The 285,561-nt window shown below is 40.1% G+C and overlaps 1 protein-coding gene across 3 annotated transcripts; it reads right to left on the reverse strand.

Annotated features, from left to right (window-relative positions):
- Positions 1-13,959: 13,959 nt before the first annotated feature.
- On the reverse strand, positions 13,960-148,331 carry PCDH19 (protocadherin 19). 3 transcript variants are annotated; one of them, XM_061409143.1, is made up of 6 exons: positions 143,816-146,631; positions 140,892-141,032; positions 139,886-140,213; positions 85,985-86,043; positions 75,630-75,802; positions 13,960-19,783 (listed from the first exon to the last, which is right to left on the reverse strand). In XM_061409143.1, the coding sequence occupies exons 1-6, from the start codon at positions 145,960-145,962 to the stop codon at positions 19,194-19,196; spliced, it is 3,438 nt and encodes a 1,145-aa protein (XP_061265127.1). In that variant the 5' UTR covers positions 145,963-146,631; the 3' UTR covers positions 13,960-19,193. The 3 variants fall into 3 exon arrangements, with proteins under 3 accessions (XP_061265127.1, XP_061265126.1, XP_061265125.1); XM_061409142.1 differs by lacking the exon at positions 140,892-141,032 and having other exon boundaries at positions 143,816-148,331; XM_061409141.1 differs by lacking the exon at positions 140,892-141,032 and having other exon boundaries at positions 75,630-75,799.
- Between the last annotated feature and the right edge of the window lie 137,230 nt (positions 148,332-285,561).

The following is a 285,561-nucleotide window of genomic DNA, read 5'->3' on the forward strand; positions in this document are numbered from 1 at the left end:
AAAAAATAAATTAATTAAAATAAAAAAGAATGAACTCTTATTAGTAGGATAGGCATGAAATACAGTTTTACGGGTGATTCTATTATATAGCACTTTCTAAAGGGAAAATCATAAAGGATGACTAAATGAATGGCAGACATACTTTATTATATTGTAGTTAATTGGGATGGAGAAGTTGAGGTCAGGGAGACTGAGTCTATACTTTCACATTTACAGGCGCATACACACACAAGGCACTGAAAAAATAAGTATTTCTCATCCTTCGTCAAAGAGGCTTTTCCCTCCTCTTCAGGCTCTTGAAGAATTTGCTTTTAGTGCTAGGAAGCTAAAGTGAAAGTGAAAGTCGCTCAGTCGTGTCCAACTCTTTGTGACTCCATGGACTATACAGTCCATGGAATTCTCCAGGCCAGAATACTGGAGTGGATAGCCTTTCCCTTCTCCAGGGGATCTTCTTAACCCAGGGATTGAAGCCAGGTCTCCCATATTGCAGGCGGATTCTTTACCAGCTGAGCCACAAGGGAAGCCCACTAGGAAGCTATGGTACAGAAATATTAAGTAATTTGCCAAGTCTGAAAGAGGTAGTAGACTGGATTTGAACTCTAAGCTGAAAGAGTCTAAAGATAAGTTTAGCCATTATACCATCTGCTTCTTCCACCAGGACAAAGCACCAGTTTTGAAATGCCCTACAAAATGCTATTATGAAAGCAGCCTGCAGCACCAGCACAAACTTAGCAGACCTTCTAGAGACATTAGGCCAGCAATATCTAAGAAATTGAGCAGCTAACTTAAGTTGCCTTTCAGAGACCATCACAGAGAAGCACAGGGCCTGCAGTATAAACAAGCTACCAAAGATCAAAAAATAAGCAAAAACAAAGGCTGGGGGTGGAAGGGTTACAACTTTGTTATTCTGTAAGACAGACTGTTCGTGTACTGTGGTGCTATATCTTAAATACTTATTTGGAGAGCACTACATTACTTGTAGTTAAGGACATGGGATATAGAACCTGATGTTTCATCTGTAAAATGGGGTTCATAATATAATTCTTTAGGGCTGTTAGAAAGATGAAATGAAAGAAAATATGTCAAACTCTTACCACAAAAACTGGAACAAAGTAAGTACTCAGTAAGTGTCACGTCTTCCTGTTTTTGTTGTTTTATAGTTGATAATTTCCTTGCCTGTCTTCATAAATTGTCCATGAATCACTTGACAGCAAAGACTCTTATTTCTCTTTGAAAGACAATGAGGAACACATGTACACCCATGGCTGATTCATGTCAATGTATGGCAAAAACCACCACAATATTGTAAAGTAATTAGCCTCCAGCTAAAATAAATAACTTTTTTTTTTAAAAAAGAAGAAAAACAAACAGAAAAAAGAAAGACAATAGAATGCAATAGTTGAAAGCAGTCCTGGGAACCATACTACCTGGATATAATCCTGTCTCTGCCACTTCCTCCCAATGAGATCTTGAACAGGTTATTAATCACTCTACGTCTAGGCTTCTCTATCTATAAAATGAGCTTAAAGATAGGATTAACCTCCTAAATGTGTCAGAAGGATTAGAGCATAAGTTCCATGAGGACTTTAATTTTTGTTTGTTTTGTTCAATCATGTAACACCAGTGCCCAGAATGTAACTGGTATACAATAAGTGCTCCATACAAATATGCTAAAAAATTAGACAAAAATCACCTCGAACAGATCCTGTAAAGGTTAGCTCTTATTTACATCTCTACCATTGGAACTTAGTACAGTGCTCTGCACAGGTTAAGCCCTCAAGAAATATTAGTAGAGTAAATGAATGAATGTTGTCCCTCTAGTCAGGGCCAGCCCACATTCATGAGAAACTGTGAAGTTATTGAAGTTTCACCTTTCACACCATGGCCTCCATCACCTACATCACATATGTACATGTGTAACTAGCTTTAGTAGTTAAGAAAAATTTCTGAGGAACAAACGAAATAGAATGTCAGATATGTAAAAGTTTTCAGATCCATAGTTCAAACCTTCCATTTGCTGATTTATTCTGTAGTCAGTAAAAATTATTTTATTGAGCACCTACTACAGGCTTGATCCTGTGATTAGAAGCCGGGCCTACAATGGTAAGCAAAATATTTATGATCCCCACCCTCATAGAGTTATAGATCTTATAACCTCATCATTTTCCTCTTCTGTGGTTCATTTTCCTCTGAAAAAATAGGAAGTTGAATGATCATTAAGGTACTTTCAACTTGGAAATAAAATGTAACATGTTGGTTAAAATCCCAGGTTTTCAGATAAGGCTACTTGTATTTGAATCTCATTTCCAGTACTTGAATAGCTGTTTGAACGTGAATCAAGTAAAGGCTCTCTAAGCCTCAGTTTCCTCATCTGCAAAACAGGAATGATCTTGATAATAGGAACTATGTTGCTATGATGTTAGTTGGATTAAATGAGAATATATACATTTCATTTTGATGGTGCCTGACACATACTCAATACTCAACAAATGATGATGAATATTTTTCAACCTCTGCCAATCTATAGCATGCAATCCCTGAGGCCCCATGTAGGAAAATGTTCCCTATAAGGCCAGCTGTATTTACAGAGGTCAAATAGGGCCAATCTGCATCTCAGAACTATTTTTCTGATATGTCTTTGGATTTCACTTCCTTTTGATTGTCAGATAAAAAAGTGGAAGCTCTCAGCTCCTGAAATACTTGCTTACCTGTGCCATATTGCTAAGCAGCATCTAGATAGTGTCAAATTGTGATAAATCATAACAAAAATCAGGCAGGAAAAAATGGATAGTAAATGTCTAGGATGTTACTAAAACTTTAGTTAGGGCAGTCAGGAAAGGCCTCAATGAGAAGTGCCACCACCACTCAGAACCCCAATATGTGTGTTTACTCCCTTGAGGTTTCCCAATATGGGATTCTCTTTCTTAAGGTGTCCTGGGAATGAAGGTCCTCTTGTACTCACTGCTTTCTGACTGAGGCTGCTGTTCTAATCACAGTATTCTTTGGTTTATCACAGCCAGAGGCAACTTCCTGACAAACCTCTGGGAGGGATTTAAAACATCTTCAATTGCCTTTGGAGACCTCAGAAGGGATTTATCCAGGCTAAATATTTGACCTGTCATCTGAAAATAAGTAAGTGAAAAACTACCATATGCTTAACTCAAGCAACACACAGGTGCTGTTTCCGGAGCTCAGCCCAGTCCTCTGCACCATTCCCCAAGGCCCGGACTGTGACCAGTAAGCACAACCTTCTCTGATAGAAACTCACTAGTGAGTTCTTTGTGTCAAACTAGCTATTTTCTAAGCAAAATTATAACAGTAGATCCAACAATTATCAGTTGGCTCCCTTATTTGGCATAATTACTGATCAAAAGAATGTAAACATTTGTAGGCACTCTCCCTTCTCAGTTACCCCATCCCAGAACCTTCTAACCACCCTTCTCCATACACATACACACACAAATAGACATACCTACACCTTTTTGTCTCAGTACAATCAAATTTCAGGGATAAGAAAAGTGAAGATGGTGCAAAAAGTTAAGCTTGACATTCATTCTATGAGAAAACACTACAGTAAACTGTTAAGACTTCATATTTTTCAAGAAACAAAGAGCCTGAACTTTAAAAAGTCAATGTACTGTGAAAAGAAAAAACTGGTGAGTGAAAAATAACTATTGGCAAAGTAAATTACTTTTCCCATGGAGTTTTTATGCTGAAATATGACAGTGAGGTAATGTTTCATTGAAAGAAAAAGAGGAAACACCCTAAATATAATGAGTAAACTGAACTGCAAACTTTGAGGAGAAAAAAGTCAGTCATCAGATACCCACCTCATAACCTCTATACAGTTGCACTCCACCAGCAGCTCAGGGATTTCTACTTTTCCTTAGTAGATTTTTCTAAATTCTAGAAGTTAACATTTCCCTTCTCTCTACCTCTGGATGTTATTCAGTACACAAAACCAGAAGATGTCTCCTATTTCTGTACCAGACTATCCTTTGAGTCTTCTGACTGCAAGGGAATAGAATGTCACAATTCCAAAAGACAGGGTCTACCCACAGTTCCATTCCCCTTTATTCTCTAGGAAATATAAAGCCCAAGTGTATTAACAATTATTAAATTATTAAATACTATCCCCTCAACTACTATGTATTGATATATTGGAAATTTTTCATAATAAAATTCAAGGCCCCCAAAATTTCCAGGTACTTGTTACTCTGCTTCCAGCCTTCTACCAACAGGAAGGAATTCTAAGTTGTCTAGATGGTCCTGAACCTCAGGAGTGGCATCATACATTTGATGATTGTAGAGCAGACCAGAGGGGATTTTGCCTGTAGCCCATTCATACAGGGAATACTGCTCAAGTAAAAAAAGAAAAAAAGGATCGTGTTATTCTGATCCATTAATTACTTTTCCCAGGGCCTATTAGGGTTTCCTTTTACTCATAGGGCTTCCCTGGTGGCTCAGACGGTAAAGAACCTGCCTGCAATTTTGGAAACCTGGATTTGATCCCTGCGTTGGAAAGATCCTCTGGGGGAGGAAACGGCTACCCACTCCAGTATTCTGGCCTGAAGAATTCTATGGACAGAGGAGCCTGGCAGGGGGTCCATGGGGTCGCAAAGAGTTGGACACAACTGAGCAACTTTCACTTCACTTCACTTCACTTCACTTTACTTCACTTTTACTCATTTAACTTAGAGAAGAACAAGTATATATAAGAACTTGTATATATATATGCAGGATACTTGCATATATACATATATGTGTGTGTGTGTATATATATATATATATACATATATGTGTGTGTGTGTGTGTGTGTGTGTGTGTGCATGCATGGGTGTGTGCGTGTGCTTAGTTGCTCAGTCATGTCTGACTCTTTGCGACCCCATGGACTCCTCTGTCCATGGGATTCTCCAGGCCAGAATACTGGAGTGGGTTGCCATATCCTCCTCCAGGGGATATTCCCTACCCAGGGATGGAACTCAGGTGTCTGTCCCATGTTGCAGGTGGATTCCTTACCATCTGAGCCACTAGGGAAGCCTATATATATATATATATCTTTCAAAATGCTGCAAATCACACTTCTTTGCAAGGTGATAGACACTGCTAAAGGGATGGTTACTGTGCACTGTATATAATCAGAAACACCTGATATTGAAAAAATGATTTCAAACACATTCTAGTTGCCTGCTTTTTTTCTCCCACATGGCCCTTTTATTTCTCACAATTATTTCCTCCCCTCCCCATTACCTATTCTGTTGCACCTAACAGAACCTTATACCTCCCCAGCATTTTGCAATTATTCTTGCCTGTCTCCAGTCTTTATTATTTATTGATACTGATATCATAATTTTGGGCTACAAAGAGTCAATGGAGAATGTATCCAGATTGGATCACTTCTCACCTTCTCAATGGCCATCACCCTGATTCAGGCTACCATTTTCTCTGGCCTGAATTATTGTAATAGCCTTCTAATTGGTCCCTCTGCCTCTGCCTTTGACCCTCTGCAGGCCATCAGTCAGAGTGATACTATTAAATTCTGAGTCAGATTACCACTCTGCTCAAACCTGAAGATGTCTCATATCTCTGGACCAGATACAAATGTGGCTACTAATTCACTTTTCTTAGGTCTTTATTCAAAAATTACCTTCTCCGTGAGATCTTCTCTGGCTGTCCTAACAAAGTTTCAGAAACACCTAAGGCTATCTTATTTCCCTGAATGAGTATTTTCCTCTCCTTGGCATTTATCACAATCTGACATAACATACTGTACTATCTATCTTATTTATTGTCTGTATTTTTCACAGAATGTAAACTTCATGAGGGTACAGATTTTTGTGTATGTTGTTCATTAGTATATTTCTAGCACCTAACCAGGAGATGGTGAGGGACAGGGAAGCCTGGCATGCTGCAGTCCATGGGGTCACAAAGAGTCTGATATGACTGGGTGACTGAACAACAGCAACCAGCACCTAACAGACTACCTATCATGTAGTAAGTGCTCAATTAGTATTTGTTGGATAAACGAATGAATCAGAAACAACAATAGCTACATGTGTATGTCTTTGTGGGTGTGTGTTGGTGGTGGTAGAGCTGTTGGTTGAAGAATAAGGTAGGAAAGAGTATTATATGATCATATTCCCCTAATCAGACCATTATAAATTCTCCAATTTGCCAATTCTTTTTGCTCATTTTTGCCCTTTAACCCTCAATCAAATAATAAAATTTGTCAAGTTTTCTTTTTAGTATCACTGCCACTGTCCTAATTCAAGTCCTGAAACCTCATGCCTAAATTATAGCAAATCTTCCACTTATTTCCTCAATGTTCCTGGCACTGTCAAGCCATTCTTCAGAGGAATCTGGAACTCAGCAAGCACTCAGAAGTGATACTTTCTGAAACTGCTCAAAGCTTAGGCTATGTGCAATGGGCCAGGGTCATAAAGGTAGAAATATCGTATATGAGGCTCAGAAAGAAGGAGGGTAGACACAGCTAGATTTCATGTCATGTTCAGAGATGGGCTACTCCTTGAAGAAGGAAGAAAGACAGAAACAGGCTGAAGAGGAAAGTAACTAGCTCAATTTCTCAGACACAATAGTAAGCACAAAAATGAGAAGAATTGAGAAAAAGAAAGTAGAAAAAAAAAAAAAAAGAACTGTACAGCTAACTCTAAGATTTAAGCTTCAGCATTCTCCTCAAAATTTGCAAGGTGTATAGGTGACATCATCTAGCAATTCGAGCTAAAGTGCTATGAAACAAGGGTACCTCTTTCTTCCTCTGAGTTGTGTTCTTTGAAAAGATTCATTTTGTAAAGTTGGGTTGGAGATTGAATTTATGTAAAATTGTGCTTTACTTGTCACATACAGGTAAGTACTTATTTGTACACATACATGTGACATATACATTGATAAAGGAAAGAGAGAAAGAATTTGTTCTGTGACTTTTTTTCTCTCTCTGGTGATTGTGAAAAGTATTTTCTAGCTCATTGCATGCTAATCAAGGTTAGATAAATATTTCAGTTGTATTAATACTTCAAGGGGAAGAAATATAGAAAATAAGGAGTATGACATATAAAGGGGACACTGATGTGGAGCTTCTCAAGATCTGGGCCTATGAGTAAGACACTGTATGATGCTGAAATGTCTCTAGTTACAGTGCTTACTACTCAGGATTGGGGGTGAGTTGCTCTGCATGTGAAAACTGGGGGAGTCTTTGTGTGGGGAATGTACAGACTCCTGGGAATTGTAAACAAAAGTATCTGTATACACACTGCAACAGTACACTTAAGTAGTGGCAACAGAGATCATCCAGCCTATGCATGCATGCTGAGTCCACTTCAGTCATGCCCGACTCTGTGCAACCCCATGGACTGTAGCCCACCAGGTTCCTCTGTCCATGGGATTCTCTAGGCAAGAAGATGGGAGTGGGTTGCTATGCCCTTCTCCAGGTAATCTTCCTGAAACAGGGATCAAACCCACATCTCTTACATTTCCTACATTGGAAGGTGGGTTCTTTACCACTCATGCCACCTGGGAAGCCCATCATCCAACCTACAAAGCCTAAAATACATACTATGTGTTCCTATACAGAAAAAGTTTGCTGATCATTGGCACGCAGAGTTGAATGGAAAATCTCAGAGTACATTGCAGGTAACAAAGATTAAGTGTTTGTGAAATGTTTGTTTCAGTTATGTGTGTGTGTGTGTGTGTGTGATACTAAGTTATCATGCAAAATGCATTTCTTACTTTGGGGAGCAATCCCCCAAAATTGAAAAGTACTCTTGTAGTCCATGGTAAGGAGTTTGAACTTCACCTTAAGAGAAACCATTGAGAGATTTTAAGCAGAGTTGTGATTTAACCAGCATTGTGTTTTAACAAGATCTTTCTGGCTACAATGTGAAAAATGTTAAAAATAGAGGCAAGGTGGATGAGAGGAGGAAAATTAGGGGACTATTTCAGTCATACAAATGAAGGATGCTGTGGCCTGGATCACAGTGGTGGCAGAGTAAAGCTTATCAGATATTTGCGGGAAAGCCCTTCTCTATTAATTTGGGAATATAAAATGCCTCTGTCTTTGTCTATGACATGCCATATTTTTCTGCTAAAAGAAGAAAAAAAATGCTAGAATAGAGTTGGCAAAACACCTCAGTGCTTACTTAGCATTGCCTGTAACTCAATTCTGACATCCAAAACCCTAAAGAATTGTATCCCAGACTGAGAAAGTTCTGGACCACTGAGGCAAACTGGACAATATATTTTCAATAAAAGGAATTTTAAAATGGGTTGGTCTGTAAATTCTTTACCTCAAGGCTTCCTTTAGGGGAACCTGGTATATTTATCACCAAAAACTTCATGCGTGTAATTGGGAACATTCCTCTCCAACCTTACAATTCTTCTTTGAACACACTTCCTAGTTTAGCTCTGTGATAGGGCCTTTGCTGACTTTGAAGGGCCAGATAAAGGGCCTTTGAGGGCCTATCAACACCTCTTTGTGACCCCACTTGAACAATGAAGCAGGCATGGTAAGCAGTTCCTAGGCCTCTGGTGGCGAAGTCCTCACAACTGACTCAGCCACTTTTCTCAGCTAGTTTTTTTGACTCCTTGATATCTTTCCTTGCAATAGTCTAGGTTTCAATTTCTCTTTCACGTATGTCTCCCCTCCGCACCCCCACAACCACCCTGCTTTAGCCTTCAACCTCTCACCCTCAACCAACTTTTTGGATCTAAAAATCTCACCAAGGCCTGTTGTGGACATATTTTGGTATTAATTCCAGCTGTGCTGACCTGTAACACACATGAACACATCCTTGACAGATTGTTTGAAACCTAGAGGGACAGATGAATATAGGGTTCAGTTCAGTTCAGTTCAGTTCACTCGCTCAGTCGTGTCTGACTCTTTGAGACCCCATGAATCACAGCACGCCAGGCCTCCCTGTCCATCACCAACTCCCGGAGTTCACTCAAACTCATGTCCATCGAGTTGGTGATGCCATCCAGCCATCTCATCCTCTGTCGTCCCCTTCTCCTCCTGCCCCTAATCCCTCCCAGCATCAGGGTCTTTTCCAATGAGTCAACTCTTCGCATAAGGTGGCCAAAGTATTGGAGTTTCAGCTTCAGCATCAGTCCCTCCAATGAACACCCAGGACTGATCTCCTTTAGGATGGACTGGTTGGATTTCCTTGCAGTTCCACGGGACTCTCAAGAGTCCTCTCCAACACCACAGTTCAATTCTTCAGCGCTCAGCTTTCTTCACAGTCCAACTCTCACATCCATACATGACCAATGGAAAAACCATAGCCTTGACTAGACAGATCTTTGTTGGCAAAGTAATATCTCTGCTTTTCAATATACTGTCTAGGTTGATCATAACTTTCCTTCCAAGGAGTAAGCGTCTTTTAATTTCATGGCTGCACTCACCATCTGCAGTGATTTTGGAGCCCAAAAAAATAAAGTCTGACACTGTTTCCACTGTTTCCCCATATATTTCCCATGAAGTGATGGGACCAGATGCCATGATCTTAGTTTTCTGAATGTTGAGCTTTAAGCCAACTTTTTCACTCTCCTCTTTCACTTTCATCAAGAGGCTTTTTAGTTCCTCTTTACTTTCTGCCATAAGGCTGGTGTCATCTGCATATCTGAAGTTATTGATATTTCTCCTGGCAAACTTGATTCCAGCTTGTGCTTCTTCCAGCCCAGTGTTTCTCATGATATATTCTGCATATAAGTTAAATAAGTAGGGTGACAATATACAGCCTTGACGTATTCCTTTTCCTATTTGGAACCAGTCTGTTTTCCATTTACCAGACTTTTATTTCAAGGACTGTTGACTAGCTAGAGTGCACAGACTCTAAAAGGAGCCATAGTTCTGTTGTGTATGAGTGATGCAACTTGAAAGGCAGGCCCTGGGTATAGAAGGAGTAGGGGGTTGCCTGTGAGGCTAATCAAAAGCCCCCTGGCTTGAAAATCCCACTGCTGCTATCACTTCTTTGGACCATGACACTGAGCTCACAAAGACCTCAGTTTAAATGTATGTTTTTTAGATGGATAAATGCCTTAAGACATTAGCATCAATTGTTAATATTCTAGTAAGGAAGAACTTGCCAGGTTAATTTCATGTTCCTTAAGAGTAGTTGAGAAGAATAATAATGTCTAAGTAGATAGATGTGGTTTTGAATCGCAGCTCTGCTACTTAATAGGACCTGGGGCAAGTCTCCTAACCCTCTAAGCCTCAATTTACTTATGTATAAAATGGAGATAGCATCATCTACCACACAAAGCTAATGTGAGGATAAAATGAGGTAATGTTTTCAAAAATGCCTGGCACATGGTAGGTTTCAATAAAAGTGTGACTCCCTTAAACCCTAGCAGAGAAAAACCCTAGAAGAGATGAGATTCAGATAAGTTTTAGAGATAAAGTGGAATGGGAAGTAGGAAGGCCCTTACAAGAGAAAAAAGAGTTCTGGCTGGGAAGAGGGGACAACTGGAAAGCCCAGACAGCTAAAAGAAATTAAGGCTCTGGGCATCTGTGCAAAGTCAAGACACAAAATTACAAGGAAAAGGAGAGTAGAGAAGTGTTGGCATCCTACTAGCCAACAGCTTCCTTCCTAGCCCAGCTCCCTCCTCACTTCCAGGCAGAAACAGCAGGGTTTCCTAATAGGGCCCAGTAGACTTCCTGAAGTGCACTGATTCTTGAGAGTAGGGTGGGGTTACAGCCAGTGATCCAGGAATTGCATGTAATGGAGGGAACCTTGTGTCAAGTCCTGCCTATCCTCCTTCTCCACATAAAAAAGGTACATAGAGCAGTGTCAGACATGTGCAACTAGGTCATTTGTCAACATGAAGGAAGGTTAAGGACCGAAAACTCTAAGAGAACACCTCTCTGCTCCCATCCTGGAGAATTTTGTTTTGGGGGTTAAGGGTCCAATCCCTTTACAAGCATTGGCAATGTATCCAAGATGCTCCTCTCTCAGGCATATCTCTACCCCAAAACCAAAATAATCAAAATGGTTAGTCCTATATTTGTTCCTGGAGCAGCTGTCACCCTCTATCAGAAACTATCCTCTTAGGCATCAATTCCCAACATGGTTTCTTGACAGCCATACACAGCAAATCAGTGACATATTTGATGTAAGTCACGAGCACTTTGTTAACCAAAACGAAGGGGATTATTTTAATAATTTGTTTTGTTGTGTTGTATAAATTTCAATAGCCTTGAGGTTATGCCTCTAACTTGGTCACTCTCCAACATTAGGTAGTGATCCATGACTTTGGATATACGTATGTGGCATATGTGAATGCCCTTCATCACATGAGCATTTATTTTCTCTTGCTCACTCTTCTTTTATTTTTTTATTTTTTTTAATTTTATTTTATTTTTAAACTTTACATAATTGTATTAGTTTTGCCAAATATCAAAATGAATCCGCCACAGGTATACATGTGTTCCCCATCCTGAACCCTCCTCCCTCCTCCCTCCCCATACCATCCCTCTGGGTCGTCCCAGTGCACTAGCCCCAAGCATCCAGTATCGTGCATTGAACCTGGACTGGCATCTCGTTTCATACATGATATTTTTCATGTTTCAATGCCATTGTCCCAAATCTTCCCACCCTCTCCCTCTCCCATAGAGTCCATAAGACTGTTCTATACATCAGTGTCTCTTTTGCTGTCTCATACATAGGGTTATTGTTACCATCTTTCTAAATTCCATATATATGCATTATTATACTGTATTGGTGTTTTTCTTTCTGGCTTACTTCACTCTGTATAATAGGCTCCAGTTTCATCCACCTCATTAGAACTGATTCAAATGTTTTCTTTTTAATGGCTGAGTAATACTCCATTGTGTATATGTACCACAGCTTTCTTATCCATTCATCTGCTGATGGACATCTAGGTTGCTTCCATGTCCTGGCTATTATAAACCATGCTGTGATGAACATTGGGGTACACGTGTCTCTTTCCCTTCTGGTTTCCTCAGTGTGTATGCCCAGCAGTGGGATTGCTGGATCATAAGGCAGTTCTATTTCCAGTTTTTTAAGGAATCTCCACACTGTTCTCCATAGTGGCTGTACTAGTTTGCATTCCCACCAACAGTGTAAGAGGGTTCCCTTTTATCCACACCCTCTCCAGCATTTCTTCTTTTAAAGCAAGGAGCTTCCATTTCTTGTTCAGTGTTAGTCACTCAGTCATGGACTGGAGTAGATAGCCATTCCGTTTTGTTCTCCAGGGGATCTTCCTGACCCAGGGATTGAACCCTGGTCTTCTGCATTGTAGGTAGATTCTTTACCATCTGAGCCACCAGGGAAACCCCCCAAAACAAAAGGTAAGTGGAAGAGGTTTGAAAAACTTTTCTTTGCTCTCTTGCTATGGACCAACCCAGAAGCACTCACGCGTGCATACATCCCAAGCCATTTCACTCATAAATGACTCTTTGCATCCCCATGGACTGTAACCCACTAGGCTTCTCTGTCCATGGGGTTCTCCAAGCAAGAATACTGGAGTGGGTTGTCATGCCCTCCTCCAGGGGATCTTCCGGACCCAGGGATCAAGCTCACGTCTCTGGCATCTCCTGCATTTGCAGATGGGTTCTTTACCACTAGCACCACCTGGGAAACACTCATAATGGCCTGAAAGTGAAAGAAGGTGAAAGTGAAAGTCACTCAGTTGTGTCTGATTCTTTGCGACCCCAGGACTATACAGTCCATGGAATTCTCCAGGCCAGAATACTGGAGTGGGTAGCCTTTCCCATCTCTAGGGGATCTTCCCAACCCAGGGATCAAACCCAGGTCTCTCACATTACAGGCGGATTCTTTACCAGCTAAGCCACCAAGGAAGCCCAAGAATACTGGAGTGGGTAACCTATCCCTTCTCCAGTGGATCTTCCCGACCCAGGATTTGAACCAGGGTCTCCTGCATTGCAGGCGGATTCTTTACCAACTGAGCTACTAGGGAAGGCCTACTAAGACTTAATGGACTCCGAGCAAGTGACAATGCACTTTTGTGAGCATCTGTGAGTCTGTGTGAACGTCTGCACATTTATCAATCAATCCATGTGACTTGTGTGTCCCCGCACGTCCGTATTTGCATTCTGAGGTAACATCTGCTAAACTACAGCACCAAATATCTGGCTATTGCTGCAGCTTTAGGGCTAACGTGGTGGGGAATAAGATGCAATCTCCATTTAATACAGGTTAGTAGAGATAACAGGAAGATGGAGATCCAAGGAATCAGTGGATTTCCTGGAGGTCAATTTTTTTAATTGTCGAGATGGTAGGTCATGCTAAAGCAATTTAGCCTTTAACCACTAAAGGCACTACTTGGAAATTGGTCTGCCATGCTCCTTTTTTTCCCTCTTGCTCTTGATTTTTTTTTTTTCCTGCCAGTTGCAGCTAGAATGAATACTTACAGCCCAAGTGCTGATTCTCAGAGAATAATAGTTTGGATAAAGAAAGCTTGTTAGGGCTTTCACTGCAGCCTTGTTATGTGCAAAGTCAGAGTCTCTCCTGTTTCTTTGCTTTCAAACCTGAAGGCATCAAAGGGGCAGCTAGATCATCTTTGTTTTAAACTCTCTTTTCCCCTGCTGTCAGCCTCTACTATTTCTCACCTTTTTTTAAATTAATTCTTCAGAGAAGTCCCACTGTGAAGTTGGCCTGAAATGGTTTATTCTAAAGAATGGTTTTAGTGCTCTTGTATAAGGTACCACCCAGGAAAGTACCTCTCTGGATGTGAGTGGGTCTCCTTCCTCAGAAAAAGGTATTGACTAGGATGGGAAGGACAGGAGGTACTGAGGAAATGAGTGGAGCCTGACTGACGGAAGAATCCCCTCTTAGTTGGAGAGCTGGTGATTGTGTGGAATGAAAAAGGCAAGAGAAATCCTTTGGGTCCTCATGGACCCACAGTCACTCCCAACACCACCCCCACCCCCAGCCAACCAACACCCTCCAAGACACAATTCACCAATCATTTTTCCATAATAGCCTTTAATACTAAAATGCATTATATTTTTGAAGCAGAGAAAACACATTTAAGGGGAAAACAGAGAACCACCAGATAAAAGGAAACAATGTGGCAGATAACACCATTTAAAACATAACTGTAATAATTTAATAAAGCTGCTTTATCATCTTCATAAAATAGAGTGGTGATTCTTTTTTGTCTTTTTTCTTTTTACAATGATTCAATCACTGTGAAAATGTACATAACATACAGATCAGCATATACAACAATTTCACCTTCATATAGTCAGCAACAGAGACTGCTTAATGAGACATACTGTACTTGCATCCCTCTAAATTTCCACCCTGGTTTGACAGGTAAACAGTAATAGTGTCATCAGGCTCATTCCCCTCACTAGAGGAGCGAAGGCGTAAGCCTTTTGCAACTAATACCTTAGCATTCAAATAGCACAAGAAGGTATTTGTTGCTGAATTTCTAGCTCAAGCTAGTCTGGCTCTTGGTCATTAAAGTCTGCATTCTAGCCTTCCTCAGCTGAACGCCAGCCAGTGCCAGTAAAAATCTACTTAACCAGTGCTGTAATGGTGTTAGCTGGTTTGTTTGCTAAGGTTGACAGCAACTTTCAGTTAGTAACAAGGTCATTTTTAATTGCCAATATAGCTGGAGCAACAATCAGCATCATCAGTTTTCCCTAATGACCTACAATGCTTTCCAATCAAGATCAGGTTTTCGTGGGTTGTTCTTTACCAAGAGCACCTTACAATATATATTTCAGACAAGGTGGTTGATTTTCTTTGTTTTTACAAAAAGCAATATGAGTTCTATTGGAAATTAATTCACTTTTACACAACATGTGACCCACAGGCCAATTCCAGCTTCACAAGAAAATAAAGAGAGCTGCAACAACTTCATTAGGACAATGTGTTTTGCTCTGGAATATTTCATTATCAATATAAAGCCACCCAGTCCCAGCCCCACCCCCACACATACCCTTTGAATATTACTTTGTTACATACTTAAACTAAAGAACAACATCTCAATACACTTTAGTGTCAGCAGATACAATTTGACTCATGAAATGACATCCTTAAATGTAATTTTACTGAGAAGGCAAACACTAGGACTGTATACAATGGACTTCTTAAGCTCATTTATGCCAGTTTTTCAAAGTCAGTTAGGGTCTTATTACCCTGGATAAAGAGCCAAGTGGACCAGACTTGTCAGGATGCTCTGGGGACCATTCAACATCAAAATGATCCTCATAGAGTGAATTGGAATTCCAGCCAGAACTTCTATTATGTACAGTAATGATCCTTTTCCCACACTGGATGCCCAGTCAAGCTATTCTTACATACTTGTGTCTCCCAAAACTGCCCTTTGTCCTTGATGCTTCAAGTGGACCACTTTTGTTTTGCTTGTTAATATAATAGAGCAATATGAAAAGTTCAACTGAATTCCTTTCAATCCGGTGTATGTTGAAGTAACACTATTGGGATGACACTGGATGGCTCCAGTTTTCAGAGTTCTAAGTTGTATTCCTCTAATATTTTTGAGTAGTGATCAATGGGTCACCAACTTATCAGTCTAAATGGACACCTTAGGTGCAATTAGCTCTACTAGGCAAGTTTACACTGGAGCAGTGATACTCAAAATGTGATCCCTGGACCAGATGCATCAGCATCACTGGGGAATTTTTAAATCAGCAAAGACTCAGGCCTCACTCCAGACCTACTGAGCCAGAGACTCTAAGTGCAGGGCCCATCAACCTGTGCTTTACCAAGTCCTCAATCTTTAGTGGGCATTTGATCCATATAAATTGCTAGGTCTCACCCCCAGAGGTTCTGCTTCAGTTGGTCTTTGTGAGGACAGAGAATTACCATTCCTAACAAGTTCCCAAGTGATATTAGTACTGCTGGTCCAAGGACTACACCTTGAAACCACTGCCTTTCAGGAAGTGCAGGGTCCCTTGGCCCATTACCTATTTGGGCAATAAAGTGGGCCATAATTTACTCTACTGGCTTTAAGAGAATCCAAGGGATGGTAAGTTTCCTTCTGAACGGGTTCATAGATTAGTCAGTATAGAGAAAAGAAAAAAGAGACTCCACACAGCACGGCTCCCTTCTTCCTATTTCTTATATGTATATAGCATGTTCCCATATTTGGGGAGAAGCAATCAATCAATGCAAACTAACCTGTTTATACTGCATGAAACCATTCACATGCTCAGGGACATGCCCAAAGCAGTTAGTAGTAAAGCATGTCATACCTCAATATGCCACACCTAAACACACCTAAAACGTCAATTCCTCCCCAAAAGGGACATCAGAATAAGTGGAATAGAACTCCTTAAGATTTAGGAACTGAAATTGATCCCTCATATTTAAGTGTGTAACATATTTAGAGAGGAAAAAAAGGGAGAATGTTTGGCCCTCTGGCCTTTGTGGCTTTTCATCAGACATATTGGAAAGGAGAGAAAAACATGAACCAAAAGGGAAAGTTAGGATCCTTGCACAAAATTTCTTTTTGCAGGCACAGCCTGACTATAAAACCAGCATACAAAGCCCTCCTAGGATGCACTTGTGCTTCTGGGAGGATTTATACATCAGACAACTGTAGAGGGGGAAAAAAGACATTTTCTTAATGAGGGAAATTCTCTGAACATACTCAGTAAAGGATTTGGAAGCCAAAAAATATCTGACTGCCCATTGCGAACAAAGTATTTTAAGAAGGAAAAAGGATTGGTCTATTGCTTGAAACTGAATTCTGGAAAGAAAAAAAAAAAAAAACAGGGTGGAGGGCGGGGGTGAACACAAGAGAGAAGCAGAATCAATGTCACTTCTACATTAACCATTTTAAATTTGGCTGGTAAGAGACATGGCAGCCAGTGGCCACATAACATTGAATGCTCCCACTTGCCACAATCTTTTCAGCTCCCTCATCCCCACTGAGCACATAAGAAATACACCTGTACAAAAGCTGTCAAATCTGACTTGAAAGTGAGGTGGTAGCTAACAGTATAGCTAATATCTGGATGGATCAGCAGAGGAACAGTCTAAATTCTATGGGCAGCCATCATAAATTAAATGGAAAAAAAAGTTAATTTTAACATGCTAAATAAACTATTCACTTGCAAACAGAAATAAATACTTAATTCAAAATCTACTACTAAAATAAAATGAGTTAAAGGGGAAAAAGCGAGAGAATTAAATGAGCCAAAATGAAGATGCTATGATAATTGATTTCTAATTGTGTCAGTTTCAGGGGGAAATTTGCAGTCACACCAATATTCTGCATGAGGTAGTATTCAGCACTGAATAAGAAATAAGAATGAATTTGTAGCTTCATTTATAACTTCTTTTTCAGAAATATTCTCCCCTACTAACCCCATTCCCACTGCCTTACCCAGCCCCCTCCCTCAAACCCTCCTTCCCACAAAAGAAAATGTCCCCAGTTAATGTATAAAGCAGGAACTCAGGCAAAAATAACTAAAACATTTAAAAGAGTGGACTTATCTACCTAACTTAAGAAAATAAATCATCTTTTGCATTCTTAATGCTCTAAGCCTTTTTCTCTGCATATTCTTGAATTTCAAAAAATGAAACAAATGAGAACATAACCACAAAACTTGTTTCTCTAGAAACAACTCTTTTAAGACCAAGACAGAGCAAAGGTGACATATTTGTTTTCAAATTATGAACTCTTAGGCTGCAAGAATACTATGTTGGCTAGTGAATATTAATAGACAGTTAATAAACAGGGGAGTTTGAGGAATGTTAAACAAACAGAAAAAGAATGTGTGTAACAAACTTGTTAATAAAAATGGTGTATTCCTAGCCTATGGCAAAGAGTTGGCTAAATCTAAAGGATTTTTATTTTAATAGTTTCCTGTTCACATTTTTAATTTAAAAAATGTATCACTCATAAATACGAGTTCAAATGTCCAAGTGTCTCCATTCAGAAGGCACGATAATTGGATTAGGGATGCTGTTACCTGTTACCTGTCTTTTCCTAAACACACACTTTGTACTGCTTACTCTGTTCCTATTTATACTCCTATGATACAGAGCCACATGGAGTTCTCAATTCCAGTCCATGACGTGCTTTGCAGTCTAATTTCTAATCATGTTTGGGAAGCACTGAATCAGGAAGTATGTGTCTGAAAAAATGCTAATTTAAAATTCAAAATAGATTCAGTCTTTTGAGTTTTAGATGATTGGAGATAGGGAATTTCTAAGCCTGGAAACTGATAACTTCAGGAGCAACTTTCCTGTTCAGGGCCTGAAAGTCAGAAAAATTGATCTCATAAAATTTTCAGCACAATATTTCTGACAACTGCAAATTAGATAGCAGAATATCCAAAAATGACTTTCTGTAATGATCTATCATGGATCTAGGCAAAAGCCTGAAAGTCAGGAAAAATACTCTGCAACGTGGTGAGCAACCATTCTGTGGGTATCCTATGTGAATGAGTACCCTCCAAGTACTCAGCCTATACATATGGCATTACTCATTCACTTGCCATCTCAGTTGTTTGCACTTTGTTTTTGTCTGTAGTTTTTTGTTTTTTTTTTTTTTTAAGAAAAAAACACCAATTTCTATAAGCCTTTTGCCACCACCACACATGTAGCAATTTGCAATATCAAATACGACAATAGCACAGCTAGCAAAAGTGTTCTTTAAAGCAGGGGTGTCCACAGCAAAGTAGCGGCATTGGAAAGTACTCGAGCTTCAGAAACAACCATTTGGGGACTCAATTTCACATCACTGAATCAATGAATAGTACACAATAAATGACCGTTAACTTGTCTATACTACAAACAGTGGCAAACTTATTCAAGGTGTCCAGAGCCTTTTTTTTTTTTTTTTTTTTTTTTGCTTTTTTTAAGTGTAATCCTCCACAAACAATGGTAATTTTATTATAATTTTGACATAGAAAAATATATAAATTCAAACACTTAATACATAATACTTTTCACAACTGAATTTGTCTCTGTTTCCCCAACATCAAGGCCCCATGAACGACTCAAGCCAAAGCTAATTTGCTCCAATGGAACACCCCTGCTGCCTGTTGAAACGAGAGGGATTGTCACAGATTGATAGTCATTTATAAACAATACATTTAGGGAAAGCTCTGAAATACAGCCACTCAAGAACCAACCATTGGTGAACAATTAAATGATCAGCTACTGCTTCTTAGCTAGCCAGCATGGTTTCTCTCTTTCTTCTTCCCCAAGACTGATTTAGAGAATGATATCCTTCAGACGCTTCACGCCAGGAGACTCTTTGTCTCGACCTTCCTTCAGAATGGGGTTGACCTCATGCACGACTTTCTCACCATCAGCTCCACGGGGTTCAGCTTCAGAGGGACGAGAAGGACCATTGTTGACATACTGCTCCAGATCACGGGCAGGGGGTGCCAGGGCAACAGTGTAAGACACAGAAGGCTTGGTAGGCAGAGGGCTCTTGAGGTGCAGAGGGGAAGTGACAGGGCTAATAGCCTCACAGCCATTGCCCGCCTCCCGGATAGCGCTGTTGACCTTGGGGCTGCAAGTGGTCACATCAACAGTCCTTCTCCCTTTCAGGGTGGGCCTCTCCTCAGCTGGGTGGTCGCTGACATCCTTTCCAAAGGTTGCGAAAGTCCGCTTGGTGGGGCCGCAGTCATCATAAGCTTCAACATCAGCAGCAGTAGCTTCAATGGACAGTGTGATGATGTTCTTCACATGCTCAGGGGACTTGGAGCAGGTGGGCATGGGGTTCCGGGGCATCCAGCACCTGTCAGAGTGGCCAAGAATACGGCATTCTTCCCTGCAATGAAATCCTTCATTCTGATCTGTTTGGAGAAAATTAAAAATATCAGTTTCATCAGCTTTTCCCAGGAATCATCATTACTTCCCAGTGCTCAAGTTTCTTAGGTACCCAGAGGGGAAATGACACTTTTAGATAGTCTTTTATTGCCTTTTGGGACAAGTGTGAAGCTGATGGTAAAGGTGCTGAGACTCAGCATTTTATCAACAATTCCTGCTAAAAATCAACTGTGTTTGAAACAGGTTCTAGCAGATATACTGAGAAGTCTTAGCCATGTTTTTGAGTAATAGCACTGTCAACCATGTTTCTACCCTGCTGCTGCTGCTGCTAAGTCGCTTAAGTAGTGTCCAACTCTGTGCGACCCTATAGACGGCAGCCCACCAGGCTCCCCCGTCCCTGGGGTTCTCCAGGCAAGAACACTGGAGTGGGTTGCCATTTCCTTCTCCAGTGCATGAAAGTGAAAAGTGAAAGTGAAGTCACTCAATCGTGTCTGACTCTTCATGACCCCATGGACTGCAGCCCACCAGGCCTCTCCGTCCATGGGATTTTCCAGGCAAGAGTACTGGAGTGGGGTGCCATTGCCTTCTCTGGTTTCTACCCTAGTCAATGATATTCAACGCTTAATTTTAGATTAGTAACATACTCTTTGAAAACCCAATCACATCACTTCTTTTTGGCCACCAATCTCACCAGCCAATCTCCTTACTAAACCCTTTACATGACTTCTCATGATTTCCCATGAGAAGGAATATACTGAGATCTCTTCCTTCCATCTGATCCAGAAGCTATACCTGGCCTTGTGCACACATCCCTCATGGGTTGAACATCATTTAATTATACTCAGCTAGCCATTCCTTCTTATCTTTCTTATCTGCAATTTCATTTGAGTCATAGTTCTTAACATAATTTCTTCATGGATTACTTTAACCCTATCATAGATGATCTCAGCAGACAGCATTCATAATTATTGGCAAGACATGTTTTTCTCATTTTATCCCAGGTTCATTTGGAGTTAAGGTTTTAATTTGGCTCTCAGAAAAGCTTTCTATATGGGCTTCACTAAAGTATGGACTCAGGGTTAACTTCTACCTGTCCATTGGAAAACTGTTAATGTCTGGTTTAGACCTCTAGTTTTCCAGATCAATTTATATTTATGTTACATTCTTGCATGAGGATGACCTAGTGAAATTTTTCATATCACATTGCACAATGCATCAAAATATGAGCAGCTTAACATTTATAGATGTCCTTGGGGTAGGACTGGAGGAGGTAGGGAGACAAGAAGAGATTGCAAAGACAAAAAAAAAAGTTGGAAATATGTGCTATGAGTGCTTTTTTTGCAGGAAGAAGTCTGCAATTCAGGGACTTGCCTGATATTAGTCTACATATAACACACCTTCCTTATACAATTGTATTTCTATTTTTTAGTATTTTTCTTGAGTTTTTAGAGTAAATGATACAGCAAAGAGATAATTCTCTGCCTCATTTACCAAAAGTTATTTTGGTAAACGGGTACTTGGGAGGACGTTCAAGAAATAATGGTTGAAATGAGTGCATATTTCATCATTTGGAGAAAAAGTGTTAGAAGCAGCTAAATGTCAAGGCTTAATCCAGGCTGAGTTCACATTTCAACATGACTCTGGAAATGGCTTTTGACCTAAATTACAGAAAAAAACAGCCAAAGATAAGACTTCCTTCAATATACCTGGACACAATTTACTGACTTATCTTTAAGATGGCCAGTTTAAGCCCCCTTTCAATGATGGAGAATGAAACTCTCAGAATTTTGCAGAGTTGGAACCAAATAACAAATGAGCATCATCACCAAGAAGATAAGTGCCTTCTTCATACATAGGACAAAGCTCCCGCAAACTGCAGGACACTTCTACATCAGGAATGCCTGGCCACCTCTGAAAAACGAGGGTTTGTCAAAGCCTTTTCTCTGCCTCTTCCCTGTAAACTTTCATTGCTGCCACCTGATGACTTGTGCGCACCAGGACCCAGAGACCCCACAGAGACTGAGACAGAACTGTGTGTGAGTGTCTCCTGTGGAGGTATGGGTCAGCAGTGGACTCCTGCAGGGGCAGGGGGTCTGGGTGCAGCAGACCTGGGTATGGCATAAGCCCTCTTGGAGGACGTCACCATTAACCCCACCACCTAGCTACCAGAACTCTCCATCAGAGGGCAGACAGACTGAAAACAACAATCACAGAAAACTAACCAATCTGATCACACAGACCACAGCCATGTCTAACTCAATGAAACTATGAGCCATGCCGTGCAGGGCCACCCAAGATGGATGGGTCATAGAGGAGAGTTCTGACAAAACATGGTCCACTGGAGAAGGGAATGGCAAACCACTTCAGTATTCTTGCCTTGAGAACCCCATGAACAGTATGAAAAGGCAAAATGATAGGATACTGAAAGAGGAACTCCCCAGGTCAGTAGGTGCCCAATATGCTACTGGAGATCAGTGGAGAAATAACTCCAGAAAGAATGAAGAGACGGAGCCAAAGCAAAAACAACACAGAGTTGCGGATGTGACTGGCGATGGAAGTAAAGTCTGATGCTGTAAAGAGCAATACTGGATAGGAACCTGGAATGTTAGGTCCATGAATCAAGGCAAATTGGAGGTGTCAAACAGGAGATGGCAAGAGTGAACACTGACATTTTAGGAATCAGGAAACTGAAATGGACTGGAATGGGTGAATTTAACTCAGATGATGAATATGTCTACTACTGTGGGCAAGAAGCCCTTAGAAGAAATGGCGTAGCCATCATAGTCAACAAAAGTTGGAAATGTAGTACTTGGATACAATCTCAAAAGTGAAAGAATGAACTCTGTCAATTTCCAAGGCATACCATTCAATATCATGCTCATCGAAGTCTATGCCCCAACCAGTAATGCTGAAGAAGCTGAAATTGAACAGTTCTATGAAGACTTACAAGACCTTCTAGAACTAACACCCCAAAAGATGTCCTTTTCATTATAGGGGACTGGAATGCAAAAGTAGGAAGTTAAGAAATACCTGGAGTAACAGGCAAATTTGGCCTTGGAGTACAGAATGAAGCAGGGCAAAGGTTAACAGAGTTTTGCCAAGAGAATGCACTGATCATAGCAAATACCTTCTTCCAATAACACAAGAGAAGATTCTACACATGGACATCACCAGATGGTCAATACCAAAATCAGATTGATTATATTCTCTGCAGCCAAAGATGGAGAAATTCTATACAGTCAGCAAAAACAAGACCGGGAGCTGACTATGGCACAGACCATGAACTCCTTATTGCCAAATTCATACTTACATTGAAGAAAGTACGGAAACCCACTAGAACATTCAGGTATGCCCAAAATCAAATCCCTTACGATCACAGAGTGGAAGTGAGAAAGAGATTCAAGGGATTAGATCTTATAGACAGAGTGCCTGAAGAACTATGGATGGAGGTTCCTGACATTGTACAGGAGGCAAGGATCAAGATCATACCCAAGGAACAGAAATGCAAAAAGGCAAAATGGTTGTCTGATGAGGCCTTACAAATAGCTGTGAGTAGAAGAGAACTGAAAGGCAAAGGAAAAAAAGGAAAGATACATTCATTTGAATGCAGAGTTCCAAAGAATAGCAAGGAGAGATAAGAAAGCCTTCCTCAGTGATCAATGCAAAGAAATAGAGGAAAACAATAGAATGGGAAAGACTAGAGATCTCTTCAAGAGAATTAGAGATACCAAGGGAATATTTCATGCAAAGATTGGCACAATAAAGGACAGAAATGGTATGGACCTAAGAGAAGCAGAAGATATTAAGAGGTGGCAAGGATACACAGAAGAACTGTACAAAAAAGATCTTCACCCTCCAGATAATCACAATGGTGTGATCACTCACCTAGAGTCAGACATCCTGGAATGTGAAGTCAAGTGGGCCTTAGGAAGTATCACTATGAACAAAGCTAGTGGAGGTGATGGATTCCAGTTGAGCTATTTTGAATCCTAAAAGATGATGCTGTCAAAGTGCTGCACTCAATATGCCAGCAAATGTGGAAAACTCAGCAGTGGCCACTGGACTGGAAAAGGTCCGTTTTCATTCCAATCACAAAGATAGGCCATGCCAAAGAATGCTCAAACTACCACACAATTGGACTCATTCACACGCTAGTAAAGTAATGCTCAAAATTCTCCAAGCCAGACTTCAACAGTACATGAACCATGAACTCCCAGATGTTGAAGCTGGATTTAGAAAAGGCAGAGGAACCAGAGATCAAATTGCCAACATCTGTTGGATCACGGAAAAAGCAAGAGAGTTCTATTTCTGCTTTATTGACTATGCCAAAGCCTTTGACTATGTGGACCACAACAAACTCTGGAAAATTCTTAAATAGGTGGGAAAACCAGACCACCTGACCTGCCTCTTGAGAAATCTGTATGCAGGTCAGGAAGCAACAGTTAGAACTGGACATGGAACAACAGACTGGTTCCAAATAGGAAAAGGAGTACGTCAAGGATGTATACTGCCACCCTGCTTATTTAACTTATATGCAGAGTACACCATGAGAAACACTGGGCTGAATGAAGCACAACCTGGAAATACCAATTACCTCAGATACACATATGACACCACCCTTATGGCAGAAAGCAAAGAAGAACTAAAGAACCTCTTGAGGAAAGTGAAAGAGGAGAGTGAAAAAGTTGGCTTAAAGTTCAACATTCAGAAAACTAAGATCATGGCATCTGGTTCCATCACTTCATGGCAAATAGATGGAGAAACTGTAGAAACAGTGACAAACTTTATTTTGGGGGCTCCAAAATAACTGCAGATGGTGACTACAGCCATGAAATTAAAAGATGCTTACTCCTAGGAAGAAAAGTTATGATCAACCTAGACAGCATATTAAAAATCAGGGACATTACTTTGCCAACAAAGGTCCATATAGTCAAAACTATGGTTTTTCCAGTAGTCATGTATGGATGTAAGAGTTGGACCATGAAGAAAGCTGAGCACCAAAGAACTGATGCTTTTGACCTGTGGTGTTGGAGAAGACTCTTGAGAGTCCCTTGGACTGCAAGGAGATCCAACCAGTCAATCCTAAAGGAAATCAACCTGAATATTCATTGGAAGGACTGATGCTGAAGCTCATACTCCAGTACTTTGGCCACCTGATGAAAAGAACTGACTCATTGGAAAAGACCTTTATGCTTGGAAAGATTGAACGCAGGAGGAGAAGGGGACCACAGAGGACGGGATGGTTGGATGGCATCACTGACTCAAAGGACATGAGTTTGAGTAAACTCTGGGAGTTGGTGATGGACAGGGAGTCCTGGCATGCTTTATTCCAAGGGGCTGCAAAGAGTCAGACCCAACTGAGTGACTGAACTGAACTGAACTGAACTGATGACTTATCATCATTCAAAACACATATGTTCCTGGGAGGCTGAAAATATGGGAAACATGTTGGGATATACATGGGAAACACTTAGTGTAGACCCAAACATTATGAGTGAAAGAGTCTATAGCTGATCCACCCACATTTTTTCATTCAAATCTAGTGCTTTCTCCAGAAGACCCCAGGATCACTACAGTAGGACAGAATTCACACCTCAGAGTTTTCCCAAATATGTTTCTTCTTCAACATTTCCTCTGAGGCCTATTTTATAACTCTCCAAGTAATAGCTGTAAAGAATTAGTGTGACTATTTGTTTGGAGGTGGAGAATAAAGAGGTGCAACTGGGGGACCAGTCCAATAACTAACTTCCCCATCTACAAATCTGAGTAAGAGTTCCCTAGAAGTCTGGAGAGGCAGGTAGGAAGGAAGGGAGAGAGAGAGAAGAAGGAAGAAAAGAAAAAAAAAATGTTCAGAAGGTTATGGGATCCCTGGTCATTTTGTCCACAATTAAGGCAAGGAGGCATAGAGCTCTTAGCCTTTGAACCCTGAAACTGCAGCCATATGACCAGCTATGAAGAGGAAATCCCAGGTGAACTTCAGACTAATATTGCTCATACTCCCAGGGCAGAGCAGTGATGAACTACAATCTAGTAGAATATTCCTAATAGGTTCAAAATAAAGCTCTTTTAAGTCTCAAGTTTTGAGTTTCAAGTGGTTGTCTTAAAATGTGAAGATGCAGCTCTTTTTTCAACACAGTTCAGTAAGAGAACGCCATCCATGTGTCATCCCCAATCCATGTACAGTTCTCTTTCCCTATGCTGAGTGAGTGATAGTCGCTCAGTCATGTCCGACTCTTTGTGACCCCACAGACTGTAGCCTAACAGGCTCCTCTGTCCTGTCCTCTGGAATTTTTCAGACAAGAATCTTGGAATGGGTTGCCATTTCCTTCTCCATTCCCTATGGTAGGCTGCTTCAAATGAATGTGAGGAGAACTTGATCCCCAGCATACACAGAGGGCAAAGACTCCAGAGTCAGACACCTGTGAGATCTTATGAACTGAGGAAGACCAGAGCAGGGAACTTAGTCATGTCAGAAGTTTCTCTGCAAAGACAGTACTTGCTTTCAGCTGACCCACTGCCTAAGTGAATAGATCACTCTCAGGGAAGAGGAAAAGGTAAACTTACTCAGGGACCCCAGGAATGCAATTAGTTTAAGCCTACATACCAATTTCACTAAGCCCACTTCAGTCCTATAGAGTGAGAATAATATGCAATTTTCTTGGATTAATTACATGTACATATTAGGTATACTGCTCTTACCCCATGCAAGTGAAGACTTGAATCTAAAAGATTTATTTACTCACAGTGTCTCACTCTTGGCTTAGATCTAATCTCTTTATTTCCTTAAATCCTTACCAAGGGCAGAGACAAGACTTGCTATTTATCATTTTAGTATCAAACAACACTCAGTGACATTTGTGTCAATACTATTGAAACAAAATCTAACCTAGCTTTAGTGTTTATGGACATACGAAATATGAAAGAAAACATAGAGAATATAAGTGGACAGAAAGAAAGTGTCTTCCCAACCCAAAGCAACCTACATTCACAAATGTAATGTAGATGAATTGTTGTGTGTTTAGTTGCTGAGTCATGTCCGACTGATTTGTGACCCTATGGACTGTAGCCTCTGAGGCTCCTCTGTCCACGCAATTCTTGAGGTAAGAATGCTGGAGTGGGTTGCCATTTCCTTCTCCAGGGGATCCTCCCAACTCAGGGATTGAACCCAGATCTCCTGCATTGGCAGGTGGATTATTTACCACTGAGCCACCAAGGAAGCCCCTAATGCAGATGAATTACCTTTTGAAAATCAAAACTTCAGTTTAGTAAGGAAATTAAGTGTGTATTAAAAGTGAGAAAGTCATGGCACAAAGTCCCTTTAAGAATAGCAGTGATGACAAACCAGATGAAAAAGGCAAAGAGGCTACTTCTGGAATTGCCTAGGCCTGATACAGATCATATGCCTGCCATCATGTAACACTGTGGCTAGGGATGGAGCTATGAGACTAGAGAGAAACCATTTTCTATCACAAGTTAATTGTCAAGATGCTGGCTCCAGGTGAAATAGAGGTAAGCTAACAATTCACCAGTTCCTGGCTAAGATTTCTCAAATGAGACTATTTGTGACTCTATACCTTGTTATAGATTGCCGGGAGAAATATCAATAACCTCAGATATGCAGATGACACCACCCTTATGGCAGAAAGTGAAGAAGAACTAAAGAGCCTCTTGAGGAAAGTGAAAGGAGAGTGAAAAAGTTGGCTTAAAGCTCAACATTCAAAAAACAAAGATCATGGCATCCGGTCCCATCACTTCATGGCAAATAGATGGAGAGACAGTGGAAACAGTGAAAAACTTTATTTTGGGGGGCTCCAAAATCACTGCAGATGGTGACTGCAGCCATGAAATTAAAAGACGCTTACTCCTTGGAAGAAAAGTTATGACCAACCTAGACAGCATATTAAAAAGCAGAGACACTACTTTGCCAAGAAAGGTCCATCTACTCAAAGCTATGGTTTTTCCATTTGTCATGTATGGATGTGAGAGTTTGACTATAAAGAAAGCTGAGTCCCAAAGAATTGATGCTTTTGAACTGTGGTGTTGGAGAAGACTCTTGAGAGTCCCTTGGACTGCGAGGAGATCCAACCAGTCAATCCTAAAGGAAATCAACCCTGAATGTTCATTGGAAGGACTGATGTTGAAGCTGAAATTCCAACACTTTGGCCACCTGATGTGAAGAGCTGAGTCATTTGAAAAGACCCTGATGCTGCTGGGAAATATTGAAGGCAGGAGGAGAAAGGGATGACAGAGGATGAGATGGTTGGATGGCATCACCGACTCAGTGGGCATGAGTTTGAGTAAACTCCAGGAGTTGGTGATGGACAGGGAGGCCTAGAATGCTGCAGTCCGTGGGGTTGCAAAGAGGCGGACATGACTGAGTGACTGAACTTACTTACCTTGCTATATCTTTCTGTGAAAGTATTAACCTGTGTGCGTGCTAAGTCGCTTCAGTCATGTCCAACTCTTTGTGACACTATGGAATGTAGCTCACCAGGTTCCTCTGTTCTTAGAGTTCTCAAGGCAACGATATTGTAGTGGGTTTCCATTCCCTTCTCCATGGGATCTTCCCAGCCCAGGGATCAAGCCCACATCTCCTCCAGCTCCTGCATTGCTGGCGTATTCCTTACCACTGAGCTACCAGGGGAAGCCCAAAAGTATTAACCTAAGCCCAAAAGTATTAACCTAAGTTTTAACCTAAGCCTAGGCAAAGCAAAATATGACTCTAGAAACCATACATAGTTGTAGAAATTTAAACATATGAACATGTACAGATGAATGAAAGCAGCTGTCTTTATTTCAAATACAGACATGATTAGGGGTGAACCATGAATTTGCACATTGGTCTTCCCTGCTTCTGAATTTGTCCCTAGGATCTGCAAATAAATAAATGAAGAGAATGCATAAGTTTGGAAGAGAACACGAATCTTAAGGCCACAGAACTCCTTTCTAGACAATTTTTTTTTTAAATATAGAGAAAAGATAAAGCTTCTTCAATCTAGGTAGTAATAAATAAATTTTCGGTCACAACTTTTCATTAGGGAGTTTGGTGAGAGGCTCCCAAAACTTCTGGCCAAAAAAAAAAAAAAAAAATTTAAATCTTAAAACATGAGTCTTATGAGACACAGGAGGCCTAAGAGGCAGCAATGTCTAAGTCACAATGGATAAGGAAGTAATTCAAATAGAAAACGAATAGAATATGTTATTTTGTGTAGATAATAGCAAAACTTTTTGCAGCAATTACTCTCTTCCTCAGGACACGAAACTGCTGTCTCTTCAGATGTGGGCAAACAATATGCTTCCATGCTGTAGAAGGAGCCTACCAAAGGTCCCAACCAAAGTAAAAAAGAAAAAAAAAGAAAATGATGAAAACATCACCTCAGGCTTTGTTAAAACTTTCAAAGTCCTAGTGGAATAGAACAGCTGAGAGGCTCGGGTTTGTATAGATGTCCAGTTACAATGGATGTGTTCAATAATGCTGGCACTCTGTATTGTGATTCAGAGTTTGCTGTATTAATTCAAAGGTCCCGATGATCAGAGACAAAACTCCAGCACTAAAATAGCTAAAGGTAAGAGTTACAAGAGCAATGTGTTACCTCCTCAAAAGTGATCTGCAATCAGTGAGGCAGAAAGGGAAAGTTAAAGTGAGTTCCAGTTCCTGAGAGCTCAAGTAGTTAGCTATTTCTGCTGCTGCTAAGTTGCTTCAGTCGTGTCCGACTCTGTGCGACCCCATAGACGGCAGCCCACCAGGCTCCCCGTCCCTGAGATTCTCCAGGCAAGAACACTGGAGTGGGTTGCCATTTCCTTCTCCAATGCATGAAAGTGAAAAGTGAAAGTGAAGTCGCTCAGTCATGTCTGACTCTTAGCAACCCCATGGACTGCAGCCCACCAGGCTCCTCCGCCCATGGGATTTTCCAGGCAAGAGTACTGGAGTGGGTTGCAATTGGCTTCTCCATAGCTATTTCTAAGTAACAGCAATAACATAACCTTGAAACAGGTGATGTATAAATCAGAAAAGCTTCCTGCATTGTATTCATATATATTCACTTAGCTTACCTTTCATAACCCCATAAGCAAAATAATCTATGACCAAAGTGGGCCATTTTTGTGAAAAACAATGAAAGGGATTGTGGCAATGATTATGAAGTGGTTAAATGCTATTAAAATTGATCACATGAACCTAATCAAGAAAACATAGCTATTGAGAAGTGTCCCCTCTTGGCCTACCTAATTCCCATACATCTGAAGCAGACATAACAAACTGCCTACCAAACATTCATATCTATTTTTTATACTTAGAAATGGGGCTTCCCTCATAGCTCAGTCAGTAAAGAACCTGTCTGCAATGCAGGAGACCCTGGTTTGATTCCTGGGTTGGAAGATCCCTGGGAGAAGGGAATGGCAACCCACTCCAGTATTCTTGCCTGGAGAATCCCCTGGGCAGAGGAGCCTGGCAGGCTACAGTCCATGGGGTCACAGAGTCAGACACAACTTAGCAACTAAACCACCACCATACTTGGAAACAGAACCCCTCTCCTGTTAAGACTGGCAATGTGCCAGCTAAAAATCTACATTTTCCAGTATTCTTTGTAGATAGGGGTGGCCACGTAACTAAGAGTGAGTCAATGTTATGCAGGTAGGATATCAAAAAAACTCCTTAAAAGAGGGGAACTGACTTAGCTGGGGGACCTTTCTCCTTATTTCTCCCTGCTTTGTCCTCTCTGAAATGGAGACATAATAGGTAGAGCTATAGCATCCATCTTACTACCATGGGGCAACTCTGAGGATGGAAGTCACGTGCCTATGAATAGCAGAGTAAAAAGATATAAGGACTATGGGATATTGGAGATACTTTAGACCCACCTCACTAGACCAGAACTTCTTTTAAATAAGAGAAAAAGCCTCTCTCTTATTTAATTCAGGGTTTCCATGGTGATAAGGAATAGAGATAAGGAATCTGCCTACAGTGCAGGAGATCTGAGTTCAATCCCAGGGTTGAGAAGGTTCCCTGAATAAGGAAATGGCAACCCACTCCAGTTTTTTGCCTGGAGAATCTCCTGGACAGAGGAGCCTGGTGGGCTACAGTCCATGGGGTCACAAAAAAGTCAGACACAACTTAGCAATTGAGCACGCATGCTTATTTAATTCATAATTTATTTTCCTTAGTTGAGAAAAAAGGATCTTTATTACAAGCAATCAAACACTAGTCATATCTGATCCATTATCCCTAAAGTCTCAACTTGAATGTTACTTTCTCAGGGAATCTTTCGCGGATTCCTTAGATTAAGGTAGGCCCCATCAGTTGGGTTCAGTCGCTCAGTCATGTCTGATTCTTTGTGACCCCATGGACTGCAGCATGCCAGACTTCCCTGTCCATCACCAACTCCTGGAGCTTGCTCGAACTCATGTCCATTGAGTCGGTGATGCCATCCAACCATCTCATCCTCTGTCGTCCCCTTCTCCTCCTGCCTTCAATCTTTCCCAGCATTAGGGTCTTTTCCAATGAGTCATTTCTTCGCATCAGGTGGCCAAAATATTGGAGTTTCAGCTTCAACATCAATCCTTCCAATGAATATTCAGGACTGATATCTTTTAGGATTGACTGGTTGCATCTCCTTACAGTCCAAGGGACTCTCAAGAGTCTTCTCCAACATCACAGTTCAAAAGCATCAGTTCTTTGGCACTCAGCTTTCTTTATAGTCCAACTCTCACATCCATACATGACAAATGGAAAACCCATAGTTTTGACTAGATGGACCTTTGTTGGCAAAGTAATGTCTTGCTTTTTAATATGCTGTCTAGGTTGGTCATAGCTTTTCTTCCAAGGAACAAGCATCTTTTAATTTCATGGCTGTAGTCACCATCTGCAGTGATTTTAGAGCCCAAGAAAATAAAGTCTGTCACTGTTTACATTGTTGCACCATCTATTTGCCATGAAGTGATGGGACCAGATGCCATGATCTTAGTTTTCTGAATGTTAAGTTTTAAGCCAGCTTTTTCACTCCCCTCTTTCACTTTCATTTTGCTTTCTGCCATAAGGGTGGTGTCATTTGAATATGTGAGGTTACTGATATTTCTCCAAGCCGGGAGAAAGATAGGTCTCATACCATCTCCTTTTATAGAACTCATCATACTTGTAATTGCTTGTTTAATATATATATATATATACATATAATGCCAGCTTGTAAACTCTAAATGAGAAAAGATTATATATGTTTTGTTCCCTCTCAGGCCAACATAGCCTTCCAGTGGCACAGCACAAAACAGGTACTCACATAACACTTTAACTGAATGAAAAAAGTAATGAAAAAGTGATAGCAACAAAATGAGAATCTTGGTCAACACACCAGACACTGTACCACTAACACAATGCCTAAAAGTGGAAATAACTAGTATATTCTATCTAGTAGAAATGCTATGAAAACCTACAAAGAAAATTATGTAGCTTTGCTGAAGACTTTAAAGTAAATGAACACTTGAGAAACATAAAAGTCAAGTGTCATCTTGGCCTCTTAGTGGTTTCCTGCACACTACATACAGATCTTAAAGAGATCTGTTATGTTTTGATGTCCAGTTGAAAATAATATTTGTCATGTACCTTGGAGTTTTTAATTCTAACAATAGTTAATTGGGCCTGTACTCTGATAAGTTAACAACACAATAAGCAGAAACATCTATTATATGAAATTAATCTATTGTTCAAATACCCACCGCAGATGCTGGCTCCTCCTGGCAAAACTAATTTAGATACCCAATGAAGAATTAATGCTTAAGTCAAATATGCTTGGGAATTACCAAATGAAAGAATTATCCTGTAAATAAGTCTTAAAGTATTTTAAGGCCTGCAAAGAGTCAGGAGATAAACATCGATCCTTTATTTCTAACTTAACAAGGTGAACAGAGTAGCAAGGGGCTCAGTGGAAAAGGAAAGGAGGGAAGGGAGAGGGAAAGAAAAGAGAGCAGGAAACACTATCTAGGCTTCAGATATTGCATCTTAGTTTTATCTGACTGACATTTTAAGGACTGAGCTTCTTTGGGTTATTTAGATACCATTTGAGCATCTAGTGAAAATTCAATAAGGGCTTACTTTGAAAAATCACAACTTCCCCAAATCCTACCTTTCCCCAGCTGTAATTCTGGGAGTTTATACTCATTTTCTAATGGACTCAAAGTTTCTGCAAGAAAAGATGGGGCTCCATCTGTAAACTATTCAAGGCTACATCAGAGACTTTTCTAGAGACTCATGAACCAATGACACCAAGCTATCCTGCAGCCGTTCCTGTGTGACAAGAAGTAAATCACAGATTACATACACTACAAACAGCTCCTTGTCTCTTTCTCACTGTCCTCATCTCTTTCTCTCAGCATCTTCTACCATTCTGGTGCCTCTCTAATGCTTTCTCTCTGTTCTCCTGTTCCCTAGCCTCCTGCTAGTCAGCAGCCCTACCTACAGCACTATGGCCTCACAGACAACAGGCAGAAGGGGTAGGATGCCAGAACTGCGATTGGCATTCAAAACACCTGAGTGGTATTATTTGACAGATGCCAAAGAAGTATACAATAAAACAGCACTTAGACCATGAAGAGGGATTCCCACATTTTTTATTTACTACGTACAGGCATTAAAGGTCCTTGTTAAAATAAGAGGATTCACTATCAAATTGAGATCATCAGATTATCTTTGGTCATATAACAAAGCCTTGGGTAAATAGTACCAGGAAAGGAGAGTTTGATAGGGTAAACAGGACTAGAAATGTCTGGAGGCAGAGATACCTCAGGAAAGGCAAGGTGGGGATAGGGTGTGGAACTTTGTTCCAAAGTTCCTGAGACAGACAGGGAGAAAAGTCAGCCCTGATCAGCATAAGTTGGCATTTTCAGGATGGCTAACAAGTTAAACAGCAGGAATTCTGTGAACTTTAATTTTAGTTTACAATAAAGAGGATGCTTGAAAAGACTGATGAACTCCAACTTTGTCCTAGACCATTTGACAGATCAGCATCAGTTAGCAAGTGCCACCCAATATTTGGTCTCTGTGACACCAAATAGTATGTGGGCCTCTACTCTCATTCACAGTCTATGCACCTGTAATTCACTTACTGGTACAACATTAAAATAGATTAAAAAGATGCCCCTTCCAGAATGCAAAGCAATTGAATTATCTTCAATGAAGTATTCAGTGCTGAGCTGGTCAGAGAGACAAAGTGAAAACATATTGAAGTATAAGTGGTTGAGAATTTAATATTTATGATAGATGAGAGTGTGGCATATACAGTCATACAACCGAAGTTGCAATTTTGGCAATCACAATAGTTCCTGGAGTTTTCATTTTTGTACTGGGGCTCAATTCAATTCAATCCATAAAGAAGAGATTTCAAGATGTGTATAAGTATAAATCATTTGTGCTGATGCATGGGGAGCAAGGAAATGAAGCAGAAGGCTGCCTAGAAAATTGAGACAGAGAAATAAGAGGTGCTGACAGTGACTGAGATAAGCAGAGATTGACTAGACTGGAATGTTTGTATTTTGGTTTCTATGGTGGAGCAAATTATTTGACTAAGTGCTGGACTTCATCGAGGTGCTTAGCAACCATTTGAAAAAGCTATACAAGTAAAATACGAGGTGTCACAGAAGACCACTGAACTATTCCCCCAAAGTAGGAACACTGAGATACTGCAACTCTGAGCAAAGAGGGACCATTTTCGAGAGTTTCATTCTACCATATCCACAGAATTAAGTCTCTTAGCCTATATCCATGGGACAGCTATCACACCTCATCACTTCTGCAAGAGTTCAAACCAATTTTGACTTTGTGTAGATAAAAAACAGACCATTTCACACATTATACAGGTGGTTATGTCACTGTGAAGACAGAACTTTTAGATGATACTTAGTAGCCCTAAATCTAATATTATTGCCAACTTGGTTTCACTCTTTCATCCAAAATAAGGAAGTCACTGATACATCATTAGCATGAGAAAAAAGCCACTTTTATTCTGGTCTTAAGTTTCTAGGTATAGGTAACAATAGGTTGTGAAGATGGCAGAAATAAGGCTGGTACAGAAAGCAAGAGGGACAGGGCATGTTAGGTAAAAGAAAAATCTTCCCTTTTTGAGTGAAAATTTAATGTTGGTGGGAGAAAATGGAGCCAGCTGCTAGAGTTCTTAACAGGAACTGACACTTCTTTCAATCAAGTCCCAGGACATTTAGTTTTGTGGAACAGGCAATGCTATACATGAGTCAATGAAAAGTTTTGCAACTGTAACTTCTAAATTCTTTAAAGATTCTCAACTGCAAAAATGTCCCTGTTACTGGATGGAGAAGCTAAGAAACAACATAAGTAATTCTCCAATCACTTCCTTCCTGTTTGAAAAATAAAGTGCTCAATAAACCAATCACTGTTTCTTGCAATGATTCAAAAAGATAGTGTGTGTCATATCATCAGCTAGGTAAGAATCACTAGAAATAGCCACTGGAAGCAAATAAGAGTGTCAGAGGGATTAATATCTATGTATTAACTACCTAGGTTGGATTATTCATTACCAACAAAAGGAAAAGTCTATCATTATCTTGATATTTCAGCATAACTTCAGCAACCATCTGGAATATTGTAATTGCAATGACACTGCTTCTGGGTAGCAAACAGCACAATCATTAATAAAAAAAAAAAAAATCATTTCAAATATCTTCCTGGAAGCTAATAAATTTTACAGCAGTTTCAACCTTTCCTCATTGCAACAAAGAAAAGCTTCATTCCAGACAAATTAAAAGTAAATTGATTGCTTAGGGGAATCGATTCAAATATCACTTTTCCATGTTAGAAATCTCTTTTCTTAAAACATTAGAGAGAGAGAGAATGAATGAATCTTAGATGGGGGAGAGAGATGGATGATGGAGATAGTGAGTATGAAAGGGACAGAAGCCAGTATATGGGGGAAAAAAAAAATATATATATATATATATATATATAGCTGCAAGGGAGAGTGAGAGATAACCAAAACCATTAAATCCTTGTTTGCACAACCAGGTAGATGTCAACTTAAAATGAATGCAAATATGTCACTCACTGGGGTGCAGGCCTAACATTTGTGCTGGAATTTATTAATAATAACTATGAATAATGAATACCAGAATTGAAGGGATCAAATGCCATTTTCTGTGTTTACCCGTCATTATCCATCTTTCACAGACAATGCTCAATTTTATTCATTTGCTCTTTTCCTTAGAATTAGTTAGAATTATTCTTTTTCCAGTTGTCCACTTAATCATAAAGAAAGCTGAATGCCGAAGAATTGATGCTTTTGAAATGTGGTGTTGGAGAAGACTCTTGAGAGTCCCTTGGACTGCAAGGAGATCCAACCAGTCCATCCTAAAGGAGATCAGTCCTGGGTGTTCATTGGAAGGCCTGATGTTGAAGCTGAAACTCCAATACTTTGGCCACCTGATGCGAAGAGCTGACTCATTTGAAAAGACCCTGATGCTGGGAAAGATTGAGGGCAGGAGGAGAAGGGGATGACGGAGGATGAGATGGTTGGATGGCATCACCCATTCAATGGATATGAGTTTGGGTAAACTCCGGGGATTGGTGATGGACAGGGAGGCCTGGCGTGCTGTGGTTCATGGGGTCGCAAAGAGTCAGACATGACTGAGCAACTGAACTGAACTGAACCGAACTCAGTTATACTAGTAGGAGAAGCCAAGCTATATTTTTCAGGGTGTTGCCTCAAAAGCGATTAGACAAATTCAGAAGCAAGGCCAAGTAATAAAGTTTTTAAGGAAGCTTGATAATTTGAAGGCACCAGACACTAGTCTTGCTGCTCATTTTAGGAAGAAAAAACCCTTTACAATTTTAGCACATAGTGGTTCCAGTATAACCTCCTGACCTTCAACTTGTCCAACTGTACTTGGAAAGAAAGAATGGCTGGTCCATCTGAAGCATCAAGAAAGTCTTGGATTCTCTCTAGAGCACAGATGTGAGGGCTTTTTCTGAGTTGGTTTGAACTCTGAATACAGGAGTAGCAGAAGGTTTTTCAGTTGAGATAACCTGAGTTCAGACATTCTGACATGGCTCTAGAAAAAAATCTATGTAAGAGCTGATGCATAGTAATCCTGAATTATAGCCACAAAAATCTATCACAGATACACATGTGTGTACACACACATTCACCGGCACCACTATTAGTCCTCATCATCCTGAATACTCATCTCCATTCACAAGTTAAAATAATGGAGCATTACACATCAATCATATCTTAGTAAAGCTGGAAAAAAATTAAATAGAACAAATCAAAAGATTACTAAAAACCAGTCTGGTAAATTTAAATGCTCTGTCTATTTAGTACAGATCATGTATCTTTACACCCTTGGAATAATCTGTTTTTCTAAAACATTGCATCTTCTGAACTCCAGTTTTACTGCATTTGCCCCCTGTTGGTTAAAATGCCGATCTTTCATGACTGGATCTGTGAAACATGAGGCTAATGAAGGAATGCCATGCTCTGGCTAAAGAAGCCCTGAGGAGTCTAGTTCTAGTACAGAAAACAAGAGAGCACTGGGAGCAGAGAATTTGACGCTTCATTCAAACCTACATGATTTCTATCATCTGAGATGCCAATTTGGCAATTACAGAGAGGGAGGGGGCAGACTTGTTTAATATAAGGTGTTGGACTATAGCATAAAAATATTCTAAGAGTAAATGGAAATTATTAATTAAAGAAAAAAGCCTTCTTTGGCCCCAGAGCTTTCTTATCGCCTTAATTCCACTTTGCAATCTCTTTTCCTTTACTTCTATCAGTTAGTGAACAGCAAATAATCTATCTTTTTATTAAAACTTCAGATAAAATAGTCAGTTTTAGCAAAATGCAAATGGTGACTAGCTGAAGAGCTAAGGGTCATCATCTGCTCACATATTAAGACATGACACAACTCCTTTAACTATCCTAATGGTCCTGGATTGGGGACAGGGGGTAGAAAAGGGTTGGAAAGGAAAAAAGAATGGGGAAGATGCAAAATTATATTTTCAAACCTCCTGCTGGCATTCAACAAGCTCTTTGCTGTTCTTAATCACACACATATACACATGCAACACAGAACTGTAATGCTGACATAGCTTCCTGGATGAGATACTTATAGGACAGTAACAAACAAAGACATTGACCCATGGTTTTATTCTCCTGGGGAATCTCTGTGCCCCCACTTCTTCCAGAGTTTATGCAAACTGAAAAGTTTATACGTTTAACACCCTGTTATCCATTCCAATATGGGAGGTCAGCGGTATTTCAACAAAGAAACCACTCATGAGTAATGATTTCATGGAGACAAGAGTTTTTATGGAGACAAGAGTAGGAAAACAAACTGTTTGAAATGAGTTTAATTCCTTGTGTGACGGCTAATAAAAAGAAACATCCGAACACAATGCTTGAGAAGCATTTTTGTACTGTTCAACAGACTGAAAATAATAGCTTTTTTTCTGGTCTGCATTACCATTAATAACAGCCTTCCCTTCTGGTCATCTGTGTTTACAGAGGGAATAAAGATTCATACAAGAGCTTGCCTTTCTTCTGTACCACCCAACTAGACACAGACTGTCCAGATGAATTTTTTAAACACAAACCAAGTTCCATTTTCAAAAGTAAAACTAATTAGGGTACCTAAGTGTTTCAGAAATTATTTAGGAAGTGTGAGGAAGCAAGAGAATTGTCAAGATAGCTCTCAGAAAGGTTGTTTGTGGAGCGTACAAAAAAACGTTGACATCTCGCCTTTGTTTAAGAAAGTGCTTGAACGCTCCTGAGAGGAAATTTTTCATCTGTTCTATTTGCTTTCTTCTGACCACACCCCAAAAAATATCTAAGGCAGGGGAACAGTAGACTGATTATGTACCAGATAGAATATTCCACGAACTGCAGGTTTTCAGCTCCCCCAGTGTATTTAAGATGGAATTGTCTTCACAAAATTTCAACATATTCACAGGCATTGCATACCGGAAGGTTCCCCTGGAGTTCAATGGACCTTTTATTCACACCTGTAAATAATAAGTGCTCTCATGAATTAATTCTCATTTCTCTTTTCTCATCTCATTTCCCTTGTCTCCATTCCATAGTATTCAACTCATTTCTGCCCTGCCCAAAATATCCTCTTGTCTTACCATTCTGCTCAGACCTTGTTTCTCTTCATTTAGCTTTGTAGCCTTTCCTCATTGCATCAAATCTTTCTGCCTAGAAATTCACACCTCCAGGGAAGCTACAGGGAGGCAATCAAAAACAATAGCAATGGCCAAGTCTCTGACAGAAAATCCACCAATATGATAAAAGGCCTGTTCCCTTGGACATTTCTCACTTCCCACCAAGGAAACTTCAGAGTAAGCCTGATAGTTCTGTGGGAGCCCCTCTGAATATTAGAAACAGCTGTGTCTGGAATTTCCTTAGCCCAGTATGTCCACCAGCACCCCTTACAAGAAACACTTGAGGACAGGAATATTTGTACAACTACATAGTCTGCACACCGTATAATAGAGCCCACATTTTCCTATTAGGAGAGTTAATAGTTAACATTTATTATAAAATAAAATTTTAAGACTTATGATTTCCTCAAATTCTAAAAAAGTTGCCATGAATTTTATGTCTGCCAAAAAATATCAAAAGGGTATTCAGTAAAACACACAACTATTTGCTCACTGGAAACTCAGTCTAATTTAACACTGGCCCTCTCCTGTCCTTCATGTTAATATCACTGGGCCATCAGCCAAGGCCCAGAAAAGTAGTAAGCTTCATCTTGGTGAATTGGAATCTCTGTGTCAGATACAGTCAGCCTGACTAATGGGAACCACTGCTTGCCAAAATCTATAGCCTCACTGTTCCACCTATCAGATATGCTTAGAAGTCCCATGGCACAAGCCCAGCAGTCTACAGATCCCAATAAACTATCAATAGCTTAAGTGTAAGTGATTGTAGATGAAGTACAAGCCAAATGTGTTTCCTTTTTAGTTGCAGGAATTCCAGTGCTATTATGGCACCCATAATGCTCATACCTAATGATTCAGACAAGCATCCAGGAGCTAAGTGTTATGGGATGCTCTCCACATGCTACAATTACAGCATTCAGCATAGCACTAATAGGGATCCTAGGCTCGAGTTCCAAGGGCACCACACATGCACAGTATTGACAGGATTGCCCTCCCCCCCGGTTAAATATGATGGAAGATGTAAGGGTTCTCATATGCCCTGCTGCTAGTCTGGAGGCCTGTTTCTCCCTCTTCAGACTCCCACAGCTAGTGAACAAAGAAATGCATGTGTATACATTATAGGCTATAACTCTCCAGTGAGTCTAGGTTTCCTGACACCCCAATATTGCATCAAATGGTAATTTATTGAATTTTCCTCCCCTTTCTATTCTTGAACACTTCCCTTATGATTCAAACTCAGTGCTCTATTAAAATAGCTTTTCTTCTCAAACCAAAGGCTCCCATCCTACAAACAAATATTCTACCTCAGAAATATTATTTTGAAGTGAGCTGCTCAGGAAAATCATTTTTCAATAGCCAGTTGTGTCAGGAGTGAATCTGACTGAGTTATCTCTGAATGCAACAGCATCCCAGTGTGTTTCAAAGGTAGTACTTTATTTTCTTTCTTGATCAGGATCATATCCTGATATTCACATCCAGAGGAAAGCCAACTGCCATTGTGCTATCACTGGCCCTCCCCCAAGAATAATCAGGAGAATCCAAGGCATGGAAACCTGCTGTCTCTTCAGAAAGTCCATACATTGGGTTTCAGGAATATGCATGTCTGTGTGCCTCTTCAAAGGGACAGAATAATTACTAGATCCCAGACTCTACTGAACTGAACAGAGTCAACTTTGAACATAACTGTGGGTGGAGGGTGGAGATGGAAAAATTGGATAATCCATAATATTTGTATTTGTATCACTTCCCTTCACTGATCATATATTAAAAGCCTTTAGCATTATTGACCTAGCCATTATTTAAACAAATCTCAGCAATAAAGCAGTCCAGATATCACAACAAATCAGTCCCTTCCAAAGGCAATATTGCTCTGCTCTTGTTTCCAGTGAACATGGAGAGAATCAAACTGAATATAAATGTAGCTACAATTTCATCAGGCATTTTCTTTTCACTGTCATATTTAACCTTTCGGGGGTCCTTATTTTGTCCCCTGATTTCCATTCCTTTGTTTTCTAGCATCATAACTGGAGCATATTTGAGGATGTGGCTTTAGATTTTCCCAACTTTTGCCTAGTTTTCACCCCCTACTGATAAAAAGGTATGACAGTATAATTAACACCAGCTGTCCCATCTTCACTTCTGACTCTGCTGCTGCTGCTAAGTCGCTTCAGTTGTGTACGACTCTGTGCGACTCCAGAGACGGCAGCCCACCAGGCTCCACCGTCCCTGGGATTCTCCAGGCAAGAACACTGGAGTGGGTTGCCATTGTCTTCTCTGCTTCTGACTCTAGGAGTTAAGAAAGCCAATCTCATGGGGTGTGGACTAAAGTGGGTGGAAGAATGTCAGACTCCACCCCAGCCACAGTGGGCCTCTCCCAAATTGCAATCCTCCTCCATTAGACAATACCTAAGTTCTTCCATCATGTTTACACAGCTGGAACTGTGCAGACCCTGAAAATCATGCGAAGCACAGATCACTGAAGACTCTTCCTTGCTTCATTCTGGATTTAATCCTGTTTATCTAAGGAAGAATACATGAATGTATTAAATTCCTAGCACTGGGGTAAAGGCTACCAGGAAAGATAGCTCCCCTTTCCAGAAGCAGCCCACAGGTGTGAGGGTTTATGTCTGCTTGTAAGTAAGCAACAGCCAATACAAGTTTAGTCCAGAAGGAAAAGCAGTAATACAGGAAACACAACCATTAACGTCAGAAGATAATTTATTGTGTGACTGCTTTGAAAACTACCTCTAGTGAAGAGACTGGCACTGCCTTAGTGAGGCAGGGTTTCTAGCCATCAGCCCTTGAGCATATGGTTGAGCCTGCTCTCACCTTCACAGAGCCTCTGCCATGAGTTTGTCATGTTCCTGCTGGTCAACACCGAGGAAAACACTCCATACAGCTCCATCAGCTCCAAAAGTAGAGAACTGATAGAGTGTATGTTTGGTCCTAGGAACTTGACAGCCATTCCTCCTGAGGACCTAAAGCCATAGGGACTTGTGAAGAAAAATTTTAGCACAGCTAATTTTGGCGATGCAGAAAAGCAAAAGTATACTGTTCTGATGCAGCACTATGTCCAAAGGCAAGCTTCTCTCCAGACAGAATGAGGTGTATGTACACTGCTATATTTAACCAACAAGGATAACCAACAAGGACCTACTGTATAGCACATGGAACTCTGCTCAATGTTATATGCCAGCCTAGATGGGAGGGGGGTTTGGGGTAGAATTGATACATGCATATGTATGATGGAGTCCCTTTGCTGTTCATCCGAAACTATCACAACATTGTTAATTGGCTATACTCCAGTACAAAATAATAAGTTTTTTGTTTTTAAAAGAATAAGGTTTATGTAAATCAGACCTACTGGAGTAATCTGCAATCTGCTCCTTGCCAAAAGGAAGCTTACCACCCTGCAGTGCATCTGAAACCAGCTTCTCTCAGTGAACTGTGTGTTTGAAAAAGGTACCATCTCTCTCTCCCAGAGGCAGTGTAGTATAGAGTGTACACTGTAGGCTCTGGAACAAGACTGCCTGGTTCAAGTCTCAGCTCCACCACTTAATAGTCTTATTGGGAAATTACTTAAAATTATTCTCTGTGTCTTGGCTTTTTCCTTCGATCTATAAGATAGGAATAATACCACTGGCCTCCTGGGCTTGTTGGGCTAGTTAAAAGTATGTATGTGCATGCTAGGTCACTTCAGTCATGTCTGACTCTTTGCAACCTCATGGACTGTAGCCTGCCAGGCTCCTCTGTCCATGGGATTCTCCAGGCAAGAATACTAGAGTGGGTTGCCATGCCCTCCTCCAGGGAATCTTCCCAACCCGGGGGAACCCAAGTCTCTTAGATCTCCTGCATTGGCAGGTGGGTTCTTTACTAGGGCTACCTGGGAAGCCCCAGTTAATAGTATAAATGCACGTAAACCAAGCTAAAGAGTACCTGGGACAAAGGAAGAACTCAATACATATTTAGCTAAGGATGCTCTAACTCTTTTGGGATATAAAGGAAGAGATGCTGGGAAAGATCTCATGCTAAAGACTCATCAGGCTACCTGAGTGGCCCAAATGCCACCATTAATTATTCCCTTATATTATCATCCCATCAAGATATCAAGTGCTTGGAAAGAGAGATCAATGCGTTTAGCAGATATTTTTGAATAATTAGGACCTTGGGGAAATGGAACATGGAACAGATAAGTTTATATGTGAGAAGCAGGGAACAAAGAAAACCTGAGAATGCAGGACCCTGAGTAGTAGGCCTAACAGTGACAGAAATTAACAAAACCCAAGGGGAGTATTAGATGCCAGTGCTCCCAAATGGAGGGGAAGGGGCAGACAGATAGATATAGTCACAAAATAGACACAATTTTGCCAAAGGCTCACCCTTACACACTCCTTCTGAGAATGTGAGGAATGCTCTTTCCCTCTATGCTTTTTTTTCTTTCTTTATTTCTAGGCACAAACTAATTCTGACTCTCTGCTGCAGTAGATTTCATCACTTAAGTGAGGGGGCAGAGGACACATGCAGAATGCATTCAAATTAAAAAAAATAGATCTCAGAAAGGAAATATTGACAAGATGCTTAATATGCTAAGTCAATTCAGTTCAATTCAGTCACTCAGTGACCCAATGGACTGCAGCATGCCAGGCCTCCCTGTCCATCACCAATTCCTGGAGTTTACTCAAACTCATGCCCATTAAGTCAGTGATGCCATCCAACCATCTCATCCTCTGTCATCCCTTGCTCCTCCTGCCTTCAATCTTTCCCAGCATCAGGGTCTTTTCAAATGACTCAGCTCTTCACATCAGGTGGCCAAAGTATTGGAGTTTCAGCTTCAACATCAGTCATTTCAATGAATATTCAGGACTGATGTCTTTAGGACTGACTGGTTGGATCTCCTTGCAGTCCAAGGGACTCTCAAGAATCTTCTCCAACACCATAGCTCAAAAGCATCAATTCTTCGGCACTCAGCTTTCTTTATAGTCCAACTCTCACATCCATAAGTGACTACTGGAAAAACCATAGCCTTGACTAGATGGATCTTTGTTGACAAAGTAATGTCTCTGCTTTTTAATATGTTGTCTGGGTTGGTCATAACTTTTCTTCCCAGAAGTAAGCGTCTTTTAATTTCATGGCTGCAGGCACTATATGCAGTGATTTTGGATACCCCAAAAATAAAGTCTGTCACTGTTTCCACTGTTTCCCATTATTTGCTATGAAGTGATGGGACCAGATGCCATGATCTTTGTTTTCTGAATGTTGAGCTTTCAGCCAACTTTTTCACTCTCTTTCATTTTCATCAAGAGGCTCTTTAGTTCTTCTTCACTTGCTTCCATGAGGGTGGTGACATCTGCATATCTGAGGTTACTGATATTTCTCTCCACAATCTTGATTCCAGCTTGTGCTTCATCCAGCCCAGTGTTTCTCATGATGTACTCTGTATATAAGTTGAATAAGCACGGTAACAATATACAGCCTTGACATACTCTTTTCCTGATTTGGAACCAGTCTGTTGTTCCATGTCCAGTTCTAACTGTTGCTTCCTGACCTGCATACAGATTTCTCAGGAAGTAGGTCAGGTGGTCTGGTATTCTCATCTCTTAAAGAATTTTCCACAGTTTATTGTGATCCACACAGTCCAAGGCTTTGGCATAGTCAATAAAGCAAAAATAGATGTTTTTCTGGAATTCTCTTGCTTTTTTGATGATCCAGCGGATGTTGGCAATTTGATCTCTGGTTCCTCTGCCTTTTCAAAAACCATCTTGAACATCTGGAAGTTCACAGTTCATGTACTGTTGAAACCTGGCTTGGAGAATTTTGAGCATTACTTTACTAGCGTGTGAGATGAGTGCCTTTGTGTGGTAGTCTGAGCATTCTTTGGCATTGCCTTTCTTTGGGATTGGAATGAACACTGACCTTTTCCAGTCCTGTGGCCACTGCTGAGTTTTCCACATTTGTTAGCATATTGAGTGCAGCACTTTCATAGCATCATCTTTTAGGATTTGAAATAGCTCAATTGGAATTCTATCACCTCCACTAGCTTTGTTCATAGCGATGCTTCCTAAGGCCCACTTGATTTTGCATTCCAGGATGTCTGGCTCTAGGTGAGTGATCACACAATCGTGATTATCTGGGTCGTGAAGATCTTTTTTGTACATTTCTTCTATGTATTCTTGCTACCTCTTCTTAGTATCTTCTGCTTCTGTTAGATCCATACCATTTCTGTCATTTATTGAGCTAAGTATGAGGAGTTAAATTGAAAGAGGCACTTGGGGTAGGGAAGCAAAAACAGGTTGCAGCACACACATTTGGAATGACAGTAATAAACTGATAACACAAAATGCTTTTGGTTGCTTAACAGGGAGCATAATGTGAGAGGGAAGATGGAGTGGAGTGGAGAAGCTGACTTGATATCTTATATATAAGGGCAAACTATGATAAGCGCAAAGCCCACCAATTAACAATGGAAGTCAGTCATCTGTTATAAAATTAGAGGCCGGTGGGGGCGAGGGGGGGCAGATAACATCAAAGCACCCAAAGAAAAAACAGGAATTGCTTTCTAAAATACAGGTACACAAAAGTAAAACAAAAATATCATGGGCAAGAAGATTTCTTAGGAACTGAAGTGGAGAATCTGTGAAACAGACAAAGGAGAGCCACTTAATTCAGTGAAAGTGTAAGTGTTAATCGCTCAATCGTGTCCAACTCTTTGCAATCCCATGTGCTGCAGCTCACCAGGCTCCTATGTCCATGGACTTCTCCAAGCAAGAATACTGGAGTGGGTTGCTATTCCCTTCTCCACGGGATCTTCCCAACTCAAGGATTAAACCTGCATCTCCTTATTGCAGGCAGATTCTTTACCATCTGAGTGACCAGGTAATTCAGGGGCAAAGTATATTTAGGATCTTTCTTATCCTCTGTTTCTCCATCCAAACCACATCAGAGACATTGGCCTAGGTTCTTCTCACAGACTAATTAGCATCACAAAAGGCTGAATAACAGAATCACTGGAGAGTATTAAAAAATAATCTTAAAAATATTTTCCACATTGTTAAAAATGCCTCTCATAATGAGGCAAATGGAGCTTTGAAAGATTGATAAATCCTCCATTTTATGTGAATTAATTTCCCCCAAAGATTGAAAGGCACCAAAAGGAACAACTTTGGTCATCGGATTTGGGACTTGGATCACCAGGAGATGGGCTAGGAGTCCTGAACAAATGAATACCTAAGAAATTGAAAGAAAGAGCTAACCATTCCACTTGGGGAAAGGCAGAGGCAGCTGCTAAAGCAACAGAAAGGGAACATCTGTGTTCTTCACTTAGGGGAAAGACCTAATTAAGCTGAAAATTGCAAACTATTCAGAAATTGATGATTCGGTAAGGGAGAAGGAAGATGAGAACATGAATTGGTTGTAAAAGGAAAGGAGGACCATTTCCACAAAAATACACACACTTGAAAGCAGAGTTAAGCTAAACACATGTAAACAAAAGTCAAAGAGGAGGAAGAAACTCAGAATGTTTAATCCACGCTATCTTCACCAATGTTTCACCCTAATCTCATTTGCCACAACAGGAGGATTTTTACAACCCAAAGCCCCATGGATGAGTCACATTTCCTATCCTGTCTTGGTCTTTAGAAATACAAAGGACAATCTAACTAACATGCCTTCTACTTCCCCTTCTACATCTACTTCATACTTTCATACTAATGAAAATTGAACATTCATAAAGAATCAGTAATAATAAGTCCCTATAAATCATTCCAGTCTGAACTTTTCATCTACAGATGAGGAAACTGGGGCCCAATATGATAAGGAAGTAAGTCATTTAAGATCACAAATGAAGCCAGTTATGGATCCAGGACTTGAATCCAGATGCCTGAATCAGGGCTTTTCCCCTCAAAAAACAAAAATCCCAATAAAAAGAAAAAACAACAGGAAACATTCCAATAAATATTAGGAAGTGAAGAGTAACATAGGGTGTTTTAACCATGTGGAAAATATTTTTTTAGATCATCTTTGAGAAATGACTATCACCAAAATGCCCATACAGTACCACAAAGAACAAACCAATCTAGAATGACTGGGGCTCAGCAAACTTGCAGTCCCTTAAGTGAAAAAGAATGAGGCCATCTGATAAAACAAGACATTTATCTTAATGAAAACATTTGACCCCAAATAGTCCAGATCAGAGGAAATGATGAGGGGAACAGAAGCTAAAGATTTTAATTTCATCAGGCATTTTTGAAAGAAAAAGTTTTAAGCCCCAACATGGGCAAGAAATTATCAAGGTTAGAGGGAAGGAAACTTCAAGACTCAAGCTGTGATTCAGTTGAAGTGTTGTGGTCAATGGAATTGCCAGTGACACAGATTACACAGCAGGCCAACTCAAAAGTAAAATGTTAAGAAACAAAATAAAAAGTCAGTATCTATACAGATGCCAACACTGTAGACACACCCACGTACTATCAAACATGCCCCCTGGGCTAGTTAGGCATGCCATTTCTTTCCTTCCATCTTATAGTAATGCTTCTGCCTCCCTGATCTTTCTGGCTCCACTGTTATACTCAGCTGAAGTTTCCCTAAGCAACATGTCTTCTAAATTGGAGGATGTAGTCCTTTCGTAACAGGTATGAAAACTTCCTGCCAGTCCAGTAGCCTTTGAGATTTCAAATGGAAAAAGAACAATGCTCTGGAGTCACATAACAAATCCAGGAAATATAAACTGTCTTCTAATTCTCGCCCTGTCTTAATCATTTTACCTCCGGCATCTCTAGAATGGGGTGGATGAGAACTGTCCAGGAGATCAAACATTGGTGGCTGGCATCTGTTGTTTGGTAGTGTTTAAAGCAATAAACTGATCAACATTTGTCCACTAAGGGTCTTCTCTATTCATAGAAGTGTGTTATGAGCTGTGTGGAAGGAGCGGAAAAGTAATAAAGTCAGCTCTACCAAATGAAAAGAAGCCATAAAAATCTTCCATAAGGGAACACTGTAACCCAAGAAATTCTTATGTGATGTCATTAAAAATATCTCTATTTTTCATAAAAACATAATGATGATTGAGAAGTTACCCCTAGAAGAAAAGAGGACAGAATTAAGCTGAGCTTAAAAGAGGGAGATTTGGAGAAAGAACTAAAAAAACATCAAGGGGAAAAGTGGGGGAGGGGAGGGGGGGAGAGTCTATAGTAAAGTTAGCAGCTAACAACTGACCCTATAGAAGAAATGACAATAGATTTGGCTTAGTGTGTTAGATTTAAGAACAGGTTGACTGTGAGAGGTGTGACATGGTAGCCAAGGAGGACTCCTAAAGGATGTTTAAGGAAAATGGAGTCAGGTACCAACCAGGTATGGTCAACTTGCTTAGGGAAAGAAGAATGAACAGACAATCTAAATCCTCCGTGCCCTTGTTTGACCTCTAACACTAGGGTGAAAAGTCCCTTCTTGGTAGAACTTCACTGATCCTTAGTTTTTAACCATAATTTTTTTCTGAAATAGACAAGTGACCTGCTACTTCAGTTTAATTTTCACCCCATGCTTCATGACATTGCCATTGAGCAGTTTCCAAGAAAGGAACACCAAAGGGAGGACATTAAGATGAAAGAGCAATTAGCCCTCAAAGCAAACACACAATATCATCTGTAAACCTGAGCATGGCACTCATTACAGATCCATTGGCAAATGGCTGTGTGCTCTAAAAAGATTGTGCCCAGAACCCAAACTGTAGAATAAAAAGAGCTTGGAAGTTGAAAGGTCCTAATAATTATCAACCCCCTCATTTTACATTAAAAAAAGACAAAATGCAAATTACTTTGATATAAACTGTGTATATAGTTGTTGAAGAGGTGTCAAGTAAAGGAGATATCAGTCAAGCAAAGCTGTTTATAGTACTTAAACTTTCCCCAACTAAGAAAGAGATATAGATAATTGAAGAGGGAAAATAAGCCAACAAGGAGAATGACTTCATCAGCATCATCTTACCAGCATCATTCTTTGAATGTCTACTGTACAACAGGTTCTTTTCTAAGTGTTTTACATACATTATCTCATTTAATACTTACAATCACCTCATAAGGTAGGTACTACCAATAACCTCTGTTCTACAGATGAGAAACCCAAAGCCTGGACAGGACAAGTAACTTCCATACAGCTGCACAGCTATGAATTTGTGCAACATAATGAGAACCAAAAGCCCCTGACTCTCAGGTCAGTGATTATCTGCTAAACTAGATTGGGCTGAGAGTCAAGTGTTCAGGTCAAAAGGCAAGGAGAAGAATGGCAGAGAAAAAAATAGCTATCTGACTCACAATTATATTGTACCAAGAAAAGGTATTCTACACATATAAAAAACACTTTGGTTATTGATCCTAGCAACATTATTGCAATATTGCTCATCAGCCCCTCTATAAACATATGAATTAAAATTTTGAGAGGTTAGTGACTTATCCAGGGCTCTGTGATAAATAAATAACAGAGCAAAAACTACACTTCTCTTCACCCTGGGCAAAAAGGCATTAAATCATTTTAGGACTATAATGATCTTTTTAGCATTTTGCATATTGCCTGTGACACAGATTACTGGATTCTGTGTGGATTATGTGGATTGCAATTATTAGGAAGGCAAAAACTATGCCCTTCCATTTACATTGATCATCAGATTTTATGTTCAAGCTAAGAAAGTTTGTTTTTGATTTTCAGAATCTGCCTTAAAAAAAAAAAAAAACACTGTGTGTTCCTGTGTTATAAGTCCTTTTTGCATCTCCCTAATGCCACTCTGAGCTTCCCTGGTGGCTCAGTGGTAAAGAATCTGCCTGCCAATCCAGGAGACGTGAATTCCATCCCTGAGTTGGAAAGATCTCCTGGAGGAGGAAATGGCAATGAACTCCAGTATTCTTGCCTGGGAACCCCATGGACAGAGGAACTTGGTGGGCTACAGTCCATGGGTCACAAAGAGTAAGACATGACTTAGTGATTCAGTTCAGTTCAGTTGCTCAGTCATGTCAGACTCTTTGTAACCCTATGAATTGCAGTATGCCAGGCCTACCTGTCCATCACCAAATCCCAGAGTTCACCCAAACTCATGTCCATCGAGTTGGTGATGCCATCCAGCCATCTCATCCTCTGTCGTCCCCTTCTCCTCCTGCCCCCAATCCCTCCCAGCATCAGGGTCTTTTCCAATGAGTCAACTCTTCCCATGAGGTGGCCAAAGTATTGGAGTTTCAGCTTCAGCATCAGTCCTTCAAATGAACACCCAGGACTGATCTCCTTGAGGATGGACTGGATGGATCTCCTTGCAGTCCAAGGGACTCTCAAGAGTCTTCTCCAACACCACAATTCAAAAGCATCAATTCTTCAGCGCTCAGCTTTCTTCACAGTCCAACTCTCACATCCATACATGACCACTGGAAAAACCATAGCCTTGACTAGATGGACCTTTGTTGGCAAAGTAATATCTCTGCTTTTCAATATGCTATCTAGATTGGTCATAACTTTCCTTCCAAGGAGTAAGTGTCTTTTAATTTCATGGCTGTAGTCACCATCTGAAGTGATTTTAGAGCCCAGAAAAATAAAGTTTGATCCTGTTTCCACTGTTTCCCCATGTATTTCCCATGAAGTGACGGGACCAGATGCCATGATCTTTGTTTTCTGAATGTTGAGCTTTCAGCCAACTTTTTCACTCTCCTCTTTCACTTTCATCAAGAGGCTTTTTAGTTCCTCTTCACTTTCTGCCATAAGGGTGGTGTCATCTGCATATCTGAGGTTATCGATACTTCTCCCGGCAATCTTGATTTCACCTTGTGCTTCTTCCAGCCCAGCGTTTCTCATGATGTACTCTGCACATAAGTTAAATAAGCAGGGTGACAATATACAGCCTTGACGTACTCCTTTACCTATTTAGAACCAGTCCGTTGTTCCATGTCCAGTTCTAACTGTTGCTTCCTGACCTGCATATAGGTTTCTCAAGAGGCAGGTCAGGTGGTCTGGTATTCCCATCTCTTTCAGAATTTTCCACAGTTTATTGTGATCCACACAGTCAGAGGCTTTGGCATAGTCAATAAAGCAAAAATAGATGTTTTTCTGGAACTCTTTTTCTTTTTCGATGATCCAGCAGATGCTGGCAATTTGATCTCTGGTTCCTCTGCCTTTTCTAAATCCAGCTGGAAATCTGGAAGTTCACGGTTCATGTATTGCTGAAGCCTGGCTTGGAGAATTTTAAGCATTACTTTACTAGTGTGTGAGATGAGTGTAATTGTGTGGTAGTTTGAGCATTCTTTGGCATTGCCTTTCTTTGGGATTGGAATGAAAACTGACCTTTTCCAGTCCTATGGCCACTGCTGAGTTTTCCAAATTTGCTGGCATATTGAGTGCAGCACTTTCACAGCATCATCTTTCAGGATTTGAAATAGCTCAACTGGAATTCCATCACCTCCACTAGCTGTATTCATAGTGATGCTTCCTAAGGCCCACTTGATTTTTCATTCCAGGATGTCTGGCTCTAGGCCAGTGATCATACCATTGTGATTATCTTGGTCATGAAGATCTTTTTTGCACAGTTCTTCTGTGTATTCTTGCCATCTCTTCTTAATATCTTCTGCTTCTGTTATGTCCATACCATGTCTGTCCTTTATCGAGCCCATCTTTGCATGAAATATTCCCTTGGTATCTCTACTTTTCTTGAAGAGATCTCTAGTGTTTCCCATTCTGTTGTTTTCCTCTATTTCTTTGCATTGATCGCTAAGGAAGGCTCTCTTTTCTCTCCTTCCTATTCTTTGGAACTCTGCATTCAGATGCTTATATCTTTCCTTTTTTCCTTTGCTTTTCACTGCTCTTTTCACAGCTATTTGTAAGGCCTCCTTGGACAGCCATTTTGCTTTTTTGCATTTCTTTTCCATGGGGATGGTCTTGATCCCTGTCTCCTGTAAAATGTCACGAACCTCTGTCCATAGTTCATCAGGCACTCTGTCTATCAGATCTAGTCCCTTAAATCTATTTCTCACTTCCACTGTATAATCATAAGGGACTTGATTTAGGTCATACCTGAATTGTCTAGTGGTTTTCCCCACTTTCTTCAACAATTCCATGCTAGTCTTTATATGTGTCCTCAATCCCTCTCTCATTCTCTGTCCTTCTCTCTCGCCAACTCAATCTATTGGCAAACACAAACATGTCATAAGGTCCGTTATAAGCCAAAGCATTTTATGACACAAAACCACAGCCTGCCAACTAAATTCATTGCACTATAACCAGTGAAGATGAGTCACCTGACTTACATTAATAAATGACAAACAGCTCTAAACAAGGCAAGAGTAAAAAGAAAGAAAGGAAATTCATTTATCAACTGAGTACCTGAGTGGCTCTCTCTTGGCATTTATATAGAGAGAATTTTATTAAGGGGCTTTGGTTGAGTTTTTTTTTCTATCATTAACAAATTCATTTTTTCACTACAAAAGAGGCAGAAATCCAAAGACACATAAATTCCCATCATTGCTCAGATGACATTGTCCCCATGGACCTGCTGTGAGCTCATTCATATGACAAGGAGATATGACCTTTCAGGTACTAGCTGCATATTTTTCAATCCACTGGCAGAAAAAAAAGAATAGAAAGGGTTCTTTGCAGAGTCAGTTTTTTAGAGAAAAACTATAAATGAAAAATATATCTCCTCATTTATTTTTTAATGAAAATCTGGGCATGAGGTAGAAATAACAACAAAAAAAGGAATCAAAATGATGTCCCATTAGCCATTTAAGAGCAGTGAGGCACGAGGAGAGCAGGGAAGGATAGAACCCTTGGGAGTTGGGACATGCACATTTTTGCATAGGGAAAGCAAAGCAGAGTCAATGCCAACAGAAAAGAACTAGAACTTTGCTTGCCTTACCACAGGTGCTCAAGAATATGTGCATTTTGTACTGTAAATGAACATGGACCTCTCTTCCCAGTTCCACAGTGAAACCAAGGAGGATCCTGTGGGGCTCCTGGGCACAGAAGCCTTTCCATGGCTCCCATTTCTTGTTTGTAGGAAATAGACTCTAGCCTCTGTGACCTTCTCTGAGTTCCAAAGGGCAGATTTAAACAGTTGCTAATTAGGGAAGGGAGGGGAAGCAGAGACAGGTAAGGAGAGCAGTCAAGAAACAATAATGTAGCCTTGGGACAGGATCTTGATTTTGCTTAAGGGATACACATAAAAATATCTTTGAGCTCTTCTCCAGAACTAAGTTCAGTTCAGTTCAGTCCCTCAGTCTTGTTCCACTCTTTGCGACCCCATGAACCACAGCACACCAGGCCTCCCTGTCCATCACCAATTCCCAGAGTTTACCCAAATTCATGTCCATTGAATCAGTGATGCCATCCAATCATCTCATCCTCTATTGCCCCCTTCTCCTCCTGTCCTCAATCTTTCCCAGCATCAGGGTCTTTTCAAATGAGTCACCTCTTTGCATCAGGTGGCCAAAGTATTGGAGTTTCAGCTTCAACACCAGTCCTCCCAATGAACACCCAGGACTGATCTCCTTTAGCATGGACTGGTTGGATCTCCTCGCAGTCCAAGGCACTCTCAAAAGTCTTCTGCAACACCACAGTTCAAAAGCATCAATTCTTCTGCATTCAGCTTTCTTTATAGTCCAACTCTCACATCCATACATGACCACTGGAAAAACCATAGCCTTAACTAGACGGACCTTTGTTGGCAAAGTAATGTCTCTGCTTTTTAATATGCTATCCAGGTTGGTCAAAACTTTCCTTCCAAGGAGTAAGTGTATTTTAATTTCATGGCTGCAATCACCATCTGCAGTGATTTTGGAGCTCAGAAAAACAAAGTCAGCCACTGCTTCCATTGTTTCCCCATCTATTTGCCATGAAGTGATGGGACCAGTTGAAACGATCTTAGTTTTCTGAATGTTGAGCTTTCAGCCAACTTTTTCACTCTCCTCTTTCACTTTCATCAAGAGGCTCTTTAGTTCTTCTTCACTTTCTGCCATAAGGGTAGTGTCATCTGCATATCTGAAGTTATTAATATTTCTCCCAGCAATCTTGATTCCAGCTTGTGCTTCCTTCCATGTGCATTTCTCATGATATACTCTGCATATAAGTTAAATAAGCAGGGTGACAATATACAGCCTTGACGTACTCCTTTTCCTATTTGGAACCAGTCTGTTGTTCCATGTCCAGTTGTAACTGTTGCTTCCTGACCTGCATACAAATTTCTCAGAGGCAGGTCAGGTGGTCTGTTATTCTCATCTCTTGAAGAATTTTCACAGTTTATTGTGATCCACACAGTCAGAGGCTTTGGCATAGTCAATAAAGCAAAAATAGATGTTTTTCTGGAACTCTCTTGCTTTTTCAATGATCCAGCGGATTTTGGCAATTTGATCTGTGGTTCCTCTGCCTCTTCTAAAACCAGCTTGAACATCTGGAAGTTCACGGTTCACATATTGCTGAAGCCTGGCTTGGAGAATTTTAAGCATTACTTTACTAGTGTGTGAGATGAGTACATTTATGTGGTAGTTTGAGCATTCTTTGGCATTGCCTTTCTTTGGAATTGTAATGAAAATTGACCTTTTCCAGTCCTGTGGCCACTGCTGAGTTTTCCAAAGTTGCTGGCATATTGAGTGCAGCACTTTCTCAGCATCATCTTTCTGGATTTGAAATAGTTCAACTGGAATTCCATCACCTCCACTAGCTTCGTTCGTAGTGATGCTTCCTATGGCCCACTTGACTGGGCATTCCAGGATGTCTGGCTCTAGGTAAGTGATTGAACTATCGTGATTATCTGGGTCGTGAAGATCTTTTTTGTACAGTTCTGTGTATTCTTGCTACCTCTTCTTAATATCTTCTGCTTCTGTTAGGTCCCTACCATTTCTGTCCTTTACTGAGCCCATCTTTGCATGAAATGTTCCCTTGTTATCTCTAGTTTTCTTGAAGAGAACTCTAGTTTTTCCCATTCTATTGTTTTCCTCTATTTCTTTGCATTGATCACTGATGAAAGCTTTCTTCTTTTTCCATTTTATTGATTTATTCATTTATTTATTTTTATTTGACTTTTTTTTCCCAATTTTTAAGTTACTTTTTTTTTTTTTTTTACTTTACAATATTGTATTGGTTTTGCCATACATCAACATGAATCCACCATGGGTGTACACGTGTTCCCCATCCTGAACCCTCCTCCCTCCTCCCTCCCCGTACCATCCCTCTGGGTCATCCCAGTGCACCAGCCCCAAGCATCCTGTATCCTGCATCGAACCTGGACTGGCAATTTGTTTATTATATGATATTACACATGTTTCAATGCCATTCTCCCAAATCATCCCACCCTCTCCCTCTCCCACAGAGTCCAAAAGACTGTTCTATACATCTGTGTCTCTTTTGCTGTCTCCCATACAGGGTTATCATTACCAACTTTCTATATTCCATACATATGCATTAGTATACTGTATTGGTGTTTTTCTTTCTGGCTTACTTCACTCTGTATAATAGGCTCCAGTACTCTTGCCTGGAAAATCCCATGGATGGAGGAGCCTGGAAGGCTGCAGTCCATGGGGTCAAGAAGAGTTGGACACGACTGAGCAACTTCACTTTCACTTTTCACTTTCCTGCATTGGAGAAGGAAATGGCAACCCACTCCAGTGTTCTTGCCTGGAGAATCCCAGGGATGGGGGAGCCTGGTGGGTTGCCGTCTACGGGGTCGCACAGAGTCAGACATGACTGAAGTGACTTAGCAGCAGCAGCTTTTATAGGTTGAGGTATGTTCCTTCTATTCCTGCTATGTGGAGAGTTTTTATCATAAATGGATGTTGAATTTTGTCAAAGGCTTTCTCTGCATCTATTGAGATAATCATATGGCTTTTATTTTTCAGTTTGTTAATGTAGTGTATTACATTGATTGATTTGTGAATATTGAAGAATCGTTTCATCCCTGGGATAAAGCCCACTTGTTCATGATGTATGATCTTTTTAATGTGTTGTTGGATTCTGATTGTTAGAATTTTGTTAAGGATTTTTGCATCTATGTTCATCAGTGATATTGGCCTGTAGTTTTCTTTTTTTGTGGCATCTTTGTCAGGTTTTGGTATTAGGGTGATGGTGGCCTCATAGAATGAGGTTGGAAGTTTACCTTCCTCTGCAATTTTCTGGAAGAGTTTGAGTAGGATAGGTGTTCGTTCTTCCCTAAATTTTTGGTAGAATTCAGCTGTGAAGCCATCTGGTCCTGGGCTTTTGTTTGCTGGAAGATTTCTGATTACAGTTTCAATTTCTGTGCTTGCGATGGATCTTCTAAGGTTTCTATTTCTTCCTGGTTTAGTTTTGGAAAGTTGTACTTTTCTAAGAATTTGTCCATTTCTTCCACGTTGTCCATTTTATTGTCATATAATTGCTGATAGTAGTCTCTTATGATCCTTTGTATTTCTGTGTTGTCTGTTGTGATCTCTCCATTTTCATTTCTAATTTTATTGATTTGATTTTTCTCCCTTTGTTTCATGATGAGTCTGGCTAATGGTTTGTTGATTTTATTTATCGTTTCAAAGAACCAGCTTTTGGCTTTGTTGATTTTTGCTGTGGTCTCTTTTGTTTCTTTTGCATTTATTTCTGCTCTAATTTTTAAGATTTCTTTCCTTCTACTAACCCTGGGGTTCTTCATTTCTTCCTTTTCTAGTTGTTTTAGGTGTAGAGTTAGGTTATTTATTTGACTTTTTTCTTGTTTCTTGAGGTATGCCTATATTGTTATGAACTTTCCCCTTAGCACTGCTTTTACAGTGTCCCACAGATTTTGGGTTGTTGTGTTTTCATTTTCATTCGTTTCTATGCATATTTTGATTTCTTTTTTGATTTCTTCTGTGATTTGTTGGTTATTCAGCAGCATGTTGTTCAGCCTCCATATGTTGGAATTTTTAATAGTTTTTCTCCTGTAATTGAGATCTAATCTTACTGCATTGTGGTCAAAAAGATTATTAGAATGATTTCAATTTTTATCAATTTACCAAGGCTAGATTTATGGCCCAGGATGTGATCTATCCTGGAGAAGGTTCTGTGTGTGCTTGAGAAAAAGGTGAAATTCATTGTTTTGGGGGTGAAATGTCCTATAGATATCAATTAGGTCTAACTAGTCTATTGTATCACTTAAAGTTTGTGTTTCCTTGTTAATTTTCTGTTTAGTTGATCTATCCATAGGTGTGAGTGGGGTATTAAAGTCTCCCACTATTATTGTGTTATTGTTAATTTCCCCTTTCATACTTGTTAGCATTTGTCTTACATATTGTGGTGCTCCTATGTTGGGTGCATATATATTCATAATTGTTATATCTTCTTCTTGGATTGATCCTTTGATCATTATGTAGTGTCCTTCTTTGTCTCTTTTCACAGCCTTTGTTTTAAAGTCTATTTTATCTGATATGAATATTGCTACTCCTGCTTTCTTTTGGTCTCTATTTGCATGGAATAGCTTTTTCTAGCCCTTCACTTTCAGTCTGTATGTGTCCCCTGTTTTGAGGTGGGTCTCTTGTAGACAGCATATGTAGGGGTCTTGTTTTTGTATCCATTCAGCCAGTCTTTGTCTTTTGGTTGGGGCATTCAACCCATTTACGTTTAAGGTAATTATTGATAAGTATGATTACGTTGCCATTTACTTTATTGTTTCAGGTTCGAGTTTATACACCTTTTTTGTGTTTCCTGTCTAGAGAAGATCGTTCAGCATTTGTTGGAGAGCTGGTTTGGTGATGCTGAATTCTCTCAGCTTTTGCTTGTCTGTAAAGCTTTTCATTTCTCCTTCATATTTGAATGAGATCCTTGCTGGGTACAGTAATCTTGGTTGTAGGTTCTTTTCTTTCATCACTTTAAGTATGTCTTGCCATTCCCTCCTGGCCTGAAGAGTTTCTATTGAAAGGCCAGCTGTTATCCTTATGGGAATCCCCTTGTGTGTTATTTGTTGTTTTTCCCTTGCTGCTTTTAATATTTGTTCTTTGTGTTTGATCTTTGTTAATTTGATTAATATGTGTCTTGGGGTGTTTCGCCTTGGGTTTATCCTGTTTGGGACTCTCTGGGTTTCTTGGACTTGGGTAATTATTTCCTTCCCCATTTTAAGGAAGTTTTCAACTATTATCTCCTCAAGAATTTTCTCATGGCGTTTCTTTTTGTCTTATTCTTCTGGGACTCCTATGATTTGAATGCTGGGGCATTTAATATTGTCCTGGAGGTCTCTGAGATTGTTCTCATTTCTTTTAATTTGTTTTTCTTTTTTCCTCTCTAATTCATTTATTTCTACCATTCTACCTTCTACTTCACTAATGCTATCTTCTGTCTCCGTTATTCTACTATTTGTTGTCTCCAGATTGTTTTTGATCTCATTTTTTGCGTTATTCATTATATATTGACTCTTTTATTTCTCCTAGGTCCTTGTTAAACCTTTCTTGCATCTTCTCAATCCTTGTCTCCAGGCTATTTATCTGTGATTCCATTTTGATTTCAAGATTTTGGATCATTTTCACTATCATTATTCCAAATTCTTTATCAGGTAGATTCCTTATCTCTTCCTCTTTTGCTTGGTTTGGTGGGCATTTATCTTGTTCCTTTACCTGCTGGGTATTCCTCTGTCTTTTCATCTTGTTTATATTGCTGAGTTTGGGGTGTCCTTTCTGTATTCTGGCAGTTTGTGGAGTTCTCTTTATTGTGGAGTTTCCTCACTGTGGGTGGGGTTGTACAGGTGGCTTGTCAAGGTTTCTTTGTTAGGGAAGCTTGTATTGGTGTTCTGGTGGGTGGAGCTGGATTTCTTTTCTCTGGAGTGCAATGAAGTGTCCAGTAATGAGTTATGAGATGTCAGTGGGTTTGGAGTAACTTTGGGCAGCCTGTATATTGAAGCTCAGGGCTGTGTTCCTGTGTTGCTGGAGAATTTGTGTGGTATGTCTTGCTCTGGAACTTGTTGTCCCTTGGGTGGTGCTTGGTTTCAGTGTAAGTATGGAGGCATTTGATGAGCTCCTGTCGATTAATGTTCCCTAAGGTCAGGAGTTCTCTGGTGTTCTCAGAATTTGGACTTAAGCTTCCTGCTTCTGGTTTTCAGTCTTATTTTTACAGTAGTCTCAAGATTTCTCCTTCTCTGTGAACTGGTGCGAACCCACATGCCACTGGTTCAGGCCCTCAGCCCCCTGCTCCATTTGAACTTGGGATGGGTGGCACACTGACACTGCACTAGGGTCCACCCACACCCGAGCAGAGCTATGACTTGCAGCGTGTTGCAGGTCTGGTACTCTACCACAGCTTTCTTATCCATTCATCTGCTTATGGACATCTAGGTTGCTTCCACGTCCTGGCTATTATAAACAGTGCTCCAATGAATATTGGGGTACATGTGTCTCTTTCAATTCTGGTTTCCTCAGTGTGTATGCCCAGTAGTGGGATTGATGGATCATATGGCAGTTCTAGAAAGCCCAGTGATAAATCCAAGCACCTACTGATACCTTATCTTTGACAAAGGAGGCAAGAATATACAATGGAGAAAAGACAATCTCTTTAACAAATGGTGCTGGGAAAACTGGTCAATCACTTGTAAAAGAATGAAACTAGAACACTTGCTAACACCATACACTAAAATAAACTCAAAATGGATTAAAGATCTAAATGTAAGACTAGAAACTATTAAACTCCTAGAGGAAAACATAGGCAAAACACTCTCTGACATAAACCACAGCAGGATCCTCTATGACCCACCTCCTGGAATATTGGGAAAAAAGCAAAAATAAACAAATGGGACCTAATTAAAATTAAAAGCTTCTGCACAACAAAGTAAACTATAAGCAAGGTGAAAAGACAGCCTTCAGAATGGGAGAAAATAATAGCAAACGAAGCAACAAAGAATTAATCTCAAAAATATACAAGCAACACCTGCAGTTCAATTCCAGAAAAATAAAAGACCCAATCAAAAAGTGGGCCAAAGAACTAAGCAGACCTTTCTCCAAAGAAGACATACACATGGCTAACAAACACATGAAAAGATGCTCAACATCACTCATTATTAGAGAAATGCAAATCAAAACCACAATGAGGTACCATTTCACGCCAGTCAGAATGGCTGCTATCCAAAAGTCTACAAGCAATAAATGCTGGAGAGGGTGTGGAGAAAAGGGAACCCTCTTACACTATTGGTGGCAATGCAAACTAGTACAGCCACTATGGAGAACAATGTGGAGATTCCTTAAAAAACTGAAAATAGAACTGAGGAAGGCTTTCTTATCTCTCCTTGCTATTCTTTGGAACTTCCCCAACAAATGGAAGATGTTACCATCCTTCATTCCAGAGAAGATCACAGTTTGATAACATCAAGAGAGAAACTCATCAGGAGACTACCTGAGGCCAGTTTAAAGGAACCAGAGAAGTTCATCAGAAGACCATCTGAGGCCAGATTAAAGAAGTGAAGACCCTACACACACCCTGATCCTTAGTAACCCCACTGTTGAACCCTTGCTATAAAACTCACCAAATCCTCCTGAGTTGGGACAGATTTTGAGGCATTACCCTGCTGTATCCCCTTTGCCTGGCAAAGCAATAAAGCTCTTCTTTATACTTCAGCCAAAACTCTGTCTCCAAAATGCTATTGGTCACTGGTGCACAGAGGCCACATTTTCAGCATCAGTAAGAACCTTTAGCAGACACTCTTTAATATCTCAAATCAAAGACTGGGCTAATTCAGAAACATGATTTTATAGTGAAGGCAGCTTTTCAGCATTCAGATATTTCACAGTGAGTAATTCAAATAATTATTCAGCATTCATTTGGACATTGATTGCTCTGGTCAAACTCATGAGATTGTCATCTTTGACACCCCTTTTCAGTGCTTCTCCCCAACTGCTGAGACTCTTATAGTCTTCAATGTTCTAGAAACTATTCCTCCCCCCCACTCACCCCAAATCCCAAAGTTAGAAACAATCTAATAGCATTCATTTACAATTTAGTGTGAAACAGAATAAATGCATTCCCTCTTCCCAAAGGCTACTTGAAATTTGAACTATAATTATAAAATGAAATGCTTGACCCTCTGTTAAAGGTATTATAGACATCAGCAAGCAGATGAGAGGCTCTGAAATCATGCAAAGTAGATATTTTGAAAATTGAAATCTCCATAGTAATAATAGCATTTTCTATTTTTGAACACTCACTATGTGTCAGGAAGTAACACTAAGTGCTTTACCTAGATTATCTAACCACCCTGATAAGTAATTTCTGTGTTTACTCCTATTTTATAGATGATAATATTTAGGGCTCAAAAAATAAGTAATTTCAGTAAGGTTAATAGCTATTAAGAAGTAAAGATAAGCACGGCACTTTGTCTTATTCAAAAATCTGTATTCTTAGTCACTATGATGCTATGCTTGTCTTCAGATTTACAGGCACACTAGTGATATTGATCTTATAGAAAAGGAATAGGGTAGAAGCTGTTTTTCTGGCTCAATGGGACTTGCTGATATTAGTTGGAGCCTGAATTGATGGGACAGTGTCTAGAAGATTCTAATGACAATTAGAATTCTCGGGTTTACCTGTGAGGATTAGGTATGACACCAACCTTATGGCAGAAAGCAAAAAACTAAAGAGCCTCTTAATGAAAGTCAAAGAGGAGAGTTAAAAAGTTGCCTTAAAGCTCAACATTTAGAAAACAAAAATCATGGCATCCAGTCCCATCACTTCATGGCAAATAGATGGGGAAACAATGGAAACAGTGACAGACTTTATTTTTGGCGGGCTCCATAATCACTGCAGATGGTGACTTCAGCCATGAAATTAAAAGACGCTTGCTTCTTGGAAGAAAAACTATGACCAACCTAGACAGCATGATAAAAAGTAGAGACATTACTTTGCCAACAAAAGTCCGTCTAGTCAAAGCTATGGGTTTTCTAGTAGTCATGCATGGATGTGAGAGTTGGACTATAAAGAAAGCTGAGTGCCTAAGAATTGATATGTTCGAACTGTGGTATTGGAGAAGACTCTTGAGAGTCCCTTGGACTACAAAGAAACCAAGCCAGTCAATCCTAAAGGAAATCAGTCCTGAATATTCATTGGAAGGACTGATGCTGAAGCTGAAACTCCAATACTTTGGCCCCCTGATGCAAAGAACTAACTCATTGGAAAAGACCCTGATGCTGGGAAAGATTGAAGGTGGGAGGAGAAGGGGATGACAGAGGATGAGATGGTTGGATAGCATCACAGACTCGATGGACATGAGTTTGAGCAAGCTCCAGGAGTCGGTGATGGACAGGGAAGCCTAGCATGCTGCAGTCCATGGGGTCACAAAGAGTTCATGAGGGGAAACATCATACTTATGGAAGCCTTAAAGTAGACTGTGTTTCTTGGAAAACTGGATTTTAAACCAAAGATCCAAAGCAGATAGTTTTATGAGCCCCTAATTAGCATCACAAAGGAAATAACAAAAGGTTAATGAGAGATGGTTAGTTTGGAAAGGTGGTTTCCTGGTGCCAGCTCCAGCAGCTCAGTCTGTTTGCAGACTCATTAGATGCTTAGATTGATCATCAGCTGAATTCAGGAAGTGCTCACTTGCTGTGTTAGCAGAAGGCTAGTGTGATTCACGGAGAAGGCGATGGCACCCCACTCCAGTACTCTTGCCTGGAAAATCCCATGGATGGAGGAGCCTGGTGGGCTGCAGTCCATGGGGTCGCTAAGAGTCGGACACGACTCAGAGACTTCACTTTCACTTTTCACTTTCATGCATTGGAGAAGGAAATGGCAACCCACTCCAGTGTTCTTGCCTCGATAATCCCAGGGACAGGGGAGCCTGGTGGGCTGCCGTCTATGGGGTCGCACAGAGTCGGACATGACTGAAGTGACTTAGCGGCGGCAGTGTGATTCAAGACATCTACCCTATAGATAACTAACTAGGACCCAACAGTAAGGTAATGTTTTCTGCAGTCAAATAAGGCAGGTTTTCTTTGCCTTCAACTTCAGTTGACATCAATTATAAATCTGAAAGTGTTTGGTGAAACTCCGAGATAATGAAACTTTCTAAGTTGACAGTTGGTACAAACAAAGGTCTGGCTCCAGGTCCTTAAGATCCAATTTGTGCATTAAAACCATATTTCTGAATTCGCATTTTGCACTAAGCAGAATCATCCAGTGAAAGAAAATCCAAACTTAATAGGGTACTCACAGATAATCACTCAACTTCTAAAATGTACAGCTTGATGGACAGTGAGTCAACAAAAAGAATTTGCACTTTGGGCTTTACTCTGGACTTTGCCACTGATTTGTGTTCTGACATGAATAAAGTCTTCAAATTCTTAGTGTATCAGTTTTTCTTCCAGAAAAAAATATATGGAACAGATAATTATATGAAGCATATCTCTGAAATAAAATGGTTCCTTGAATTAAAAGAACTAAATTTTCTAGCTAGTGATAATAGTTCTCTAAATAATAGTTCCCTAAATTTAAATAATAATAATAAATAAGTATAGTTATCAAATAATAATAGTTATTATATTAAATAATAGTTCCCTAAATTTAATAGGATTCACATTTGCATATGAATGATGGTTCAGCTTCTGCATTGGACTTGCTTCAGTTTATCAACAGTTTACATGACTCTCACAAGCTGGAGGCATTTTTTTTCCCAATAAGCTGATTTTTAAATTAAATTAAAATCAAAACCATTCTTTTAGTTTACTTCCCATATTAAAACAACTGACAATCTCATTAGTGATTTAAAACAGCAGGTGGTGATGTCTTAGAACAGTCTGACCAGTCTATCTTGGAACCTATATCATTCCTCTTCCCCCTTTTTCCATGTATTAAAAAGGGAATATTCTATTGTTCACTCAGGTTGGAAACTCCATGGGATGAAAGAGGAGGGAAGAAAGCAAGTAATCAAATATCTATTATTATCCAAACTAAGAAGAGAAAAGAGAGACTATATGAGCTTACAAGTGGTGAAAGAAGCCATATATTGGAAAAAGTATTTCTGGATTTGAATTTACAAACTTATGGCTGGGAAGCTACCTTGCTGTAATCAACTAAAATTACCAAGTTTCTCCAGGTGATTACAGTAGTGTTTGTTTACAGATATCTATTAAAAGGGAAGCAAAATAATGAGTTGCACTTTTATTTTAAAGCAGATTACAGTTGCACTCCTGCATGATTTAGCATAGGTATTAAACCACAAATTAGAAAGAACTTAAGATCAAGATTTCCAGAAGAAATATCAATAACCTCAGATATGCAGATGATACAAGCCTTATGGCAAAAAGTGAAGAAGAACTAAAGAGCCTCTTGAGGAATGTGAAAGAGGAGAGTGAAAAAGTTGGCTTAAAGCTCAACATTCAGAAGACAAAGATTATGGCATCCAGTCCCATCACTTCACGGCAAATAGATGGGGAAACAGTGGAAACAGTGACAGATTTTTTTTTGGGGGGGGGGCTCCATAATCATTGCAGATGGTGACTGCAGCCATGAAATTAAAAGACACTTGCTCCTAGGAAGGAAAACTTTGACCAACCTAGACAGCATATTAAAAATCAGAGACATTACTTTGCCAACAAAGGTCCGTCTAGTCAAGGCTATAGTTTTTCCAGTAGTCATGTATGGATGTGAGAGTTGGACTATAAAGAAAGCTGAGTGCTGAAAAATTGATGCTTTTGAACTGTGGTGTTGGAGAAGACTTTTGAGAGTCCCTTGGACTGCAAGGAGATCCAACCAGTTCATCCTAAAGGAAATCAGTCCTGACTGTTCATTGGAAGGATGAATGCTGAAGCTGAAACTCCAATACTTTGGCCACCTGATGTGAAGAACTGATTCATTGGAAAAGACCCTGATGCTGGGAAAGGCTGAAGGCAGGAGGAGAAAGAGACAACAGAGGATGAGATGGTTGGATGGCATCACCGACTCAATGGACATGAGTTTGGGTAAACTCCAGAAGTTGGTGATGGACAGGGAGGCCTGGTCCATGCAGTCCATGGGGTCACAAAGAGTCGGACACAACTGAACAACTGAACTGAACTGAACTGAAGACTTAGCTAACTGGAGCAGGGGGAGATGAATGTGTTTTTAAGGTTTTAACTTCTGCCAAAAATCTTCCTGTTCAAATAAGACAGAAACCTAAAGAGTCTCATTTGCCATGAAAGTCAAAATTATTAAGATTTGAAAGAACTAAAGATATGATGTTGCCTATTGTTTCATATTTAATAGCTTACAAGTTTGTTGACTATGCTGTTGTGAAGAATAATGGAATAGAATGATTGTTTCTGATAGCCAGAAACCCTCAAAAGACAAAATGTCTCTCTCTCATGAGGCCACCTCAATGAAACAGAACTTTGAATGAATTCACCAAGAATTCATTTTCTGATAACCTCCTTTGGCCCCTTCTGAATTTAGTACCTTTCAAATCACCTCTGGTACCTATCTATCTCACCTATTCCTCCAACTACAACAGTAGATCTTTGGGGTGCACATTTTGGGGTGATAACCTGTATTTACCATATCCAGTATTTTACCATAATACCTAAAATGCCACAATATTTTTCTGACTTTTCACCTTCACACAAATGCTTAGTAGTGAAGGATTTGCTCTAAAATGACTCTAGATACTGATAGCCCACTGATAATCTCTTTAGGCCACCATGGATAACTGCCTTATAGTCTCTCTGCATGGCAAAATAACTGGTTTAAGGGCTCCATTCTTCCTAATTGCAAAAGCATCTGTTTTGTCTACCCACTTTAGGCTGTGCATAAGTTTCTAAAAAAACAACTCTTCTGATGGCTCTAAAGGTCAGTTCAAACCTTTTCTAATTTGGTCCTTGGTGATTTTTCCATGGCTAAAGTTTTATTGGGGGTAAGCCTTGTAGGAAGAGAAATTGAAAAGACTTCCTTGGCAAGCCACATTTCCAAAGTGATGTGTCAAATTAGCTTTCATTGGCCCAAAATAAACAGATAATGAGCCATCTGGTAAGGACAGAGATCAAATATACCTGGGGCAAAGACCTGATCCTGGATGATAAAAAAGCATCTACAGTAAGAGAAGAAAGCCATCTCACAGATATTTTGCCTATACAATAAGGAAGTAATACAGGATTTTGGTATTCTTGAAATTGCTTTTTAAATCAGGACCCAATTCTTCATATTTATTTCATAAGAAGAGGGTTAAAGGGAAGATGAACAGAAAAAAATATTTCATAAATATTTAAATGGAAAGTTCAGTTTGTTTTCCCATCCTGATGGAGTTTATTTATGGTGCTTAACCACCTTAATGATGGAACAGAAATGATGTTAAATAGATTGAAAAACCCAAAGAAGATAATGATCTTGATATTTCAATGGACTGTTTTAGTATGTGAATCAATCATATGATTTATCCCTATAAAACAATTTTATTTGCTTCTCATCTGTTGTCCTATTGCCAGCATCCCTACTTATCATGGCCTACAGAACTTGCTTTATCATGAAGCAATTGGAAAAACTTCACCTAGCAAATCACCCAAATAGAGCTTAATTTTATCTCACATGCTATCTCAGGGCGTGATCCACTTGGAACTTTTAGTTGTCTCAAAGTCATTGTCTATTTTAAGTTTTATTATTAATAATTACCTATAGTAAAGGATTCATTATTCATCAAGAGAATAAATACCAAGGTCTTTACTGACTGGTTGACACTGAGAATTTCTATATTTCTGAGCACTTGGAAAGAATTGGAGGATGGAGGCTATATAAAGGGAGCACACTGAACAGTTAAGAATTTCATTCTCTAGGAGTTTATGGCCAAATAGCACAAATGGTCCAGTATGGAATAGATTGCATCGGATCAGTGAAGAAATTAATTAAGACAACTTCAGCTGGAAAGCAAAATCCTTTTCAAAAGACACTTCTGTGTAATGGGATTCCTTTGGAGGAATACTGGAAACCACGCCCTGAGATAGCATGTGAGATAAAATTAAGCTCTATTTGGGTGATTTGCTAGGTGAAGTTTTTCCAATTGCTTCATGATAAAGCAAGTTCTGCAGGCCATGATAAGTAGGGATGCTGGCAATAGGACAACAGATGAGAAGCAAATAAAATTGTTTTATAGGGATAAATCATATGATTGATTCACATACTAAAACAGTCCATTGAAATATCAAGATCATTATCTTCTTTGGGTTTTTCAATCTATTTAACATCATTTCTGTTCCATTATTAAGGTGGCATTGAAACATGTAAAATATCATGTATGAAATGAGTTGCCAGTCCAGGTTCGATGCACGATACTGGATGCTTGGGGCTAGTGCACTGGGATGACCCAGAGGGATGGTATGGGGAGGGAGGAGGGAGGAGGGTTCAGGATGGGGAACACATGTATACCTGTGGCGGATTCATTTTGATATTTGGCAAAACTAATACAATTATGTAAAGTTTAAAAATAAAATAAAATTTTAAAAAAAGAAAACATTATTATATAAAAAAGAGGAAGAATGCTTTTATTTCAAAGTAGATAAACTTGAGCTGTCCTAAAAGAATTCTCTGACCAAAAAGCCCAAGCCAAAATAACGCTAGCAAACAACCACTAAGAGCATGGATGTTTCCATTAGTTCGGCTGTGCTGTGCTTGTCGTTCAGTCATGTACGATTCTTTGTGACCCCATAAACTATAGCCCACCAGGCTCCTCTGTCCATGAAGGTTCTCCAAGCAAGAATACTGGAGTGGATTGCCATGCCCTCCTCCACAGGATCTTCCCAACCCAGGGATTGAACCCAGGTCTCCCACATTGCACGCGGATTCTTTACCATCTGAGCCACCAGGGAAGGCCAAGATTACTGGAGTGGGTAGTCTATCCCTTCTCCAGCAGATCTTCCTGAAGCAGGAATTAAACCGGGGTCTCCTTCCATGCAGGTAGATTCTTTACCAGCTGAGCTACCCAGGAAAAACCTTCCATTAGTTAAGGACAACATTTTATTCTAGTGGCCACCTTATCAATAAAATGTAAATAATGCTTTGGAAGGAATCCATTTATCTGGTGCAACAATGTAGTTGAAATAAACAAAAGCATCCACCTGTTATCTCTCTTCCCACCTACCCAGCCATTGCTGAGACTGAGAATGGATAAAGGTCCTGGACCTCAAAAGGAAAGAGAAACTGGGTATTGAGTATCACTGAGTACTTCCTAACCAGAAAGGTAAACAGGCATGTCAGAGATTAAACCTACCATTTTACAATGACATTAACTAAAATTAAGCAGGAAGTTCAATCTCAGAGCAGAAGAATTTAAAAAGAAAATCCTTAACATTGTGACTGTTCAAATTAGAACATCAAGGAAGACTCTTTCATGATACTGTTATTAAAAATATGACCTTGACTGTAACCATCTTCTTTTATAGTTTCTTCTGCTTTATTGGCACAATATTAATAAGATTCATATTAGTCCCAGGCTCTATTCTTAGAAATATTTCTAAAATAAGAGTTATTCATTTCATCATTGAGCTGACCTTGTTCACCCCAGTAAAACTCAGATAAGCAAATCTAAAAAGGTGATAATTTTCACAGTCAATAACAAAAGTAGCTGACACTTTCCCAGAGCTGGACCTATTGCTGAATGAATGAACAACAATATCTACGTATGGATTGTTCCTACCTGGTATTAGAATGCTGTATACCTGAGGCAAGATGAGAAAACCTGAAAGCCATATATATAGAAACTCTGTATACATATACTTTACTGTGTTCAAGTAATTAAACATTTTACCTGGTATGTTTTCAAGAGGCTAAAGACATCTTTAAACAATTCTATATGAGCAAAACCAGGGGAGAAATAACCACATGAATTGCAAAACAGTATATCTAGCCTCAAAGATGCTAATTTGACTCCAGGGGGAGCTAATCAACCTCTTTGTTGAACTAAAGATAAACCTTTTTGACAGCAAATACTATCTGATAAAATGGAATTTTCAATTACTCTATAAACATCTGGTTCATGCTACCATTTCTGGAGCCCAGCAGCACACTGCCTTGCAATGTCACAAAATATTCTCCGTTGAGAACTCCCTATTTTGCTAACAGACTAATTGAAATGAATGGCAATTTAGTGAGGTGAGAGGTGAGTCAGGGGATAGGTAAGAGGATAAGGAAGGGACATTCAGTCATGGAATCATAATTTCATTAAAAGGCTATAGGAAATGAAATTACATACTGTTGATAGAGTGTTGAAAGTGTAAACATCCTAATACACCTGTGCTTGAAACTAGAATATGCATAGTGTGCAGCCTCCAGAACATTTTCATGGCTAATTTGCAACAGCGGTTGCATTAGGCACAGCTCAAGTTCTTTAAATCCATGTTTTACACAACAAACATGTTAAATGATATACAGGTGATGAAAATAGCAAATGAATAAGTTTAGGAAAATGCGAAGAACCTACACTTTCAGAAATAAAGCAATTATTATATTGCATTTGGGTGCTTTTGGATGTGAAAATCAGATAGATGTTCTCACAAATTTCTGTACATTGCTTCCATTTGGTATCAATTAGCATGGGAGGGAAACCAATTCAGTGTTGTAGTGAGTTCCAAATTAGGTGCATATTATAGCAATTAAATTCAATTTTTCAGCTGATGAATTTATAATCAATAATTAAATCATAAGGTAAGAGAGACCGAGTGTGATTTGAAACAAATTAGTTGGGCTTGGGACGAGTATGTACAGTTCTAAGACATGAACCCATAAACTCTAATTTCATCAGAACTACACATTTGAGTATTCATAATGGGATATACAAGTCATCACAAATGAGCATGCAAAGAAGCAAGGAGACAAAAGCCTATTAAACCCAACACTATTCAACCCAGAAATAACCTTGACAGGAAGGGCTTGCAGTCCTATGAGACTCCCAAATGTGCAACAAACCCATGAGCCTCTGGCACCTCTGAGCACTCTACTTTTTGCTTACTCTTCTTAGAGATTGTCTGCAGAAATTGCACAGGGCAAAATTTTTATCCCTGCAAGAAGGTGTAATTTTACCAAATAACTCAAATTCAGGGAGGGAAAACATTGGTTAAAAGATTTGAGTGTGACTCCCCAACTCAGCACCAAATCAGGTGGTAAAATATGCTGAGTGACAATACTGACTTGTTTTCAACATACTCTGAGAGCTACAGAGACATAGCATTGCAAAAAGTGCCATATGCCAGTAGAAAGTATAGGATAAAGAACGCTCCATCAGCTGCTTTTCTGGGAAGCCATGACAAGAGCTACAGTACTGGGGGAGAGCTGAGACATATTAATTCAAAGGCACTATAGATGATAAATGTAATTCAGACACCTGGCAACTAGGAAATTTGGCTCAGTCAGTTCATCAACCCACTGATCAGGTTTTAGGCATGTTGCAAGTGATACTAGGATTGGTAATAATTCAGAAAGCAGAGATTCTTATTATTTCATCTTATCTCCACCCTGACACAGCTCACAGATATGTCTGGTTGGGGCAATCAAAAAAAACCAAAACCAACACAATTCTGTAAAGTAATTATCCTTCAATTAAAAATAAATTTAAAATTTTTAAAAATTGTAATTATCCTCCAATTAAAAATTTTTAAAAGATAAAAAAAAAAAACAGCAAGCTGATGGTACAAAGGAATGCTGCTGCTAAGTCACTTCAGTCATGTCTGACTCTGTACGACCCCAGAGACGGCAGCCCACCAGGCTCCCCCATCCCTGGGATTCTCCAGGCAAGAGTACTGGAGCAGGTTGCCATTTCCTTCTCCAATGCATGAAAGTGAAAAGTGAAAATGAAGTCGCTCAGTCGTGTCCAACTCCTAGCGACCGCATGGACTGCAGCCTACCAGGCTCCTCCATCCATGGGATTTTCCAGGCAAGAGTACTGGAGTGGGTTGCCATTGCCTTCTCTGACAAAGGAATGGGGTCTGTGGAAATTCCATCTGGGTGACGGGTAACCCAAGGTATCCAGGTGGCAGTAGCAGGAACACCCAGAGCCCATGGTGTCAATAGTGTAAGCTGGGGATTCTGTATACAGCAACAGCAGTGGTGACCTCACCACACAACTTCTGTTATCATTTGGAGCACTGTTTCTGGCTCTGCATCTCTTGGGCAACTCAATATCATTTGAATGAATTCTTTATCTACTCAAATTAATAAAATGTAGAACATATTGACTGTAACCAGTATGTTTCCAATAAAATTAAAAGTAAAACAAACAAACAAACAAAAAAACCCACAATCTGAAGTCAAGGGTCTAAATCCAGACTCTTGCCCTTTGAGTACAAAATTCTTCCAGCTATTCTCCTTTGGTTAAATATAGTGATCCTGCATTCCCTTGTCTAGGAATGTTCTCAGAGAAAAGTAACTGAAAATTAAGGGATCTGAGAATCTCAAAGCACCCTTGACATTCACATTGAGCATTCTTTAGCTACAGTAGGGTTAAAAGAATAAACTCCAAAGAAAGTTTTGGCAGTGTGAAGAAGTATAGGGCCCTGGTTAAGAAAATGAGAAGCAAATACTGTTTGTACATTTTCCTCAAACACTAGCAACACAATATGAGCTCATTGAACAACTTGCTCCTGTTCAAGGAAAAAAATTAACAGTTGAATAAAATTATCCTTATTTGGAAAATCCTGAGATTCTTCATCATTCATATGTCTATATATATGCAAAGAAAAATTCTGCACTAATATCCAAATTGGAAACATCACAGAGAGATCTACAGACATGAAATCCAAGGTGAGATAAATTCCCCCAAACAAAGGCATAAGGTGAAATGTATTGGGTATATTTGGTCCAACTTTGGAGTAATTCTGATAGGACTAGAAAAAATAATTATCAGGATCAGAGTTAGTCTGACAGTATCATTATAACCCTTGCTCTTCTCCAGAGACATCCATTCAAATCTCAAAAACTGTTCAGCTCTGGCAACTTTTGGATTTTGGGGTACTTTGGTTTGAGATGCCTAACACAGTATCAGTGAACCAAAGAGAACTGGGACCTTTTTTCCTCAAGATATCTTTGAGACTTTCAGCACTGTCTGAGTCCAGAGGAGATTCCATTTTCCCTTCTCACCTTTCTAGATCAGTAGTCCTCAGGAGCAACAATACCATGTTGCCCTGGAATGAATAACTAGAACCACACTAATTATGATTACTATTTATGTAATTATGTAATTAGAATGGTTACCAGATCAGGCAGGCATGCATGATAAATTTGTTCATATTTGTCTTTCAACTACTTGTGTGAAGTCAAGTGGGCCTTAGGAAGCATCACTATGAACAAAGCTAGTGGAGGTGATGGAATCCCAGTTGAGATAGTTCAAATCCTGAAAGATGATGCTGAGAAAGTGCTGCATTCAATATGGCATCAAATGTGGAAAACTCAGCAGTGGCCACAGGACTGGAAAAGGTCAGTTTTCATTCCAATCCCAAAGAAAGGCAATGGCAAAGAATGCTCAAACTACCGCACAATTGCACTCATCTCACACCTAGTAAAAAGTAATGTTTAAAATCCTCAAAGCCAGGCTTCAGCAATACATGAACCGTGAACTTCCAGATGTTCAAGCTGGTTTTAGAAAAGGCAGAGGAACCAGAGATTAAATTGCCAACATCTGCTGGATCATTGAAAAAGCAAGACAGTTTCAGAAAAACGTCTCTTTCTGCTTTATTGACTATACCAAAGCCTTTGACTGTGTGGATCACAATAAACTGTGGAAAATTTTGAAAGAGATGGGCATACCAGACCACCTGACCTGCCTCTTGAGAAATTTGTATGCAGGTCAGGAAGCAACAGTTAGAACTGGACATGGAACAACAGACTGGTTCCAAATAGGAAAAGGAGTATGTCAAGGCTGTATATTGTCACCCTACTTATTTAACTTATATGCAGAGTACATCATAAGAAATGCTGGGCTGGAGGAAGCACGAGCTGGAATCAAGATTGCTGGGAGAAATATCAATAACCAGATATTCAGATGACACCACCCTTATGGCAGAAAGTGAAAAGAATTAAAGAGCCTCTTGATGATAGTGAAAGAGGAGAGTGAAAAAGTTGGCTTAAAGCTCAACATTCAGAAAACTAAGATTATGGCATGTGGTCCCATCACTTCATGGCAAATATATGGGGAAACAATGGAAACAGTGGCTGACTTTAGTTTTCTGGGCTCCAAAATCACTGCAGATGGTGACTGCGTCCATGAAATTAAAAGACACTTACTGCTTGGAAGGAAAGTTATGACCAACCTAAACAGCATATTAAAAAGCAGAGGCATTACTTTGCCAACAAAGGTCCATCTAGTCAAGGCTATGGTTTTGCCAGTGGTCATGTATGGATGTGAGAGTTGGCTATAAAGAAAGCTGAGCACAGAAGAATTGATGCTTTTGAACTGTGGTGTTGTAGAAGACCCTTGAGAGTCCCTTTGTCTGCGAGGAGATCCAACCAGTCCATGCTAAAGGAGATCAGTCCTGGGTGTTCATTGGAAGGACTGATGTTGAAGCTGAAACTCCAATACTTTGGCCACCTGATGCGAAGAGCTGACTCACTTGAAAAGCCCCTGATGCTGGGAAAGATTGAGGGCAAGAGGAGAAGGGGACGATAGAGGATGAGATGGTTGGATGGTATTACCAACTCGATGGACATGGGTTTGGGTGGACTCCAGGAGTTGGTGATGGACAGGGAGGCCTGGCGTGCTGCAGTTCATGGGGTCACAAAGAGTTGGATATATCTGAGAGACTAACATTTTCACTTAAGTACTATTATAGGAAGCTCAGTTGTACTGGGATATCATAAGGTAGAGCCAGAGATGTAAGCAAGACCTGAATTCCCTTTGTACCTAAACATTAATGACTCAACCAAATTGTAAAGAACAAACACAAGGGATGGTTCAAGGTTTAGGCACTGCTAGAACAATGGAAAAATGAAGATACATGTATGAGAACTGAATATTGAGAAACAAAATGTAGAAGTGTGCCAAAACAGAACAGCAAAAATGTGTGTATGTGATCCCCACCTTAAATGTAGGAGAGTCTTGGGATAATGCCATATATTTGCTTTAGAATCTCATTATTACACTATCTATAGGATATACATACAATACATCCCTTTTGTAAGAAACATCCCCTCAGATAAACTAGCTCCAGTCCACTGGTACTGTTTTCCTAGAGATACGGGACAAAAAAAAAAAAAAAAGACACAAAAAAACAGATATTGTTCTAGACAAGCACAAAGTGAGAATCAATTCTGACTATTTCTTTTCCTAGAGTTATTTCATTTTAGAGAACATCTAACTAAAACCCTTTCTGATATAAATGAAAAAGCATTTCTTTGAGACACAAGACTAGAAAATGATACACATCAGTCTGTATTCTGTGACATGCTGCTAATCCTCTGAGAATTAAATAACCTCTGTTTCAGTTATATAAATGTTTAATTTTTTCATCTTTAGTCTTAGGTTGCTTGGAAAGTATATTATCTCTGAGGATGTCACCAGTCACCAATTAGGGAAGGCAGCTCACAGTTGGTAGTGACTTACATATATTATAGACTTTGACACTTGGATCTGCTGGGAAAGGGATGGATTAAACAATCTAATAGAATCTACAGTGAGAAACTTTTTCTCAACAGAAAACATTTTGTTTTGTGGATCATGCATTTTTTTTCCTTTGGTTTCATTTATAAGACCAAAACAAAGCCATTTAATGATGTATACAGTGAAATGAAACAGTTGAAGACCAGCACATAATCACCATATTTTGTTTTCTCATCTTTAAGTCTTTTAGCAGCAGGGCTTCCAGCTGAGCTTGCGTCTAGCTACTCTCAAGACATAGCCAAGCATTCTGAAGCTTCACTGAGCCTAAACACCAAGCTGAATTCATAGTTCTTAATTGAAAAAGACAGGCTGTTTGCCTAGCATGTTTGCATCAGTAAAACATTGAAAATGACATTTGTGCCCAAGTCCATCTGAACATTCTGCCTTAGCTGAACTCTGCTAATGTTTTTATACCCTGGTTTATGCTTGGAACAGTTTTAAATAGCTCCTCTTGCTAAAGCATGTGTGCTAGATTCCCAAAAATAGACTCTTCTTCATACATGAGGATGTCGTTCCTGACACGTGCTTTGAGGCATTTTTGACATGCACAGAATGTTACATTAAGTTTTCTTACTCTGGTGTCTCCTATGACCAGTGGCTTGCATTTGCCTGGTAGCTAGAGGGATTTGGCGGCATCACCATCTCATAGACAAAGTGGGAAGTTTTGCACTCTGTCTCCTCAGTAAAGAGTATGCAATATGTGTGGTCAGAGAAGAGTCTCCTTCTGGGTAAAGCTAACTAGCCTGATATGGAAATAAAACTCACCCCTTTGGTGTCATAAGTGCTGTGTTCTCTGCAACTCAACTGGTCAGTTGAATTCATGTACTAAATCAAAAAGAGGCATTTTTTCTGGTGAGAAGGCATCTGTTGATTTCCTATGTTTGTGATGCAGTTATGATTGACAAGTGTGTATGCAATATGCATAGGTAGTCAGCTTTTTAAGTGCTTAAACGTTTATACGATCATAGTGAATCCACTCATAGAGGGCAAAGAAGAGTCTGGACAGGCGTCAGGACATCTCGAAACCCTTTAGGTGCTACTGAGGCATGAGCATAATACACACCTTCAACATATACTCATTACAGTAAAGAACAGTACAGGAGTACAGTGAGCCTCTAAACATCCTGAGTTCTTTGGAATCTATGGTTGCAACTTATAGCCAATCAGTCCTTACCATGGTCAGGCATCTGAGATCCCATGGAGGTCACACTGGTGTTCAGCACATCATTGACAGCAGTGTCACAATACAGGCTCCGCTGGATATCATGTTCACTGTCAGTCTGGTCGCTCTCCTCATGGCCGCTATCCTTTAGGCTGTTGCCCTCTAAGTCCTTGAAGGTGGAGCTGCTGGGTTGAAGAAAGAATGATAATTTATAACTGTGACAGATCTGATTTTTAAAAATCTTTCAGAGCCAGGATGATGTCAGCTCTGTGATGAGGCCAACAGTGACTGGATGGTCCATCAGGGCAGGAGAAAGAAAACTTTCTGTTTAAAGATCATGGAACTTAACACTGTAGAGAGGTTCTCACTATTGAATGCTGATGAAGCTAATCACTTTCATTCACTTATCTTCAGGGCATCACTACAGGCAAGGCAGAAGGAACTACAATTCTGAAACAACCACCTGCAAAAAATATCATTATTTCAGAAGGTTTTTTCCTCTTATGCAATCAAAGTAAAATAGTAACAGCTAAAGTTTACTGAGGGATTACTGTGCATGAGGCACTGTTCTAAGTGCTTGATATGAGTTCACTTTTTAAAATAATCACAACTCTATAAAATAAAGGTGCTATTAATATTCACATTTCATGAAAAAAAGAGGCACACATAAGTTGAATAACTTGTCCAAGGTCACACAGCTGGTTAAAATGTAGCAGATTTAAGACCAAACCCAGGCGGTCTGACTCCAGAGCCTGGCCCCTTAACCCCTATTTATACTGCCTCTCCAAAGATGTCTACTAAGCAACTGTGAAAATGAAAGTGGGAGAAATTGACGTAATGCAATTTAAATAGAAAGGGTTATCAGGATCAGAGAACTTGGGTCAGATTTAACTGAGAGAGGCTGAGGGACAGAGTCAAAGAAAAAAAAGGAGAGGTAGGAGCTGAGAAGAGAGCCTTGGTACATGGAAAGTAAGATGAAAGTGAGAACCAGAGGAAACAGTGCGTGCAGTTATGCTAAGAACATGGCAACCTGCAGCTCAAGACTTTGTGGGTAAATTTTTCTTGCACTTAGTAAATCAATCCACCATTCCATGCACTAACCATATTACCCAAGAACCCCACTGCAGCTGCTGCTGCTAAGTCGCTTCAGTCATGTCCATCTCTGTGCAACCCCATGGACTGCAGCCTACCAGGCTTCTCCGTCCATGAGATTTTCCAGGCAAGAGTACTGGAGTGGGTTGCCATTGCCTTCTCCGCAAGAACCCCACACCATTTCTCAAAAGATAAGAGACTAATACATCAGGTACATCCATAGATGCCTCATCTTCTCTAATACTTTGTATGTCCTGACAGAATGTGCAGCTGTGATGCACCATGGACTATAAATTAGGCATAAAAAATACCTAGTGAATGGTGAATCCATTCCCTAGTCAGTAAGGAAGCAGCGAAGGCATACTCAAGAAAATGTGTTGTTGTCTCAACAAGGGAGAGCAGCATGCTTGTGAATTAGGACAAGTCCCAACAGACCTACTGTACTTCTGAAAAGGGAGCCCTGTGGAGATGACACTGCAAACTCACTCAATCTGCTCAACCTTGAACATCCACAGGCCTGACTCTCTGAGGCTTTGATAAGAACACTAAGTACATATGATGAAGAGCTATGCCATGGACACAATGCCTACATTGTCATTCTCCACACTGGTCAAAGGGAATGACAGCAGATTTTTAACATATGACCAACCTAGATGTAGAATGTTTGCTGCCCTGAATATGAAAAGGAAAAGATCAAAAGGGCAGTAACGGGAAAGCCATAATTATCAGAAAATGAAGGGCAAAAGGGGGTGAAGCACTGACCTATTTGCTAATTATTTTCAGAAAGAATAAATGAGCATCAACTGTATTAAAACTAAAATCACTCAATAGGCCAACTCACTCAGCTCCTTCAAATTTTGTCATGTAGCTACTCAGCCCTGTGGACCCACCAGGATGCAGTTCTATTCAAAAACCAATCATCCTATGAGTTTTTATGGTCATTAACACCAATTGGAAACTCATACTTTAAAATGTGTCACTATCTCTAGCTTCATGGCACAGATTTGGAGGCTTCCTATAAGTACTAATTCCACAGAATGAACAGATTCAAAGTTCGCTTTTTAGAAAAAAACTCTGGTCCTGTCCACATGCACCCCTGCACCTCAGGAGAAAGGAAATGACCTGCCTGGATGGTCTTACTGGCTCCTACATTTTTATAACAAATAATTTTTGACCTACATTCATTCCTGCTATCTGAAGAATGTGAAAATTTCTTTAGTTCACAATGCACAATTGTTACCTTAAACCACAGAATTCAACTCTGACTTCACTGCATTTCAGCAGTTGCTAAAACCTGCTTGAGACAGATGATGGTGAGGGGTATAAAATAAGGACAATGTAATTAACCATTCTTTTAGAGCAAGGTTCCCAACCTTGGCACTACTGACACTGTGTAAGTCTGTTGGTGGGGGGAGGCAGGTGTTCTGTCCATTATAAGACGTTTAGCAGCATCTCTGGCCTCTATGTACTAGATGCCAGTCATGCCTCTCCCAGAAGGCACAACCAGAAATGTCTCCAGACATTGCCAAATAACTCCCAGTTGAGAACCACTGCTCTAGGTTCTTTAAACTCTATTCCTGTAACATGTTATATTTCCTGACTGTAGTGCAAAGAGCATTGAACTTGGAGTCATCAGAACAAGTGATAATCCTTAGTCTGCCACTTCATCTATGGGAACCTGGGCCTGATAGCTAATGTCTCTGTGCCTTGATTTCCTTGTCTGTAAAATGCATCTGCTGGGAATTCCTTGGTGGTCCAGTGGTTAGGACTCCTTGCTTTTACTTCCAAGGGCCTGGGTTCAATCCCTTCTCAGGGAACTAAGCACATGATTATTAATCAACTATACTCCAATTTTCAACAAAAAAAATAATGAAAAATTAAACCCTAGAAAAATGCATTTGCTAAAACCTCCTTTACAAAGCCATTTTGAAGACTTCATCAAATACTTCACATGAAGTACCAGTTATACACAAATGCTCAATAAATGGTTATTGCTTAATATGATCATTACTCCCATACATGATAATGATTTCATTGACTTACAACTAAATATTATGTACATAGTTTTTTTTTAATTGGAGGCTAATTACTTTACAATATTGTAGTGGTTTTGCCATGCATTGACATGAATCAGCCATGGGTGTACATGTGTTCCTCATCCTGAACCCTCTTGCCACCTCCCTCCCCATCCCATCCTTCTGGGTCATCCCAGTGCACCAGCTCCAAGCATCCTGTCTCATGCATCAAACCTGGACTGGCGATGTGTTTCACATATGATAATATACATGTTTCAATGCTATTCTCTCATATCATCCCACCCTCACCTTCTCCCACAGAGTCCAAAAGACTGTTCTATACATCTGTGTCTCTTTTGCTATCTCGCATATAGGGTTATCGTTACCATCTTTCTAAATTCCATATATATGCATTAGTATACTGTATTGGTGTTTTTCTTTCTGACTTACTTCACTCTGTATAATAAGCTCCAGTTTCATCCACCTCATTAGAACTGATTCAAATGTATTGTTTTTCATGGCTGAGTAATATTCCATTGTGTATATGTACCACAGCTTTCTTTATCCATTCATCTGCTGAGGGACATCTAGGTTGCTTCTATGTCCTGGCTATTATAAACAGTGCTGCGATGAACAATGGGGTACATGTGTCTCTTTCAATTCTGGTTTCTTCAGTGTGTATGCCCAGCAGTGGGATTGCTGGGTCATATGGCAGTTCTATTTCCAGTTTTTTAAGGAATCTCTACACTGTTCTCCATAGTGGCTGTTCTAATTTGCATTCCCACCAACAGTGTAAGAGGGTTGCCTTTTCTCCACACCCTCTCCAGCATTTATTGTTTGTAGACTTTTGGATAGCAGCCATTCTGACCGGCATGAGATGGTACCTCATTGTGGTTTTGATTTGCATTTCTCTGATAATGAGTGATGTTGAACATCTTTTCATGTGTTTGTTAGCCATCTGTATGTCTTCATTGGAGAAATGTACATAGTCTTTGTATAGGATTGATATAGGAAATGCATACATAAAGAATGCTGCTATATCTTCTATAAACTATAGTCAGACATTGTCCACTACATCAATTTCTTCTAAAATTAAGGGACAGGAAAAGAAATTCTATCCAATCGGTATCCTTCCTTTATTGAAAAATGAGAATGACATGCTCTGGTATACTTACTCTGTCTTGGCTTCTCAAAAGCTTCAAGGAAAATATAATGTTTAATTGCAGTGACTTAGATGCCAGGGATCTCTATTTTGCTTTTCCTAATTGGTTTTGGCTCTATCTTTTAAAATTTTGATAATCATTTAGAGATCTCTTCAAGAAAATTAGAGATACCAAGGGAACATTTCATGCAAAGATGGGCTCGATAAAGGACAGAAATGGTATGGACCTAACAGAACCAGAAGATATGAAGAAGAGGTGGCAAGAATACACAGAAGAACTGTACAAAAAGATCTTCACAACCCAGATAATCACGATGGTGGGATCACTCATCCAGAGCCAGACATCCTGGAATGTGAAGTCAAGTGGGCCTTAGAAAGCATCACTATGAACAAAGCTAGTGGAGGTGATGGAATTCCAGTTGAGCTATTTCAAATCCTGAAAGATGATGCTGTGAAAGTGCTGCACTCAATATGCCAGCAAATTTGGAAAACTCAGCAGTGGCCACAGGACTGGAAAAGGTCAGTGTTCATTCTAATCCCAACGAAAGGCAATGCCAAAGAATGCTCAAACTACCACACACAATTGCACACATCTCACACACTAGTAAAGTAATGCTCAAAATTCTTCAAGCTAGGCTTCAGCAATACGTGAACCATGAACTTCCTGATGTTCAAGCTGGTTTTAGAAGAGGCAGAGGAACCACAGATCAAATTGCCAACATCCACTGGATCATGGAAAAAGCAAGAGAGTTCCAGAAAAACATCTATTTTTGCTTTATTGACTATGCCAAAGCCTTTGACTGTGTGGATCACAATAAACTGTGGAAAATTCTGAAAGAGATGGGCATACCAGACCACCTGACCTGCCTCTTGAGAAATCTGTATGCAGGTCAGGAAGCAACAGTTACAACTGGACATGGAACAACAGACTGGTTCCAAATAGGAAAAGGAGTACGTCAAGGCTGTATATTGTCACCCTGCTTATTTAACTTATATGCAGAGTACATCATGAGAAACGCTGGACTGGAAGAAACACAAGCTGGAATCAAGATTGCCAGGAGAAATATCAATAAACTCAGATATTCAGATGACACCACCCTTATGGCAGAAAGTGAACAGGAACTAAAAAGCCTCTTGATGAAAGTGAAAGAGGAGAGTAAAAAAGTTGGCTTAAAGCTCAACATTCAGAAAACAAAGATCATGGCATCTGGTCCCATCACTTCATTGGAAATAGATGGGGAAACAGTGGAAACAATGTCAGACTTTATTTTTGGGGCTCCAAAATCACTGCAGATGGTGACTGCATCCATGAAATTAAAAGACTCTTACTCCTTGGAAGGAAAGTTATGACCAAACTAGATAGCATATTCAAAAGCAGAGACATTACTTTGCCAACAAAGGTCCGTCTAGTCAAGGCTATGGTTTTTCCTGTGGTCATGTATGGATGTGAGAGTTGGACTGTGAAGAAGGCTGAGCACTGAAGAATTGATGCTTTTGTACTGTGGTGTTGGAGAAGACTCTTGAGAGTCCCTTGGACTGCAAGGAGATCCAACCAGTCCATTCTGAAGGAGGCTTGCCCTGGGATTTCTTTGGAAGGAATGATGCTAAAGCTGAAATTCCAGTACTTTGGCCACCTCATGTGAAGAGTTGACTCACTGGAAAAGACTCTGATGCTGGGAGGGATTTGGGGCAGGAGGAGAAGGGGACAACAGAGGATGAGATGGCTGGATGGCATCACTGACTCGATGGACGTGAGTCTGAGTGAACTCGGAGTTGGTGATGGACAGGGAGGCTTGGTGTGCTGCGATTCACGGGGTCGCAATGAGGCGGACACAACTGAGCGACTGAACTGAACTGAACTGAAGTATTATAAACCACATTGGAGCTTTTGGCTTTTTATAGGAAGAAGAGAAATAACAAAATAGTGAAGAATTGGCTGCTTGGACTTAAGGGACTGGTAATTTGAGAATGAGAAGTCATATGTTCTCTAAAGAAAAAGCAAAGTGTATTAACCCCCTCCCCCAAACCTTAAAATAGTTAACTTGTATAAAGAACAGTTTGTCCATCTGACAAACTAAGTGCCACTTACTCTCATCCTGTAAGGACATTTAGTGGCTTAATGAATGGATTTGTGTAAGGCAGTTTAAGATGCAGTAAGTAAGATGCTGCAAATTGTAAAACAGCCTGGTAAATGGCCACTCACCCAAAACAATTTATGCCAGGCATAAAAAAATACTGATTTCACTTGCTTTACTACCTGTGTACCTCTTGGGAGATGAAAAACTTATAAAGCAACTTTTGTGGGACAATAAATTAGGGTCCTTTTTGCAATGGTATTGTAAATACAGATGTTTCTATTACTTGTTCTGGTGAGTAACAGAGGAACAAGCTTGAAAAAATTTGGAATAAGATTCTGTACATAAGACTCAGAGAATACTTGATGAATGAACATTACTAACATTCTGACCCATATTTACACTTCAAAATATTAGAAATCTTTCCAAAGAACAGAAAAATCTGAAAGGAGAGAATATCTTTCTAGTAGGTAACACCACATACCCAGGAAATAGCTTCTGAGAATAAGAATGGACTAAAAGTCAAAAGAGTAGGGTAACTATATTAAGAAACATAAGATCCTAGAGTGGTTCTTTGGAGAAGGCAATGGCACCCCACTCCAGTACTCTTGCCTGGAAAATCCCATGGATGGAGGAGCCTGGAAGGCTGCAGTCCATGGGGTCGCTAAGAGTCGGACACGACTGAGCGACTTCACTTTCACTTTTCACTTTCATGCATTGGAGAAGGAAATGGCAACCCACTCCAGTGTTCTTGCCTGGAGAATCCCAGGGATGGGGAAGCCTGGTGGGCTGCCGTCTATGGGGTCGCACAGAGTCAGACACGATTGAAGCGACTTAGCAGCAGCAGCAGCAGCAGCATAGTGGTTCTTGGATCACCTGTATCACAATCACCTTGGGAACCTGTGAAAACTGGAGATTCTCTAGGGATGGCACTAGAGCCTGCATTTAACAAGCCTCCCAGGTGATTCTAATGCACAAAAAAGGCCAGAAATTGCTGGTATAAAGGAATGTTTAATGCTAGTTTTCAATGGGAAAATGCTGAGTTTTTTTTAAACTTTTTTCATCCATTCCTTCAATAGACATGTACCAGCATTTGTTATAGACAAGGCACCATACCAGGTGCTGCAAAACCCCAGGACAATTCAGGTGGAAAAGGAAAGCACTCTGTATGGTTTAGGAGCCAATGCTCATTTTCTTTCCCACTCTGCTTCAGAGCCATGTTCATTTCCTGCTTTATTTTCTTTGAGCTACAGCCCCATGCCCTGCTTGATATTGCTCAAAAGCACTGCAGGAATGGGTCTCAGACAGCAGTACAGAAAACTGGCATGAGGAAAGACAGTGTTGCAGCAAGGGCAATGTCCCACTGCTGGCTTTCCTTGCTCTGAGATGATAGCAAGACAACAAACATAGCAGGAAGGAAATTCATCCAGAAAAAATTCTGAACTGTCTTGGCTTGTTAATCTGGGACTCTGACATAAACCTTGGGTATACCTACAGGTTACAGATGACGTTTGGGAAAAAAAAATACTACAGAAATAAATCACTAGATTACTCAGTGCAGAAGATTATGGGGCAATATGCTATATATCTTCCGTTACACTTCCTGATCTACTCCTCACCCCTCTGAACCTTAATTTGTGCTAGGAGAAACCCCGTTGCCTTCTGGCTTTCTTTTGGTTTACCTCAGGTAGACAGATGAGAGAGAGAAAAGGAAGCCGGCACGTAAGCCCTGGAGAATGCCAAAAAGCAGGCTCTAAGAAGAATCCCCGGGTGGGTAGAAAGTGAACAGAAGAAGAAAAAAAAAGGATGGGAAAAGAAATTCTCAAAGTTGGCCTGAAATTGGATTGGCATTTAAAGAAACGAGAACTTGATAATAAAATTAAGACTGATAATCAGATTCAGAATTTTCTGGCCAGGATATTTCCCATGCATGTAAGTGGATCCTCAAGAAACCACATACAGTGAAACACCTTTCAAACATCACTGTGAGCTATGTGAACACAGTTTGTGTGGTTTTATCATCTGATGTTAATTACTACTCTCTTAACACTTTCCATACATTTTACATTTAAAATAGTTAGCCCCCCTCAAAAAGCATAGCACACAAGATTCCCTGTGTCTTTCCAGGTATTGTGCTTTGTCTAAATTCAACTGATCCCATAAATTCCAAGACCTTTGTAGTTTTCCAAAGCTCTCAGGATTCCAAAAACAGAACCTGGCAAAAATGCTTGTGTCCCTGAGCTTTCCTCTTTAACCAAGGTGATCCCTGATTGAAAGAAAAAAAAAAAAAAGCACTATCTTTGATCTCAGGGAACATCAGGAGATTTTTCCACTGAGGGCCTATTAATTCCACATTGTACCTTTTGTGTGTGCATGTGTGTAAATAAAAACATATAATTAATCAAAATCAGAAGTTCTAGTGAGTCCAAAAGCTGCTAAAGAAATACATGTGTCCCAAAAGCTAAATGTTTGAACATAAGTTTTCATCTCATCAGTTTGCCTTGTGCATTGGATATTCACGTCTGACCTAAGATGGTGAGGGTTCCCAAGAGTCTTAGCCTTCCGCCATGCTATGAAAATCAGGTTCATGCTACAAGTTTAACCCGGTCGTAGAATTTCCAGGTACCCAGAGCTAGCCCAAGGGGCCTGTGAGGATAGGTAACTCACTGTTTTTATCAGAAGTCTGAAAAAAGGGGTTTGTAATAACAGTTCTAAAGCAGAAAAGAAAGCAAATTTCTGCTGCAGTTACTCTAATCAGTGTACAAAAAGAGGGCTTTTATCCTTCCTAATAAATCAGTTGAATAATTTTGATTTCCTCACCTTTTGATTTATTCTGTGAGCCAAGAAAATATTCAAAATGGATCCTTCCCAATCCCTCAAAAAATTCCAAACAATGCTATGACTGTTAATACTGGGCTCTCCATTTTCACATAATTAACAATTATCACTTAAGGTCACAAGTGGTTCCAGACCAATACAGATAAGCCTAGCATGTTAGCAGGCATTACTGCAGCATCGTGAATTAAATTAGATCTGAATTAAAGTTGTTTCTACAACAAACTAGTTTATTCCTCAAATCCTACCCTTCTGGTGATATAAATTTATGGGATTAGAGCCAGCAAAATAATAGAATTTTCAGATCTTGTCTACTGCAGCTCTAACATACCCTGCTTGTTTCTCTCTTTCATTTCTATTAACAATCACACACAGAGTTCAATTTTAGCTACAGAATAACCTCTGGACCATTTAAGAGGACAATTGCATCAAACAGTAATAAAGGCATCATCTGAATGGTCAGTACCAGTTTTTCTGCACAAATTCTCTGCTTAGAGGACTCCCTAAACCCCTTATCTTGCCTGCCTGGGGCACCTTGGTGACCACTGCACCAGATGGAATCTTCATTCTTGAAATCTTCCTGCCCTGGAATCTTCCAGGCAGTATTCAGTTCTGTATCCACATACATTGTGTCTCTGTGAATAACTGGTTATGAGCAACCATTCACACAAATCTCAACTTTGAATGCTTCACTTGAAATACCTATTTTAAGATTTATTGTATTAGCAAGTATATTATCTTTCCCTCTCTCATCTATAAAGTTTTTTAAAGATAAGAAATTAGTTTATCTGTCATTAAAATAGCCTTAAAATGATTTCAAAGTTGCCAAAATAACAGCCATCAACCATCTTAAAATTCAATAGAAGATACACAGGAGAAAATTTTAATATTAGATTTCTAAATCATCAAATCAATTTTATTTTAATATGACCACAATTTAAATTTAATTATTTCTGTATACAGTTACATAAACATGATAAAATGCCAACAGTGATTTTGGGTGGCGGAATTACCAGTGATTTTTATTTAGTTTTTTTTTTAATGCTTTTCTGAATTTTCCTAATTTCCTACAATAAGCAGATAAGCATTTTCACTTTAAAATCTGAAAAGGCATCATTTAAAAATATTTTCATGCTTTTTGTATTAAATTGAGCTCAATTGTAGAAATAGGCAAGCAAACCAACATACCTTTTGATTAAATGGGCTCGGCTGTTCACGTAGTTGGAGTCAAAGGAATAATTTTCAGTCTGCAATGGGGAAAGAAAAGATTAAAAATGTTATGGAGGTGATTCATGGAGAGTCAAACTGTCCTACTTAGGAGGAATTTTTCTACTGAGCAAGAGGCAATGAATGAATCAGAAACTATAGCCATAGTAGGGCAACACCCTGATGAAGACCTGCCTCCTCCCTGGGGCCCTGGGGGCTCTGTGGAGGCAGGCCCATGAACAGAGGAAGATGACACAAACATCCCCTAGAATACACCTGACTACTGACCATGCAACCACTTAGGGAAGATACAGCATGACCCAAACTCTTTACAGAAACTAATTGCTTCCCATTCCCCAGTGGACACAATTCTGTGCCCATCAAATTGACTGGAAGTTCAAAGGTATTTTTATTAGTAGGTAATTAACACATTAAAATATTTATTCCACAGATATATAAATGCAGGCAAGGTAATCCTCCACTGTGGATTTAAACTCTGCACTTCCCTTTGTTTTAAGACATTTTGCTCAGCACTGGTTATATAGGGAGGCCTTCATTTTATCACAGATATAGAGGCAAACAAGTATTACACCTAAAACAGGGTGAAAAGCAGTCCAGAGTGGGTGCCAAAGCCTTTCATGTGAAACATGAAGTTTGAAAGTAAACCCTTGTCTCAGCTCCCATCATTAAAACACCACTGTCTAATGTGGTTACAGTAGACTGCCTGAGCAACAGCTTTACAAAAGCAAATGCAGAATACCTGCCAGATAAAAGAGTTGGGAAAACAGCTGATAAGCATCCAGAGGTTGGGGGCAGATTGCAGGGGGGTCAGCCTTAGGAGGGTGAAACACAGGGAAAAGTCAACACTGAAGTAACTGGAGGTCCTAAAAAAGTGGATCTTATGTCCAAAACTAAAGTACTACTCTGAAAAGTGCCCATCTCCTCTGCCCTCCTGCCAGTCTACCAGAAATTCTCACCATTCTCACCATTCCTTAGGGCCTTCCGAAATCACTTCAACTGAAAGTGCCTGTGAAAGGAAACACAATAGCTGTCGAGCTAACAACAGCAGATTCCTTTCAGATGACTACATGTCACACATGAACTATGCTAGGCTCTTAAACACAGCTTTAGGTTTCAGGGAGCTCAGACTCCTTGAAAACAGGAAAACAGGACAGGTGATAGCAGTTCTACCACATGAGTACCAAATAGCCAACAGTCTGGATAGGGACCCTAAGTATCTAGAGTAGGTGGGGATGGGGGTGGCAAGTAGGTGAGAGAAAGAGAATGTAAAGAGAAGAAAACTAAATCCCCATCACTCTCCTGTACTTACTGGTGCATGCCCATGTTCTCCCCATGCCCCTTATTTGAAAATGAGCTGTGTAATTATATCTGGTAAAGAACTTGCCTGCCAATGTAGGAAACAGAAGAGACACAGGTTCAATCCCTGGGTTGGGAAGATTCTCCCAGAGGAGGGCATGGCAACCCACTACAGTATTCTTGCCTGGAGAATCCCATGGGCAGAGGACCCTGGCAGGTTACAGTCCATGGGGTTGGAAGAGTCAGACATGACTGAAGCGACTGAGCATGCACACATGCAAGCACACCAGCTTTTTCTAAAGGATAAAATCCCCTTTAATGAAAATCACAAGTAAGTTTTGGTGTTGTTGGAAGGAATGGATTGGGAGAGTTAAAATCAAAAAGGTTAGTTCATTTCTAATTGTTTCATAAGAAAATGGAGGCTGAAATTGTTGCAAACATAACTACAAGAGGAGGAAGCAAACTTGAAGCTGCATTGGGAATACAGTGCTGGAAGAGCTTATCCATCAGTGAGTCAACCAACAAGCACTTCTTGAATTAATTTCTACACCAATATAAAAGGCAAAAATAGTGTTGGGTAAATGTGTTCTTCTATGATATTCAGTACAATATATAATTTAATAAGTGGAAGTCTGCTAAGTGCTTCCCAGGTAGTGCTGGTGGTAAAGAATCTGACTGCCAATGCAGGTAGACGTAAGAGATGCAAGTTCGATCCCTGGGTTGGGAAGATCCCCTGAAGGCGGGCATGACAACCCATTCCAGTATTCTTGCCTGGAGAACCCCATGGACAGAGGAGCCTGGTGGGCTACAGTCCATAGGGTTGCAGAGTTAGACTCAACTAAAGCGATTTAGTACACGAAGCATGCTAACTGCCCCCGACACACCCACACAAAAGGATTCTGCCCAAATAAAACAGGGAAATGATTAAGCACTGAGTTTAATTATTAGTTTGTGCAACCTAGGGCAAATTACTTAATTTCTCACTTTCCTCCTCCATAAAATAGCCATGAATTCATGTGTGCTAATTTGCTTCAGTCATGTCCAACTCTTTGTGACCCTATGGACTGTAGCCTGCCAGGCTCCTCTGTCCAGGGAATTCTCCAGGTAAGAATACTAGAGTGGGTTGCCATGCCCTCCCCCAGGGGATATTCCCGATCCAGGGATCGAACCCATGTCTTATGTCTCCTGCATCAACAGGCGGGTTCTTTACCACTAGCACCACCTGGGGAGCCCTAAAATAGGCATAACAGAAAACAAATCCTAAGAGGAATTTCAAGTGCATTTGTCATAACTCATGGTAGGAATGGTGGAAATCCTTATCCTCTGCTTTCTACAGAATATGGATTCCCAAGTAGGATCTGGGATTTACCCCATTTGCGCAATAAAAGAGTACCATGCAGCACACATTCCATCGCAGCCTCCAAACTTCCTAAATCAGTTTTTCCAAGGAAGTTAACAGAGACACAGGTGTAAAAGAAAGGAAGATACTAGCTTTGCACAGAAAGCATGAGCAACATTCCAAGATATTGCCACATTAAGTCAGTTTTCAGGTAGAATATTTTATACCACTTTGCATATATGTGTGCACTGTGCATCAAATTCAGAGCCCTGTGGAGATATGACAGAACTCTGGGCAAATAAGCTAAATCATACAAATTTATCCCTCGTGACTGTATTACTTCTTGGTCCTAATGGAGTACTATATCTCACCTTGAGGATTCCCACTCACAGGCACTGAGTTATAGGAGAACACAGGTCTAGAAGATTTACTTATGGAAACTTAGCAATTCTCTTTCCCTTGCTGTGGTATACAGGTGGGTTAACCTGGACAGATATGCCAGGCATGATCTGCCACTGTAGGGTAGGAAAGTGTCATTGAAGCTTATCACCTTGCTCTCTTTCTCTTTTTACTCTAAAAGGGTAAACTCCCCACCCCCGCCACCCATTTTCGTCTGTCCTGACCTTCAAATGTAAATATTGTATTCCCCAAACCAGCACAAACCATAATAGACAGATGGCCCATGCTACATCCTCATGCAATTAGCAGCACTAGTCATGAGACAGGTTCCTAGAACCGATTTTCCCATAGCGGATGGAGCTATGCTGAGTCATCCATTGCCTTTTGCCTCTGTAATCAGTCTCAGGTCTTTTTGTGAGGCAGCTTGGTGAGAACTATGGAAACAACCTATGCAACAGAATTATTCTATTAATAATTGGAGAGGATATACTATTCTGGCCTCATTAGGACTACAGTCCAAACAACTGAGCCAACTGGCCATAGATGGCCTATGATGAGTCAGGGTAAACTAACATCAAGTATTCTTGCTTGTACTGATTCAAGGTGTGTGTTCAAATCCAAATGCACTGAAAGAGTACATTTTTTTTCCACACTTCAGGTAGAGCAAAGAATGAGACTCAGACCACCCCGAAGAAGGAAATAATTTCTCTTAATGAATAGTTTGCAAGTTTTAAGCCAGTGGTTCTTAGCCCTAACTGCACATTAGAGTCAACTAGGGAATTTTTTTTTAATACTGTTGAGAAGATCCCACTCCAAGAGATTCTGAGGTAATTGGTCTGGAGTGGGGCCCAGGCATTAGTACTTTTTTAAAAGCTTCCTAGGTAATTCTAACAGACATCCAGAGTGGAGAACTGTCTTGGGCGAAAGACCAGACACTGGCTTTGACCCGATGTGCTGTATTTTCTAAGGCAAGCCTAGAAGATGGCATATCTTTTGCCAGATTATCTACCAAGGTCATCTCAACAAAGACTAAAAAATGACAAAAGAAATACACATTTTAGGAAATAATAAAACAGCTTTTCTTTTTTGCATGAATGTATTGGCTCCCAGTTAGCCTTATTTAATCAAAATTTGCTTGACATTATTCCAATCCCCTCTCTAAGTATTCTAAATGGGAAATAACATGAAACATTTGAGAGGGGAAATTTTATCTAAATGTCACATTAATTTCACTAGGAAATGTCCGCATCTCCAATGAGACAGCCAAGTTAACACAGGAACACAGCAAAGAGACAAGAACATTTGTTTCTGAAAAATTTAAATTTTGACATCAAAAAAATGGGTCTAGAGCAAACTTTTATTATATAGTATTTTTATGATAATAATTATATTCCCAGTCTCAACAGTAAGTGTCACTTTCCTATCATTTAACATATTCCTCCCAAACCCTTTCTCTAATTAGAATTCTTTATCCTAGGATTCACTGAGAACAGACTTCTCACTTTGTTTAGGTTTAATCAAATCTGAATTTTCTGAAAACAAAGAATTAATACTTGTGGATAGTAGAGTTTTTTGGATAGCTTAGAGCTTTCTTCTCTAAGGACTAAAACTTTGGTTTAAAATCCTACACATCATGCCTTTTTTTTTTTTTTTTGGAGGGTAATTGCTTTATAATATTGTGCTGGTTTCTGGCATACATCAACACGAATCAGCCACAGGTATACATATGTCCCCTGTCTCTTGAACCTCCCTCCCATCTCCCACCATATCCCACCCCCCACCAGGTTGTCACAGAGCACTAGATTAAGCTCCCTGTGTCACACAGCAAATTCCCACTATCTGTTTTACATATGGTAATGTATATGTTTCCTCACTTCTCTCTCAATTCATCCCACCCTCTCCTTCCCCCACCATGTTCACAAGTCTGATCTCTATGTCTGCATCTCTATTGCTGCCCTGCAAATAGGTTCATCAGTACCGTCTTTCTAGATTCCATACACATGCATTAATATACAATATTTGTCTTTCTCTCTCTGACTTACTTCACTCTGTACAATAGGCTCTAGGTTCATCTGTCTCATTAGGACTGACTCAAATGTGTTCTTTTTAACAGCTGAGTAATATTCCATCATATATATGTACCACAATTTCTGTATCAATTCATCTGTCAATGGACATCTAGGCTGCTTCCATGTTCTAGCTATTTAAAAAATGTTGCAACAAATTTCCTTGTTTTTGAACATTATTACAGTTTCTTAATGGTTCCTCTGAAGTGCCTTTCTAAACATAAATCACTGTACCATGCAGGTTTGCCTGTACACTCACTGACTTCAAAAAACACTGTGTCTTTTGAGTTCTTACCTTTAATTTTTAACATATGTCTCCCACCAACTTGCCATAAAACACTCAATATTGTTACTACTCAGTGCTATTAGTACACCAAAGCAGCTCCTCTTCCATTTCAAGTTTGATAATTCTCTCCTGTGTTCTTGGAAACTATATATTTATTAGAATAGTCTAGGAAATGAGACTTAAGTTCTGAATAGAGAGATGAGATGTTTTTTTAAGAGGGAAATGGCATGATCTTTACTGCAAGGACTTTTCTATGTTTTAGGGTTTGCTGTTGTTTAGGTTTTTTTTTTTTTTCCCCTGCACAGGAGCCTTCTTTGCTAACTATTTTCAATTCTCATCTTCTTTCTGGATGTGGGAGTTTTCTAGAGAGACTTTGGGGTGGGTGGTATGTTATTATGTTAATGAGTCTGGCATATCACAAGTCAAATACTTCCACTTTGTCAGGCCCCCAAGGTACCAGAATGCCCTACTTTCATTGTCATTTTGCATTACTTTCACAGTTCACTGAGTTGTGCCCTAGTCTCTGGAAGAGTGACTGTGACTCTCAGTCACTAGTCTTTATCATCAGTATAGACTTCAACCCTAAGGAGAAAGAAGCCCAATAAATGCAGATATCCAGGACTAGAATCTTTGCCCAGAGGCACAAATCCTCAGGTCACACTATAACGTTAAAAAAGATTACAGATGCTGAGATGAAAACCTTAAGGTTTTCATTTGAAAATGAACAGCCATTTTAAATTATACTTTAAAAGTCCCATCAAACTGAAAAACATTATAGCTGCAATTTGCTAACTAATTTCTTTTTAATTTTTCACTCAGTCATTTTATCAATACAAACAGGAAAACTAGAATCCCAAATCAGATGCACAGCAAAATGATTTTTAAATGCTGGTTCTTTTTTTAACTGCTGATGTCTAATAATGATAATTGTACCTATTGATCATATGATAAGACTCATAACCTTTTTCTGAAAGTAACTGCTGCTTTAGATGTTCAAATGGCATCTTTTCACAAAGGCATTTTTTTAAGGAACTGAATTGACAAATGGCCTTTCCCTCCTTACTATCTTCAGCACATAAAAATGAAAATGTAAATTCTATATAAAAATAAAGCTAACATGCCTGCAGCTAAAATGTATATTCAAAGACTCATTCATCCAGACAGCAGAAGCTGAATGAGAAAGTAGTGAAGACAGAATAAAAGGCACCATCCACAGAGCTGCCATCACCAGAATTATCCTGAACTGGAAAACAAGCTAAGTAACCTTCCACTAGCCATGCCTATGTACACATTAGTGCTAATTCTCATGTACAGACACACACAGTCTGACTACAGTAAGCAATGCGATGTAGGGGAGGGGGTGAACTGAACTCTCTCCTCGTGTCTGTCACTGACTCATTGGTGGCCTTGAATAAAGCACTCAATCCCTCTGGAAGTGTTAATTTATCTATCTAGGAAATAAAGAGAACAACCCAAATGATGCCAATGTTCCCTTCAAGCCCCGGCTCTTGTTCAGTCATTCGTTTTTTCATTCATTCCTACATGCAATAAACATGCACCAAACCCTGAGAACGAAAAAAAAAAAAAAAAAGATATACGCTAGACCAGCAAGGAGATAACAAACTGATCAACTCTGTGCTAGGGGTGGTTATACTTGTGCACAGGCTATGGAGTGGACCTTTGAGAACTGTACCACAACTCAATGTAACTAAAGTCTGTCGCTAAGTGGTGTCCAACTCTTTTGCGACCCCATGGACTGCAGCTCACAAGGTCCATAGGATTTCCCAGGCAAGAATACTGGATTGGGTTGCCATTTCCTTCTCCACTATGGAATTAATTAGCACACTAATGGCTTGATGATAGTAGGTGATACACATAGGAGAATTTGGCCTTTATATTTGCTACACATACAAACCCATGTCACAAATACAGGGAACCTCCCTCTCCTATCAAATGAGTTATAAAACTTATAAAATTCTTACAAATAGCATGCCCCTTTGGCTTCACTTCCACAGCCTTCATCAACTTGTGCCACTACTTCATCTCCATCTGCCTTTTGCCCATTCTGCAAATGCTATGTGCATAACCTTTCTTGCCCACTATTTTCATCACAACATTTCTCTTTTCAAGGCTTCAAAGAAACCTTTCAATGGTTCCCTGTTGCACTTAGCATTAGTGATTTAGTTGCTAAGTCGTGTCCAACTCTTGCGACCCCATGGACTGTAGCCTGCCAGGCTCCTCTGTCCGTGGGATTTTCCATGCAAGAATACTGGAGTGTATTGCCATTTCCCTTCTCCAGGGGATCTTCCCAACCTAGGAATCAAACCCAGGTCTCCTGCATTGCAGGCCGATTCTTTACCAACTGAGCTAACTTGAAATTAAATCTTTAGCTGAGCAGTCATCCAATACCAAGTCCTCTACTTCCCTCATATCTCAACCCTCATTTCTAATATGCCTACATCTCTGATCATCCCACACAGCTTAACATGTTCTCAGCACTTAGTGTACAGACTATGTGATGTACTTATGCTTTTCCTCAGGTTCTATGATTATTTCATGTGTAGTATGTCAGTATATCCTCCAACTAGACTGGAAGCTTTCTTTTGAAGTCTCAGTGCCACAATGCTGGACACTTAGCAAGTGCTCATGTAATGAATCCATCAATGAAAGACCAGAGAAGGGGTGGAAGGGGTTAAGAATAAAGCTTCTTATTACTGTTAAAGCAGATGACCAAATCTGTAAGGCCAAGGTGGTCTGTTTCTTTAGAAAGCATCCCTTCTGCCCACTGTCTTCTGTAGTTACAGTTTGTTCTCTGTCCTTATTCCCAACAATGACCTTATAAATACACAGTAGTCTAGATATAACTGCCAAGGATAAGATGCTACGGTTAGGTGATTCCTGCCCATCATCCATCAGTCCTGCCGTATCTCTGGGAATGGCAGTAATGACACATGATAGTGTTTCCAAAACAGGGTAGATAAAATTTCTGTGAAAAGATAAAGCTTTGCCTTATCTGTAGAACTCTGAGCCACAGACTGACAGTGTGACAGCTACTTTTCATCATGTTAAAGAAGACTCTAGGATTCCAATGGCTTGCAGACAGGGCTATCAGTAGGAAACATAGGCCATTTAGTTAACATCCAAGTCAAGTTGAAAGAGTTCCCCTCTTGGTGGCCTTTTATCATCACTGTTAAAATTTCACTGGCACCATCGATATAGACAGACTACCTAGAGGTGACAAAGGCAGCTTAGAGAAAGCCCTTTTCTCTACCCTCATCTTTTATTGGGTCAAAGTTGTGACTTTAGAAGAGCAACCCAGTACATATTTTACTACAAAGGCCTCCTTGAGAAACCTAGGAACTTTCTGTAGGAATCCATGCAATTCAGAGGCAAAGAGCCTACTGAATGACCAGACTAAACACCATCCCATTATACAGATAAGAACAGTTTTCTGTTCTTCTCTGGGACCCTTTTCTAAGTCCTTTGTGGGGTACAGTGCCCTTGAAAATAATATCTGCTTACAAAAAGCTCTGAGGAACCAGTTAATGCTTATTCTACACAGGAGTGCAAAAACAACAAGACTTTGGTGTGGATACAAGTAGTTTAAGACTAAATAAAATGACTAACCCAATCACATGAGTCATATCATCTCATCCCACATAAACAAAATTCAACCTGAGAAGTAAATAGCTATCAACCACATTCACCAGTAGAACAAAACCTGGAGGGTAATCATCAACCCCAAATATGTAAATACCACACATTAAAGCTATTTTGTAGGCTCAGAGTGCCTTTCATCCCCAAATATTAAAGTATTTTACAAGCAGGTGCCAACTGTTACTCCCCTACTTAAACAGCCAAGAAAACAAACACACAGGTTAAATGCTACAGCCACGTTAAATACTGACTCAGCTAGCTGCTGCTGCTGCTGGTGCTAAGTCGCTTCAGTCATGTCCGACTCTGTGTGACCCCATAAATGGCAGCCCACCAGGCTCCCTCATCCCTGGGATTCTCCAGGCAAGAACACTGGGGTGGGTTGCATTTCTTTCTCCAATGCATGAAAGTGAAAAGTGAAAGTGAAGTCACTCAGTTGTGTCTGACTCTTCGCGATCCCATGGACTACAGCCTACCAGGCTCCTCCGTCCATGGGATTTTCCAGGCAAGAGTACTGGAGTGGGTTGCCATTTCCTTCTCCAGACTCAGATAGAACAAGTCACAAAAACAAGAACAACAAGAAAAAACCCCAGGAACACTGTTCTTGGCATGACCTACTACTGAGATGGAAAGCAAACACAAGCTGGTAACAACAGAGAAGTGATTAGCCTGCTTTCTACCTATTTTTCTCTGAATGACTTTCTTTGCTACTTTTTGTGAATGGGTCAGGAGAGTATAGCATAGCAGAGAGACAAAAGAAAAATTTGGCACACACTACTGCAGGTAGTTCTCCAGACGGAGATGGCTCCAGGAACGAGCTACTTTCTTCCCTGCAACCTTGGTGACCATTTCAATTGTCCTTTAGAGATATTGACAACCATCTTTACAAGGTGACATAAGATGACTAGTGATGACTTTATGGGGTAGCTTCAATTTCAGAAGCTATGATTTGATAAAGTTGATCCAACTGACAATAAGAAACCAATTTAAGACCTTCCACAGCAATGGCCCAGGGAGCCACAGTAAGAGCTCTCCTGAATCCAGCCTATCTTTGAGTCCTTCTGGCAACCCACTCCAGTATTCTTGCCAGGATAATTCCATGGACAGTAAAGCCTGGCGGGCTATAGTCCATGCAATTGCAAAGAGTCAGACATGACTGAGCAACTGAGCATGCACAGCTTAGAGAAGGTTCAGCACTCTGGTCCATTTCTGCTGAATTCTATTTAATTGGCCTCAATTCTCTACTACTTAGCAGCTACGGAGTCCTGACTGCCTGCAGAGTGCAATTTCTATTGAGCAAACCTTGTCAGCTGAAAAACTTTCAAAATATTTGGAGGGAGCGCTGCAGGTGACTCTGCCTGTGGGCCCAAACAACACCCCCAAATCCAGTTCCAGACCCAATCTCATTATTTATATTATACATCACTTAAAGCCCGGTTGCCTCCACAAGCTTATTTAAGAGTGAAGGAAAAACAGCCTTTGGCATATCATTCTAAATTCATTTCCCTTGTACCGGCTTGTTGCTCAAGCCTGTAACATGTGATCATGCCGACAAAAAACAACCAAGTTCTACACCATCTTGAAAATAGTGAATGTGTTAGCTTCTGATATTGATGTTTTCTAATTAGATGAAACACAATAGATCATTTGCTTGTTTGTGGTCAATGAAATTTTCCATAGTTCTCTTTTGGTGTAGTTATTCTGATGACCATGGCAAACACAGTATATGGGAGGCATATAGGCAAGAATGTGCACACACGGCATCCATTTATATTTACTGTCACTGAAATGAAAACAGATTATTTCCAATCTTTTTAAGTACTAATTTCAAATTTAATGAGGCACAATAAACATTTCTCAAAATCAGACTCCATGGTTGCTTACCATTGGCAACCCTCTAATTATGACCAGAGTTTAAATAAAGGGTGCTCAGTTCTGTTGAAATTATTAGTCACTGAAGGAAATCCATGGTAGCCTCCAGTTTCTAGTGACTTACACAAGCACTGCAGAAAATCTGTGTTGGAAGCAAGACAGAACTTACACTTCAGCATCACTTCATGACACATAAATAAGAAGCAATAGAAAGAGGATTTGGAGAAGGAAATGGCAACCCACTCCAGTATTCTTGCCTGGAGAATCCTGTGGACAGAGGAGCCTGGTGGGCTGCTGTCCATAGGGTCACACAGAGTTGGACACGACTGAAGCAACTTAGCATCCATGCATGCATTGCAGAAGGAAATGGCAACCCACTCCAGTGTTCTTGCCTGGAGAATCCCAGGGACAGAGGAGCCTGGTGGGCTGCTGTCTATGAAGTCGCGCAGGGTCAGACACGACTGAAGCGACTTAGCAGCAGCAGCAGCGAAAGAGGATTGATTCAAGGAAGTAATGGAAATGTTTACCTATTCTTTCAAAACCCCTACCTATCCACCCAGATCCTAACAGACCTTCTCATTTTATGCTGGGAAGGGGGTGGTGAGGGCAGGCTGGAATTTGACCTGATTTTGTAAACAGATCCGACATAAGAGTGCCAGCAACCATGCACAGTAAAGCCATAACTACACCTTGAAAAGTGGCTAATATCAGCAGCTTGAAATTGTGAGAGTATTAGAATTCTGTAATGCAGTTATGCAGTGTAACAACAGAACAACAATTACTAGTATGCCTTTCATTTATACGAATCTTTCATCAAAAAGAATTTCAGAATGTTTAAAAAGGGTTTCAGGAGAGAGCAAAAATGTACTCAACCTTAGAGCAACCATAAGACAGAGGAATATTCTTAGATGGCAAAAAAGACAGCCAAGGTGGAAACTGGGCCTGAAGGTGGTTACATTTTCTACAGAGCTTATGGTACAGAACTGAAGAATTTTGCTTTTCATCCATTCAGCGAGACTTCTAGGAGGTGCTTGATGAGTGCAATGGAGCAGGTGTCTCCTGTCAATATCATCCTGAAACAATTAGCTTTTGGAAATGGACACAATACAGAAGACTTTGCCCCATTTTTCTTTTTTTCCCCTCTTAACCAACATTAATTGGAGAAGGAAATGTCAACCCACTCCAGTGTTCTTGCCTGGAGAATCCCATGGACGGAGAAGCCTGGTAGGCTGCAGTCCATGGGGTCGCACAGAGTCGGACACGACTGAAGCGACTTAGCAGCAGCAGCAGCAACCAATATTAACTACTTAATCCCACTGCTACTATCATAAGCTAAATAAATATTATTAACCACATTAACAGCAGGACAAAACAGGTTAAAAGACTTGCCCTCTGCTAGAGAGGAGCAGTGTCACATCCAGAACTAGAATTCAAGATTTCTCATTGCAAGTCCCACACTCACAGGCCACACCTCATTAGGATTCTAGGAAAAGCAATGAAATAGAAGTAATTAGGACCGGATGACTGGCTGTACTATTTGGGAGAAAATATAAATACCCTAGCCTGCTTAAACATGACAGGTTCAAGGGTGGTGAACACAACTAGAGCAATTTCCTCTTGCAGGAAGATTAAGAAATAATTAGGGGGAACACCTCACCCTCCCTCTCCCATCAGACTCCCAGCAGCAAAAACCAAGAATAATTCCAAACTTAACTGTCAAAAAAAATAAGAAGAACGTCAGAAACATAACATTACTGTACCTGGCAGTCCTACTCCTCAACCTATACAAGTAACTTCTACATTCCTTTCCCCATACAGTTTTTAGCATTCTCCCTCCCCAGCTTTATTCTTAGTTCTTTCTCCATTCACTTTTCTGTATACACACACCCTTCTCTCAAACAAACTAGCACCCTCACTCCTCATCCTAATCTGCCCAATACTTGTGTCTACTTGATAACAACAAAGATTTTGTTTGAGATTCAACCAGTACAAACAGGTGTGGGCAGTCATATCTCCATTCATAACATACACAGGGATACACACATATTACATATAATTTTTATGAGGGAAAAGTGTGTTTTTGCATCTCCATATTAAAAAATGCTTGTTCCTAGTAGACACAGATTCAGCTAGGGCCATAAGTCACCCTGATGATTGTTTCTTCAGATTGTTTTAAGCTTAGAAAAGATCACAGACTATTCCAAGAAAAGTCCTAGAAACCCTCGAAATACAGCCTTCAATGTAAATATAAAGTTCCTACTGGCTGTGTGATCTTGTAGAAATCACTGAACCTCTCTGACCATCAATTTCCTAATCTATAAAATAGAAATAGCACCTGTCCTGACTATCTTATAGAGTTGCTATTAAGATGAAATAAAATAATAAATGTGCAGATGCTTTCTAAAAGTGAACTGCTAGACAAAGGACAAGTCATCTGATTATCAGGTTATAAACTTGATTTCTCTTGAATTTTCATTTCTATTTCCAACAAAATTTCCAATGTGTAGTTTTTTTCATGTATAGTTTTTTTTTTCTGAGGTTTCTTACAGGATATTTTATCTCATTCTCCCCCTATCTGTACTATCAGAAAAATAAATAATGCAGTGAACAGTCTTGCTTTGTGCATGCTCAGTCACTACAGTCCTGTCTGACTCTTTGCAACCCTATGGACTGTAGCCCTCCAGGCTCCTCTGTCCATGGAATTCTCCAGGCAAGAATACTGGAGTAAGTTGCCATGCCCTCCTCCAGAGGATCTTCCTAATCTAGGGATCGAACACCCATGTCTCTTACATCTCTTGCATTTGCTGGCAGGTTCTTTATCACTAGTGCCACTGGGAAGCCATATATATATAGAGACCCAACTTCTCTAATTGCTGATTCAACACCTTAACTGGAATGTATGTGTACCTCTGTGTGTGTGTGTGTGTGTGTGTGTAGACAGAGAGAGAGAATATTCAGATAAAGAGAGTTGAAATGACCTCACACCATCTGAAATTATGTGAAAGGCAAGATTTGAGACACTTTAAAAGCCTTTATAAACTAGTTTTTCTTCACCCCATTTGCTTTCTCTGTTATGATTGAACTGTCACAGAATCTCTTTTAAAAAAAAGAATGAAAGAAAACCTCATCTCAGGGTTAAGTAAAGCACATTAGCATGCATAATTCAGAACCTTCAGCTGGAAATGAGCCATTTCTAGTGTAGTGTATGGATAGAAAAACATGGTTAAAGGGCTACAGCAGCTTGACCAGGGCCTTCTAAGATCCAAAGTAATGAGAGAGTTCAACTCAGAAACACCCTGAGCCTGACTGTGGGCTCATTTTACCATTCCTCAGAGCCATGCTGCCCAGTGGCATAGATATTATAACCAATAACACAGACATAGGTAGGTAATTATTTAAATTTAGCAAACATTGAGTTAAATTTTTAGTTCCTCAATCACAATAGCCATCTTTCAAGTGCTCAGGAGGCAAATGTTGCTAGTGGCTAGTATATTAAACAGTACAGATATAGAATATTTCCATCATCCCATAAAATTCTATTGGACAGGGTTGCCTTAGGAAGACTGTTGACCTGTGACTCAGGACTCTCCAGTCCTGAAATGTGATGTCCTTGGTGACCTAAGGAAATACAAAGACTAGACCTACCTCTATCACATCATTTAGCACATTGTATTACCTATGTGTCAGCCACACAAGGCTGGAAACTTAAGGGCTTCAGTGGCTGTCACCATTTCTGGCACAGAGCAGGTACTCTCCCACCGCTTGTTAGTTAGCATTAGCTAATGTTAGCTGATGGTAGACCCATCCATCAGATAGGAAGAGCTCATTTGCCTCTTTCATAGATGAAATGAAAGGATTCTTGCAAAGCTCTTTTAAGAAAGGCTATTGTGCTTCCTCTACTTGTATTTGTTTCAACATTTCTCAAGAATTTAGATTGTAGGGAGAACTGGCTTAAGTAAAAACTAGTCTTCTGTCTCCCCATCCCTGTAAACACATCTCTTTCATTTATCCAAAGAATCATTTGAGAACCTAAAATATTAGAATGCCATGTTTACTAATATGCCAGTATACACATACATCATATTGAACATGATATCATCTACACCTTTAAAAGGGGTTTTTAACCAGAATTGAAAGAGACACGTGCACCCCAATGTTCATCGCAGCACTGTTTATAACAGCCAGGACATGGAAGCAACCTAGATGTCCATCAGCAGATGAATGGATAAGAAAGCTGTGGTACATATACACAATGGAGTATTACTCAGCCATTAAAAAGAATACATTTGAATCAGTAATAATGAGGTGGATGAAACTGGAGCCTATTATACAGAGTGAAGTAAGCCAGAAAGAAAAACACCAATACAGTATACTAATGCATATATATGGAATTTAGAAAGTTGGTAACGATAACCCTGTATGCGAGACAGCAAAAGAGGCACAGATGTATAGAACAGTCTTTTGCACTCTGTGGGAGAGGGAGAGGGTGGGATGAATGGCATTGAAACATGTATAATATCATATATGAAACAAATCGCCAGTCCAGGTTCGATGCAGGATACAGGATGCTTGGGGCTGGTGCCCTGGGATGACCCAGAGGAATGGTACAGGGAGGGAGGAGGGAGGGGGGTTCAGGATGGGGAACATGTGTACACCCGTGGCAGATTCATGTTGATCTATGGCAAAACCAATACAATATTGTAAAGTAATTAGCCTCCAATTAAAATAAATAATTTTTAATTTTAATTTATTTATTTTAATTGGAGGCTAATTACTTTACAATATTGGTTTTGCCATACATCAACATGAATCTGCCACAGGTGTACATTTAAAAAAACAAATAAATAAAAAAATAAAAAGGGTTTTTACAATCTAATACAGTGAGAAACATTTGTTGGGCTGTATCTCTCAATGGTCCAATTTTTTAAATTATTTTCTTAAATGGCACCTTGTTTCAGTACGGCAACTGTTTTTTCATATAGCCTTGCCCTATGATCTTTTCCAATAACCAAAGCAGTTTTAAGAAGTACATAGGCAAGGTATTATTTTCCCTTTTTAACAGATGTAAAAACTGAGTCCCAGAGTGTTTTTTTAATTCAAGATCAATAGCCAATTATTGGCAGAGTCAGAGCAAAAGCCTAAGGCCCCTGCTTCCCAGACCAGGGTGCCTTCCACTCGGTCTAACTTTCTAGACGGTAGGAAATGGAAACCCAGTCGGCTGACACTGCTTTATTTTCAGTCTATGGTCTCCTCTAAGTTCTTTCATGAATTTAAAAAATCCAACCTTTTATGCAATATTAATTATTTCTCATATCATGACAGAGTCTTTAGTTGCTTTTCTGCCAAATGTGGTCATTTGCAAAGGTTCTTGAAGTCATTAGTGCAGTCTGACCATGCTATGCCCTAGGCTTTGAAAAATTTCCTTTTGGCCTCATGACCATCACAGAATCAATTACCCAGAGAGTATTAAAGCTCAAAAAGATCTTAGAGTATCTAATCTCTCTTTGTGTCCCTGTCTCTCTCTCTCTCTCTCTCTCTCTCTCTCTTTCTCTCTCTCTCTCTCTCTCTGTCACACACACACACACACACACACACACATTCAATATTTTGAAGACAAGGAAATGGGCCCAGGGAACCTCACCACCACCCTCAAAGTATCACAGTTGGTTTTTAGAAACCCAGACATAAGTTTAGAACTCAGCTCTTCAGCCACCAGGACTCATCCCTCTCCACCTGCCCAACTTCTTCCTGTTATTTCTCCTAAGAAGTCCTCAAAGAGTAAAACCTAATGCTGTAAATTCTGTCAACAGAATTCCTCAAGGGAGGGAAAAGTAAAATTCAGTGCAAATGATGTTTGTAAATCATTTGTCAATATCCTATCATTAAGAAAAGTAATTGTTCCTCAGGATCCTGCAGAAAGAGGATGTATGATCCACCCAAGGAAACAGAGTAATCTGAAAAAGCTGAGTAATCTGGAAAAAAAAAGTGAAATGATAAAGCTCAGTGAAATACAGACTCATTCTAGCAAATGACTTGTTTTGTTGCCACTTAAATCGCTCATCTGTAATTGCTAGAGATAAACTGCAATCAAAATACAGTATCTTCTATTAGTGCCCACTGGGGATTGTTTGATCATAGTGAAATTATCGAAAAGGTAAATTTGCTCATTTTTACTGCCTCAGTGGAAACTGGCATTAGACTACTGAGGGGGGCTAGACTGATGGCAAATGTTGCTTCCTGGTGAGGGAGCTTTTCTCCTCTCTAAATAAGACAGAGGCCCTGCCTCTGTGACTAAAAACTAAGCAGGAAAGGAGGAGTTTGCTCTGCCCACTTCCTCAAAGCATCATTCTCAGGCTTAGTTTCTTCTCCATGTTGTACTAATACCTTTGTAGTTCAGACGTCACTAATTCATATTTGGTGATCATTCTGATAGAGATAGGCTGCTGTATCTATTTTTAAAAAGGTTTACTGAGCAAATTATGGTGTAAACAAGATTACAAGGGAAGTGTTTAAACTACTTAAGAGAATAAATTGTTTTTAAGCACTGAAGAAGCAATTTACAAACAAGAAATATGTTAATTGCACATCATTCTTATTTAGTCATTAAAGCAGATCCAAGGACGTCTACTTGGCAAAACTTCCTGGCAAGGGCTTTGTTAACTTACTTCTTATTACTCTATGAACTTGAAAGTAATAAAATTGCATTTTTTTTCTCTCTGTAATTCCAACTGGCCTTCCCCCAAGTTAGTCTCAATTAATCAAATTTGACTGTACTATATAAAGGCTGAGTAAAATGACAAAGCCATCAGCCCAGGGTTGAAAAACAGAAGTCACAGAAAATCCTATACTACTTTTAAGACGCTTCTTTGCACAAACTAAGAAACGAACAGTTAAATGGTCCATAAGAGTAATGGGGGAGGGGACAGAAGGAAAAGCAAAACGAGATCATTCAGAGCTGTCTTTGCCAGTTTAGAACAAATGGAAGTAATACATAACTCAGGCTCAAAATAATTTAATTTAACAAATACTATTAAAGCTATGTGCCAGGCTCCATAGAAAATTCTAAGAGTATGGAGATGAGACAGATTCTACTCCTGTCCTCGAGAAGTCCATATTTCTAGTATTGGGGACAGATAAGTGAAGAGAGAATTATAATGACATGTTGTTAGTGCTATAACAAGGGTATATAGAAAAGAGAGCAACATAGAAGGTTCTCCTAAGTGGCACTTGCCACCAGAACTACCTTCAGATACATGTGATCCGAAGCAGGGGACGGAACTAGAGAAATTATTTGTTTGGGGGAAAGAGTTTGCTTCTCTCTAACTCTAATTCTTGATTTTGCAAGCTATGTATGAGTGTCAGGTGTGAGAAAGAACATAAGGCATGCTGAATAAATTCAAACAACTTCCCTACAGCCACAAATCCAACTGAATTTGGGTTGGCTCTTCTGTAAAGTTTGGAAGACAAATCACATTCAGTACATTGCTAAAAAAAATCAGTATCCAAAGGGGTAGCTAATTAAACCACAGAGACATTTTTGAGTTAGGACAAGTTTTCTCCAGTGGTCAGACGCTCATCACTTTAAAATTCTTCATGTAGCCTTTGCATAAAGATGAGTCCTGAGACAAGCTGCCCCTAGTTTGGATACTCTCTTAAAAATTACCCTAGTCTACTTGCCAGAAGTAGGAAAGAAGATGGAGGTATTTCCTACAGCAGCCTGTAGGTGGACACCTTCACTTTCTTCACATGGCTAACCCATCTGCTCTCAGCTCTACAAGAGGGGCTTCCTCCGTGGCGCTACTGCTAAAGAACCCTGAAGGGACTGACACACAACACTAAACATACACAATAGAAGAGAGTGCCATAAAATTGCACATTTGATGGGAAACATAGTGAGCACTCTCTTTTCTTCTTTTATGGAATCTAAGGATGTGAATTTTATGCTTGCTCCCTTCCTCTTCTGATTGCCTGACGCTGTGCCTTTTTTCCAGAAGAAGCTGAAAGTGTTTGGGTCACCCTCTTGCCTTCTGGTACTGCTAGATCCCTAGTCCCTCCCAATTACCACCTAACTGACTGCCATCCCTGGAGGCCTGATCCCATCCAGTACTTCAAAATGAGGGAAGATCACAGGAAGAAACAAGGGAAATCTTGGCTTGTTCACAAACACTCTATCTCTGCTCTGAGAATGATGTTTCTGTGTCTTCCCTTCCTGGAAATCAGGGCCAGGATACGCTCTTAAGTCAGACTCTTTCTGTCTACTACTGGCCTTAAGCCAACAATGCACACATAGTATTTCTGTGCAAACAAAGGTTACTCTGATCTCTTCCCTCAAAAGTTTTTTCCCCTGTGCTTTAAAAAATAAATGAATAAGGCATGAGAAGGTAGACAATTAGTAAATAAAGGTATGAGCGACCCCTCCCTACATGATCTAAAAATAATGAGGATCCAATGGAGGTCAACCATTTCATAAAATTTGCCTTTTGAATATTTATTTTCACAAGTTAATATTTGTTCTGTCATTTGGGATAGTGATGATGATGATGATTAGAAATGCCTTTTAGAAAGGCTGTAAACCAGAAAATCTCAAAATTTCCCACTACATGCTCACCTTCTCAATATTTCTAAGAGAAAAACAAGCCACATCTAAGGTTATGCCAAGATATTAACTCTTTCCTAACTCCACTAAAAAGCACACCACTACAAAGCCATAAAGGATGTCAAGAAGATGTAAAGATAGCATACTAGCTATCAGTCCAAACTTTGTAAGACCTTGCCTCTGGCAGTGGTGTTCTTCAATGATGAGAAGAGTAAATAAAGCACTCTAAAAGGGGGAGGGAAACCCTCATGATCCCCCAATTATCCATCAGGTTTTGGCCTTATACCTGAGAACCAGTCTTCAGGCTGAATATGTAAAAGCTATTGTTCTGGTCAAACAATTAGCTAGTGCTGGGTTCACACAGTATACATTTTTCAAAGCAACTAATTCAAAGTTCAAATGTTAGGAAGAAGAATGTTTTACACTTTTGTGACACTTTGGTTTCAGTACCTTCATTTCAATACATTTTTCCAGTGCAGACCAATGATAATGTTGACTTCACGCAACTGAGTTTTTGCCTCTATTATAATAATGCAATAGAAACGTTGTTCGACAAATGATGTGGTCTCCAGGCCTTTTATCAATTTCTTAACCTTTTCTTGAAACTTACTGTGGCCTGTCAGTGTCCTACTTAAAATAAGGTATGCAGAATTGAACATAATACTACAGATGTAATCTGAGCAGCAAGAATTCAGAGGGGCTAATTCTTCCCATAATCGGGAAATTATTCTTCATTAATGAGGCCTAAGATCCTATTTGTTTTAGAAATCCACTTACCCTCAACTTGCTTCCCCCATAACATTTCTATCATTCCTGAAGACCCGTTCCGTTTTGGCATTACCAGTCCCACTCCAGATTGACATTGGGTTGGAACTTTCGAAAAAGACCACCAGATAGGCAAGCAGAACCACTGAAAGAAGAGTAGACCAAAAGGGAAAGTAACAGAACATTCAAACAAAATAAATTCTCCTCAGAAGGAAAGAGAACAGGCCAGCAATAGTGTTACCAAAGTGCCCAGATAAAAAGGACAGTTGGAGACTTCCAGAGATGGTGGCATGAAGAAGGATATCATAGCTGTGCCTGTTGTACTCTTCACTTGTTAACAGCTAATTTCTCCTGCTCACCAAAGTAACACCATATCAACCTAGAGATTATCATACTAAGTGAAGCAAGCCAGACAGAGAAAGACAAATACCATTTAATATCCATTATATGCAGAATCTAAATGTGATGCAAATCAATTTAGTTACAAAGCAGAAACGGACTCACAGACATAGAAAACAAACTTATGGTTACCAAAGAGGGAGGGGAGGGATAAATTAGACGGTTGAGATTAACATATACATCAGTTCAGTTCAATTCAGTTCAGTCACTCAGTCGTGTCCGACTCTTTGCAACCCCATGGACTGCAGCACCCCAGGCTTCCCTGTCCATCACCAACTCCTGGAACTTACTCAAACTCATGTCCATCAAGTCAGTGATGCCATCCAACCATCTCATCCTCTGACATCCCCTTCTCCTCCCGCCTTCAATCTTTCCCAGCATCAGGGTCTTTTCCAATGAGTCAGTTCTTCTCATCAGGTAGCCAAAGTACTAGAGTTTCAGCTTCACCATCAGTCCTTCCAATGACTATTCAGAACATATGCATACATGCTTTTGAACTGTGATGTTGGAGAAGACTCTTGAGAGTCCCTTGGACAGCAAGGAGATCCAACCAGTCCATCCTAAAGGAGTTCAGCCCTGGGTGTTCATTGGAAGGACTGATGCTAAAGCTGAAACTCCAATACTTTGGCCACCTCATGCGAAGAGTTGACTCATTGGAAAAGACTCTGATGCTGGGAGGGATTGGGGGCAAGAGGAGAAGGGGACGACAGAGGATGAGATGGCTGGATGACATCACCGACTCAATGGATATGAGTTTGAGTGAACTCCGGGAGTTGATGGACAGGGAGTCCTGGCATGCTGCGATTCATGGGGTCGCAAAGAGTCGGACATGACTGAGCGGCTGAACTGAACTGATATATAAAATAACCAGTGTATAGCACAGGGAACTATACTCACTATTTTGTAATAACTTATAAGGGAAAAGGACCGGGAAAAGTGTATATATATATGTGTGTGTGTGTGTACACACACACACTGCTGCTGCTGCTGCTGCTGCTGCTGCTGCTAAGTCTCTTCAGTTGTGTCCGACTCTGTGCGACCCCATAGACGGCAGCCCACCAGGCTCCCCCGCCCCTGGGATTCTCCAGGCAAGAACACTGGAGTGGGTTGCCATTTCCTTCTCCAATGCATGAAAGTGAAAAGTGAAAGTGAAGTTGCTCAGTCGTGTCCGACTCTTAGTGACCCCACGAACTGCAGCCCACCAGGCTCCTCCGTCCATGGGATTTTCCAGGCAAGAGTACTGGAGTGGGATGCCACTGCCTTCTCATACACACACACACACACACATACATATATAAAAATAAATCAGCTTGCTGTACATGTGAAACTAACACAACACTGTAAATCAACAGTGCTTCAATTTTTAAAAAATTAATTGTGCCACAATGCAGGTAACATAAAAAAAAGTAACACCATAGCACATAAAGGCAGATATCAGCATAAATAATCTAACTGCTGTCTACTTGAAGACTAAATGGAGCAAAAAAAAAGTTAGCTAAAGTGTATTCCACAGATGTCAATTCAAAAGTCATAACTTTATAAAAAGTCATGCTCTCCTGGACACACATTCATCTCACCTTTCCTTTTGCTCTTCTATTCCCCACCCACTAGCCTCTCTGCACTACTAAGGATTTGGTAAATATAATCAATTATTCTAAAAGTGCCCAAACTCTCATTTCAACTTGTTTCCTGGTTAGTGTACCATAGCAGAGAATGAATCGCTATTACAAGGAACTAAAAAATATTTCAGAGTCTGTAATTGGCTTGTCTTGCAGGACTTTTTAGGGAGCCAAAGTACTAGTTCTAGGCTATTAGCCTTTGGTCCGTAGGAGAAAAAAAATAATATATTTCCTCATGAGGAAATGGTTTAAACATAAAAAGGATGCATTTTATCCTACAATCTTTCATTTTAGGGGATTTTGAATCTTTGCAGGAACAATGAATGGAGAAGAAAATCAAATAGGCACTCTAAAAATCAGCCATCATTTCATTAATGCTTTCCCTCTATTAAAGTCAGTTTTCTAGCAGCCCCACAAATTCACCACATCAAACAGTCATTAATTTGTTTCCAGAAAAATATAGCCATATATATGTACATGAGTATTTAAAATCAAATACCAATAAATAGCTGGATTGGAGGCTGAAGGTATCTATATGCAATTATAGCAATCAGACATTTGAAATCACAAATTCATGGGTCCCTAGACACAATCAAAACCGAATGAGACTTTCTGTTTTGTAATCATGTCATCATGGTCTTCCCTACTATAATCCAGTTACCAAATGTTCAGTGGTCTGCCTGTGGTCTTTAGCCTCATAGAGTTGGTATCCATGTCCTGGCCTTTATGTGTGGTACATGTTAGTACCCTCTACTGCTTTCCACCACACTTATGATTGTAAGTCATTATCTGTGTAACCATTTTTTACTATCTGTCTCCTGTGCTACATTTTGGGCTCCATACGGCTAGGAGAAATATGTTTTGTTCTTAAATGCATATCCCATGTAAGGTACAAAGGCAGTTGGTAGAGTAGGTACTAATAAATGAATGAACTATCAGCCTAGCTGGAGAAGTGTGTGTGTGAAGTGAGAAGGAAAAAAAAAAGTAGGTTTCACTGAAGCTTTACCTAACTGCCCTATTTAATTTGCATAATTTCTCCAATATTCACAATCCATTGTTCTCCATAGCACCTATTTTCTAAACTACCATATATTTAGCTTACTTATTTTATTATCTCTTTCCCCCTACTAGAATATTAACCCCATGATGTTAGTAATTTTTGTCTGTTTTGTTCACCATTCTTCCTGGAATCCTGAAAACACTGTCAGGTGTGAAGTAGGTATTCTGTAGCTATTTGTTGAATGAATTAATGTTCTTTAGGGGCTAGGCAAATGCCTATGCATGTCAAAACTTTTAATACTAAATGTGTGATACTCATTCTAAATTTTGTAAGGTAACACCAGAGAAATGGGCCTACATTAGCTCCCCTTTGTCAGTTTTCAGCTTCCTAAGATACCAGAATATGGTCCTGTTTTACTAGAGGACCACACCCACCTCCATTTCCCATGTGTCCTGTGTGGTCTCCAAGTATCATCAAGTCACTTCAGGCAACACATTGCCTTTCTTCCATATCAGGGCTGCTGCTGCTGCTGCTAAGTCGCTTCAGTCATGTCCAACTCTGTGCGACCCCACAGACGGCAACCTACCAGGCTCCCCTGTCCCTGGGATTCTCCAGGCAAGAATACTGGAGTGGGTTGCCATTTCCTTCTCCAATGCGGGAAAGTGAAAAGTGGAAGTGAAGTCGCTTAGTCGTGTCTGACCCTCAGCGACCCCATGGACTACAGCCTTCCAGGCTCCTCCGTCTATGGGATTTTCCAGGCAAGAGTACTGGAGTGGGGTGCCATTGCCTTCTCTGCCATATCAGGGCAACTATATGTAAAACAGAGAAGGAAACTGCCTTTTTCTGATCATGAGTTTCCAGTGTGACATGGGAAGCAAAAGCTGTGGTCATTTCTAAAATATTAGCCTAATGCCCTCTACTAAAAGTTTTTCCTAGAATTGTCCCCAAACTCAAATTTTATGGGTCAGCCAGAATTCTGGCCTCTGATCTAGAAATCTCAATTGCCAAGGAGCCAGAGAAGCAAGAAAGTATGGCTATTTTGAGTCAAGGGGAGTTTGAATAGCACATCTGGAATTTGTACTAGAACTACTAAAAGCCTCTCACTTTTCTGGAAAACTCCACTACCTGGTGTGGAAAGGACTCTGGATCAGAGAGACTTGATCATACTTGATTATGTGTGACCTCAGGAAAATTAGTTAACTTTTAAATACTTTACTTTCTTCATCTATAGAAATAAGATAATACTGTTTCCTATCTCATGGGGCTGTTGTGACAAGTGTTACTTAATATAAGAAAGGATCAAGCCCAGGAAATGATACAGATTTGGTATCCAACTAATGTCCTCAGTCCCCTTCCCTCCTTGGATTCCTTTTCCTTGCTTTATGGAAGAAACGGGGAGAAATCAATTTACTATTCAAAAGCACTACAAAAAGTCTTGAATTCATTTTGTGAACAATGGTATCCTCTGGAAGGATAATCTCATTGGGGAAAACCGGTTTCATCTTTAACCTCTCCCTTTGTCTTTTCTTTACACTGTAATAAGGAAAACAACTCAATATGCTGAGATACACAGAGAAGAAACTTGGACTTTTCCTCTCTACTTTCTCAGGGGCGAGAAAGAGAAAGCTCTTCAGAGCTAGTCCCTTTTCCTTTCTTTGAAAAAAGAGCAAAACCACCACCAGGTAATGTTAGATAGTCCCCAAGGTATTAAATTTAAAAAAAGGTCTCCAACAAAATTAAAAGTTGGAAAACCTCTGAGGGGCAGAAACCTGGGTAAGGAAACTCACGACTTCCTTGTGAGGGAAAAATAAGAAAACCAATACAATGAACAGGCTGGAGAGCAAGGCAAGCAAGTCCTAGATGAGAGAAAAAACAAAGTGAGGCTCTGCCAAAAGTGGAAGCCAGAGGGACTGTCCCTTGGGGGCTCTCACGGGTGACTAAAAGGAAAGCAGCAACCTCAGGGAACTGACAACTTAGCTCCTCTTTTCAACTACATTTTCTTCAGGGTGGCTTGTGCTTGCTGGCTCTGAAATCTTCAAAAGCAGGAGAAGATTCCATAAAATAAGGGTTTCTCTAGCCACCTTTGGAAGCTGGGTGGTTTTCACTGACTTTAAAAGTAGTTTTCTTGGAAGAGGGAAACAAACTCTCCTTTTTTATTTAACTTTACCTCTCGCCTTTTGATAATGCATAGGCAATACCTTGGGAAAAGGGGGCCAAATAGCAGTTATTAATTACCCTAATTAACCCAATTCATAAGACATATTTGTAAGGCTGTCATGACAACTGCTTTGACTAACTTGCCAAGAATAGCTTAGCTGTCTATTCAAATAAATCCCTGATAATTACCAGTCTAGTTTACTGGGCTTCTGTGATAATAATAATTAGTGCCACTGTGCAAAAGGTCACACTAAACAGTTTATGAATGATGCGTTTTGCATTGTGATTATGAGTCACAGGCAATGCACAGAATGTGCACCATTATGCTATTAATGTGGAAGGGGGTGGCCAAATTTTGAGAAAGTGACTGACTATGGTCTTTATGGCTAAAAAGGAGCAACAGGGAGAAAGTGGTAACTGTACTATCAGTTAAGGCCTGTCCAAGAAATAGCAGGGTACATTGGAACCGACTGTTTCTCTGAAGCCATAATCCATAAGTGATGGTCACAGTCTTGGATTCAAAAGGGGATGAAATACAAAATAGTTGAGTTATAGAAGTACATACTCCAGTAGGAGTGTTTGAGAGGGTAGGAAGATGCTGTGTTACACACAGTAGAAGCTCAGTAAAGGCTCAAGAACAGAGCTCAGGATAACAGTCTGCGTTCAGATGTGCATGCTAAGCTCTATGCTGTAAGGACAAACCTCAGAAAAGAAAACGTCTTCTGACAAGTGGTGATGACCTTGATCAAGTAAGGGAGTAGGGCATTTCAGTTGAAAGATCAATATTTTATTATTCTAATGAAACACTGTTATGGTCCACATGTTTGAAGAGTAACACATCTTTGAAAAATGAGTTTTGAATGTCACTGTCACCTTTCCATACTAGTAAAACATCTTTACGCTACACAATTAGAACAGGAAATACAGATATCATACTCTGGGGTTTAGATGCACTTTAAATTTGACTCGTTAGAAAAGACTGAGTCAATTGCAAAAACATTGGTCCTGCCACCTCTTTTCTACTTTGACTTACTTTTGGTTCCCACTCTTCCAGGGATTTTTTTAAATGGCACAATATCTTGGTGTCAAAGAAAAAAATTAAAATTTTGGGTTTTATTTCATTCCTACATCAAATAATTGTATTTATTAGCTAAGCCTTTTTCTAAACTACACTTTTGAGATCATAATTTGTCATTTCAAGCTTTAGACTGTGCTATAAGTGCTGTTCACATCAAATTAGAAATTTGGCATTAATGAAGCACGCCGGTTGAGTTGGAAGAAAGAGATACAAAACATATCCTTTCGTTGCCAGTAAACTTGGATTTTTTTATCGACAGCAAATATGGAGAAAGTTCATTTGTTTGGTGAGCAATTACTAAGATGTTACAACGAAGCACCTGGAACTGTGCCTGACATGTGGTGAGTGTTCAAGGAATGAGGATATATACAAAGAAGGAATTAGGTAATACACTAATGTGGGACACAGACTGTGATTTTGCCACCAGGTCGAGACTCTTGAGCATTAAGAACACAATTGCTAACACCTGTCTCCTTGCTGCTCCTTGCAGGAAACCATGACTGACTCCATTTCCCATTACCATTGGTCTCCTCCCTTCCAGGGATGAATAAAATTGTGCATATTTTGGTGTCAAAAGAAAAAGACATAGACCCTAGTCTGTATGTAATGTCAAGGTCTATTAGAGAGTAGAATATATGTGAATTTTTATTACTCCATGCCTGATGGCTACCTCTTAGAATCATATGAGTTCTAATATAATGCTAGGTACATACAAAAGCAGGATTGAGTATGTTAAGAGACCCCAGAATTCTTTTTTTGTAATTATGCCAATACCTGCAGTAGAACCCAATAAAATGTCCATTTTCACTCAATTATGCTTCCAAATGTTTTCTTTTTTCATTATAGAACAGAGTGCTGGCAAAAATGGCACTATGAGGAATGAGTTGCCTTCTAAGGTGCTTTAATTATGCCAAATAAAAACTGTTATTAGCAAAGTGGTAAAATCAATGCTTACCCTTCATGCATACACATGTTATGCACTGACCTGTCCTCTCCCTGACCACTAGACTGTAAACTCCTTGAAGGCAAAGATTATTCCCCACTCATGTTTGTAAATTCTGCAGGCTCTTGACACACAGATGTTCAATAACCGCATAGCTGAACTGAACAAAACCTGTGAGCAGACAGGGCTGCCTGAGGCACTGATGTGTATGGTCAGAGCTCATGGAGAGCTATGCATTAGAGAATATGCAAGAGAAGTGAATCTGCAAGTGTGTAATTAACAACCCGGAGACTGCTGATGGGAAAGAGAATTCAATACTATGCAGCGCCAAACACAATTTAACAAGCAGCAACCCATGTAAGGGAATCTAATACTCTCCACATTGTGGAGAGGAAAATCCTGCTAGGCAGTGAGGTGTAAGGGAATCTAATCTGCTATCAATGGAAGACAGCCTAATAGGGTTTGATGTGATCGGAAATCCAATGTACTGGCGTAGAAGGAAACCCAATAAGGAATAGTAGGGAAGAGGGAATAAGCATTAGTGATTAACCAAACTGGTCACTGGAAGTTTCCTTTGTTCCAAAGACACAAAACCAAGCCCAATAAATATTCAGCCCAGGACTGCAAGTCTATTGAGAAAGGGCAGGAATGACCCTGACTATACAAATGCTTTTTTAAAGTTGGTTACTTATACCACACAAGCCTGGGCCCGACTCCCAACCTTGCTCCCATCATACAGAAGCCATCCAAGAGAGAGTAAGCTGGCAGCACCACTCACTCCATCAGAAACAGTTACTGTGTTAAATGTCCTTTGTGTTTAGAGTATTAGTGTTTTGCTGGCATAGAAAGAAAGAATACTTCTACTGGGCTCACAAGCTAACATGAAACTTGCCCACGTGGATCTTGTAGACAAGGGGGCAGCCCAGAGCCCCAAAGGGAAAAGCTGAAAGGCATTTTATTGGGAAATCATTCTGCTTTTTAAATAACCTGTTCAACACAGTTCTTTTCCAAACTCGCTCACAGTCAGGAAATTTACATGAAAAATGGCCTTTCGGAGCTATCACTATTATTTATGAGAAAGCTATAACTGTGCCTGATGCTTTAACAATAAGAAGAATATGCTAAACTAAATCTTATTCATTTCTCGTGTGGAGTTATTACAACACTAGTTAGTTATAAAGTGCCCTGCACTAGTATCAATGTGTTAGCCACTATAACTACTCCCCAGCCAAGCAATTCTTTGTGGCACCAGAAACCTTTGAGCAAAGCAGAACAAAAGTCAGGTTAAGACATCAGAAGGAGATTGGCACTAGGGGCGGAAGAATGTGAAGTGTGTGGGCTTTTGTCAGAAACCTGTATTAAGCCGCACACCTCACTCCCTGCAGCTGGACTCTGAATGTCTTCTCCTATTATGTCATTGACACAAACAAGTCTCCACCTTCATCAGCACAGCCACGCCAAGGCATCTTTGGAGGAGCTTAAACTAGCTCTCATCTGCCTCTCACACATCATGCACAGAACTGTCACAGACATATGTGGATCACTTTCTACAGCCAGTGATGTTGGAGGCAGACAGGCTCCAGCTGGATTCTCTGACCTTAGGCAGAGTGAACAGAGCACACAGTTAAGAGGAGACAATCCACTTTGGACTTCAGCAAGGAGCAAATTCAATGAAGAAGTCATATTGGGGAAGAAGATGAATCTCCCCCTGGCCCTATCATCCTCATTATTAGGACCTGTCAGCAAGCAGGGCAGCTGCTCTGAGGACAACAGCCCAGGGAAAGCAAAGAAGAGCCCAGACTTTCTGCCTTGCTATTGGCAAAATGAGTCCTTTCCAAATGAGTCATACAGGGTACCAGCAACTCTGAGATCTGTCTCACACACACACACACACACACACCACACACACACACAATTTGTTCCCATATATCAGGGCCTTCCCTTGTAGCTCAGTCAGTAAAGGATCTGCCTCCAGTGCAAGAGACCCAGGTTCGATCCCTGGGTTGGGAAGATCCCCTGGAGAAGGAAATGGCAACCCACTCCAGTATCCTTGCCTAGAAAATCTCACGGACAGAGAAGCCTGGTGGGCTGCAGTCCATGGGGTCGCAAAGAATCGGACACGACTGAGTGACTCACACACACACATCAGGAATACAATCCTGTTCTCTCTTTCTCTTTTTATCTAGACAGTAATTTTTTCCCACCTTTCCAAAATCGGTGGGGAATATTTCCCTTGATGGAAATATTACAAAAAGAAAAGGCCAAGACGCATCCCTGTCTCTAAGGAATATAAAGATGAAGAGATAAAGACAATGAAATTACTGTGGCCAGAGGAAGAAAGACTGCATTTTAGTGCATTTGTGCGCCCTCTGCTGACTATCAAGCAGAACTTCAAAGGGAAAAAAAAAAAAAAAAGGAGCAGAAAGTAGAAAGAAGCCAAGACATAGGGAAAGAAAGAGTTCTTTCTTCTCTGGGGCCTGCTGTCTATTTATCCAGAGGGGAGATAAAAAGGAGAAATTCCTTGCCTTCTTCTCTATTAATAATGCCTTGACACTATCGATTCCACATCATAAATGTAGCTAAGCCTGGTGTGTGCCACAAACACCATGTCACAGAGTCCACTGGTACACTACTCACTAATATGTTTGGATGCAACAGGAATACAAAAGGTCATCGAGCAGAATGGGCTTGAACCACAAACCATCCATCTGAAGCTGCCTGCAGGCTGCTTCTTTCTTTACTTTAAAATCGATCCTTTCCATGACTGCTTTTCTGAGATGAATTTGTTTTCTGCAGAATTCACAGTAGTCTGTGTACTACTCTCCTGCCTCAGCCTGTTTCCACTGCTTGAACCAAAGGCTGTGTGTGGGATCCAAGACATCAACAAATTCAAACCACCTGGGGTAGAAGAACAGTCCACTGAAATTAAGCGGAGGGTTTCATTCCAGATCCACACCTCACCAGCCACAGCCTGTGATGTTTTCCCACTCACCCACCTGTTTAGTTTCTCCTGGCCCTCTCACTCTGGCTCCATCAAGCTCTTTCCCACCTCAGGGTCTTCACACATGCTACTCCTTTTTTCTGCTTTCAGCCATCACACCATCTCCACACCTTTTTGCATCACCAACTCTTGTTCACCTTTTAAGTGTCAACTCAAATATGACTTTCCTAATCCCCCAGACTAGCTCAGGTTCTCTCATTTTCCTTCATGATGACATGATCTTTCTTTCATAGCACTATAATTTTATCTTGGGGTTTTTGTCTCCTCACTCCACAAAAGCCGAGACCATGTCAGTTTTGCTCACCACACTTTAACCAGTATCTACAATACTAAAAAAACACTGGAGGCAAAGTTTATGTATATACTTATTTTATAAAAGTATAAAATGAATATATCCATAGTAAAGCAAGCTAAACTATTCAAGAAAAGGATTTTCTAATATTGACATAAGGCTTGAAAAACATTTTGGAACATCTCTGTTCTTTGGTTCTTATTCCTCCCAAACACCCAGATACACTTAGTTACATCAAGAAATACTGGCAGAAATCTTATGCCACAGACTGCTTTCTGCTTCAGTCACCTTTACTTCTGTTTTCAAATTTCAAATGAAAATCTTGTTCTCTGCTACAACTTACCACTCCAAGTGCTTATGCTATGTTTATTTAATTTTCAAACCAAGGAATCAATAAAATATTATATTGATAACATAATTTCATTGTATCCTGCAAACAGGCCATCAGCTGATGCTCACCCAATTAATATTGAACTCTATGTACTCTCATTTGATCTAATAGTCACATATGGTATTTACAAAGACCATTATTCAGCAATAAAAAGGCCTAGAATCTTTGATTTCTGACCTTTAGGTTCTAAGAAATCTTTTTTTCCATTTTGAAATATTATCTATAAGGCCTTTTACCAAACTATACTGTCTACATGGTACAAAAAGTTCATGGCCAAAAATAAATGTTATTATTTTAACCCCCCCCCCCAATAATAGATGAGTAAACATAAACTATTACCTAACCTGCAAATGTTTAACATTGGTAAGAAAATACCAGAAGGTCTTAGCTTAGTGGAATGTCACCTACTTGACTTAAAAATGGGTTAATGCAATCCACCAACAGAGACATTTTAAAGTTTTCTGTATTGGCATATATTTACTATCACAAAAGACAGCATAATCTGACAAACTGAAACCCTTAAACCAGTGAATGATTTGTATCCAAGCTTCTTGTGATCATTGAAAGTAGATTTTTTTTCCCTCCGCCACTCAGCAATAGGGAAATTAAATTTCATTTGGGATTAATTCTTACTTGATTTGATGTGGAGGGGATTTTTCTCCCCTTGGTTCTTTATTTGCACCAAGAGAAACTACATCTGATAGAATGTTTTAGATAGGCTGTCAAGGTTATGGTGCACAATGTATATGATACGCTTTGCTCTGCTACATTGTTATCAATCACTAAATTACCACTGGCCTGAACAAGAAAGCAAGAGCAAAGGGGGGAATCTGTTTTGTTCAGGGAACTACTTCTAAAATGACATTAAAAAGAACTATCCACCTGAAATGAATCGTTAGATAAGCTTTGTATTTTGCACATTTCACAATAGTTAGGATGATGTAATATGGGCAATTACACACAAGCAACTAGAAACTTGTCGTCCAAAATAGCTACAGCACAGCTGAGGTTTACTCTGGGTCTGTGATTTACAGCAAAGCAACAACCTTCCTTATGCACAAAAGCCAGTAACAATTCGAAGGAAACCCTGAGCTGTATGTGGATATCATTTTAATTGTACACACATGGATTACAACTTTATAAGCTAGATAGGAAATTTTTAAAAAAGAAAAATCTATCAGCCTGTCTTAAATAAACAGAAAGTGTTTGTTATTCAACTGCTGACTCTAATAGGACAATATCTAGTCATTTCAAAAAGCAAACTAGTGTATCAGGGCTACGTACAACCTGATTAGGAAATCATGGCACCCAGCTATCTACTGTTTTGTTGGTGCCAATGGGTAAGTGAGATCATGTTTGCCAGGGTTCACAATTTCTATTCAGGTTAAATATATTCACTCGGAGTAAAGTCACACTTGCCAGGGTTCACACTTTTCATTCACATTAACTATTAAAATGGAGAATCAAATTTTGTTCTCCCTTCCCACCCCCTACCAACTGCCTGGCATTTCTCTAAAGCTCCCAAAAGTGTAAAATGGTCCCTGAGTGGCCAAAGTGGAACTGAAGCCCCTGTCCTGGACCTTATAGTCCTTCCTTAAAATTGAGAAAAGAGTATAAAATATCCCTCAATAAGAGACACAGGAACTGGTTTCCTGGGTGGAAGACAGGCATGTCTGACACAGAGCACAGTCCTGGGAACATGAACTCAAAAGTTCCTCACCATAAACTGGCTATTTAAAATTCATTTGTAAGTCACTTGTATGAAAGAGAGAAGAAAAAGCAGTGGCCCTGAAACAGAGCCCAGGTCTGGGAAAGCAGCAGGTCACAGGAGAAGAAAGGCTTGAGGCAGTATTTATTGGAGTGCAGGTTACAACCCCAAGCCAGTGGTCCATGAAACTGCCATCTCCAGAGCTTCCTAGCTAATGGAGATGCCCAGCACAGAGTCACACAGGAGAAAGGTTGAAAAATGCCAGAGTAAGGCCTAAATTGATATTTACTGACTCTGGAAAGAAAATACAAGGAGATAACATCAGAGAAGGGCTTTTTGCTCTCCTGCCAGCACATCTAGCTAACTCTGATTCATGTAGGACCTCCTCCAACTTTGCAGTTGAACTAGATATGAATATCATAGTAAAGAACAATGAGAAACCTTGAAGGAGCCGCTAATGAAAAAACTAAATATTGTCATGTAAAAGGGACTTTGTGTAACTAAAAGCAAAAACATATGATAGGGTGGAATTTATTTGTAATAATTAAACAGAGGCAAAGGGAAAATTTCCTTCATTTCAAAATTGGGTTGTGTTGCCCTCTACAGTACATGGTTAGGGGACATGAGAATCTTATTGCCTCCTCCCAGATGCTATGCTATGCTATGCTATGCTAAGTCACTTCAGTCGTGTCCGACTCTGTGCGACCCCATAGACGGCAGCCCACCAGGCTTCCCGGTCCCCGGGAAGCTCCAGGCAAGAACACTGGAGTGGGTTGCCATTTCCTTCTCCAATGCATGAAAGTGAAAGTGAAGCCGCTCAGTCGTGTCCAACCCTCAGCGACCCCACGGACTACAGCCTTCCAGGCTCCTCTATCCATGGGATTTTCCAGGCAAGAGTACTGGAGTGGGGTGCCATTGCCTTCTCCCAGATGGAGAAGTACAAATTAGATGTCTTCTTAGGCATAAAGAGATGATAATAACAGCTAACTTAGTATTTGTGGAAGGCTTACTATGTGCCAGGTACTTGAATACTCACATTAAATGTTCATAAGAATCTATGAAGTAGGTTGTATTATTTTCATTTTCAAATAAGAAAGTTGAGGCTCAGAGAATATTAATAATTTCACTTAAAGTCACCTGCTAAAGACTAGCCTCAGAGAAGGCAATGGCAACCCACTCCAGTACTCTTGCATGGAAAATCCCATGGACGGAGGAGCCTGGTGGGCTGCAGTCCATGGGGTCGCTAAGAGTCAGACAGGACTGAGCGACTTCACTTTCACTTTTCATTTTCATGCATTGGAGAAGGAAATGGCAACCCACTCCAGTGTTCTTCCCTGGAGAATCCCAGGGGCGGGGGAGCCTGGTGGGATGCCGTCTATGGGGTCGCACAGAGTCGGACACGACTGAAGCAACTTAGCAGCAGCAAAGACTAGCCTCATTAGAATTCTAGTAGTCTGCATCCAGAATCCAAGCACTTACCACTATCTTGACTATTCTATGCCTAGATGTGTAAGTCCAAGTCCTGTCTTTTTGTTTCCCAACCACCCAAGTGAAAACCATGTCTAAGAAAAAAAAATTGCTACATACAAAATATAGCTGCAAATGTCAAGACCTCTCTTACACACTCTACCAGAAAATGTAATGGGGTAAAAAAGCCCACTCAAAATAACAGCAAAATGATAAAATAGTTGAAAATAAGGTTAACAAGGAGAATTATATACATTTAATGATGATAACAGAATGAAAGAAGCATGACTAAATGGAAATATATTCTGTTCATTAAAAAGATACTAAAAAATATATGCATGTCAATTCTTCCTAAATGGATTTATCAATTGACATTTTCCAATCAAAATATCAACATAATTATTTTTACACTTAACAAGATTTCAAAGTGTATCTGAAAAAATACAGAAAAACAAAAATTTTATTTAAGAAGATAAATAAGGGGAAACAAATGCTATTATTTATTAAAATCACTATAAAGTATCTGATTAAATCAGTGTGATATTAGTAGAAAAGTAGACAAAGATCAATAGGAAAAAATGAACAACTCAGGAAAGTACTAGTATATGTAAAAACTTAATATATAATGTTTTTGAGAAGTACCAGAAAGCAGTGGCGAAGGAGGAGAAATAAACAATAAATGATACAAAGTCAACCAACTAACCATTTAGAAAAATGTTCACAGTCATCTCCAACCATATGCCACAATAAATTTCTAATGAATTTAAAATGTAAAGAAAAATGAATTCAGAAGACTACTGGGAAAATGTGATATATACATGCATGCAAACTCAACCAACCACAAATAAAAAATATTCAAAAAAATTCCAGAAAGTTCCAAAAAGCAAACTTTGAATTTGCCACATGTTGGCAACTATCTACATAGCATTTACTTGTATTAGGTATTTTAAGTAATCCAGAGGTGATTTACTATGTGTAGATGTATAGGTTATATGCAAATACTATGACATTTTATATAAGAGACTTGAGCATCCACAGAAACAATCTCCCACAGATACCAAGAGGTGACTGTATATATTAATACACACACACACACACACACACACATATATATATAATATTTGTGTTGGGAGAAAGTTTCATAGCTTAAAGTAACAAATGATGTCACAGAATAAAAGACTGATATACTATTATATATAATGATTCTAAAACACTGTAAATAAAAAAGAAGCACAAATAGAATTAAAAGTCATACAATGCACTGAAAAAAAAAAACCTTTGCAATAAATGATATGAATTTTTTTTCAAAAAATCAAAGAAATACAAATTTAAACTAAAAATCGATGCTGATTTTCATCTACAGAACTAATCATTTTCCCTCCCATTCTTGTGCCCTATCTTCTCATTTGCCATTTTTCCCAACAAGTACCCATTCTAATTAATTTTGTTTTTCATTTCATACAATTTGTGCATATATAAAACAATAAAATGTATATTTTCTTTCTTTCTCCTTTTTTACAAATGATAGTGTGCTTATACATCTTCCTGAACCTTCCTTTCATTTAATTAACAATATATGTTATATGTCTTTTCATAACGCTATATTAAACACTCATTTTTGAAAAGGTTATATTGCTCGACATATGTATTGTTTTAATTTTTGCTATATCAAATGAGATATTAATGAATAATCTTGTATTTACATAATTTTGCACATTGTCAAGTGTATCTATGGAATGAATACCCTAAAAACATAATTGCTGGGTCAAAATATATCCTTTGCAATTTTGAAGAAAGTTGTCAAATTGTCCTCCAAGGACTGGTAACAATTTATACACCCAACAACAATGTATGAGACTTCCTGTTTCCCCCTGGCTTCATCAAATTGGTGATGATATTTAATAACACTTTATGAGTACAGTGAAATGGGTTCTTATACACTGTTGGTGGGACTGTACATTGGCACTTTTCTAGGAGAAATATGTATATCAAAAATCTTAAAAAATATAAGCCTTCAGATAAAACAACCTTACTTTAGGGAATTTATTCTAAGGAAATAATCAGAGATTACAATGAGATTTATATATAAGGATTATATATAAGGATAGATATATATATATATCATAGTGTTCTTTATAATACAACAAAAATTCAAATAACTTAAAAGACTACATTAAAGGTTGTTAACTACTATTATCTAAAGAACAGAATACAATTCAACAACTAAAAAAGTATCTTGCTTATATTTTCTAATGACATAGAAAAAACTCTTATGATATAATGTAAAGATGTGAAAAGAAACAGAATGATCTCAACTAAAGTGATTCTAATCTTCAAATAGTAAAAATGCGAAAGTTTTTTCATTAATTCACTAACTTTTATTAAGCATTTATTTTGTATTGGACACTAAACAGAAAGTTAGTGGTGGCTGCTCCTGAGTAGTGGAATTATGGATGATATTCCAACTTCCTCAAATATTTCTGTTCTTCTCCATAGTCTTCACAATGAAAATGGATTAATTTTATAATGAGTAACCAATAAAAGGGAGAAGGCAATGGCACCCCACTCCAGTACTCTTGCCTGGCAAATCCCATGGACAGAGGAGCTTGGTAGGCTGCAGTCCATGGGGTCGCTACTAGTCGGACACGACTGAGCGACTTCACTTTCACTTTTCACTTCCATGAATTGGAGAAGGAAATGGCAACCCACTCCAGTGTTCTTGCCTGGAAAATCCCAGGGGTGGGGGAGCCTGGTGGGCTGCCGTCTGTGGGGTCGCACAGAGTCCGACACGACTGAAACGACTTAGCAGCAGCAGCAGCAACCAATAAAAACAACAATAAAGAAGACACTAGGGGGAGTTCCCTGGTTGTCCGGTGGTTAGGACTCTGACCTTTCACTGCAGGGGACATGGGTTGGATCCTTGGTTGGGGAACTAAGATCCTGCAAGCCCTATGGTGCAGACAAAAAAAAAAAAAGACATTAGAACTCAGCCTACTTTTCCCCTGAGAGGAGTAGGTTTCTTAATAATTGTTAAGTGAAAGTCAGAGAGTATACTACATTCACTCAGAACAATTGCAGATGTGTCTTTAAAAGATACTAACACATTTGAGATTACCATTTATTGAAGGGGGCTTTTGTGTGTCTATAACTCCCTAGATGGCTCAGTCTCTCTCATAAAAGCACTGGTAAACAAGAACTTTTCAGCCACAAAGTCTAATCAATTTTGTTCTTGGGTCCTGGGCAAAAAACAGCTATGGAAAGTGGAGGGTAGGGAGAACTTCAAGGTCTTCAGAGCTAACCACGGCCTGTAGGTAAGATCAGAATCAGACCTTCACACACACTTGGCAGCAGCATGTGTTTAGCAGGGCCTTCTTTACATCTAGTACCAAACCCCCACTGATTGGCAAGTGCCTATAGGATAAGAATTCAGTAAATAAAATTCCTTGCTTTCAATCTTCTTATCACCTTTTGGAGATTTATACTTACTTTAGTGGTGATATGAATTTACATAGTATTACATTTGATTTTTTCATCTAGAACACTCTTCTTTATCACATTAACTTCTTTCAAATTCTGGCTTAAAATTAATTAAATATTTTAATTTCTTGGGAAGTCTTTTCTGATCCAAACAATCTCATCTTTAAGGCATATGAAGGGAAATGTGGATCTTTTCATAATCAAGTTTCAAGCCTTCTCAGTATTTCTTTAAATGAGGACATTTTCATTAAAGATCTAAGAAAAGAGAGGGGTCAGGAGGAAGGTAATGGTGTTTCCTTTAATTGTTCTTAATATTTAGTCCCTTCTTCCTGTGACCACACTCAAAAAAAACAAAAAAAAAGAAAGCTATTTATTTCTATCAAATACTCCATATTATAACATGAAATTATAACATGTAATTTGAATCAAAACTCATGTAGTCAAATGACTGCCCATATAAGAAATACAGTCCTACTGAAGTCCATAGTCTCCATTTATCCAAGGGACAAACTATAGAATTAGGTCACAGATGTTTTCCCGTAAAAGGCAAACACTTCATCTACAATCAGGATGGCATTGTACAGATGACATTCTCATCTATTAGCTATGGTGGGGCGGGGAGAGGCAGACGTGAAACATCTGTTTGTTTGTTTGTAATGAGAATTTCCTTTATGATATCTAGTTCTGATATCTACTCAGGGCCACTGAATAGTCATTTTACATCTAAGACAGTACTCAGTATGTGAGAAGTTTACAAGTCATCATTTAAAAAGTGGATACTGGGTTTTGTTGTATTTATGCTGTTTAAAGTTAGGCTACTAGATGAAGAGGCAATCAAATAAATGTGCCTTTTTTTAAAAAAAGGATTGAACTTATTCCATTTGGGGAAAAAAAACAGTGCATTTAGTCAAGACTGAATTTTAAACTTTGAGTATCTGCATGATCTCCAACTCATTAACTCCCTCCTTTTTATTGTTCCAAATTGTAAAGGCTATCTTATGCCTCAGAGCCAAGAAGCCCAAACATGAAACCAAATACTGAGGAGTATAAAAATGTTCTCCCTCAAATTGGCTATTTGGTCCTGGAAAGGGCATTGGAAAAATATATTTTGCCAAAACTGCCCCTTAGAAAAGGCTTATATAATTTTTATAGTATTAAAAATCTGTACAGATTAAAGTTAAATGTTACTATTTCAAAACCTCTCATTCTAAAAATAAAATTTGTGAACCAGATGCCTACTTTTGAAAGAGTATACATATGGGCAAGAAGAATTAAGGAGGAAAAAATATTTTTCATAACATAATTTCTCACACTTAAAAGGTAAACTGTAAAGAAAAGGGTTATTTTTAAATGTAAACCTTTATACCTGTTATCATCTTAGAGAGATCTCACAAAAAGGAAAAAGAAATATTTAGAAGGTATGATCTGACTGAAAAATGAAAATGAAGAGTATAATTGATCTGTCCCTCCACATAACAACTTATAGTTCTGTTTATGCCACCTCTTTATTCTTTAATATTTACTGGGTTGTATACTGGTGATGGTGGTTACTCGCTAAGTTGCGTCTAACTCTTGTGACCCCATGGACTGTAGCCAACCAGGCTCCTCTGTCCATGGAATTCTCCAGGCAAGAATACTGGAGTGGGTTACCATTTGCTTCTCCAGTGTAGTACAGTAATTAACTTATTAAAGTAATTCTTCTCTAATGTCAAAGGTAATACACATTCAATGTACAAAAATTGGGAAATTAGAAAAGTATTTTTAAAAAGTAATAAAAGTAAAAATCAACTGATTTCCTCCATCTTAGATAGCTATTAACACTTTAGCAATTTACCTTCCAGGGATTTTTTTCTCTGCAAACATCTCTTTAAACAATTGGAATCAATCTGAATATGCTATTTTGCTTACTGATCTTTTTCAATTAATATATAAAATAAGCATTTTCCTGTATCACTAAATATTTCTCAAAATATTATTTTAAAGGCTTCATATTATTCTAGCAATATATGTAACCGTGATATATTTAGTCATTCACACGTTAATGATATTTGGGATATTTCCTATATTTTATTTCTGCAAACTGTGTTGAAATTAATAGCCTTGAACATAAATTTCTAAGTAAATCTAAAATTACTTCCTTAGGATAACTTCTAGAAGAAGAAACACTATATATTTGGTGGTGGTTTAGTTGCTAAGTCATGTCTGACTCTTGTGGCTTCATGAACTGCGGCCTGCCAGGCTCCTCTGCCCATGGGATTTCCCAGGCAAGAACACTGAGGTGGGCTACCGTTTCCTTCTCCAAGAAAGATTATATTAATTTTAATTCTATCAATTATACTCCATGTATGAAAACCACAAACTTGCCAATGCTGAATATCTTTTTTTAATATCTTTCCTAATTTGATAAGTAAAAAATGACATCTTGTGCATCAAATTATTGTCTATGGTTTCCCTGAGGTAATGGATTGGTGAGAAGAGAGTTGTGAAAACTTCAATTCTATTTTATACACTCTTGTATTGCTTGACTTTTTAATAATTATATATAGTGTTTATAATTAAAAGTTGATAATGGCATTTCATTGCAATTATTTGGTTATTAAGATTGAAATATCTTCATACCTACTGGAAATTTGTACAACTTCTTTATGAATAACCTATTTATGTTATTTTTATAATTTTTACATTGTAGTATTTGTCTTATTGATTTGTAAGAGCTCTTTATATTTTAAGGGCATTGTTTAAATGTCCCCTTATCCAAGATGTCTTCCCTGACCTTCCTAGAGAACACTCGTTCCTGGTAGAACATGTGCACTTTACCCTTCCTTATTTTTTTCCATATCACAGCCTAACAGATTATATATTTATTTGTTTATTGTTTGTCTGTACCCATAAAAATATAAACTTAGTGGGGAAAGGGACTTTGTTTTGTTCACTGTTGTATCTCCAGCACTTTGAATAGTGACAAGCACACAGTAAGAACTTTATAAGTATTTGTTGGAGTAATAAATATAAGTTCTTTGGAATGTAAACTGAAAATGTTTTTTCTGGTTTATGTTTTATTTTTTGTTTACCTTTTGATATTTGGGTGCATACAGATATTTTAAATTTTTATGTAGTCAGAGCTGCTGGTATTTTTCTTTGTGTTCATTTCCACTGCTTTTTTATGCTTCTGAAGTTCTTCACAATTTCAAGAGTAGGTGAATATTTATGTTTTTTTTCTAATAATTTTATTATTTGAATTTTCATCTTTAAGTTTTGACTCTTTAATCCATGTGGAATTTGTCATATAGTGAGAAATAAAAACTTTTTAAATTGTTAATCAATTACATGGCATCACTTAGTGAATAATCTTTAGTTTCCCCATTAATTTTTTAAATGTGTTTAACTTCGCATTTTGTCTCTTCAATGACAATATAAGCTATAAGGGTAAGTACTGCTTATACTTCCTTTATCCCTCAGGGCTGAATACATGCTGGTCAATAAAGGATGATATACAAATATTTGGTGGATAGATAAATGGGTGAATATTTTTAAGCCAACATATTCTCTTGAAAAAAGTCTAACTAACTAAACAGTAAGTCCATTCACTAAAGTCTGGAAGCAATCCACACAGAGGGCCAAGCTTTACCTAGAATGAATACCCTTTAAGATCAGGGCACAATAACCACCATAGAAACTGTAGAAACTCATGAGTAACAAAACATAATAACACTTGACACTGTACAGAAGGAATTGCATAGAACTGGCCCTGCCTTCAAGAAGCCCCTGAAAAATATTCTTCAGGGAGCTTAAAACTAAAACAGAGCTTTCCAATAGCTCCCCTACTGATCTCTCCTTCCCCTGAAATAGCAGTTTACTTTCTGAAAGAAATATATTGCTTTGTTACAGATAGTGCCCCAAATCCTACTGAATGCAATCCACCAGCCTCCAACATGCATTGAGTTTAATAATTCTGGAATCAAATCTGCTTTAATCAAACCTCAGTTTTGGCTCTCAAGCAAAACCTCAAGTGCCCCCATGTGTATTGATTCTATAGGGCTCAGTTATCTGCCTATGGCCTGAAATTAAAAATAACAACAACAACAAAAATACATGTTTTTATTGAATTTCAGCTCTTTGCTGATTATCTATATCAAACAGCAAAGTGAGCAAAGCCATGGTGAACTGCCTCTTGTGCCAACAAATTCCCCAAAAAGAATGACGATCAGGAAAATATATTGTTAAGCGTAAACAGTAGCTAAAAAATATTTATCTCTCTTGCAAGGTATTAAAATGAGAAAACTTTCAAAGTAGAAGCTTCAAGCAATTGCATTAGAAGTTGCATAATTCAGTTAGACTAACCTTAGAATGGAATAAAAAGCTGCTTATTTCCATAAGGTTGGCCTTTGACAGTATGAAAGGTTAGATAATTTATCATGATATACAAAACAGTTCTCAAGAATACCAAACTTAAAAAGGAGGTCTTGGTGACATACAGCTCTGTGAATTTTTTGGTAGTGTTATAATCAACATAATTTATACTTAAGTGAATTTGTGTTCTTCTCAAAGGTCTAGCTTGCCAGGCAAGAGAAATGTATCTTCTACTCATCCTTAGAACAAATACAGACCAACTGAAGCAAAGTAGTGTACTCACTGTTTCCTTTATGACAGAACTCACATTGAACAAGGAGATCCATCTGACTAGGGAGGCTACGAAGTTTTGATGTACATATGACTCACAATAGACACAGAATATCTTGCCCTCATGTAAAAGCTAAAAGGCCGTATGTATTGTGTCACCTGTCATAGTTAAGTCCCTCAGTCTCAATACCACCTACAGAGCAGCCATGGTCATCACAAGGACTCAAACCCTTAATGAAGCCCTTCAAACCAATGCTGCAAAATTCAAAATTATACTCAGAGCTACAAGAGAACTTGGAGTGCTCCTGACACAGTCCCCTCAGATATTTATTTCAGGGTTGGTGTTATTGGCATCTGTTTGGATTTTTCAGAATTTTCAGTGTCTTGGAGTCTGATTTCTTTAGTAATAATAGATTTCAATAAACTAAAGCTCCTCTTTTATGAGGTTTTTAATTATTTCATCTATTTTGCTAGTGACCTCCTCCCCTATTACAGAATTGCAGATTTCTAGATTATCTTTGGGAAAACAGTGCCTAGGGGGTGACACACACATTACGGATAACTGTCCCAATAGAGTTTGCTAAGCTCAGAGGATGAGGAAAGCAAGGTATTGCATGTGTCACACACATTTTTTGATGCCATGTCTCCAAATATGACACCATGCACAGCGACAAACCTTTGCAGTTCCGGATTTTTTTCTCCACCTTCCAAGATCACTTCTTGAGGGTGCTAGATGATCAGATGTGTATCAGTTTCATAAGATTTTGCTCTATCATGCCATTACACAACATAGAGTTTGTACAAAAGCAGTTTAACTATCTTTCCATTTGAGGCATTTCCTTATTGTATTTCTTGCTGCAACAAAACACATGCCTTTTTTCCATTTCTAAAGAATTACTAGTAAAGACAAAATTAGAAAGAGTGACCTAGAGGTGTAAGAACATGCATTCCATTAGCGGGCTCACAAACCACAAGAAAATTGGTGTTTCTTATATAGTATTTGAGATTTGTTTCTAAGGAGCCATAACTATCATCACTTGTTTTGCAATTAAAAAATTAGGCAAAATCTCCCTATAAAAAATTCATTATTTAATACTAAGGCCATCATGTTCTCTCCCCTAAGCTCTTAGGAACAAACGTTGCCATTAGCATACTCTATCACTCAAAAGTCTATACTTGAGAAAATGGAAATGTGCTAATTAAAGAAATGACCAGGATGGTGAGATCAGAGTCAATGCCAGTGTTCTGAGTACAGCGAACCTGTGTCCTCACTATGGCCTCTGTGCCTGGCAGCACAAAGAAGGGAATCAGTCTTCCAGCAAGTCATTCGACATTACCTATAGCCAGATGCTTCTGTTTGTCCCTGCATTTCCAGAGCCTTACAACCCTAAAGCACGTCAAGTTTCAAACATGGATGCTAGATTACAGGCATGTGTGTGTGTGTGTGTGTGTGTGTGTGTGTGTGTGCGTGTGTGTGTTAGTAGCTCAGTTGTGTCCAATTCTGCAACCCCATGAACTATAGCCAAGCTCCTTTGTTCATGGGATTTCCCAGACAAGAATTCTGGAGTGGGTTGCCATTTCCTTCTCCAGGGGATCTTCCTTACCCAGGGTTCGAACCCAAGTCTCCTACACTGCAGGAAGGTTATCTTTTTCACTGCCACCAATTTTTTTTTAAGTTGCTTAAAGGTAATGTCAACCACTAGGAATGTAGTCTGATCTACTCTCCCTATTCATATGTCTCACTTAGAAAAGATATGGTTTTGCAGCAAAGTACCTGTACACATAGCCAGCTCAGATTTTCCTGAGCCAAGTGAATTAAAGAGGAAGATTTTAAACAGAATTATGCCCAAAAAGACAAAAAGAAACTGAGCCTCAGAAAATAATTTCCAAAGAACTGAGATTTCCTATAGGGTTTTCTTAAACTTCACTGTATGCACAGCAATGATTATTTGGCTGCTTCCTACTCAGAGCTCTCAATTAAAAAGTGTCCAGGAGATCTGTCCCTGGGCTATATCAAATTTGGGTGCTCTGGTCTCACATTTGAGGGATCACACCCCAATGTGATGAGGCTTATAAGCATTTCCTCAGGGAGATAACCAGTAGAGTGTCAAAGATAGGGGAGGGGGCCTCTGAGAACCTAAGATCATAGACGTGTACAATCAGGCCAGCTCACAAAGGCTCTATCACCTCAGAGGAAGAATAAGTGGGTAAGACAGCAGATATGTTCCCTTGCTCTCTCTTTCTCAGTCACTCTCTCTCTCTCTCTCTCTCTCTCTCTCTCTCTCTCACACACACACACACACACACACACACACTCCCCTAAAGGAAGAGTCTGACCTTTTGATTGAACATATCTTCCCACCAGCTTACACAGGGAATCCATTTTGTTCAGAAGAGCAGACTACACAATCTGAGACGAAGTGCCCTTCATGCTCTGAAAATCAAATTTAGGAGCAAAAATAATCCAGAAAGCAGAGACTGCCAAGACCAGTGCTGGTGGCAGTGAGGGAAAGCAGCTTGCCACAGAACAGTGGCCAGATGGGGCCCGGTGGGAGAAGCTAAAAACTGGCCACCCTGGCACTTAGAGACTTAATGGAGCATCCAAAGACTATGCACATCACTGCAGTGCTTAAGCATCTGACATGAAGAAGCCCCGGTGCTAGTCCATGAACACTGAGCTCAAGGAGAATGCAGACTTCACACCAAACTTCTTGCTTGCTTCAATACCAAGTGGTCTGCTCAAAACTCAAGATAACTGCTTGTGACATCTGTCTGTCAATTTACTCTCTTTTTTTTTTTTCCTTTTCAAAAAGTTATTTTATCCCTCCCCAAAGGCTGAATTTAAAGAAAGTTTAAGATCGCCTTTTCATTTTCTAAAGTAATTCCTAGGCTCTACTCAATCTAGGAAACCGATATTGACTTTGGAAGCTGTCAGGACCTGGAGCAAAAAAATGAGAGCCCTCCCTTTCAGAAGTGAGTTCAGGAAGCCAAGGAAAAAGAGCACCAAAAATATTCCTGGTGGGTTTCTCTTCTTCCATCTACAGAGTTACAAAGAATGAATGGAGGGAGAGGAATAGGATGGGAAGAGGATAGCTGTAAACTTTTATTTAATTTTTTAAAAAATCTGGAGCAAATATAAATGTTAACATTTGTTAAATCTGACCAATATTATCTGTCTTCTCTGGACACCATATATTTTAGATATTACTTAATTACATTTTTCAAAGGCTTTGTAAATCTTACCAGTGTGAGGAATTGCACATTAAGCAAACAAGACGTGAAAAATCCAGACTTACAAAGGAAATCAGTAAGAAGTTGATTATTCACATTACTCAAGGGCTCTTTCCTTTATGAAAGACTCCCCCACAGGGTTTTGATAGGAATGCCACCACTATGGTTAACGTGGGGTCTAATTTACAAAACAAATACTTCGCTGCTGCACAACTTTTCAGGAATACAACTACCAGCCAAAGGTATAGCTGCAGGTCTTTCTGTGGAGTCCAATCAAGTTTTCGGTTATGTGACAGAAAGTACTTAGAAACTGCAACAGAGGAACCGCTATCAAGCAAAATGGAGTCCAATTTGGCCCTAAATGATGTGTGTCTGGGTAAGTCATTCGCCTTCTCTGCAACTCCATTTTCATGATTATAGAGTAGAAACACTGGTCCCTTCTGACACCTCTTCCAGGAGTGCTGTGGAGCTGTGTGGTCCTAACCAATATCCTGAAGCAAAATCCTGAATGATGCTGAATAATAGCAAATAAGATTTCCTCATGGAAGCCCAAGTTCCTGGAGCTGGCAGAGCTGTTCTCCAGCTTCAGGTTGCAGTACTTTCCTCCTGGTTCCCTAGTAGGCTGGGGGTGGTGGGGGGCTGAACACAGGGAGGCACTGGCCACCAGTGTATACCCACTAGAAGCAGACTGATCCTCACCATGCAGCCCACTCAAAGACTACTCATAACTACACAACTGCCAAAGAGGAAATGTAACTTGAAGAGCATTTTCCTCTACAAACAACTGATCCTCTGGGACTTTCACTTCAAGTTTCCCAATTGTTCAAAGTAAATGAGGCTCACATTAAAGGCCAGCCAGTCACACATCAAGAAATCAAGCCTCCTCTCAGTGGGGGAAAATGGCCGCTCCAGAGTCAACCTCCTGCCCCTCATACACATGCCTCTTGTACAAATGGCTTCATTTACTCACATCTGAGACACTTGGTCCAGCCAAGCTTGACCTCCCCTAAGCCCTGGAAGCTGAGATACACATACAGAGGGGTAAACATCTCAAACTTCAAGCAGACGCCTTAGATCCACTGCAGCACAATAATTGAAAGACTCCAGCTTTGCCAGGAGGTGACTTCATCCTCTTTCAGTCTTCCAATTCCTAATAAGCAATCTCCCCACCCCATAGCTTCAGCCTCAGAGCATGATATACTAAAGCCACCACAAAGACTAGGGCAAAGTTAAGGAGGGAGAGGTCTGCAGCTCCTCTCACCTTAGAAATCTGACTGAGAGAAAAACCCAGGTGGGGCTACTGGGACCCAAAACAAGTGGTCCTCTGATAAGAGGAATTCCAAAGTCTCAGAGCCCACTATGGAAAATGTCCTGCCTCCAGACTCCTAGGGAGAGAAATCTCAGGATCATTAGCAAGTGCTCTGGCTGAGCTCAACTTTAGTGAAGGTGTATGGGGAGAGAGGTGATCTCTAAGGTAACCAGTTAATTGCCAATAAGGAATGATAATAATAAATTAGCAAATACTAGTGTAAACTAACTCAGTTCTGTGGCAGTTGCATGGAGACGACAGAGGAACAGTTTATTCTGGGACACATCTTGCAAGCGGATCCCCTCTGGGAAATGCACTGCCTGGGCTAGATGTGAAACAGACCAATGAGATGCAATGCAGGCAACGGGTGGCCCTAGAGTGTCTCTCAGTTCAGAGTGGAGCCCTTGATTTTTTTTTAAGAAAACTGGAGTGAGCTTTGAGAAGATGTGGGCTGCACTGTTTTCCATCGCTTCCTTCTGCAGCCTGTGGGGGTACTTTCAACTCTTAGGGATAAGACTCAGATAGTTCAAAACGAGGAAAGTACAATAAAATTGCTCACTGAAGGGTTTGTCGGTTTGTTTTCATTGGAGGTGGTGATTTGTGTCATTACCTTGTGATCCAAACCAGTCTCATCGTACCTATTAATTTTCTAGAGACTTCTGAATCTGACATCTGATAAGTTTGGGGCTGCTTTTCTAGCTCCTTAGCTCAGAGTTCCACTCAAAGCACTGTAGATCCCTAACTTTAAAACTCTTTTGAGGAACCAAAACATGCTGAGCTATTTCCTTTTTATTTTTCTTCAAAGCCTAACGGATGTTTTAGTTTCATTATTTGAGCTAAGTTACCATGTGCTGAGGCTTTCAGTAGGATAATTAGAACCATTCAATTTGGTCTGCTACATACATCCTTGTCCTGCAAACTCGTCCACTGCTCTTAATACTACACTACTACTTATGAAAATTCTCTGTGAGTGACCACAGCAGACCACACACACACCCTGAGAATGTATCACATCAAAGATGCTACAGTTAGCTAGTTAAAGGAGGAAAAATAAAAAGAGGGCTCAAGATTGAGTTAAACCAAAATCTGTATCTCTATATACCCTATGAGTAGAATTCTGGAAGCTCTTGCCCACTATCACTGGCTTAGAATTTTAAGCTCTGAAACATTCAATATTGAAAAAAAAAAATTCAGGTTAAAAAATGTCTCACCAAAAAGACTGGATGTTTGGCTACTTCACCCTTCCTGAAGGCAGGGAAAGGTCAAACCATCAGAAGAAATGGGTTTCATTTTCATCCTCCAACAGTGACTATGGGCTGGGTGATGAAGAGTAATGCAGGAATGCAGATGTACAAAGCAGTAATACTTTGTAGCACACAGAGGTATCCGGGAGGCATGCCTCCATTCCATAAGACTGGAAGAAAAGTTATTTGCCATACTGAAGTGCCAAAAAATTGGAATAATTTTAGAAAAACCATAGCAATCTGAAAAAACTACCTTCTCTCTTCTCCATTCTCTATGTTTTCAACCTCCTTTCCCCTCTCTTTACTCTGCCCCAACTCCAAACACCCATACACATACACAAACTCTCTTATGTATACACTAAGTATGGACTAAATAAACCAAAATGCCAAAGAATGCAAATCTCACCTTCAATTTAAAATTTTCAAGAGATACTTGACATCACTAATTCTACTAAAGTCTTCTGTAAACAGCAAAAGCATCCTCCAAGTTCCCTCCTCAAATTTGCATACATAACCACAAAATCCACACAAGTGATTTCCTGACCAACATCAGAGGACAGGGAGATGACGATAGGCGAGATGGTCTCTGTAATTCTAAAGGCTGAGTTCCTATGAAACTCATTCCTTCTTCTGGTAATGCAGACTTGGATGAACTTTTTCCTGCCTTCTGGAGGGGTGAAACAGTCAAACATCCATTCTTTGGGGTGAGGCATTTTTAAAATTTGACTTTTTAATATTGAATGTTTTGATGCTCCATTCCCTTTGCCTTTACCTACCTAACATCATTTAAGGTCACATTCCCTTCAGTTTCTAGAGTCAACAATGTTCAGATGTGGCTAGGTCTGCACACTGATGCCAAAGTTACTCTCACATCAGCACCAACCCTTAAGAACTCAACAGTAAATCTAAATCTAAATGATGGCAGGGCTGCCAGGGAAGGAGGAGCAGGAGAGCACTAAGGAGGCTGGCAAAGTTTCTGCAGATTACAAACCCTTTCTGTTGCTTACAAGGAACTCATGTAGGTGATCTTAAATAGCTCCCCAATTAGACTATGACCTCTGAGGGCAGATGCTACGTCTTATATTTATTTAGGATCCCTATACCTATCACACAGCTGAGCACAAGGTAGACACTCAAACTATGCTTACTGATTTGGTCTATTCCATGATGATAAACTTCAAAGTATGATGGAGAGCTGTGAGAACAGCTGTTCTCACTCCTCTATAATGTCATTACCAGTAAGGTTTGCAAGTGACTCTGAAGCTAATGAGGTGAGTGAGTTTACAAAGTTGCTCAGCAAAGGAACCTAATGTGTAGTGACCTTTGGTTCCAATCTGGCAAGTAAGAATATAACATATGCTCAGGAAAGAGATGTTCTGAATTGAAACGAACTGTTTACTTGCCCGTCTCCCTGTAAGCTCCCTGGGGTCAAGGATCGAGTGTTTTTATTTTTGTATCCTTGGCAAGCTGTACAGGGTCTGACATGTTCTAAGTGTGCAATAAATGCTCCTGGGTTGTTAATAAACAAATAAAAAATGATTTAACAAAATAACATACAGAAAAATGGATATGACATAATAAGATTTAATACAGAAATTTCTAATGAATCTTTTAAATACCACAGCATAGCTCTCATCACTCTGTGCTATAATAGCTTAATAACTGTTGGTTTCTTGGGTGGATTAATTAATAATTAATTAACTAGGAAAATATAATGTAGGAACTATATTAGGATATTATTGTCCTAGTAATATCCCATTGTATCTGATAGTAGCTTTTATCACTCCATACCACAAGTGACCTATTTTCTCATCTCTTTCATTACAATGTTCATTCTTTGAGATCAGAGAACATCTTTTTCATTTCCCTAACACTGGATGCTTATAGCAGAACCTTACAAAGACTAGACAACAAATATTAGTTGACTGTATGAATCAGCCATCCTTGTCTTCTATAGATTTCACTGAACCTAAGTATTCTACTGAGTCCATGTTAACAGTCTCTGTTATGGGGAGAAAAGAAGTAGTGTCAATTTCCCCATGCAGGACTTTGTGACAGATAAAGGTTAAATGGCCTGATTCATGCTATGCTATGAGTGGGTCTCTCCCCTTTCTGAATGGGTTTGTCAAATGAACTCTCCAGGACTACATGTTAGAAACACACACTTAACCTCGCTGTGCCTAATATGTGCTGTGTTGGCCCTGACTAGCCCTAGATAATAGATCTGTATGATTTTGTTAACTAAGAAAACATCTGGTTTTGTGAGTAAGAGATGGGATTAGAATTCAAATTTTCAATGGCTTTTCTAAACAACCGAAGCAATATTTGGTTTCATTTTACCCATAGGAGAATCTCAGAAAAAACACCAAGATCTTAGGTCAACCATTCAGACATAGTCAAATATCTCCTGCCCCCTTGAAGCATCCCAGGCTTATGTTACCCAGGCTTACACCTCTCTAGTACCCTGAATTGACTGCATAGTCACCAAGCCCTTAGGATTCAATTCTTTTGTCTATCTCCACAAGCAACATCAGTCAGCACCTGAGCCCATAACCTTGGCATCTTTTACCTCCTTTGTTTAAAAGTCCAATATGAATACTCTAACCACACCATATTGTTGGCCTTCTTTACACAGACACCAGCTTAAATTCCTCTTTGGTTGTAAAGTGTCTATGGAGTCACACTCAGGTGTACAAGCCATTACAGTAGTCACTCTTCAATTATCATCTGGTGAACAGATCTATGATTCAGGGGGCACCTCTGTCTCAGACCCCTTACATTATATAATGTGATATTATTCCTTGGATCAACCTTGCATGACAGATGTATCCATTTTGTAGATGAGGAAACAGAGACTCAGAGGTAGTCCATAGCAGGACATGTCTTTCAGATTCAAAATCATGGTCTATCTGATTCCCCTACATTGTACTACCTCTCCCTCTCTATTGCTGAACTCTTGGTGGTCCACAAGTAGTTTTTTACAAACGCTATGGTCTAGTCCCTAGTAAGTATTCACTGACATTCATAATTATAACTGAGCCTACCTAGCATAATCCTGGATTTTCAGTAAATCCTTATTTATAGATGTATGGACTGACAATCAGAGAAGGCAATGGCAACCCACTCCAGTACTCTCGCCTGGAAAATCCCATGGACCGAGGAGCCCAGTAGGCTGCAGTCCATGGGGTCGCTAAGAGTCGGACACGACTGAGTGACTTCACTTTCACTTTAATATTGGAGTTTCTATTGCTAGAAGAAGATCCGGTTTTCATTTTAAAAGCACTGCTTTTTGGCCTCATTACTGATAAGAAGTATTTTTCAGGAACTAGGAAAAACAGTCGATAAAAGTGGTCCTAAAACACTTTTCCCTATGAAATTGATATAAATACTGTGAGGCCATTTTATAGACATTCCAGCCCAGGTATGTCAGGCTAAATTATTTTTGAGCCAGGAAAGTGTAGAAGGTGTCACTGAAATAGCACTGTACTCGCCAGAGTTATAGAGTCCTGAAATTTGGTCCTCTCTCTCTCTCTCTCTCTCTCTCTCTCTCAATATCTCTGCTCTGTGAGTCTCAACAAGTCCCTTATCATCTCTGGAGCTCCATTTCATCATCTACTGAAGGACAATCAAAATACCTGATTGTAAGAATCACAGAAGACGTTTGTGAAGTGCTCTCCAAGTATATAGTATTCCTTTCATTTGTGGCCTGGAAGAGGGCATATGCCTCCAAGTGCATCAAATTTCCAACCAAAGAGGGACTTAAGCAATTCAAAGAAAAATGAAATTAACTTCAAAACTGTTATTTATAGCTTTCCACCCAGCCACCAACTCACCCTCATCCATATTACTACCCTACTACCCTGAAATATTTCAAGAGCCAGCAAACATCAGACCACATACTGTGTAAAAAAATACTTCCATTTGAAAATATTCATTCCAGGTAAAGAGAAACAGAGCTAACACAGATGCTTAGTTAATTCCTGAAATTTTAATTATTTGTGAAAATTTCAACATCCTCATTTGTCAAATGTCACCATAAGAACTATTAAGCAATAACAAAGTGGCTTTTTTACTTTCTTTTTGTTTGCCTCCCTTTAACCAGCCCATCCATATCCACAGCTAAGCATGTATATGACCAAACAAAAAGCAAAAGTAGGCTTTAGGAGGCTGAATCACTCTCATACTAGGAAACTGACCCTCAAGCATTCTAGGGTTCATCTACCTTTAAGACTACTTGTTGATTATTACTCAGCCGCTTTAGCTGGCATACGGGTACCACAGACTGACAAACATGCTGTATTTGCAACAGGTGGTAGAATTTATATCTTGCTAGACTGCCACACAGGTATTCCAAAGGCTCAGACCTTAAACTCCCACTCCCAACATCTATCCCTACAAAGGACCAATATTTTAGGTTACCAATCAAAAAATGGGCCAAAGAACTAAACAGACATTTCTCCAAAGAAGACATACAGATGGCTAACAAACACATGAAAAGATGCTAAACATCACTCATTATCAGAGAACTGCAAATCAAAACCACAATGAGGTACCACCTCACACAGGTCAGAATGGCTGCTATCAAAAAATCTACAAACAATAAATGCTGGAGAGGGTGTGGAGAAAAGGGAACCCTCTTACACTGCTGGTGGGAATCCAAACTAGTATAGCCACTATGGACAACAGTGTGGAGAGACCTTAAAACTCTGAGCCACCAGGGAAGCCCAGAACTACCATATGACCCAGCAATCCTGCTGCTGGGCATACACACAGAAAAACCCAGAATTGAAAGAGACACATGTACCCCAATGTTCATCGCAGCACTGTTTACAATAGCCAGGACATGGAAACAACCTGGATGTCCATCGGCAGACAAATGGATAAGAAAGATGTGGTACATATACACAGTGGAATATTACTCAGCTATTAAAAAGAATACATTTGAATCAGTCTTAATGAGGTGGATGAAACTGGAGCCTATTATACAGAGTGAAGTAAGTCAGAAAGAAAAACACAAATACAGTATATTAAAGCATATATATGGAATTTAGAAAGATGGTAATGATGACCCTATATGCGAGACAGCAAAAGAGACACAGATGTAAATAACAGACTTTTGGACTCTGTGGGAGAAGGTGAGGGTGTGATGATTTGAGAGAATAGCATTGAAACATGTATATTATCATATGTGAAATAGATCACCAGTCCAGGTTCAATGCATGAGACAAGATGCTCAGGGCTGGTGCACTGGGATGACCCTGAGGGATGGGATGGGGAGGGAGGTGGGAGGGTGGTTCAGGATAGGGAACACATGTATACCCATGGCTGATTCATGTCAATGTATGGCAAAAAAAAAAAAAAAAAAAACTACAGTATTGTAAAGTAATTAGCCTCCAATTAAAATAAGTAAAATTTTTTAAAATTTATATATATATATATATATATATATATATATATATATATATATATATATTGGGTTACACTTTGCCCTGAGAAGCACAGGTAGCAAACCTTGACTTCAGAAATGGACATAGGCAGAGAAGTTCTCCCCACCCTGCCAGGGAATGTGTCACCATAGAGGATAATGGAATCAGGGGAGCAGCAGGGGATAGAGGCCGGGGAGGATCTCACAGAGCCGCTTAGCTACACTCACCTCGGGCAGAGGCATGCCATTGATGATCAGGTCTGGTTGCTGGGGGCCCTGGCTGTTGAAAGAGTGATGGTAGATGTGGTTGGCGCTGGTATTGCGGGTATTCTGGTTCTCCACGTTCAGGAAAGTGCTCTCAGAGCGGCGGCAGCCCAGAGGAAGGGTCTGCTGGTGGTAGTCGAAATAGTTGAGAGAGGAGGTCAGGGAGGAGCAACTGACAACATTCATCTTGTCTGTCTCCTCCACATCCCGGGGTACCAGGCGGATGTCATTCTTACTGATTTTTTTCTTCTTGCTTGATTTCTTTTGATGACCATAGGAGTATTCAGCGATTCTATGTGATAGAAAAGGCAGCATGTATCGCTAACGCCCTCCCAAACCATGCATCAGTTAATAAACATCAAGCACCCCAGAGGGTTGCACCCCATCTCTGCTCCAGCTTCTTATTCTGGCACATCGCATCATCGGGTTTCTCCCTGTGCTTTTTACATGTGAAAACAAGCTGAGGGCCATAACGTTTTTATATTAAGCATAGTAACCTCTCGCTACCCCTTCCTCCTCAAAAGTTTGGATTTGGAATTTCTCCTTGTGAGTGGCCACTTAACAAGGGTGTGGAGACAGGGGAAGTTGAGCCTATGGGAGAGAAAGCATGAAAATGCTCAAGTCTGGAGCTTCCCTGGAACCCAAAGGAACTCCTGGGTGAAATAAGCAGCAAGTCCTAATTTATCAGAAGATGACAGGAAGGAAATAAAACCTAATCCCCTTTCCAGTTCCTCCAGGCAACTGCCATGTGACAAACAACCTCAAGTCAGGTTCCTTGATAACTGACCTGATCAGTTTTTGACTGGAGCACGTCAGACCCTTTCCTTTGACAAATCCTCAGCTCCTCTCCTTCATACCCTCCTTCCCCCTGCCCTAGCCCTGCTCCCTTCAACTCCCCACCCCACCCCCGCATCTCCTCGAGAAATGTGATAGCCAAACCCATTTGAATGAGGGGGAAAAGCCTTTTTACCTCTTTCCCCTTAGGCTCACTTTCTCCTCAGCCTTTTTGTCTTGCTCCTCGCTAATGGGAGAAACCGAGATGCAATGCAGACACTTGCTGTTTTGTCCTTTTATAAAACAGCCGAGGAGACAAGTGATGGTTAAACAATTACTGCAAAGGAATTTAAAGGTTAGTGCATTCAGCATCCTTCTCGATTCAGGTGTACCTACAAGCAGCTGTGCTGCAACTGGAACATAAAGAGCTCAATTTAATTAACACTGACAGAGACCCAGCAATGTGCACCAAAGACACTAAGCATTAAGAGAGTTGTCCAAAAAAATACATTTAAATGTAGCCAGATTCTCAAAGTCATTTATTACTTTGCATATAATGATTCAGCTTATTGTCTGTAAATTCCATTTCTGAGCAATAATCAGGAAAACAATTGGGTTAATAAATAATACAGGTTTATCTTTACAAGGGAAAAGACTGTGCCTGTATTCTCGCTCGACAAAGCTAATTGTCTGAGTACAAAAAGGGAGCCCAATTCAAGCAGCAAGTGCAGATCATCTCGCAAGTCTCATAAATGAATTCATTTCAGGAAGAGGCTCTGCAGAGGCTGAGAACAAGAAATCTCTGCTTAATACCTGGAAAGATAAGCTCTTGAACTTTACGTTTCTAAAAAGTCTGAGCAGATGGGAAGATTGCATATCTCCAGAGGCCCATTCTTGCTCTGTCCCCAGGATCTTCCTACACCTGTGCAGTTGTGTCACCCTCACCCTTACACTCTGTGCTCAGGCAGACTTGCAGAGAGGGCAAGCTGATGCTACCAGGGCTTGGGAGCAGATAGAATCCCAAAGACCCCAGGACTGGGGTTGATTTTCTTTTCTAATCTGTTTAAAATCATTGGATAGTTCTAATCATTTCATTTACCCACGATGGGTAAGTTTGGCAATGCCCGGTCCAATTATTCAGCTGAAGCATTCATTGCGACCCCTTTCTGTATTGATCAATTATTTAATTAAACTGTACTTCATTAATCCCAAACCAGCACAGGAAACAGAGCTCTTTACAAAATACACATATGAGTGAAGTTGGAGAGCACTGAGATTTGCTTGCCACCGCCCCCAACCCCGCCAATTCAAACGCTCTCCTCCCTGTTTAATGATCTCCCTGGCAAGCTCTCAGAAAGAGCTCTCACTTCAAGTCATACATCACCAAGAGGTGGCACAGCCTTCAATATCTTTATTTCAAGCTGATTTCTTTTTCATCAAGAAAGGGTCTTATGCGTTTACTTTATGCTGAGGAAATGGCTTTAAAAGAGTCCCCTCTATCATTATCTCCATATAAATAAAATTTTGTAGACCCCCACATTTTTCTCCTATAAAAATTGTCATTGGCAGTCACAGGTTTCAAAGGTAAGAGCAATATTAATTTCCATTTCTCCCATCTGAAATGACTCGGAGCTGAAGGAAAGAAAAGTCATGGCCATTTCACTTGTAACAGGATTAAAGCATTTATGAGGCATTGCAGCTGCTCTTTTATGGTACCTGATTGATATTCATGTGTGGTTAGCATTTGTCTACTAACTTGTGTAATGCAGAGAATAGTAAAAGGGAAACAATAATTGCATGACTGTTACATATTCAGGGGGCTCTGATTCACAGAAGTGTGCATTTCAGTTGATGTCAAATACAAATCAGACCTACAGGAACATATTTTGACTGGTTAACATGCAAGCACAGATGGCACAAAAGACACACTGGATGTGTAGGTGTGTTGAAAGCACACAAACACACACCTTCATTGGAAATAGCAGCATCATTCATTATCAGCAAACTAAAGAAACAACTTTTTTTTTCAACCGTTTCGATGAGACACTGCTGGAAAAAATTCCATGTACTATCCTAAATTGGATATTGTAAGCGAGGGTCAGCAAGACCCTCCAAAGTGCTGATCAGGAAACTTTTTTTTTTTAAATTACTATGTGTTATTCCAGTTTCCAAATTTCTTCTCCCTCTGTCTTTACCTTCCCCTCCCCCATCCTCCTTCCCCCACCCCTCTCTCTCTCTCTTACTCATACCACACACGTACCCTGCACACATTGCAAGGGAAACTGTAACAAAATAGCCCATAGTGACATCCACTGGTAGGGACCAGCTCTTAGTACCACAACAGAGTTCCATATTAGAGAAAAGAACCATCAACTCCAGAAGATTGCTATTTTTAGTGAAACATCTGGATGCAAAAGTCCTGTCCTTCATTGGGATGTTTGGTGTCTACTCAACAACCAGATATTTGAAAACATATAGATGACTGGTAGAATTTCACTTCACATAGCAAGATGTTTGAGGACTGGATATAAAACAAGCCAAGAACACACTAAAAAACTCTTATCACCTGCTTCCCCACATACTCCTGTTCTCTCTTCCTCCCACTCTAAGGTTTTCTAAGATTCCACTCACAGGCTCGCTTCAGAGTTTCTCTCTACACAGGACAGGGCAGCTGCCAGCACTCCCTTTCCTTTCAGTACTTGTCCGAAAAACTCTACAGCCCCCAAATCAAGTTGTAGTACTTCAAGGTTTTGCCAAAAATCAACCTCTCTTTCTCTCAAGTCTCTCTCAAAATCTCTCTTTCTCATTAATTTTTTTCCTGCCATAACTTCATGGAGACAGCTGTGCAAATTTTAAAATGATAATTGCTTTTCTGCTCATCACCATTATGTGACAGAATCCATTGGAACACTAAATGGTTGTCTTCCAGCAAATTGTCAGATCAAAAGAATTGATCAACTGGGGCTAACACAAATTCCCCCTCCCCACAAAAAGGAGCTGCTGTAAGTAGGATGCATGCATTTACATAGGAAACAAAAGCATTGGGATTTTCACACAGAGACACAGATACACCTTATTCTCCCAAGACAAAGAGGGAAAGAAAGAAAAAGTTGGCTCTACCTGCAATTGTAGGTCCGGATCTCTTTGTTGTCTCTCTTGCACTTGATCGCCACGAAGATCATAGTGACAAAGAGGATGCCAGCAATGGAGCCCAGGGCGATAATGAAAATCAGGGACAAGTTCACCGAGCCCATCGACTCTTGGGCGTCGAGAGCAGGGGACAGGTAGATTAGAACTAGCGCAGAGGCGGAAAGAGACGTCTTGCCGTGGTCGTGGGCCACCACAATAAGCTCATAGGAAGCCTTGGAGCTCTCACTGAAGGTGCGAGTGGTTCTGACCTCGCCATTGATCTGGTCTATTTCAAAGAAACCGCGGTCCCCCTCTGTCATGTCATAGGTGACCCGGCCGTTCTCGCCCTCGTCGTAGTCATCTGCTTTGACAACGGTCACCAGGTAGCCTATGCCTGAGTTGCGGGGGATGTAGACTTCCGCGGTGCCGTTGATCAGCGGTGGGGCGGTGATGACTGGGGTATTATCATTGACGTCGAGGATGATGACCCGAACAGTGGCATTGCTCTGCAGCGAGGGCAGGCCGCCGTCCTTGGCCAGCACCTTGAATTCAAATGCCTTGGTCTGCTCATGGTTGAAGGATCGCAGCGCATAGATATCACCCGAGTTGGGGTTGATGGAGACATAGGTGAAGACAGGCATGTCTCGCACCTGTGACGGCACGATCTGATAGGAAACACTGCCATTGAGACCCAAGTCGGGGTCTCGGGCCGACACCGAAAGCAGATAGGCACCGGGTGTGTTGTTTTCCTGCACAATGACCTGGTAGTAGGGCTTGGAGAAGTGCGGGTGGTTGTCGTTCTCGTCCGTGATGCGCACGGTAAAGGACTTGGCACTCTGCAGCATGGGCACGCCACCGTCGCGCGCCTGGATGGTGAGGTTGTACTGGTCATGCTGCTCGCGGTCCAGGCGTCCATCCACCAGGATAGTGGAGAAGCTCTCATACTCCTGCAGCCGAAAGGGCACGTTGCCCAGCAAACGGCACTGCACGCGCCCATTGAGGCCAGAGTCTCGATCAGACACCCGCACCAGTGCAATTACGTAGCCCGGGGGGGCGCTCTCGCTCACCTCCACCAGCTCGCTGTTTACCGACAGCAGGTTGATGACCGGCGGGTTGTCGTTGGTGTCCAGAACGCTGACGGTGACCTTGCAGTGTGCCGGGATGGAGTTGGGCCCCAGGTCCTTGGCCTGCACGTCCAGTTCATAAACATGGCCTTCTTCATAGTCTAGGGCACCGGTGACCGTGACCAGGCCGCTGTGCGGGTCGATCTGGAAGAGCTCTCTAGTGCGGTCATTGACATAGCCGTAAAATGAATAGACCACCTGGCCATTGGTGCCTTCGTCTGGGTCTGTAGCGTTGAGACGGATGACGGGAGTGTTGGGAGGTGAGTTCTCTGGCACGCTCACTGAATAGGTGGACTCGCCAAACACCGGGTTGTTGTCATTGGAGTCGGTCACTTTGATGCTGAGGCCAACAGTGCCCAGGTGCGGCGGGTCGCCGCCGTCGAGCGCAGTGATGCGAAAGCTGTAGTGCGACTGCGTCTCGCGATCTAGACTCTTCTCCACCACGAGTTCGGCGAAGCGTGAGCCGTCGCCGCGGGTCTTGATCTCCAGGCCAAATAGCTCGTTTGGAGTCAGCTCATAGGTCTGCACACCGAAACTGCCCGAGTCCGGATCATAAGCGCTGTCCAGCGGGATGCGCGTGCCCGGGCTGGCCGCCTCTGAGATCTCCAACTCAATCTGTGCCGCCGGGAAGCTGGGAGCGTTGTCATTAAGGTCCTTGATCTCCACCTTAATTACGCAAATCTCCATTGAGCTGGACATGACCTCGAGCGAGATGATGCACTTGGGGCTCTGGCGGCAGAGCAGGTCACGGTCAATCTTCTGCTTGGTGACCAACAAGCCCGAGCTGGGGTTGATGTCCACCAGGTGCGGAGCCGAGTTGGACACCACACGGAAGGCAGAGGCCTGCCGTGGGTCCAGTGCAAAGCCCGCCTCCCGCGCGTCCTTGGCCACGTTGGCGATCACCGTCCCGGCGCGCTGCTCCTCTTCTACCGAGTACTTGAGGTTAATGAGGGCGGCCGCCTGTGTCCATAGCACAGCCAACAGCAGCAGCACCGGCAGCAGGAGTGACTCCATGGCTGCGCGGGGCTCTGCCTGGCCTCGCCTCTCCACACCCCTCCGAGACCGACGCCGCCGGCGCTCCAGCTTCCCGCCGACTTGGGCCGCCTGTTGCGCCCGCCCCGGGGCCCCGGAGGCCGCGGGAGGAGTCCCGCCCAGGGCGGCCCGGCGGCGCGGGGGGGAAACCCGCGCCGGCTCCAATGCTGAAGTTGCGGCGGACTCGGCGGGGGCTCTCGCGGGGCCCGGGGGCTCCGAGGGGCCGAGGGAGCGCCGTGCGGCCCCGAGCCCCCTCCCTCCAGCCCGGCTATTCAGTTTTCCCCCTTCAAAGTTAGCCCGGCGCGACTGGCAGAAGCGGCGCAGGGCTGCGGGTGGAACCGCGTCTGAGAAGCCGGATCGACGCGCTGCTGAGTCCGGACCGCACTGGAGGCGAAGGCGGGGAGTGCAGTGCGGGTACAGCCTCTCAGGCACTACCCGACCCGCCGCGGCGCACCGGCACTGGGGCTGGTGAGCACGCTGTCTGTGCACCTGGCATGCGCAAGGATCTACCCCGAGTTCCCCTGGCTCACCGCAGAGACAGGACCCGCCTGGAACGCGCCCTCCGGGATCCTGGGGGGCCACGCTGGCCTTTTCGAGGCCTGTTGGGGAGAAAGGGGGGTCGCAGGAGGGAGTTTGAGTTGCTGTCAAGCGCCGCAGCCGTCAGAGTATCCGGCTGAGCGGGAAGGCAGTCCTCCAGCCTGCAGAAGACGGGGGAGGGGATAGAGGCTGCCGAGACGAGAGCTTGCTCCCTTGCACTGTGGTTGGCTTCAGAAGGTTTGAGGGGCGCGTGTGTCCAGGATCGGAGGTGGACACGGAGTCACCCCCACTGAGCAGCTGGACTGCGGACTTCTGCGTCTCAGAAATTAAAGTTACCAATGCAGCCCGAGGCTCCACGTCAAGTCTGTGAAAACCGGCCGATGGAAATTTGCTCAAGAAAATAAAGGTCCAGTCTTTCCAATGGCCGGGGGGCGGGGTGGGGGAGTGGGGAGGAGGGGAGGGAAAGCAAAAACAGTACCGGCCAGGAGAGGCGGGGCCGCCGCCGCTGGTACCAGGGGCTTCTCCTTCTCCCTCGGTCTGGATTGGGGTGTCGCTCCGAGGGCCGCCGCTGCCAGGGGAGGAAGCCCTCCTAGCTCAATCGCATGTCGCTGGGGTCCGCCTCAGCAGCTGCCACGGTCGACGGTTTTGTCGCCACCGAAGTTTACTTGCGGGAGCTTCTTGATTCCATCCTCCTGGAGAGGCGCTGGCCGCGCAGCGTTGAGCTCACACCCTCCCCGGCGCTCGCGGGCATGGGAGGTCTATCTCGCTTTCTCCTTCTGTCTTGGGCTGTGGGTGAATGTGTGAAAGAAAGGAATAGTGAGTGTATGGTGCGAGGTGTGTAAGTGGGGAGTGTGAGAGAGCAGGGGTGGGAGGTTTCGGATCTCGGATGAATCCGCTCAGCCGGAATGCCGCGGAGCGCAACGCGCCAAGGGTCTGCGCCGGGCTAGGGACGCGGGTGCCAATGCCCCCCAGGCAAGCAAGGGATGGTGCGAGGGAGCCGTGCTGCCGTCTGCGCCCGCTCGTCAGTCTCCTCTCTGTGCCTGCCGCCGCCGCTACTGCTGCTGCTGCTCCTGCCGATGCCGCAAACTACTGGCCGTGGAGTCTGGAGAGAGCAGGAGAGAGCCGGAGCTGCTGAGACAGGCTACGCCAGGCACTGGCCAATCAGCGCTCAGCCCAGCTGGCCCCGGCCTTGGGGCGGGGCCAATGCGCGGGAGGGGGCGGGGCCAGCCGGAAACTTACACACTGGCGGGACCAAGTGATACCCCAGCCCGCAGAGCCGAGGCAGCAGTCTGGGAGGCCAGTCAAGCCCAGCAGGGGTTAGAAGGCAGGGTGGAGCAAGTCGAGGGGTGTCCTGGAGCTGCAGCTGAGCCTCCCCAGGAACTGCGCGCCTCTCGTGTTTGTAGAGATTGCAGGAGAGATGAGGATTTGATTCTCTCGGTGTGTTTATCTCCCTCACATATCTTCATATTTTGAATATAACATTCATATTCATATTCTTTCTCTCCCCTCCCCCCGCCCTCTTTTTCTCTTTGCCCTAGGTTTGTCTGTCAGTTTCTCTTTTCTTCTTCTCGGGTAGTGGAAGGAAGAAAGGGAAGGAGAAAGCGCCCCAGACGTGGTCATTCATCCGGCTCTTGGCCAGTGACTCTTCAGCTAAGAGCCGCGGCAGCCATCCTCCCGGACCGTCACCCCCATCCTCCTTCCCGAGCAGACCTGTGAGCCCCCACCCCCACCCCCGGCGCAAGCAGGGTCCCTGACCCGGTTCGGTTCGCTCTTGTCTGTTGTCTGTTAATCAAATGGGATCTGTGGCGCAGGGACTGAGCCACCCAGAGGGCTGGACACATTTCGTTGCCCCTCACCCAACACCATTGGAGAATTTAGCTCTCTATAAATAAACTGTACATTTGAGAAGAGCAGGTGGGCGGACGCCGCCGCACCGCGCCAAGCTAGGAGAGCTGCGAGCCCAGCGGGAGCTGCGGAGCTGGTGCGCAGTCTACGTTGGTCGCCGGCAGCTGGAGCCGGCGCGGATGTGCGGGGCTCCCCAGCTTTCCTGCAGTGCCTCAGTCCCAGGGGGCTGTCAGCTTCTCTGGCGGTGGTGGCGACGGTGGCTGGCGTGTGCCGGTGCCGAGAAGCGGGAGGCCGGCGTGGCCGGGGTTGATATCAAACTCGGCTTCCCTTCTGGACTGAAGGCGCCCTGGGGACAGAGGGGGACTCCTCCCTGCCCCGTCCTGATTCTCTTAATTAAGGTCACGGGCTGGAAGAATCAAAAGTACTTCTCTGAACTGTTGGGATGTTTTGGTTTTTTTCATCATAGATTGGGGGTGGAAGAGGGCTGGCTTCTGAATTCACAATTCTTGAAAGAGTGCATCACCCTTCTGAGTGAATCGTCTTGGATATTTGGGAGTCTTGGGTGAGCAAATTCATAATTAACCCAGAGACACTGGCCCGAGCCTGTGTGCTTAAAATGAGACTCACTTTTGCCCTTTAAAAAACACTAAACAAGGGGGAAAGGCATTTGAACACATAATAGGTTTTCTCAAAACTGCCATGTTTTTGCAGAGAACAGCCTAGCTGCTTTTTAAAAATATTTCTTTTCCCAAGAGGAGCTAGTTTAGCGGCCTTTACTTTGGCAGGAGGAAGAAGAAGACAGCTTTCTCCCTCAGAAAGGAATTATTCTGGGATTGAGGTTGAGACACCCCCCCTCCCCCGCCCCAACGTGCATCTGAGACCAAGGGGAGGGCGCAGAGAGCTTGATCCGCTTTCCGCGTGGGGGTCGTTTCACTCTCTAATATTAGGATGCAATTCAGCCCAGAACATCCAGGAGAAAATCGAAGCATCTGCAATGAATATCATTTAATTTGGTCATTTAGAGGTGCAGGTGAACAACAGAGTTGTGACTCGAGGGAACCGCGTGGCCCGCCTGCTTTTCTGCAGACCCTGCCTGCCGGAGGAGAGTGACAACATGGCAGGCAACGCGGATGCACCTCACAGGCTCCGCAAAGAAGGGCTCCATTTGATTTATCACAGTTATTTACCTTTGATGTCAGCGAGTGGGAATGAAGTGCATCTTGGTCTAATTAAAGCGGCCTAAAAGGCATTTGAAATGGGTTGCTATCTGATCACGGGATATGAGTTCGGCGTTTGGCAGCGTTCTAAAATATTGCTTGGACTATTTAAACAGAACAATTAGCAGCATGCTAAAATATTTGCATGATATGCTTAGAAGCTTTAGCTGTAAACTTTAAGGCGATCTGTTCTCCTTTAAGTCAAAAAAGGATGATGCTGCTTCCTTGTGGCGAAGGCTGTCAGGAACCCACTGATCAATAAAAGTAAACTGGCGCCTCCACGGCTTGACTGAGCGGGAGCAAAGAGTCTGAGAAGTAGTCTCGGCCATTAACAATCCCCCAGGTAACAAGAAATGGAAGAATTACTCAGGTAAAATGATTATCATTGCTGTGGCATCTGAAAAGATGCACACAACAAGATAAGAGGGCTGAGGACCTCTTACCTTGGGGAATGCTAATAGAATGTCTATAGTCTGTTGTCTTTAAAAGATAAATAAGAGAATTCAATCCATGTACAATGTCATTACCTTTGTAATTGCAATCACATTGTAAAGACATGTTCTGCATTTGCAAAGACAAATGTGCTCGCTTCGCTACAGAGATCACACGGGGTTCCCTGGGTCCTGCTCGCTGTTCACACTCAATGCTCCCCGCCTTTCCAAGTACAGCATCCGAAGTACTCCCAGCTATACTAAACCGCTTTTATGAAAACCAGGTGCCAGGGAGGCTGGGCCGTGTGCCTCTGCTTTCCTTCCTTCTCATCACCCGCAAGCTCAAAGTGATAGTGACACCTCCCCTCCAAAAAATAGTTCTTCCATTCCCCTAGTCTACTTCTACAGATAGCCCTAATGCCGCCGCCGCCGCCGTTTGCTCTCAGAATGTATTTTTTGCTAATAGACGCTGGTTATCATTATACTCCAAAAATGTTTGCTAATATACACACTTGATCATCGCACTCCAACAATGCTACTAAGTGAGTAGCCGAAAACACCTTCACGATCAGGAATTTATTAATTGAATAAAAACAGTTCTGGGTGTAGATAATGAAAACAAAAAGAAAGTTCTCTCAGTCTTAGGTTCCCTTTACTTCAATCCTGAAGTGAGCCCCGCCTTTTCAGCCTCTTTAGAGACACAAGAGGGACATCTAGCGACCGTCCTCAGTATTTTTGATCCAACCTTTGCTAAAAAACACTAGGCTCCCCTGGGTATCAACTACATTGCTTTGCAGCCTCTCTGGGCCATTGCTATGCGGAGGAAGCCAGCTCTTTGGGCCATGGTAGCTCTTTGGATCACTGAGGCAAGAATCAAAATGGTAAGGAGATTTTTTATTAATCTTTAAGATTTCAGTCATGCTACTGAAATAATGCTGAGTGGCAATGGAAGAATAAAGTGAGGAAAGCCTTATATTTAAATTAATCTGATATATGAGGACAATTCTTGGTGTTCCAACATTGACAAGGATAAGGTAAAAAGGTTTAAAGGTTAAAATTGATGGTGGAAACTAAAATACTAGCATATGAGGACTGTAGCACTGACAAGTTTGAAGGATCTTTCTGAGATGTGTTTTTTAAATGTTTGCTTCAAGCTCCAAAGAGATCAGCCTTCAAATAATTTCATTCTCACTCTCTTCCCTCTAGCCCCCAATGCCCCTGCTGCAGAAAACTGGATCCTCTTCTAGCTTGGCTTTTGTTGCATCTCATGGGCATTCCATTCTACTCAACCAATTTGACCCGATGAGGTTCTCTTAGAAAGAAAAACTTTATTTAAAAAAATTGCCAAAGTCAAACTTTTCCAGCCTGCACATATAATCTTCTTACTTAGGTTACAATGCCTAGAATAGAGAGAATGAGAGAATGAAAATGGAGATAACAGCACAAAACTGAAAAGTGTCCTTGATAAAGTCATTGTCTTATTTCATCTTTACAATAGCCCTGGGAGGTAAAAGGACTTTGCAGATGTGGAAGTAGACTTGCAGAGCAGTTCAACGATTTTCTAAGATGACCTCATTACACAAAACTCAACCACTTCCCTTGTGAAATCAACTAGTGTTGGCTGTGTGCCCAGCATTGTGTTAGGGACTGAGAACTTTTTTTTTTAAGATGGTCTTGCCCTTGTGATGTTTTAAATTCAGTTGATTAATTTAAGAGCAGTGCATACAGCTAGCTACAGCTTCCTGAAATTCTGTCCCTTCTGCCCAAAGTGATTGCCAACTTCTAGTGAACCACCAGCCACCACACACACACACACACACACACACATACACACACACATGTAAACAGACACACACACTCCCAGGCATCATAAGGAAAGGCCTTAAGAGGAGCAGCAAGGGATGTATGCCTACTGGGCATGGGTGGGGTGCATTTCCACCATCCTGGATGCTGTTTATGACCTTTCTGAAATACCAGGAAGACAAGAGAATGGGGCCAAGAAAAGTCTTTGAATCCCTTGTACTTTTTCCTCTCTCTTCCTCCCAATCCCCCTTTTTTGTGACAAAGGATAATAGTGACAGCCAGGGAGTTGTAGCAGGAAAAACAAAGAGCAGACAGAGAAAGTGTTCTTTAAGTGCTAAAATTGTTCATCATGACCCTGATGCTTGCCTTTTCCAAGAAACACAAGAGAGTTAGGGGATAGTAGTGAAAAAGAGACAGAAATCTATTAATCACTCCAAGTCTTCCCATTTTGATGAGGCCAGCATAACTGAACAGATTATGCCCAAGTCCCTTCCATGCTTATCCCCTCTCATTAGGAATGGCACTTCCTACAGGGCCAAACTCCTGCTGCTAGAAAACTCACAACTGGTCCCTACATAAACACACATCGTGGGGACCATTTAATTAGCAAAAGCTAAATCAGCAGATACATTTCAATAAATGACACTACTCTCTAACACCTTCTGTACTATCCTGCAGTGACTACCTGTAATGTTTTGACAGCACCATTTGGGCTCAACAGCATTATTGCCTGAACCTTTTCATGTGAATTCTCTCCAAGTGGGTCCCAAACGCTATTTTCCTAGGTGCAAACTCATACCAACTGTTATTGTTCCCCACCACTAGCACTTTTGAAAACAGAAAAGTCTCCCTTCAAAGGCATTCTGGTCAGATCATGCCCAGCCTTCTTCCCACCACTAATTCTCTCATCCCAAGGAGGAGGGTGAGAGTGATATTCCACACCCCCACTACCACCAGAGGAAGTGCTTTCTTGACAACTTGGGGAAAAAAAAAAACATCACTAAGTAAGAGACCTCAAAAACCAACTGAAATATGAACTGAATACTAAAAAGAGGAGATAATCAAAAATGTACAGACTGGGGATGCTTTCTGTTAGGCCAAACCACTTTTTTTTCACTGCTACTCCCACATTTTAGTACTGCAACCCAATAGATAGATCCTAGGAATCCCTATACAATGTGTAACTCCCTAGATTAAAGCTCCAGATGCAGGCTTGGCTTTTGACTCACAGCCTAGACTTCTCTCAAAAGCTCTTCTGCTATTTCTCGACTGTGTCAAGTGGAGCATGAAAAGAAGCAGAAATATCACTGAAAAGAATGGTTGATGAGTGCTGAAGGACCCCTGACAAAACTATCAGCCTTACAGGAAGGTGTTGAAGACCAGCTTTCCAAAATAAAAAAAATAAATAAAAATAATCTATCTGGTTGCCCGGTTTTATAGAAAGCTGGGTTCTTTTTGGCAATGTCCACAGGACTGGAAAAAAAGCAAATCAGATCTTGAAAACTTGGAGATAGATGGTGATGGAGCTGGGGTAGATGTGTGAACTCCGTGCTAGGAAAACCCTTTTGTCTTAAGTTCAAATAAATAGTAATAGCCAAAGAGCTGGTAAAAAGAGGAGTACAAAAAATCTGATGAGCCAGCTTCCTGGGTTTCTCTAGTTATCTTGGGCAAAAGATTATTTCAATGAAGACCCCTGACCTGCTGTACATTCTTTAGTCCTAGGTGACCAGGCTGAGCCTGGGGTTGTTCTTGGTTCTTCTAAAACTTCTCCCAGAAATCAGAAGAAGCCTTGTGTAACTCCCTGAGAGTTCCAGCTGCTCCACTGACTAATTTGTCACTGAACTAGGAAACTTACTAGTTGGTTTAATGTCAACTTAAGAAGGAAAGAAAGACAACTAATAAACGTGAAGAACTTCTGGTTTGACAATTGCAGTTACATTACCTGGGCTAGCAATGTAAGTACCAAAGGCATGTCACGTATTCCACTAACAGTGCAATGCACAATATCTGTTCAGGTTGACAAGCCCTAGGGCAGTGGAGAGTAAACTGAAAGATGGAGATCCCGGTAGGAAGCAGAGAGAGCACCACAAAGGGGACAGATAGAGCAGAAGTGACAGAAAAATCATTTTAGCAACAGAGAAATTATTCACCTTTTTTGAATGAGAAGAAAACAATGGCTTACCAGCCTGGAAAGCATCCCCATATGGGGTCCAAGAGTTTGCATACTGGTGCACTGGACTTGGGGAGGGAACGCATATTAATTTGTGTCTATTGCCTGCAGCTGGGTCCAGGACGGTGAGAGAGAACCAATGACCTTTCTTCCAAAAGCTGGGAGGGGTAGAGAAAGATGGTGTCCTGTATCACAGAAGACATCAGCTGGGCTGAGCTGGGCTGGTCCCTTTCAGCATAGATCACAAAATGCAGTGACATCAGTACCAGGAAGTATCCACTCAGGGATAGCCGCCTAGGCAGCAGTGATCAAATTAAATCTTGCACCTAATGACAGGCTGGTAAGAAAACTAACAGTCTTGGAGCAGAGCTGGCCTAGCTTGAAGCCCAGGCAGCTCTGCGTGTTTTCTGCCCTAGCAAACAGTGGAACTTGAGAAAGCCTCGCTGTCTGGCTGTGCAGTTTCATTTGGGGAAAGAGGCAATCAGTTCTGGAAGGCTGACCGAAAAGAGTGGACAAGATGATAGCTTAAAATGAGATCTATCAATGACTTCGTTGCAACCCCAGCCAAACAATCAAAAGCAAATAGTGAGTTTTTAAAATCAATGCTTTGTAAGATGATGAGCCAACCAGTGGAGTTCAAGTTGGGGTGGGGTAACAAGGAGGTTGGGGAGAGAGGGTGGAAACATTCCCTCTCTCAAGTCACCCACCAAAGCAAACAGCTGCATTTCCTTGAAATAGCAGATTTCGGTCCCTAGCAAAACCAGGCATCATAAGGAACTGCAGTCTCCTAGCACAGCAAAACAAAAGAGCAGGGGGCAAAACACTTTTGAAAACAGGAAGGCGTTTTGGCAACAATCACAAGGGGGCTGGTAAGTCATTGTACTCCTGGGATCTATCTGCTGAGCTCCAGAACATCCTCCCCACACTCCACCCCCATACAGCTCTCAGATTCCATGCCCTGGGTCAAGAGCAGGGTCATTCAAAAAGAAACCTTAAAGTGAAAAAGATAGGCTCAGCCTGAAGATGACAAGTGAGAAAATCCAGGTCTGATTTCTTCCATCCATGGAGGTGTGGTGGGAGAGACAGGAATGCCTTTCTGATTCTTGGTGCCATTGCAGAAAAGCAAGAACAGGTTCAATTAAATTAATGGAAAATACATTTAAAATTAAAGTCGGCATGCAGCTTCTTATCAGCTTAGAATTTGCTGCTGCGAGAGACCATTGAGAGAAGCCTAGCAACTGCATCTTTAAAGACTTGAAAGTTTTATAGCTATTAATAATTTTGTTAGTTATGCAATGTAAGTGAACACTAGCAAGGTAATCAAATTCCATGCTCCATAGCAGAGATCAGGGTTATCTGGGGGAAGAAAATTTTAGATAGTCTCTCTTCAGTGTTAATGTACATGGAGACATCTTCCACAGACCTTTTCTCCTAATGTAAAGAGAATAGAATGTAAAAATAATTATATATAATGGCATGACTTTACATATATATATATATATATTTTAAATATGTGTGTGTATATATATATATATGTATGTATTTTTTTAATGGAGTGACGTACTTGATCTCATAGTTTTTGAAATCACCAGGTTAAAACCCCAGCAAAGGTAGTCACCTACCAAAGTCAGAAGAAAATGCCCAACTTTGAATTTCACATATTTTCTTATACATTAGAGAAGATTCACACATGGGCCTCTCTTCTTTTATAACTCATGGTTCTGAATACTACTTAGTGAACCATTAACCTGCAATATAGCATTACATTTGTCTAGCCAAGGAGAGTAAAATAAAGATGCTTAATTTAGTTCCCTTTTCCCTGAGAAATAAATAGCTGTCACACATCCAGAACAGCAGGGTTCATGAACAGCTTTGGAACATGGAGATCAATGAAATCTGATCCTCTCTTGAGAAAAAGATCTACATAGAGTTTAACCAAAGATTTCCTACCATAGGCAGTCCCTGGTCATCAGGAAGTCTTTGAAGTCCCTCCCAGGTTTCCTGTTCAGGCTTGTTTGATCTGCTGTGAACATAATTATTTTAAAGCAGTTTTATAAATGTAAATTACTTCACAAATGCAAAAATACTTATGTCCAACCTAAGCAACTAATTTCTGATTTCTGGAAGTTGCCATAGATTGGTCTAAGATAGACATAAATTGGTCTAAGAAAGGCATAACAGGATAATTCAACCTCTGAAGCAGATTTACTTGTAAGGACAATGGTTATGATGATAGCTATTTCTTCCCTGTCCCTTCACTTTCTCATCCTAGTAACTAATATTTGCACATGAAAGGACTTTAATGTCTTAATGCATCCTTATGTAATATAGATCTCTTGCCAACTATAATTAATCATGACCCTTACTTCAATTTGTTTTTTCATCCCCATTTAAGCTGTCACCAATAGGAAATATTACTTAGTTGATCTAAGTTCCTATACTTGATGCTTAAGGCTGAGAATACTTAACAGTGTAAGATGTGAATCCTCCCCTCCAAGGGCTTAGAGCCTAGCTATGAGTATCATAAAGTAGAACTACAAATAGAAGGAAGCATTTATCAGGTATCCAAACATAAGTACTCAGCATTGAAATAACCTAAGTCCCAAGGAGTAGCTAAAGACCTAGAAACTGTGGGGGGAGTCTTTCAGTTGAGGGAAAGGTGCTTGTAAAGGCACATATGGCACCCCACTCCAGTACTCTTGCCTGGAAAATCTCATGGACAGAGGAGCCTGGTGGGCTGCAGTCTGTGGGGTTGCTGAGAGTCAGACACGACTGAACGACTTCACTTTCACTTTTCACTTTCATGCACTGGAGAAGGAAACAGCAACCCACTCCAGTGTTCTTGCCTGGAGAATCTCAGGGACGGGGAAGCCTGGTGGGCTGCCGCCTATGGGGTAGCGCAGAGTCAGACACGACTAAAGTGACTTAGCAGCAGCAGCAAAGGCACATAAGCTGCAGTAAGTTTGTCGTGTTTGGCAAACAAGAGTATGAAAAGTAGTGAAAATGTTAGTTGCTGAGCCATATCCAACTCTTTGAGACCCTATGTGCCTGCCAGGCTCCTCTATCCATGGAATTCTCCAGGCAAGAATACTGAAGTGGGTTGCCATTCCCTTCTCCAGGGTATCTTCCCAACCCAGGGCTCAAACCTGGGTCTCCTGCATTAGCAGGCAGGTTCTTTAATGTCTGAGCCACCAGGGAAGCCCAAACAAGAGTATAGTTTGGCTCAACTATTTATTATACAGACACCATTGAACTAAAAAGGTGTAGTTATTAATGGCACAAGCTCTGGGGATAAACAGATCTGGATTCAAATCCTCGTTATACAATTTCCCTAGCTGGATGACATTTGGCAAATTAGTGTAGTATCTATTTCATTAATTGGCAGGATTACATGAGATGATGCTTGTAAAGTGAGGTGACAGCTGTAAAATAGTTCATGTTTTACATGCATAGCCCAGAGTAAAGAACTCAATAATTTTTAGCTGTTATATCTACTGAGCACCACAATGTGCCAGATATAGAGTGCCAGGCTACTAGTAAAGAAGATAAAGCCTCTGCCCTCAAGGATCTCAAAATTTTATGTACTGGAGTAATGGGAATTGAGGTTAGAAAGTTAGGTAGAGGCTACTGTGCAGGGCCTTGATTGCTAGCATGAAGAATTAGAAACCTTATAATGGAGGCCAGTGGAATCACCAAAGGCTTTTGAAAGAGGTAGCAACTAAGTATCATTTACATGATTCATGGTTCATGTGAAAATAAATCAGGTTGGCTTTGTCTTCCTTCCTCTAGTTTACCCACATTTGGGCTTCCCAGGTGGTGCTAGTGAGGAAGAATCAGTCTGCCAATGCAGGAGACACAAGAGACACGGGTTTGATCCTTGGGTCGGGAAGATCCCCTGGAGGAGGGCGTGGCAACTCAATCCGGTATTCCTGCCTGGAGAATCCCATGGACAAAGGAGCCTGGTGGGCTACAGTCCATAGGGTTGCAAAGAGTCTTGACACGATTGAACTGACTCAGCACACATGCACTCCATGATTCTTACACAAGCCAAATTCCAATACAACACATACCAAGGCAGTATAATTACAGTGAGTTCAGGATTCAGGCTGAGAATGGGTGGCAACACTGAGGCCAGAAGTATTGCAAGTCAGAGGAGGCTGGTATCAGCAATGGTAGAAACAATCCAAGGTATTGTTTCCAAGGAATTCATGAAGGCCCAAAATATTTCATGGAAGAAGAGGACAGGATACATCCAGCAGCAGATGATTCCAGGTAAAAAGCACAGGTGGAGTCTTTAGTTGGTTCCAAGAGATCTGACTGTGACACAGGGTACAGTGAGTAGGATCTATGACTTGGAGGCTACATAGTCATCTAGGGTACATTGCTAATACACATCATGCTAGGGTAAAGGAGTCTTTACAATTTTCACAGTACATTTAAATTATTTCATTGTGTGTACCTTCAAAATCCCCATATCCTCAATCACTTAGCCTTAGTTATAGTTCGGATGATTGACATAGGCTCTGGGTCTGGATCTAGAAATGGGTCTCAATAGTAGATCTAGTTGTTAATAGCTGGAAAAGGCAAAGGCAATAATAAAAAGAAAGAGATTGACAAAGAAGACTGGAACATGTTGCCCTGGCATTTTTGTTTGTAGCAAATGTTCCTTGAAATATAGTGTTCCATTGATTGAGATCTGGGAATCTTCTTATTACAGAGAGATTTTATGATAATAAGAGCTTGGAGGAAAGAGATACTTGAATTATTTAAAAATATTCCTTCAGTTCAATTCAGTCACTCAGTCGTGTCCGACTCTTTGCGACCCCATGAATCGCAGCACGCCAGGCATCCCTGTCCATCACCAACTCCCGGAGTTTACTCAATTATCATTAATTTACTAATCCAGTACTTATTAAGCTCCTACTTTGTGCTGGGCACTGAGAAAAGGAGAATGAAAAAGCAAATACAAATGTGGTTTCTGCCCTCATATAACTTTCAGAATAGTGGAAGAGAGAGACTAAAAAAAAGACTAACACCTACAACAATTTAAAGTTATAATAAGTGATATGAAAGACACACACGTGGACTGAAATTGTAGTGAGGATGATGATGATGATAGCCAGGCATTGTTCTAAGTGCTTTATGTACTATAACTAATCTTCACAACAACCCCATGAAGTATGTACTATTATTATGCCTATTTTACTAGAAAACTGAGATGCAGAGAAGCCAAGTAATTTGCCTTAGGTAACATAGCTAGTGGTAGACAGAGCCATGGAGCCAAGGAATGAATGCCTGACTCTAGAGAATGTTTTCTTATTGTACCAAACCGGAGGTTGAAGAAACTAATTTTAAAACAGAAGGTCAGGAAAGGCCTCTCTGTAAAAGTAACATTTAATATGAGATCTAAAAACCAACTAAGGCAGTCTGCATTGATAAGAATTCACTAAATGCCAAGAGATGGCCTGTTGAGCAAACTTGATTTTCTTCAAGATATTTGCTAGCGATTAGACCAGGAAAGTTTCAGCAAAAGCAGTTAAGGACTTTGTCAAAAGGTTACACAGTCTAAGGAAAAGACCAGGAGCCAGAGGCTAATATAAGACCTACTGGTAGAAATGAAAATGATTGATTCTGGGAATCCTGACAGTATATCTGTAAAACCATGTATTGCTATGTTTTGCACACTCTTGGGGACAGAAGATCCTGGAACTCTCCTGTGTACTCCCATAATTTCCACCACTTTCAGATCTCATGACTGCACCAAAAGTATGGTGTGTTCTAAGCCTATGACATTTTTTTAAGCCCTTCCTGGACATAATGAAAATTAAATGTGTCTAAAAGCAGCCAGATGACCAATACAACCTCTTCCATGTGAACATAAAGCAAGTCTGACTTTGAGAGTGGATCCAGCAAATGATAGCTCACTTGCTACTACCCACACAATTGCTTCAGGCCTGACATGTGGACCACCTGCAAAGTTCAGAGGACTGAAAGGAGTCCTCTGAACTCCAAAGGAGTTCTATAAGACCTTTCTATAAGACCTCCACATCTTGCACTAGGTTTCACTTAACAATAATGAAGTAACCCCTCCTCTCTCCTTGACAACAAAGAATGTAGCAGATCAAGCACTTAAGTTCATCTTCTGCCAAGACCCACAACTGAAGCCTGTCATGAGGATGGACTATGGTGGCACCCAAATTGCAGTATAGATGGAACCAAGGAGATAAGTAACAGGGTTCTCAATAAAGGTTGATGATAAGATACCCAATCAACTTTCCATACTTCCCAGGTCTTGTAAAGCACTGACTGTGGGCTCCTCGCGTAATTGACAAGGAGGTGCTCAGGCTATCTTGATACCTGTATGTTCTCAGAGAAGAGGTTAACAAAAAGAGTGGAAGTGCAATTGGGCCACAAAATTAATTATGCCCTAGCACTGGTCAGACCTAGGTTACTAATGTACTGTTTCATGAATCATAATGGATAGCTGTGGCTGGTGAAGAGTATAAGAAGCCTGTTTAAAGATTCATTACTTCCAACCTTGTAAATTGCATTCCGTAGTTTAGAAACAAAACCCCATTCCATAATCAAGCAACTCCTAAAGAATCAAGAAGCTTCCAGAGAAAAGGATTTTTTTCTCAGACAAGAAAGCAGATTGAACATTCTGTATGTAGTTGGCTCCTGGGAGTGAGCTAAGAATTACTGTTGAAATCCCCTTCAACTCCAGGTGGTGGCAGCACAGCTCTAGTTCCAGAAGCTGAGGCAAACCTTTTCATGCTAAGCCTTGGAGCATCTGGGCTGTTACAAATGACTAGGCTCAAAGGGGAAATGGAAAGTCACAACAGTGACAAAGTAACACTAAAACAGATTCATGGCTGTAACTGAGGTCCCTACTCTCATCCAGACACAACTTTAACAGGGCCCTTGGATTCACCAATGGCCCTTGGCTAGCCACTTCACAATGATATCTGTACTCAGTAGACCTGAGAAAAGTTTTCATGTCACTCAGAAAAGCCAGATATGGATCTGGTCCATTCTTTTGGAATTATGCTTGAATAAATACTGCCCCCCCAAATAGATTAGAAAGCTAGGAAAGGAGAGACATGGGAGGAAGGGACAGAAATCATTCCCCTTCTCTTTAGCTGAACTCCACTCTTCCAACCCTAGTTCCCAGCCTAGAAAAAAAAAATTATGTAATAACTTTGACCTACTCAAAGAGGAAGGATGAAGTCAACCCCACAGTAGAGCTAGAATGCCATCTTCTTTTCTTCTCTGCCACCTAAAATTTTCATCTCACAAAGGATGCTATTCCAGGCATGACTAGAAAGTGGAGTAAGCTCATGCCAGGGGTAGATGTTATTTTATTGGAAATTGACCTGTTCCTTAGCATTGCAATATTGACACAAGTTTTTTTTTTTTTTTTAGTTAAAAGGTATACTGAAAGACCACAGGAAAAGTGAATGTAAGGAAGTATCCAGGACCGAATTTGATCCCTTGAGTATCACAGAGGAATAATAATGGCTGCCTTAGATACCTACAGAACTCTAGTTTTTTATAAAAGACTTTCACATATACTGCTGCACCTGAGGCTCCCCAAAACATTCTGAGATAAATTATAGAATAGATTTTACAGATGAGGAAACTGAAGTTAATAGTCAAGGGACTCGCCCAAGGTCACTCAGTCAGGAAGTAAACAGAAGCAAGACTCAAACCTAGGTCCACCTGACTCCAAATTGAGCTTTCTTTCTACTATAGCATGGTTCACAATCTTCTTTATGAATATAAGGATGCCTTCTCAGATCAAAATATTTCAGACTCCCCCAAAAGAGGATTGTTCTTTTATAGCAGTCACTGAATTAATAAAATGAATCATAACAAGAAGCCACTCTTAATTCAATAATGCTTTTAAATGAATGTACAGTATATCCAAGCAAAATCAATATTAACTTAAAATATTAGATAATTGCATTTTTAAGTCTACAGATAATGCTTGACACGTATACAGAGTCATAGACCCTGTACAATTGTTGGGAACCACTTCTCTAACCACCAAGGCAAGAGGACCTGATTCTCACTCTGACCTTTAAACAATATAACATGATGATGAAATGCATAGGGTCTGGACTCAGACTTTCTGGAGTCACACCATATATATGTAAATACTTGATTCTGATACTTACTAGCAGTACTGCCCTGGTCAAATTACTTAATCTTTCTGTGTCTTGGTTTTCTCTTCTTTAAAATTAGATAGTGCATAAGATTATTATGTAAATTAAATGAGGTTGTGCACATAAAATAATTAGCACAATGCCTGACACATACAAAATACTCAAAAATGTTGGATATTATTTGCTACTAACTAAATATATTAACTTTATCAGATCACTGAAATTGTCTTCAATTATTTCATCTGTAAAATGGAAACGATGATAGCTTAGAGACCCTAAGCAAATGGCTCACCATGCTATCTTGTGGTCCTTTCCAACTCTATGTGGTTCTGAGACTATTACCAGCTGGTCCTCATAACAGGACTAATTTAGCTTCTAGCTCAAATGAGCCATAACAAGGAAATCTAGAAGTAATGAAGCCTATAAAACCCCAATAATTCAGAACAACCAAAGCAACACACCTAATCCGGTATGACTTCATCTAAACTTTATTACATCTGTAAACATTCTATTTCCAAATAAGGTCACATTCACAGGTTTCAGGTAGACATGAATTTGAAGGAAAGGGCACCTATTCAGCCCACTGCTCCTGGGAATGTCACTTAATATGACCACTCCTCATTTTCTCATCAGTAAATTGGTGATCAGTAAGTTGGTGACAAAAGTGGGCTCTAAGTATTTGGATGATTATGGTGATTCCAAATTTTCCAGAATCTATCTTTTTTATGGTCTCCAAGCACACTGAGCTTATGGAGGTGGGGGGCGGGCAGTGGAGGCAGGCACTGAGATAGCAGAAGAATTCACAAAAGAAATTTGAAAGTGTGAAGGATTGTGGTCCATTGTCCAAGCAGATCAGCACAAAGCATTAACTGACCATAAAGTGCCAACTCCCATACTGTGCCAATACTATGACTGACAGTGGGGACCAGGTCTTTTATGAGTTTTGGACAAGTAAAACCTCACTCTGTGAGTGCTTAATAAGTGTTTATCATCATCATTATCATTATCGTATCACAGGCTACCAGCAAAGATTAGAAAGTGCTCATTACAGCTCTGTCTTGAGATAGTCTCAGTGGGGGAAACCAGAGAGGAGGAACATGTTCTCTACACGATGTGGATTACCCAATAGAGCAAGTTTTGCCTCTGGACAACATCTGTGGGATTTTTATACTGCTCTCCTCTTAAAATTCTAGTCTGTTACCTACCTCCCCATAATTACAACACCCTAAAACATAAAATGAGGGAAGATCCCCTGGAGGACGGCACAGCAACCCACTCCAGTATTCTTGCCTGGAGAATCCCATGGACAGAGGAGCCTGGTGGGCTACAGTCCATAGCGTCGCACAGAGTTGGACATGACTGAAGCGACTTAGCATGCAAAACATAAAATGCCATAAATCCCAAAGATAATGATTTCCATAACTTATTTTTACTGAAGATAGTGAGAATAACTGGGAGAAGAGGCACTCATAGGGAGGCACTGAGGTTTCTAGAGTTCAGAAAAGCCTAACTGCATCCATGTACCTACTGTTCACTATCTGTGCAACCCTGGGTTGTTAAGCTTCCTAGGGATGCAGGCTTCCCTGATGACCCAGTGGGTAAAAACCCACCTGCCAATGCAGGGTTGGGAAGATCCCCCTGGAGGAGGGAATGGCAACCCACTCCAGTATTCTTGCCTTGGAAATCCCATGAACAGAGAAGCCTGGCAGGTTATACAGTTCATGGGGTCTTAAAAGAGTTGGACACGACTTAGGGGCTTCTCTCATAGCTCAGTTGGTAAGGAATCTGCCTGCCGTGCAAGAGACCCCAGTTCGATTCCTGGGTAGGGAAGATACGCTGGAGAAAGGATATTCTTGGGCTTCCCTGGTGGCTCAGCTGGTAAAGAATCTGCCTACAATGTGGGAGACCCGGGTTCGATCCCTGGGTTGGGAAGATCTCCTGGAGAAGGGAAAGGCTACCAACTCTAGTATTCTGGCCTGGAGAATTCCATGGACTGTATAGTCCATGGAGTTGCAAAGAGCTGGACACGACTGAGCGATCTTCACTTTCACTTTAGTGACTAAACAATGACAACAGTGATGCTGTTATAGATTACCACAGGCTGGGGCTTAAAACACCAGAAATTTATTCTCTCGCCGTTCAGGAGGCTAGAAGTTTGAGATCAAGGCGTCCATTGAGTCACACTCCCTCTGAATGGTCTATGAAAGAATCTATTACGTGATTCTTTTCTACCTCCTTGTGGTTATCGGCCATCCTTCCAGTTGTCTTATAGTTGCATCACTCCAATCTCTGCCTATGCCAGCTCATGGTCTTCTTCCCTTTGGTCTCTATGTCTCTGTGTCTCCAGACCTCCCTCTCCTTATAGGAATGTCAGCTAATGGATTTAGGAACCAGCTTATTCCTGTATGACTTTGTCTTGATTATATCAGAAAATAACCTATTTCCCGTAAGCTCACATTCATTGTTTCCAGGTGGAAATTAGTTGGAAAGGGGGCACTACACCTGGGACTTTCACTTAATCTTTCCATACCCTCAGTAATTTACTGACCATTTCTCCCATCATGTCTATCACACAATGACAAGAGATTCTTTTTAGGGAAGTAGTGTGCACTTGTGGAAGTATGTATCCACATTTGTGATTCCAGAACCAGTTTGGAAGATGGAGAAGTAATTTGTTTCCCCTTCCAAAATACAAATCAAATTCACTAATAATGTCTATGGTTGGATGCTTGCTGCAAGAGTGACAATAAGCATAAGATTGCATGCTACAAAACTACAGTTTGGGTTTCTATAAACCAATCCAACATATACGTTGCATTATTTAATATAAATAGTAGATATTTCAGAGATGATCACTTTTGAAAAATAAAATGTCTGTCCTTTAAATAGAAATAACCCTACTGAGCCATAATCAGTGAAATAGTTTGAAGTATTTTTCCAGAATAAGAATTCATCCAAACATTCCCCCTAGGTCCCCAGTGCATAAACATAAACCCAAGGCCAGGGTAATGAGATCAGTCTCTGGCTACTTCAAGTAGCTCCCTAGGTATTTAAAGCAGTTTAGAAACTGAATACACAGTTCAGTGAGCCCTGTTCAGTTTCTCTGAATCCTACAGAGATGAAAGCATACCAGTAAGTTTATCACTATTTACAGCTAATCAACAATAAGCTTTAAGGTTAAGTTCAATAAATAGAATGCTCTTAGTTATAGCCTCCTTCTGCTGGAGGCTTTTATGTCTCTCTACTCGGTTCAGTGAAGTCAGCTTTTGGTAGTCCATGTACTCCCATGGGAAAAGGTGTACCTCCCATTAACAAAACTTTCTACCGCCACTAAAATGAAAAAAAAAAAAAAAAGCAACACAGAAAACAAATCAAGGAATACCCCTTGGGCTAATCCTTTAGTAGGCTCCCTTGGGGCATCTTTGTATTTAATGATGGATTGTTCTGCCACACTACAGGACCGAGAAAAATCCATCCTTTCTTTCAGCCCAAACCACCTACACTTCAGTAATAGCTTTACACAAAGGAAATAGAGAATTTTTACATGAAAATTAAATATCCAAGTAAAAATTCTAGTAGAAGTTCCCCCAAACAACAGCTAGGTGTCAAGCCACACCTTCAAGGAAAGGTGTAAATTTGAAGATTTAAGAATGCCAGAATTCTCCTCATCTTTGGTTAATCAGATTCATTTTTCTAATCAAGCATTCAGAGAGAACCAGGTAGCTCAGATGACTCAGACTGGCCTATGCAGAAGAAATTTCCTTGGTACTTTCAGAAGAGAAACACAGCCAATTTGAGTGAGAGCATAGACTCACATGCAATGCAGGAATCTGCCTGAAATGCATGAGGGGTGTGTTCAATCCCTAGGTCAGAAAGAGCCCCTAGAGGACAGCATGACAATCCACTCCAGTATTCTTGCCTGGAGAATCCCATGGACAGAGGAGCCTGGCAGGCTGCAGTCCATGGGGTCACAAAAATTGGAGATGACTGAGTCTCCATGACTCCACGACTGCCACCATAGGCTCGCCAGGATCTGTCTGCAGCACCTTGTAGGGAGATATTTGTTTGAAACAGTCTCTAAAATGAGCTGGGGAAGGAGGTTGTGAGGTTTGAAATATGGAATGTCTGCATGTAGCATTCGAGTGGTCTCTGCAGAAGCAGCGCCTCTCCTCTGAGTCTCTTAGAGTCATCCTGGGGCCAAGGCCAGATTATTTAAATTTACCACAAAAATTTTGAATAATATTATATTTGCTATTCAGAAAGCAAGGTGATCATTATGTCAAAATCAAAAGATTTTTGGACTTTCTACATTTACTTTACATAAATGTAAAGTTTATAAAATATAATATATTTTCACTTTTGAATTACATATGGAAAGAATCAAGATTTTTAGCACTTAGAGCCACTAAGTGTTAATCCGATCAGCATTGAAGCCATGGTAAAGAAATTGCTTACCATGTGAACAACAGAAGCATTGTTAAGATATTTGAGGAATAGGATATGAGCTCCAGAATCTGGGGGTTTGAAGTTGAATGATTCTTTCTACAAACAAAGGCCCTTACCCATACATAGGTTCTAGGAGAAGCCTCCTGTTTGTCTGCAGCAGGTTAGTGGGGGGCCTGAAAGGAGACTTTCAGAACAGTTTCCAGAGAGCAGATGCTAGCTAGTGAGCCCTGTTTACCAGGCCATAGCAGGTCTGCCAAGCAGAAAGACCCTGTGGAGAGGCTGTGGGTTGGAGACTCACGGCTGTAGTTGTTCTGAGATGGTCCAGAGCTCCAGAGATGCCAAGCAGGCACCTGCTTCCAGCATTGAGATTAGGAGAGAAATCAAGCAAACAAACAGCCCCATCAAACAGTATTTAACCTCCTGTTGCTGGGAGTTGAGATTTCTTGATTCACTGGGGATGATGGAAAAAAGAACTGGAGCAGTAAGGCATGAGTTTTATACAGGCTAGTGCCAAAGAGGTTAAAGTTCCCCTCGGAAACCAGCCATACAAAGCATACTCTGCCTCACAGTGTGATCAAGAGTCACAGTTCAGCTGCTCAGTCATGGAAATGAAGCTCCTTGAAATACCACATGCCTCTTTAAACAAAGAGAGGCTTCAGTCTTCATCCTGGGCTCTTGCCTGAGTCTATATTAGACAAGTATGGAAATCCAGTTCAGGATTTTACTTCCACTGTCATGGACTGAAGTATTAACTCAGAGACTTGGCCCAGCCAGACAACTAGATATCTGCTTGAACCGGTGCATTCACTTGAAATAATTTAGTAGTGGGGGTTCTCATCTCAGGAAGCATGGGTAAATCCTAGACTAGTGGTCCTTGTCATTCCTAAATGGACTGCATATCTCCTGCTGCCGGGCCTTCATTAACAAACTCTGAATAAACTGAAGGGGAATAAACCTCTTGCCATGCACACATGTACTCACAACCTCTTCTGCTTTCATCTCTTGCCTCCTGGGATCCTCACCTCATGATGGGTTCTTTGAACAGTATTTCCCTTAGTGTCTTTTTACTCCAACAACACATTTCCTTCTTTCAGCTCTACTCTCTTCAATTCCTCTTTCTTTGCTTCCCAACTATACAGTGTCATCAACTTCCACAGAGTTCTTTTTGTTTCCTCTGTCTACAATGACAATTCATGCTCAAAAATAGAGCTCTCCCATTCCCAACGTTTGTCCTCCCCTCCCAATATAAGCAACCATAAATAACAAACCATGCCATCATAGACGAGGAGATCAGGGCATGAGTGATTCACAATGCCATATCCAGACTCAAAGGACTAGACAGCTCCATTTCAAAAAGGACCATAAGAAGGAATAGACATGAGCAGTGGGCTAGAAGGAGGCCTGAGTTTGGTGCTTGTTGGATGATCTTGACAATTTCATGATAGTTCCCTACACCTTTGTCTTCCCATCTGGTAAAAAAAAAAATGTACAGACATAATAGAAATGTTAGTTACCTGTACATTTCATGGAAAACTCATAATTCAGTTGCACAAAAGAAAAATTTTACAAAAGGCTTAAAGAACTCCATAAATCCCTCTCTGGAAAAGCAGAAAGTGTATTGAATATTGGGGGATGAGGCTGCCAAATTGTGGCCCATGAATCTGTCTTTGACCCTTTTCTTTTCTCACTCCATTCTCTCATCATGAAATATGTCATAGCTAAAATATCTATCTATATGCTGATAATTTCCAAATCTGGATCTGTGAGACTGACCTCTCCACTGAACTCTGCACTTATGTATCCAATCACATACTTCCTGAAGATCTCTTACACACTTGGATGTCTAAATGACATTTCATATTTAATTTACTCTAAATCCCCCCTTCCCTTATTCCCTAATTCATAAAGAACCATTATCCATCCAATTATCATAGTCAAAACCATGAAGGTTAGCATCTCCCTCACTACCACATCCATCCATTCTACCTCTGTAACATAAGCATATGTCCCTTCCTCTCCATCCCCATTGCCATCACTGTAGCCTTGAACATCATTATTTCTCACTTGTATTACTGCCAAAGTCTCCTAACTGGCCATGAAAGCTCACCTTTGTTCACAGTCTTCTGTATACTGGTCACCATGCTTTCCTCTACCACTATTCCACTCCTGTTTCCCACTGCCACCAAATACCTACCAGTGTCAGCAACTGAGTCAGACCTCTATATGCATATTCCCATTTCATTCTGACAACAAGCCTTTTCCATATACATTATTATTGTCACCATTTTACGGAGGAGGAAATTAAGGCTCAGAGAAAGGTAACTTATTCAAGAACAAACAACAGCTCATTTAAATTCAGTTGCAGATCTGTCAGACTCCAAAGTCTATGTCTTTCCCACTGCACAACACTGTGTCCATTTTTTATTCATTACATCTAGGTTTTTTCATAAGACTCATTCAGTTCTCCTCTCCCTACCAAACTGTGTTTTAGCATCATGTCATTCTGGGTTTCTAAAATATATCTAGTACTAAGCAACATGTCTGGCATCTAGCAGGTGTTCAATATATAATCACTGAATAACAATAATGACTGGCTGAAATCCACTAAGAAATGTTCTCCAGCAATTCACACATCTCATTTTTTTTTTCACTTCACATCCTCACTAGGGCACCACTTCACATACTGTGCCCACGTGAGGCCTGGTTTGGAGTTATAACCTGGGACAATGCATCAGACTAATTTCATTGATTCTTCCCCCACTTTCCTTATGATGGTCCAAGGTACTTTTCAACCTGTTGGGTTTGTATGCCTAGTAAAACCTTTTCTCATTCCTAGCATAGCCAAGAATGTGGCTGAGATGGCAGGAATGGGGTGGGGGACATGAAGGCTGACTTGCCTCTATGCTTTCCAGCTAAGAGGGCACATCTCTGTGCCCCTCAGAACTAGGCAGAGACAATCAGGCTAACCCAATATACATTTTTGACCAATAGAATTTGGCCAAGAGCCAGCCATTTTGTTTAATGATGCAGTACACGCTCTTGGCACTTGAACTCTAATAAGGACTGTAGGGGCACTTGGCATCACTCGTTCTATCAAAAGGTTTTGACAACTAGAAAGCAAACAAAAGGACAATTTAAATGTAACATCACATCCACTCAGGCTGTCACTCAAGTGCCTACCAGCGATCTGACACCTAATCAATAGAATTATGGTTCACTGAAGTCAGATCAATGGCTTCACAAAGTTTCAAGCAGTAGCAGCAGAATAGCAAACTTCATGTCTCCTGTCTATTATTACAGAGGAGGTAATCACTGTCTGGCTTCTCTCAGTGCCAAAGCAAAGACTCTGGGACTCTAATTGAGACGACTGGGCACACCATGCCATTTTCTTCTTACCCATGACTAAAGCAACTTAGCATGCACGCAGACATGAGGAGCCACTACAAGAGTGTAAGTTCCTAGAGAAAAAAAGACTACTTTTGAAGCTTGCTCACTCCACTCCAGTATTCTTGCCTGGAGAATTCCATGGACAGAGGAGCCTGGCAGGTTAAGTCCATAGGGTCACAAAGAGTCGGACACGACTAAAGCAACTTAGCATGCACGCAGACACGAGGAGCCACTACAAGATTGTAAGTTCCTAGAAAAAAAAAAAAAAGACTACTTTTGAAGCCTGCTCTATCTTGGAGGGTTTCAAATGCCTCCTGGTTAATTTACCCCCTGTACATTCGAGTTCATTTGACCATGAGAACCTGTGAGAGGCTTATCTTTTCAATTAGCAGAAGACCCTGCCTGAATTGCCACTTCCTGTCCTTTTCCACTTCTTCATAGCCCCAAAAGCTAACTTTGGGGAGTGTCAATTTTTCAGAAGTTTCTGCAGAGGAGTATAATTGTTTGACTAGCTTAATAGGGACTGTAAAAATATAAATCACCCAAAAAATTAAATGAGGAAAGAGCACAATCTCCATATGCCCCCAGTGAAAGGGAAACTTACCCGGAGTTCACATGCACGCATGCACCAGGGGCCTACTAAGGTTGAAAAGGCTCTGGTTACTGGGACAAGCAGCATTAGATGGGTGGGTCAGACAGGGGGTACATTGATTTCAGGGGTCAAATGAATGTTTCCCTCATGCCAGAGCACCTATTGTACTCACCAACCTAGCCAAAGGCTTGCTTATACATCAATGAGATGAGGATGAATTATTGAAAAGCTTCTGTATAAAATGCTGCACTCTGCCATTTCCTACAAATCAAATTATTGAGAGAGATATTTGATTGTAAACATATTTAGAAGATGATTTCATTGTTGTTAGGTTGGTTTTGCTTGCTCCTCCACCCCTGAAATTTCATTTGCATTAAAGTGCTACAAAGTTAAAAAGGTCGTATACATATATCCCCTCCCAACCAGGAGCTTGCACGCCAGCCACAGATGTAAATAAATTCAATCAGCAAAAAATGAAAACCTATTATAAGCAATAGAAAACCCTTTAAATCATGCCTAACATCCTTAAACAGAATTGCCTCCTCCTCACCCAGGCCAGTAACATATAGTTATCCTGCCAACAAATGGTTTTCTTTTTTTTTTTTTTTTTCACTTGGAGGGACCCAAATTCTATTTATAGTTCTCAAGTCACAGACCTAATGGGGTTAACTAGGTTCCACTGTTAGCTCAAGGAAGATCTTAATTTCAATCACAGCTCACTTTCAGGGCCTGCTGTCTCTGGAAGTGGAAGTGGAGCCCCACCCTGCTGAATCTCTAGGGGGCTGCACCCACAGGCACAAAAGCCCACTTAGCCAAGGCTGAGAAGATTCTGTTTCTTGCTGCCTTGGGCAGAGAAGTCCTGGGAAAATGAAACATTGGAGGATCCACAGGCCAAATAGTTTTTGTTGAGGGACTTGCCTAATGGCATTCAACTAGGATGCCATTGCCCAAGGGAGCCTCCAAACAATGCCTTTGCTCTGAGCATTTGAAAAACAAAGAAATGAATATTGTGGACTTCTCTGCTAAGACATACAATAACAAAGAGAAGCATCTAGTGGCAAGAGTGAAGGATGCATTAATTTAGTATTCATTTTTCCAACAATCCTGTTTTGAGGTCCTGCTATATGCCAGATATTAGATTTAAACCAGCATCATGCAGTCCCATCTTTAAATTTCCAGAACCCTCAGACTCAGTTTCCCCCTAGAACAATGACAGTAATGCAGGTATGAGTCACTGAGGTACCATGGAATTTGATCTATCAGAAATGAGCCTCTAGATAATGTGAAATGGTAATTTATTTAACATAAATTTATTGATTGTTGACTTTGCACAAAGAATTGAACTAAGCACAGTGACCAATGGGAATGTGGTGGGAGTAGGACACATAGGAAAAGGAAGGCGTGTTTTCTCCTCTCAGGTTGATTCAAATAACAGTGGGGATGCGAGAAAACAATGAGAAACAAAGTCCAGTATTAACTCATTTGGCTCTGTTTCAGCTGCAACTGAACAAGGCCACTTTGTGTTTTAAATTTATTTATACATTCACTCACTTGACATTATTTGAACACCTGTGCACTCAGCACAATGCTAGGCAACCAAGGAATGTAGAAATAATGGCTTATATAATAACAGCAAATGCTAATTAAAGAGCTACCAGACCCCATGATAAATTTACAGGTTCCTTTGCATCACAAGATCACCACAGTTCAAATGATCTGTTGTGTAATAATGTATAGAAGTTGTTTTATTTTTTTATTTTTTAATTGGAGGAAGATTATTTTACAATGTGTTGGTTTCTGTCATACACAGAGGTCGTTTTAGGTACAAGGAAGAATACCATTCGATAGTTAATAGTGCCATATATGTAGCATAAGTGAATAAACAGTCCTTGAGAAGTATGATCTTAAGAAACATTATTATTTTACCATTGTTTTGTTATAATTGTGTTATTATACTCATTGTAATGATAGCAACAGGTAGAACCATTCGTTAATGTGCCAAATACTCTACCAGTGTGTTTCTATGCATTATCGCTTTCATTGAGCACAACCAGCTCATGAAGTATTATTATCCCTATTTTACAAAGAAGGAAACTGAGGCACAAGGGGGAAAATAACTTGCCCAGGACTCCACAATAAGAGGCAGAGTCAGGATTGGAACTCTCATCTGGCTGCCTCCCAACTTCTTTCCATTATCTTCATTTCAAGTCCCTGAATAGTTCCCATTGTGTGGGGGAAAAATGAGACACACCCAATAAACAGTTAAATGTAGGATGGTGGTCAAGTCATCTGACCACTCAGTTTCCTCATAAAAGATGGAGATAATAATACTCAGCTTACCAAACTTGAAGGGTGATTGTGATAATGAAGTAAAATGTTTTGGAAATCTATTTGTATAACATTTTGCAATTTAGGTGTGTGTTTGTGTGCATGCTCAGTCATGTATGACTCTTTGGGACCCCATGGACTGTAGCCTGCCAGGTTTCTCTGTCCATGGGATTTCCCAGGCAAGAATACTGGAATAGGTTGACATTTCCTACTGTAGGAGATCTTCCTGACCCAGGGATCAAACCTGCATTTCTGGTGTCTCCTGCATTGGCAGGCAGATTCTTTACCACTAGTGCCACCTGAGATTTATAAAGTAAAACAAAAGAAGGAATGTGTATAGCAATCACTGTAAGGTCCAGCTATTCCAATAGCCAGCTGCCTTGGTGGCCTACTCTTTATGTTTTTATTTATAAACCCTTCAATAGTAAGACCCAATACTCTAAGAAAAAAACAGGAGACTTGGGACCTTGACATTTGCTTTTCCTCTGCCTGAAATGCCCTTTCCCTAAAGCCTTCCATGCTTGCAATAATAACCAAAGAAACCCCTTCATTCACTGTTCTATTTTTCATGGTACTAATCACTACCTGAAATTATCTCACTTATTGCTTTGTTTATTATCTGCCACTCTCTACCCACTGAAATATATTCCCCTTGAGAGCAGCAGCTTGCCTATGTTCATTCCTACATCCTCAGTTCCTTAAACAGGAACATAGAAGATGCTCAATAAATATTGCATCATAAATGGAACAACAAATAAATAAATGGAACAACAATAAATGGCAATGAAAAAAAGAGGCACAAGAAGGCTTTATAAATGAGTAGGTATGAGCATATGAACTAGAAATTCAAAAGAGGGAGCAACTACTTTGAGCTGGAATGGACCAGTACAAGATCAAATGGACATGCACTTGAGTTGCTCCTTGAGGAATGGGGAGCATTTGAATGCACGAAGGGCAGCCAGGAGGGCAGGATGGATGGCATCAGGAAAGGGTGAATAAAGGAGTGAATATACCTTGTCCCAGGCTTCCAAGGTGGTGTTAGTGGTAAAGAACCTCCCTGCCAATGCTGGAGATGTAAGAGGCGTGGTGGATTCAGTCTCTGGGTTGGGAAGATCCACTGGAGGAGGAAATGGCTACCCACTTCAGTATTCTTGCTTGGATATTCCATGGACAGAGGAGTCTGGCAGGCCACAGTCCATAGGGTCCCAGAGTCGGACACGACTCAAGTGACAGCATACATGCATACCTTGTACCAGGAGTAGTGGTGAAGTCTGTCTTCTGAAGTTTGGTGGAGTACAGAAATTAGAAATGTACATAGGTAAGTTGTGGGCAGATCATAGAGATCCTTCAGTGGCAGGTTAAGAAGCTTGGCATTTAAGGAGACTTTTCCTTGGAAAGGCAGTGAAAATGATAATGATATTAATAATAAAAAAGAAAGTGAAATGGGGATTAGAAGGGAAACACATTCTGGTTTTATTTTCTTCCTGGTTATTGTCACAGGCATGGGAGGCTGTATGAAAAGAGCACAAGAAAGAACAAATGTTAAGGCCTCAAGTCTCCTTTTCTTGGTTAGTATATGGTGTCCATTATGAAGTGTTTAAGAGGAAAAATTCTCAGATAAGGCTGGCCAGGTATCAGTGAAAGGACTACTATAAATCCTAACACTTACATAGATGAGCATTTATAATGACAGCTACTTTTCTGTGGTGGACACAGAGGTTTGCCGACTGAATCCTGCTCCAAGGCCTTGCTGACCAGCTACAGTGGGTGTGGTCAAAGCAGGGTGACAAGACCCAACCATTTTGAACCAACAAGGGACTCTGGGGCCCTCCTATGGGCAACAGTCTTTCCTTATTTCCCTGAACAGTTGACCAAAGCTTTGTCTGCCCTGCTGTAATTTGACATCTCCAATTGCTGTAATTTCTGCCCTGCCTAATTCTGTTCCCTCTCCCTTCCTTTCACATTAAGGATTCACCTTAGGGATCCTTTCCTGTTTATACTTAATGAACAACTCTGTCTCCAGTTGCTTAACTGTATAACAGACTCCTTTATGTGCTTTCCTCAAAAATGACCTTACAAGATAAGGACATTTATCAGCTTCACTGCACAACAGAGGAAACTGAGGCTTGGGGAGGATAGCTAACTTAATCCCATTTACACACTTAGGAAAAGCCATGTCTAGAGAAAGCAATTCTTGGCAGGGAAACTGTTCCCCCATTTACCATTCCCAACCATAGCCTATCTTCATGCATTTGAGTACCAAAAACCATGTTGCCATCGGCCAAGACTTCTAACTCAAAGTTACCTCTGTAAGATTCACAAGAGACAGAGAATTGTTACCACTGTTCCTCTCTCAGAGTTACCAGTCAAACACATTCACCTTATGTAGTTTTCCCATTTTGATTTAGGCTGTCTACATGCGTGCATGTGTGCCTGCTAAGTCACTTCAGTCGTGTCCAACACTTTGCGACCCCGTGGACTGTAGCCTACCAGGCTCCTCTGTCCATGGAATTCTCCAGGTAAGAATACTGAAGTGGGTTGCCATGCCCTCTTCCAGGGGATCTTCCCAACTCAGGGATAGAACCCCCATATCCTGTGTCTCCTGCGTTGGCAGGCAGGTTCTTTACCACTAGCGCCACCTGGGAAGCCCCAGGCTGAATACTGCTACTGCTTCCGCTAAGTCACTTCAGTCATGTCCGATTCTGTGCGACCCCATAGACGGCAGCCCAACAGGCTCCCCTGTCCCTGGGATTCTCCAGGCAAGAACACTGGAGTGGGTTGCCATTTCCTTCTCCAATGCATAAAAGTGAAGAGTGAAAGTGAAGTCGCTCAGTCGTGTCCGACTAGTAGCGACCCCATGGACTGCAGACTACCAGGCTCCTCCATCCATGGGATTTTCCAGGCAAGGGGTGCTACTGCCTTCTCCAATACATCCCCCAGCAAACCAAGTTCCTAGTACAATGATGAAATCCATCTTTAAGTTCCTTGAACTATGCTATTTAACAGACCCTGACCTGGAGGTACTGCATATGCAACTCCTCATAAGGCAGCTAATTAACATTACCAGCTGCAGAACATGGACTTCTCTACCAGCAGAAGCTGCAGCTGAGGAACCACTGCCAAATAAGGAAGGGACATTGCAGTCACTCCCAGTGGACAGTGTTTGTTTCTCTCAACATAATTAACTACAGGTGTCACCAGAAAATGTCTGGAGAGAGGCCTATAAATGGAAGTGATGTGAAGGTGTCAGAAATAATAAGAATCATCTTGGATACATATTTAGAAATGCTGAGGATGTTCAAGGCTGGTGAAAAACAGCATATGTGTTAATGTTTTTAGGGATTGATAGTCCTACAGCAGGGCTTCCCTGGTACCTCAGCTGGTAAAGACTTCACCTGCAATGCAGGAGACCCTGGTTCAATTCCTGGGTTGGGAAGTTCCCCTAGAGAAGGAATAGGCTACCCACTCCAGTATTCTTGGGCTTTCCTGGTGGCTCAGATGGTAAAGAATCTGCCTGCAATGTGGGAGATCTGGGTTCGATCCCTGGGTTGAAAAGATCCCCTGGAAGAGTGCATGGCAACCCACTCAAGTACTCTTGCCTGGAGAATCCCCATGGACAGAGGAGCCTGGAGTGCTACAGTCAATCCATGGGGTCACAAAGAATCGGACACGACTGAGAGACTAAGCACAGCACAGTCCTACAGTAAGAGCAGTGTGTGAAGCAAAGGAGGCTAGAAGATCACGAAAGTTGTCCTTGGTTGTGAATTACCTCTACCCGTGTGTTTGCTGTGGTTGTTTATAAAATGAAATTGATTTTAGGTATGGCTAGTAGAAGCATTAACATGGTTTGGGAGGAATAGTAGTTCTTGGCATAGGTTTACCTTACTCTTACTATTTTAAGGATGAGGGCCATTTTTTTTTTCTGTCAAATGCATGTATTTCACTTTTTTGCTACAAGAGATCAATGGAACATAGGATTCCTTTTATAAAACTTTAAGAAAATCTTGCTGAAACAAATCTCTTCTAAGATGTTGGAGAATTCCAGGTCGTATGAAAGGAAAACTAGAGGCACAGGAACACAGCCTGGAATTCTCTTGCCTACAGCATCACAGAACATGCTCAACTCCATATGGGACCATCCCCCAAGTGACTTCCACAATTTCCCTGAGATGAATTAGACAACTTAACTAGTGTTCCAGTTACAACTTAAGCCTTTAAATCCCAACAAAAACATATGAGCATTGTACATATGAGATATGCATTAAAGTTAAAAAGGCAAACTTTAATAAATTAGTTACAAGGAGCCCCCAAATGAGTTTCCTTGGAACAGGAACCTATTCTTATTCATAACTGTATCTACCATAGAGATTAACATAGCTTCTGGCACATAGTAGGGACTTGAGTTTCTTAAAATTGAATTAAAAAGGGAATGTAAATCAAGGTGAACCGAACTAATGGAGACAATCCATTGTAAAGGTATTTAGCCAAGCTAGTTACATCCTGACTATATCTAGGGCACCAAGCTATTGATCTCACATGGCTCTCCTAACTTGAGAACTAAGATTTCCCATTTTTTTCCATTAATGGAAAGAGCAACTACTCTAAGCCTATCTTTTCTTTATCACAGGGACTGATATTAAAGGGCTATTTTTTTAAATTGAAGGATAATTGCTTTATATATATTATTGTGTTGGTTTTTGCCATACATCAACATGAATCAGCCATAGGTATACATATATCAAAGGGCTCTTAATACAAGATTTTTTAGAAAGCAGAAATCTGTTTTCCATCAACAACTGACTCATTTTAAATGATCAAATTCTGTGTGTAGTCACATGGTCGAATACTGTTCAAGAAAGTTTTTCTAACCCAGAAATTGCTTCAGAAATTTCTGTCATACAACAAACTGTTCTGCCAAACTCTTTTTTAAGAAAATGCAATTGATCATGAATTGGTTACCAACAAATACCAACAATGTTGTCTCTCTAATCTTTTCTTACTTAAATCCTGAAGATTCTGCTTTTACTGAAATGTTTATAGGCCATAAATTTTATTTTGAAACATGTTTCATGATAACATAAATTTGTCCATCTGGATGCAATAGGGGAAAAAAAGAAACAAAAGGAGTTATCTCCTAAAAGGTGGCCCAGAACCTTATGAGAGTAAAGAATTATAATGTAGAGTAGGGTCTATGTAAAACCGGGTACTATTGAGACTACCAAAAATGCACTTTATTTCTGCCAAACTTGCATGAATAATGAAAATCAAAATCAAGCAGTCTAAACCGAAGAATTGATGCTTTTGAACTGTGGTGTTGGAAAAGACTCTTGAGAGTCCCTTGGACTGCAAGGAGATCCAACCAGTCCATTCTGAAGGAGATCAGCCCTGGGATTTCTTTGGAGGGAATGATACTGAAGCTGAAACTCCAGTACTCTGGCACCTCATGCGAAGAGCTGACTCATTGGAAAAGACCCTGATGCTGGGAGGGATTGGGGGCAGGAGGAGAAGGGGATGACAGAGGATGAAATGGCTGGATGGCATCACTGACTCAATGGACATGAGTCTGAGTGAACTCCGGGAGTTTGTGATGGACAGGGAGGCCTGGCGTGCTGCCATTTATGGGGTTGCAAAGAGTCGGACACGACTGAGCGACTGAACTGAACTGAACTGAAACCAATGAAAAAGCTAAGCTTTACTAATGCAGGCTTCCTTAAAGGTTTTGTTATTGCAAAATAATGTACATTACTTAAAAATTTAATGTACACTATGCTTTAAATTAAAAAGTCAGTTCCATCCCCCCACCACATTTCAGATTACTATCAATATGTTTAACAATGTTAAACATGATTAACAATTTCCCAAGCATACTTCCAGAAATTTTCTATGCATATACAAGTATATGTGTAATAATTGATTTTTATGCAAATAATACCATACACATTGACTTAGAACTTGCTTTTAATCTTCATATGTCTTGGGTATTTCTCCCAGCAAGAACAGATAGAGTATCACATCTATTTTAGCAGCAGCATAATATTTCATAACTAAAATATACCATATTTATGTATATCTGGTTATTTTATAGATATCTGGTTGTTTCTGATTTTTACTATTACCCATTTTCTATTACCCATTTGAATGCAGAGTTCCAAAGAATAGCAAGGAGATATAAGAAAGCCTTCTTAAGTGAATAATGCAGCAAAATAGAGGAAAGCAATAGAATGGAAAAGACTAGAGATCTCTTCAAGAAAATTAGAGACACCAAGGAAACATTTCATGTAAAGATGAGCACAATAAAGGACAGAAATGTTATGGACCTAACAGAAGCAGAAGATGTTAAGAAGAGGTGGCAAGAATACACAGAAGAACTATACAAAAAGATCTTCATGACCCAGATAACCACGATGTTGTGATCACTCACCTAGAGCCAGACATCCTGGAATGCAAAGTCAAGTGGGCTTTAGGAAGCATTATCACTACGAACAAAGCTGGAGGTGGAATTCCAGTTGAGCTATTTCAGATCCTAAAAGATGATGCTGTTAAAGTGCTGCACTCAATATGCCAGCAAATCTGGAAACTCAGCAGTGGCCACAGGACTGGAAAAGGTCAGTGTTCATTCCAGTCCCAAAGAAAGGCAATGCCAAAGAATCCCCAAACTACAGCACAATCGCACTCATCTCACACGTTAGTAAAGTAATACTCAAAATTCTCCAAGCCAGGCTTCAACAGTACATGAACCAAGAATTTCCAGATGTTCAAGCTGGTTTTAGAAAAGGCACAGGAACCAGAGATCAAATTGCCAACATCTGCTGGATCATTGAAAAAGCAAGAGATTTCCAGAAAAACATCTACTTTTGCTTTATTGACCACGCCAAATCCTTTGACTGTGTGGATTACAACAAACTGTGGAAAAGTCTTAAAGATATGGAAATACCAGACCACCTGATGGTGACTACAGCCATGAAATTAAAAGACTCTTGCTCCTTTGGAAGAAAAGCTATGACCAACCGAGACAGTGTATTAAAAAGCAGAGACATTACTTTACCAACAAAGGTCTGTCTAGTCAAAGCTATGGTTTTTCCAATAGTCATATATGGATGTGAGAGTTGGATTATAAAGAAAGCTAAGTGGCAAAGAATTGATGCTTTTGAACTGTGGTGTTGGAGAAGACTCTTGGTGTTGGAGAAGAGTCCCTTGGACTGCAAGGAGATCCAACCAGTCCATCCTAAAGGAAATCGGTCCTGAATATTCATTGGAAGGACTGATCCTGAAGCTGAAACCTATATGGTCCACCTGATGAGAAGAACTGACTCATTGGAAAAGACCCTGATGCTGGGAAAGATTGAAGGTGGGAGGAGAAGGGGATGACAGAGGATGAGATGATTGGATGCCATCACCGACATGGTGGACATGAGTTTGAGTAGGCTCTGGGAGTTGGTGATGGACAGGGAAGCCTGGCATGCTGCAGTCCATGGGGTCGTAAAGAGTTGGACATGACTGAGTGACTGAACTGAACTGATGGTCATCTTTGTACATATTTCTTAGGGCACATGTAAGAATTGTTAGATGAAAGGTAACATATGGGAATATAAAATGGTGAAATTTCTTTGGAAAATAGTTTGGTCATTCCTCAAAATGTTAATCACATTGTCACCATAAGACTTAGCAATTCTACTCCCAGTTACATACCAAGGAGAAATGGAAACATACTTTTATGCAAAACTTTGTACTCAAGTATTCACAGTAGCATTATTGATAATAGCAAAAACCTGGAAACAACTCAAATGTCTATCAACTGATGACTGGATTAGCAAAATGTGGTATACCCATACAATTATGTTATTCAGTCATAACAAGAATAAAGTACTGATTCATGCTAAAACCTAGCTGAACCTTGGAAATATTAATACAATACTAAGTGAGAGCTCACAAAAGTTCATATCTTCTGTGATTTCACTTTTACGAAATTTCCACAATAGGCAAATCCATATAGATAGAAAGTAGATTACTGGTTACCAGATGGTGGGGAGAGGGAAGGATGGGGAGTGATTACGCATTTTAGAGTGATAAAAGTATTTTGGAGTTAGATGGTGATGGCTACACAATCTTGTCAATATATTAAAAGAACATTGAATTGTACACTTTAAATAGTTGGAATTTATGGTATATTAATTATATCTTGATAAGGCAGTTTTAAAAGTAACATAAAGCCTTTCAAAGAAAGGTCAGTCTGGAATATATATACTCCAATGAAATACCTTTGTCTTGGGATATTTCTTTCATACCCCAGAAAAAAAAAAAAACTGCCTTTATATATATTCTCTCACCAAACAGTTTAATATCTAATTTTAATATCTAATAGCTTCATATCTAATTATCTTATTTTAATATTATGATATGAACATTTTCTCATTTCAAAATCATGATTTTTAATGGCTGTATAACTTTCTATTCTATGCCTATACCATAATCTATTTTTTTTAATTTTCAACTATTTCTCCCACCAGACATTTTAATGTTTCTCATTTCCCAAAGGAAATGACTGTGTTTAAATTACAAGAGAAAAAATTAAATCAAAGATTAGCTTTCAGAGACCAGTTTAAATGTCTTTTTAAATACCATTTCTGTGCTGTTGTCTTTTTCTAATTATAAAAGTAGCACATATTCACTATATGAAATTTGGAAAAGTCATAAAAAAAGCCTAAAAAGAAGAAAGTAAAGAGTATCTGTCATCTCAATACCCAGAGGTAATTATTGTTAGCATTTAAGTGTATTTTATTCTAGTCTTTTAATATACTTTTGCTTATGAAGTTGGCATCACACTCTGCATACACAACTTCATATCTAATTTTCTTATTTTAATATTATGATATCATGAGCATTTTATCATTTGAAAATCATGATTTTTAATGGCTGAATAGCTTTCTATTCTATGCCTATACCATAATCTTTTTAACTAGTTTCCAATTTTTTCGTATTTCATTGTTTCTGATTTTTGCTGCTACAGTTTTTGTAGCTAAACCTTTTTTTTTTTAACATTTTCGATGATTTCTTTATGATAAATATCGAACAGTGAAAATGCTAGGTCAAAAGATATGCACATATTAAAGTTTTGGGCACGTATTCTCAAACTGCCCTTCAGAAAGGTCAGACCAGTTTGTACCTCCACTAGCACTGTTTCTCCCTTAAGCTGTCTAACACTGGCTGAGACAATATCATTTTTAATATTTTGATTGTTATCAATGTGTTAGGTATTAATAGGGCATGTGAGTTCATTGCCCTTTATATAATGCCTATTGCCCATTTTTATTTCTTTTCTATTTTTGTGTGTATGCATGGTTGTACAAACAGTCTATTCATCTCATTTGTCTTTTTGTCTATTGTGATGTTTGCATTTTTCTTATTAACCTATAAGAGTGCCTTATATATTAATAACATCAAGTATTTGTCTATCATATACACTTATCCATTAAAGGGCATTTCCATACCTACAGTACTATTTTAATTCTTTAGAGTATGTCTTTATCAGGGCAATTTTCCAAAATCCAAAGATGAAAAAGGAGAGAAAATCTCTTTTCCTTTCTTTCCCCCAGAAACTAGAAGATGTAAGAAACTCACAAATGATCTTAAAAATAAATGGACCACGTCATTAGAGAAATAATTCAGTCTCCCTTACAGATTCATTAATGGCCCCTATAAACACCCTTTCTCCCAAGTCTCTCTGGGCACCTAATGCCTGTTCTAAATCAACAGTCCTAGAGACTGAGGGCCTGCCCAACCTTCTCTTTCCATCAGCAACTCAAACTGCAGCTTTCCTCATAGTCCCAGGCATTGTAACACTTTCTAGTACTTAAAGAGCAAAGTCTAGAGATTCTAATCACTAGGTCTAATTGCAAAGAAGGGAAAATTTTCACTTAAAAGTTAATAAAAGAAAACAATTACTAAACCAATTGGGATCCCATTCTCTTGACAGACTGATAATGTGGATTAGGCTGTATTTCCAAAATCTGACTCCTGAACCACATCTATGAGCAAGAGGGAAAATCTCTCCTTCTTACAATTCAAGAAAAAAGGGCTCTTGGGAGCCTCATAAAATACACTCTGTCTGAACCATATACAGGCTGGGGTAGGGAAGGACTTGACTTTCTGATAATTTGTTATCATTTGAAGGCCCTGAGGTTCAAATAATCATTTTGTGCCCACAAATTAATGTCTGAAATACCACCATGAGTTTAGACTAAACATCCAGTGCTGACTTCAAGAGTTTTACTAGGCAGAGACACCTCAGTGAAAGAGAGCTATCTGGCTCTCTCCAAGGCTCAAGAAGGCCGAGGACCAAAGAATCGATGCTTTTAAACTGGTGCTGGAGAAGACTCTTGAGAGTCACTTGTACAGCAAGAGATCAAACCAGTCAATCCTAAAGGAAATCAGTCCTGAATATTCATTGAAAGGACTGATGATGAAGCTGAAGCTCCAGTACTTTGGCCACCTGACAGGCCTTAGTGATTGAACAACAATAAGGCACAAGTATGAATGAGGCATTATGGGGAGGAAGATAGTATGATGTGCAGAGTGCCTAAGGAGGCAAACAAGAGTGGTCCATGAATCTGCACAAGGCCATAATTGACAAAGGACAGCTGCAAATACCATTGCTCCAATGGGTGCAAGTGAATGACAGTTCTTTTCTAGTACACAAGGGTTTTGCCCTTTCTAGTGCTTCCTTTGATTTAGATAAGACTCATTTTCACCCAAGGAAACAAGAAAATATCTACATCTATGAGTGATCATGTGGCTTTTGTCTTTCGTTCCTGTGGTGTATCACATTGATTGATTTGAGTATGTTGAACCGTCCTTGTGACCCTGAGATGAATACAATCTGATTGTAGTTTGTGGGCCTTTTTAAGTGTTGCTGGATTTGCTAATAGTTTATTGAGGAGTTTTCCATCTATAATCATCAAAAATATTGGCCTGTAATTTTCTTTTTTGGTCATATCCCAAAGTTTCTAGATTTCTTTTATATCTTCATGACAGAGCTTTGTCACATAATTCTATCTATAGACTAGGGACAGTTCAAAATGTTTAATATGTATTATTTCATTTATATTTTGGAACCACATTATCAAGGTCACTGCTAATATTATCTTCATTTGATAGATAAGGAAACTAATAAAGAAGAAACAGAACTGAGATTTGACCCAAATTTTGGAGACACTGAAGTTTATATTTCAATCCATGTTTGGAAGCAATTTGTCCATTGCCAAAAAGATAGCATTCATGCCAAAAAGTATTGTCACTATTCCATTTAGGCTTTCACGTTATATTTTGGGTGCTCTTTAAGGAGTTATTTAAATAGGGGGAACTTTTTGAGAAGTTTACAATGAGTGGGAGCACAAACTTTAAAATCAGACAGACTTAGAATCATGTCTAAATTCTGCCACACCCTAGCATGGTGACTTTCAGCGTTAGTTAACATCGCTGAGTGTCAATTTCTTCATCGGTAACTGATTTGATAATCATAATGTCTACTTTCTAGAGTTGTTGTGAAGATCACGAGTTAATATTTGTAAAAAGCTTGCAGTAGTACCTAGAACCTAGCAAGTGCTCAATGAATTTAGCTTATACATATTATAAAGCTAGAGAAGAAGACTTTAGGGACACTCTAGAGTTTAGCCTCAGGTTAAAATAATTATGAAGGGCAAGAAAAATACACAGGCACTAGCTCAAGCAAGGGCATCACCATTCCAGACAAAACCTTCTCTTGCTCAGTAATTCAGTCTTCTCAGTCACCCCTGAGTAGTCTTCCCTTCAACATCCAGGTACAAAGCTATCGTACAGTCTTCACCTCCAGTTTGTTTCTCTTATTCACCAGAAGTTTGTTTATCAAGCTTGGGAAACTCAAAATGCAAATCTGAGTTTCCTCATCTTCAGTGGATCAAAAGGAGATAACCAAAATCATGTTTATATTTTCAGGCTGAAAAAAATAAAATAAAATTTAATCATAAAGCCAAAAGACCATAGATTGTAACAGAATGCCCAAGGAAAATAGATACGAGCAGATCTGCATTTAAACATGACTCTGTCATAGGCTGTGTGACCTTAGGCAAGTAACTTACCTTTCTTGAGTCTTGTTTTCTATAAAATCAAGGACAGCAGTGGTTGCTACAACTGGTAAACAAAATGTTGGGCTTCAAAGTGCTTGCCAACACTAAGGACTAAACACTGTATAACTGGTGGGTATGATAATGTAGTCAAACGTGCAAAGAAAATTACTAAAAATCAAAATCACTGCAAAACTGGTTTAAAAACTCTAACAGAAAACACTATTACTGAATTATAAATCATATATTACTCATTTATTATTACTATTATTTTGACTGCCAAAATTTTAGCAAACATAGGCATAATTTGAAGCAAAAGGAGTAAATAGAGATCTGTGGGGAAATTCCAAAGAAAACATGTGGGCAAGTTTTAGGACTGCAGATGGCACTAGTTCTTCTGAATATCTCATTCTCAGTAAAATGTATGGCTTCCTTTCTTCTTGATTTGGGGTCAAGGGAAGGATAAAGGATTACCCAGAGTGAAGGGTTCTCCAAGACCCCACAGAAAAGAAAAGTGTATGAAGATACATTCTAAGCTATAAAGGACGAACACTGCAGCCGTACTGACCCTCTCCCCAACAAATTCCATTCTTAGGTCTCCGGATCCCTTTCCCCAGCTGAGCCCAGACTGTCAGGACTGCGTTGCTGCCATGTGGCCACTAGGGCACTCTCTGTCCCTCCCCCACCCCTCCCCTCAACCCCTTCCCTCCCACACAATTTCCTAGAGATTAGTGTAATCAGAAATTTTTTATTGCTTCGCTATGTTGAGGTAGAGTAAAATTTTTGAAGAGTGGCCTCACAGAGAAGCTAAAGGAAAACAATATAGAAATAGGAAAAGAAACAATTCAGGACCAGAGAGACAATGAGTTCAGAGATCACTAATTTCTTGTCTCTCCTTTTATAAACTCTAATTACATTCCTTGGAAGTTATCCACGAAATTTTAAATGAGCTTATTTTCCAGCCAAACAATTCCACCTCCAATTCTCTATCCAGAGAAATTCTTGTAGATGAGCAGAAACAGGCATTTGCAAGGATGCTCAGTACTGTTTGACATGAAGAAAGAAAAAAGGAGGGGGGAGAAAGGGAGGAAGCAGAGGAGAGAAGGAGAGAGAAAGGAGAAAGAGAGAGAGGAAAGGGGAAAAGAGACACATGCATAGAGAATGAGGAAATAAAGAGAGAGTATTTACATCAGCTATAGTTTATATAGTCAGTATCATATTCCACACTGGGCAACCATTTAAAAGGAAATAGATCTGTCTATACTAACACAGAAACAGAGTTGTAACACCTGTTATTCAATACAAAAAAGTAAGCTATAGAACAATGCATATAGCAACATACTCATGTGAAAAAAACACAAAACCAAATAATATATTTATATTTGCACATATATAGTCAAATTCATAGAAAAATTTCTAAGGATGCACATCACACTGATGGTCAAGGTAGGTCAAAGGGAATTTTTCCTTTGTCTTTGTTGTGTGCATTTTAAAAATGAGAATGTATCCCATATACTCATGTTTTTCCTTTTAATTAGAAAATATAATTGTAACCTCCAGCCACATGCCAGGACCTCCAAGTGGCTTCCTATGGGTACTGGAACAACCCAGGGCCATCCTCAATGCAGTGAGAGCAGGCTCAGATTGCTCGCTTCAGTCCTACTTCAGATTGGCTGCCTCCACAATCTTCTTAGGTTCTTCCCTAATCTTTAGTTGGAATTTCTCTTTCTGCAGCTCTTAAAAGCATTTATTTATTCATCATTCATTCAAATTCATCAGTTCTTTTTGAGTGCCCACTCTCTGCTAAGGACTGAAAATAATATTTTAAGTGTAAAACAAAAAATGTTGCCCCATAAGTCAGTTCTACCTATAATACACCCTGAAAGGAATTCAGGGCAAAGATTAGAAATAAGAGACTCTGTCATCTGGAGAAACTGGTAGAATAAGGCTTTAATATAGTGAGATATTCTCAGGAAAAATTTTTGATGAACGTGCATTCTTGCATCTTCTCATACTTATAAAAGCATTAAAACCATTAGCTAAGATGTTCCTCGTGACTAGTTGCTCGCAACCTTCTGCCAAGATGTGTGCTTGGTTGCATTGTACCCCCTTTGCCCAAATCACATACATACTGATCTCCCCGCTTACAACTTGGGAGTAGTTCCTTAGGGCCATCTGAGAGGCTTTTTCCTGGGCTATAGTCCTCAGTAAGTCCCTGAATAAAACTGAAACTCACAGCTCTCAGATTGTGTGTGTATGTGTGTTTAAGTCAACATGCATCTGTGCTATGTCGCTTCAGTCATGTCCAACTTTGTGACCCCATGGACTGTAACCCACCAGGCTCCTCTTTCCATGGGATTCTCCAGGCAAGAATACTGGAATAGGTTGCCATACCTTGCTCCAGGGAATCTTCCTGACCTATGGATTGAACCCATGTTTCTTATGTCTCCTTCATTGGCGGGCAGGTTCTTTACCACTAGCTCCACCTGGGAAGACTTTTAAGTCGACCTATTGTGTGAAAGTCGCTCAGTCATGTCTGACTCTTTGTGACCCTATGAACTATATAGTCCATGGAATTCTCCAGGCCAAAATACTGGAGTGGGTAGCCATTCCCTTCTCTGGGGGATCTTCCCAATCCAGGGATCGAACTCAGGTCTCCCGCATTGCTGAGCGACTTTAAGTTGACATAAGTATCAATTAAAAAACAGACAGCCCTTCCTTATGATCTACAGATTAAAGTCAGTACTGCTCGGATGAAGTACTGGGTTTCAGTTTCAGCTCTGCATGGCTTGGATGCAGTGTCCTCGTCTGTAACATGATATGTAATGTCACCTAATTCACAAAGTTGTCATGAAGATTCAATGAAGTAGTGCAAGTAACCCATGGAGCAGACCACCTGGAAGATAGCAACTGCTCAGAGAATGATAACCTATCTCCTTCCACATACTTTGTGCTTTCCTGCACTAAACTTTCCAAAATAATACTATCTATTTTAGTAAACACTTCTATTGCTTTTACTATATGCCAGGTGCTATTCTAAGTGTTTTACAACTATTGGTTCCTTCAATCTTGTAAACAACCCTATAAAACAGATACTATTGTTCCCATTTCCAGATGAGGAAGTTGATGCACAAGTTAAACAATTTGCCCAAAGTCATTAACTGCCCAGTTAGTAAGTGGCAGAGACAGGTTTTGAAGCCAGACAGTCTAATGCCAGAGTCTGTGTTCTTAACAACTATTCTTTTATTGCAAGTGTCTCTATGGTTACAGGCTCCTGTCCTTCTTCCCCCAAGACCCATTTCTCTTTTTCTTTAATCATTCAACAAATACTTATTGAAGGCCTACAATGTTCCAGGCACTGTTCTAGGCATAGTCCTATAGCAATGAATAAGATCAAGTTCCTGCCACCATCAAGTGTCTAGTAGGATACAGGAGGTAAGGAGTGGTGAGAGACAGCAAATAAACCTAAAGCATGTAATTGTATATATTTGAAGAAAATAACATAAAGATGAGTCATATTCACTTTGTCTGAACATAGTTCATCTCTATGAACTAGCCGCTATTTAAGATAATTTCTCCTCTTGGAGAAAGTCAGGTTTGCTGGCAGTTGTTCTGAGCTCATGGGAAGGCATGTGGCTTCTATGTCAGTTTCTTCCTTATCTCATGCCCCCTTGCTTGCTGAAATAGCAGAAAGCTGCAGCTTGTTCTCTTTCAGAAGCCCAAGGCCCCAAGGGGCCTGCCCACCTTGTTCCTGTTTCATAGGAGCCAAATCCTTCTCTGTGTATTTACAGAGCAAAGATTACAATATTTCCTGAGGCTGAGAATGCTCAGGTCTCTCACAGCTCAAGTTCTCAGCTCTTCCCACATCCCAAGAAGGTCTCTTCTGGGTCCTGATGATCTCACAATGTTGTAACCAAGCCAGTTTGACATGATCAAAGTAGTTCCAACATCCAGGAACCATCCGTTCTACATCCAACTTAAGAGAAGGCGTGAGTGCGTGCTAAGTTTCTCCAGTCGTATCTGACTCTTTGCGACCCTATGGAGGACTGTAGCCTGACAGTCTCCTCTATCTATGGGATTCTCCAGGCAAGAATACTGGAGTGGATTGCCATGCTCTCCTCCAGGAGATCTTCTCGACTCCAGGATCAAAACCCTGTTTCCTGCATTGACAGGCAGGTTCTTTACCACAAGCACCACCTGGGAAGCCCACTCTGTACCTTTGAAGATCACTCTGCCATTAAAAATGGCCCATACGCATAAAAGCAAATCAAGATAATTCATGCAACAAACCCACTCTATCAAACAAACAAAAAAGCCCACATTGAGTATTAGCAACTATCTCTAGTGTGTGACCAGACGCTGACTCCCATAAGCCTATTCCAAATCCCTTTTTTGCTGTTGTTGTCAGAACTCCTTGATTCAGGGGGCCATTTTCAACCCTTATCTGATTCTGCCCCTAAAGACCTTCTTTCTCAGAAGGAGCTGCTGCAAGAGGCCCTGAGGTCCCTGCTTCTAGCCAGCAACTGGGTAGGTCTTAGCAATTAAGAGTATAAGTTCTGGAGTCAGAGAATTTGGGTTAGATTCCCAACTCTGCCACTTACTGGCTTTGTAATTGTGATATTATGATTTGTAATAAAAAGTATAAATTTGGTGTTCATCCTATTTATGGCACAGAACTCCTAAAACCCTTGGAATTTCCTAAGTGATAAGTGTGATACATGTGTCTTTTGTTATGTTAATAAGGTGACTTTTGGACCACACCTAAGGATGGGGGCTCTTTGCCAGGAGAACCAACTAAGTAATTAAAAAGTTGGAACTTTCAGTTCCAATCACCTGACCTCTGGGATGGCCTGGAAATTTAATCAATCACCAGTGGCTGATGATTTAATCAATCCTGCTTCTGTAATGAAGGCTCCAAGAAAAAAAAAAAAAAAAAGAACAAGATTCAAAGTGCTTCTATGTTGTTGACTATGTGGTAATTAGGGGACAGTGGTATGCTTGGAGAGGTCATGGAAGCTATATGCCCTTTCCCTATGAGACAACCTTCAAAAGAATGACATAGCTGTTGAGGATACAATATAAACTGGTTAGAACTAACTAGGTCCTAAATGGCAGATGAGTTGACTTCCACTAGACCCTGAGCCTCAGTATAAACTCACTGTAATACATCAGCAAGCTAAATGACACTTTCACAGGTGCCAAGACAGTTCTGAGGCTGACCATAAAAGGCCAAAAAGTGGGCAGTCACCCACTTCTTGGAAATCCCTGTCCCTTCCCCCAAATAGTTGGAATAATTCTCCCACTTAATAGCCTATGAGATTACCCATTCTTATAAAAACTGAGAACTCCATACCCTGGCACTTCTCACCTTCTGAGATGACCCAGACTCTACAGTGTGCTTATCTCCCATAATAAACCTTCTTTCACCTTACTATGGCTGACTCTTGAGTTCTTTCCTGTGTGAGGCCAAGAACCCACATTTGGCAGCCCTCCCAGGGACTTGTTTGAGACATGGGATGTGACCATCCTCTCATGCTCCACTTTCTTTCCTGCAGCATTCATACCTTGCCCTATGCGTCTATCTTCCATCTAGCTGCTCCTGAGTTATATCTTTTTATAATAAACTAGTAATAATCTAGTATGGAAAATGTTCCTTTGAGTTCTGTGATCTGCTCTAGCAAATTAATTGAATCAGAAGAAGGGGCCATTGGAACCTCCAATCTACAGCCAGTAAGTCAGAAGCACAAGTGAAAACCTCACTTATGACTGGAGTCGGAATGGGAGAAGGACAATACTGTGGGACTGAGTCCTTAACCTGTGGGGTCTAACTTTCTCTCCAGGTAGATGTCAGAATTTAGTTGAATTGTAGAACACACAGCTTGTGTTACAGAATTGACTAGTGGTGTAATTGATTAGTGGTGTGGAAAAACCCACACACATTAAATTGTGTTCAGAATATTAGTAACCATAAACCTTGGTTTGCTCTTGTGTAAAATGGGAATAGTTATACTTACTACCTCCTGAGGTTATTGTGAAGACTGAATGAGATAATACATGTAAAGTGCTTAGCACAGTAAATGCTCAGTTAATGAACTACCAAAAAAAGGTTGATGTCTTTCTTATTCTTCTTGGCTGTCTTCTTAGGCTCCCTGAGAAATTTTTATCTGCTTCATAGTTTCGAATACTGCAAACATATTGATGACTCCTAAATTTCACTCTGGGCTTCCCTCGTGGCTCAGTGGTAAAAAAAAAAAAAAAAAAAAAATCTGCCTGCCAATGCAGGAGGCACAAGTTGATCCCTGGGTTGGAAAGATTCCCTGGAGAAGGAAATGGCAATCCACTCCAGTATTCTTGCCTGGACAATCCCATGAACAGTGGAGCCTGAAGGGCTACAGTCCATGGAATCAAAAAGAGGTGGACAGGGGTTAGCTACTAAACAGGGCTCCCCTGTGGCTCAGAGGTTAAAGTGTCTGCCTCCAATGCGGGAGACCCGGGTTTGATCCCTGGGTCGGGAAGATCCCCTGGAGAAGGAAATGGTAACCCACTCTAGTATTCTTGCCTGGAGAATCCCATGGAGGGAGAAGCCTTGTAGGCTATAGTCCACGTGGTCGCAGAGTCAGACACGACTAAGCGACTTCACTTTCACTTTTCTTTAGCTACTAAACAGCAAATAGCACCAACAAATTTCACTCTAGCCCAAAGCGATCTCTAGAGCTATTCAAAGTGTTGACCAGCTATGAGATAAAGAGTTTGGCCAAAATGATGCATATCAACATATCATCACTTCCTTCATTGAGAAGGTCTTTTTATCAAAAAATCAGCTGAACTAAACAGTAGGCACAGTGAAATAATCGATTTACAGTCTAGTAGCTCAGTTGGTAAAGAATCTCCCTGCAATGTGGGAGACCTGGGTTCAGTTCTAGGGTCGGGAAGATCCCCTGGAGAAGGAAATGACAACCCACTCCAGTATTCTTGCCTGGAGAATCCCATGGACAGAGAAGCCTGGCGGGCTAGAGTTCATGGGATCACAAGAGTCAGACATGACTTAGTACTTTCTTTCTTTCTTTCTTTCAATTTCTTTAACTTGTCACACACCAGCAACCAAGAGTTTGCAGACATACATGGAGTAGCAAAGACATTTCTAACTGGATGTTTTCCATACATATTTGACCTGCCCACCAATGAAGAAGAATCATCTAGCAGACAGCCTCTTTCTAGACAAGTATGACAGACATGCTCACCGCCAGCACTGCTACTACTATGCTTAACCACTTTTTCTGTTACGCATTATCATCACACAGGCCCCAAGTTCCTGTATCTGTGCACAGATCTCCATATCTGACTCCCAGCACTGTGTGACCCTCCAGATTACTCCCCTCCTAACTTTGGAAACTTGGCTTTCCTGTACAACTCTTAGCTCTGCTCTCATTTTTGCTTTGGTAACTCCACTCTTGCCCTGGTTCCATGGATCCCAATCTATACTTCATCAGACTCTCCATCAGAGATGAGAGAATCTTACTTAGAGCCCATAGTTTCTATGACCCCCAGTCAACCACCTAGAGTCAAGAACTCACAGATTTGTGTGTGAAGTTAAATATACAGCTGGGGATCTTCTCCACCTGGGAAACAGCTACAAGCCTATCCCCAATAAATACGTGGTTTCCTTTAAATGGTAGAATTGATTGGGCTTTGACCTACATCTCAATTCCCAATCATAGGAGAAAAAGATATTCTGAATTTTCTTGAAACTGTAGGTAAGAGGCTCTCACATTCAGCTAATACCTGGTCCAGCAAGTCCAATCACCAACCCAACCAAAACTAGTTTCCCAGCTAAGGGGCAGCCTGGAGACTGACTGAATATAAACTCCCACTGAGCTGCAGTTAAAAGCCATCACAAACTCCCAGTTTCTTCTCATTCTCAGCCTCTGTTCAGTGAAGATTCATGTTTTTACTTTTGTATGAAAAATTACATACACTCTGTACTTTATTTCCCACTGTGATCATCAGGATTGTCTATCACCTAGTTAAACACTTACTTGTCTTTCAATCATAGCTCAAATCTTCTGTGGCCTCTCAAATCTTCCCCCTAACCTATCAGAACATATTCACTCATAGTATTTACCAAGTTTATAATTTTTATATCTGCTTATAATTGAATACCCATACATTTGTGATGCAACCACATGAATGGAAACTATACAAGGGCAGAGACCACATCTAGTTTTCCTCACTCTATATCCACATCACTAGCACAGCAGTAATCATAAAGTAGGGACTCTGATAAATATTCACTGAGTGAATGACACGAGTGAATTACCATCATGGATCACTTCCTGCTAATTCCTGATCTCTGAAAACAACTCTGCAGCCCTATTGTGACTATTTAGTCACAAAATAAAACCAAAAGGGCTTACAACTGAGTCCAGTTCAAAGAGGGCTACAAAATGAAGATAGAATTCTTTTCAATCCAACCTCAGTATGATTACACAATCATATCTATCAGTTTATAAAATGCCCCTATTATGTTTTTGGTGATTATTGAATGGGATCTGTGCTAGTTTGTTCTCTCAACTTGGGTACACTGTGAACTACATTTCCCCAAATCCTCTTCTCTGAATGATGCTTGCTTAGAGTTGACCAAAAGTGAGGCTGTATGAGATTTCAATGACAAACGTCTGAACCAGTAGCCATTACATTCAGTCAGTACTAGTAACCAAATGTCACATTTGGTTAGAAGCAGTGTGCAACAAAGGAACTGAGTCATCAGCCACTGCAGTCCCTGACCTAAAATGAATTCAGGGTGGAAACCAATATTGAGGCACCCTGTGCTCTGGGAAAACTGACAGAAACGGCCCTCAGATAGATACTTTGAGGAGAAAATTTTATGAATCCAGATTCTTATATTCCCATACTTAGAAAAGCACAGGAATCATTGACTAAGATACCTATTCCTTGTGACTAACAGTAACCTTCTACCAAGATGTGTGCTTGGTTTATGTACTTCTTCTCCAAAACCACTTATATACTGATCTTCCCCCTTAACTCTTTGAAACAGTTACCCAGAGCTCTCTGATAGGCTATTTCCTAGGCTATGCTGCTGCTGCTAAGTCTCTTCAGTCATGTCCGACTCTGTGCAACCCCAGAGATGGCAGCCCACCAGGCTCCCCCGTCCCTGGGATTCTCCAGGCAAGAACACTGGAGTGGGTTGCTGTTTCCTTCTCCAATGCGTGAAAGTGAAAAGTGAAAGTGAAGTCACTCAGTCGTGTCCAACTCTTAGTGACCCCATGGACTGCAGCCTACCAGGCTCCTCCGCCCAGGGGATTTTCCAGGCAAGAGGACTGGAGTGGGGTGCCATTGCCTTCCTAGGCTATAGTCCTCAGTAAGTCCCCCAATAAACCTAAAACTCATAGCTCTCATGTTGTGTGTTCTTTTTTCAGTTGGCAAGTAAGAGACAGAGGTATTGTTAGGTTCCAGTTTGTCCTCACATTTTTCTGCTCCAGCTCCAGCTTTTCTTTCCTACACCAAGATCACCACTGCCACCTCACAGAGGCAATATTATAACTATACAAAGCCAGCAATCTTCTACAGTCATCTACATCATTCCCCTTCACAATCCAGCTCTGGAAGCCTGACATGCCTACCTTTCAGATTTCCCCACAACTTTCAACACTTGCAACCACTCCAGAGCCATTAGTGAACTTTCTGGTGATTTTTGAATTCTCATTTTCAAACTTTAATTTCCTTCCTGCAATATGTTTCTCTTATAGTTATAAGAAGTCTAATTCTTACCATAGACTGGTACAGGATCTTAAATAATCTTCTGACTTGAGGTATTATTGACTTTAAAACATATTTATGGTGCCAGAGTATTTAGAAATATCTCAATTTGCCTTACTCTGACTTCCTCTATTTCCTGTCTCATCCATCTGCACTTTCTCATCTCCCAATGGGAAGGAACAGGAAAAGCTTTCAAATCCATTCTTATCTTTACTCTTTTTATTTTTTAAAAAATTACTCAAGTAATACACAAATACATTCTCATCAGAAAGTATGAGAGTATACCGTAGTTAAAAAATTCAGAATGTCAAGCATACAGATGCATAATATATAAAGTAAACATGAAAGCCTCTCTTCATCATTCTCCATACTATACCACACTCCAGAAATAACCTCAATGCTAACAATTTTGTGTACAGATTTTTCCTATGCATGTGCAAACATAATCACAGAATTTGGTTTTTTTTCACCCACAAAATTGGATCATACTTCATATAATTTTATGCTACCTACTATTTTAATCTAAAAATATGTCTTGGAGATCTCTCTATGTCAGTATAGATAAGTCTATTTTATTTTGTTTACAGTTGCACAGTAGTATTTCATAGCAAGGAGGTACAATAATTTATTTAGTCTTTCCAATACAGATGGACCATTAGGTTGTTTACAATCTTTTAGAACTATAAACATCCTGTATAAGTCTCCTTGTGCAGATGTGCAAACATTGTTATAAGTGAATATGCTGCATCGAAGTATATTTGCATTTTAAATTTAGTATAATAATGCCAAATTACCCAACAGAATAGCCATATCGATTTACATTCCCACCAGTAGTGTGTGAGAATATGTCTCCCTCATCTTAATCAACATAATGTATTATCAATCCTTTATAATTTTTTTGCCAACAAAATGGGCAAAAAAAAAAATCTAACTATTGTTTCGTTTTTTAATTCTCCTGATTTGTAGTGAGAAAGAGCATCTTTTCATGTGCTTATTGACCATTAGTATTTCCTCAATAAATTGCCTATTCACACCTTTGCTCATATTTCTTTTTTAAAAAACTTTTTATTTTATTTGTATTGGAGTATAGCCAATTAACAATGTTTTGATAGTTTCAGGCAGACAGCAAAGGGATTCAGCCATACACATATATGTATCCGTTCTCCCCCAAACACCCCTCCCAACCAGGCTGCCAAATGTTTTGCTCATATTGCTAATGGGTTGTCACTTTCTTAATGATTTGTAGAGCAGTTGGTATGTTATGGATGTTAATAATTTGTATTTATATATGTTGTAAATATTTTTTCCAGTCTCAAACTCTAACAGTAACAAGGTCTAGGAAGGTAATGTGATTGTGTAATGGTCACCAGGCGTAAGACACTAAGGAATATGGCAATAATGTCCAACTAAGGCTATTAACATTTTCCCCAAATACTTAAAGCTCCATGCAAGAAAAAGTATATTTGCATGTATGGTAAAATGGACCTATGACATCATTCTTTACATGAATAACTTCTTCATATCAAATTCTTTTTTTGAATAAGTCCCTGGTCCAAGTAGTTCTTTGGACCAGCCTTGAGCATTGTGGTTTCTGAGCCCAGAGGTGAAATACCCAAGTTATATTGTCCATCCAAGTGATCCCTGTGACATTAGAGAAGGGAACAGTTGTTCTGAACTAGAAGGATCTCGGGCTCCCCTCATAGCTCAGTCAATAAAGAATCTGCCTGCAATGCAGGAGACCTGGGTTTGATTCCTAGGTCGGGAAGATTCCCTGGAGAAGGAAACGGCAACCCAGTCCAGTATTCTTGTCTAGAGAATCCCATGAACAGAGGAGCCTGGCAGGCTACAGTCCATGGGGTCGCAAGAGTCGAACATGACTTAGCAACTAAACCACCACCACAGAAGGATCTCGGTAAATTATGCCCAGTTTTTCCTTCCAGGCTATTACAGTAGTCAATATCCTTAGGGGGAAAAAAGATGTATCTGGTTACCTACTGTTGCAGCAACATTCCAAATGTTAAAGACTTCAATTCCACTCCCACATGGCTTATCTTGACTCATCTCAGTCATTCAGCATTAATAACAGCAATTTTGAATGCTTAATATATGTCAGGTACTCCTTTATTCCTCAAAGCAAACCCCAGTTTTATAGATAAGAAAACTTAGAAGCAAAAAGATTGAATAACTTTCTCAAGATTATAGAACAAAGCCAAGTCATGGAAGCAACCTAAATGTCCATAGACAGAGGAATGGATAAAGAAGCTGTGGTATATATATACAATGTAACATTACTCAGCAATTAAAAAGAATGAAAAGTTCCATTTGCAACAATGTGGATGCACTTAGAGATTGTCATATTGAGCGAAGTAAGTCAGACCAAGAAGAAATATCACATGGCATCCCTTATATGGGGAATCTATAAAGAAATGGTACAAGCAAACATCATTTACAAAACAGAAACAGGCTCACAGACTTAGGGAATAAACTTACAGTTGCCAGGGCAGAAAGATCAGGGGAAGGGACAGTTAGGAAGTTTGGGATCGACATTTACATGCTGCTGTATTTAAAATGGTTAACCAACAAGGACCTACTGTGTAGCATAGGGAACTCTGCTCAATGTTGTATGGCAGCCAGGATAAGAGGGGAGTTTGGGGGAGAATAGACACATATATATGTATGACTGAGTCCTTTTGTTGTCCACTTGAAACTACCACAACATTGTTAATCAGCTATACTCTAATACAAAATAGAAAGTTAAAAAAATGATTATAGAGCTGCTGCTGCTGCTAAGTCGCGTCAGTCATGTCCAACTCTGTGCGACCCCATAGACGGAAGCCCACCAGGCTCCTCTGTCCCTGGGATTCTCCAGGCAAGAACACTGGAGTGGGTTGCCATTTCCTTCTCCAATGCATGAAAGTGAAAAGTGAAAGTGAAGTCACTCAGTCATGTCCGACTCTTAGCGACCCCATGGACTGTAGCCTACGAGGCTCCTCCATCCATGGGATTTCCCAGGCAAGAGTACTGGAGTGGGGTGCCATTGCCTTCTCTGGATTATAGCCCTAGTAGGTATCAAAGTCAGATTTTTAATTCCTATCAGTATGATTTAAAAGCTTCTGCTATTAACCAGTATACTTCCTTCCAACAGCATTAGAGCCATCCTGACCTAGTAATATCCACAACAGAGTTTACCTCCATTTGTGCAGCTTCTTCTCAAAGCTGGATCCAGCCAAATTCAACTATTTTTCCAGGGAATGGGAACTCCTATAGATTGAACCCAGCTTTCAGTGGAAGAAGTACTACATTGAGAAGATCAGCAACTCAATGATTGCTTTCCAGCTGTGGGACCTTGAGTGAATTACTTAAATTCCCTGGAAAACTAATTTCTCAATAAGAAATTAAAAAAATATAGTAGTGCCTAGTTCATTAGGACTTTGTGATCATTGCATAAGCCAATACATATAAGGAAGTTACCAAAATCCTTGGATCTTAAGTGTTCAAAAATGTTCACAATAATATCCTCATACCAGATATCAAAGGGCCATTCTGCTACCATAGACTATCCAGCTTCCTGATCTCTGGCCACTGCCTCCAGTTCATGCTATACTTCTAAAAAGTACTCCTTAAAACTCTCCACATATGAATACACCTATCTAACTGTCCAACAAGCTGAACTAAAAACAAAAAATGGAAAAATCAGCTCTAAAAATGTTTGCTGCATTTGAAGGAAACTCACTTCAAATTTTACCAAAGCCTTGGCAAAGTTTTTTTTTTTTTTATTTCAAGAAAAATGAAATCATATAAGTATCAAAGCGGGAAAAAAAGTTAAATGCTAGTATAAACCTATTTGGGGCTTCCCTGGTGGCTCAGCTATAGATAACCTGCCTGCCAATGCAGGAGACATAAGAGACAAAAGTTGGATTCCTGGGTTGAGAAGATCCCCTGGAGGAGGGCATGGCAACTCACTCTAGTATTCTTGCCTGGAAAATCCCATGGACAGAGGATCCTGGTGGGCTATAGTCCACAGAGTCGCACAGAGTCAGACACGACTGAAGCAACTAAGCAGCAGCAGCAGCAGCATAAATCCACTTTGCTTGTAAGTCTCTGGACCCATCTCCTGCCTTTCCTGCAGTGCCCTGAGAAGATGACCTATACAGACTGCATTGCCAAAGCTTACATGGTTTCTAGTTTCCAGTTGAGTTTGGAAAATGGGAAGAAGTGGCAGGACATCTAAAAGTAGCAGGAGAGTGAAATCAGGGCACTCACTCCCCCACAAGTCTCTCCTCTCCCCAGCCAGTCTATCACTTTGGTAATATTTGTGCTTTTCTATCTATGATGACAGCACCTATTTGGCAGCCCCTCTTTCGTAGTTTTATGTCTTACCTCCTCCTAGTAACTCTCATGCATTCAGGCCTACCATTAGTAACAGCTGCCTGCTGTTGCTACACTTGGTCCTCTCTATCCTTCATGAGTTCCTTAACCCTGTCCATAATTCTGTAAATAGTCTCATCATTAAACTATCCTTAGTTAAACCTCTTGAGTATTCCATCTCTTTCCTGCTATGCCCCCTGATCATTACACTCATGGCAGGATCAGAGAAAAGAACAGAAATGGCTTCAGATTATTTTAATGAGAAAAGTGGAACTGGGGAAGACAGGCATCTTGGAAGGAGCTGCTGCGACCAGGGCATTTAGTGCGGGCGGCTGTGACTGGCGCACTTAGCACTGCCGAAAGGAGCTACCCCACGTCCGAGGTCAGGGGCAGAAGCTGGGAGGACCCCATGTCCGAGAGGAGGCAGCCAAGAGGAGTTACCCCACATCCAAGGTCAGGGGCAGCGGCCAAGAATGCCAGGCTGCGACGGCGCAGGAATGGCTGAGAGGAGCTACCCCGCGTCGAGGCCAAGGGCAGCGGCCGGGAGTAGCTACGCTGCGTCCAAGGCCAGGGGTGGCAGCCAAGAGGAGCTACCCCACCTCCAAGGAAAGGTGGCTGCGCGGGCGCAGGTGGGCCTAGAGGAGCTATTCCACGTTGAAGGTCAAAAGGGCCAGCGGTGAGGAGATACCCCTCGTCCAAGGTCAGGAGCAGCAGCTGTGCTTTGCTGGAGCAGCTGTGAAGAGATACCCCACGTCCAAGGTAAGAGAAGCCCAAGTAAGACCGTAGGTGTTGCAAGAGGGCATCAGAGGGCAGACACACTGAAACCATACTCACAGAAAACTAGTCAATCTAATCACACTAGTACCACAGCCTTGTCTAACTCAATAAAACTAAGCCATGCCCATGGGGCCACCCAAGATGGGCGGGTCATGGTGGAGAGGTCTGACAGAATGTGGTCCACTGGAGAAGGGAATGACAAACCCCTTCAGTATTCTTGCCTTGAGAACCCCATGAACAGTATGAAAAGGCAAAATGATAGGATACTGAAAGAGGAACTGCCCAGGACAGTAGATGCCCAACATGCTACTGGAGATCAGTGGAGAAATAACTCCGGAAAGAATGAAGGGATGGAGCCAAAGCAAAAACAATACCCGGTTGTGGATGTGACTGGTGACAGAAGCAAGGTCCAATGCTGTAAAGAGCAATATTGTATAGGAACCTGGAATGTCAGGTCCATGAATCAAGACAAATTGGAAGTGGTCAAACAAGAGATGGCAAGAGTGAACATCGACATTCTAGGAATCAGCGAACTAAAATGACTGGAATGGGTGAATTTAATTCAGATGACCATTATATCTACTACTGTGGGCAGGAATCCCTCAGAAGAAATGGAGTAGCCATCATGGTCAACAAAAGAGTCCAAAATGCAGTACTTGGATGCAATCTCAAAAACGACAGAATGATCTCTGTTCGTTTCCAAGGCAAACCATTCAATATCACAGTAATCCAAGTCTATGCCCCAACCAGTAACGCTGAAGAAGCTGAAGCTGAACGGTTCTATGAAGACCTACAAGACCTTTTAGAACTAACACCCAAAAAAGATGTCCTTTTCATTATAGGGGACTGGAATGCAAAAGTAGGAAGTCAAGAAACACCTGGAGTAACAGGCAAATTTGGCCTTAGAATACAGAATGAAGCAGAGCAAAGACTAATAGAGTTTTGCCAAGAAAATGCACTAGTCATCACAAACACCCTCTTCCAACAACACAAGAGAAGACTCTATACATGGACATCACCAGATGGTCAACACCGAAATCAGATTGATTATATTCTTTGCAGCCAAAGATGGAGAAGCTCTATACAGTCAGCAAAAAGAAGACCAGGAGCTGACTGTGGCTCAGACCATGAACTCCTTATTGCCAAATTCAGACTGAAATGGAAGAAAGTAGGGAAAACCACTAGACCATTCAGGTATTATCTAAATCAAATCCCTTATGATTATACAGTGGAAGTGAGAAATAGATTTAAGGGACTAGATCTGATTGATAGAGTGCCTGATGAACTATGGACTGAGGCTCATGACATTGTACAGGAGACAGGGATCAAGACCATCCACATGGAAAAGAAATGCAAAAAGCAAAATGGCTGTCTGGGGAAGCCATACAAATAGCTGTGAAAAGAAGAGAAGCGAAAAGCAAAGGAGAAAAGGAAAGATATAAGCATCTGAATGCAGAGTTCCAAAGAATAGCAAGGAGAGATAAGAAAGCCTTCCTCAGTGATCAATGCAAAGAAATAGAGGAAAACAACAGAGTGGGAAAGACTAGAGATCTATTCAAAAAAATTAGAGATACAAAGGGAACATTTCATGCAAAGATGGGCTCGATAAAGGACAGAAGTGGTATGGACCTAACAGAAGCTGAAGATAGGTATGGATCTAACAGAAGCTGAAGATATTAAGAAGAGGTGGCAAGAATACACAGAAGAACTGTACAAAAAGATCTTCACGACCTAGATAATCATCATGGTGTGATCACCGACCTAGAGCCAGACATCCTGGAATGTGAAGTCAAGTGGGCCTTAGAAAGCATCACTACGAGCAAAGCTAGCGGAGGTGATGGAATTCCAGTTGAGCTATTTCAAATCCTGAAAGATGATGCTGTGAAAGTGCTGCACTCAATATGCCAACAAATTTGGAAAACTCAGCAGTGACCACAGGACTGGAAAAGGTCAGTTTTCATTCCAATTCCAAAGAAAGGCAATGCCAAAGAATGCTCAAACTATCACAAAATTGCACTCATCTCACATGCTAGTAAAGTAATGCTCAAAATTCTCCAAGACAGGCTTCAGCAATATGTGAACCGTGAACTTCCTGATGTTCAAGCTGGTTTTAGAAAAGGCAGAGGAACCACAGATCAAATTGCCAACATCCGCTGGATCATGGAAAAAGCAAGAGAGTTCCAGAAAAACATCTATTTCTGCTTTATTGACTATGCCAAAGCCTTTGACTGTGTGGATCACAATAAACTGTGGAAAATTCTGAAAGAGATGGGAATACCAGACCACCTGACCTGCCTCTTGAGAAACCTGTATGCAGGTCAAGAAGCAGCAGTTAGAACTGGACATGGAACAACAGACTGGTTCCAAATAGGAAAAGGAGTTCGTCAAGGCTGTATATTTTCACCCTGTTTATTTACCTTATATGCAGGGTACATCATGAGAAACGCTGGACTGGAAGAAACACAAACTGGAATCAAGATTGCCGGGAGAAATATCAGTAACCTCAGATGTGCAGAAGACACCATCCTTATGGCAGAAAGTGAAGAGGAACTCAAAAGCCTCTTGATGAAAGTGAAAGAGGAGAGTGAAAAAGTTGGCTTAAAGCTCAACATTCAGAAAACTAAGATCATGGCATCCGGTCCCACCACTTCATGGGAAATAGATGGGGAAACAGTTGAAACAGTGTCAGACTTTATTTTTCTGGGCTCCAAAATCACTGCAGATGGTGACTGCAGTCATGAAATTAAAAGACGCTTACTCCTTGGAAGGAAAGTTATGACCAACCTAGACAGCATATTAAAAAGCAGAGACATTACTTTGTCAACAAAGGTCCGTCTAGTCCAGGCTATGGTTTTCCCAGTGGTCATGTATGGATGTGAGAGTTGGACTGTGAAAAAGGCTGAGCGCCAAAGAATTGATGCTTTTGAACTGTGGTGTTGGAGAAGACTCTTGAGAGTCCCTTGGACTGCAAGGAGATCCAACCAGTCCATTCTGAAGGAGATCAGCCCTGGGATTTCTTTGGAAGGAATGATGCTAAAGCTGAGACTCCAGTACTTTGGCCACCTCATGCGAAGAGTTGACTCATTGGAAAAGACTCTGATGCTGGGAGGGATTGGGGGCAGGAGGAGAAGGGGACAACAGAGGATGAGATGCCTGGATGGCATCACTGACTCGATGGACATGAGTTTGAGTGGACTCTGGGTGTTGGTGATGGACAGGGAGGCCTGGCGTGCTGTGATTCATGGGGTCGCAAAGAGTCGGACAGGACTGAGTGACTGAACTGAACTGAACTGAAGGTTCTAGGTGTTAAACTGTGCTGATCATTTCACGGTATATACATATATCAAATCATTATGTTGTACATTCTAAACATATACAATGTTGTATGTCAATTATATATCAGTAAAACTGGAAAAATTTTTAAAATATTTTGAATGAATGCTGAAAACAATGGAAATATAGCTATGAAGTATTAAGGGGAATTTTTTATATCCCAAGAATTCTATACTTAGAGAAGTTACCTCTCATATGTAAAAGCATAAAAAATTCTCAGATATGCAGGGGGTCAGGAAATACATTATTCATGGATCCTTCTTGAAATAAACTAGGACATTCAGGTTGTCCAGGAGTTGCGTTAAAATAAGAGAGCAAGAGTGAAATAGGGTTTAAAAAGAATAGTATTCGGAGAAGGCAATGGCACCCCACTCCAGTACTCTTGCCTGGAAAATCCTATGAACGGAGGAACCTGGTAGGCTGCAGTCCATGGGGTCGCTAAGAGTCAGATACGACTGAGCGACTTCACTTTCACTTTTCACTTTCATGCATTGGAGAAGGAAATGGCAACCCACTCCAGTGTTCTTGCCTGGAGAATCCCAGGGATGAGGGAGCCTGGTGGGCTGCCATCTATGGGGTTGCACAGAGTTGGACACAACTGAAGCGACTTAGCAGCAGCAGCAGCGTGTCAGGTGCAGCCATACAAAGACCCTGCAAGATCCTCCCAGTCCAAGAATCTCTGCATTGAGGGGTATGAGAATCTCTTCCAATGAGAATCCATTGCACAGAAAAGTCTGGCAAAACTGAAATTAAATTCATTACAGTGCAATTTACAAGTCAAACAAGTATTTCTGGACAATCTATTTATATCTAATATTTTAAAAATTTACATAAATACAGTATACTAACGCATATATATGGAATTTAGAAAGATGGTAACAATAACCCGGTGTACGAGACAGCAAAAGAGACACTGATGTATAGAACAGTCTTATGGACTCTGTGGGAGAGGGAGAGGGCGGGAAGATTTGGGAGAATGGCAATGAAACATGTAAAATATCATGTAGGAAATGAGTTGCCAGTCCAGGTTCGATGCACGATGCTGGATGCTTGGGGCTGGTGCACTGGGACGGCCCAGAGGGATGGTATGGGGAGGGAGGAGGGAGGAGGGTTCGGGATGGGGAACACATGTATACCTGTGGCGGATTCATTTTGATATTTGGCAAAACTAATACAATTATGTAAAGTTTAAAAATAACATAAAATTAGAAAAAAAAATTTAATTGAAGGAAAAAAAAAGAATAATATTTAGCCTCTCTAAGAATGTGTCTTAATGAAAAAATTCTGAAATGCAAATAAATATCTCTACACCAATATGTTTGTGGCAGACTGATGTCTCTCTGAATCTCTAAATCTTTCTTTTTCCTCCATAGTAATAGATGTGCCAGGTATATGACTGCCCAGCTATGCTTCATTTTCAAGCTTCACTTGATTGTGTGTGGTTGTACGACCAACAAACACAAGCAAATGTGTGTGCCAACATTCTTAAGAAGTAGGCATACCTCCTCTCTGCTCTATTTCCTCTTCCTGTGACTCTGAGGATGATGTTCAAGTGACAGTTAGTGAAAAAAAGAGAAGAAATCTGCATTTCTGAATGATAGCATTAAGTAGAGTCATGATCTGACTCAGAATTCATTCCATTATTTGAAATGAACTTCTCTGTTTGAGCCATTTCATGTTAGTCATTGTATTCATTACAGCAGTTGGCATTATCCTAATTAATACACAACGCTCATTGTAGCTGCACTGATATTTAAGACTATCAAAATAATGTAATATGAGGAAACTTCCAAACAATGGAAAATGATGCAGTCCTCACAAAGTATGTTTGTAATAACTCATAAGACCTAGGGAAAAGCTTATTACATAACATTAATAAAACAAAGCAGTATACATACACATACACAGTATACTTCCAGTTATGCAAAGTACACTGACTGTAAAAAAAAACTAGAAGGAAATAGGCCAATATGTTTTTACCAATTGCCTTTTGATAGTGAAATTGTGGGTGCTCTTTTCCTGATTCATTTTTTGTTGTACTTTCCAAATTTTCTGCAGTCATCATGCAGCATTCTTTTTTTTAATATAAATTTATTTATTTTAATTAGAGGCTAATTACTTTTATAATCAAAAAAATTAAAATGAAAATTTGATAAAGACTAAAGATCAGGTGGAGATCATTGAAAATGTTTAAGACATGATGCTATGACAAAAGAGCAGAACAGAGAATCTGTGTTCATTTCATTTATAACCATGTTAAAAAATGTGTCTGCAAGTTGCAGTTACAGAGGATGAATAAGTCTATTGATATCTAATGTGCAGCATGATGACTATGGTTAATAATACTGTACTGAATATTGGAAATTTGCTGAAAGAGTACAGTTCAGTTGTTCTCATCACAAAAAAAGTGATAACTATGTGAGGAGATGATATATTAAGTTTGACTGTAGTAATCATTTCACCATGTACATGTATTGTAAATCATCATGTTGTGCACCTTCAATATATATAATTTTTATTAAAAAATAAAATTAAAAAACAAAGATGTCCATGCATTTGGATGCAGACTAGAAAGGAAAATACAAAAGTGAAACTAGCTGTTAGAGGGCTTGTGGATGATTTGTTTAAAATTTTTCCTTCAATGTAATCATAACATCATTTCTTTCCAATAAAAACATGACATAATTTTAAACCTACTTCCTTAGCCCCAAATATTTATACTCCCTGCTGCTGCTAAGTCTCTTCAGTCATGTCCGACTCTGTGCGACCCCATAGATGGCAGCCCACCAGGCTCCCTCATCCCTGGGATTCTCCAGGCAAGGACACTGGAGTGGGTTGCCATTGCCTTCTCCATTGTGTGAAAGTGAAGTCGCTCAGTCGCATCCAACTCCTAGGGACCCCATGGACTGCAGCCTACCAGGCTCCTCCATCCATGGGATTTTCTAGGCAAGAGTACTGGAGTGGGGTGCCATTGCCTTCTCCTTACACTCCCTAGTGTGTATTAATATTTACACGCCCTAGTGTGTATTACACTCCCTAGTGTGTAGGGCTTCCCTGGTGGCTCAGAGGTTAAAGCGTCTGCCTCCAATGCTGGAGACCTGGGTTCGATCCCTGGGTCAGGAAGATCCCCTGGAGAAGGAAATGGTAAGGAAATAGCAACCCACTCCAGTATTCTTGCCTGGAGAATCCCATGGACGGAGAAGCCTGGAGGCTACAGTCCATGGGGTAGCAAAGAGTCGGACACGACTGAGCGACTTCACTTTCACTTTCTTTCAGTGTCTATTAAACTAATCGCTGTGATTTGAGCCTCAGCTGTGTGTGAGGTTTTTCTGGATCAGCTACCTCATTGGCTTCAATGTAGAATTTTTAAAGTTCATTCCTCAACTCGATTTATCCCTGAACCAATCATTCCACCAGATTAAATGAAGAGTTACTCAAAGGACAGGAAGAGCCATTGCTGGTGATGTGTGTGTATTTAACCTAATATTCTCCTGGCTATTTGCCTCCATGTCTTTTTCACATTTCTACTAGAGTATAGCTAACATTCAGGGCTGTTTACAAGTTAAGAAAAGAGATGACACTGGATTGTTAGATGTCCTCTGGGGGCTAGTGATGGGCTTTTGGCTTTGCCATACCTTCCTGCAATCCTGGTGGCTTAAAGCCTGTTAGTAGGATGCCCCGTAGACTGAGACTGTTTTACTTGGAAAGGAGTCTCACTCTTTCTTTTCTTGTTCTTCCACACAAGCACTCTATATAGTGTAAAAATGCTGCAAACACACACTGATTTCTTCTGCACCCATTTGAACTCTGACCAGCCATCTGCTGCTCCTTTGCCTCTGATTCCTCCTGGTCCATCCCAGCTCAGCTGAAATGAAAATCAACAAAACCTTTTTTATGTGAAGCAAGCTGGAAAGATAATAATGAAGGTGTCTGTGGTGTCTACTAGAACAAGGAGAAACTTCAGATATCTTTCTTGCTTGCATCTTCATTGTGTGACTTCTGTTCTGCTGCAGAGCAAGGGCACTACCCAGCTGTCACAATAAATCCTCTCTACTGAGGCAGAAGAGCCCAGATAAATGGCACCCAAAGAGTTCCAGCCTGCAGCTTGAGATCACTTGTTCTTTGTTGCAATCCTTTCTCCCTCAAAGAAAAAACAAAGGTGTCTGCTTAATTGGAAACTGTTTTTGTGTGTACATCCCTAAGAATGTCTCCACTCTGCACAAGAGAATTTACTCCCCCCCCCCAAGATTGTTTTCTTAGAATAATCTATGGATTATTTGAAGTGACCCAATAATTGGGGAAAAAAGGAATATCTGATTAAAGTAGACTGATGAGAAATTGATATTTCCAAAAGAAGAAAAATATTCTAGGGTTCATCAAGCTTGCAGAGAAGGTCAAAAGAACTGCTAAGTCAGAAATACTCTAACTTGCAGCAAAATATCTGCAACACTTCTAGTCCTTTCCAAAGGCACAGTGTTGACATGGCAAATAACTGAGACCATTCACTGATTGAAGAAGAATCTTGTCATATCCTTGGGGTGAATTTTCTAAAGTTCCTACTTTGAAAAAGGCTAGTCATCCTTCACAAAACTGTAAAGTCAGTGATTTGGCTTTCAGATTTCCAGTCTGTCTTTTCTTACCTTCTCAGTACCCACCACTCCTACTTTCAAGCAGGCAATATTCTTGTGCTCTATCCTTCATTTCCGCTAAGAAATTCCACTCTCAAAAAAGGATCTAACACCTCTGTGTAACTGTGACCAAGGCCCCTGTTAGGAAGATTGAAAGGGTCAAAGAGGATTATGAAATGCAAGGCTCTGTCACCTTTTAAAATAATTTAAGCCATCTGCCAGTAGGTGGGAGAAGTGATATATTTTTAGTAATACAACCCCTGAAATCCTACCCCTTGGGCTTCTACTCTTCTGTCTACAGCTAATTTTGAGGTTCAAGCTAATTCTTCAAGCACAAAACCCCTGGGGCCCAGATAAATTGTTCCAGCAGTATTTCATCTTCTACTTCCTTTTGGGTGAGGCTCAACTAACTGATGAAGTTCTGGAAATTTATGGTTGATTACCCCTTGTGTTCATCAGTCTGAAACTGTTACATTGGCTAATCTGTTGGTTATGAGTTGGGTCTAACTTTGGCCAATAAACTGTCCTTATTGTAAAGAATCTAACTCTAAACTTAAATTCCAGGCAGAGACCCATAAAAATTGAATGCTTGGCGTTAAAAGATACTCTCCTTGGAAACTCAAAAGAAGGTAAAGTCATCATTGGAAGGGTGGGACTTGGTAGAGGTGAAGAGCAGACCTGGAGACAGGTTTCACTGTGATCACAAATTTCCAGCAAGTCTGAAGTAGTTTACAAAAAAAAAAGGGGGATTATTCCATCCTCAATTCCCACATATTAATGAAACTTTTCATAGTCACGTTTCTCTCCTGGGACTGCAAGCTCTTCCAAGCATACCACACCCTTGCACTATGCAGGCCAATAAGAGTTAAATTGAGATTCCTCTAAGGTCCCATGAGGGTCTGATCTTGCCAAGTTTTTCAAGTGGAAAGTTTCAGATGTTTCTGTTTCTGATCTAATGGCAAGGCCCCTCTGCCTTACTTTCTGCTCCCTTAAAGAACTCCTTTGCTTTTACCTTGGGGTGGAATAAAAGTAGATCCATAGGAAGGATAGGAGTGGAGAGTGGTTATCTTGTTCTTATGTTCTTACTCATTTAACTCTTCATCATCTCAGGGGCTATATCTTGCCTCAAGTCTGTTCTTAGTGGGTATTGTGCCCCACATCTTTTCTTAACATTTTAATTTCCCTTTCTCTGATTGCCTTTGGGATCTCTCCCTCCTCAGCTTCTTTAGCCTCCCACCAGTTTGTGGATCAATGATACTATTCGAGGATCACATTCTCTCTTATAACTCATTCTTTTTCTCTAGTTTCTTTAACACCAGTGTTTACCCTTCCTCTATCTATGCTCTGTGGCTCCCACAATCCTGAAGGATTAAAGAAGTGCAAGGAAATTCAGGTAGTCAAAATACAAAGCAAATGAAATACCCCAATGTGTTGGGGTAGCTATTTAGCCTGAACCAATTCTATAGGAAGAAGACACTTTTGTGAGGAGAAGCCAAGGGCCTTGATTTCTTGACCCCTAAGAGCTCCAAATCCATGTGGAATGGCAGATGGAAGCCAAGGAATCAGCTCCGTGTATGCTCTCCTTTAAAGCAATGCCTTTATTGAGATCTCCAGGGAAGGCCAATATTGAAGTGTTTTGAGAAAGTTAATATGAAGTAGTGATAAGCATTTGTCAATCCCCTGCTGTGTTCCTGCCATCTGCTCTCCTGAGCTTAAGGGAAAAATCACAGGCTTATGACATCTTATCCAGGGCATTGCTTTTCCTTATCAGAGAGCAATGGGAAGCTCCCTCTCAACATGTTTAATCCTATGGAGACTGAGGTGTGGCATTGCTCACCCACCCCAGGCAGCACTGTTCAAGAAGACTCCATCTGGAACTCAGTTTCCTTTTGATGTACTTAAATGTGTTCGCACACTGGTAGAAATGAATCACAGCCTATCTAAGGACTGCTGTGCCCTAAATAAGGAATCTAGACTGAAGCTTGCTGAGAGGCTAATTAGAGGCACTAGTCATGTGACCTGTTCTTACTCTAAACCATCTAGCAGGAATCATTATCCTTGCTGGAGGGACATTCAGCCTTCAGATACTGGATTACTCAAGTGCAGGAAGGGATTTCTGTACTTTAGAATCGCCTCCTGATGTAGCTCTTGAGTTTGCATTCAAAATAGCCAGTAATCTTGTCCCCTTTGCACTCTGAGCCAACCAGCTGAGCAAGTGGGAACAGAGGGCTAAAGAAAGAGCATCTTATATACTTCTTTGATGACATAGGAAAATATCTCCAGAAGAAATAAAACAAACCAAAAAAAAAATCAAGGAAACTAGACTGTGGCACCCAAAAATAAGACAGCAGGATAAAAGTCCAAATATAAAGTGCTACTCAGGATACATCCCACAGAAAATAAAGTGATCCAACTGCACATACCTACTGGCAAATGAAATTCATGGCCAAAGCAACAATTGACAGTACTAAAGTGTACCATCTTTTTTGCCTTTTCATACTGTTCATGGGGTTCTCAAGGCAAGAATACTGAAGTGGTTTGGATCATGGCATCCAGTCCCATCACTTCATGGCAAATAGTTGTGGAAACAATGGAAACAGTGACAGACTTTATTTTCTTGGGCTCCAAAATCATTGCAGATGGTGACTGCAGCCATGAAATTAAAAGATGCTTGCTCCTTGGAAGGAAAGCTATGACCAACCTAAACAGCATACTAAAAAGCAGAGACATTATTTTGCCAATGAAGGTCCGTCTAGTCAAAGCTATGGTTTTTCCAGTGGTCATGTATGGACATGAGAGTTGGACCATAAAGAAGGCTGAGTGCCAAAGAATTGATGCTTTCAAACTGTGGTGTTGAAGAAGACTCTTGAGAGTCCCTTGAACTGCAAGGAGATCAAACCAGTCAATCCTAAAGGAAATCAATTCTGAATATTCACTAGAAGGACTGATGCTGAAACTGAAACTCTACTTTTTGACCACCTGATGTGAAGAACTGATTCATTGGGAAAGACCCTGATGCTGGGAAAGACTGAAGGCAGGAGAAGAAGGGGATGACAGGGGATGAGATGGTTGGATGGCATCACCAACTCAATGGACATGAGTTTGAGTGGGCTCTGGGAGTTGGTGATGAACAGGGAAGCCTGCAGTGCTGCAGTCGATGGGATCACAGAGTCGGACATGACTGAGTGGCTGAAGTGAACTGAAAGGGTATTGTCAAGGTTGAGAAAAGAAGACAGTGAGTGAAAAGTGGACTCTTTCAGGAAATGGTAAATATAAATACTATTAAGGAAGCAACTGCTTTTGCCACTGACTTCCATACTGATGAATGCAATGGAAAAGTCTCTATCCTCTTCTTAAGTGCTCAAAAATATTCAATATGGCTAAATGTTTCCTTCTTATTGATTGATCCTTACTCCTTTTGCTTCCATGACACCACACTCTTCTACTTACTCTGCATCAGTCTCCTTTTCTGGATCTTCCTCTTCCTACCAGCTAAATGTGAAAGAGCCCTGAGGGCTGAAATCTGACTCTATTCTCTTAAGAAGAAAAAAGAGCATCGCAGGTAAGAGAATGGACTCAGAAGCCAAACTTTCCAGTTTTGAATCTCATCTGCTACTAACTAACTCAGTGTGAAATTGGGCAATTTGCTTAGTCTATAAGTACCTCAGATTCTTCATCTGCAAAATAGGGATAATAACAGCACCTACAGTTTTGTTGTAGAGATTAAATGATTTAATATATATAAAGCACTTTGAACAGTACCCAGCATATAATAAACACTACCTACACATTTACTGTCATCATCATTGCCATTATTATTACCATTACTATTATCATTATTATTTCCTTTTCTAGCTATATACTTCTTCAGTAGTCTTATCCACTTTCATAAAATTAAATACCATCCATAGTCAAATGATTCATTAATTTATATCACCCAATTCTGACCTCTCCCATGACATCCAAAATCATAAACCTAATTGTTTGTTTGACATATTCTCTGACATCTAATTGGCATTTCAAATTTAATATCTTATTCAGGTCAGACTGCTATAGACACCTATAGGCTGGGTGTCTTAAACAGCAGACATTTATTTCGCACAGTTTCAGAGAAATCCACAGGCTGGGAAATCCAACATCCAGGTGCCACCAGATTCAGCTATTGACAAGCACCATCTTCCTAGTTTGTAGATGGCTGCCTTCTCACTGTGTTCTCACATGACAGAGAGAGAGAGAGAGAGAAAGAGAGATGGTGGGGGAGAAGGAGGGCTCTGTTCTCTCTTTCCCTTAGACCCCATTCTCATGACCTCAGCTAAATTAACCACATCCCAAAGGCCCCACCTTCAAAGACTATCACACTAGATGTTAGGGTTTTAAGATACAAATATGATGGGTGGGGGTGGGGTAGATACAAACATTCAGTCCATAATAACATCTCTCAAATGTAACTTTTGTTTTTCTTCCCAAGCCTGCTCCTTCCCCAGACATCCCTGGGGATATGTTTATTTCAATAAACCTACCACTATCCACTTAGTTGTTCAAACCCAAAGCTAGGAATTATCCTTAATTCCTCCATTCTTGTCATCCCCAATATCTAATCCATTCTTCAGTTATAATTGTCCTACCTCTAAAAGATATTTCAAATATGTCCATTTATCTCCATTTTCATTGTTTCCACTCTAGTTCCAGCTATTGAAACTTCTCACCTACACAATTTTCAATTAAATATAGTTATTGAATATAACTATTTCAATTGGCTGTTAATGGGTTTCCATTCTTCTTGCCACCACCCCTTAAAATCCACATATCACACAACAGCCAAAGTGAGCTGTTAAAAAATATTAATATAAATCACATTATGCCACTCCTTCACTTATAGCTTTTTATTGCATTTATATTAACCAAAAATCCTTAACAGGGACTTCAAGAACCCTAATGATCTGGTCTCTGCCTGTCTCTCCCAACTCATTTTCTACTCCTCTGCTCCTCACTTACTAGGTGCCAACCATCTTGGCCTCCTTCTCTTCTCTGAACACTTTTATCTCTTTCTAAACTCAAGGCTCTTGTATTGACTATTCCTTCTTCATGAAATGGTCATTCCCAGGCTCTTTATGTAGCTAGCCTCCTCATCCTCCAAGCCTCAATGTCAGTGTCAATCCTAAGGGACCTTTCCTATCTTTTCTAAATAAAATAGCCCTCTGCTGTTGCTTCAGTCATGTCTGACTCTGTGCGACTCCATAGACAGCAGCCCACCAGGCTCCTCTGTCCCTGGGATTCTCCAGGCAAGAACACTGGAGTGGGTTGCCATTAAGTAGCCCTCTAGTTATTCTCTATTTGTTTAATTTATAAATGTTTTAAATTTATTTTTAACTTGCTTACTCATTCATTTTGTTCCCCTCCTCTACCAGAATGTAACTCCACAAGATGGGAACTCTGTCCGCTGTGATTACCCCACAAATACTGTAGTGCCTGGCACAATCAGATGCTCAGTAATTATTTGAATTGAATTGAATTTGAATGAATGAATTGATAGACTGATGAATGAATGAAAATATGTACTGAGTACCTCTACTGTTCTAGGTGCTTCATAAACAACAACTTATATAATTCTCAGAATAAGACTTGGAAAATATTTTTCATTGCCAAAAGAATAAACCAGTTCAAAAAATTGTACAATTTACCAGGATCACACAGTTAGGCAGAGTCAGCCTACAACTCCAAGTGTTCTGATTCTAAAAGTCTTATACTTTCTGCTTCAGCAAAATTCATTCATTCATTAAACAGTTACTGAACATCTACTTTGCACCTCTGTTCCAGGCCCTGGGGATAGAGAAATGAATGAAACACAACCTCTGCTCTGCACAGAGTTTTCAATCTAGTTGTGGATACAGATAAGCAACTGGATAATTACACTAGTGGCTATAAATACTACATTAGATATCCTAGGGGAGGCAGTAGAGTGTCTGAGTTGCTGGGTTTTGAATTCCAGCTTTGGCACTTCCTAACTTTGTAATTTTTGGCAAGTTGCTTAACCTATGCCTTAACCAATGCTTTAGTTTATTTATCTGTAAAATGGGAATTATAATGGATAGAGTGTCAATATTACAGAATGATTGTGAGGATACAATGAGTTAATACACATAAAGTGCCTGACACATAAGAAGTATGCAATAAAATGTTAGCTGTTGTTAGAGGTGCTTAAGAGTAGAGACAAGACCAGTAGAGAAGGGTCCATTGATAGCTTCCCAGAAGAAGTAAAGATGTCTGAGCTGAGCTTTGAAGGAATAGCAGAAACAGTGGTCAGTTAGGTTTAGAAGTTGACATTCTGGTAGAGGAATGACATTCCAGGTAGAGGAAGACATTCCAAGGCTGTTTTCCTGCCAGCCTATTTCAGGTTCATCAGTCCAAGTTTTTCAGAAACCTGACACCGTGAACCCTGTTCTTTCTTTAAGCTAAAGTGGCTTTCACATATATCATGTGACTTTAGTGATGCTCCCAGGATCCCAAAGATGTATGAAATGAGACTGAAGAGAGCGGCAGAAGCAGCAGAAGCTCTGGATAAGCCGGACAGGCATGGATAAAGGCAGGACATGAAGCAGCATACTCTCTGTACATTGGTCTCTGTCCAGGTGCCTGGGAGCTGGGAAGGTGGCCAAGGAGGACAGGGAGACAGCCAGAGAGAAAACCAAGGTCTCAAGGGAGGGTACTGCTGCTCAGTTAAAACCTTTGGGGCTGGTGAAGCAAAGAGAGGTGGAAGTGGAATAAATATAAAGAAAATTTAAAACTCCACGAAGGATTCACTCCCAATGAAACCAGTTTCCCAGGCAAAGTTCTAGCAATTATTTAAAGAGTTCCTTTCAATCACATTTGCCATCCAGGCAACCTGCTGAGGCGAGCAAGCTGCTGCTGCTGTGCTGTGGTTGTAACTTTTGTAGAGACATTTCTGGAAGAGCCCCGTGGATAGACCAGATGCAAGACGGCTGGTGGGCCAAGGATCCTTGCGCTTGGCTTCAGCTCACATCAGAGATTTGAAGGGGAAAAAAAGGCGACCTGCCTGCAGCCCAGTTTGTAACTCTGAGGAAAGGCAAGCCTGATGTTTGTCATTCTAAGCTCATAAAGAGAATTTTTAATGTCTCCTGATGCCTCTTGCTTGACAACATCTGCAAGAATTGGCCAATGCAATGTGACATTCTGGCATCTAGAATCAGGACATAATTCCTTGCTGGAATCCTTGTTCTATTTCCCTAGGATGTGGCAGGGTTTGATGATGATGATCAGTGGTATTTGGAGCCTGCTTTGCTTTTTATGCATTCATGATTACAGTATGCAAACTTGATATTATTCCCTTGCTTTCTCACAGCAGCCAGAGGAGTTGCAGCCATAGTGGGGAGAAAGGAGGTATGCATACAAGCTTACCAAGTACTAAAGGCTTGGAAATTCAGAACAGGATCTTAGAAGACATCTCTTCTCTAGGGAAGAAAGTTACACCCAGATTGGGCATGTGAGTTCCCCAAATTAGACAGTGAGTGACAAAGCCCTGATCCAGTTTCAACAGGGAAGCATTGGCCCGAATGTAGTTTCTTTAATATAGCTAAGCACAGTTTTAAAAATAGAAGCCATGTGATTCATGTTAATTCTCTTGATTTTGCTGCAGTATGTTATTATTCTGTCAGGAGGGTCTGGAGAAAAGGCTATAATTTCTATGCCAACAGGTTACTGACCTGTATGATTTCTGTGTGGCACAGACATTTTGAAGGCTGCTGAGAGTAAAACTCAAAAGATTTAAAGTAACCTCCTCAATTGCAAAACAAACCAGTCCTTTTCGTCATTGCCTTCATAAGTCTTTCAGTAGGAGAACACCAAAGGCCTTTGAGCAGTTCTCACACTACTCAACAAGTCAGCCAAACTGACTTGCTTCCTTTACCCTCTTTGTACCTAGTTCTTTTCCCCCCTTCTTTCCAACATTTCCCAAGATAACCACTGGCTCATTTCCCCTGCCTTCCTCCAAAGTGCTCTCCCTAACCAGTATCCCATGCCTCCAGTTTTTATTAAATACTTTCTGCATGCCAGGCACTGTGCTAGGTAATTTGCACATGCTATAACACTTAATCCCCGAACTTCCCTCTAGGCCTCCTGCCTTTATTTTCAGCATCCAGACAAAATTTTCCTATCCCATGTCCCATGCTGTCAAGGCCTTGCTTGAATTGCCAAGGTAACAGCTAGTTATCTGACAAATTAATCTGTGCTAAGATGTTAAATGACACCCTTCAAAGCACACTATGTAGACAACTGTAAACCCCTGTGTTGGCCTTATTGGAAGCCTATGGTTTGCCCAAGGGTCTAATTCAATACTCTTTATAATAATAACACTCTCTATTTCTACAGCTTATAAAAAGGCCTTTCACATAATTGCTGAATATTATCCTTTAGCTGTATTGAGGTGTTAATTAGGAAGTTATTCACTGCCTTACAGCACAAAGGCATGTTTAAGGTATTCCTTAACAGCTCCTAATTGCAGTCCTAACCTGCTGTTTCTTCCCAGATCTTGGCCTTGCTATGACAAATCCTGTCTCATGGACATAGGAGGTCAGAATGCCTGGTCCATCTAGGGGTTGTGGGGAGGAGCAGGGGCAGTAAGAAAAAGTCCAGGAAAGTCAGGACTGCTGAGAACATAATCTCCTGTGTCCCACAGTCTAATTCTGTGGGGGTCTGAGTCTCAGGCCACATTTCTAGCCCAGTTATTCCTGGCAACTGCAGCAGCTCACGCAAACTACCACTTCAGGCTAAGGAGTTCAGCTTTAATCTCTATCCCCTCATTTATCACCAGCACAGTCTGGGTTAGGGAGGCAGATCTAACTAAAATACTGTGATTGCCCCATCAGAAATGGCATACCTCAAGGAAGCTTTATGCAACCCATTCCCCATCACCACTGGCCTGACAGTGGGAGCTTCTTGAAGGTGAAGAAATGTCTTCTCTAGTGAGTGGACATCTGACAAAGAAGAAAGGGTAACAGGAAACATTGAGGTTAGAGGTCAGAATGGTAGAGCTAGAAGAAAATCTTAAAGCCATCTATTAGAGATTAGTGGGTCTTAAACTTTAGCAAAACAAGATTATCCAGAGAACTCATTAAAACACACATTTCTGGGCCCCACCCTCTAGTTTCTAATTCAGTATGCTGCTAAGTCACTTCAGTCGTGTCTGACTCTGTGCGACCCCATAGACGGCAGCCCACCAGGCTCCCCTGTCCCTGGGATTCTCCAGGCAAGAACACTGGAGTGGGTTGCCATTTCCTTCTCCAATGCATGAAAGTGAAAAGTGAAAAGTGAAAGTGAAGTCGCTCAGTCCTGTCCGACCCTCAGTGACCCCATGGACTGCAGCCTTCCAGGCTCCTCCATCCATGGGATTTTCCAGGCAAGAGTACTGGAGTGGAGTGCCATTGCCTTCTCCGAATTCAGTATGATGATCACTTTAAACAAGTTCCCTGATGATGCTGAAGCTTCTGGTCCAGGGATCACACTTTAAGAACCACTGTGCTAATCTACTCTATATATTTCACAGATAAAGAAAAGGAGCCCCAGAGAAGGAAAATAACATCTCCATTTTACTGATGTGGAAACTAACCAGTGGTTTAGTAAGTTGCCCAAGACCACACAGCTAGTAAGTGGTGCGTGCATGCTAAGTCTTGGAGAAGGAAATGGCAACCCACTCCAGTGTTCTTGCCTGGAGAATCCCAGGGACGGGGGAGCCTGGTGGGCTGCTGTCTATGGGGTCGCACAGAGTCGGACACGACTGAAGCGATTTAGCAGCAACAGCAGCATGCTAAGTCACTTCAATCATGTCCAACTCTTTGCAACCCTATGGACTATAGCCCACCAGGCTACCCTGTCCATGAGATTCTCCAGGCAAGAATACTGGAGTGTGTTGCCATGCCCTCCTCCAGGGCATCTTCCTGACTCAAGGATCGAACTTGCATCTACCTGCATCTCTTGCATTGCAAGCAGATTCTTTACCCCCTGAGTCACCTGGGGAGCCCCTAGTAAGTGATACTGACTTTTAAATAAATCATGGAGCCCAGTATTAGAATCTCTACCCTTCACTTTGCTACTTCTCTCTCTAAGGGTATGGTTTTTGGAGTCCTGGCTCTGCCATTGCCCAGCTGTGTGATCTTGAGTAGGTTACTCCATCTATATAATGGAGGTAACAATGATACCTATTTCCTGGGGTTATTGTGAGAACATAGAAAATATATGTAAAAACACATATGGTTAACCATTAGCCTTGTATCTCACCATCGTTATATGCTCAGTAAATGGCAGTTACTATCATCAACATGACTGAGGTTGTTCCTATTTTTAGTTGAGGAAGCCTGAGGATACCCCTTCTCTTGGCTTCCTGTTCTCAAGTGGAGAAACATCCGTTAGCGTAAGACTGTTGACTTTTCTTCAGCTTCACATTTCCTCCTCTCAAGAGAAGGAATTCCTATTGGTAGATTTGGGAGTCAGAACAGACCATGTATGGCTTATCCACTTTTAAGGGAAGAAGCTCTATTATATTCATTTTCATAAATTCTCTATTGTGAGCAAGACCTAGAGTTTTCTTGCATTTCTTGGGTCTCGAGGGGTATCTCTGCCTAATTCTGAAGGTTGGAATTAAGAAATCCACTTGGCAAACACATCTAAGCCACCTTCTCTAGCACTTCCATTAGAAATAAAGTTCTATTGATCTCTACCTTCTTTATTTCTTTTGTCTTTCTCAATCAGTTCACAACAAGAGGATGAAGAGAAAGGATACCATTTATTTGGCCACATCAAACCTCCACATTCTGATTCCTTATTCATGTGAGTTAGTGAAATAGCTTTAATTGAAAGCTAAGTCTGCAAACTCTTTCTCCAGGGCTTATTAACTATTCTGGCTTTATTATATTGAAAATGCCTTCAGGGCTGCATTCATTTTCTTCATACTTTATAGCACTTAATTGAGGTATAACATATACATAGATGTACACAAATCATATTGCCAACAAAGGTCCATCCAGTCAAGGCTATGGTTTTTCCAGTGGTCATGTATGGATGTGAGAGTTGGACTGTGAAGAAAGCTGAGCGCCAAAGAATTGATGCTTTTGAACTGTGGTGTTGGAGAAGACTCTTGCGAGCCGCTTGGACTGCAAGGAGGTCCAACCAGTCCATCCTAAAGGAGACCAGTCCTGGGTGTTCATTGGAAGGACTGATGCTGAGGCTGAAACTCCAATACTTTGGCCACCTCATGCAAAGAGTTGACTCATTGGAAAATACCCTGATACTGGGAGGGATTGGGGGCAGGAGGAGAAGGGGATGACAGAGGATGAGATAAGTGGATGGCATCACCAACTCGATGCACATGAATTTGGGTGAACTCTGGGAGTTGTGATGGACAGGGAGGCCTAGCCTGCTGTGATTCTTGGGGTCGCAAAGAGTCGGACACGACTGAGTGGCTGAACTGAACTGAACTGATACATACCATAAGTGTGCATCTTATTGAATTTTCACAAACTGAACATATCCATGTAACCAGCACCCAGGTCAATAACAAGCCCTCTCATGCCTCCCTCCAGGCACTACCCCCTCTTATTTCCTTCTTTTTTTTAATAGAACGATGAAACCTTCCATCAGTGAGCAGATTATTTACATCCCGACCATCACATAGTCTTGGGTTGAATTAGGAAATCAAATCAGCCCTCTCAATGTTCATTTGAATAAACAATCTCCTCTTCATGCTATGCAATTCGAGCATCATGTAAATGTTTCCAGCATCATGTAAATACATCCTGGGCAATCATTGGAATTGCCAATAAGATTCAAAGTCCTGCAAACATCTTCCCTTCATTTTCATTGGAAGCTGCAGTTCATTCAAGAATGACTCCAGCAGGTGAACTAGGAAATAGCCTCAAGCACCAAGGAAAAGTGAATAATATTCCTGAACTTGGACAGCAGATAGTCTGAGGACTGTCACCCACCTCAACCTTTCAGATCTTGTAGTCATGCATATTATCCCTACATCCACACACAGTCACATCCACACACAGTCACATCCACACACATGCACACACACTCAGATGGGATAGCAGCTGCTGAACAGAACCTTCTGCCGTGTACAAATTGGCATTTAATAAGTGCTTTTGTCAAGAAACATATTGAATATCAAAACTCTGCCCATCTCAGAGATAGCTGAGATTCACATTTGGGATCTTAAATTGTCAAGTTTATTCTCAGAAAACCCTTCCATTAAGATCTGGGTGGATAAAGTAGTTGAGGGCACGGGTGGATTGCCATCATACTTAGAATAAAAGTCAGACCCTTGGGACTTCCCTGGTGGTCCAGTGGTTAAGACTCCATGCTTACAACACAGGGGGCATGGATTAGGTCCCTGGTCAGGGAGATAACATCACACATGTTGCGTGGCCAAAAAATAAATTTAAAAATACATTAAAAGTCAGACCTTTCATTGTGAGCTACAGGGATCTACATGATCTGTTCACTCTCTTATTCTCTCGCTCCATCCCCAGTTATTCTGACTTCCCTCCTTTTCCCTGCTGTACCTCTGTCTGAAATGCCCTTTATTCCTGATCTTTGCAGGCCAACTCCTAAGTCATTCTAGACTCAGGTTCAATGTCAGTATCTCAGAGAAATCACTTGTGACCACTTCCCAATCAATTTCTCCTTATTTTATTTTCTTCTTCTGTACCTGTTGATTGTCCCCTTCACTAGGAGATAAGCTGCTAGGAGGTATTAGCAGGGATTTCATCTGATTGGTTCACAAGTCACTTGATCTTAGTATGTAGAACATCATTTGGCACATGTTAGATACACAATACATATTTCTTGAATAAGTGCATGAATGAATTATTCTAAACTTTCTGCAAGTCCTGAAATCATCAGATGTAATTCATAACATTACTCCTTAGCAAGCTCTGGCAAGTGTAGACTTTGAAATCTATAATACAGGTATAGATGCTGAATTTTCCCATAACTACAAGGAGATCCAACCAGTCCATTCTGAAGGAGATCAGCCCTGGGATTTCTTTGGAAGGAATGATGCTAAAGCTGAAACTCCAGTACTTTGGCCACCTCATGCGAAGAGTTGACTCATTGGAAAAGACAGTGATGCTGGGAGGGATCGGGGGCAGGAGGAGAAGGGGACGACAGAGGACGAGATGGCTGGATGGCATCACTGACTCGATGGACGTGAGTCTGAGTGAACTCCAGGAGTTGGTGATGGACATGGAGGCCTGGCGTGCTGCGATTCATGGGGTCACAAAGAGTCGGACACGACTGAGCGACTGAACTGAACTGAACTGAACTGAATATAATCATAAAGCATATCTACTTCCACAGAAAGCTGCCTTTTAATAGATAATTCCTCTCTTGTCATCTCACTTCCTTTCATACCTTTCTCAGAGTACATATATAAAAGAAAGATGAATTCACAGAAGCAGACTTTAGAATGTCATTTGCAAGGGCTGGGGTCATACCCAATCCCTCCCAGTATCAGGGTATTTTCCAATGAGTCAACTCTTTGCATGAGGTGGTCAAAATATTGGAGTTTCAGCCTCAGCATCAGCTTTAATCAGCTCATAATCTGTGGGTTTTATTTATTTATTTATTTATATTTCCTCCCAGTTATGTTGCCCTCTGAGATTCCAAGACTCCCCACAGACCCGCTGGTGAGAGAGTTTCCTGGTGTTTGGAAACTTCTCCTCTTTTACAACTCCCTCCCCGGGATGGGTCTCCCTCACTAACTCTTTTGTCTCTCTTTTTATCTTTTATATTTTGTCCTACCTCCTTTTGAAGACAATGGGCTGCCTTTCTGGGTTCCTGGTGTCCTCTGCCAGCGTTTAGAAGTTGTTTTGTGGAATTTGCTCAGCGTTCAAATGATCTTTAGATGAATTTGTGGGGGAGAAATTGGTCTCCCTGTCCTATTCCTCTGCCATCTTATGACCGTCCCCCTTATCTGCCTTTCTAACTCAGCAGTGTCTCCCTTTTTATTAATTTTTCCAAGTCTTCTTTTTAAATTATTTTTCCAGCTTTATTGAGGTATAGTTAACTAATAAAATTGTATATATTTAAGGTGTACTATGTGATTTGATATTTATATGCATTGTAAAATGATTACCACAAGCAAGCTAATGAATGCATTCATCACATCGCATAATTACCTTTTCTTTTTGGTGAGAACACTTAGTATATACTCCCAGGAAATTTCAACTATACAATACAATATTACTAATCATTATATTTATATATATATATATATAGTCACTATGTTATAGAGTAGATCCCTAGAAATTACTCATCTTATACCTGAAATTTCATATCCTTGGTGAATATCTCACTGTTCCCCACACACACTCCCCCCAGCCCTTGCAAATGACATTCTACAGTCTGCTTCTGTGAATTCATCTTTCTTTTATATATGTACTCTGAGAAAGGTATGAAAGGAAGTGAGATGACAAGAGAGGAATTATCTATTAAAAGGCAGCTTTCTGTGGAAGTAGATATGCTTTATGATTATATTCAGTTCAGTTCAGTTCAGTCGCTCAGTCATGTCCGACTCTTTGTGACCCCATGAACCCCAGCACACCAGGCCTCCATGTCCATCACCAACTCCCGGAGTTCACACAGACTCACGTCCATCGAGTCAGTGATGCCATCCAGCCATCTCGTCCTCTGTCGTCCCCTTCTCCTCCTGCCCCCGATCCCTCCCAGCATCACTGTCTTTTCCAATGAGTCAACTCTTCGCATGAGGTGGCCAAAGTACTGGAGTTTCAGCTTTAGCATCATTCCTTCCAAAGAAATCCCAGGGCTGATCTCCTTCAGAATGGACTGGTTGGATCTCCTTGCAGTCCAAGGGACTCGAGTCTTCTCCAACACCACAGTTCAAAAGCATCAATTCTTTGGCACTCAGCTTTCTTCACAGTCCAACTCTCACATCCATGCACGACCACAAGAAAAACCACAGCCTTGACTAGACCGACCTTTGTTGGCAAAGTAATGTCTCTGCTTTTCAATATGCTATCTAGGTTGGTCATAACTTTTCTTCCAAGGAGTAAGTGTCTTTTAATTTCATGGCTTCAGTCACCATCTGCAGTGATTTTGGAGCCAAGAAAAATAAAGTCTGACACTGTTTCCACTGTTCCCCCATCTATTTCCCATGAAGTGATGGGACTAGATGCCATGATCTTCATTTTCTAAATGTTGAGTTTTAAGCCAACTTTTTCACTCTCCTCTTTCATCTTCATCAACAGGCTTTTTAGTTCCTCTTCACTTTCTGCCATAAGGGTGGTGTCATCTGCATATCTGAGGTTATTGATATTTCTCCTGGCAATCTTGATTCCAGCTTGTGCTCCTTCCAGCCCAGAGTTTCTCATGATGTACTCTACATATAAGTTAAATAAACAGGGTGAAAATATACAGCCTTGACGTACTCCTTTTCCTATTTGGAACGAGTCTGTTGTTCCATATCCAGTTCTAATTATTGCTTCCTGACCTGCATACAAATTTCTCAAGAGGCAGGTCAGGTGGTCTGGTATTCCCATCTCTTTCAGAATTTTCCACAGTTTATTGTGATCCACACAGTCAAAGGCTTTGGCATAGTCAATAAAGCAGAAATAGATGTTTTTCTGGAACTCTTGCTTTTTCCATGATCCATTGGATGTTGGCAATTTGGTCTCTGGTTCCTCTGCCTTTTCTAAAACCAGCTTGAACATCTGGAAGTTCACAGTTCACGTATTGCTGAAGCCTGGCTTGGAGAATTTTGAGCATTACTTTACTAGCATGTGAGATGAGTGCAATTGTGTGGTAGTTTGAGCATTCTTTGGCATTGCCTTTCTTTGGGATTGGAATGAAAACTGACCTTTTCCAGTCCTGTGGTCACTGCTGAGTTTTCCAAATTTGCTGGCATATTGAGTGCAGCACTTTCACAGCACCATCTTTCAGGATTTGAAAGAGCTCAGCTGGAATTCCATCACCTCCACTAGTTTTGTTCATAGTGATGACCACTTGACTTCACATTCCAGGATGTCTGGCTCTAGGTGAGTGATCACACCATCGTGATTATCTGGGTCGTGGTGATCTTTTTTGTACAGTTCTCCTGTGTATTCTTGCCACCTCTTCTTAATATCTTCTGCTTCTCTTAGGTCCATACCATTTCTGTCCTTTATTGATCCCATCTTTGCATGAAATGTTCCCTTGGTACTTCTAATTTTCCTGAAGAGATCTGTTGTTTTCTTCTATTTCTTTGCATTGATCGCTGAGGCTTTCTTATCTCTTTTTGCTATTCTTTGGAACTCTGCATTCAGATGCTCATAAATCTAGCCTTGGTATATTCAAAAAAATTGAAATCATTCCAAGCATCTTTTCTGATCACAATGTGGTAAGATTAGATGTCAACTACAGGAAAAAACTATTAAAAATTCCAACATATGGAGGCTAAACAACATGCTTCTGAATAACCAACAAATCACAGAAGAAATCAAAAAAGAAATCAAAATATGCATAAAAATGAATGAAAATTAAAACACAACAACCCAAATCATATGGGACTCAGGAAAAGCAGTGCTAAGGGAAAGGTTAATAGCAATACAAGCTTACCTTAAGAAACAAGAAAAAAGTCATAAATAACCTAACTCTACACCTATAGCAACTAGAAAAGTAAGAAATGAAGAACCCCCGGGTTAGTAGAAGGAAAGAAATCTTAAAAATTAGGGCAGAAATAAATGCAAAAGAAACAAAAGAGACCATAGCAAAAATCAACAAAGCTAAAAGCTGGTTCTTTGAGAAGATAAAATAGACAAACCATTAGCCAGACTCATCAAGAAACAAAGGGAGAAGAATCAAATCAACAAAATTAGAAATGAAAATGGAGAAATAACAAGAGGCAACACAGAAATACAAAGGATCATAAGAGACTACTATCAGGAACTATATGCCAATAAAATGGACAACTTAGAAGAAATGGACAAATTCTTAGAAAAGTATAACTTTCCAAAATTGAACCAGTTAGAAATATAAAATCTTAACAGACCCATTACAAACATGGAAATCGAAACTGTAATCAGGAATCTTCCAGCAAACAAAAGCCCAGAACCAGACAGCTTCACAGCTGAATTCTACCAAAAATTTAGAGAAGAGCTACCACCTATCCTACTCAAACTCTTCCAGAAAATTGCAGAGGAAGGTAAACTTCCAAACTCATCCTATGAGGCCACCATCACCCGAATACCAAAACTAGACAAAGATGCCACAAAAAAAAAAAAAAAAGAAAACTACAGGCCAATATCACTGATGAACATAGATGCAAAAAATCCTTAACAAAACTCTAGCAAACAGAATCCAATAACATATTAAAAAGATCATACATCAAGACCAAGTGGGCTTTTTCCAAGGATGCAAGGATTCTTTAATATCTACAAATCAATCAATGTAATACACCACATTAACAAATTGAAAGATAAAAACCATATGATTATTTCAATAGAGGCAGAGAAAGCCTTCGACAGAATTCAACATCCATTTATGATAAAAACCCTCCAGAAAGCAGGAATAGAAGGAACATATCTCAACATAAGAGAAGCTATATATGACAAACCCACAGCAAACATTATCCTCAGTGGTGAAAAATAGAAAGCATTTCCCCTAAAGTCAGGAACAAGACAAGGCTGCCCATTCTCACCACTACTATTAAACATAATTTTGGAAGTTTTAGCCACAGCAATCAAAGAAGAAAAAGAAATAAAAGGAATCAAGATTGGAAAGGAAGAAGTAAAACTCTCACTGTTTGCAGATGACATTATACTCTACATATAAAACCCTAAAGACTCCACCAGAAACACACAGAAATCCCTTGCATTCCTATACACTAACAATGAGAAAACAGAAAGAGAAATTAAGGAAACAATTCCATTCACCATTGCAATGAAATGAATAAAATACCTAGGAATAAATCTACCTAAGGAAACAAAAGACCTATATATAGAAAACTAAAAAAAAAAAAAAAAAACTGATGAAAGAAATCAAAGATGACACAAATAGATGGAAAAATATACCATGTTCATGGATTGAAAGAACAATTATAGTAAAAATGAGTATACTACCCCAAGCTAACTATAGATTCAATGCAATCCCTATCAGGCTACCAACGGTATTTTTCATAGCGCTAGAACAAATAATTTCGCAATTTGTATGGAAATACAAAAAACCTTGAATAGCCAAAGCAATCTTGAGAAAGAAGAATGGAACTGGAGGAATCAACCTGCCTGACTTCAGGCGATACCACGAAGCTACAGTCATCAAGACAGTATGGTACTGGCACAAAGACAGAAATACAGATCAATGGAACAAAATAGAGAGCCCAGAGATAAATCCATGCACCTATGGACACCTTATCTTTGACAAAGGAGGCAAGAATATACAATGGAGAAAAGGCAATCTCATTAACAAGTGGTGCTGGGAAAACTGGTCATCCACTTGTAAAAGAATGAAACTAGAACACTTGCTAACACCATACACAAAAATAAACTCAAAATGGATTAAACATCTAAATGTAAGACCAGAAATTATAAAATTCCTAGAGGAAAACCTAAGCAAAACACTCTCTGACATAAATCACAGCAGGATCCTCTATGACCCACCTTCCAGAGTAATGAAAATAAAAGCAAAAATAAACAAATGGGACCTAATTAAACTTAAAAGCTTTTGCACAACGAAGGAAACTATAAGCAAGGTGAAAAGACAGCCTCAGAATGGGAGAAAATAATAACAAACGAAGCAACTGACAAAGAATTGATCTCAAAAATATACAAGCAAGTCTTACAGCTCAGTTCCAAAAAAATAAACAACTCAATCAAAAAATAGGTCAAAGAACTAAACAGACATTTCTCCAAAGAAGACACACAGATGGATAACAAACCCATGAAAACATGCTGAACATCACTCCTTATCAGAGAAATGCAAATCAGAACCACAATGAGGTACCATCTCACGCCAGTCAGAATGGCTGCTATCCAAAAGTCTACAAACAATAAATGCTGGAGAGGGTGTGGAGAAAATGGAATCTTCTTACACTGTTGGTGGGAATGCAAACAAGTACAGCCAATATGGAGAACAGTGTGGAGATTCCTTAAAAAACTGGAAATAGAACTGCCATATGACCCAGCAATCCCACTACTGGGCATACACACTGAGGAAACCAGAATTGAAAGAGACACGTGTACCCCAATATTCATCACAGCACTGTTTACAATAGCCAGGACATGGAAGCAACCTAGATGTCGATCAACAGATGAATGGCTAAGAAAGCTGTGGTACATATATACAATGGAATATTACTCAGCCATTAAAAAGAATACATTTGAATTAGTTCTAATGAGGTGGATGAAACTGGAGCCTATTATACAGAGTGAAGTAAGCCAGAAAGAAAAAACACCAATACAGTATCAGATCAGATCAGATCAGTCACTTAGTCGTGTCCGACTCTTTGTGACCCCATGAACCCCAGCATGCCAGGCCTCCCTGTCCATCACCAACTCCTGAAGTTCACTCAGACTCACGTCCATTGAGTCAGTGATGCCATCCAGCCATCTCATCCTCTGTCGTCCCCTTCTCCTCTTGTCCCCAATCCCTCCCAGCTTCAGAGTCTTTTCCAATGAGTCAACTCTTCGCATGAGGTGGCCTAAGTACCAATACAGTATACTAACACATATATATAGAATTTAGAAAGATGGTAACGATGGTCCCATATGTGAGACAGCAAAAGAGATACAGATGTATAGAACTGTCTTTTGGACTCTTTGGGAGAAGGCGAGGGTGGGATGATTGAGAGAATAGCGTTGAAACATGTATATTATCATATGTGAAACAGATCATCATTCCAGGTTTGATGCATGAGACCGGTGCTCAGGGCTGGTGCACTGGGATGACCCTGAGGGATGGATGGGGAGGGAGGTGGGTGGGGGCTTCAGGATAGGGAACAGATGTACACCCATGGCTGTTTCATGTCAATGTATGGCAAAAACCACTACAATATTGTAAAGTAATTAGCCATCAATTAAAATAAATACATTAACAAAAATTTAAGTTGATGTTACTTAAATAAATCTGAAAGTTTTATTAAAAAGAAAAAAAGAAAGGAAGATAATACTTGCCTTGGTCTATAAAGTATTGAGGGATGCATTTGTTAGAGGAAGCACAAATTTACACACTCTGATCCAGTTATAAAAAACAACTTCATTTTCTACATCTGATCTCATCCTGATCTAGTGCCTCAATTCCCCCAGTATCTTTCACGTAATATTCAGTCAATTAAAAGTTCATATTTCCTAGTAGGGCTCCCTCTATCTTCTCAAAATATCTTCTCTCCTCCTTTCCCAGGATGATATCAAAGTGCAGAGGGAGCTTATATAGCTTCATTGCACTTGAGAAGTGGGCTTTCTGGTCAGCTCAAGGGTAAAGAATCTGCCTGCAATCCAGGAGATGCAGGTTCGATTCCTGGGTCAGGAAGATCCCCTGGAGGAGGGCACAGCAACCCACTCCAATATTCTTGCTTGGAGAATCCCATGAACAGAGGAGCCTGGTGGACTACAGTCCATAGCTTCACAAAGAGTCAGACATGACTGCAGTGACTTAGCACACACTTGAGAAGGTACTTCTGTGCTTCATGTTGGTGTCTGGCTTCTTTCTGATCCCTGCTGAGATGTTTGATCATCATGAGTCCTGCATAGGTATCTACTACACAGTGTCTCAGGGCCATCTGGCCTTTGGAGAATCCTACTTTGACCCCCTGCTAAGGATCATGAACCTTGCCATTACTCTGATGGTAAGGCTCCTGCACTCAGCTTCCTCCTCTTCCTGACTCTAAGCCTCTTCTATTCCACCCATCCTTTCTTCACTCTTGCATCTCTCATCAGGTCATGTAAGAATTTAAGGTCACTTTATAGCCCTCTAGCACCAGTATGTCCCCAATACTATCTTTATCATGCCATGGTGTCATTTCTACTCAACTGTGGCTACTTTGTGATGATATGGGGCACCATGTGATCCCCTCTAAGAGTTATAAACAAGAAGGGCAATATAAGCTCTTTTTGTGTCCCAGACTTTGTGTCCAGCATCTTAAACACAAGCACATTCTTTCCCAAATATCTCCAAGTTCCTCTGAGCACCAAAACAGCTTTTGGTTTCCTGAGTGGCAGAAACTTTCCTTATATTGGTATCACTCATCCTCTCTACACAATGGCTGATGGTGAAGCACAATTTTTGCTCTTGGTATGTAAAGGGAAACTACCTTCATTAAAGCCTGGCTTTTGAAACTATTATCTCACAATGCATTTTAAAAAATTACAGTTTGAAACTCCAAGCTGAGCAATGATACATATATTCCAGATCATATCCGTCTTCCCCTGAAACAATAAGCTCAATGATTCATTGAGTAGGAGGAGTACAAGACAACAAGGAAACAGATTATCAGGAGCAATTGGCAACAAAACTAATTTAATATTTTTTAAAAAATATGCAGGGCACACATTCATTCTTCTATTTGGACAAAAAAATATTTTAAAGCACCTACCATGTTAAAGCCACCCACAGTTCTGGATGACTGTATATAGTGAATAATAGCAAGCACCCCAGATCAATTTCTAATACCATAAATTTACTCTAAAACAAAAATTGTTTCCAAACTATAGGCAATCATCTTGGGCTACTTCCAATACAATGACACATTGGCATGACCAATCCTTTCTTCATTGGGTTTGAGAATAGAATATTGTGGTTAATTGTTTTTTGTCTGTGTAACTGGGGGTTAACTTGAAACCCTATTATTATCTTTTAAAATTTATGGCTGGAAATCCTATAAGTCTAATTTCCTGCCTTAGTGAGTACAGTAGAGTAAGTTACATTAGTGAACAAAATTTAATATTTGAAGATTGAAGATATTGCTGGGTCTTGAAGTCATCTTTCGAACCATAGATGGTATCAGCTCAGACTAGTGATGTAGTTGTAAAAGGCTTAAGAGATTGTGTTTAACCCACAGTGAACCCACAATACATTGGAAATGCTGTATTTGTTTTTTAAATTGGAACATGGTTATCTTTTGACACACTTCTTTCTGCAAAAATACAACTCAGGAAAGGGTTTGGTTAATTAAGAGTCTTGATTAAAAAAAATTGTATTACTTGTTTGAAACTGAAATCAGATTTTGAGCTACATTAAATAACATTTTATTTCAATTAATGCTTCAAACTTGTTAGACATTCCAGTAAGCCTTCTTCTTATTGAAAGATCTTCAAGATTGTTCACCATGATCATTTTGCTTTACTAAGCCTAGAATGTAATGGATTTTATATTCCCAAATATGCCTTTAATAGAATGCTTACAAGCTTTTCACAGCAGAAAACTACTTATTAAGGCAGTGACATTATTCTTAAATTTTTCCTGATTTTATTGTCCTGGCCCCATATTGTTCAAAACAGTACAATTCTTGCTCTAATTTGAGAGAAGCTATCATTAGTTAAAGGGATTCTTTACACAGGTCATTGGGAATATTTTGCCCTTCCTCTCTAAGAGAATAATTGCATTTTCTACTTAATAAAAAGCTTGTGGTTAAAAAGCATCTCAAGTTATAGCCAGGCAAAAACATGAAAGGAAGAGCCACTTACATGAATATGTGAGATTTCATATCGCTTTTATTTTAATTGCTAAACAAATTTTGCAGACTTGAAAAAGGCTGGTTTTACAGCCCCGGAGCAAAAGCCTTTGTTTATTAACAGTTGTAGCCCTGCTGCTGCTGCTGCTGCTAAGTCACTTCAGTTGTGTCCGACTCTGTGCGACCTCATAGACGGCAGCTCACCAGGCTCCCCCTTCCCTGGGATTCTCCAGGCAAGAACACTGGAGTGGGTTGCCATTTCCTTCTCCAGTGCAAGAAAGTGAAAAGTGAAAGTGAAGTCGATCAGTCGTGTCCAACTCTTAGCGACCCCATCCATGGACTACAGCCTACCAGGCTCCTCCGTCCATGGGATTTTCCAGGCAAGAGTACTGGAGTGGGGTGCCATTGCCTTCTCTGGTTGTAGCCCTAACCTATTGAAAAACAATATGAGGCCAAAAAAGAATAACTCTGGTGTTTCTTAGGAATGAGAGTATGAAAGATGGGGGGTAAAATGTTGCCTAGTGGTGAAGGCAATTACCTTTGTCAAGAGTAGAGCAAATTACCCCTGTTTTCTTCCTGTTTCCTTCTTCAAAGCTGGTGGACATTGACCTTATATCAAATAAATAGGCATGGAAATTAAAGAAGTTTTCTCATCTGAGCTCAACCACCACTCCCTTGTCCTAGGATTTCTTGGGGAAAATGACTAAAATTGATTTATGTGCATAAAGGGTAGGCCACTCCTAGATGACAATGAAGGAAAGTTTGAGAATGTACTGGAGAATGTCAGAACAGTAGCAAGGACTTTTCTATCAGTAGTAGTAGCAGAAGCAAGGAGTACCAAGTGGTGTAAGGATGAATGCCAGTCAGTAGAAGCCAAGAGGCCCAGCATACTTGTCTGCTAATCACATTCAAACCTACACCTTGCCAGAAAGCCACATCCCAAACTCTCCAAATAATGCTTGCTTCAGGGGTCAATTTTTCCAAGGGCTTTCCGTGAAAAGATTTTAAATGGAAATTTAAGCTTCATGTGAGCAATAAGGGGAAAAAATGTAAATCTCTTCTCCACCTTGCACTCACTTTTCCTGCTGTGTTTTAGGCAAAAGAAAAACTCATCAGAAATGACTCCAAAGCCCAGACTCTGACCTCCTTAGATCCTGCTCCCTCTAATCAGGCCACAGTTGACTGACAGTCAGGAAATAAACTCTTCTCTGAAGGTACAGCAGAGCAGATTTATAGCAAATGACTAATATGATCTAATCTTCCAGTGATTTCAACAATTTTCAATTCTGGAAGATTCATATATGTCTGTTTAACTTTCTGATTCTATCCTGTGACTGCTCATTGAATTATCCTTCAAGATTCAATCTTCTCAAACATTGTAACTTTTCTCATTATCAAACTTTAGTGTAATATCAGGATTCGCAATGTGACCAGCCCCCACAGTATCCATCTGGGAAACATTGAAAGCCAAAGAAAAAACCTAACAGCCAAAGCCTTATTGGTAGGAGGAGTAAATAAACCACTTAATCCAATTAGCAAATCCTCACTGAACTGCTACTAGATGTGCCAGCCACTGTGTTAAGTATTGCGGGTGATACAATCATTCTGTCAATTTCTAAGATGACTAAGATCAGCTTGGCCAAAAATTTAAATTCTCCAAAAGCTCAGTGATGCCTGAAATACATTTAATAAGGGACGCAGTCTTTAATTCCATAATTGGAGATAAAGCTTAGAAGGAGGCTGCCTGTGAGAGGGAAAGAAGCTGATTTAAATCCATACTGAGCCATAAGTGATTGATATTAGAGCAACTTCTCAGAGTATATTTTAATAAAAAGGAACAAAGAGAATTGGTGATACTGGAAGTCTGAAGGGAAGGGCCAGGAGCCGGGCCGGGAAACATTGGGGGTATGGCAGACAACACAAAGGGAAAAGGGAGCAGACTTCAGAAACTGGAGACTCCAGAAACCAACTTTGCCAGCTATACCAGCTTTCCAAAAAAAAAAAAAACAGACTGTAACTCAAGTAAGTAACCATGGGGTTTAAAAAGGATGATGCCAAATGCAGCTGGTGCCAGTCAGACTCTGAAAAAGTTTTACATTTTTCTGTTTTGATTCCAGTAATAAATTACATACTCAAAGGATCCTACTTCAAATGTAAGGCAGAATAAAATTCAAATCTTAAAATTGTAGAAGGAATTAACATGTAAATTAGCTATTCCAAAAGATTTTCAGGCTTACCCACATATGGTTCATTCTGTCTTCAACCATCTTTTACACTTAGAGCTCCAGTTTAGACTTCACTATCAGATAAGGTTTTGTATTTGGTTTGTATGCAATTTTGATGTAGGGTATCCTGAAATTTCCTAACATACAGTGCAAACCCCATCCATCCCTTATTTCTTTTAATTTTCAGTGTGCTGTGCAAGGGCTGTGCTCTTATAGCATGAAGGTTCTGTTGAAGTAGGAGTGTGTGTGTGTGTGTGTGTGTGTGTGTATGTTGGAGACAGGGTTTTCCAGATTCTCACAGAGTACATCTTTCGTTCAGTTCAGTTGCTCAGTCATATCTGACTCTTTGCGACCCCATGGACTGCAGTACGCCAGGCCTCCCTGTCCATCACCAACTCACAGAGCCTACTCAAACACATGTCCATAGTGTCGGTGATGCCATCCAACCATCTCATCCTCTGTCATCCCCTTCTCCTCCAGCCTTCAATCTTCCCCAGCATCAGGGTCTTCTCCAATGAGTCGGTTCTTCGCATCAGGTGGCCAAAGTATTGGAGTTTCAGCTTCAGCATCAGTCCTTCCAATGAATATTCAGGACTGATTTCTTTCAGAATGGACTGGTTGGACTTCCTTGCAGTCCAAGTGACTCTCAGAGTCTTCTCCAACACCACAGTTCAAAAGCATCAGTTCTTCAGCACTCAGCTTTCTTTATAGTCCAACTCTTACATCCATACATGACTACTGGAAAAACCCTAACTTTGACTAGATGGACCTTTGTTGGTAAAGTAATATCTCTGCTTTTTAATATGCTGTCTAGGTTGGTCATAGCTTTTCTTCCAAGGAGCAAGGGTCTTTTAATTTCATGGCTGCAGTCACCATCTGCAGTGATTTTTGAGCCCCCCCCCAATAAAGTATCTCACTGTTTCCATTGTTTCCCCATCTATTTGCCATGAAGTGATGGGACCAGATGCCATGATCTTAGTTTTCTGAATGTTGAGTTTTAAGCCAGCTTTTTCACTTTCCTCTTTCACTTTCATCAAGAGGTTCTTCAGTTCTTCTTCACTTTCTGACGTAAGGGTGGTGTCATCTGCGTATCTGAGGTTATTGATATTTCTCCCAGAAATCTTGATTCCAGCTTGTGCTTCCTCCAGCCCAGCATTTCTCATGATGGACTCTGCATATAAGTTAAATAAGCAGGGTGACAATACACAGCCTTGACATACTCCTTTTCCTATTTGGAAACAGTCTGTTGTTCTATGTTCAGTTCTAACTGTTGCTTCTTGACCTGCATACAGATTTCTCAGAAGGCAGGTCAGGTGGCCTGGTATTCTCATCTCTTTAGATGGAGACAAAAATGAAAGTATAGTCACAAAGCAGGGAATCACGTTCCCATTGATAAAGCAGGTTCTCTGAAGCTCAACACTCCACCAAAGAGAAGACTAGTCATCCCATACATATTGCTGCATTCATGATTCGATTCCCCTCCAGTCAGAAAGATGCTGGGCCTTTAGCATTCAGCCAGTTTCTTAGAATTATTATGCTCTTTTTGTCCCTTCACTGGGGCTTTATGAACCTCAAGGTAGTAGGTAAAAAGAATGCTCATGTATAGCTGACAACATGAAGGGCCTTTATGAGCTCCGTGGGAAAGAGACACTTCATATTTAGAGAAGAAAAAATTAAAGAAGGGGTTTCTTCCTTTCTGTGTTTTCTCTGACAGACAGTAATGTGTCTCTGCTGGTAGCTTTCAGGACAAAAGATTTGTGTGAATTGTCATGAAATTCACTATCATACATTTATGCTCTAAAAATGCAATTGGAGCCACTCTTCATGTGTGTCACATTTACAATAATTATCCCAATAAAACCTTATTCACAATAAATGACTAACAAGAAATCCAATGGGGAAAAGATGTTTTTTTCATTATTGGATCATATCTCAGGACTGAGGACAATCACAGTACAAAAGCCAAATACGCAGATCACAGGCTTCTTATGGATTAACTTTTCACTTGAGAATGCCCACCCCCAGGCAAACAATCCTTGCAACAAGGATCCTTTTGACAAATCAGTACAATCCTCTCAGCTCACCTAGGCTTTCACGTTTCTTCACTATTTTGAAAAAAAAAATGAGAAATAAGTGTGCTAGACACTTAGAGGTCTGGATTTGACTCTGTCAGTGATCAATGACATGATTTTAATCAGTCTCAACTTTCTCATCTATACACTGGGGCACACAGCACCACTTTAACACAACAACACAAAAGTTCAAATGTGGTAATGAATACCAAAGCAATTTGAAATGTATAAAATGTAATACAAATGAAAGATGAAATTATTCTTTCTAATTTGAGAGGAGAAAGGTGATCCAGTGTGGGAAAATCATGCCTAATATCCTGTCCTGGAAGACATGCACATGGCCTTTTATACTGTTAAACTATGGTTGTAGAGGCTTTTGATTTCTACCAATTCGTTTCTTCTTCTGGTTTTCCCCTCCTCCCAGACTTTTTTCCCTCTAAAACTCTCCTATTCATCTTTTCAAGGATACTGTATTTTCTTCTTGCATCTAACATTGCTATTGAGAAGTTTAAGATGAACCTAGTCCTTGTTCCTTTGTAGATATACTGTTTGCATTTTAAGGATGCTTTTAGACTTTTCTTTTCAATGCTCTTAATGTTCACGATAGTGTGTCTAGTATAGGTTTTCTTTCTCTCTCCTATTTGGCACTCTATGACTTTTTAACATGAAGTCTTTTATCATTTTTCAATTCTAGAAGATTAATTTCCACTGTCTCTCAAAGCAGTTGCTTCTCTCCATTTTTTATTTTCTCTATTTCTTGAGCTCCTTTTATTTGATGTTGGAACTTTTACTTCTGTTTTCCATATTCCTTAGCTTTTCAATTTTCTATCTCCTCATCCTTCCCTGTTGCCTTCTAGGAAACTTCCTCAATTTTATCTTTACCTTACTAATTTGTTTTTTAGCTCCATTTCTCCTGCTATTGATACCATCAATCATATTTTAAATTTCAACTATTACATTTTTATGGATAGAAGTTCCACTTCCATCCATGACAGAGTAATTTGCACTAGACTTGCCCTCCTACATTAAACAACTAGAAAAAACTGCACAAAATATAGGAAACAATTGCTTCCAGAGAGTAGAAAACAGGCAGTATAGGACTATGATCTTTAAAGAAATGGAAATAAATGAAACTATCTCTGTGACTGTCCCAGGTTGCTGCCTGGAGGCATTTTCTGGACCACAGTATAGCAAAGAAAAGCCCAAGCAGAATACAGTGTTCTTGCTGATTTGAAGAGAGAGAAATCAGAGTTCAGAGACTGAAGCAGCTGTAATTAGTGGAGCAGAGTACTGAGGAGAAGGGAGCTATGAAAAAAGAAACAAAAAACTCCAGAAATTGGCATAGAAATTCCCTTGAGTCTTTGAAACATATTGAACTATGCATGAACAGAGTGAGACTCTAGGGATGGGCTAAAAACCACTGGGAGCTGTAAGGTGAACAATACCCAGAACTTATCCAGGGCTAGGAAATGTTTGAGTTCCAACCATCTGGAGCAGAGAAATGTTACTGAGTTACCCAGGAGTTTTCCTTATTGCCAAATTCATACTTAAATTGAAGACAGTAAGGAAAACCACTAGACCATTCAGGTATGACCTAAATCAAATCCCTTATGATTATACAATGGAAGAGAAAAATCAATTTAAAGGACTAGATCTGATAGACAGAGTACCTGATGAACTAAGGATGGAGGTTCATAACATTATACAGGAGACAGGGATCAAGATCATCCCCATGGAAAAGAAATACAAAAAAAATCAAAATGGCTGTCTGAGGAGGCCTTACAAATATCTGTGAAAAGAAGAGAAGTGAAAAGCAAAGGAGAAAAGGAAAGATATACCCATTTGAATGCAGAGTTCCACAGAATAGCAAGGAGATATAAGAAAGCTTTCCTCAGCGATCAATGCAAGGACAGAGAGGAAAACAACAGAATGGGAAAGACTAGACATCTCTTCAAGAAAATTAGAGATACCAAGGAACATTTCATGCCAAGATGGGCTCGATAAAGGACAGAAGTGGTATGGACCTAACAGAAGCAGAAGATATTAAGAAGGGGTGGCAAGAATACACAGAAGAACTGTACAAAAAAGATCACAACGACCCAGATAATCACGATGGTGTGATCACTCACCTAGAGCCAGACATCCTGGAATGTGAAATCAAGTGGGCCTTATAAAGCATCACTACAAACAAAGTTGCTGGAGGTTATGGATTTCCAGTTGAGCTATTTCAAATCCTGAAAGATGATGCTGTGAAATTGCTGCACTCAATATGCCAGCACATTTGGAAAACACAGCAGTGGCCACAGGACTGGAAAAGGTCAGTTTTCATTTCAATCCCAAAGAAAGGCAATGCCAAAGAATGCTCAAACTACCACACAATTGCACTCATCTCACACGCTAGTAAAGTAATGCTCAAAATTCTCCAAGCCAGGCTTCAGCAATACGTGAACCATGAACTTCCTGATGTTCAAGCTGGTTTTAGAAAAGGCAGAGGAACGAGAGATCAAATTGCCAACATCCATCGGATCATGGAAAAAGCAAGAGAGTTCCAGAAAAACATCTATTTCTGCTTTATTGACTATGCCAAAGCCTTTGACTGTGTGGATCACAATAAACTATGGAAGATACTGAAAGAGATGGGAATACCAGACCACTTGACCTGCCTCTTGAGAAACCTATATGCAGGTCAGGAAGCAACAGTTAGAGCTGGACATGGAACAACAGACTGGTTCTAAATAGGAAAAGGAGTATGTCAAGGCTGTATATTGTCACCCTGCTTATTTAATTTATATGCAGAGTACATCACAAGAAACGCTGGGCTGGAAGAAGCACAAGCTGGAGTCAAGACTGCCAGGAGAAATATCAATAACCTCAGATATGCAGATCAGGTCCATGAATCAAGGCAAATTGGAAGTGGTCAAACAAGAGATGGCAAGAGTGAACATCGACATTCTAGGAATCAGCGAACTAAAATGGACTGGAATGGGTAAATTTAACTCAGATGACCATTATATCTACTACTGTGGGCAGGAATCCCTCAGAAGAAATGGAGTAGCCATCATGGTCAACAAAAGAGTCCAAAATGCAGTACTTGGATGCAATCTCAAAAAAGACAGAATGATCTCTGTTCGTTTCCAAGGCAAACCATTCAATATCACAGTAATCCAAGTCTATGCCCCAACCAGTAACGCTGAAGAAGCTGAAGTTGAATGGTTCTATGAAGACCTACAAGACCTTTTAGAACTAACACCCATAAAAGATGTCCTTTTCATTATAGGGGACTGGAATGCAAAAGTAGGAAGTCAAGAAACACCTGGAGTAACAGGCAAATTTGGCCTTGGAATATAGAATGAAGCAGGGCAAAGACTAATAGAGTTTTGCCAAGAAAATGCACTGGTCATCACAAACACCCTCTTCCAACAACACAAGAGAAGACTCTATACATGGACATCACCAGATGGTCAACACTGAAATCAGATTGATGATATTCTTTGCAGCCAAAGATGGAGAAGCTCTATACAGTCAGCAAAAAGAAGACCAGGAGCTGACTGTGGCTCAGACCATGAACTCCTTATTGCCAAATTCAGACTGAAATGGAAGAAAGTAGGGAAAACCACTAGACCATTCAGGTATGACCTAAATCAAATCCCTTAAGATTATACAGTGGAAGTGAGAAATAGATTTAAGGGCCTAGATGTGACAGATGGAGTGCCTGATGAACAATGGAATGAGGTTCGTGACATTGTACAGGAGACAGGGATCAAGACCATCCCCATGGAAAAGAAATGCAAAAAAGCAAAATGGCTGTCTGGGGAGGCCTTACAAATAGCTGTGAAAAGAAGAGAAGCGAAAAGCAAAGGAGAAAAGGAAAGATATACCCATTTGAATGCAGAGTTCCAAAGAATAGCAAGAAGAGATAAGAAAGCCTTCTTCAGCAATCAATGCAAAGAAATAGAGGAAAACAAAAGAATGGGAAAGACTAGAGATCTCTTCAAGAAAATTAGAGATACCAAAGGAACATTTCATGCCCAGATGGGCTCAATAAAGGACAGAAGTGGTATGGACCTAACAGAAGCAGAAGATATTAAGAAGAGGTGGCAAGAATACACAGAAGAACTGTACAAAAAAAGATCTTCATGACCCAGATAATCACAATGGTGTGATAACTCACCTAGAGCCAGACATCCTGGAATGTGAAGTCAAATGGGCCTTAGAAAGCATCACTATGAACAAAGCTAGTGGAGGTGATAGAATTTCAGTGGAGCTATTCCAAATCCTGAAAGATGATGCTGTGAAAGTGCTGCACTCAATATGCCAGCAAATTTGGAAAACTCAGCAATGGCCACAGAACTGGAAAAGGTCAGTGTTCATTCCAACCCCAAAGAAAGGTAATGCCAAAGAATGCTCAAACTACAGCACAATTGCACTCATCTCACATGCTAGTAAAGTAATGCTCAAAATTCTCCAAGCCAGGCTTCAGCAATATGTGAACCGTGAACTTCCTGACGTTCAAGCTGGTTTTAGAAAAGGCAGAGGAACCAGAGACCAAATTGCCAACATCCACGGGATCTTGGAAAAAGCAAGAGAGTTCCAGAAAAACATCTATTTCTACTTTATTGACTATGCCAATGCCTTTGACTGTGTGGATTACAATAAACTGTGGAAAATTCTGAAAGAGATGGGAATACCATACCACCTGATCTGCCTCTTGAGAAATTTGTATGCAGGTCAGGAAGCAATAGTTAGCACTGGACATGGAACAATAGACTGGTTCCAAATAGGAAAAGGAGTATGTCAAGGCTGTATATTGTCACCATGTTTATTTAACTTATATGCAGAGTATATCATGAGAAATGCTGGACTGGAAGAAACACAAGCTGGAATCAAGATTGCTGGGAGAAATATCAATAACCTCAGATATGCAGATGACACCACCCTTATGGCAGAAAGTGAAGAGGAACTAAAAAGCCTCTTGATGAAAGTGAAAGTGGAGAGTGAAAAAGTTGGCTTAAAGTTCAACATTCAGAAAACGAAGATCATGGCATCCAGTCCCATCACTTCATGGGAAATAGATGAGGAAACAATGGAAACAGTGTCAGACTTTCTTTACCTGGGCTCCAAAATCACTGCAGATGGTGATTGCAGCCATGAAATTAAGACACGCTTACTCCTTGGAAGGAAAGTTATGACCAGCCTAGATAGCGTATTCAAAAGCAGAGACATTACTTTGCCAACAAAGGTTCGTCTAGTCAGGGCTATGGTTTTTCCTGTGGTCATGTATGGATGTGAGAGTTGGACTGTGAAGGCTGAGCACCGAAGAACTGATGCTTTTGAACTGTGGTTTGGAGAAGACTCTTGAGAGTCCCTTGGACTGCAAGGAGATCCAACCAGTGCATTCTGAAGGAGATCAGCCCTGGGATTTCTTTGGAAGGACAGATGCTAAAGCTGAAACTCCAGTACTTTGGCCACCTCATGCGAAGAGTTGACTCATTGGAAAAGACTCTGATGCTGGGAGGGTTGGGGGCAAGAGGAGAAGGGGACGACAGAGGATGAGATGGCTGGATGGCATCACTGACTCAGTGGACGTGAGTCTCAGTGAACTCCGGGAGTTGGTGATGGACAGGGAGGCTTCGTGCTGCGATTCATGGGGTCACAAAGAGTCAGACATGACTGAGCAACTCATCTGATCTATGGCAGAAAGTGAAGAAGAACTAAAGTGCCTCTTGATGAAAGTGTAAGAGGAGAGTGAAAAAGTTGGCTTAAAGCTCAACATTCGGAAAACTAAGATCATGGCATCTGGTCCTATCACTTTATGGCAAATGGATGGGTAAACAGTGGAAACAGTGTCAGACTTTATTTTTGGGGGCTCCAAAATCACTGCAGATTGTGATTGCAGTTTTTAATTTAAAGATGCTTACTCCTTGGAAGGAAAGTTATGATCAACCTAGATACCATTTTAAAAAGCAGAGAGATTACTTTGCCAACAAAGGTTCATGCTTTTGAACTGTGGTGCTGGAGAAGACTCTTGTGACTCCCTTGGACTGCAAGGATATCCAACCAGTCCATTCTAAAGGAGATCAGTCCTGGGTGTTCTTTGGAAGGACTGATGCTAAAGCTGAAACACCAGTACTTTGGCCACCTCATGCGAAGAGTTGACTCATTGGAGAAGACCCTGATGCTGGGAGGCATTGTGGGCAGGAGGAGAAGGGGACGATGGAGGATGAGATGAATGGATGGCATCACCAACTCAATGCACATGAGTTTGGGTGAACTCTGGAATTTGGTGATGGACAGGGAGGCCTGGCATGCTGTGTTTCATGGGGTTGTAAAGAGGTGGACAGGACTGAGTGACTGAAGTGAACTGAACTGAACTGACCCAGGAGTTTAAGATCCCAGAGTGATCACACCTTAATTGTAGAGATAACCTAGCCTTGGGTTTCCCTGGAGGCTAGGCAGTAAAGAATCTGCCTGCAATGCAGGAGATGCGGGTTCAGTCCCTGTGTCAAGAAGATCCCCTGGAGAAGGAAATGGCAACCCACTCAAGTATTCTTGCTTGGGAAATCCCATGGATAGAGGAGGCTGGCAGGCTACAATCCATGGGATCACAAAAGAGTCAGTCTTGACTGAGAGACTAAACAATAACCACAAACCTAGCCCTACAGAAAAGGCAGTCTTACACCTACCATAACAAAGCTTATAAACAAAAATTGAAAGTTCCAAGCTAATCTGCAAGTTACTTAACTGCCTGCCAAAGCAAAATTCAACATTCTTTAAAGTAAGAGAGCAAAATTCAAGCACTCAACAGCAAAACATTCACAATATCCAGGATCCTTTTAAAAAGCTACTAGACAATTGAAGAAGCAGGAAAATAAGATCCATAAGCAAAAGAAACATCAAACAGCAGAAAAAGACACAGAAATGACAGAGAGAATAGAATTAGCAGGTAAAAACTTTAGAATAGCTATTAAAATATGTTCATGGATTTAAGGGAAAACATTGACATAATAAGGAAAGGAATAGAAGCTATAAGAAAGAACCAAATGAAAGTGCTAGAGCTGAAAAATATAATATTTCAAATGGAAATTACACTGGATGGTATTGACAGCAAATTAAATAGTGCAGAAAATGAGTAAATTTGAAGACATAGCAATGGAAGCTATCCAAATCAGAAACAAAATACATGAGCAGAGCCTCAGTGACATGTGAATTAGTACAAGTAGTCTCACCTATATGTAACTGGAGTCCTACGATGGAGGTTCAGAGAAAGTACTTGAAGAAACAAAGGCTAAAAGATTTTTAATTTGATAACTATGAATTCACAGATTCTAAATATCTACAAACCTCAAAGAAAACCACAATAGGAAGAAAAAGAATACCATAAATGTAAGGGAATAAAGATAAGGATAAATATTGACTTCTTGTCAGAAAGAACATAAGCTGGAAAAGAATTCTATATCCAAGAGGGGGAAAATTTTTCACAAGTAAGGACTAAATAAATGCTTTGTCAGGCTGAGAAATTTTGTCACCAACAAACTTACATAAAAAGAAATGTTATACCGAGTGCCCAGATCTTCGTCTCTAATATAACTGTACAATAAAAAGGAACAAAGGATTCTTGGGGAAATGACTTGCTCTCTAGGACTGGAGATAGGAAGGACTAGAGAAAAAGAAAAGATGGAGCCATGCCAAAGGGATACAACAAGGTCTTGATGGTCAAAGTTGGATTATAATCCAAAGTATAAAATAAGTATTCATAAGTCCATTCTGGTTCCTTTTATTGCAAAATTATATTAGAAACCAAGATCTGGGCACTTGGTATAACAAGTAAATTGAGGATAATATACAAATCTCTCATACAAAATAATTCCAAATAATTTATGTGGATAGTCTCCCCTCAAACAGGTGAAGCAATACTCCTCATTACTTACATAATAACTTTCGAAGAATACAACGTGTAAAAGGGTGAGAAAGATTAGCTTTATAGTGGAGAAACCTGACAAACACTACCTCATCCAGATGAGCAAGATTAACACAACAATGATAAATCATGCTGATAACATGTACCCGTGATATTATGTGATGAGAAATGCACTTTATCTCTGTGGTCGTCCTCTCAAGAACACATAAACCACTATCATCACGAGAAAAAAAATCACACAAACCCAACTGGGAGACAGTCTACGAACTAGTTGACCAGTAGTCCTCAAAACTCTCAAGGTTATCACAAACAGAAAATCTAAGAAACTACCACAATCAAGAAAAGCCTGAGGAAACATGACTACTAAATGAAAGGTGGTATCTTGGATAGATTTCCAGGAATGAAAAAAAGACATTAGATAAAACCTAAGGAAATCAAAATAAAGAATGAACTTTAGTTATTAATAATGTATCTGTATCGGTCCATTAGTTGTGACAAATCATACCAATGCAAGACATTAATGGTAGGGGAAACAGAGTGCAGGGTATATGGAAACTCTCTGTACTTTCTTTGCAATATGTGTAAATCTAAATCTATTCTAAAATAAAAATATATTTAAGAGGAAATGATGGGGACAAGATGTTGGAGGAGTAGGTGGACATAGAGGATATCCCTCTCCATGGATGCATCAGAAATACATCTTCAGATGCAGCAGTTCTCACAGAATACCAGTTGAGTACTGGCAGGAGTCCCTGACCACTGGAACTGAATATATAGATCCACGCACAACCGGGTAGCACAAAGAAAAGAAGGGAGAAGGAGGAGGATCAGATCTGTACCTGAGGGTGGAAGAGCTGAAGCAGGGGTGAGATCCTCACGTTTGGGACAATCAGTTGGGACAGAAGGGAAGCAAATGAGGCAGTCAGAGAATGGAGCAGCTGATCTGTGACAGTCTGAATGGAGTGAGAACCATGGACAATATGTGCCATGGTCCTACATACCCTGGACAGGGACACAGGTCCACCAGAACGCACGGCCGCTGGAAGCTGGAAGGTGGGAACTGGAGAGCAATCCCAGGATGAGAACTGCTGTTAGACTGCAGGGAGACACCTGAGGGATTGCAGGGAGGAAATCTGTGGTGGGGAATGCCTTTGAAAGAAAGGTGGCCATGGAGACAGGGTGTTACTACTGAGTCATGCACAGGAGGTGGAGCCATCACTATAGCCTCTCTCTCCCCACACACCAGTGTCAGTAACTGATCAATACAGAAAGCCCAGCGAGGCTGGTCTTTTTAGCACCTGATGCATGCACCAAGCAGTAGAGAAAGCTCTCAGCTAGGCCTGCCCTTTGAGAACCTGCTGTGCCAAACAATAGAGAAGGACCAGCCTAGGAGGCCCTTTGAGCACCAGCTGCCAGAGGCTAGAAAAGAATCCTAATAGAGCCATATCTCCTGCACCCACGCCCCCAGTTTTCCTGCACACCTGTGCCTCCAGGGTCCATGCAATCCAAGAATGCATGCCACCTCTATGCCCAGTCCCTGGGCATCACTGTGGCAGACCCAAGTCCTCCAGGGCAGTCTTGGGAGCAAACTCTAGTGAATGACCCACAAGCAGTGGTGAGGATAAAACCACAATTGAGTTCTAGGGGTAGAGCAATTAAGGAAGAGGGTCAAAAACCTTTCCCCAGCTTTACAGGCTGCAGACTAAATCCACACAATCAACTAGGTAGACTCTATGTCTATGGAACATATAAAAGGACAATGAGTGCTCCCACACACAAAACAACACTCCAGCTCTGGCAGCTGTGGACATTGGAGGCAAACGTGTAGGAGTAGGGCCAGATTAGAGTCTGCTGTCCACACAGCAGGTCATAGAAACCAGCCCTCCCCAGCCCTGGAGGGCCTCCTAGAGAGGTGGAGGTGGGCTGCAGCTCACAGCAAGGAAAAGGACCCAGACAGCTGAGACCTCAGAAAACCATTTATTATTATTATTATGTTTTGATTTATTCTGTAATTGGTTATTTTGAAGGAGGAAACAGACTCCATCTTGGGCCAGACTGTGGACTTTGAGCTATATGCCCAGTATCTATGGAAACGACATACCAACTGGAAAACCAGACTCCCCGGGTGGAAGAGCCCAAGGGCTTGTACCTAGACTCTCCATCACCTAAAAGAATGCCCTAATTATCTGTGTAACTGAATAGAATCGTACATTCTATTATGCTTATTGGGGTATGACCACAGACCTATTGATAATTGTCCACTGTTAACTACCTAGGCCTAAGGCATATGAATCACAGGTTAACTTTGGTTGTATCTTTGTTTTCCTTTGTTCAGACTAGTTTCAGGGAATTTGGGGAGGTGGGTTTGGGCACGTACACATAAGAGTATATAAGGTTTTCACAAAAACTGGCCGGGGTCCTTGGCTAAGAGGAGACTCTGCCTTGGGCCCTCCAGTGTAATAAACTGCACTCCACTATCTGCATTGTCCTTCTGAGTGAGTTTGTTTCCCAAAATGCATGGCTACCACAATTTATCTTTTTTTCCCTCTCTTGTTGTGGTTGTTGTCTTATTATTATTACTATATCTACTTGGGCTTTTAGGAATTTTTTTAATCACATTTTTTATTTCTTTTAGATATTTCTACTTCTACTTTGCCTTTTTTTAGTGCTGTGGTTTTTTGTTGTTGTTGTTCTATTCTTGTTGTACCTTTATTTATATTATATCTTTTTATATATTTCTACTTAACTTTGCTTTTCTGTTTTTTCTTTCTTCTGCCATGTTTATTTGTTTTGTTTTGTTTGCTTTATTCCTCAGATGGCACTCTGATTTGGCCTTGTTTTCTGCTTTGTGTTTTAGTAAGATTTGTTTTTAATTCATTGATATCATTTTGGGGTTCCTTTGCTCACCAGTCCACTCTCTTGTATTTAATTTTATTAGGTCTGTTTTGGAGTCCTTTGTGTGTATGTGTGTTTGTCTATGTTCCTTTGTTTTTGTTTCTACTTATCTGATTTTGCTTTTACCATTTGTCTGTTTCTTTTTTTGCTTGTTTTTTTTTCTTTGTTTAATCCCCTTTACTGCCATGACACATGGCTTATGAGATCTTGGTTCCCCAAGTCTCTGGGATGGGAGTGCTGAGTCCAGGACACTAGACCACCAGAGAATGCCTGACTCCAGGGAGTACAAATCAGCAAAAACTCCCATGAAGGCCTCCACCTGAATCCAAGACCTGGCAGCACCCAGCTTCCTGTTGCGCCCATCATTGGATACCTCACCCAAACAACAAGCAAGACAGGAACAAAACCCAATCATCAGCAGAAAGGAGGTCCATAGGCACTCCAAAACACACCACTTCACATGGCCCTGCCCATCAAAGGGAGAAAAGAAACCTCACCTCCTCCCAGTAGAACACAAACACAATTCCTTCCAAACATGAAGCCTACATAAGCCACTAGACCAACCTCACCCACTGGGGCCAGAGACCAAAAGCAAGAACTATAAACCTATAGCCTGAGGAAAGGAAACTTCAAACACAGTAAGTTCAGCTCAGTTCAGTTCAGTCACTCAGTCATGTCCGACTCTTTGTGACCCCATGGACTGCAGAACACCAGCCTTCCCTGTTCATCACCAACTCCCGGAGCTTACTCAACTTCATGTCCATAGAGTTATTGATGCCGTCCAACCATCTCATCTTCTGTCCTCCCCTTCTCCTCCTGCCTTCAATTTTCCCCAGCATCAGGGTCTTTTCAAATGAGTCAGTTCTTTGCATCAGGTGGCCAAAGTATTGGAGTTTTAGCTTCAGCATCAGTCCTTCCAATGAATATTCAGGACTGATTTCCTTTAAAATGGATTGGTTGGATCTCCTTGTTGTCCAAGGGACTCTCAAGAGTCTTCTCCAATGCCACAGTTTAAAAGCATCAATTCTTCTGTGCTCAGCTTTCTTTATAGTCCAACTCACATCCATACATGACCACTGGCAAAACCATAGCCTTGACCAGATGGACCTTTGTTGGCAAAGTAATGTCTCTGCTTTTTAATATGCTGTCTAGGTTTGTCATAAATTTCCTTCCAAGGAGTAAGCGTGTCTTAATTTCATGGCTGCAGTCACCATCTGCAGTTATTTTGGAGCCCAAGAAAATAAATTCTGTCACTGATTCCCCATTTATTTGCCATAAAGCAATGGGACTGGATGTCATGATCTTAGTTTTTTGAATGTTGAATTTTAAGCCAACTTTTTCACTCTCCTCTTTCACCTTCATCAAGAGGCTCTTTAGTTCTTCTTCACTTTCTGCCATAAGGGTGGTGTCATCTGCATATCTGAGGTTATTGATATTTCTCCCAGAAATCTTGAATCCAGCTTGTGCTTCATCCAGCCCAGCATTTCCCATGATGTACTCTCGAGTCTGTTGTTCCATGTCCAGTTCTAGCTATTGCTTCCTGACCTGCATACATATTTATCAAGAGGCAGGTCAGGTGGTCTGGTATTCCCATCTCTTTCAGAATTTTCCACAGTTTATTGTGATCTGCACAGTCATTATAGGCATTAGCTCTTCTCTATATGTTTGATAGAATTCTCCTGTGAAGCCATCTGGTCCTGGGCTTTTGATTTTGGGGAGATTTTCGATCACAGTTTCAATTTCAATGCTTGTAACTGGGTTGTTCATAATTTCTATTTCTTCCTGGTTCAGTCTTGGAAGATTGACATTTTCTAAGAATCTGTCCATTTCTTTTAGGATATCCATTTTATTGCCATATAATTGTTCATAATAGTCTCTTATAATCCTTTGCATTTCTGCATTGTCTGTTGCAACCTCTATTTCATTTCTAATTTTGTTGATTTGATTCTTCTTTTTTTTTTTTTCTTGATGAGTCTGGCAAAGGTTTGTCAATTTTTCTTATCTTCTCAAAGAACCAGCTTTTAGTTTTATTAGTCTTTAATATCTTTCATTACTTTTTCATTTATTTCTGCTGGAATCTATGATTTCTTTCCTTCTACTAATTGTTTGTGTTTTTTGTTCTTTTTCCAGTTGTTTTAGGTGTAAAGTTAGTCTATTCAATATTTTTCTTGTTTCTTGAGGTTGGATTGTATTGCTATAAACTTCCCTCTTAGAATTGCTTTTGCTGCATCCCATAGGTTTGAGTTGTCATGTTTTCATTGTCATTTTTTCCTAGAATTTTTTTTATTTCCCTTTTGATTTCTTCAGTAACTTGTTGGTTATTTAGAAAATGTTTAATATTAGTCACTCAATCGTGTCCAGCTCTGTGCGATCCCATGGACTGTAGCCTGCCAGGTTCCTTTGTCCATGGAATTCTCCAGGCAAGACTACTGGAGTGGGTTGCCATTCCCTTCTCCAGGGGATCTTCCCAACCCGGGGACTGAACCCTGGTCTCTGTCATTGCAGGCAGATTCTTTACCATCCAAGCCACCTGGGAAGCCCACGTTTGTGTTTCTTACAGTTTCTTTCTTGTAATTGATATATAGTCTCATAGCATTGTGGTTGGAGAAGATGCTTGATATGATTTCAATTTTCTTAAATTTACTGAGATTTGATTTGTGACCCAAGATGTGGTCTATCCTGGAGAATATTCCATGTGCACTTGAGAAGAAGGTGTATTCTTCTGCCTTCAGATGGAATGTCTTGAAGATATCAATGAGATCCATCTCATCTAACGTATCATTTAAAACTTGTGTTTCCTTATTAATTTTCTGTTTTGATGATCTGTCCATTGGTGTGAGCAGGGTGTTAAAGTCTCCTACTATTATTGTGTTACTGCCAATTTCTCCTTTTACGTCTGTTAGTGTTTGTCTTATATATTAAGGTGCTCCTATGTTGGGTGCATAATATTTACAATTGTTATGTCTTCCTCTTGGATTGATCCTTTGATCATTATGTAGTGTCCTTCCTTATCTCTTGTAACTTATTTTAAGGTCTATTTTGTCTGACATGAGGATTGCTACTCCAGGTTTCTTTTGCTTCTCATTTGCATGGAATATATTTTTCCATCCTCTCATTTTCAGACTATATGTGTCTTTAGCTCTGAAGTGGGTTTCTTGTGTGTGTGTGTATGTGTGTGTGTGTGTGCGCGCACGCGTGTGTGTGTGTGTGTGTTGTTTTTGTATCCATTCATTCAGTCTGTGTGTTTTGGTTGGAGCCTTCAATCCATTTACATTTAAAGTAATTATTGATGTATATGTTCCTATTGCCATTTTCTTAATTGTTTGGGGCTGATTTTGTAAATCTTTTTCTTCTTTTGTATTTCTTGACTATATAGGTCCCTTCGACATTTGTTGTAAAGCTTGTTTGGTGGTACTGAATTTTCTTAACTTTCGCTTTTCTGAAAAGATTTTTATTTCTCCATCAATTTTGAATGGGATCCTTGCCAGGTAAAATAATCTTGGTTGTTAATTTTTCCCTTTCAGTGCTTTAAATATATCCTGTGATTCCCTTCAGGGCTGCAGAGTTTCTACTGAAAGATTAGCTGTTAAACATATGGGGTTTCCTTTGTATGTCACCTGTTGCTTTTCCCTTGCTGCTTTTAATGTTCTTTCTTTGTGTTTAGTCTTTGTTAGTTTGATTAGTATGTGTCTTGGCATGTTTCTCCTTGGGTTTATCGTATATGGGACTCTTTGTGCCTCTTGAACTTGATTGACTATTTCCTTTTCCATGTTGGGGAAATTTTCAACTATAATCTCTTCAAAATTTTTCTCATACCCTTTCTTTTTCTCTTCTTCTTCTGGGACCCCTATAATTAGAATGTTGGTACATTTGATATTGTCCCAGAGGTCTCTGAGACTATTCTCAGTTTTTTTCATTCTTTTTACTTTATTTTGCTCTTTAGAAGTAATTTCCACCATTTTATCTTCCAGATCACTGATTCATTCTTCTGCTTCAGATATTCTGCTATTGATTCCTTCTAGAGTATTTTTAATTTCAGTAATTGTGCTGTTTGTCTCTGTATTTTTGTTCCTTAATTCTTCTGGGTCTTTTTAAATTGATTCTTGCATTTTCTCCATTCTATTTTCAAGGTTTTTGATCATCTTTATTACCATTATTCTGAATTCTTTTTCAGGTAGTTTGCCTATTTCCTCTTCATTTTTTGGACTTCTGTGTTTCTAGTTTGTTCCTTCATTTGTGTAGTATTTCTCTGCCTTTTCATTATTTTTTTTTTTACCTTATTGTGTTTGAGGTCTCCTTTCCCCAGGCTTCAAGTTTGAATTCTTTCTTCCTTTTGGTTTCTGTCCTCCTGGGTCCAGTGGTTTGTGTAAACTTTGTATAGGGTGAGACTCGTGCTGAGTCTGTTTGTTTGTTTTTCCTCTGATGGGCAAGCCTAAGGGAGGTGGTAGTCCTGTCTGCTGATGATTTGGTTTGTAGTTTTGTTTTTGTTATTTAGATGAGGCATCCTGCACTGGATGCTACTGGTGGTTGGGTGATGCCAGATCTTGTATTCAAGTGGTTGCCTTTGTGTGAGTTCTCACTATCTGATACTCCTTAGGGTTAGTTCTCTGGCAGTCTAGGGTCTTGGAGTCAGTGCTCCCACTCCAAAGGCTCAGGGCTTGATTTCATTCTCATTTCCACCTACAGCCATCTGCTGTTCCCCATTGGACAAGCCTAGAAGAATTTCTTTTCTGTAGCTTGGGCATTTCCCTGGACTAGATCCAAGGTACTTGCAGGTCTGTGATTCATTCTGGTGACTCTTGGGGGGAAGACTTTTTAAGATTGGTAGAGCTCTCACCTCACATTACTCTGACCCACTCCAATATTCTTGGCTGGAGGATCCCCATGGACACAGGAGACTGGAGGGCTACAGTCCACGGGGTCACAAAGAGTCAGACATAACTGAGCAACTAATTACAGCACAGCACATAGTCGATTAACTGGAGAAGGGCATGGCAACCCATTCCAGTATCCTTGTCTGGAGAATCCCATGGACATAGGAGCTTGGTGGGCTACAGTCCATAGGGTCGCATAAAGTCAGACATGACTGAAGTGACTTAGCAAACATAGTCAATTAACAATGTTGTGGTAGTTTCAGGTGAATAGCAAAGGGACTCAGCTGTACATGTACATGAATCCATTCTCCCTCAAATACCACTTCCATCCAGGCTGGCACATAACATTGAGTAGAGTTCCATGTAATATACATTAGGCCCTTGTGAGTTATCCATTTTGAATATGGTGGTGTGTACATCGCCTTCCCAAACTCCCTCCTTAACTATCCCTTCACCTTGGCAAGCACAAGTTCATTTTCTTTGAGTCTCTGTTTTGTAAATAGGTTCCTTTGTATAATTTCATTTTAGATACCACATATAAGGGATATCATAAGATATTTCACCTTCTCTATCTGACTTACTTCACTCAGTATGACACTGTCAAGGTCCATCCATGTTGCTGCAAACAGCATTATTTGATTCTTTTTATGGCTGAGTAATATTCCACTGCATATTTGTACCACATCTTCTTTATCCATTTGATAGATGTTTAGGTTCTTTCCATGTCTTGGCTATTGTAAACAGTGCTACAATTAACACTGGGGTGCACATATCCTTTTGGGTCATGTTTTTCTCCAGATATATGCCCAGGATTGCAGAGTCATATGGTAGCTCTATTTTTATTTTTTAGGGAACTTCTGTACCATTCTCCATAGTGCCCATGCCAATTTACATTCCTATCAACAACTTTTCTTTCATTTTCACTGTGGAGACCTCACCTATCAATATAGACCTGAACAACCATATGACAATGATCACTTTCAGAATATCAGTAACAAGAATTATGGTCTTGTTTGAGCTATCAGCCTAAGAAACACATGCTTGTAATTATTGAGAAAGCACACATGGAATTTAGACAGAAGGGATGTTCATTCAGTAGATAATTTTATATTTGGAAAGTTAAGCCTCACCTTTTTAAAAATAGGCTAGATTACATTCTGAGTCCCACCAGGTAGAATCATACTCATTTAACTAAAGAAAATTAAAAAAAAAAAGATGGCATAGATTGGATTCCATCAGTCCAAATGTACCTCATCAATTCTAGTGGCAGGATATTTTCATGAGGTACTTCAAATTTGAGCTTTTTCATCAGTTATACTAAGTGAAGAACCACTAGTTATGCTCAATCATTTAGAAGTCTAGAGTCTGTGAAGTTCAAGGAGTAGGAGATGGAGGAGCCTTTAAATCCTCACTATTCAATATTTGGTCCCTAGACTAACAAACAGGCATCATTGACAGATTGTTAAAAATGCAGACTCACAGGTCCCATCCCAGTCGGTCATATGGAATCAGAATCTTCATGTTAACAAGATCCCCATGTGATTCATACTAAAGTCTGAGAAATGCTGCTCGGGATGTTAACTGGAACTTGCCTGATTTCAAGCACTTGCATCACATCTCTAGTAGCTAAATCCCAGCATCCACTCTCATTTCATCCACTCTGATGCCCAAACTCTAGGAGATGTAAGTGCACAGTGGTACTAGCTAGTGGTCTAATTGACCAAAACTTATTCAGGTCCTACTGTATACCCAGCCAAGTGTTAGGCCCTCAGAGGGAAGTAAAAGACAAGCCCACCCCACCCCCTTATTCTCCAGAGTGAACCTCTGCTTAAGGGAAGAGAGGAATACAGATGCCAATCTACCTTTCTCACTTTCTCTCCCACTCTTTCTCCTAGTGAATTTCATACGCTAGTCATATGGGAACAGATCCCTGTTTTCCAAACAGGCCCTGTGATTTTCTCATTTTGTTCTCAATGATCCCTCAGCCTGGAATTTTTGCAGTTCATCCCCCTCCCCTTTGATTGCTGAAATCCTACACACCCATCAAGAGTCAGCTCTTGCCTACCCTCAATTACTTTGTCTACCCTTCCCCAGGAGTGCATTCCCATATGTGCACCTCCACCATTATCCAGTAACAGACTAATGAAAAAGATTGATGAAGTTTTCTGAAGCAAAAAATAAACTTCAAGAGTAATTTCACCCTTCTCTCAGATAAGCACAATAACCCCCTTAATTCTTACACTTATGGTTGTCTTTGACCTCTTCTTCCCCTTCTAAATGTTCTCTTTCATTTCCAAAGCACTATTGATGTAAACATTGCCAAAATGGCTTTCCTAGTTTGAAATCAAATTTTAGAACTTTATGGAGATTCTAAATATTTCATCAAGGGATAAAAATATTGGTCCCCAAACACTGGGCTTCACCAAGAATATTGCTGACCCTCCTCTATGATTCGGAGAAGGCAATGGCACCACACTCCAGTACTCTTGCCTAGGAAATCCCATGGATGGAGGAGCCTGGTAGGCTGCAGTCCATGGGGTCACTAGGAGTCGAACACGACTGAGCGGCTTCACTTTCACTTTTCACTTTCATGCATTGGAGAAGGAAATGGCAAACCACACCAGTGTTCTTGCCTGGAGAATCCCAGGGACAGGGGAGCCTGGTGGGCTGCCGTCTATGGGGTTGCACAGAGTTGGACACGACTGAAGCGACCTTGCAGCAGCAGCCTCCATGGTTTACACAAACCAACAGACACACACAGAAACTCAAAGGCCTAAAACTAGTCTCTGAGCAAGTCTCCTGAATTGATGGTAAACAACGGGTGTAATTTTCAGTAGATACTCTAGATGGTAGCATTGTGTGTATTATTCTTCTACTTCCTTCTTTGGTTTTCTAATTCACCCTTTTATATATCAAGAAATCCAAATGTGTGGAGGGGTGATAGATGGTCAAATATTAACTCATTTTAATAGAAATCCATAATAATGTGAAAATTAATAATATAAAGTTTCCAAAATTCTATTGCTTTTCAAACCAGTTTCCCATCTCTTTTTTCCTCATTGTTCATATTCTCAGAGGGATTTCCTGGATGGCTCAGTGGTAAAGAATCCACCTGCAGTACAGGAAATGTAGAAGACATGAGTTTGATCCCTGGGTCAGGAAGATCCCCTGGAGTAGGAAATAGCAACCTACTCCAATATTCCTGCCTGAAAAATCCCATGGACAGAGGTGCCTGGTGGACCATGGAGTCACAAAGACTTGGACACAATTGAGTGACTGATTCTCATAATTGAAGTTCAGACTATTCTCAATATTCTCAAATATTCTCATAATTGAAGTTCAGACTATTGACTCGACTGCCTCACCTCCCACTCACTTGCCAACCCTTTGCATCTGACTTTGCCCCCCTGCTTCCACACCCCTTTTAAAAATCATTTTTTAAAAGATTTCCAACGATCTTCTGTTCTATAGGGTTCATACCAATTCATTTCTCTGAAACATTTGCAACCTGATTACCCCATTCTTTTTTTTCCCACAATTTCCCCGACTTCTTCATCTTGAAAAATTTTGAGCCCACAAAAAGTTGAAAGAATACTACAATGAGCAGCCACATATCCTTCACTTAGCTTCACCAGTTAACATTTCACCACATTTCCTCCATCCCTTGGACCTCACCCTCTTTCCTCCCCTTTCTCCCTCCCTCCTCCTTTCTCTCTCCTCAGACTTCATGACATTCTAAATACTTTGGCATACATTTCTTAAGTTGCAGATACCATTACACTTGAAACCTAAGTTTTTCATCATGCATCTCTTAAGAATAAGAATATCCTCCTACAACACTCTTCTTAATACCTGAATGCACTTTGGTTCTTCTACCTCTGATCACACCTTTGTAGATGTGTAACACAGAGTGCAGGAGAGCACGAAGACTCTAGTCCTGGTTCTGCCACAAACTAGCTCTTTGCTTTGAAAGAAAAAGAAATTTCAGGAATTCCCAGGCAGTTAAGTGGTTAGTTCTCTGTGCTCTTAGTACCAAGGGCCCAGGTTCAATCCCATAAGCCAAGTAGTGCAGCCAAAAAAATAAAATCCCTTAATTATAAAAGTAATATATGCTCATTGTAGAAAACAGGAAAAATACAAAGTTAAAAGAAACTTAAAATAGAAAAGATACAGTATTCTATTTTTTAATTTAAAATTGAAACTATTATAAAAATTTCATAAAATCTTTTTATTGGCTGCATATTATTCTACTGGGGCTTCCCTGGTGGCTCAAACAATAAAGAATCTGCCTGCAATGCAGGAGACCCGGATTAAATCCCTGAGTGGGGAAGATCCCCTGGATAAGGGAATGGCTACCCACTCCAATATTCTTGCCTGGAGAATTCCATGGACAGAAGAGTCTGGCAGGCTACAGACAATGGGGTTGCAAAGAGTTGGACGCTACTGAGTGACTAACACACTTTGCACTGAATATATACAATACTGCACTGAGTATATTTGTTCTACTGGATATCTCTGGTAGCTCAGCTGGTAAAGAATCCTCTTGCAATGCAGGAGACCCCAGTTCTATTCTTGTAGGGAAGATCCCCTGGAGAAGGGTTTGGCTACCCACTCCAGTATTCTTAGGTTTTCTTGATGTCTCAGATGGTAAAGAATCTGCCTGCAATGTGGGAGACCTGAGTTCAATCCCTGAGTTGAGAAGATCCCTTGGAGGAGATCATGGCCACCCACTCCGGTATTCTTGTCTTGAGAATCCCCATGGACAGAAGAGCCTGGCAGACTAAAGTCTATGTGGTCGCAAAGAGTCGAACATTACTGAGTTACTAAGCAAGCGAGCAAATAGTCTTGAAGAAAAAGATAACACTTTCATTTTTAAATGACCAAAGGACTTAAAACAAGCAATTAATAAAGGAATGTAAACAGCCAAAGGTCCATGAAAATGTGTTCAACTTAATTAGTAATCAAAAATAATTTTAGATTAAAATAAGATACCATTTTCAGCTACAAAACTAGCAAAGGTGTTTTAAGAAAAAATAATAACCAGAGTTGGGAAAAGATAAGGGAGACTAGGTACTCCACAAATGCTGTTGATTAGAGTACAAATAAGCATTTATTTTTTTAATAAAATTTAGCAGTATATAACACTAAAACTAAAAAAATGTACATTCATTCACTTTAATGAGTAAATACATTTGTAAGAATTTATTCTAACAAGATATTTGGACAATTGCATCACTGTGTGCACAAAGATACTCATAGTAAGGGGATTTATTAGAGATTGTTTCTAATTTAATACTAAATAGAAAATAATATGAAATTAACTCAGTAAATTATGATGGAGCCATACAGCAGATTACTAAGCAGCCATTAAATATATCATTGTAACTACTGTTAATAGAATTCTGAAGAAATAATAAGATTATGTGAACACTTTGATATTCTATATTAGACATTTCTATATTGTTTTTTTCAATGAATATCCATTACTTCTATAATTGATAGGAAATAAAGATTTTAAATATTGTAGAAATACATTAGCAAGAAATATATTAACAATAAATTTATAATTGAATAAAGTCACTATAGAAAGCATGTATTGTTTGATGCTATTTTAAAATTTTTATTTATTTCTTTTTGGTTGCATTGTCTTTGTTGCTGCACTTGTGCTTTCTCTAGTTGCAATGAGTGGGGGCTACTCTGGTTGCAGTGTCTGGGCTTCTGATTGTGGCACATGGGTTCCAGAACATGTGATCTTCAGTAATCATGGCGTTCAGGCTCAGTAGTTGCTCTGCATGGGTTCTAGAACACTGGCCCAGTAGTATCAGCACATGGGCTCAGTTGCCCAGCAGCATGTGGAATCGTCCTTAAGCAGGGATTGAACCCACATTCCCTGCACTGGCAGATGAACTTCCAACCACTAGACCACCAGGGAAGTCCATATGATAACATTTTTAGTAGCAGTAATGAGATATAATTTACATGCCATAAAATTCACCCATTTAAAGTATACAACTCCATGTTTTTATATATTTACAGAGTTGTGCAACCATCACCATAATCTAATTTTAGTATATTTTTCATCAGTAATTTATTCCCTTTATGACTAAATAATATTTCATTGCATGGATATACCACATTTTGTTTATTCATTCATCAGCTGATGGACACCTGCCTTCTTTCCATTTTCTAGATATTATAAATAATGCTACTATAAATAATCATGTGCAAATTTTTGTGTAGACATGTTTTCATTTCTCTTGAGTAGCTAAGTAGCAGTGGAATTGCTGGATCATGGGGTTAAATATGTTTAACTTTTTGAAACACTGTCAAACTGTTTTTCATAAAAGTTGTGCCATTTTACTTACATATCAATAATATATGAGATTTTTATGATTTATTTTCTTCTACTAACTTTGGGGGGTTGTTCTTTTTCTGGTTGCTCTAAGTGTAAGGTTAAATTGTTTATTAGATGTTTTTCTATTTTCTTGAGGTGTACTTGTATTGCTATAAGCTTCCCTCTTAGAACTGCTTTTGCTGCATCCCGTAGGTTTTGGGTCATGGTGTTTTCATTGTTATTTGTTTCTAGGTATTTTTTAATTTCCTTTTTGATGTCTTCAGTGACCTGTTGGTTATTTAGAAGAGTGTTGTTTAGCCTCCATGTGTGTGTTTTTCACGGCTTTTTTTTTTTTTTTTTCCTGTAGTTGATATCTACTCTTAGAGCATTGTGGCCAGAAAAGATGCTTGATAAGATTTCAATTTTCTTGAATTTGCCAAGACTTGATTTGTGACCCACTGTACTAAAAAGTTACAGTACTCAAGGCTGTAAACTGGCACAAAAAGAGAAATATAGACCAATGGAACAAGATAGAAAGCCTAGAGATAAACCCACACACCTTTGAGTACCTGATGTTTGAGAAAGGAGGCAAGAATATACAACAGAGCAAAGACACCCTCTTCAGTAAGTGGTACTGGGAAAACTGGACAGCTACATGTAAAAGAATGAAACCAGAACACTTCTTAACACTGTAAAAAAAAAAATAGACTCAAAATGGATTAAAGACCTAAATGTAAGGCTGCATACTATAAAACTCTTAGAGAAAAAGAAGCAGAACACTCTTGAAAGCTACCATGCTGCTAAGTCACTTCAGTCGTGTCCAACTCTGTGCGACCCCATAGACGGCAGCCCACCAGGCCCCGCCATCCCTGGGATTCTCCAAGCCAGAACCATATGATGCAGCAATCCCAATACTGGGCATATGCCCTGAGAAAATCATAATTCAAAAAGACTCATGTATCCCAATGTTCATAGCAGCACTATTTATAATAGCTAGGACATAGAAGCAACCTAGATGTCCATCAACAGATGAATGGATAAAGAAGTTGTGCTACATATATATAATGGAAAATTACCTATTCATAAAAAAGAACACATTTGAGTCAGTCCTAGTAAGGTGGATGAAACTAGAGCCTATTGCACAGTGTAAAGTAAGTCAGAAAGGGAAAAACAAATATATACTAACACATATATATGGAATATAGAAAGACGGTACTGATGAACCCAATTGCTGGGCAGCAATGGAGAGGAAGACATAGAGAACAGACTTGTGGACACAGTGAGGGAAAGAGAGGGTGGGATAAATTGAGAGAGTAACATGGAAACATATAAATTACCGTATGTAAAATAGCCAGTGGAAACTTGCTGTATGACACAAGAGGCTCACATCATGTGCTCTGTGACAATCTAAAGGGGTAGGATAGGGTGGGACATGGGAGGGAGGCTTCAGAGGGAGGGGACATATGTATACCTATGGCTGATTCATGTTGATGTATGGCAGACCAACACAATATTGTAACACAATTATCCACCAATTAAAATTTGAAAAAATAATGTATGAGAGTTCCAACTTCTCCACATCCTCACCAATACTTGTTGTTATCTATTTTTTTTATTATTATACCTAATAGCCATTCTACTGACTATGAAGTGACATCACTTTATAGTTTTGATTTGCATTATGCCTAATGATGTTGACCATCTTTTCATGTCTTTGTTAGCCATTCACAGATCTATTCTGGGAAAATGTTTATTCAAAATCTTTCCATATTTAAAAAAATTTTTTGGTTTTTTTTTTAATCATTGCATTTTAAGAGTTCATGTTCTGGATACCACTTCCTTGTCTTATGCAGTTGATCATTGAACAACATGAATTTGAATTGCATGGGTCCTCTTATACGTAGATTTTTTTTCAATAGTAAATACTATAGTACTACACAATCTGCAGTTGGTCAAATCCATGGATGTGGAATCACAGATATTGAGGAACTGCATAAACAGAGAACCAACAATGTTATACATGGAATTTTGACTACATAGAGGATGGGTGCCCCTCAGTTCAGTTCAGTTCAGTTCAGTCCCTCAGTCATGTCTGACATTTGCCAACCCATGAATCACAGCATGCCATGCCTCCCTGTCCAGCACTAACTCCCGGAGTTTACCCAAACTCATGTCCATCGAGTCGGTGATGCCATCCAACCATGTCATCCTCTGCCGTCCCCTTCTCCTCCTGCCCCCAGTCCCTCCCAGCATCAGGGTCTTTTCCAATGAGTCAACTCTTCTCACGAGGTGGCCAAAGTATTGGAGTTTCAGCATTAGCATCAGTCCTTCCAATGAACACCCAGGATTGATCTCCTTTAGGATGGACAGGTTGGATCTCCTTGCAGTCCAAGGGACTCTCAAGAGTCTTCTCCAACACCACAGTTCAAAAGCATCAATTCTTTGGCGCTCAGCTTTCTTCACCGCCCAACTCTCACATCCATACATGACCACTGGAAAAACCATAGCCTTGACTAAATGGACTGTTGTTGGCAAAGTAATGTCTCTGCTTTTCAATATGTTATCTAGGTTGGTTATAACTTTCCTTCCAAGGTGTAAGCGTCTTTTAATTTCATGGCTGCAGTCACCATCTGCAGTGATTTTGGAGCCCAGAAAAATAAAGTCTGACACTGTTTCCCATTCTATTTCCCATGAAATGATGGGACCAGATGCCATGATCTTCGTTTTCTGAATGTTGAGTTTTAAGCCAACTTTTTCACTCTCCACTTTCACTTCATCAAGAGGCTTTTTAGTTCCTCTTCACTTTCTGCCATAAGGGTGGTGTCATCTGCATATCTGAGGTTATTAATATTACTCATGGCAATCTTGATTCCAGCTTGTGCTTCTTCCAGCCCAGCGTTTCTCATGATGTACTCTGCATATAAGTTAAATAAGCAGGATGACAATATACAGCCTTGACGTTCTCCTTTTCCTATTTGGAACCAGTCTGTTGTTCCATGTCCAGTTCTAACTGTTGCTTCCTGATCTGCATATAGGTTTCTCAAGAGGCAGGTCAGGTGATCTGGTATTCCCATCTCCTTCAGAAATTGGCTGCTTCCCTGGTGGCTCAGAGGTTAAAGCATCTGCCTGCAATGCAGGAGACCTGGGCTCGATCCTTGGGTCAGGAAGATCCCCTGGAGAAGAAAATGGCAACCCACTCCAGTATTCTTGCCTGGAGAATCCCATGGGTGGAGGAGCCTGGTGGGCTACAGTCCATAAGGTCGCAAAGAGTCGGATACGACTGAGCGACTTCACTTTCTTTCACTTTCAGAATTTTCCAGAGTTTATTGTGATCCACACAGTCAAAGGCTTTGGCATAGTCAATAAAGCAGAAAGAGATGTTTTTCTGGAACTCTCTTGCTTTTTCCATGATCCAGTGGATGTTGGCAATTTGATCTCTGGTTCCTCTGCCTTTTCTAAAACCAGCTTGAACATCTGGAAGTTCACGGTTCACGTATTGCTGAAGCCTGGCTTGGAGAATTTTGAGCATTACTTCACTAGCGTGTGAGATGAGTGCAACTGTGTGGTAGTTTGAGCATTCTTTGGCATTGCCTTTCTTTGGGATTGGAATGAAAATTGACCTTTTCCAGTCCTCTACCCCCTGCTGAGTTTGCTAAATTTGCTGGCTTATTGAGTGCAGCACTTTCACAGCATCATCTTTCAGCATTTGAAATAGCTCAACTGGAATTCCATCACCGCCACTAGCTTTGTTCATAGTGATGCTTTCTAAGGCCCACTTGACTTCACATTCCAGGATGTCTGGTTCTATGTGAGTGATCACACCATCGTGATTATCTGGTCGTGAAGATCTTTTTTGTACAGTTCTTCTGTGTATTCTTGCCACCTCTTCTTAATATCTTCAGCTTCTTTTAGGTCCATACCATTTCTATCCTTGATTGAGCCCATCTTTGCATGAAATGTTCCCTTGCTGCTGCTGCTAAGTCGCTTCAGTCATGTCTGACTCTGTGCGACCCCATAGACGGCAGCCCACCAGGCTCCCCCGTCCCTGGGATTCTCCAGGCAAGAACACTGGAGTGGGTTGCCATTTCCTTCTCCAATGCATGAAAGTAAAAGTGAAAGTGAAGTCACTCAGTTGTGTCTGACTCTTAGCAACCCCATGGACTGCATCCTGCCAGGCTCTTCCATCCATGGGATTTTCCAGGCAAGAGTACTGGAGTGGGTTGCCATTGCTTTCTCCGAAATGTTCCCTTGGTATCTCTAATTCTCTTGAAGAGATCTCTAGTCTTTCCCATTCTGTTATTTTTCTCTATTTCTTTGCATTGGTTGCTGAGGAAGGCTTTCTTATCTCTTCTTGCTATTCTTTGGAACTCTGCATTCAAATAGGTATATCTTTTCTTTTCTTCTTTGCTTTTCACTTCTCTTCTTTTCACAGCTATTTGTAAGGCCTCCTCAGACAGGCATTTGCTTTTTTGCATTTCTTTTCCATGGAGATGGTCTTGATCCCTGTCTCCTATACAATGTCACGAACCTCCGTCCATAGTTCATCAGGCACTCTGTCTATCAGATCTAGTCCCTTAAATCTATTTCTCACTTCCACTGTATAATCATAAGGGATTTGATTTAGGTCATACCTGAATGGTCTAGTGGTTTTCCCTACTTTCTTCAATTTAAGTCTGAATTTGGCAATAAGGAGTTCATGATCTGAGCCACAGTCAGTTCCCCGTCTTGTTTTTGCTGACTGTATAGTTTCTCCATCTTTGGCTGCAAAGAATATAATCAATCTGATTTCGGTATTGACCATCTGGTGGGTGCCCCTAACCCTCACTTTATTCAAGGGTCAACTGCCTATGGCTTTGCAAGTGTTTTCTTGCAGTCTTTGCGTTGTCTTTTTCTTTCACGGCTGGTGCTCTTGATATGATATCTAAGAAAAACGCTGACTAATCTGAGATCATGAAGATTTCTTCCTATGTCTTCTTGTAAGAGTTTTATATTCTTAGTCTTTATTACATTTAGGTCTATGATCCACTATGAGTTAATTTTTTTATGGGAGATAATGTAAACAATCCTAATTCATTCTTTTGTGTGTGGATAGCCAGTTGTCTCAACACTATTTGTTGAAAAGACTGCTCTTTGAGTGGACCCAGTGAATTGTCACTGCTTCTTTTTCAAAGTCAATTAATTACAAATATTAGGGCATATTTTTGGACTCTCAATTTTATTTAATTGATATATATATATATATATATCCTATATCAGCACAACATTGAGTTATTATTTTTAACCATGTATACATATGAGGAGAAAAATAAGCAAAAAATAAATACATCAAATTATTTAAAATAAAATTTTCTATTGTATTGCTTACCATATGCATTTAAATATTTTCCTCTTGTTTGGCATTTTAAGCTGCTTCCACATTTCATTTATTATAATTAACACAAAATAATCTATTTCAAAGTATTCCTATCAGTGGACTTACTGAATCAAAAGTAAGAATATTTTTAAGATAGATGATAGATAGATATGAAAAAAGGAAGGAGGAAAGGAAGAAGGAAGGAAGGAAAAGAGGAAGGAAATATAGATTTTGAAATTACTTTACATAAAACTTGTATTGATTTACATTCCCAGCAAGACTCATTATTTAGAGCAAGTCACTTATCTCATGTGTCAGGTTTCTTATTTGTCAAATAAGGTTAGCAAAGCAAGCCCTCCTCTGTTTATAAGGATACTGCAAGCATGAAATGAAATCCTTGATATAACAGAGCTTTAACAAGTTTTAAAAGTGCTACAGACATATAGCATAGTATTATTTCCATTTATTTTGTCCAATTATATTCAAAGAGAATTTACCTGCCTTCTATAGAGAACTATGAGAGACATATAAATAAAAGAAAAAGAAATTTTAAAAGTAAAGAAATATCTATTTTGGACTGTAAGCTGCTTGAAGGCAGAAACCGTATCAGGAAGAGGATATTAAAAAATTATAGTATAAGAGAATGTGATAGATGCTATAATAAATGTTATAAAAATCCTTTTAATTCACAGGAGATGAGGAGGTTAATTTTAGAAGGGGGAAATGGAAAAGACTTCTCAAAAGAGGTAGTATTTGAGCTAGGAATGGAAAGAGGATTATTACGCTGGGTTTTCCTGCCCCACTAAGAAGGCAACATTTCTGTAGAGAAGTCTATTCTACCTCTGACTCTGTTTATAATTTGTATAGTAAAAGTTGTTTATTACACTTGTTTTATTGTAATAAGGAAACAATTGTTGTTCAGTCACTAAGTCGTGTCCGATTCTTTGCAACCGCATGGACTACAGCATGCCCGGCTTCCCTGTCCTCCACTTGCTCAAGTTCATGTCCACTGAATCAGTGATGCTATCTAATCATCTCATCCTCTGTTGCCCTTCTCTTCCTGCCTTCAGTCTTTCCCAGCTTCAAGGTCTTTTCCAATGAGTCAGCTATTCACATCAAGTGACCAAAGTGTTGGAGCTTCAGCTGAAAGGAAACAATATAAAAAGGTAAAAGTAAAATTTTCCAATTTTTTAAAGTTACTCTCAATATGATTTGTTTTTATTATTCTTTTTTTCCCTCATTATTTTATTCATCTAACTAGAAAGTTAGGCTTACCATATCAGACCTGGAGTTGTTAAACACGTGTTAGTGGTCAAGTAGAATACAGAAGTTTGGATATGCCTTCCCCCACAAATCTATTCTAGCCTTTAATACAATTTGAAAGGGTCCATTTGTATGATTTGACTTCATCCATCATAAGAGGAACTGTCAAAATTATTGACTCTGATTGATCAGGTAAGTTCTCATTTTAACATATAGCTATCATAATCTTACAGAATTTTTACTACCATCATCAAAATACAGTTGTTCTGCAATACTATTGTCTTTGTACTGGAAGACAATTATGCATGAGTCTCTCACATTTCCACATGTCTTGCAAGCAGAGGCTCTTGCAAGAATGTTTATATAGCAAATACCCATGAAAGATAAAGATAGTATCCCCCTCTGGGGTAAAATTCAGATTTGTTTATTGTCCAGTATAATCACATCTTCCTAAAGAAACCTGGGGACACCTCATCCTCTTGATACCACAAAGCTTGCCTCCCACAGCCCCTGGTTGTTAACTGTGTTCCTGTATGCAATCCCATGTGCCCTGCAGAGCAGGTCATGTTCTCCTACCCTGAGCTGTGAATGTGTGTGACTAATAAAGTGCTATAGCTCTCCTCTGTGCAATGTTGGGTGTCACATTTGCTGTTGTTGTTGTTCAGTCGTTAAGTCGTGTCTGACTCTTTGCAACCCCATGGACTGCAGCACATGAGGCTTTCCTGTCCTTCGCCAATTCCCGGAGTTTACTCAAACTCATGTCCACTGAGTCAGTGATGCCATCCAACCATCTCATCCTCTGTTGCCCCTTCTCCTCCTGCCCTTAATCTTTCCCAGCATCAGGATCTTTTCAAATGACTCGGCTCTTCTCATCAGGTGGCCAAAAGTATTGGAGCTTCAGCTTCAGCATCAGTCCTTCCAATGAATATTCAGGACTGGTATCCTTTAAGATTGACTGGTTTGATCTCCTTGCAGTCCAAGGGACTCTCAAGAGTCTTCTCCAGCATCACAATTCAAAAGCACCAATTCTTTGGTGCTCAGCCTTCTTTATGGTCCAACTCTCACATCCATACATGACTTCTGGAAAAACCATACAACAAAGTGATATCTCTGCTTTTTAAAATGCTGTATAGGTTTTTCATAACTTTTATTCCAAGCAGTAAGTGTCTTTTAATTTCATAACTGTAGTCACCATCCACAGTAATTTTGGAGCCCAAGAAAATAAAATCTGTCACTGTTTCCACTTTTTCCTCATTTATTTGCCATGAAGTGATGGACCCAGATGTCATGATTTTAGTTTTTAAATGTTGAATTTTAAGCAAATTTTTTCACTCTCCTCTTTCATCCTCATCAAAGTGTTAGTCACTCAACTGTGTCTGACTCTTTGCGACCCCATGGACTGTAGCCCACCAGGCTCCTCTGTCCATGGAATTCTCCAGGCAGGAATACTGGAGTGGGTTGCCATTCGCTCACCCTCATCAAGAGGCTCTCTAATACCTCTTCACTGATATTATTTGCATATCTGAGATTGTTGATATTTCTCCCCAGTTCAGTTGCTCAGTCATGTCTGACTCTTTACAACCTTATGGACTGCAGCACACCAGGCTTCCCTGTCATCACTAACTCCCAGAGCTTACTCAAACTCATGTCCATAGAGTTAGTGATGCCATGCAACCATCTCATCCTCTGTCATCCCCTTCTCCTCCTGCCTTCAATCTTTCCCAGCATCAGGGTCTTTTCCAATGAGTCAGCTCTTCACATCAGGTGGCCAAAGTATTGGAGTTTCAGCTTTAGCATCAGTCCTTCTTGTGAATATTCAGGACTGATCTCCTTTAGAATGGACTGGTTGGATCTCCTTGCAGTCCAAGGGACTCTCAAGTGTCTTCTCCAACACCACAGTTCAAAAGCATCAGTTCTTCAGCACTCAGCTTTCTTTATAATCCAACTCTCACATCCATACATGACAAATGGAAAAACCATAGCTTTTACTAGATGGACCTTTGTTGGCAATGTCTCTGCTTTTTAATATGCTGTTTAGGTTGGTCATAACTTTTCTTCCAAGGAGCAAGTGTCTTTAATTTCATGGCTGCAGTCACCATCTGCAGTGATTTTGGAGTTCCCCCCAAAATACCAAATGGATATTTCTCCTAAAAATCTTGATTTAAGCTTGTGAGTCATCCAGCCCGGCCTTTCACATGATGTGCTCTGCATACAAGTTAAATAAGCAGGGTGACAATACACAGCCTTGATGTACTCTTTTCCCAATTTTGAACCAGCCCATTGTTCCGTGTCTGGTTCTAACTGTTGTTTCTTGACCTGCCTACAAGTTTCTCAGGAGACAGGTAAGGTAATCTGGTATTCCCATCTCTGAGAATTTCCCACAGTTTGTTGTGATCCATATAGTCAAAGGCTTTAGCATAGTCAGTGAAGCAGAAGTAGATGTTTTTCTGAAATTCCTTTGCTTTCTCTATGATCCAGCGTATGTTGGCCATTTGATCTCTGGTTCCTCTGCCTTTTCTAAATCCAGATTGTTTGGCCACATCCATAACTCTAGGGTGAACTCCCTCTCACCAACGGAGTGAAGAGGAGGTGATTAAAACTTCCAGGATAATAAACAATGTTTCCCTATAAAGTAAAAGTTGAACAGGTTAATGTGCAGCCAATTATGAATGACTCAGTTTCCCTAAGCTCAGGGTTCCTTAGCTGTGATGCAAACCCACCGTGTGCACAGCTTTCACTAAGCCCCCTCTTCATCATCTTGAGGGAAGAGGAGTGGGTGTGGCAAGGGTGCTTGATATGAACATAAAGCTCATGTTGATTGCTGTGCAATAAGTAATGAAGTCCTCTGTTTCTGACCCAGGGGTTTCATATCTTCTGCCAATATCCTTGAAACTGGCATGCAAATAAGTCTCAGGGCCTTCAGAATTCTTGACATTTGTAAAGCCTGATATACCTACCTTGCAGTGCTTTCTTGAGTGTCTTTTCTTTTCAATCAACCAATGTAAGCCCATTTTGCAACGTTTCTAGGAAGGACATAGTCTGGTTCATTTCAAGTTAAAGTGTTTGATCAGTCTGGTTCATTGATATCAGAAGTTTTCTTTCTCATACATTATTAAGACCTACAACACTGACTTCTATTGGTTTAAAAATATTGCTACCACTAGTACACTGAATAATAAATCAGTTTTTAAATCATAGATTGATGCTTATGGTAAAATAATCCTAATTAAATAAAGATGGAATTTATTGGATGTTCAGAAAGGTTCTTATTATCCAAGTGTTCATTATTTGAGTCTACACGGTAATTTCCTGCAGGGAGCAAAATTTTCCATAACACAAAAAATTTTCATCAATGTGTTGGTGCTAAGTTGCTTCAGTTGTGTCTGACTCTTTGCAACCCTATGGACTGTAGCCCACCAGGCTCCTCTGTCCATGGGATTCCCCAGGAAAGAATACTGGAGTGGATTGCCATTTCCTTCTCCAGGGGATCTTCCTGACCCAGGGATGGAATCCATGTCTCTTCAGTTCAGTTCAGTCGCTCAGTTGTGTCCAACTCTTTGCGACCCCATGGACTATACAGTCTGTGGAATTCTCTATGACAGAATACTGGAGTGGGTGGCCTTTCCCTTCTCCAGGGGATCTTCCCAACCCAGGGATTGAACCCAGGTCTCCCACATTGCAGGCAGATTCTTTACCAACTGCGCCACAAGGGAAGCCCAGGAATACTGGAATGGGTAGACTTTCCCTTCTCCAGCAGATCTTCCCAACCCAGGAATTGAACCGGGGTATCCTACATTGCAGGCGGATTCTTTACCACTGAGCCACAAGGGAAAATGATAGGTATATATGACAAAAGTTACAACTATGACACATAAAGGACTCAGCTCAGATGATAAAGAATCTGCCTGAAATGCAGGAGACTCAGGTTCAGTCCTTGGGTTGGGAAGATCCCCTGGAGAAGGGAATGGCTACCCACTCCAGTATTCTTGCCTGGAGAATTCCTTGGACAGAGATTACAGTCCATGGTGTCACAAAGAGTCGGACATGATTGAGCGACTTTCACTTTTCACTTTCAAGGTATCAGACACAAGTGTCAGGCATCTTCAAAAGATGATATCCAATGGCCAAGGGTGTGTTGAACAACAGAGTCTCATATTAGTGATTGGACAGGACTTTTCACATTGTAATCATTAAAACAAGACCCAAGTATCCAGACACGTGTAAAACTTTCCTGAAACAATAGTTAAAAAAAAGTTAAGGACAGTTTTTGGTTTTTTTTTTTCCCATCTCTCTTCTCCCTTCTATGTATGTCACTGCATTTTTCTCTACTTTTAATCACCCTACACCCCCATCCCTCCACATTCTTACCCTTCTTAACTGAAGGCTTGACCCTATCACACTTTCTTACAGCTATTCAGTTTGGAGGTGCAGAGTACTTTAAAAGCTTCAGTACTGACCATCCCAAACATCAAGAAAGCAAAATGGCTCTCCCTCTAAGTGCAGACATGTTTGTGTTTGTGTGTGTGTGTGTGTGTGTGTGTGTGTGTGTGTGTGTGTATTGTGGGAGATAGTATGCAGGAAGTCATGGTCATGGGCTTCTATCTTTATTTTCAGTTCAAATGCTTTTTCTAATAAATTAGTTCTTACATCAATTGTTGCAGGAAAGGGAAGCTCTGATGAAAACTTCACTAAGGCTTTTGAAACATTAATCAAGAATGAAGGGGGAAAACTTGATTTTAAAGCTTTACAATATAGTGCTTTCAAGTTTTCCAAACTTCAGTCATCTATCAACTCTCAGTTTTTGCTATGTCCAATTATCTGTGCTATAATTCACTTAATATTTTTCTTTAAATCAAGTAAATTTTCTTACTTTGCTTCACTGAAGCACGATACTTGTGAAATTATAGTTTTTTGCCCTAGTTACATCTTCTATACAATTTAAAATATATAATATCCAACATTTACTGAATGAGTACCATGAGACAGGTACTGTTCTAAGTGCTAATATGTGCTATGTTAAGTCGCTTCAGTTGTGTCCAACTTTGTGTGACCCAACTTTTTGCGACCCAACTTTTTGCAACCCTATGGACTGTAGCCCACCAGGCTCTGCTGTCTATGGGATTCTCCAGGCAAGAATCCTGGAGTGGGTCACCATTTCTTTCTCCAAGGGCTTTTCCCAACACAGGGATTGAACTCACATCTGTTAAGTCTCCTGCATTGGCAGACAGGAAGCCAAGTGCTTATATTAATTACTTCATATAATCTACACATCAAGCCTATGAATTAGATACTACCATTATTTTCATTTTACAGATGAGAAAACTAAGGCACAGAAGATTAAGTAACATGCTAAAGGCCACATAGCTGGAAGTCTGCAAGAACTAACAAATGAATTGCACGAAGTTACAAGAAAATCAACACAGAAGAAAATCAGTTGCTTTCCTATACACTAACAATGAATTATCTAAAAAGTAAGTCTACCCAAACCCATGTCCATAAAGTCAGTGATGCCATCCAGCCATCTCATCCTCTGTCGTCCCCTTCTCCTCCTGCCCTCAATCTTTCCCAGCATCAGGGTCTTTTCAAATGAGTCAGCTCTTCACATCATGTGGCCAAAGTACTGGAGTTTCAGCTTCAACATCAGTCCTTCCAATGAACACCCAGGACTGATCTCCTTTAGCATAGGCTGGTTGGATCTCCTTGTAGTCCAAGGGATGCTCAAGAGTCTTCTCCAACACCACAGTTCAAAAGCATCAATTCTTCAGCTTCCATTAAAAAAAGAGACTTTTTAAAAGCTTACATTAATATCCCTAGAAAATTAAGAAATTATCATATCCATAGTACAAGAGCAGAATTCTTTGGAAAAAGAATAAAAAATAAGAAGATACTTCTGGAATTTAAAAAAATCAATTTCATTAAGATGTTAGAAGATAAAGTAGAGCAAATCTTCTGTTTAAAAAGCAAAATAGCCAAAAGTTACACAGGAACAAACACTCTATTTGAATAGCCATATACATATTAAAGAAATGGAATCAATAATTAATAACCTTCCAAACCAGACAGTACTATGCCCAGAGGTCACTGTTGAATTCTGCCAAACATTAAAGGAAGAAATTGTACCAATTCTATATGATCTCTTCTAGAAGATAGAAGCAGAAGGAATACTTCTTAACTCATTCTGTGAGACCAACAACATCCTAATACAAATACCAGACAAAGACATTACAAGAAAAGAAAGCTACAGACCAATATCTCTCATGAACATCAATTCAACCAATACAATATTGTAAAGTAAAATAATAATAATAAAATTAAAAAAAAATCCTCAACAAAATAGCAGCAAATTGAATCCAATAGAGAATTGAAATCCAATATAGAAAGGATTTTACACAATGGCCAAGTGGGATTTATCTTAGGTATGTAACACTGGTTCAACATTTGAAAATCAATTAATGTAACCCACCAACAAGCTAAAAAAGGAAAAATCAAACAAAATCAATAGACGTAGGAGGAAACCAGAATTGAAAGAGACACGTTTACCCCAATGTTCATCACAGCACTGTTTACAGAAGCTAGGACATGGAAGCAACCTAGATGTCCATTGGCAGAAGAATGGATAAGAAAGCTCTGGTACATATACACAATGGAATATTACTCAACTATTAAAAAGAAAGCATTTGAATCAGTTCTAATGAGGTGGATGAAACTGGAGCCTATTATACAGAATGAAGTAAGTCAGAAAGAAAAACACCAATACAGTATATTAATGCATATATATGGAATTTAGAAAGGTGGTAATGATGACCCTATATGTGAGACAGCAAAAGAGACACAGATATAAAGAACAGACTTTTGGATTCTGTGGGAGAAGGTGAGGGTGGGATGATTTGAGACAATAGCATTGGAACATATATATTACCATATATGAAATAGATCACCAGTCCAAGTTCAATGCATGAAACAGGGCACTAAAAGCTGGTGCACTGGGACAACCCTGAGGAATGGGATGGGGAGGGAGGTGGCGGGGGGTGTTCAGGATGGGGGCCATATGTACACCCATGGCTTGTTCATGTCAATGTATGGCAAAACCCACTACACTATTGTAAAGTAATTAACCTCCAATTAAAATTAATTAATTAATTTAAAAAATAGAGGTAGAAAAAGCATTTCACAAAATCCAAGAATCATTCATGATTAAAACTCTCAGCATAGTAGGACTAGAGGGTGACTCAATAAAGAACATCTATAAGAAACCTACAACTAACATCATATTTAATGGTAAGAAACTAGAATCTCTTCGGCTAAGATGAGGAACAAGACAAGGACATATGGTCATCACTTCTTTACAACAATGAACTGCAAATTCTATTGATCGTTAATGCGATAAGACAATAAAAGGATCTAAAAGGTAAACTTATAGAGAAAGAAGTAAAACTTTCATTGTTTGCAGATGAAATGACAGTCTATGAAGAAAATCCAAAAAAATTGACCTAAAATTCCTGGAATTAATAAGCAATGATAGGGAAAATATAGGATACAAGATTCACATAGAGAGGTCAGCCACTTTCCTATATACCATCAATGAACAAGTTAAATTTGATATTAAAAACACAATACCATTTTTTAAAATCTCTTATGTTTTATTTTAGATTCCTCTGTTTTGATGATTTTCCCAACCCACCCACTGCTACTACTTCTTTTTTTAATTTATTTATTTTTAGTTGAAGGATAATTGCTTTACAAAATTTTGTTGTTTTCTGTCAAACCTCAACGTGAATCAGCTATAGGTATACATATATCCCTTCTCTTTTGAACCTCCTTCCTATCTCCCTCCCCATCTCACCCCACTAGGTTGATCAGAGTCCCTGTTTGAATTTCCTGAGCCATACAGCAAATTCCCATTGGCTATCTATTTTACATATGGTAATGTAAGTTTCCATATTACTCTCAACATACATCTCACCCTCTCCTCCCCTCTCCTCATGTCCATAAGTCTATTCTCTATGTCTGTTTCTCCATTGCTGCCCTGCAAATAAATTCTTCAGTACCATTTTTCTAGATTTCGTATATATGCATTAGAATATGATATTTATTTTTCTCTTTCTGACTTACTTCACTCTGTATAAAAGACTCTAGGTTCATCCACCTCATTAGAACTGACTCAAATGCATTCCTTTTTAAAAACACAATACCATTTACATTAAAACCAAAAAATGAAATACTTAGATGTAAATCTGACAAAATATGTACAAGATATATATGAAGAAAATTACAAATCTTTCTAATGAAAGAAATCAATCAAGGACTAAATAAATGGAGAAATATTCCATGTTTATGGATAGGAAGACTCAAAATAGCCAAAATATTGGTTATTCTCAGCTTGATCTATAGATTCAATGCAACCCCAATCAAAACACCAGGACTTTATTTAGTGAATATTGACAAACTTACCCTACTGTTTTTACAGAGGGGCAAAAGACTCAGAATGACCAGCAAAATATTGAAGTAGAAGAACAAAGTTGGATGACTGAACCTATCCAACTTCAAGACTTACTGTAATCACGACAGTGTGGCACTGGCAAAAGAATAGACAAACAGATCAATGGAACAAATAAAGAGCCCATAAACTGACCTAGATAAATACAGTTAACTGATATTTCATAAAGGAGTAAAGACAGTACAAGGGAGCAAAAGCAGTCACTCCAAGAAATGGTGCTAGAGTAATCAGACATCCACATCCAAAGTAACATCTAGACACAGATCTTCCACTCTTCATAAAAAGTACTGCAAAATGCATTATAAACTTCAATGTAAAACCACAGATTAAGATTAAATACTTGCAAAATACATTTGATAATGTTCTGTTATCTAAAATACACAGACTCTTAAGACACAACAATAAGAAAACAAACAAGATTTTAAAATGGGCCAACAACTTTAACAGACACTTCACCAAAGAAGATATACAGATGGGAAGTAAGTACATAAAAAGTTACTCACATCATATTTCACCAGGGAAATGAAAATTAAAACAACAATGAAATACCACTATACAACTATTAGAATGGCCAAAATCCAGAGCACCAACACCACCAAATGCTGACCAGGATGTATAGTAACAGGAGCTCTCATTTATTGCTGGTGGGAATACAACATGGCACAGCCACTTTGTAAGACAGATTGGTAGTTTCTCACAAAACTGAACATGCTCTTACCATACAATCCAGCACTCCTCATTATTTACTCAAAGGAGTTGAAAACTTATGTCCACACAGAAACCTGCATACAAATGTTTATAGCAGCTTTATTCAAGATTGTCAAAACTTGGAAGCAAGTAAGATATCCTTCAGTACGTGAATGTACAAATAAACTGTGGTAGATTCAAACATTGAAATATTACTCACCACTAAATATAAATGAGCCATGAAGCCATGAAAAGACATGGAGGAATAGTAAATGCATATTATTAAGTGAAATAAGCCAATCTAAAATGCTACATATTATATGATTCCAACCATGGGACATTCTTGATAAAGCAAAAGTATACGGACAGTGAAAGGTGGCTTCTAGGAGTTAGTGAAGAGGGAGAGATGAATAGGTGGAGCAGAGAGAATTTTTAGGGAAGTGAACCTATTCTGTATGATACCATAGTGGTAGACACATGTCACTGGCATTTTTCAAAACCCATAGTGTATACAACACCAAGCATGAACCCTAATGTAAAGTATGGACTTCAGGTGATTATGATGTGTCCATGTAAGTTCATCAACTGTCATAAGCGTACCATTCTGGTAGGGGATTTTGAGAGTGTGGGAGGCTATGCATGCATAAGGGCCAGGGGTACGTGGGCAACCTCTGTACCTTCCACTCACTGATGCTGTTACCCTAAACTGCTCTAAAATATAAAGTGTATTTTTTTCAAAAAAGCAAAACCAGAAGATAAAGAGGTAAAAAGAAGAGAAAGATAATAAAATTTGAGGGCCAGAGAGTATAATACCCACCTAATAAAAGTTCGGAAAGAGTGAAAATGAAGGGCATGAAATTATCTAATAGTGCAAGAAAATTTTCCAAAATTGAGGGATACAAGTCCCTAGTATACTTGGTAAGTGTACCTGCTGAGCCCACCAAATGCCCAGCAACATCCATGAAAAGAGCTTGACCATTTGGAAGTGATTTGCCTATCATCAATTAAGCTTATGGAGGTTTCTTTTTTTGATTTATTTTTTAATTGGAGGGAAATTGCTTGCCAATGTTGTGTTAGTTTCTTCCATACAACAATGCAAATCAGCCATAATTATACATATATCCCCGTCCTCTTGAGCTTCCCTCCCCTCCCCCATCCTACCCCTCTAGGTCATCACAGATCTTGTGTTATAAAAGATAATTGTTCTTTTTCAGTAGCTCCCACGTGGTACAGCGGTAAAGAATCTGCCTGCCAGTACAGGAGACACAAGAGACACAAGTTCAGTCCCTGGGTCAGGAAGATCCCCTGGAGCAGAGCATGGCAACCCACTCCAGTACTCTTGCCTCAAGAATCCCATGGACAGAGGAGCCTGGTGGGTTACAGTTCATAGGGTTGCACAGAGTAGGACACGACTGAGTGACTGAGCACACACACACATAATATAAGGCTTCTGAATACATTACAGCCACTTCAGTGGAGTTTTCATTAGAATCAGTTAGCTGGATCAAAGTGCTAATGAGGCCCCAGTCATCGGCTAAAACCCTGGGTGGGCCATTCAATTAATTCTGTTCCATGCCCAGCCTCTTAACATTGAACACAAGGGAGGCAGTGTTAGTACAGATGGGTCAGTTCAAAACCCACCCCCAGTAAAGCATTCCAACTACCTGTCCTAGTGGAAGTTCTGTATCTTCATGTATAAAAGGCAGACCCCTAATTTTGGATAATCAAAATTTACTAATTATTTTATATAGTCAACTACTATCCATATACTGGGTTGGATCTGGGTCTTGAAATATTCTCTGGAGAAGGAAATAGTTGGATTCTCTGTATTTTTTGGTGGTTTCCTAGTTTTCTTTATTCATGTAAAAATTCAAGCAAGAGCCCAAAAGTTATTTTTCATGCTAGTATTTCCAAGCGCACGAATTTTATATGCCAGTCAGATTTATTGTAATAGAAATAGAATGAATTAAGTCAGCTGCTTCTAGATGTTTGTGATTGATTTTCCAGAGCACCTTGGAGACTGCCCATTTATCTCCTACTGTTCTTAATTTAAAAAAAAAAAATACATCTTTGGTAAGGCCTATGCTATTTTCCATCTATCCTCCTTGGCACCTACTACTACATAGCACCACATGTTCTTTTCATGCGAGTTGCTTGATTTTACCACGTTTCTCTGAGGTTCTTTTTTTCTCCCTATGATCACTGTTTTTTTGTCAAATTCTCTTTGAATGATCGCTTTCTTTTCCTGTCTCTATTTCACGCTCACTTTTGAATGATACTTTTGGTAATATCCAAAAAGCTTATTTAGAAAGAAAAAGATCAGTAGGAAGAAAAACATTTTCTCTTACTCTAGGTTTTTCTCACATCTTAAAATATGATATTCTATTAATCTTGAAGATTTTTTAAAGTTTTCAAAAGTGAATATTAGTCAAGCCACAGTATAAGGCAATGCAGAGTCCGTTTACCTTTCTATGGCTCAATTTTATTCTTTGTAAAAGGCAGTCACTAATTTGTCCAGAGGTGATTCTCCTGGAATATAAGTAACTTCTTTCTTTTTTTTGTTACTTCTTTCTCATTGGTCTCTGCCTAATCACTCTGAGCAGAGTCTGTCCTGTAAGATGAAGAAACTGAGGGGCAGAGACCCATTGTGATTTGATGAAGGTCACATTGTCTGTGGCATTCAGAAATAGTTTGGTAAATTCAGTACACCAGTCTTCCCACTCAATTGTAAATCATTTAAACTCAGATTTAAGTATAATACCTTGCCTTGCTTACAGTGCCACAGCAGTCATTTTATTGTTACTGGCAGAGAAGGGGAGGGGGGGAATGAAAACTAATACAGTGGTTGAAAGTTAAATCTCTTTAACAGGCTAAGCTTAAAAACAAACTTACTGTTTTCCTTCAGTTCTTCGTTTTGCACCCTAGATTTGGTCTTTCTTTAAGAACATATGAAAAATTATTCCTTTGTCTTCTCTAGGGACAACTATCCCTGCTATAGTGAGAAGAGCCCTGTAAAAGCCCTGATTCTAGATGGATCATTAGCTATGTTACTTTGGGTAAGTTGTTTCATGACTGGCCTTCAGTTTTCTTGCCTTTAAAAATGAGGATTAGAGCAGAAAATTGCCAAGATCATTTTAGTCCCAACTTTTCTTCATGCTAAAATAAATAAAAGAAACCACACTCTGTGAGTGAGCACATGGAGTAAATAGAGAAGAAAGAAAAGAGACCAACCTTCGGTCAGGACTCTACACAAAGAAAAGTCCAAAGAGGTATGAAGCTGAGAAGTATGAGATGCTGTTAGCAACCTAGAAATGGATTTAGATATCATTTGGTATAGGTTCGTCATTTTACAGAGAACCTAAAGACTTGGATTAGATGGTCAAATTCCACCCCTAAGCTGTACTTTTTTGTTTATTGGTGTAGTTACCAATCAAAGGGAATATAGGATGAGCTGGAAGCAAGGACCTTAAGAAGTGAAGAGTATGGAAAGACAGAGTCTGACCATAATCTACAGAAAATGGACACCACTCTTTCAGCCAAACACTGATAACGTCATTCGTAACATAACAGAATGTTTGACACTTGGCAAACATTCTGTGAGGCTATGCACCCATGAACACAGAGGCAGACAAATAAACTCATATTTCTCAAATTTAGGAATGCATGAGAATGATCTGAGGAAACTTGTTAAAACACAGATTCCAGGGTATGGCTCCTGGGATTGTGATTCAGTAGGTCTGTAATTACACCCACCAATCTGTATCTTTAAAAAAGTATTGCTGGTGATTCTAATGCAAGTCAGAACATACTGTAAGAAACTCTGGAGTAGAGAGAATAGATCAGACTGCTTCTATCTGGCACCCGTTCATATATGGCCCATTAGAACAAGGTCTTCCAAGAAAAGAGTGCTCTACAGTGAGTTTTCTTTCACATTAAAAAGTCAAAAGCAATACACAGAAAATTCAGGTATAATCCAAATTCAAGAATAGTATTTACTGACTGAAATAGATATAGGCTGCTAATTATCCCCTCTATCTTTAGCATCTTCATCATCACCTTTAATTATCTTTGCCCCTTGAGCATTTTAATCTACCATAGACATTATTTTACTAAACTTTACAGCAGCATTTGAAACATTTCGTATACTCTAAAGTAATGACCACCTCCACTTTTTTGAAATTCTTGCTTCACTTGACTTGCATGACATCAAGTTCTCAAGATTTAGCTCTTAATTTTCTGGCAGTGACTCCTTAGTTTCCTTTGTGATACCTTCTTCCTATTCCCATTCCTGATAGGATGCTGATCTCCTCTGTTCTGGCCCTCTTCTCATTCTAAACATTCTTCTTGGGCAAGGTCATCTTTTCAAGGGGCTTCATTTAACATCTACTAAATTTTAATCTCTAGACCAGATCTCTCTCCTGACCTGAATAGTCAGTCATCTCCTTGACTTCTCCACTTGAATAATGCTCAAGCACCTCTAACTTGGCCTGTCCAAAACTGAGGATCTAGCCATGAAAATTAGGAAAGGAAAGAAATAAATGGCAGCAGAAATGGAAAGGAAGAAAGTGAAATAAAACTGACAAATAAAGCTATTTGTAGATGACATGACCATATAATGGAGAAAAATCTAAATAAGCCACTAAAAAAACTATTGGAACTAATAAACAAGTTCAGCAAGGTTTCAGGATATAAGATCAATATACAAAAGCTAGTTGTATTTCTATACACTAGCAATGAATGATATAAAATGAAATTAAGAAAATAATTCATTTACAATAGTATCAAAAAGAAAAAATCTTAGGATGTAATTTAACCCAAAAATGCAAGACTTGTACACTGGAAACTAGAAAACATAATTGAAAGACATTAAGGAAGACCTAGATAAATGAAAAGACATCATTCTATGTTCATGGATTGGAAGAGTTAATACTGTTAAGAAGGCAGTACTGCACATAGGTCTACAGAGTCAAAAATAATCCCCATTAAAGTTATAACATTCTCTTTTGCAGAGACTTAAAGGCTAATCTTAAATTTTATATTGAAATTCAAGGGACACATAACATCCAAAACAATCTTGAAAAACAACAACAGAGATGAAGGAGTCACAATTTCTGATATAAAAACTTATTACAAAAGCTACAATAATCAAAACAATGTAAAACTGGCATAAGGATAGACCATTTAGATGACCATCCATCATATCCATGGATATGATATTCCATTTAGACCAATGGAATAGAATTACAATAAACCCAAACCTCTTTGGTAAGTTGATTTTTGACAAAGGTGCCAAGACCATTAAATGAGAAAGAACAATCTTTTCAGCAAATGGTGCTATATACACTGGATATCCACATGCAAAAGAATGAATTTAGATCTGTACCTCACACCACATGCAAAAACTAATTCAAAATGAGTCAAAGACTTAAATGAAATGGCTAAAACTGTAAAACTCCTAGGAAAAAATCATAGGGATAAATTTTCTCACCTTGGATTTGGCAAGGTACTCTTAGATATGACATCAAAAGCATAAGCAACAGAAGAAAAATATGTAAGTTGAAAATTAAAACCTTTGTGAATCAAAGGACATTATCAATAACTATTAAGGTCACCCATAGAATGGGAGAAAATATTTGCAAATTGTACGCTTAACAAAGGATTGGTATCTATAATAGATCATAAAATCTCTTCTAACTCAGAAATAAAAAGACAAATAACACCATTTAAAATGATCAACGGATTTGAATAGACATTTAAAGGATATACAAATGGCTAATAAGCACATAAGTCTCCTTAGTTAAAGTCGCTCAGTTGAGCCCAACTTTTTATGACCCCATGGACTATATAGTCCATGGAATTCTCTAGGACAGAATACTGGAGTGGGTAGACTTTCCCTTCTCCAGGGGATCTTCCCAACCCAGGAAACAAACCCAGGTCTCCCACATTACAAACAGATTCTTTACCAACTGAGCTATCAGAGAAGCCCTGACAGAAGCTTCTTCTTCTGACAGAAGCAGAAGATATTAAGAAGAGGTGGCGAGAATACACAGAAGAACTGTACAAAAAAGATCTTCATGACCCAGATAACCAAGATGGTGTGATCACTCACCTAGAGCCAGACATCCTGGAATGTGAAGTCAAGTGGGCCTTAGGAAGCATCACCACAAACAAGGCTAGTGGAGGTGATGGAATTCCAGTTGAGCTATTTCAAATCCTAAAAAATGATGCTGTGAAAGTGCTACACTCAATATGCCAACAAATTTGGAAAACTCAATAGTGGCCACAGGACTGGAAAAGGTCAGTTTTCATTCCAATCCCAAAGAAAGGCAATGCCAAAGAATGTTCAAACTACCACACAATTGCACTCATCTCACACGCTAGCAAAGTAATGCTCAAAATTCCCCAAGCCAGGCTTCAACAGTATGTTAACAGAGAAATTCCAGATGTACAAGCTGGATTTAGAAAAGACAGAGGAACCAGATATCAAATTGCCAACATCCGTTGCATCATCGAGAAAGCAAGAGCATTCCAGAAAAATATCTACCTCTGCTTTATTGACTAAATCAAAGCCTTTGACTATGTGGATCACAACAAACTATGGAAAATTCTTAAAGAGATGAGAATATCAGGCCACCTTACCTGCCTCCTGAGAAATCTGTATGCAGGTCAAGAAGTAACAGTTAGAACTGGACATGGAACAACAGACTGGTTCAAAATTGGAAAAGGAGTATGCCAAGGCTGTATGTTATCACCCTGCTTATTTAACTTATATGCAGAGTACATTATGAGAAATGCTGGGCTGTATGAAACACAAGCTAGAATCAAGATTTCAGGGAGAAACATCAATAACCTCAGTTATGCAGATGACACCATCCTTATGGCAGAAAGCAAAGGCTCTATAAGAAGAGTCTCTTGATGAAAGTGAAAGAGGAGAGTGAAAAAGTTGGCTTAAAACGCAACGTTCAAAAAACTGAGATCATAGCATCTGGTCCCATCACTTTATGGCAAATAGATGGGGAAACAATGGAAACAGTGACAGAATTTATTTTCTTGGGCTCCACTATCACTGCAGATGGTGATTGCAGTTATGAAATTAAAAGACACTTGCTCCTTGGAAGAAAAGCTATGACCAACCTAGACAGCATATTAAAACACAGAAATATTACTTTGCCAACAAAGGTCTGTTTAGTCAAAGCTATGGTTTTTCCAGTAGTCATGTATGGATGTGAGAGTTGGACTATAAAGAAAGCTGAGTGCAGAAGAATTGATGCTTTTGAACTGTGGTGTTGGAGAAGACTTTTGAGAGTCTGTTGGACTACAGGGAGATCCAACCAGTCTATCCTCAAGGAAATCAGTCCTGAATATTCATTGGAAGGATTGATGTTGAAAATGAAATTCCAATACTTTGGCCATCTGATGTGAAGAACAGACTCACTGGAGAAGACCCTGATGCTGGGAAAGATTGAAGGCAGGAAGAGAAGGGAATGACAGAGGATGAGATGGTTGGATGGCATCACCGACTTGATGGACATGAGTTTGGGCAAACTCATGTCACTGCCCAAAAATGTTAGATGGTCCCTCAGAAACTTAAACATAAAATTATGAAATGGTCCAGCAATTCTCCTCCTAAGGACATACTCAAGAGAATTTTAAAACATATGTTCACACAAAAACTTTTACATGAACGTTCGTTCATAGCAACATTTGACTTCTTTTATTTAGGGTAATGTTTTCAAGATTCAGTCACGTTGTACCATGTAGAAGCATTTCATTCTTCTTTATTGCCTAACAATATTCCATTGCATGTCTATACTATATTTTACTTAATCATTCATCAGGTAGATGGAAATTTTTATTGCATTGTTTATGGAATGCTGTTCAATTGTCAATACGGTTCTTGTATTGAAAAGTAAGGATATCTGTGATATATTTTTAAATGGCAATTCACATAGAAGACAAATATGAATATTTTATAAGATGATATATTTTTCAGACTATTAATAAAGTATATATACACACATACATGTGTATGTGAGTGTGAATTTTCACTTGAAGAGTTCAGTTCAGTTCAGTCGCTCAGTTGTGTCCAACTCTTTGCAACCCCATGAATCGCAGCAAGCCAGGCCTCCCTGTCCATCACCAACTCCCAGAATTCACTCAAACTCACGTCCATCGAGTCGGTGATGCCATCCAGCCATCTCATCCTCTGTCGTCCCCTTCTCCTCCTCCCCCCAATCCCTCCCAGCATCAGAGTCTTTTCCAATGAGTCAACTCTTCACATGAGGTGGCCAAAGTACTGGAGTTTCAGCTTTAGCATCATTCCTTCCAAAGAACACCCAGGACTGATCTCCTTTAGGATGGACTGGTTGGATCTCCTTGCAGTCCAAGGGACTCTCAAGAGTCTTCTCCAACACCGCAGTTCAAAAGCATCAATTCTTCAGTGCTCAGCTTTCTTCACAGTCCAACTCTCACATTCATACATGACCACAGGAAAAACCATAGCCTTGACTAGACGGACCTTTGTTGGTAAAGTAATGTCTCTGCTTTTGAATATGCTATCTAGGTTAGTCATAACTTTCCTTCCAAGAAGTAAGCGTCTTTTAATTTCATGGCTGCGATCACCATCTGCAGTGATTTTGGAGCCCAAAAATATAAAGTCTGACACTGTTTCCCCGTCTATTCCCCATGAAGTGATGGGACCAGATGCCATGATCTTCGTTTTCTGAATGTTGAGCTTTAAGCCAACATTTTCACTCTCCTTTTCACTTTCATCAAGAGGCTTTTCAGTTCCTCTTCACTTTCTGCCATAAGGGTGGTGTCATCTGCATATCTGAGGTTATTGATATTTCCTCCCCGCAATCTTGATTCCAGCTTGTGCTTCTTCCAGCCCAGCATTTCTTGTGATGTACTCTGCATATAAGTTAAATAAGCAGGGTGACAATATACAGCCTTGACGTACTGAAGAGTAAAGGATATTAAAATAATACTCACTAAACTATTAATGGTTAATTTGTGGATTGTAGAGGTAAGGAATAAACTTTCATTTTTTTTTTTTACTTCTTACTTTTGATTGATTATTTCCCAGTGAAGATGTACTTCTTTTGTAACAGAAAAAATTTTAAACACTCCTTCCACACTAAAATTCTTTCAGTTGCTCAAACGTTCCATTCTCTTTCACATTTTCAAGATTTTATCCATGATTTCCTTCTGCCTAAAACACTATTTCTCTCGATAGCTTTGCCTGCCTATTCATCTTGCAAGTTTTGATTTCTCCATCATTTTCTCCTGGAAGCCTGCCCTAAGTACCCTTCCCTTGAACTGAACTAAACCTCCCTGTAACCTTGCAGAGCAGGCTTTCCTCTGCATTCCAAAGCACCCCATACTGCCTTAAGATAGCACTTAGCACACACTGGGCTGTGATAGTTGCATTCCCTGTCTTCACCATTATACTGTTTTATATACTACAGCATTCTCAATAGATATTCAATATTTATTGAATTGATTTATTGATTTTTGGACAGGACATTACTGAAAATCCCATTTTTTTTTATTCCAAAAAATAAAGAAATATAGAAGACATTGACCATCTGGTCAAAGCTATGGTTTTTCCAGGAGTCATGTATAGATGTGAGAGTTGGACCATAAAAAAGACTGAGCACCAAAGAATTGATGCTTTTGAACTGTGGTGTTGGAGAAGACTCTTGAGTGTCCCTTGGACCACAAGGAGATCAAACCAGTTAATCCTAAAGGAAATCAATCCCAAATAATCATAATTGGGACTGAAGCTGAAGTTCCAATATTTTGGCCACCTGATGCAAAGAGCTAACTCATTGAAAAAGACCCTAATGCTGGGAAAGTGGAAAAGACTGAAGGCAGGAAGAGAAGGGAATGATAGCAGATGAGACAGTTGGATGGCATCACCGATTCAATGGACATGAGTTTGAGCAAGCTCCGGGAGATGGTGAAGGACAGGGATGCCTGGTGTGCTGCAGTCCATGGGGTTGCAATGAGTCGGACAAGACTGAGCAATGGAAAAACAACAAATGGAAAACAACAATGGAAAAACAACAAAAAAAGACACTAAAGAAGGGAGCAAGAGAAAGCTAACTCAGAGATATCTTTCTTTAATCCAGATGAAGAGCTAGGTGGACAGGCAGAAGGAAAAAAAAAAAAAACAAAGCGGCCTGATAGAAAAAGAGATCTGGGCAACATGGTCTGTCATAACTTCATCTTTCCCCTGAAATCAATTTTCCACCCACAATGGACTACTCAGTACTCCCACAATCCAAACACATACTTATACACCTATAAAATTTTCATTTATTATTGCAGCCCCAAATGCTCTTCCACATTCTCTGTATCCACCCAAATCCTATTTTTGACAGGCTTTTGACCTTGTAGAGGCTTCTGACAGAATTCACTACTGCCATCTTTGTCAAACCTAACCTTCTCTTGGCTTTTGTGACACCTCAGTGTTTTCCTCCCTTTTTCTTGGCTACACTATTTCAATCTCATTTGACAGCTCCTCCTCCTCCATCATTTGACTCCTAATGCTGGAATTTCTGCAATGAAATCCATCCAGCCAATGGACGAATGGAAGAGGCCATGATGAAAAGACCAGTGTAGCCCACAGTGCCATAGACAGTGGAGTGATAATCAACAAACTCCCGAGGGAACCAAAGTGTGACCCAAGAATTTTCTATCCTATCAGTTTGCACTTCAACACACAGATATTCTCAAGCCTGCCAAAGTTCAAGAAATGCAACACTCATGAGGGCTGGTTTAAAAAAAATAACTAGCATCTTATAAAACCTAGACAACCAAGAGATACATGAAAACAAAGAACTCAGGAATAAAGAAGCTGTAATAAAAGGAGTAGTGTTAGGCACTGAATTCATTTAAACACAGAAGCAGGACCGAACAACTTAGAGAATTCTAGGTGGAGAACAGAATATAAATGTTATAAACTATGAGAAGGTAAAAATAATAATATAGCTAACAAAAATCATGAGATGGAAGGAAAAGTGTATTTCATCACATTATATAATGATAACTTATTTCCTCATATTTATAATAATAGTTCATTATGTACCAGGCACTGTGTCAAGTATTATGTATGTATTAACTCTTTTATTCTTTACAATCCAGTGAAGTAGGAAATTTTTTAACATTTTATTTTATATTGAAATATAGCCAAAATGTTGTGATAGTTTCAGATGGACAGCAAAGGGACTCAGCCATACATACACATGTATCCATTCTCCCCCTTATGAAGTAGGCACTTTTTAGTCTTCATTCTAAAAACGAGAAAACTGAGGCAAATAGAGATTAAATTATTTGCCTACCTTATAGCTAGTAAGTTGCAGAACTGAGCTTAACCCAAGCAGGCTGTCTTCAGAACCCATATCCTTAATCAACTACCCAGGGAATCAGTCTAACACTATCAAGAACTGAAACATGGAGATAAAAATATAGTAACTATAACTTCTTTGTATTTTCCAAATCTTTAATCTTAACTTTAAAAGTCTTTCAGAGACTACTATTTCTTGAGAGGGAAGAAACATTTATCTGAAATTTGTCAGTTTCTTTACTTTCACTTTAATCTATTAGTCTTTTGTTCAACTTCTGACTTTTTGAAAGAGCATGTATATTATTTCTATTAAAATTTTATATCTATCCATTCCTTAATCCTTTATAATAAAAGTGATGTCCAGAATAATGTTCATTAATCTTAGTAATTAATGTTTATGAACTATTTACTATTTGCCAGATAGCAAAGTAAGCACTTCAAATGGATTATCTTATTATCACAGCAATCTTATAGTTACTATTTTTATCCTCTTTTATTCAGATAAGCAAATTAAGGCACAATACTGATTAGTTCTAGTTCCTGCAGGTTTCTGGAGGTATTTTTTCCCTCCTTTTTGTACTTCTCTATATTGCTGGCTTATTTTATAACAAATACTGCATGCATTTTTTAATAAAATGCAAAAACCATTCTAAAAGCATATTTTTAAATAAATAACTCTTGAAGATTCCCAGTGGTCAGCCTTGAGCCTTTCTCTCCTGTTCTGTAGTCATTTTTTAAACCATGTCATCAACTCCCATAGTTTTGAATACCATTCACAGGTAAATGGCTCCCAAATCTCTATTTCTACTTCAGGGCCCGTCTTTTGAATTCCAGACACATATGTTCAACTGCCAACAAGATATCCCCTTTTTATGCTTCATAAGCACCTCAAATTCAACATGTCCAAAATCATACTCATCACCCCAATCTGGTCCTTCATGTTTCATAATCTAATAGATGATAGCACTCTCCATCCAAATGCATAATCCACAAACACATGAATCATTTTTTATTCCTCTCCTTCTCTCACCCTGTGGATCCAATTTCTCACCAAAAGCATGCTACCTCTACTTCTCTCTACTGTCTACTTATCTCCATCTCTACTACCACTTCCTTTATCCAAGGCATCATAAGCTCTTGCAATTACCTTCTAACTGGTCAACCTTTAAACCACTCTTGCCCCCCTTACAATTCATCCTTCTCACAACAGCCAAACAGATGCTAATCAACATAAAAGGAACTGTGTATCTCCCCTGCTTAAAACCCTTCAATGAATTCCCACTGTTTTTAGAATAAACTAAGAAATTCCACACACTTTGTGGTAGCAACTGCAAATTGCCTACCTAATGTGTTTTCCCCTTTTCTAATAAAACCAGTAGATTTTTTTAGGAGTAGTAATAGACTAAATTGAAAATGAAACCTCCTCATACTCTATTGTAGCTAAAGGTGGCCATCCAACCCAGTTCTATCTAATAGATAAATGGGGCTTCCAGGAAAACTTACTTTCCTGATGGAATGAGACAGACTTAACTGTCATAT

The sequence above is a fragment of the Bos javanicus genome, chromosome X (genome assembly GCF_032452875.1).
Source record: "Bos javanicus breed banteng chromosome X, ARS-OSU_banteng_1.0, whole genome shotgun sequence".
NCBI lineage: Eukaryota > Metazoa > Chordata > Mammalia > Artiodactyla > Bovidae > Bos > Bos javanicus.

Bases quoted from the DNA above. Each gene is read 5' to 3' on its own strand.
- PCDH19 (XM_061409143.1), bottom strand. From the start codon at position 145,962: ATGGAGTCACTCCTGCTGCCGGTGCTGCTGCTGTTGGCTGTGCTATGG. The intron at 140,214-140,891 runs GTAAAAAGGCTT...TCTATCACATAG, and splicing joins GTGAGCCTAAGGGGAAAGAG to AATCGCTGAATACTCCTATG. The intron at 86,044-139,885 runs GTGAGTGTAGCT...TCCCCATTGCAG, and splicing joins ATGGCATGCCTCTGCCCGAG to ACTGAAAATTATTCCTTTGA.